The 225,553-nt window shown below is 40.4% G+C and overlaps 6 protein-coding genes and 3 long non-coding RNA genes across 9 annotated transcripts; 8 read left to right on the top strand and 1 right to left on the bottom strand.

Annotated features, from left to right (window-relative positions):
- Positions 1–7,174: 7,174 nt before the first annotated feature.
- LOC311070839 (uncharacterized protein) lies at positions 7,175–11,577 on the top strand. The gene is made up of 6 exons (XM_084094911.1): positions 7,175–7,897; positions 8,156–8,257; positions 8,339–8,392; positions 8,623–8,739; positions 8,814–8,918; positions 9,800–11,577. Exons 1-6 carry the CDS (start codon positions 7,762–7,764, stop codon positions 9,991–9,993), a joined length of 708 nt encoding a protein of 235 aa, XP_083951037.1. The 5' UTR covers positions 7,175–7,761; the 3' UTR covers positions 9,994–11,577.
- A 14,519-nt stretch (positions 11,578–26,096) lies between these two features.
- LOC311071325 lies at positions 26,097–30,646 on the top strand. The gene is made up of 4 exons (XR_014603814.1): positions 26,097–26,196; positions 26,944–27,066; positions 27,401–27,493; positions 28,462–30,646. It is a non-coding gene; the product is annotated as an uncharacterized lncRNA (long non-coding RNA).
- Positions 30,647–44,261: 13,615 nt separating this feature from the next.
- Positions 44,262–189,185, top strand: LOC311071032 (uncharacterized protein; the record flags this gene model as incomplete). The annotated part of the gene is made up of 8 exons (XM_084095244.1): positions 44,262–44,400; positions 161,032–161,139; positions 162,352–162,405; positions 175,350–175,469; positions 179,099–179,215; positions 185,037–185,153; positions 185,519–185,635; positions 188,998–189,185. Exons 1-8 carry the CDS (start codon positions 44,265–44,267, stop codon positions 189,183–189,185), a joined length of 957 nt encoding a protein of 318 aa, XP_083951370.1. The 5' UTR covers positions 44,262–44,264.
- LOC311071312 (uncharacterized protein) lies at positions 61,874–75,598 on the top strand. Its single transcript, XM_084095669.1, has 5 exons — positions 61,874–62,139; positions 62,379–62,486; positions 62,555–62,593; positions 62,925–63,002; positions 74,729–75,598. The coding sequence occupies exons 1-5, from the start codon at positions 62,004–62,006 to the stop codon at positions 74,821–74,823; spliced, it is 456 nt and encodes a 151-aa protein (XP_083951795.1). The 5' UTR covers positions 61,874–62,003; the 3' UTR covers positions 74,824–75,598.
- LOC311071324 (uncharacterized protein) lies at positions 79,680–81,264 on the top strand. The gene is made up of 3 exons (XM_084095678.1): positions 79,680–79,856; positions 80,256–80,600; positions 80,675–81,264. Exons 1-3 carry the CDS (start codon positions 79,785–79,787, stop codon positions 80,894–80,896), a joined length of 639 nt encoding a protein of 212 aa, XP_083951804.1. The 5' UTR covers positions 79,680–79,784; the 3' UTR covers positions 80,897–81,264.
- On the bottom strand, positions 82,039–83,252 carry LOC311070539. Its single transcript, XR_014603685.1, has 4 exons — positions 83,147–83,252; positions 82,681–82,874; positions 82,328–82,492; positions 82,039–82,145 (listed from the first exon to the last, which is right to left on the bottom strand). It is a non-coding gene; the product is annotated as an uncharacterized lncRNA (long non-coding RNA).
- LOC311071053 (uncharacterized protein) lies at positions 107,660–115,530 on the top strand. The gene is made up of 5 exons (XM_084095265.1): positions 107,660–107,925; positions 108,151–108,252; positions 108,334–108,372; positions 108,929–108,979; positions 113,535–115,530. Exons 1-4 carry the CDS (start codon positions 107,790–107,792, stop codon positions 108,964–108,966), a joined length of 315 nt encoding a protein of 104 aa, XP_083951391.1. The 5' UTR covers positions 107,660–107,789; the 3' UTR covers positions 108,967–108,979; positions 113,535–115,530.
- Positions 119,691–123,585, top strand: LOC311071581 (uncharacterized protein). Its single transcript, XM_084095984.1, has 3 exons — positions 119,691–119,931; positions 120,300–120,416; positions 121,573–123,585. The coding sequence occupies exons 1-3, from the start codon at positions 119,808–119,810 to the stop codon at positions 121,704–121,706; spliced, it is 375 nt and encodes a 124-aa protein (XP_083952110.1). The 5' UTR covers positions 119,691–119,807; the 3' UTR covers positions 121,707–123,585.
- A 12,680-nt stretch (positions 189,186–201,865) lies between the features above and the next one.
- LOC311071318 lies at positions 201,866–208,685 on the top strand. Its single transcript, XR_014603811.1, has 5 exons — positions 201,866–201,945; positions 202,376–202,461; positions 207,298–207,331; positions 207,454–207,553; positions 208,598–208,685. It is a non-coding gene; the product is annotated as an uncharacterized lncRNA (long non-coding RNA).
- Positions 208,686–225,553: the final 16,868 nt, after the last annotated feature.

The following is a 225,553-nucleotide window of genomic DNA, read 5'->3' as shown; positions in this document are numbered from 1 at the left end:
TATGGTACATCTAGGATAATCTGTTCATTTGGGGTCCATACCAGGAACTTGCATTTTTTTTTGTTTGCACAATACATTGCTACCTGAATCTGGTAGTAGTAGCCTAATCCTGACGCAGTTTCCCTAAGGCCATACATTCCGTTGACATATTTCACATCATATGTGTTTGATTCAATCATTTTTTGCAGACTGCCATCATGTGCCTCAAGTTTCTTTGGTGTAGGACACTTAATCTCAAGGATGGTATCTTTGTCAACTACTCCATCTAGACTGGCACCAAGCCAGTTTTCCTTCTCGTGTACAATAAGACCTGTGGTCTCAACTGTCTGCCCTGTGATCCCTTCAAACCATTTTCTAGCTAAAGGCTCAGCTGATTGACCATATCTCGTAGCTGTGCATCCAGCAAACACAGCATTCAATTTTCTTTCGACCCAGTTGCTTGGGTCTGCTTTTTTGGGCACGTCTGATGCCTCACTGCTGGTAATCCTAACTTTTCTTTGGTCCAGCCAAAATTGACAATCCTGGCCTTTTGATTTTGTTTCAATTTTCTCTCTCTGATCTTTCCCACATTTTACATATTTTTCAAAGACTACATTGCATAGGTTACATTTATGTTCAGCACACTGTTCATGCTCTCTGGGTAGCTCATTGGTTGCTTTTTTCTGTGGGTGTGCAGTCAGCACCTGATGCAAAATGCTCCCAGGTATCATGGCTAAGCCGGCCAACTCAGGGGATGAGAAGTGTTGTATGACCTCTGCATCAGTCTCAAATGCCATGGAGATAGCTTTCATACTTATACCCTCATGGTCTGGCCCTTGAATGTTCTCAATCGTGTCTGGTACCACATTCCTCCAAGTTGATTGGTTCCAGGCACACAGTTGGTCCGTGCAGGCTGTACCTGTGAAGCCTCGAGACACAGCATCTTTCAGCTTGTAAAGTAGACCTGCCGTATGACTGCAACACTTCCCTCTGTTAGCCATGCAATCACAGTGCACATCTACAACTTTCCCATTCTTCCTCTGCAGAGTTATTTGTACAGTATGAGTGTTGTTAATGGTCTGTGAAAATCGGACAGGTCCTTTTAGAACTATGTGTTTATCATCTGGTAGAGTGTGCATTATTTGACCAACCCATCCGGAGCTCAGATAATTTTGACCCTCTATCAGTGACCTGTAGTTGGCATTTTGTTGATCATCGGATGCCAGGCGAAGGAGAAAATACTCTTGAATACCTTTAAAACAACAGAAGGGGCGCATTGGGGCAGTAACGTTAGTAACATTACTGTTATGTCTGTTGTTAATGTTTGATTTGCTTGATTGTGACTCTCACTCTGAGAATCAACAAGATTTTGGGGGAGGATTGTCAAAACATTTGGTAACTAAATAGAATTTTATGAAGTTTATTGACAACATTTAGTGACTACAATTACTGGTAGGATACAGTTTTTATTATTGCTTGACAACCATTCTTGTGATTTGATTCCGATTTTGATTCAATATTGACTAATTTGGATACGTTTATTTTAAATTTTATTTAAAAAAATAATCTCACCTAATGCTGTAAACATAGAGGGCCCAATCTGCTGGTATTATTAAAGGTTTAAAATAAATTAAATTAAATATAATGCAGTTTTTGTTATAATAACAATTATTTAATGACATAAGTAAAAAATATAATAAATATGTAATATAGTGCTCAGCAAAATCTCCTCTTAAGCTATTTTTTTCTATTCAATTAACATGCTATGGTCATTAAATGGCTTTCCTGAGCTAAATGTAACATTATGTGACATAATTGTTCTCCTGCTGTTATATTGACCTCTTTCCATGGTTAGCTGTACCTTACCCTTTCCTTTTACAATGTGAAAATGAGATAAATAATGGACACAAATGAAAAACATGAATTCGTTTATTTGATATTATTCATTTATTTATTGTTGCCAAATGGACAGATCTTTTTATAGTTTCCTCGTTAGCTAGCCTAGCTAGCATAGTTATTGCCAAGCTATTTTCATAAATAATCTGTAAGATCGTTTGTACCTTCATCTGTGACTGGAGGCCACTGTCTAACATCATCAACCCAACAAGTCATTCTGCCTGGCTGTAGCTGTCATCGAGGGTGCGTTATCACGGAGGTTTGTTTACATACCGGTAACAGCTCAGTAATGGCGTCGCCACAAGATGGCAGCCTACACAGAACGCTCATCGGATTCGTGTATAAATACAGTGCTTGTAGAACACGTCATTCTCTTCCGTGTCTGAAGGAGTCGTGGGCAGGAATGCCGGAAGCATGAAGCGAGTCGCAGTGTCTCATTCCCTTTCTCAGGGAACCATGATTACAGTGTAACCCGATATGTTCCCTTTCCAATGGGAACTCGCACTGTGTTCTAGGACACTAATGGGGATCAAATGCCCACTCCGCCACTGATCCAGAGTCATAGTTCCCCGTCCTAGTGGTCGTCGAGACTCTAGTCCTAGGGCAGAAACTCTGGCTACATCGGCAGCTTAGCTCAGGCCTGGTATTAAATATACCTTCAAGGGAATATGTCTGAGGATAAAGAATATCCAGCCAGTATATGACCTGGGGCCTGTACCATGAAGGTAGCTTAACAAACTCGGGGTTACAGGATTAGTTTTGAGTTGACAAAACCAAACCGATGCAATCAGGCTTTATTGGTACCATGATGCAGCTCATCAACTTTCTCTGTCAACTCAGGCTTTGATCCTTAAGCTATGATTACTCCACGCGCGCGTGCACATAAAAGAGTGACGTCGACACTGAACAACCAATCGCGGGTAAAGCTAGAGCAATATATTTTTCCGCGGAGGAGCAAGAGATAATCATTCATAATTACGATTAATTTAAATATGTATTTCAAGCTCGAAACAATACGGTCTCTGCTGCCAAAGCAAGAGAAGACTGTTGGAGAAAGATTGCTGATTGTTAATGTGTAAGTTAAACAAATACATTCTATATTTATGTAAAATGATGTATGTATATATGTATGTGTAGCCTATATGTGTAATATAGCCAATAGCCTATTTTTGTAATATATAAAAAATGTGCATGTATGTAGGCTACTAAGAAAGATTAACATTCATTGATTTTTAGATTTTTAGATGCAACCCCAACTCCAAATGTTCTTGGCAGCAGATAAAGACAAAATATAAAAATATAATTCAAAGTGGTTATTTCAAGGAGTTAATTCAAAGAGTATTTACCACAACCTTTTATTACTTTTGTGAACATTTTATCACACTTGTTTGCAGCAAACAGAAATAAAGAATTAAATTCAGAAAACCAGAATACACTGGCGGAGGAGTTGGCTCTGAGTAGGCAATAAGGGACGGCCGATTATGGATGGGATTACAGGTGCTGTACAATCTGACCCTGGTGCTGGCTCCTCTAAGCAAGTAACACTGGGTACGTGTGCAATACATTACTACTTTTTTTTTAAGTTTTAAATATGGCTGACTGTATGTTCTGCAGGGAAATACAGTGTCCCTGTTGAAGCTAGCACACATTCACACACACAGACACAGACACACAGACACAGTCTCCCACACAGAGGTCAGTATGCAGCAGACAGAACACCAAACATAACCTGCTTTACAACAGTTATGCTTTACAGTGGCCTACTTTTATTTATTAGGGTGAAGCAAATGATGAAGACACTCTGTCTGTGTGTTCTCAGACAGTTGCTGATGTGAATGCACTGGGCTTTTTATTATGCAAACATTTGAATGTGTGGCATAAAAAAGGGACTGGCCCTTACACATCTCTTTTGTAGGATTTTTCACAACCTGACCCAGAAACTGAGGCCTCTACCTCAATGGGCTTCAGAAGAAATGTGTAAGGATTTAAAACCCTTGACATAAATTACAGTCAGTCCTGTGTTTGTAGGAAGTCAAGGAACTTTTTGTGATTTTGATGAGCCTCCAGAAAACTTGTAATGATCATGTTTGTGGTGGAATTATGTTTCAGGTGGAAACAGACTCAGTCAGGGCCCTGTACAAAAGGAGTCTTGAACTAGACTGCACACTAAAGGAGTCTTGAACTAGACTGCACACTAAAAGAGTCTCAAGCTAGACTGCACACTAAAGGAGACTTGAACTAGACTGCACACTAAAGGAGCTGACTGTGAGCTGAGGAGGCTCCAAACAAAATCAAACAGCTGGATAAAACTGATCTATATATATATATATATATATATATATATATATATATATATATATCTATCTCTATCTATATCTTATTTAACCAAGTAACACTTTAGTATGAATATTTATTAATGCAACTTTATCTTGCTCTCTTTCTCTCTCCCATCCCACAAAACCAATAAAACAGTTTGAGACATATCTGCAGTTTCAATGTGCTTTTATTAAGTGTAATATTGTATGGTGATTGCATCTACATCTGCACCAGCTGGGTGGTCAAGTGTGATCGGGTCAGTTTCATCGGGGAGAAGCTGGTTTTGTGTTGTTTCTCGCTCTTTCTACTGGTGGCTATATTGTGCAGAATGGCACATACAGCCACTATCTGTGATGCCCGCTCTGGTGACTCTGAAGCGCCGAACACAGTTGAAATGTGCCTTTAGGATGCCAAAGGTCATCTCTATCTTCACTCTGGTTTTACTGAGGGCCACACTGAAGCGGTGCTGTGGCCCTGTCTGAGGGTCATGATAGGGGGTCATTGTGTAGGTTTTTCTATCTCAGTTCAAATTAACAGTGTTTTGTACTGTACCAAATTTAACTTGCTTTCCTCAAAGCGCTGACACAACACAGACTCAAGGAAAATTTGTAAGACAAGCACTGGAGCCAGGCCATTTGGCATCCAAACTTGATCATATGTTCATGACCACAAGTCATCTGCAGATGAAATGTTTAGTAGATCATTGTTATATCTGTTAATGTTACTATTAATTTAAAGATTCATCTCACAGAAAATAATCATCTCACATATTCACATCATCTCTACCTGAACATTAAGGCTGTGATAGGACTTCCTATTAACATAATCTGCCTCATGTTCCCCTAGAGCAGTGGAGATTGGAGCAATAGACTGCATACATGTTGCAATGACTTGGGAATCCTATCATAAGATTATCAGAAGAATAATAAAAAAGATTCAAAATAATTCTTAACATGTATTATATTGTATAGTACATTTGTGAAATTTGCTTTTTGAGAAAAAAAAAAGTGTTCATGTGATGTCACCCTATCAATATATATTACCGGCAATTTTATAAAAGCCCTCTTTTATGGACATGGTCGATAAATGTCCGGGGAACACTATTAATGAAGCTTTTCATGTACTCCTGCAGAGCGAGGACCATCTTGCGAATGGTTCGACAAACATATGTTTTCCCCTAGCTTCTGTGCGTCACCCGCCGTGCAAGAATGTACCACTTGCACACACACAATAAAAAAAAAACGCAACGCATTACGCAATACAATTTGCGGTACAGTAAGTGCATGAATTCGACGTGTTAAATTCTTTATGTGAGGCTCAAGAAGTTCGCAAAGATAAGACATTCCTTCCGCGGAAAATCTGTATCTTTCATACAAGTAACTATCAGTTAAGGCAAGGGGATTTTGTCTGGCTAAAAACTCTTTCTCTACGAAGTGCTCGTCAAACAATTTGCGCTGAGATGTCCACCGGATTTGGAAGAAAAGGTGAAGTCATTGCAACAGACACTGGGAATAAGTTACGTCACCTATAATGTTTCTTTGCTCTCAGCTGATTGGTCAAACTTCGGTCTGAGATCTTGAATCCAGAACATAACCTGCCCCAGAGCAGGTTAGCCGTGCAGCGTAAGATACCATGGTAACGAACACCGATTAAAGCCGAGCTACTTTCATAGTACCTAAAACCCAGGGTTGGCGGAAACTAAGCTGAAACATAGCTGGCTAGCCACCTAATCCGGCTTCATGGTACAGGCCCCAGGACACACACACACCTGACGGGGGGAGACCCATATGTTGTGAATTTGGCCCTTTTCTTTAATTATTTACCTTTTTTCCCATATATATATATATATATATATATATATATTTGTACTACATATCCCACAATTCCAAGCAAACTACACTACTAAATCTAGTGCACTACATTACCCATACACCCCCTGGTCAAGGTCTATAAGTAGACCTCACTTCCTTCCTTTGTTCCTCTTGCACTGGCGAGGTGTGGGTGTTTGAATGAGCTCAACCATGTTCTTTGAGTCCTTTCCTTAGGATGTGTTAAGCAAGTTTGTTTTGCCAATTGTATTGTTTGAGTTTGTTTATTTGAATTGATTGGATTGGATATTTAATCATTATTGGGATTTATTATTTGATATGTTTACTGATGAACTATATGAGTTTGATTTCCTTTATTGTATTGTATTGTAGTGACTTAAGACCATCCAGTTCATCCTGTCCATCCATTAACACCTGTCCATTTACATCATGTGAATCCATGAACTTCATGTCATGTGAGTTACTCAAGACTTAATCATCCTGAACTTAAAATAAAAGAGAGCAAAGGACTGGTATTTGCCCCGTGTTTTAATTAGACACGCCATCAAGTTTCTGCAACTACAATTATCTTTGGATATATTTAAAAAAGGGTTTGGTCTGTGAGTCCCTCCCTCAAAATGATCTTGTAGCATGTCTCACTAGGAGTGGATAGGGAGACTGTTACAACCACCACACCCCCGCGCTTGCCGCGTCTCCTATTTCGTTTCCTTCTGTTACGACAGCAATCTGAGAGGCCGCACAGATACACCGATGCACAAGCAGTTAATGGGGGATCACAAGGCCATTGTCCACCTGAGTAGCCTCTGTAAGCTTCCACCGCCGACTCTCGAAGACATAGTAGAAAATCACGCTCATACACTTGGAGAGAGCTGACTCGCTGTACCAATAATGCCAAAAACAGGACTAAAACATAAAAGACAAACAGAGACCGACGGCATGCCGAATGAATCACAGGCGCCATCTTGTCAACTTTAATTAAATCACACAATTTAAGCTTACAGAGGCTACTCAGGTGGACAATGGTCTTGTGATCCCCCATTAACTGCTTGTGCATCGGTGTATCTGTGCGGCCCCTCAGATTGCTGTCGTAACAGAAGGAAACTTTTCCGCTCCGTGTGTGCGCCGTTCTCTTTGTTCCGTGTGTGTGTGTGTGTGTGTGTGTGTGTGTGTGTGTGTGTCGGCGCTCTCTGCTCAGTTCTGTTGTTAACGGCCCAAATGCTCGAATCATGTACCGATCGGCGATCACGCACTGGAAAAGCAAAGTCCGCTCAAATAACTTGGATAAACTACTGAAGGTCTACTGAATAACGGTGGATAAACGCAAATTAGCGGTGGATAAACGCATATTGGAGGTGGGTAAATGCTATTTCCGAATTTTGGGAGGTGCGCAAACGGCGTTTTCGTGCGTTTAGCCTCCACTACATCCCTGGTTAGGGTTAGGTGTTAGGGTTCAGGTTAGGAGAATAAGTTGACTTGTAGTTGCCAAGTTCCTTATAGTCAGTAGAATATCTGTGGAGGAGCATCTGATGTCAAAACTCTGATGTCTGTGTGTGCAAGAATAAAGCACTTCAAAGACAAGAGGGTTTGGACACTCTCACACTCACACACACACACACACACACACACACACACACACACCGGCGAGTTTAAACGGAGGAAGTGAAACTATCATCACTGTGTGCATCAGTTCAGTTATTACTAGATCCTGAGGGAATATAGTTAAAGTTCGAGCACATTCAACATGAGTTTCCAGATCTACTTTACACATTTGGTCAACGGACACCTGGGAACAAGAGTTTCTGTGGCGAATTCAGAAGAGGAGTTCAGGAACACCACAGTGCAGGAGTTAAAGAGAAAACTCATTCCTGAACACCAACGTAAGTCCAACACTTCAGTCTTCTGTGTACATTAGCTAACATATGTGAAGGAGATTGTGATGTTAACACAGAAAGATCTGCATTCAGATGTAGACTCCTATAAATTGGGAAGCCTGAGATTGAGACGTTAGCAAATAAATAACATAATTCAGAAAGCACAAATAAATAAGGAAAACATCGCTCTCTGATATTGTGTGTGTGTATGTGTGTATGTGTGTGTGTGTGTGTGTGTGTGTTCTCTGTTCCTCATGTTTCTAGACACTATTCTTTGCTACCGCTTCAACACACTGGAGGATGATCACACACTGGGTTTCTACGGCATTAAACATGAGGATCATATTATCGCAGTGCACCGTAGAAGTATGCATTATTTACACTAGTATTTGACATTATTAAAAGCATTTATTTATAGTCTTACACTAACAGACCTTTTCACTTCAGTCTCCGTTAGAGAGAAACGCCCGAGAGACTCTTCTCCTGTTCACGAGTCGACAGGTCAGTTTCACAATCCCACAAATGCTTGTTTTCTCTATCAGTGGTTTTGCATTACTAACATTTTTATAATAACATGTTTACAGCGTTTACACACATCAGGCCTTTTGTTTGTTGACATTTATTTTTCTTTTTTATTAGTTTTGTGCTTCATTTTGTGGCAATATAACTTGAAACTTTATTATGATGAGTGTAAAATACTTTTGATTATTGTGTTCGCTGTTTCTTCACAGTTAAAAACTCTAAACTTGACAACTCTGATCTGAAGCCACTGGAGGATGATCACACACTGGGTTTCGGCATTAAACATGAGGATGAAGTTACAGCAGCAGAGACAGCATCCAGTGGACGTATGCATTACATATATATGAAATTATTAAAGCATTTATTCATAATCTTAAACTAACTGAGCTTTTCATTTCAGCCTTCTCACAGTCATCCTTGAGTAGCTCTGAATGGGAAGAGTCAGGTTCACTTCTTGTTCCTCTTTTGAGCCCCACAGTGGATTTTCTGTTTAGTTTTGATGCAGGTCAGTTTCTCTTCTGAGTGTAAAGTCCACAAATGCTTGTTTTCTCCATCAGTGGTTTTGCATTACACGCATTTATAAAGGCACTGATAGACAGATCTGAGGCAAACAATCATAATCTCCACATCGTCTCACAGTTTGTAATATTTTCTGTCATTATTTAAATCACATTACACATTTGTTCAGAGTTATCTGGTGTTAAATAATGTCCTCAGAACATCAGCACTAAATATTATTTATACATCATTAATGGAGCTTTTATTCTGAAACGTTTCAGGTGGATGTTCATCTAACGTTTTTTTATTTTATTTTTGCTACTTGTTTCAGAATATTCAATATTCATAAGTAACGTTCCCATAATGTTTGAAGAACGATAATATTGAACGTTCTCTTAATGTTTTTAATGTTTCATATCTTAATGGGAACGCAAGTAAAACATTCTTAGTGCATTTCTTTGATGAACTGAGTTTTTATGGTGACTTCTCAAAATCATATTGCACTTTTTGTTTTATTCTTCATAATTGTGTTATTGTTGAGTTTCTCTGACTGATGAACACATATAGTGTAATAACATGCTCTCTATGATGCTGTATGATTGACATTTCTCTTCTTATGAGCATTAACAGTGGAAAAGTGCACAAGTTTAGTTTGTGATGAAAACTTCACAGTTTGTGTCTATACAACAATGGACAGAAATGAACAATTATCCCACATATCCTCTACATAATATACATGTAAACTTTATTATTATGAGTGTAAAACATGTTGAATTATTGATACTTCATACAATTAAAGTTAAAGGTACAGACTGACAGATTCACGACACGATATTATTCAGTTTCTGACGGATGTTTTGTTGTTCTGCTCCACATCATCTCACACAGGTCCACTAGATGGGTCACATAAAGATGAAGATGTTTTGTTCTGCTCCACGCCTCACACAGGAGATGATTATTCACGGCTTGTCAGACGAATAAGATCCAAAACAAGACATCCTCCTCCTGAAGATGAAGATAAAGTAATTCCCAGGTCCCAGTCTATGGATAATTTATTACTTGACATGAATCAGCCTCAGTGAACTCAGTGAATAATGCTGAATAATGCTGAATAATGCTGAATAATGTTGTGTATTGTAGTTCAGCCTCACATAATCATCAGATCAATCATATGTGTGTTTATATCAGGTCAGTGTGAGTGTTTACTGTTGATCATATGAGCTCCATCATACACTCACTGACATATTTCACTGTCAGAGGCCGACATCAGAAGAGAATATGATAGTGAATGTTATGGTAGTAAATTGGGAGAAATGGTCGGTGCTCCCGGCGCTGGCCTAAAAGGGTCGTCCCTATTCTCATGAGTAATGGGTGTGTTTTGAGATTTACATGCATTAAACCAATAAGAGTGTCGTCTCCCATTCCCTTTAAATGCCAGTTGCGCTCGCACCAGCACGACCATGGACGAACAAATGGGCGCAAATGCATTTGCTATTTTTGTCTCAGTGAATGCATTGTCTTAGTCTGGCAGCGCCGCCGCTAGCTTAGCTTAGCATAATGAATGGAATCCTTTGTTGCCGGATAGCATGTCGTGAGTAAAAGTGATCCAAAAAAAACAACCTAATTACTTCTTGTGGCCTGCGTATTCACAACGACTACAAATAGCAATGCAGATTAAGACTAGGCGATTTCCTAGGCAGATATTGACTTGAGATATTGGGGTGAAGCACAGGCGAAGCACTGCTACTGGGGCGCAGAGATATCACGCAACACCTGAAATCCCACAACTTCCATCAACATACCGGCGTGAATATTAGCTGGTATTAGTATTAAGGTGTTGCGTGATATCTCTGCACCCAGACTAAGACAATGCACTGAGACAAAAATGCATTGCCCACCTACAGTATCTAAATGTGGGGAGACGGTGAATAAGCCCTATTTAAACGGTGGCGTGTTCCTTTAAACAACGTGGCGCAGGAAGTGAGAATGAAAACTGCTTCGGACTGAAACTAGCAGAAAACACTTGGTCTCGTGAGGCGCTGCATTGTGCCGGGTGTAAGATAGGGCCATAGTCTTAAAAGTGACAGAATTCTTGTTTTCTCTATTGAACTGCTTTTATATTAGGAAGACGTGCTTCAACTAAACTATATTAGTCTATATAGTCTATATTACTTGACTATATTATTTTATAAATAATATATTGTTATCCATTTTGTATATCTTACACGATTAAACCCCACAGGAGCACCAGACCAGTGTCAGTTATATGCTCAAAGTTTTAACCAGTGTTTTATACCCAGCAAACACGTTTCTCTCAAAGTTATGAACAAACGTTCTTCCAGTAACATTAACAGACCGTTCGTTCAATGTTATCTGTTTTTTATGATGTTCTCAAAACATTAGAAATAGTCTCAAAATCAGGCCATTATCATCATATGCTTTACTGCACATGTGATTTACTGAATGCTGGTTTGTTTGCATTTGTACTGTTGTTTTATTCTTCATAATTGTGTTATTGTTGAACTTGCTTGTTGTGTTCTCTCTCCAGTGCATTGCTATAATACTCATGTCCACTAGGTGGCGCTGATGTGTTCACATGTTCAACTGATGTAAGAGCTGTGTGGAAGAAGACGATATAGTTGAGTAAAGTGAATGCTGAGCTTCTGCTTGTGTCTCTCAGCTTTCATTCCTCCTTCAACATGACATTTCTCTGATGAACACATATAGTGTAATAACATGCTCTCTATGATGCTGTATGATTGACATTTCTCTTCTTATGAGCATTAACAGTGGAAAAGTGCATAGGTTTTGTTTGTGATGAAAGGTTTGAAGCCACAGTTTGTTGACAAAAAGTGACATAAATGAGCTTTATTATTATTAACCTTAATACTGAATACTCACAGAATTGCACTGGTTGCCAGTTGCCGCTCGCATCAAATTCAAGTCTCTGGCGTTTGCCTACAGAACAACCCCTGGCTCTGCTGCCTCTATCCTAAACTCATTACTTCAAATATACATTAAAGGGATAGTTCACTTTGAAATTAAATTTTGGTATGTTTTAGCTTACCTCAAGGGCATCCAAGATGTAGGTGTCTTTTTTTCCGCAGTAGTTTCAATTTTGATATTTTTAGGTCAAACTGTTCTTGTCTGTCAGTCATTTAATGCAGGTCTATGGTCACGAAAGAGCATGCACAGAGTCCAAATTAAAACAATTCCCCATCGTCCAAATTAAAACAATTCCCCATCGTCCAAATTAAACAATTCCCCATCGTAAGTACACATTGATGGCCTAAGACACGAAACGAGCGGTTTGTGTGAGAAAACGAAATACTGTTATAAATACTGTTCGTTTTCTCACACAAACCGCTCGTTTCGTGTCTTAGGCCATCAATGTGTACTTACGATGGGGAATTGTTTTAATTTGGACTCTGTGCATGCTCTTTGAGACAGTAACCATAGACCTGCATTATACGACTGACAGACAAGAACGGTTTGACCTAAAAATATCAAAATTGAAACTACTGCGGAAACAAAGACACCTACATCTTGGATGCCCTTGAGGTAAGCTAAAACATACCAAAATTTAATTTCAAAGTGAACTATCCCTTTAAGCATATAGCTCACCAATGATTGATGTGTGTAAAAATGTTACACATTTTGTGACAGATTTATATAATAAAAAGAAAGAGTTGTATTTAAAAGTCTCTTATTGTTCTGTTTAATCAAGCTGTCTATAAAACGAACGAAACAAACCCTACAATTTAATACAATAACAAATATTATAAAGCTAGAAAAAGTTAAATGCATTAAATTGATTAAAGCTTCAATTAAACATTAGCAGTGTGTGTGTGTAAAAGGTGTTTTCATGTGTGTTTCTGCTTGTAATTACACAGTTCTGACCAGCAGGAGTCGCCAGAGTGGCGCTGAGAATCACTGAATCAGTTCATGAAACAAGTGATTCAATTGATTCAAAGTATCATTAAACTTCTTTTCTCCCATTGCCTGAGTTTACAATCATCCATACCAAATGAATTTAACTATGAGAATTATATTTTGAACTTTCATTTATCATGCTAATGTAATCCAACCATTGTATCATGTCCTCTGTAATATCTGGCTCTGTGGATCAGAAGGTCAATGTGTTCAGTCGTAACAGTGGCTGCACATTTCACGCACACGCGTGATCAGACCAATCATCATAGTGTCAAAACCAGATGGATCAGTGAATGATAGTACATTGATTTGTTCCTATTCAAGCTACAGGCTTTCTGTGCGCTGGTTACAAACTAAAGTCTCTGCTTTTCTTTTAACATTTGCTGCATATTGTCATCAGTGATATAAGTTAGTTTCTCTATATGTAATGATAGTAGTGTGTAGATATGACCATATATTGCAGAATCAGCGAGTATTTAATCATATTCATGAGAGGAGCATGCTGGGAACTTTTTATTGGTCGGCTCCTCAACCCTTTACTGGACAAAACGTGGTCACGTGACTGAAGGCTCCAGGAAGTTTTCGAAGCACCTCATTAATATTCATGAGCACGCCTGATTTACATCTCCATGGCTGCTCTTTTAGTTAGAAAACACAGAGGTATCTTCATATGTTGTTCGTCTGCGCGCTATTAGTCGTCTTCTCAGTGCTCTACATATTTAATCAGCTGGTGTCGTCACTGGAGAGCGCGAATCAACACATGAAGACAGGTATGTAAGAGAAACGTCTCGGGTTACGAATGTAATCACGGTTCCCTGAGAAGGGGAACGAGACACTAGGGGAACGCCTCCGGCATGAACGGTGTCAGAACACACATTTTTCTATTATAAATATGCCTTTTTGTGTATGAAGCAATTATGTATTGGAGTCAACTATAATGGTTGTTGTTGTAAAATCATTTATTGAGAAAATGGTTTATAAAGAAAAACACCACACTGAATGTTGTAAGCATTTATTAAGCAAATGGCAGAGTAGAGAGAAATTGAAAATGTATTAGAAAGAGCTTTGCCAAAGAAAGAAGGAGAATGCAATCATTACCGTCGACGTGTTGCGGACGAGACACAGAAGATACAGCGATGAAGAAAAGGTCCAGAAGAAGGAGGACGAAGAGGCAAAGGCTTTAATGAACCAGTTATAGAGAGTTTCCAGGAGGAGATTACTGAAGATGGCAGAAAGTTGATGGACTTTAAAAGAGCTGGAGAGATTATGTCCATCAGACGCTGATTCACCAGGACGTCTCCGGTGTTTGATGCCATTGCGTCTCATAAAGAGAAAAGCTGGTAAATTATTTGGTTTTGATTTACTTTTATTTGTATCTTTTATGTAAACTAGTTCACCTGTATTTAACAAAAAAATATATATAATTAAAATTAAGAAGCTCTTCTGCCATAAGTCTCTGTTTTACAAAAGATTGAGCTGAACTGAGCACGGAGAATTCTTCTGTGATCTAAATATATGGAAATTAAAATGCTTATTATTTAGGACAGATTTGACTTACTTTACCTAACCTGAGAATAATTAAAATAAGGTAAAAAAATTTGTGTTTAAAATTACGCACCATAAAACATCACAAAAATATGATACAGCAGAACGGTTTTCAATATCTGAGAAAACAACAAGATCAGATCTGATCAGACATGCTGAAGTGAATGAATTCAATGAGACGAACTACCACACTCCACACTCATAATTAATAACACATTTTTTGTGTTATGGCTATTTTAACACATTTTGTGTCATTTTAAGTTGATCATGTGTAAAAAGAAAGAGAGAGAGAGAAACAACAGTGTGTCCAACACAATATGTGTTAACTATCATCACATTGATGCAACGTCACTCCGCGCCTCAAGAAGCAACTTTCGCACCTCTTTTTCCATCGATGGATGACTAGGATGCACACGGTATTTCGATTCATTTTTTATTAGAAATTGTCAAATATAAATTGTCAAATGTATTTTATTATTGTTATTTTTTTTAGACAGTCAAATGTGCCTTCAGTTAGCGACCTCTACTGTGTACGGCTGTTTTCCGCAGACGCGACAGTGTTGGACAACCGCATCTGATAGTTAACGTTAGTGCTTCACAAATGATTATTTCTCCTCATAGACTTTGGTAGGTTTGTCCCTTTCTAGAGAGAACTCATTTCTAACGAGTTTTGTTTTTCTTTGTTTGATTTGTTGCAAATGGCATGATGTCTAAAACGCTGCAGCTCGTTAACGAGTTCGACACAGTGGTAACGTTACCACTTTCACTGCTATCTGTCGCCTCTCTTTCATTAAACAACAGAATGCATTGATGTTTTGTTAAATGCCCTGAAATAATAACATGATTTATCAAGGTAACGGTAACAATTTGATTGACTTCGACAATCGAGTGCGTCTCCATCTCAAAAAGGATGTGTTAATTGAAGAATGAACACAGTGAAAAATCCTCAGGTCATGCCAGCTGATAATGAGACTGAAGGTAGGCTACTTTGCTCGTTCTGTCAAAATGTTGTTTTTCTTTCAGTGGACACCATCAGTTTTAGTAGTTCAAAGAGTTTAAAGTCAGCCATTATACCAGCCATGAAAAATGTCATTATATTTTGTGTTTTTCTATCATACTGCAGATTCATATTACAGAGCTCTTCAAACAATTATTATGACAATTACAGGAAGGAGCACAGGCTGGGCCGAATGCAGTACAAAGTCAGCCCTGGCTTATATCTTGGACATAAAGCCGCTAAACAACTTAATTGTCCTTTTATGTTAGCTTTATTTTTGTTTGTCAGTTTTCTGTACAAGCACTTTGTGATGTTATTAAATCATATGACTCTGATTTGCATAAAACTATACTGTTTTAATTTTGTTTTGTTGTTTAGGTATGCATGATATTAGATTTTTGCAGATATTTTTAAACTAATTTTGGCCAAGTGTCTTAAGGTTATTTGTGTATTTTCATTTTATTTATTAGTGAATGGGCATTAGGACCCAGGGGAGGCTGTTTTGCTGCTCACGGTAGTGACTGTTTACTCTATCATGCTGGATGTTTTATTTTGAATGTACATTCTCAAATTAAAAGCAGAGATCCAAAACTATGGAGTTAAATCAGTAGTTTAACTCGAGAGGTTGAAAATCTGAGTGTGAGAACTTGTCATTTTAACACTCGTATTTGTAAGTTGAAATTTACACTCACAGCTCTGATGTGAAAAGCTGAATCTTTCAATTTGCACACACAGGCAATGATCAAAACATCCGTGTTTTGAATTGGAAGTTGTAGATTAATAGTCACAAATGTGTAAAATGACATTCACACAAAGAAAATTACATACACAAATGTTTACCACATTTACTTTTGCACTTCAATTCAGTTTCGCGGCACAATGTCAAGTTACAACCTCTCAGATCTGGCCGTACGAGTTCAAACCCTAGCGCTCTGACTTTTGCTACTCTTTTTGCGGTATTCCTGTTGCAAAAAATGGATTTTATAAAATGTACTTTTATTTTTTCAGGCTGGAACCAGCATCTCCAGCCTCCTGGATAATTCCCAGACAATGGTGGAAAGCCATCAACCCCACATTGTCTGCTTAGGAGCCCCAAGATCTACAGTGCAATACATCATTGTGGCCGAGAATGACAAAGTCACTATTCCACTTGAGGATAACAGTCTGACGTGTGCCATCGACAAGCTGTTCAAAATGTATTGGGTTTGCAATGTAGAATATCCTGTCCAACTCACATCCGTCTTCAATTTCTTTGAAAATTCTGACTACCAAAGCTGTGCATTTGTTGCAAAAATGTTCTCCTCTTCAAATACCCTGAGCGACGTGCAAAGAAGCATCACATGTACAGAAGAACGACTCTGTGAAACCCTGGACTGTGTGCAAGAGAGAACCACATCTCTGCTTAATCGTTACTCTAGACCCAATGATGAATTGCAGACTTCGATGAAAGATTTTGAAAGAGGATGAAATATGTTTGAGGAAGTTGATACCCCCTACAAAATGACCAAGTATTTCGCTGAAAGCCACTCTTTCATCAAGCCAGCAGAAATCTTCCTTGGAAACAGAGGTGACACTGCAAGAAAGCAAGGTAAACTAACTCAAGTGTTAATAGCAGATACATGTCAACACATCTCTATTATTGATACCCTGAAGTTTCTTTTTGACAATGAACAAATGCAAAAGCTCTTTGTGGATTCAACCGAAAATGATGGTAAAGTGCGTGACTACTGTGATGGCTCACATTTTAAAAAATCACAAATTGTACAGGAGATTTCCTCAAGCTTTACAAATTCAACTTTATTTTGATGATTTTGAAACAACAAATCCTTTAGGCTCTAAAACCAAAGTTCACAAAATGGGAGCAGTTTAGTCTTGTTTGAGGGATTTACCTGCTAGATTTAACTCGTCTCTTGAAGACATCCTCCTGTGTTTGCTTTTTAATTCCATTGACAAAGAAGTTTATGGTTTCAACAAAATATTTGAGCCATTGTTGGATGATATTACATTTCTTGAAACCAGAGGGCTGGAAGTTCAGATAAATGTCCATAGTTCAGTGTTATTTGGCACAGTATGCTTATTTACTGCTGATAATCTGGCCTGCCATTCACTTGGAGGATATTTGGAGAGTTTCACAGCCAACAAACCCTGTTATTTCTGTCTGATTGACACACATGAGATGCAGGGTACAGTATATTTGATGACGATTGTTTGGAGTTGCGCAATGAAGTTAATTACAATGAACATGTCATGCTTAAAAATCCTAGTTTAACAGGCATAAAAGCTTTATACTCTCTAGAGTACTTTCATATTACCGATAATGTCTGTGTTGACATTATGCATGACATTTTAGAGGGAGTGGCTCCACTCGAGATCAAACTAATGTTACAACATTTCATCTATGAGCAAAAACTTTTCACTTTAGATCAGTTGAAGGACCGAATGATTAGCTTTGACTATGATGTGACAAACGAGAAAAACAAGCCTAGTGCCGTTCATAATTTAAGAACATCAGAGAACCCCGTTAAAGGGGGGGTACAATAGTGTTTCATGTATTCAGAGTTGTTTACAGTGTTAAAGAGATGGATTCTCATGCTAAACATGGGCAAAGTTTAAAAAAAATATTTTGGACGAATAACGGAGAATTTCTGTGCCGAAAATCTTACTTCCGGGTTGGTACAAGTTTCGGCTGTTTTTTTTTCGATCTTGGATCTAATGATGTAGATGAGAGTGGAACTCCTTATATGAGCATTTCTCTCGGAAAAGCGCGCCCGCGCACACGTCGACCAGAGGAGAGCGAGACCGCGCACATCAACGCGCTTCAACAGGAAATCATCGGCGCCCGCGCTGCATAGGATTTGTTCAAGAATGTCTCCAAAAAAGTGTGTATTTGGATGTGAGGGAAAGCTTACCGTGTTCAGCTTTCCAAAGAACCCAGTGTTACAGGAACAGTGGATGCAGTTTGTTTTTCCGGGGCAGCAACGGAGTGTAGGAAGTGCGGTTGTGTGTTCTGGTCATTTCAGTGACAAATGTTTTATTAACAAGGCCTCGACGCTGGATTTGCAAATCGTTTGCTATTAAAACGTGGAGCGGTCCCAGTGATAAAAGACCCCAGTCATGTAAGTACAACTGGATCAGATTTCTGTCTTTTACTGGAAATCAAGCACTACCGCTTGACTCTATAGCTCCGCCTCCAGGACCTCGGCTTTTTCCGGAGAGAATCGGAAAGCTGTATTTTTCTTTTATAAATATAATAAAACTAAACACTTTTTGGAGATATTAAGGATGCACTACTACTCTATAGGTACTCAAGATTAACATGAGATTAGGTGAAACTGTGCATGTTATGTACCCTTTAAGCAAAATGCCAGTCGAATGTGGCGGCTCATCCTTTATTTGCCTTTCCTTATTGGAAATTTTGTAAGTGAAGGTGATAGTCACTGGAAATTGTTCCTTCTCCTTAAAGAAATTTGTAGTATAATTTTTGCACCAGTTGTAACCAAAGGATTAGCTGTATCTTTAAAGCAGCTAGTTATTGATCTCCATAATTTAAGACTCTATATCCCAACAAATCACTAATACCAAAGCATAATTTTATGACTCATTATTGGCGAATGATGCATGGTCCTCTAAAAAGACAAGCACAAGTTGTATGTAATTTTGTAAATATAAGTAAGACATTAGCCTACAAGAGTCAGGTTCAGAGTATATTTCATTGGAAACTGGGAAGTTCATTAACAGAAAAAATTACTGTCCCAAATGTCTTTCCAGTCATGGATCTTTGGAAAAAAGTGTTCTGTTTGTTGAAAACATGAGAGTGTTATGGGTAGTTTAGGACCCAAGACCAGATGTTTGAAAGAAGACCCGAAATCAGAATTATAATAAATTGAAGAAAAGTTTTACTTAAGATAGTTAGCAGTTTCATCAGCAGAAGTTCAGCTTCAAGACTCACACAGGAGTTCGTAGGCCGCCCCGCTTACAGTTACACAGATCTCAGCAGTTATACCATTTCCAGGTCTAAGCTACGGCATTGCTTACAGGTTGAATGATTCTCATTGGCTAAGAAATAGATAAACATAGTAATTTTCCACACATATGCAGATAGACTGAAGCATATCTCCATAGATTATGCTGCTGACACTCGGACCCTGAAGTCAGGCACGTCTTGACCTTCCAGGTCACAGATTTGGGTGGCTGGGTGCCAGCATGTCCCGAACAACAACTCAGTCAATCTCCAATAATGCCAGTGGTTCCTTAACCTGTAAGCAAGAAGACTAACACACACACACTGACACACACACACACACACACACCGACACACAGCTTTTCCAAGGCTGGATTTGGCCAGGCTCTAACTATAAACAGGAGTCTCATCTCAAAACATCAAGATAACAAGTTCTTTCTCTCAGGATAGGACACTTTAGTCTAAATGGAAAATATAGGCTTTAACTGAGAAATGGTCCCCTAAACTATAGACTTCAATGACTCCTATATGTTTTAACACGTTAAAGACCTTTCTCAAACACAAAACAAGTCCCTATTTCATTTCTGGAAGCCGGGATAAATAGGCAAGCACTGTTACTGTATTCAGATATCAGATACTGACATTAAAAAGAATACATGAAAAGAACATTTCAGTAATCACACTGGGGACTTCTATAATAATGTAAAATCTCCAGAGAAGTCATTCAACTCATTTGATATTTAGAAGGAAAAATATTGATTAATACCTTGATTATAATCACTCATTACGTATACACTGAAGCAGCAGTGGATTACAACAGTAGCACTGTTCATGTTTCTCACTCTGCTGGTGTGTTCAGTCAGACTCTTCAGACTGGTTGTGTACTTGCTTTAAACTGTGACTTAAGAGAAGAGCGTCTCTTTGGTGAAGTTTTACACACAGTTCCACAATGTGGAAAAGAAATTGTTTTAGTTTTTCTTAGAGTTCTATCACAAATGTTCTTTCACCCACACTCGTATGCTTACGCAGTTCAAAGAACAAATCAATACACAGTGATTAATGTGAGCAATGCTGCTGATGAAACCTCTTCACATGATTTCCTACAAAGAAAACTTTTTTGTAAATCCAAGATATAAAATTGTTTAAAAATGTCTGTATGAAATTCAAATGACATGTGAATGTTGACTTTGTGAAAATGTAGCAGTTAAGTTTTAATAAATATATATATATATATATATATATATATATATATATATATATATATATATATTTTATTTTTTTTTAATTCATTTTAACTGGTCAAAAATAGCTCATCTATGACACAAATTGTGTGCTTTATGACACATTAGTGTGTTAAATATTTTTGTGTGTTAAGAACAATAACACACTGGTTGAGTTAAAAGTAACACAAAATGTATTGTCCTCAACTAGACACACAGGTGTGTTGAGATATAACACAGGTTGTGTTGTTTTTAACACATGCGTTTTAAGAGTTTCAGGACACACTGAATGTGCAGGAAAAGCTACGATTCCAGGAAAACATCACATAGAGTGAAAGAGGAAGTGAACAGTGTCCAAGCAATTTCCCAGACTCCAAAGATGAAAATGTTAATGTTATAATAGCATTTTAGAGATGTGAGAGTGCCAAGCTCCTTATATACTCATTTGGAAACTAAGCTGGCAGTGTCCAGAGCACATAAATAGAGCACTAGTGTTTCAGTCACAGCGGATCTCTCTTCACTCGCTCCAGGTGGGAATATTCATACTTCTCTATTTCCAGTCAGTTTGTGTCTCCAATTGATGGATGATCACATGGATTATTATATATTTTGATTGTTTAAATACTATATTGTTTCACTTTTGTTGTTTATTTTATTGAATTAGATTATTTTGTCGCAGACAGGAAACTGTTGAACTCTTCTGTGAGATTCATCCATTCTGTCCAGCAGATTTGAAAGATTTCAGGTGAGTTTGATTTAGATTATTTACTAAACACATATGAAGGACTCCAAATACAATATTTGTTGAAGCTGAAATATGTGACTTAAACCCCTCATTTTTGGGATCCTGGAGATGTTTTGACAGCATGCCGTGTTGTGCTTCAATAAAAAAACATACAAAAACACATGCTAAACATTTCACAATACTTTTTTTGTGAAAAAAAAAAATATATATTTTTTTTTCAATCAACTGATGGCTGGTGTATTTGAAAATAAGTTTTAACAACATTTATTTTTTCATTGACACACAATTGACATACTTCAGCTTTGAACAATTACATTTAAATTCCTTTTCTAACATTGATGACATTTTCTGTAAAGCTTTAAATCAAGGTGTTTTATTCTGAAAAGCGCTATACAAATGACTTGTGTGAAATGCCTGTCTGGATACAAAATCTCTGTTTTATGGTGAAAAAATAAAAAATAAAGCACTGTATATTGTTAGTTTTTCATTATGATTAAAGTAACCTTTGAAAATGCTTAATGTTCACAGGTGAAATAAATCAGCCGGACGAGATGTCGATGTCATTACAGTGAGTATTTCTGTTTAAAGCTTTGACTTGATCTTACTTTATAATTAATGGATTATTATCAATTATACATTTACATTTACATTAGTTAACTACATTAGCTAACATGAACTATAAATTATAGTTATTACAGGATTTGATTAAACTTCAAAATTTCAATATTTCGAATATTATTCAAATCAAATGTTGTACCTATTAACTTTAGTTGAAAGAAAATACATTTATTAAATGATAAACTAAACAATGAATATTTGTTTAAATTAATAAAGGTTGATTAAAATATGTATTATCATGTTGTTTGCAATTTTATTTTTTACATTTGCTTTTTATCCACCATCCCAAGCATGCATGTAGACCTCTATAATGGTGTATGAAACAAATATATTCCAGTCCAGCCAATTGCGCTGGTTCAGCGGATGGTGGATTATGATTGGTCAGATCACCTGTCAATCAAACTCCCTGAGAAGGGTGAATTGCGCGGGTTCCACCAGTAGAGGGCGCTCGTGCAACACAAGCAATGATTCAATGAGAAATACTGGAGAACAGCCTCAGCTAATGAATTAACGAATAATAATGAAGGAGGCCTTATAATTCACATTTTTAGCTTAGTGTTGTTAGTTTGCTATATTGCAAAACATGACCATTATAAATTGGGATATTTGTTCTTTGTGGTGATCATGGTAAAATCATAAAACAGATTAAGCAAATATCCAGTGCTGTCTACTTCTAAACAAAAGTTTTGATGTTTCAGGAAACTCGAAGCTCTTAATGATGAACTGCAAGGAAGCATTAAGAAACTGAACTCCGAATATGACAAAAACCATTCAACGCTCAATAGCAAAATAAAGGAACTGAAACGCATCACTAACAATCTTGAAGCCATGCACAAATCCACTACGGCGGACAGTTTATGGGGATCAAAAGTAGGAGTGGCTGGAGGAGTCACGGCACTAGTGGGTCTGGCTTTATCACCTGTCACATTTGGTATTTCTTTAGCTGTTTCTGGTATTGGTGTTGGAGCCGGAATATTTGGAGGAGTAAAAGGTGCAAGAGCGAACATCACTAACATGTGGGAGCAGTCAACACTACGTGCAACTATTGAGGAGATCATCAAGGATTTCCAGAACACAATCGAGCCAATGATTGATCATCTGAATAAAATTTCTAAAACCATAGAAGAGCTTCAGAAGGCAGAGCAAGAGTTTTCTGTGGTAAATAAGGCATTAATGACAAGTGTGAGATCCGTGAAAACCGTTTCGAGCATTACTAAACTTTTAGCTATACTGCGGACTGCTGCCATTGGGAAAACAGCCGCAAAAGCTGCTCAAACTCTTAAGGTGGTTGGGAAAGTAACTGGCGTAATCTCAACTCTATTTCTTGCTCTTGATGTGTACAGTATTTATTGTGATTCAACAGAGCTCTCTGAAATAAATACACCAGAAAACAGCAGAAAAGCAGAAAACATCAAATCAGAAACTTTGAAATTTATTCATCAGATGAAAGAAACAGCTGCTCAATTTCAGGAGACTCTGGATGAAATTAAAAGTGCCAAAGACGAAATTAACAGAGAGTTACAGATCAGTTGAAATTATGCTTGAACTTGGTATTATCAATTTATTGACACTCTTTAAACTGAAACCTTTAAAAGTGTATAAAATCACACAGAAAGTGTGCGGTCATTGCAAGCAGTGTGTGCTGACTAGAAAGCGAATGCTTACATATTCTGAGATGTTCCACTGTGGATCTGCTCATGCTTTTAGGACTAGTGTTTCATACAAAGATTTTCATTTGCAGAAGATAGGGAGGAAAATTAAGTCAAATATGTGATTAAATACTGTACTTTCCATAGTATTTCATTTTTTTTTTATGTATTCACTTTTTAATTTTTTTATTAGCTCTGTATGTTCAGTCAAACTTGTTTCCCTGTTTTCTGGTTCTGAATGACCTTGGATGAACAGTCTTTGTAAATGAACAACTTTCACTGGAGTTTGGATTCTCTTTGTGTCTTGTGAAATTCTACGTGCGTTCATTTTCATTGCCCTTTTTGTTGTGTATGTTACTGAATTATACTGTAAAGTAAAAATAAGGCAAGAATCAATGTTTTCCAGCTGATGTGGATTGCAAAATTAAGCATGTGCACCCTAAATAAATATACATCTGATCTCAACAACATATTCGCCCAGATTGTGTGATCTTTAAAAAGCAAACAGTAAAGGAGGATGTTTGAAATCAACCAAGAAATATCTACAATATATTCAGTCTTGTAACTCTTTGGTGTAAGGGTTAATTTACTGATAATGCTTTTTGTCCTTTTTAATCATTCTTTAATAATTTATTTGCATTAGACGTTTTCACTATATCAGACGCAGAGTGAACCCTGGACACCCTCTCATACTGAAACAGTTACGACTAAGTTTACAATGCTATAATGCAACCATTCTCTTGAGTTACTTTAAAACAAAATAATCTCTGCCATCGGGATAAATATCCTTCAGATTGTGAATTCTAAGAACTTTTTTCAAGGGAGTTTCCATATGAATGTTGTGTGACCAACTACCTCAGACAAAATACAACAGCAGTGAATGTCTAATTAATGACTTTGGAAGAAGCAGTAAAACCTAATTTTATGTGTAAGGAGCAACAACAGCTAATAATGGGGCAGTTGTGGCCTAATGGTTAGAGAGTGGCACTTGTAACCGGAAGGTCATGGATTTGAGTCTCAGTCCGGCAGGAATTGTGAATGATTGAATGACCAGCGCTCTCTTTCACCTTCAATAACCACAGATGAGACACACAACCCCCGGGCGCCGCAGCACAATTTGACTGCCCACTGCTCCAGGTGTGTGTTCAGAGTGTGTGTGTTCAATATTCACTGCTGTGTGTGTGCACTTCGATGGGTAAGTGCACACACGCAGACCACAAATTCTGAGTATGGGACAGTGTACTTGGCGTCACGTCACTTTCAGTTAAAGAGGTAAAATAAACATTTTCCTTGATCTTTTGACAGTTAAGAGTTTGTAATACTTTTTTAAAAAACCTGTAAGTATTAAAACTAAAAACGTCCTTGTTATTCCAAAAACTGTTTTTATTGAAACCAAGGCCAGAAAACGACAGGATCCTAAAAGTGTGGAATTATGACGTAATAGTGCACGAAAGATCCGCCTTTGCAGAAGAATATCAACGCCTACGTCTACATCACCGTGTTTTAGCCCCGCCCACTGGAGCGTTAGCGAATAGTGACATGAGAATGCTAAAAGATCGACACAGGATCAATATCATTACTTTCTAAACGATCCTAATGCTAGGAAAGTGTTTGGTTTTTTCCAACAATGTGAATGTCTCAGCAGTGCATTCGGTACATTTCACTGTGGATTATTTGATAATCAGTTGCAATTTCGGCGCAGGCTTTGCAAACATACTTTCACGATATGGATCTGCCAACAGACAGAAACAAGAGTGCAGAAGAGAGTCTGATGGAGAGTCTGGAGGATCAGAACGAGACTTTCCCAGCCATGAAAACACCAGACAAGAGTTGAAGCAGGATCCTTGTCTTCTTTTGAGCGGACAATCGTCAAGTCAAGACACATTTATTTATACAGCGCTTTTTACAACACAGAGTGTTTCAAAGCAGCTTTACAGAGATAACAGGATAATAATGCAACAAAATTTGTTTCTAGAAGAAAATAATGTCACAGTCCAGCTTAAGTAAGTTCAGTGATGGTTCATTTTTGTTGTAAAAAAAAATGTATATATATATATTCTACATAATATTTTCTATTAAAAAAAATCATATTGCTGTGTTCTCTCTGTTGTTATGGTTCGTTTTATTATTGTTTGGGTTTGTTGATTATTGTGTGTTAATTGTGAGCTGACTGCAGTGGCTGATGGCCCGAGACACATCTCCCCATGTGGGATAATACAGTTTGTTTTTCCGTACATGAAGAGACTTGAGCCTATAGATGCAGGGAACTCACCCAGCTGGAAATCCACATGCTAATGTTTGAGTTTAACTCTGAGTTTTGGAGATCTCTCTCTCTCTCTCTCTTTATTTATTTTTTTTTTTTTTATTGTGAACAATGGTGATGTTTCATTTAAGAAAACTGAGATAACTTATCTTTACTTATCTCTCGTTTTCTTGCAGAAATGTTTAACTGGACCTCTTATCTGACTGGACCTATTTACACACACACACACACACACACACTCTCTCTCTCTCTCTCTCTCTCTCTCTCTCTCTCTCTCTCTCTCTCTCTCTGTGCGCATGTGCTGAGTGAGAGTGGAGCGTTGAGTGTGAGCTGAGTGTTTGGCGTGTGTGTCAGGTACGAGTAATCTATTTTTTTCTATCTTTCTATTTTTCTATCTGGCTTCCCCAGGTAGCAGGAGGTTTGATTTTTTGACGCGCCGTCATGGTGTAAAAATAGACTCAGCGGTTAGTACAGAAGACTGTAGCCTGGCTGTTGGAGAAGTGATTGGGCCTGACCGAGAACATTCTGTCTGCGTCTCGCATGAACAGCATATTGCTGTGTTTGTGAAGACAATTGATTTAGTGAATCATTTGGTAGAAATTGGTGTTTAATAATGTTCTCAGAACATCAGCACTAAAACATTATTAATACATCATTCATGCAGCTTTTTTTTTCTGAAACGTTTCAGTTGGACGTTTTTCTAGTGTTTTTTAAATGTTACTTGTTTCAAAATGTTCAACATTCATAAGTAACGTTTCCATAATGTTTGTAAAATGATATGGAACGTTCTCTTAATGATTTGCTGACCTTCACATAAATAAGAATAATGTTTTTAAAACAATAAAAAAAAAGAACATTCAGAAATAATGTTTTCATAACTTACTGTGAATGTCACCACACGTTCTCAACATTTCTTTGTTTTCTGGGAAGATTGAATGTTTTATGGCGACTGTAAATCAGGCCGTTATCATCATATGCTTTACTGTACATGTGATTTACTGAATGCTGGTCAAAACGTTGGTTTGTTTGCATTTTTACTGTTGTTTTATTCTTCATAATTGTGTTATTGTTGATCTTTCTCTGACTGATGAACACATATAGAGAGACGCACAATTAATGTCAAAGGCCTTTCCAACACAAAACTACCAGTAGATGTGGATTCAGAGGAACTGGAGAACATGGCTGTTAAAGAGTTAATAAAAAGTCTCGATCACCCAGATCCATGTAAGTCGAACTCTTCAGAGTTATGTGTTAATGTCCATGTGTGTTTCTGTCACTCGTTTAATAATAACATTAATTATCATATGCAAAAATGATATAAACAGGAAAAACTGTATCAACATGTGAATGTTTATTCATCAGCTCTGATCAACCCAAAGGCCTGAACTACAAGTACAACAATTAACCATTATTTACTACAGTAACCATATTTCAACCATGATATTTATAGTAAAATGATGTTAATTACAGGAAAAGCCTCTTAATGATGAGATGATCGTCTTCAGCTCTTAATGAGGTTTATACACTGATGTTTCTCACGCATTCGTTGTTTTTATAGCTAACATCTGCAAACTATTTGGAAACAGACAACTGGATTGTGGCATAAGTAATGATTCTACAGTGCGTATGATTCTACGTCTACGTAGAGGAGGTAAAACCAGTGTTAGTTTATAATGTTTAATCTGACTCTTCATGTCGTCACTGAAGACAAACTCTTGTTTTCTCTATAGCAGTGATTTTATATTAGTAATTCTTCAGTGAATTCTGCTCTTAAACTGAATGTATATTGTATTATTTTCTGTCATTATTTATATCTGTTACACGATTAAACCCCACAGAGGAACAGCAGTCAAGTGTCAGTTTATGATCACAGTTTTAACCAGTATTTTATACTAACAGGGAACGTTCTGGAAAGATTCTCTCAAAGTTATGATCAAACGTTCCTCCAGTATCATTACACATTTGTTCACAGTTATCTGGTGTTTAATAATGTCCTCAGAACATCAGCACTAAATATTATTTATACTTCATTAATGGAGCTTTTATTCTGAAACGCTTTAGTCGGATGTTCATCTAATGTTTTTTAAATGTTACTTGTTGCAGAATATCCATCATTCATAAGTAATGTTCCCATAATGTTTGAAGAATGATAATTTTCTGCTTTTCGTTCTCTTAATGTTTTGCTGAACTTCACATAAACATGAAAAACATTTTTATAAACTGGATGTTTTAAAAGTTCTACAAACATTCAGTAATAATATGTTCGTATCTTAATGGGAACGTCAGTAAAACATTCTTATTTCTTTGTTGAGCTGAGTTTTCTGACAACTGTAAATCAGGCCGTTATCATCATATGCTTTACTGTACATGTGATTTACTGAATGCTGGTCAGAACTTTCATTTATTTGCACTTTTACTGTTGTTTTATTCTTCATAATTGTGTTATTGTTGAGTTTCTCTGACTGATGAACACATATAGTGTAATAACAGGCTCTCTATGATGCTGTATGATTGACATTTCTCTTCTTATGAGCATTAACAGTGGAAAAGTGCACAAGTTTAGTTTGTGATGAAAACTTCACAGTTTGTGTCTACTCTGCTCCACATCATCTCTCACAGGAGAACCTAAAGATGGAGATAGAGGAATTCCCAGAACTGATTCTATGGAAATACTGGCTCCTCCAATGCAGCAGGAGGAATCCAATGCATGGTGTAGCATACAGTAAATAAATACGAATATGTAAATACATATGTATCTGATCAGGTAAAGTGAGATATGATTCAAATGTACTACCATATAATTCACACACACACAAAAAAAGAAAGAAATATTTCAGTAAAGTGAATGTATAATGGACCTCATATGAACAACAGTAAACAGTCACACTGAAGGACTCGCCTGTATCACACACACTCACACACACACACACACACACACACACACACACACACGAGGATCTTTATTAGTGTTTATTGACTCTTTAAAATCAGCTGATGCTGTTCATCATTCGTTACTCTGAATAAAAGCAGCTGCTAAATTAATAAAAGTAAATTATAATTTAGCAGAATATATTCCAACAGTAGAGATTAGGTTAAACTTTATTTCAATGGTCCACTTTATTAATTCTGCTAACTATGAGTAACTGTGCGACTAACTCTCGGTATTAGCATTATAGACTGATAGATTAGAGTTTGGGTGAGTAGAAACAGATGACATGTAGATGAAATGTTAAATATATTTAAAAAGTCTAAAGTGGATTATCAAAATAAAGTGTTACTGAGATTTTTTATGCAATACAGACTCAAAAGAAAAGTTGTTTCAGGTTATCAAGTTATTACTTTATGATGAAAGATAATGAAGACAAACATTGTGCTTCTCTATAATAACATGCACTGATGGGTTGATATCAATACGAGGAACATTTCCTTCATATTTCCACGAGGTGTTTATTATAAATTCATTTGTATCATGAAATATTATATATTAATAGGCTGAAATCAGAAGAGAATATGATAGTGAGTTATATGGTAGTAATAACGATATCACACTGTGTGATGATTAAGTGAGACTGTATAGTTGGAGGAAGTGTGTTATTGCAGTGTTTAAAATGATTTAAAGGATCCGTTCATAATCTTAAAAGTGTGTGTGTGAAGGTTTAGTTTAAATACCCCACAGATATTTTTATAGCATGTTAAAGTTGTCTATTTTTTTATTTTACACACTATTTGTGTGTGGACTCTTTAAATGCAAATGAGCTGCTGCTCCCGGCGCAGGGGGCGGAGCTTCGAGAGCTTGTTCTCAGCAGAGCCATATAAAGCCCTTTTTATGAGAGGCGGGTTTATGTAAATTGTAGGGTTGGTGATGTCACTAACCCGGGAGGAAGCTTGTGTAGTTCCTGCCAGCCGTTTGTTGTAAACAGCGATTTCTTGATATATTTGATGCCGTTTTAAATCTATTACACGATAAAAGCCCACAGAGGAACAGCAGACAGTTTTAGCCAGTATTATAATCCCAGATAACAGGAACGTTCAGTCAAAGTCCTCAAAGTTATGATCAAACGTTCTTCCAGAAACACTAATAGAACATTTGTTTAATGTCATATTCCCTTTAATAATGTTCTCAAAACATTAACAGTGTTTTTATGGCGACTTACATTTACATTTATTCATTTAGCTGACGCTTTTATCCAAAGCGACTTACAATTGCTATATCTGTCAGAGGTTGCACGCCACTGGAGCAACTAGGGGTTAAGTGTCTTGCTCAGGGACACATTGGTGTCTCACAGTGGATTCGAACCCGGGTCTCTCACACCAAAGGCATGTGTCTTATCCATTGCGCCACACCACCCCTGGTGACTTCTGTAAATCAGGCCGTTATCATCATATGCTTTACTGTACATGTGATTTACTGAATGCTGGTTCTACAAAACAATTATTATTTTTTCTCTTCATAATCGTGTTATTGTTGAGTTTCTCTGATGAACACATATAGTGTAATAACAGGCTCTCTATGATGCTGTATGATTGACATTTCTCTTCTTATGAGCATTAACAGTGGAAAAGTGCACGAGTTTAGTTTGTGATTAAAACTTCACAGTTTGTGTCTATACAACACAGAAATGCACAGAAATTAACTTTATTATTATTAAACTGAATACAAATGACTAATACTTTAGACAAATATACTTTAAGCATATTCCTCACCAATGATCGATGTCTAAAATGATTTGTACCTGATCTCAGATCAGTTTAATTTGTACACATTTTGTGACACATTTATATAATAAAAAGGAAGAGTTGTATCTAAAAGTCTCTTATTCTTCTGATTAATCAAGCTGTCTATAAAACGAACAAAACAACCCTACAATTTAATAAAATAACATATTATAAAGATAGACAAAGTTAAAGGGGGGGTGAAATGCTCATTTTCACTCAATCTCCTGTTAATCTTGAGTACCTATAGAGTAATATTGCATCCTTCATATCTCCAAAAAGTCTTTTGTTTTATTAAATTTTTAACATAAAGATAGGCTGTACCGAGTCTTTCCGGAAAAAAACGAGCGGCTGGGGGCGGGCCCTGTGGGCGAAGCTAAAGCTGTGCTAACGCGCCAAGCTAGTGACAACACACAGAGACATTTGTTCAACAAACAGTTTTACTCACCGTCCGGTTCCAACGCACGACCGCGAAACTTTATCATTGTGACTGCTCGATCCTTAAGCATTAGACGATCTGCAAATCCGTAGATCTGGGCTTTGTTTATAAAACAATCATCGTCGAAATGCAGGGAACAACAGTCTTTACACAACTCCGTTTATGCTCAGGAAAAACAAACTCCATCCACGGGTTCCTTAACGCCGGGTTCTTTGGGAATCTGTGCAGGGTTGTCTTGCCCTGGCAACCAAAAACACACTTCTTTGGTGACATTGACTTCCCAAAAGCCGGGCAGGGCGCTTTGATGGCGAACTGCTTTCGCTCTCTTGCTCTAGTCTACGAGTGCGCGCGCGCCCGCGATCTTACCGGAGAAGTGCCCTTAGGACCCATATAAGGAAATTCCGCCCTATCTTACGTAAGACAGATCCATACTCGAAAAAAACTTTCCGAAACTTGTGACAAACCGGAAGGAGTATTTTTGGAACAAAAATACTCCTTCAAACGTACAACTTAGTTTTTGAAACTTTGTCCATGTTTAGCATGGGAATCCAACTCTTTAACAGTGTAAAAAACTCAGTATGCATGAAATAGCATTTCACCCCCCCCCCCCCCCCTCCCTTTAAATGCATTAAATTGATTAAAGCTTCAATTAAACATTAGCAGTGTGTGTGTAAAAGGTGTTTTCATGTGTGTTTCTGCTTGTAATTACACAGTTCTGACCAGCAGGAGTCGCCAGAGTGGCGCTGAGAATCAGTGAATCAGTTCATGAAGCAAGTGATTCAATTGATTCAAAGCATCATAAAGCTTCATTTCTGATATTGCCAGAGCTTAGTCATCAATAACACAGTGATTTAAAATCAGTGATTTTTTAAAACATTAATTTTTTTATGTTTGACTTGTGCTGGATGTAACTTTTTTGCTCTACTAAAGCATACAAATAACATAATATGTTTGCAGATATTTATGAAACATGCTAAATTCACAATACTCGTTTCTCTGAAAAGCACTTCTACAGCGAGTTATTCTACTTATTATTTTACTCATTCCGTGTTGTCATTCAGTTGTTGTTTTGGTCTGTGTGACTCCGCCCACTTCCAGTTCAGCCAATAGTGTTTCGACACCCGGGTTGCCAGTTGACGGAAAACACAGCGTATTGCAGCCATGGAAACGAGCAAGCAAACTGGGTCAGAGATTGCAGATTCCACACAATCTATAAAAAGCCTCGATATCCATCTATAAATCTCTATGAACGAGAGCATATTAAAACGCGGATAAATTAACTCATCAACTGACTGACTGACGAGTAGTCACTCACTCACTCAGTGTGTAAATCTCCTCGGCTTTCGTTGTCAGTCACGCTCGTTTCTGTTACATGTCCTCAATCTGGCAACCTGCGTGAGCGTCGAGTCTGAGGAGGCGGGAAACAACGATCTCTGATTGAATCTGGACTGCAGTACCAACTTCTACCAGAGAGACGCAATTGTTTATTGGCAGGTTATGGAGTCAGTTGCGTCGCAGCATCTTTCGGCTGTGAGTGACGCAGGATGGCGGTGTAAAGTTAAAAGTTCACCCGCAGAGGAGAGTCCATCTCCGGCACGGGAACCAGCGCTGATCCGGTGGATATTCGATTACAGACCGGCTGATTACACTTGAATTATTTGAATGTTTAGGCCTAAATGATTAATTTTTACTTCGAAAATGTTTGTTACATGAGTTTAAATGTAGGCAATATTGTATATGTGTTAAAAATAGTATAAAATATGCTGTATTGCTGTAGGCTACTCATCAACAATAAAGGCCAATGTCATGTAGTTATACCTGTGGTTGTATGGAATATGTTTACAAAGGTTTAGAGGAAAAGTTAATATTACTCACATATAGTTAATATTTGTACTCATAAATTGTCAGGTTTTGAGTAGATGATGTAGGAGGCGAACACGAAGATGATAAATCAAAGGTTTTAATACTGAATATCGAAAATACAAGAAACAGGGACAAAGCCTAACATAAACATTGACCGACAACTGAAAGGTGAAAGACAGGAACTTAAATATACAGATGATAACGAGTGACGACAGGTGACGGTGATGATGAACAATGACTAACTAAACACAGGTGACAGAACTGAACTAATGATGATGAACTAAACTAATGAAAACAGTGATAAGATGAAGAAAACAAACAGAAAGTCCATGATAAACGTGACATAAATATTTGTTTTTAAATGTTTTTCCCCCAATTATTATTTCTACTCAATTTTATTTGTTAATGTACCAAATGCAGTTACTCAGATCTATTTAATTTGTTTTACTTACATTTACTCAGTTAATACAGTGTATGTAATTGATTTAACTGCTTAAAAATCTAATCAGTATTCTAAGTGTAAAAATGTTTCACCAAAAAAATTGAGTAAATCATATTAAAAGTTTGTAGAGTGCATCACCACCAGAGTTCATGTCACATATACAAAAACATATTCCAGCCAATTTTCAACATTTTAATCACTGTTCTAGAAACATATTTGTCTCAACTTTGTTCATTTGCAGTAATATGTTATGATTTGTTCACAATCAACAGGCCCAATCAGTTCACAATTAATGTAAATACACGGTCTTACAATGTCATTGCTCTTCAACTGCTCTTTCAAATCCTGTAGGAAAATGAACAGTCCTCATAAAGCTCAGAGATATTCCGACAGTAATCCTCGAACCGGCTTCTGCACTGTACAATTTAGAAATTTACCAACTGCATATAAGTGAATCAGATGTTGGTCATCAAAACATGAAATCTGTATGAAACACATAAACAAATGACACAAAATGTGTATAAATTCTATATGACTTTAATTTGACTAGCATATGATTCAATATAAGAACTTTAAATGATTCTTATATGAATATCAGTTATTTTCTACCAATACCATACACCTTTGCATACTTTTGTCATGTATAACTCATATAAGACTTTTTACAGTATTCATATATAATGCAAAAATCCCCGACAAGTTGTATGTGTGCTATTTAGTATGAAATGGGCCATAATCGGTCTGATTTTGTATAGGACATGCATTGGCCTTATATGAAACACAGAAGGTAATTCTGGCCGATTTAAGTAAGGAAGATATATGGTTGCTGTATATGAAGCATGCAGGTTTTTTTCATATGGGCGGCCTCTTGAAGTGTCTTTTCACCCATCTCCCGAGTCTCAAGTTATGTTCTAACAATTCCGCTGTCCTGGCTTTTGATCCAGGTGGGGTTCGGCCCGTCCTGGCATCCAGGAATTTGCAGAAACCTGAGACAGAAACAAATGCAGAGAGAACCACAGTCAGTTAATTCTGATGTTTTCAACAGCTTCAAATTCAGACATGTGGAATTCTTTTACTTGCTCCATTATCATGTCCATTGCAATTTTAATTCCAGTTGTCACACCGAGTTTCATTGAGCAGGTCTGAATTATTGCTGTTGTTTCAGTGCAGTGTGTGACACCAGAAGCTGCTCTTGCAAGCCTTCACAGTCTGCTGTGTCATATGAGCATTAGAGACCCCAGTCCTGCTGGGGAAATTTTCTGGATTAATCAGAGTTTTTGTCACTCGTAGTGTCATGAGATCCAATGGGTTGATGCCCATGGCTTTACTTCAAGTTGCTCTCATTACAGTCAGATCTGTGGGCAGAAATTAGTTCAACTGTTTCGGTGTTGCCAGCTTAGCATTTACTGTTTTATGGTGTTGTTCACACACAGTGGCGGCTCCTGCAAAATCTCTCAGGGGGGGCAAATGTTTGGATGATTGATAAGAATAAGGTCCACCCATGCAATGGATAAATTAACAGCTTAAGCATATAAAGGCAACTTCACTACTTTAATATTAATGAAAAATAAAGTGACTCCTTGTTTGTTTCTATATGAATGTTAACAATTCAGCAGCAAGTCAAAATCAATTCAAACTAAGCCCGGCCAGGATGCGAATTTCCAAAAACATTTACTCCAATTTCAATTTAATAAGAAACAACTGAAATCACATAACTCACTATTTACGCTACTTACTCTGGAAAATTCAAGCACCAGTACAAACCCTGCACATTACTCAATATTAAACTACTTATCCTGATTACTACGACGGCTGAATTGTATTTCTTTTAATGACACGATAGAATTAACTGTGTTCGCCATGATGTTGTTCAAGTTCAACTGGCCTCAACTCGCGAGATGTCCCAACAGTCTCTCTCGCTCTCGTTCTCGCTCTCGCTCTCGTTCTCTTTTTTATTTTAATTTTTTTAATCACATTTGATAAAGATATTAAAGTAGTGTTTCATTTTTTCTTGTTGTTCAAATTCAAAATTGTTTTCAAATATTATTTGTCACTTAATCTTAAAGATTTGTTTGTTCCCACTAATCGCTGCACAAGTTAAGGATACATATAGCCCTCCCGGAGCCCATAGAGAATGCATTGCAGTGCCTGCAGTTTGAAAAAAAAAACATCTTTGAATGTAAGTCTATGGGAACACTCTGGGAGATTCTCAGCCAGAGTGAAATCGCCCAAAAAGAGGCGGTACTCCACAGAACGTGACATGACACTGATTGGACTATATCCAGAGGCAGATCATACAGTGACGGCTAGCGTAACTCTGTGGTTGAATGAGATTGTGAATGTGATTGAAAAAGTCCCTTTCACACTTTGGTGGTGCGTCGCCCAATCGCCCTAATGAAGAAACCGCCCCTGTTCACACATTTAGTTAGTGCAGATGTCTTGTGACCTGCAAAAGCCTGTGGTACTTCTGTATGATGTTTAGCATTTCACACCCTCCTTGTAAATTTACTTTCCTGATCAGATTCAAGTTTAGTTGGTGAACCCCAGTGTAAGAACTGATTTTCCTGCTAAAACAAAAGTTGAGATAAAATTCACCCTGCAATAAAGCAATAAAACATCCTGGACAGAAGATCGCAAAGAAAGAGCCCAAGACATTAGACATTTCTCAATACCAAGTACGCAAACTTCGGACTTGAGTCCTTGGTAGTTCGGACTTGACAAGTTCGACTCAGGAGAACGAACTCCCGAGGACGGGAGGACGCGAGTCCGCTAATTCTGCAAATGGAACAGCAGCGTATTTGATAGCGTCAGCTCGCTCTGGCTACACCGGTTATCTCTTTATGTATATCTAGGCTACAAATAAAACAAAATATGTTATAAACCACCACTCTGCCTCAATTAATTTTCATTTAAAAAAATCTTAAACATAATGGCCACACAAATGTGGCTCAGGCAACGCAACTGATTATCTTCACTGCATATATTTATAACAACACGAAATATAAAGCACAACCCTGACTCTTTTTGTTTTCATTTTAAAAATATGATACATAAAAAACATTATAATATTGATCATTAAAACTAACATTTAGCAAAAAGAGACAGGGTTGTGTCATTTTATTTTATTATATATGTACGTAGAGTGAAGAGAATGTAGGCAACATGTATAATAAAATATTTTATATGTTTTAAATATATAAAATAAAATGACATAACATTTTTTGTTAAATGTCAGTTTTAATGATCAATAATAGCCATTATAAAAGTATAAGTAGCCTAAAAGGTATAAGAAGCTATACAATAATAAAGCAAATGATTCAGTCAAACATAAGACAGCTCTCTAGGCTACAACGTTAAAGTTAAACAGACTAAATAAAGCTATGAAACTTCACTTTGCCCTCAGCTTAACGTTTTGCCGGGGAACAAATTATAGATTAATGAGACTAATAAAATAAAAAAATCTATCTTTATAAATAAACCAAAGATTTGAGCTTTAAACAACTACATTCTCGCCTGAAATACTCTTAAAACTACATTTCGTGATGTAGTTTACGCGGGGTTTCTCCTCTGCTATTGACGCTTGCTGGTTGGTGTGAGATGCATTCTGGGATACCTGGCTGTCTCCAGTCCTCACAAGTCACCTCTCGATGCATCCTCGGTAAAAGGGGCGGATCAAGAACACATCCGGGGATTTGAACTTGACTTGGCTAGATGTGAACTTTGAATTGGGACAGTACTTGGGCAGCGACTGATGACGTTTCACAAGTCCACAAGAACACAAGTACAGACGCAAGAATGCATATTGAGAAACGGCTAGTGTCTTGTCCAAACGTATCTCCTTGTTTATATATGTGTCACGGTGTGACAAAAACAATTAGAAAAGAGATTAAAAACCCTCGTGAATAGTGTTATTTGGAGACCTCCTGTGGATACCCGTCTCATTACACCGCAAATCTGTTGCTATGGCAGCGAGGCCAATTGCCCGATTGACAGCAGGTGTGGAGTAATTAACAGAGGGCGTTGGGAGAGGAACACAGATTCAGATGGGGCTTTTAAAAGAGAGAGGAAACAGACTGTCGGTGTGGTTCTCCTCCCGTGAGATACTGTGTTTTGTCGACGGGTTGTTTGTATTTGAGGCTGGGCTGTGCAGCAGGGCGAAGATTGAAGCCGAGAAATGGAAAGGAGAGAGTGAAGTATTGTCAACGAAAACCCAAGGGATATCGTCAGCAGTGGGAGAGACGCAAAGTGATGAGTATTTGATCCGTTGTTTATATGCACTGACACTGAAGTGGTGTGGAGAGTCTGGAAAGCGTGTGGCACGAGTGAACTATTACACCGAGTGAATTATTGATCTGTCTCCAGCCTTTGTTCTTCCTTCACTGAATGTGATGATTGCTACATCCGTTTTGGCTGTCTCTGAGAGAAGTGGAGCCCGTGTGAGAGACGAGAGTCGATCTGGTGGGAGAAAGACCGGTGGGTGAGTGCTGGCCCGAATGCACGGTGTGCGAGTGGAATGCAGTGCCTGAAGTGACGATTCACACGGTTTGTGTTATGGAGTGAAGTTTATCGTGTGGAGAAGTATTAATAGTCTGCTGTGCACTCTCTTCTATAGTCTTTCACCCGCTGTTTCTGAACCGGGTTTGTCACATCAAGCGTCCAACTTACCATTCGAGACAGCCCCGCTCTGTTAATGCTGCTGATCCATTAATTCCTGTTACATTGTTGCAGTGGACAGCTGAACTGGAGCGTCTTGCTTAAAGCATCCTTCCCGTCTGGTGGTCTCCACACGTCTCTATCAAAAGCCGCTGCCTGGTTGGAACGAGAGAAGGTATTGCAGCTGAATGTTTCATTACTGCTGAATGGTCAAATCCTGTTGCATCGATACAGTGTACAGCTGAAGTGGAGTGTCTTGCTTAGAGCATCCTTTCCGTCTGGTGGTCTCCACATGCTCCATCGAAAGTCGCTGTCCTGTTCGGAAAAGGAAAAGGTATTTGAAATGAACGTTTGATATGCTGTTGAATAGTTAAACCCTGCTACCTGGTTACAGTGCACAGCCGAAGTGGAGTGTCTCCCTCAAAGTGTCCTCTCCGCTTGGTGGTCTCCACATGCCCTATTGAAGGTTTCCGCCCTGTTCAGAAAGAGAGAAGGTATTTCAATTGAACGTTCCATATGCTGTTGGGAAGTTAAATCCTGTTACCTGGTTACAGTGTACAGTCAAGTGGAGTGTCTCCCTCAAAGCGTCTTCTCTGCCTGGTGGTCCCCACCTGTCCCCACTGAAGGCCTCCGCCCTGTTCAGAAGGAGAGAAGGTATCACTGTTGAGCGTCGCATCTTGTTGAACCATTGAACCCTGTTGTATTGTTGCAGGGCACAGCCAAAGTGAAGTGTCCTCTTGCCGGGTGGCCCTCCGTGCCCGTGTTGCAAATTGTTGCTGCTGTTCAGAAGGAAGGAGAATAGCTGCGGCACGTGCCTCGATCAAAGTGTCGTCCTGCTGTCCACGGTCCCCTCCTGGCCCGGCCCGCTCGCCACCTGCGTCCCTGTGACCCGTCTGAGTTGAGGATCCCCGTCCTTTGGATACTTACCTCTGGGCAGCCTCCGGCACTCGTTCCATCCTCACCGCGAGTATTTACCTGGTTCCAGTCCGAATGGGGTCCGGGTAGCCAAGACTTCCTTGTGAACCCTGTAAAGAGTACTTACCCCGTGACCTACCTGGATGGTGTGCATCCTCCTTTGATTCCTCTCCGACGAGCCGCAGGGTGTTCACGAACGTCCATCTCGCTCCGGTCCAGGGGGCCCATCGAATTGCTTCTGGCGACAAGAAGGAAGATTTTAATTAGGACTTTTCAAATTATCTGCTTTTAACTCAATAAAGAAATTATTCCTTTATCCTCTGTCTGCTGTTTGGTTCCTTGACACGCTCCTCGAGGCGGTACCCGGTCTCCAGGGGTGGGTGCCGTCTGGCTTGGCCCACCCCGACCTGTGACATATGCATCCCCCCTCTGTTATGGAAATAATTGGAAGATTCAATTGCAACTAAAAAGTCGTATTTATTGAAACCAGGAGACAAGATGTGAGAGAAGGGTATGCCAGCATCCGGAGAATTCGCTCTTGGTAGCGCAGGGACTCAGAGGAACAACCCGATCACTAGATGGTGATAAGATAAGTCCAGTGAAAGCATAGATGACTGACCGGCGGGAAACAAAAACACACGGGGAAACATCCACAACGATCTGACAAAGACAAGACGAAATCTGTGAGAATAAATAGGGACCGTTGATCAGCTGCAGCTGGTGCCGCTTACCAGATGCAGCTGCTGTGCTGATCAGCAGTAGTGACCAATGGCCACACACACACACCAACAACACAAGACGAGAAAGGAGACAGCGAATTCATGAACCGTGACACCCTCTCCTTCCTCAAGTCACTAAAAGTTCACTGAGATTGTCTATATATCACATATGATATATCTTGTGAATATGTTGTTTTTCCTTTTCATGTTTGGTATCATTTTAAGTGTCTCAGTGCGATTGGTAAAATGGTCTTAATTTCTTTGTAGACATTGGTATAATGAGAAAGAACTGGAGAATCCTGTTCTCCTCTTTGGGTGATGTCTCTTCTAGATATCTCCCCTCTCCCCCGAAACCAGGTGCTACCACCTGGGGTACATGAATTGACCCAAAACAACTACAACCCTTTTGTTCTGGTCTGGGTATTTAAGGCTAGGTGACAGAGCAGTCTTTGGGAATCTGTAACCAGGAAAACCCCCATGCAGTGCCGTTTCAGCGTTTCCCTGTTGAAACACACTCACACACCACTGTGTGTCTCTGTCAGGAATGCATGGCTTACTTTTAGAGTCATCTTTGAGTAATTGATGTCATGTATTTATTATTTCTGAATTGGCTTTTAATCACTTGTGTAATTGGCATGATACATTTTACCTGACAAATAAATGTTACATCTTGATTTATTCAGAAAACATTATTACTAGTAGATTAAAGTGTAGTCTGATGTTTCCGCAAATCTCTGTCCAGGATAGATCAAACCGAAGGCACTATGAATGGAGCATGAGGCACATAATTAAGGAGACCTTCTGATTTCTGACTATCACTGACTTAGCACGTTGCAAGCTCGCAACTATTAAATAAATTACACCTTTGTTATGAGTCAGCAGTGAGCGGCCGCTTAGGGTAAAATAGTTGCTCTGCACCCTCTGACTATTCAGAACTGGCTATAGTTTGTGAGCGTGAGCGCACATTCGCAACGTGACGTCTCAAAGCGACACCGGGTCCTTAATGAACGAATATGTGAAATTATGAGATGCTCAGAATAATCAAAGATCTAAATTAAATCATAATCAATATTTATGATTATTTTCTAATAAGAAACACAATCTAAAGTTGATTATCATTTGAAATTGGAGTCAGATTAAGCGTAGAGCTAAAGTTATATTGAAACTAAATTCCAATAAATTAAGTGAACTTCACTGGAGCACTGAAAAGACATACACACATTATATACCTTCGCCCAGAGCGTTGGATTCCGTCTTTGGGTGGTCTTTACCCCAGTCAAGGATGATTTGGTTTGCTATTATCTGTGCCACACTTCTAGTCGTGTTTTTGTAAAGGCAAAAAATAAAAGCCCCCCCTCCCCTTTTGGCACTGGGCAGCAGGCCAATGAAATCGAATTGTAAGGATTAATGTCACACTTCTCCAATGAATGCCCTGCTTGGCGATTATAACATAATGTATATTATCATTCTATTTAAAATGTATAATTCAATTATATTATATTAAAAAATATATATAAATTAAATAATGTTATTTCTGGCCTCTGAAGAGTCTCTGGAACAACTTTGTTGTCAAAGTGTTCGTTTTGCAAAAAAAAGATGATTCTTTTGATTTGGCCCTGTAGTCGCAGCTGTACTGGCCAGTGCATTGTATGTACAACAACGGTCAGGCTGAAAGCCAATGAGGAACTCTGTTGTTGTTAGCACCCAATGAACTACAAGCACACGCTAAACTCATGGCTCATCTCTGCTGGTTCTCATGTCAACATATTTGAATATGAAAAGGTTTTTTGGCTCAGGGCTGATGAGATGCACATTCGCTGTTTCTCTTTTTTCTTTGTTAGATTTCAAATGCCTTTTCGTTTCATTTAGTCTCTTTAAAGACTTCTGTATATGAAGGCAAAGTGGCCATTTTAGCTGATTTGCAAGATGTGATGGATTTAATTTGTAAAGCATTTTCATGGTTAATGCATTTGTGAATCACATTGTTACCACATGGCAGTTCTATGCTCCTGTACCTGGTTTTACTGCAGCTATATTGAAAATAGCAGAGTTTTCCACCAAGGAGACAAACAAATTCAACATAGTCACACATGCAACTTGAAATTGCTATGCAATTCCAGTACAACAATTATTCCAGTTTACACAAGATACATGGCCTAGAATGCAGAGCATCTACATCCATTAACCTAAAGGTGATGATACACAGGGCAACTTTTTTGAGCAATGTTGCTGGGCAATCTTGTCGAGTGATTGTTGCTTGGGCACTTTCCCATTGAAAATGGGCAATAAATTTCTATCTGGATAATTTAGATCGGTCGTGGGCCCTGTGTCTCATCTGGTTGCCCGTTGACGGCAACATTGCCCAGCAATATTGCTCAAAAAGTTGCCCTGTGTATCATTACCTTAAGTGTTTCATACAACACTTACACTATAGGGCAATCACGTGTTTTAAAGAATAAACTTAATTAGCATATGTGCACATGTAGTAGCACAAACAACTATAAAGGCTTCTCACCTCTTTACCAAACATGTGTAATACTGTATGATAATTATTCACATTAAACCATATAGATTCTTGGGTGAATGTTGGTGATCTCAGCATGAGGAAGAAGGAGTGGGGAAAGAGATGTAGATTAGGATGATTCTGAGGTGAGACTTGCATCTCGAATGTTGCACAAGAGTGAGTTCAAATGTTAATTTCCTTTGTTCTCTCAGAGAGAGCCCTCTCTTCCAGTTTTTCAAGTCTTACACTACATTTAGCAGCCTTGATGCCGTCGCTGGGGTTCCTGCTGGTGTGACTGTGTGTTGCTGCATCTTTACAACGGTAGTGCCTTGAGCAGGAGTCGTACTTCGCTGTTCATCCATGGTTTTTGGTTTGGGAACACAAGGAAGTATTTTACTACTGGTAAGACTGTCCACACAGAATTTGATGTACTCCATAACAGAGGTGGTATATTCTTCCATATTAAAACCAGATTCATATGATGATGCTGATAATACATACATAAAAACTGGGAACACTTCCCATAAACCCTGATGTACTCGTTACATTATAAGAAGAATGGTGTCTACACTAATATTAGTCTCTCTGTTTATCCCGAGGTTTTCCCGCAGTCCGCCGTATCCAGATCTGATGAAGGACCTGCGCCTGGACACACTCTCTCACACACACACACACACACACACACACACACACACACACACACACACACACACACACAGTCACTTCAAAATTATTCAATGCTTGCACCTAGTCGTGAAACTTATTGCCGGGTTTGCGTTCTCGTTAACCAAACACTGCTGTTGTGTTGAATGATCAACCGGAGCGGATTTAGGGCCCTATCTCGCTCCCAGCGCAATTGACTTTGTACAGTGTGTATCATACATACAACATGTATCATTCCTATTTCTCACCCGTCGCACAGCGGACTTTACCCTCCACAGATGCACGCCGGTAAATTAGGGAATGAACTTGCGCTCCCGGGGGCGGTTCAGCGAAAAGAGGAGGCGTAATAATAAATCTAGCTTACACATTTACCCAGATTATCATACGCCTGTTTAACTGAGGCTAATCTGGGTGTGTTTCTCCATCCCCAATGTCACTTCTCTGTGTTTTACGGCCCTGACGGGAACGTCGGTCTCCTCGGCTGTGAACCGCTCCTGGCAAATCCGCCGTTATAATAGCAATCCGCCATGGGACAAGCGCGCCTGCTCTTAAAGGGAATGTGAGATGACGCTCTGATTGGTTTATTTCACGTTACGCCCAAACCACACCTATGAGTAATGAAGCGACTTCAGACCAACACATTTTAGATTTGCGTCGGGATCCGCCCACAAAGTTACTTGCGTTTCAGATCGTTAAAATAGGGCCCTAAGAGTTTTCTGTTAGAACGGTGTCATGTTAGCGGCCCTATTAAAGTTAATAATTAATGATCTTTACAACTGAAGTGAATTAATCAAAACTAACTTTAGCAATAACTTTATTCTAGATCTGCTGTAAAGCCTAAAGAGTCTCTGTTACTGTAATCTCCAATTATCACTGTAAACAATCTATATTGTTAAAAGCGCTATATAAATGAAGGGGACTTGACTTGATTTGACATATTCCAGTCTGTTTCTTGGAGGCAGTCTTGTAGCTGAGCGTTAGCTGCTGTTGGCCACACCGTCACAGTTTTGATTATTGGTGTTCTTGTCTGTATTATTGGTCTATAGACTGGAAACAGAAATATAGCCGGTGATCAGAGAGTCCCAGATGGTGCTTATATGCCCCTATGATGTTCGTATACTCCTGATCTAAGATATTGTTGGACATTTCGGGAAAGCTTGGGGAGAACTGACTTAAGATTGGCTTGGTGGAAATCTCCAGCAACAACAAACACTCAATGAATGAGTCCGGTTGCTTTCTCCAGTTAGAGTTCATCGTGTCTGAATCAGGAGAGGAATATCACAGAATCAAACACTGTTTACAAGCCAGAACATGCAGCCCAGGACAGTCTGAAGAAATATGTGGCTGGAGGAAGCATTTAAGAATTAAAGAGGAAGGACTCTGAAACAGTGGACAGTGACTGTACATGATAATACGAGAGTTTAAACAGAGGAAGTGAAACTATCATCACTGTGAGCATCAGTGCAGTTACTACTAGATCCCGAGGGAATATAGTTAAAGTTAACATTCAACATGAGTTTCCAGATCCACTTTACAGATATTAGACACGGACTGGAGAGAAGAAGAGTTTCTGTGGCGAATTCAGAAGAGGAGTTCAGGAACACCACAGTGCAGGAGTTAAAGAGAAAACTCATTCCTGAAGACCAACGTAAGTCCAACACTTCAGTCTTCTGTGTGCATTAGCTGACATATGTGAAGGAGATTGTGATGCTAACCAAGAAAATCTGTATTTAAATGTAGATTCAGCTCTTATTAACGGAGAAGCCTGAGATTGAGAAGTTAGCAAATAAATATCATAATTCAGAAAGCACATATTAATGAGGAAAACATCGCTCTCTGATACGTGTGTGTGTGCGTGTGTGTGTGTGTGTGTTCTCTGTTCCTCATGTTTCTTCACAGTTGAAGACACTATTCTTCGCTACCGCTTCAACACACTGGAGGATGATCACACACTGGGTTTCTACGGCATTAAACATGAGGATCATATTATCGCAGTGCGCTGTGGAAGTATGCATTATTTACACTAGTATTCAACATTATTAAAAGTATTTATTTATAATCTTAAACTAACTGACCTTTTCACTTCAGTCTCCGTTAGAGAGAAACGCCCGAGAGACTCTTCTCCTGTTCACGAGTCGACAGGTCAGTTTCACAATCCCACAAATGCTTGTTTTCTCTATCAGTGGTTTTGCATTACACACATTTTTATAATAACATGTTTACAGCGTTTACACACATCAGGCCTTTTTTTGTTGACATTTTTTTAATGAGTTTTGTGCTTCATTTTGTGGCAATATAACTTGAAACTTTATTATGATGAGTGTAAAATACTTTTGATTATTGTGTTCTCTGTTTCTTCACAGTTAAAAACTCTAAACTTGACAACTCTGATCTGAAGACACTGGAGGATGATCACACACTGGGTTTCGGCATTAAACATGAGGATGAGATTACAGCAGCAGAGACAGCGTCCAGTGGACGTATGCATTACACTAGTATATGAAATTATCGAAGCATTTATTTATAATCTTAAACTAACTGAGCTTTTCATTTCAGTCCCTGGTTTACCAATCTGTATAGACATTCTTGTTCATGGGTCGTCAGGTCAGTTTCTCTTCTGAGTGTAAAGTCCACAAATGCTTGTTTTCTCTATCAGTGGTTTTGCATTACACACATTTATAAAGGCACTGATAGACAGATCTAAGGCAAACAATCATAATCTCCACATCGTCTCACAGTGTCAGGTCTCTCTGAAGAGAAATATATAAGAATATCCAGGACTGAATCTAGAGTTAAATATGAGCTCTTAACATGTAAATGCATTAAAGTCACACTGAATTCAGAGAGGAATCTTAAATCATGTTCCAGTATTAAACACTGATAAAACACATAATCCAGTATAAATATATTCATACTGAGGGTTGAAGTGTAATATTAATATTTCTCTGTCAAACTATATGATGGAGTTGTGTTTTCCTCTATACATTCATATGTAAATATGTAATAATATGCAAATAATATAATCCTTTCTTTTGCTTACATTTATTAAATCAAGTTTGCACTTAATATTTTTATTTTGTGAGAATTGTGTTCCCTTCCTTGTGTTTCAATGGTTTAATTAAAGGTTCTGTGAGTAATTTCAATATAACTTCCCCAAAAACTAGAGCGAGAACATGAATAGAGGACAGAAATAAATGATCATGTGAACTAACTCTCAGTATTAGTAGAATAATAGAGTTATAGTTCGTATATAATAAGTTTACATGTAGTTGCAAAGTTAACAGGGAACGTTCTGGAAAGATTCTATCAAAGTTATGATCAAACGTTCCTCCAGTAACATTAATAAAACGTTCATTCAAAGTTTTGTGGTCTTTAATAATGTTCTCAAAACATTAACACAAAAACATCATTTTTATTCATTTAATTTTGCTACTTGTTTCAGAATATTCAACATATTTACACACAACATATACACAATTTACTGAATGCTGGTCAAAACTTTGGTTTATTTGCATTTTTACTGTTGTTTTATTCTTCATAATTGTGTTATTGTTGAGTTTCTCTGACTGATGAACACACATAGTGTAATAACATGCTCTCTATGATGCTGTATGATTGACATTTCTCTTCTTATGAACATTAACAGTGGAAAAGTGCACAAGTTTAGTTTGTGATGAAAACTTCACAGTTTGGGTCTATACAACAATGCACAGAAATGAACAATTATCCCACATATCCTCTACATAATATACATGTGAACTTTATTATGATGAGTGTAAAACATGTTGAATTATTGATCCTTCATACAATTAAAGTTAAAGGTACAGATTGACAGATTCATGACACGATATTATTCAGTTTCTGACGGATGTTTTGTTCTGCTCCACATCAGCTCACATACGTCTACCTGAAGATGCATTCCATAATGTAGATGAAGATGAAGGATATGCATATGAAGAAGATGAAGATGAAGATAAAGTAATTCCTAGGTCCCAATCTATGGATAATTTATTATGTGACATGAATCAGCCTCAGCTGGAACCCAGTGAATAATGTTGAATGATGTTGAATGATGCTGAATGATGCTGAATGATGTTGAATGATGCTGAATGATGCTGAATGATGCTGAATGATGTTGAATGATGCTGAATGATGTTGAATGATGCTGAATGATGCTGAATGATGTAGAATGATGCTGAATGATGTTGAATGATGCTGAATGATGTTGAATGATGCTGAATGATGTTGAATGATGCTGAATGATGCTGAATGATGTTGAATGATGCTGAATGATGTTGAATGATGCTGAATGATGCTGAATGATGTAGAATGATGCTGAATGATGTTGAATGATGCTGAATGATGTTGAATGATGTTGAATGATGTTGAATGATGCTGAATGATGCTGAATGATGCTGAATGATGTTGAATGATGCTGAATGATGTTGAATGATGTTGAATGATGCTGAATGATGCTGAATGATGTAGAATGATGCTGAATGATGTTGAATGATGCTGAATGATGTTGAATGATGCTGAATGATGTTGAATGATGCTGAATGATGCTGAATGATGTTGAATGATGCTGAATGATGCTGAATGATGTAGAATGATGTTGAATGATGCTGAATGATGCTGAATGATGCTGAATGATGTTGAATGATGCTGAATGATGCTGAATGATGTTGAATGATGCTGAATGATGCTGAATGATGTAGAATGATGTTGAATGATGCTGAATGATGTTGAATGATGTTGAATGATGCTGAATGATGCTGAATGATGTAGAATGATGTTGAATGATGCTGAATGATGCTGAATGATGTTGAATGATGCTGAATGATGTTGAATGATGCTGAATGATGTTGAATGATGCTGAATGATGCTGAATGATGTTGAATGATGCTGAATGATGCTGAATGATGTTGAATGATGTTGAATGATGCTGAATGATGTTGAATGATGCTGAATGATGCTGAATGATGTTGAATGATGTTGAATGATGCTGAATGATGCTGAATGATGTTGAATGATGCTGAATGATGCTGAATGATGCTGAATGATGTAGAATGATGCTGAATGATGCTGAATGATGCTGAATGATGTTGAATGATGCTGAATGATGTTGAATGATGCTGAATGATGTAGAATGATGCTGAATGATGTTGAATGATGCTGAATGATGCTGAATGATGCTGAATGATGTTGAATGATGTTGAATGATGCTGAATGATGCTGAATGATGCTGAATGATGCTGCATGATGCTGAATGATGCTGAATGATGCTGAATGATGCTGAATGATGTTGAATGATGCTGAATGATGCTGAATGATGCTGAATGATGTTGAATGATGCTGAATGATGCTGAATGATGTTGCATGATGCTGAATGATGCTGAATGATGTTGAATAATGTTGAGTATTGTAGTTCAGCCTCTCATAATCATCAGATCAATCACATGTGTGTTTATATCAGCACTGTCTGATCATTTCTGTATTTTCTTTGATATATTGATCTCTCCTGCCACTGAAGCTAGATCTGTGTCTGTCAAGAAGAGATGCTTAAATGAGAACACTAGTGTACTATTTATGAAGGCTATATCCTTAACACCAAGCATATCTGCAGACTCTGTTGATTTTCTCCTTGATTCATTTAACTCAAAAGTTAAAAGTGTAATTGATGATATTGCTCCTGTTAAAGTCAGGAAGAAGAATGGCAGACAAAAAGCACCTTGGAGAAACTCAACAGCAGTGCAAAATATGAAAAGACAATGCAGAAAAGCAGAGCGCATATGGCGGAAGACAAAACTTGTAGTCCATTATAACATCTACAAAGACAGCCTTCATGCTTTTAATAGGGAACTAGGCAAAGCTAGACAGACTTTCTTCTCAAATATTATAAACAGTAATTTAAACAACACACGCACTCTTTTTGCTACTGTAGAGAGACTGACAAACCCCCCAAGCCAGATTCCCAGTGAAATGCTCTCAGACAGTAAATGCAGTGAGTTTGCTTCTTTCTTCTCTGAGAAAATCAATAATATCAGAAAGGTGATCAGCACATCCTTGAGTTGCCCTGGGGTCAGACAGATCAAACTGCCTGAGAAAGTAGTTACTATGTCTGATTTCAAAGAAATTGATGGCAAAATTTTGGAAGAAACAGTACAGCACCTTAAAACATCAACCTGCGCTCTTGACACACTTCCCACATCATTTTTCAAAAGTGTGTTAAACAGTTTAGAACCAGATCTCCTAGAAGTGGTAAATGCCTCACTTCTCTCTGGGATTTTTCCAAACTCCCTGAAAACTGCAGTTGTCAAGCCCCTCCTGAAAAAGAGCAATCTGGATAAGACCATATTAAGCAACTATAGACCGATCTCAAATCTTCCTTTCATAGGCAAGATCATTGAAAAAGTTGTCTTCAATCAGCTGAACAAATTCCTATGCTCGAATGGACACTTTGACAATTTTCAATCTGGTTTCCGACCACACCACAGCACAGAGACAGCGCTCATAAAGATAATAAACGATATTCGCTTAAATACTGATTCAGGCAAATTATCAGTGCTGGTACTACTCGACCTCAGTGCTGCATTTGACACTGTCGATCATAACATACTTCTTGACAGGCTGGAAAACTGGGTGGGGCTTTCTGGGATAGTCCTAAAATGGTTCAGGTCATACTTAGATGGGAGAGGTTATTATGTGAGTATAGGAGACCATAAGTCTGAGTGGACATCCATGACATGCGGAGTCCCTCAAGGCTCAATTCTTGCGCCACTCCTGTTCAACCTGTATATGCTCCCAATGAGCCAAATAATGAGGAAGAACCAAATTGCTTACCACAGCTATGCAGACGACACACAGCTCTACTTAGCCCTATCGCCTAACGATTACAGCCCCATTGACTCCCTGTGCCAATGCATTGATGAAGTCAACAGTTGGATGTGCCAAAACTTTCTTCAGTTAAACAAAGACAAAACTGAAGTCATTGCGTTTGGAAACAAAGATGAAGTTCTCAAGGTGAACGCATACCTTCACTCTAGGGGTCAAACAACTAAAAATCAAGTCAGGAATCTTGGTGTGACACTAGAGTCAGACCTTAGTTTCAGTAGTCATGTCAAAGCAATAACTAAATCAGCATACTATCATCTGAAAAATATTGCAAGAATTAGATGCTTTGTTTCCAGACAAGACTTAGAGAAACTTGTGCATGCTTTCATCACCAGCAGGGTGGATTATTGTAATGGACTCCTCACTGGCCTTCCCAAAAAGACCATAAGACAGTTGCAGCTCATACAGAACGCTGCTGCCAGGATTCTGAGCAGAACCAGAAAATATGATCATATCACACCAGTCCTCAAGTCTTTACACTGGCTCCCAGTTAAATTTAGGATTGATTTTAAAGTATTATTACTAGTATATAAATCATTCAATGGCCTAGGACCTCAATACATTGCAGATATGCTCACTGAATATAAACCCAGCAGATCACTCAGATCACTCGGATCATATCAGCTAGAAATACCAAGGGTTCACTCTAAGCATGGCGAGTCTGCTTTTAGCTATTATGCCAGCCGCAGCTGGAACCAGCTTCCAGAGGAGATCAGACGTGCTCCTACAGTAGTCACATTCAAATCCAGACTCAAAACACACCTGTTTAGCTATGCATTTACTGAATGAGCACTGTGCCAATGCTCGTCCGACTATCTGTACTGTATTTTATTTTTTATTTTTCTAAACTGTTTTAATTATTCTTATTTCTTTTTATTATTTTAATTTCTTCTATGTAAAGCACTTTGAATTGCCATTGTGTATGAAATGTGCTATATAAATAAACTTGCCTTGCCTTGCCTTGCCTATATCAGGTCAGGAGTGTTTACTGTTGATCATATGAGCTCCATCATACACTCACTGAAATATTTCACTGTCAGAGGCCGACATCAGAAAAGAATATGATAGTGAATTATGTGGTATTTGAACTAAATCACACTTTAACTCACATGTGTCAAATTTAAGGCCCGGCACATTATGTTGTGTGGCCCGCGAGAGCATATGAGCATATTGTATTTTAATTAATTGTCTTTCATTCATTGTCATGACTTTTGTAAGGGTTAGTTGCTATGGTTACTCACAGCTGATGTAGCCAGTGCATTTATTTATTAATTTCGAACGGTAAGCAGTCAGTTTCAGCAGAACTCCTTTACTAGGTGTCCTCTATCACTTTTTAACGGACACCCTGCAGCCAATCAGAATCGAGTATTCACCCAGACCATGGTATAAGAATTTTTAATTCATATAAGCAAAAGGTTAATTTAATCTGTCAGGAAGAGAAACAATCTGTTCACTCTCTCCCTGCTGTCCTGTGATCTCCTCTCCTCTGTCTCTCTGAAACTTCATGTCCTCCTCATGATCTCGATCAGCTCCTCCTCTCGGTCTCGTTTCTCTCGGCTGTTCCTCGTTCTATCCTTCCCGGCCCGGGGAAAGGAGGACGGTAGGAGGGTTGCCAGGTCTGTGCAACAAAAGTAGCCCAAAAGCCCATCGGCTCTTCTCCATCGGGCGTCTGAATTCTCCACTGGGTTTGTGAGTCTGAGAGATGTTTTGGGGTGTTGGAGCGCCAAAATCGTACTTACAGGCGTGGGAATCAACCCGCAGAAAACCTTGGACTTGGCAACACTGATGGTAGGCCGCATCAGAAGGATCCTTCGAATTGGGACAGCCTTCGTCGCGCCGCTGTGATGCAATCGGCCTTTAAATGTGGCCTTTGAAGACTTTTTAAAGCGAGAGGAGGCTTATACGTTCTACACTAAAGGACATCTTATATGAGACTCAAGACAACCTCCAGCAACTCGTAGTACAGCAGGATTCAGAAACTACATCGTCCTCAACAGCCTCATCTTGCTCTTCTAGGCTTGAGGCCAGAGCAGGATCAGAGGATATGAGTGATAACCGGGCATTTTTGAAGGCAAAAATGGGTAGAGCCGGCCGTCGCCATCTTGGCGGACTCTGACAGTTTTCTCTAGTCGTAGTGGATCAGACACCGGTGGGATCGGGCGGATATCACGGGATTCACACTCATGCACCGTGATGATAAACTGGATGTAATTTAAATTCTGTTGCTTTTATATGAAAATAAATATAATGAACAAGACACCAAAAGTACTTGTAAGACGTGTTTATCAATGATTTTTACTTTAATACAGGCATGTTAATATTTGTTTTTAATAAACATAACAATCACATAACCCATATAGAGATCGTACTGTCAGAGAGTTTGGGAATATATTTACACATTATTCATACACATAAAAACATGATATCAGAATATCAGAAGAGTCCAACCCATCACGGTTGTTTACACCAATGAGCATTAAGCTGTGTCGTCAGCAAGTCGTTTCCCATCGTGTGTTTGATCAGAACCCGACACGGCCGCCTCACTGTCGCGAGTTTTTCTGACATACATCAGCGTGACATCAGAGCAAGGCGAACACACTCCGACAAAGGACTGTTTAAATAATCCTGTGTTCGAGAGTTTGATCCAAAAAATAGTCCATAGAGGAAACCTTGCTACCGTTTCTGAAAGGTGCTATAAGTCGCGGTTATAATATATAAAAACCTCCTCGCACCTTTCATCGAGAGGCATGACGCCGAAAGATCGGCCTCTCTTTGAACCCGGATTTCCATTCAAAAAGAGGCGGAGCTTTTAACGTCATGCCTCTCGATGAAAGGTGTGAGGAGGTCATGTGGTCTTGGCCACTTGAGAGCGCGTGTATGTGCCAGGAAGAAAGAGCGCAAGATTGTCCCATGACAGAAAAGTTTCGATGGCTTTTGCTTTTCATCTTCCTTCTGTGTAATGCCTAATAAAGCAGTGTTTATCAGCGCAGCGCTGCCGTGTTCACAGAGGTTCCCGGGAAACTGCTCTATTTCTGCTGTTCCATAAGCGCCACCTACTGGTACCTTCTCTGTAAATATTGGTCAAGATTACTCACAACCTGCCTCCTTGCTCAGTGGGGTTCCACAGGGGTCCATTCTCAGCCCAATTCTGTTCTCTCTGTACTTGTTACCCCTCAGGACAATTTTTATCAAGCATGGAATCCCTTTTCACTTTTATGCGGATGATATGCAAATTTATCTCCCTCTGAAAAAGAACAGTAAGAACCAAATAGAGTTGTTGTGGGACTGTATACATGACATCAAATCATGGCTTTCTTTACATTTTTTTAAACTAAATGAAGAGAAAACTGAAGTTGTGTGGTTTGGAGTTCCTAATAATTTAGTTGATCTGGGTGATCTAGCCCCCTCCTGTAAGCCATTAGTGCAAAATCTAGGAGTTCTCTTTGACATTCTCTTTCTCTCCAATTTCAAATGATAATCAAATTTAGATCGTATTTCTGATTAGAAAATAATCATAAATATTGATTATGAATTAATTTAGATCTTTGATTATTCTGATTATCCCATACTTTCAATTATTCGTTCATTACGGACCTAGTGTCGCTTTGAGACGTCACGTCGCGACTGCGCGCTCACGATCACAAACTAGCCAGTCCTGAAATAGTCAGAGGGTGCAGTGCAAGTATTTTACCCTATGCAGCCGCTCACTGCAGACCCATAGGTGTAATTTTTTATAATATTTGCAGCGTACAACATGCTAAGTCAGGAGATAGTCAGAAATCAGAAGGTCTTCCTAAGATGTGCCCCATGCTCCATTCATAGTGCCTTCAGTTTGATCTATCCTGGACAAAGATTTGCGGAAACACCAGACGACACATTAATTGAGCGTCAGCGTCAGCGTCAGTTCTGGCAGGCCAGGTAGTCAAGATGCTGCTAATGCTATTTGCTAACAACACTGTCCTGTCAGCTGATCTGCTCCAGCTGAGCTGCATTAGCTCGTTAACTCCCCTCGCTGCTCAATGGCCAAGCTCAAACAAGGCGCCCTATTTAAAGCACATTCAGTTTGATCATACATGCTTGCTGCTCGCTTCTGCTGCCCGCCACCTCCCCAGCTCCTCCTTATGCATAACGTGGCATTTGCTTTATGTCATGTTGCCTGCTCTGTTCACAGGGGGATATTTTAGCTCTCACAGTCCTAAACTGTGAGCGTTCCCTATGCTGCTGCTGTCCTCTGACTCTCTGCTATTTCATGGTGCTCATGAAAGGTCAGAGGACTCCCTGAACAGAGCCATACCGCCAAATTTCAATTCAGGAACATCAACTTGTTTGCGATCTATTCAATAAAAATTCTTAAATTATTTTTATTGTCTGTGTGTTCTTGACTTAATGGACCTGACAGAAATCTACTAAAATGAATGATTTCTAAAACTTCAGAATAAATCAAGATGTAACATTTATTTGTCAGGTAAAAATGTATCATGCCAATTACAGAAGTAAATGATTAAAAACCAATTCAGAAAATATATGACATCATTTACTCAAAGATGACTCTAAAAGTAAGTAATGTTTTCCTGACAAAGACACACAGTAATGTGTCAGGGCTTTCCAACAGGAAAAGCATCCAACAGGATGAAACATCACTATGGGGGATGATCCTGGTAAAGAGTCCCAAAGTATGCTCTGTTCCCTCGCCTTAAATACCAGATTAGAACAAAAGGGGTTAAACAAATGTTGTTTAGAGTTGTTTGGGCCAATCCATGTACCCCAGGGGGGTAGCACCTGGTTTCTTGAGATATCGTAAAGAGATATCAGCCAGAGAGGAGAAACAGGATTCTCCTAGTTCTCAATCTTTCTCATTAAACCAATGACTGCAATGAAATTAAGACCATTTTACCAATCGCACTGCGACCATTAAAATGACACCAAACATGAAAAGGAAAAACAACATATTCACAAGATACACCATATGTGTTAAATAGACATTCCTTGAGGAGGGAGAGGGGGGATGAGTTGAAGTCAAACAAGGGGACAAGGAGATAAGTTTGGGCAGGACAAGGTTCTGTGCTCTGCCTTTGTTATCTGCTGTCCAGGGTGCATTTTATGGCGTTATTGCAGGGTGAGTTTTGTTTTAACAGGAAAATCAATTCTTACATTAGTCATGATGATCTTATTTGTTGTGTCTGTCTTTATCTTATAAGGTCAGGTGCGAAATAAGAAATACCTACCACAGGTGACATATAGTCTACAGTTTAGATAGTTAAAAAAATTAGTTATGATACATTATTAAAGAGATTTAAGTATTGAGTAGCTCTCGGCCACTTTCACTTTTAAAGCAGAACTCGGCAACTCTAGCGATGTTACGAAACTGCTCCGAGACACGAGGGTTAAGATCCAAACGCAGCTTTATTGTGGGTAATCCAGAGGCGTAATCCAGTGTACAGGCAAAAGGTCAAAACACAGGTAGGCAGTCCAAACAAACCAACAAAGAAACAAACAAAACAGGCAGGGACCAGAGGCAAAAGAGTAATCCAGGGAACAGGGCAAGAAATCCAAATAAACCAAAAGACAAGAAACCAGGGAAAACGATCGGAATAGCAGTGTAACACTTAAACAAGACTTCGCGGTGAGTGAATGAGGGCGTTTTTCCACTGGGTTCGTTTGCTGCGGTCCGAACCCGAGTGCGCTAGTTCCCGGTGCCCCCCGCAGCGTTGGTCTGGTTTCACACTCAATTAGTTGTATCGAACCCAGGTGCGTTTGCAGTGATCTTACGTCATCGCAAACGCACACGGAAAACGCATGGAGAATACAACTCGACTGAGCATAGCTGTAATTTGTCTGTTTTTTTGGTGCTATTATGCACAACATAGTGAGAGGCAACTACGTTTATGTTCATTACATGGTGTAATTCAGCACATATCCAGGGGACGCCGTGTTTCTGCTGCTCGTAGAAGATTTTTTTGAATGAGGAATGTGTGTTTTTTGAATGAGATTTTTATGAATTTGAATGAGGCACCTCACCTCTTCAGTGTCCCACAACGTTCCCCTGCCACTCATGGTTGTTGTGTGTGAGGAAACAATGATATCGACAGTGATACGCATGCGCGGGATACTATACTTCCTGAACAAGCGCGCACCCGAGTCCGTGTTGCTTGCACATTAACACGAACCGCGCCACGGTTCGGGAGCAACCGAGCTCAGACCACCTCCTCCAGGTAGTCTCGGGTTCGGTACTCTAGTGCGCACCCGGGTCCGATGACAGCGTTCACATTAGCGATTTTTCATGCGAACCGTGCCCCGGTCCGCACTAAACTGCCAGTGTGAAAGCGCCCTGAATGAACATGGTATAAATACACTGAGACTAACAGGATGATGAGACACAGGTGAATGCAATCAGTGAATGAGGTACAGGTGAATGTGATCAGTGATAAGTGATGATGAGTCCGGGCAGTGAGTTATGGGAAATGTAGTTTGTGAGTGATAATAGTCTTATGTGGAGTGCCCTCTGGTGGCTCTCAAGGGCACTCCAGCTGGTGACCGTTACAAGCGAACTCTAGTCACTTCTTCGCTGATTTTCCCTTTTGTTGTCGCATGTTTTCCCCACGAGCTCCCCTTACAGCTGTGGGGGGGCGTATATTTCACAACACAGTCGTAAAAAACTCACTTGCGGCGGCCTCCTCCCCCTCTCTACCGCTGCTCATGTGCGTTTGTTATGATCGGAGCAAGCCAACTGTATCGTGTGGAGCTATGTCTACCGAGGTGGGTAATCTGGTAAAACATTACCAGCCGAGCCCAGGACTCTGATAGTGGGGGACTCCATAATTAGAAACATTAGCGGCAGGGATACAACTACATGCTGCCTTCCACAAGCAACAACTTCTGATGTAAACAGGGAACTTCAAAACATTCTGATGAAACATAAGACTGCAAATAGACTCATCATTCATGTGGGGAAGAATGATATTCATAAAGAGCAGTCAGAACTCCTTAAGAAGGATTTCAATGAACTTTTTGAAACACTTGAAAGACTGAAAGTTCAAACATTCATCAGTGGACCTCTCCCAGCAAGAGGAACAAACAGGTTTTCACGGTTGCTTGGGCTAAACACATGGCTGCAAAAAACCTGCAATATAAAAGGAGTAAACTTCATTGACAATTTCAATCTTTTCTGGAGTCAGAGACAACTGTTTCATCGGGATGGCCATCACCCAAACAAATTTGGTTCAAGAGTGTTAAAGGACAATATCTACTTCTCCCTCAATCATCCTTCTGCAGTATGTGCCAATCCACTCAATCTGAACGGCACACACACACCTGGACACAGTATGAATGACCACGGGACTTCACTTCAGCAGCAAAATGGACATGTGGTTGACATATCACACAAGGACAATGATAACACCACTCCGCCACAACAACCTCTGCTCACGGACACAATCTCAGCTGAGCCCTGCCCACAGAGAGACATATCAGAACTGCTTGAAGATTCAGCACCCAAGGACGACTTCCTGGAAAACAGCCAGGGAAGCCAGGACAGCATATCACAACCTCCTATAACACCAGAGCAACAGCCCCTTTCACCAGACACACTATCCCTCTCTCCAGCCTCGCCTCTTCTGTGTTTCTCACAGAAAATGGAAGAACTGGTGTATGCTGGAACCAGACTATCCCACTCTTTTGCTGCAAGCCCCCAGATACCAACCAAAAAACGACAGGCACCATTACCACCCGCACCAAAGCCTGCGGGCCCAGCTCGCCCTCCCCCTCCTGTGAGAGCTCTTCGGCCTCTGCCACAACGCCAGGGCCCACACCCTCCTCCATCTGCTCGAGGTGAACCAAAAACAACTGATACCAGCTCTCAGTGATGTGTTTTGGGTCCCCGCTCTGATAACAGTAACTTTCTCAAATGTTTACAGAACAAGCGGGAACCCAGTGTGCCGGTATCTTTCTCTATTGCTGTTCTATTACAAGATAGAAAGTCTAAGGCCTTCAATAGCCGTGCAGCAAACCTAACTAATCTGGTGCCTATTACACGTCAAAGTAAGATTGATGTGGGGACAAAAAGTAAGACTGTTAAGTTAGCACTTTTAAACATTCGTTCACTTAAAAACAAATCACTTCTAGTCAACGATTTAATAACCACAAACAACCTGGATTTTATGCTTCTAAATGAAATCTGGCTCGAGGACAGCTGCAGTGCAACAGTCCTCAATGAAGCAGCCCCTCCTAACTTTACTTTTATGAGTGTCTGCAGAGCTGGTAAGAGAGGTGGGGGTCTAGCTGCTCTTTTTAAAGATATCTATCAATGTAAGCAAATATCATTTGGGAATTACCCTTCTTTCGAATATCTGGGTATTGTGTTAAAAGGTGCTCCACGCATTTCACTTATCATTATTTACAGGCCTCCAAAATACTCTCCAGCCTTTGCTGAGGACTTTACAGAACTGTTATCAGCAATTACCTCAGAGTTTGACTGTTTTGCCATTGCTGGAGATTTTAACATCCACATAGATAATGCAGAAAACAATATGGCAAAAGAAATCAAAAGTGTTTTAAAAACTTTTGATCTGACTCAACATATACATGGACCCACACACAATCGTGGACACACTCTAGATTTACTTATCAGTAAGGGTCTAAACATTTCATCGATTGTTATTAAGGATGTAGCACTGTCTGATCATTTCTGTATTTTCTTTGATATATTGATCTCTCCTGCCACTGAAGCTAGATCTGTGTCTGTCAAGAAGAGATGCTTAAATGAGAACACTAGTGTCCTATTTATGAAGGCTATATCCTTAACACCAAGCATATCTGCAGACTCTGTTGATTTTCTCCTTGATTCTTTTAACTCAAAAGTTAAAGGTATAATTGATGATATTGCTCCTGTTAAAGTCAGGAAGAAGAGTGGCAGACAAAAAGCTCCTTGGAGAAACTCAACAGCTGTGCAAACTATGAAAAGACAATGCAGAAAAGCAGAGCGCATGTGGCGGAAGACTAAACTTGTAGTCCATTATAACATCTACAAAGACAGCCTTCATGCTTTCAATATGGAACTAGGCAAAGCTAGACAGACTTTCTTCTCAAATATTATAAACAGCAATTTAAACAACACACGCACTCTTTTTGCTACTGTAGAGAGACTGACAAACCCCCCAAGCCAGATTCCCAGTGAAATGCTCTCAGAGAACAAGTGCAGTGAGTTTGCTTCTTTCTTCTCTGAGAAAATCAGTAATATCAGAAAGGTGATCAGCACATGCTTGAGTTGCTCTGGGGTCAGACAGATCAAACCACCTGAGAAAGTAGTTACTATGTCTGATTTCAAAGAAATTGATGGCAAAATTTTGGAAGAAACTGTACAGCACCTTAAAACATCAACATGCGCTCTTGACACACTTCCCACATAATTTTTCAAAAGTGTGTTAAACAGTTTAGAAGCAGATCTTCTAGAAGTGGTAAATGTCTCACTTCGCTCTGGGAGTTTTCCATACTCCCTGAAAACTGCAGTTGTCAAACCCCTCCTGAAAAAGAGCAATCTGGATAAGACCATATTAAGCAACTATAGGCCGATCTCAAATCTTCCTTTCATAGGCAAGATCATTGAAAAAGTTGTCTTCAATCAGCTGAACAAATTCTTAAGCTCGAATGGATCCTTTGACAATTTTCAGTCTGGTTTCCGACCGCACCACAGCACAGAGACAGCGCTCATAAAGATAATAAACGATATTCGCTTAAATACTGATTCAGGCAAACTATCAGTGCTGGTGTTACTCGACCTCAGTGCTGCATTTGACACTGTCGACCATAAAATACTTCTTGACAGGCTGGAAAACTGGGTGGGGCTTTCTGGGATAGTCCTAAAATGGTTCAGGTCATACTTAGATGGGAGAGGTTATTATGTGAGTATAGGAGACCGTAAGTCTGAGTGGACATCCATGACATGCGGAGTACCTCAAGGCTCAATTCTTGCGCCACTCCTGTTCAACCTGTATATGCTCCCAATGAGCCAAATAATGAGAAAGAACCAAATTTCTTACCACAGTTATGCAGACGACACACAGCTCTACTTAGCCCTATCGCCTAACGATTACAGCCCCATTGACTCCCTGTGCCAATGCATTGATGAAGTCAAAAGTTGGATGTGTCAAAACTTTCTTCAGTTAAACAAAGACAAAACTGAAGTCATTGCGTTTGGAAACAAAGATGAAGTTCTCAAGGTGAATGCATACCTTCACTCTAGGGGTCAAACAACTAAAAATCAAGTCAGGAATCTTGGTGTGACACTAGAGTCAGACCTTAGTTTCAGTAGTCATGTCAAAGCAATAACTAAATCAGCATACTATCATCTGAAAAATATTGCAAGAATTAGATGCTTTGTTTCCAGACAAGACTTAGAGAAACTTGTTCATGCTTTCATCACCAGCAGGGTGGATTATTGTAATGGACTCCTCACTGGCCTTCCCAAAAAGACCATAAGACAGTTGCAGCTCATACAGAACGCTGCCGCCAGGATTCTGAGCAGAACTAGAAAATATGAACATATCACACCAGTCCTCAGGTCTTTACACTGGCTCCCAGTTAGATTTAGGATTGATTTTAAAGTATTATTGCTGGTATATAAATCATTCAATGGCCTAGGACCTCAATACATTGCAGATATGCTCACTGAATATAAACCCAACAGATCACTCAGATCACTAGGATCATATCAGCTAGAAATACCAAGGGTTCACTCAAAGCATGGTGAATCTGCTTTTAGCTATTATGCCAGCCGCAGCTGGAACCAGCTTCCAGAGGAGATCAGACGTGCTCCTACAATAGTCACATTCAAATCCAGACTCAAAACACTTCTGTTTAGCTATGCATTTACTGAATGAGCACTGTGCCAATGTTCGTCCGACTGTTTGTACTGTACTGTATTTTATTTTTTTATTTTTCTTAACTGTTTTAATTATTCTTATTTCTTTTTATTATTTGAATTTCTTTTATGTAAAGCACTTTGAATTGCCATTGTGTATGAAATGTGCTATATAAATAAACTTGCCTTGCCTTGCCTACATCATACATGCGTGTGTGTTTATGTCGAATTGCCGTAAAGCAATTCGTCTTTGCGCTCGTTCTAGTTCTCGTTCTTGCTTCTCACGAGACTTCCCATTTCTATCTTGCCGGGACGGTGGTCCCCAAGTTGCAAGGTTGGTTTTCTGCCTGGGAACGCTGGGGGGAGCGGGGAAAGTCACCAATATCACCAGAACAGGTTGTTTAACCATCCAAATGATTTCTAGACAGTTTTATTAAGTTAAAAAAGTTACCAAGTTCTGCTTTAACAAGGAGATCTCTGTTCAACTGTTTCAATGTCTTTCTCACAGAACTCGCATGATTCGTTTTCCCTGGTAAATCTTGTCATGTAAAAAGTGGTTGCACAGATAAATTACATTTTAAAGTCTTCAATGGCACCTTTGGATATAGGATAAATCTTATGTTCTTTGCCTCATCTTCACTAATTTCTTAAAGCACATATTTTCTTCTCGGTTGACTAGTAATGTTTGGCTAACACATGTTTGTGAACTGTTCTTCAATTTATACCTTTAATATAAAGTGGTCTCATTTCTGACACAGACATTCTGAACCAAGTGTTTTGAAGGTGTTATTGTTACAGGTAGGCTACCGGCTGGTATCATGTAAACGGCTTATATGCTCTCGCTCTGAAACAGGAGAAATAAATGAGACATGGCAAAGTCTGCGTCCGTTTCTCATCTCGCTCAGCAGAAAGAGAAAGACCGCAAAGCGGGACAAACTGACGTAACGCCCCGGGAGCACAATATGCGCCACACTGCCCCCTACTGACGAACTCCAGAATTACTCCTGATTTCTAAAATATATTAGCGCAAATAAATGGTAGAAACAGGTTAATTACCCCTGAACAAAGTTCAAAAACATTTCTTTATAAAATTACAAAAAACTACCACAAATGTGATAACAATTTACTGGGCATCACATTATGGCAATTCATTTTACTTCATGTAATGTGCTTGCATGACAACAGACAATAGATTAGTGGAAAATTACTGTGTGTCATGTGTCATGTATGAGCTGAAGACGTCACATCGACATCCTGACCTTTTCTTAGAAGCGGTTGAGGCAACGTTTCCTTTCACAGCAGAAAACTCTGATGTCTGTATAAGAATAAAGCACTTCAAAGACAAGAGGGTTTGGACACACACACACACACACACACACACACACACACACACACACACCGGTGAGTTTAAACAGAGAAAGTGAAACTATCATCACTGTGAGCATCAGTGCAGTTACTACTAGATCCTGAGGGAATATAGTTAAAGTTCGAGCACATTCAACATGAGTTTCCAGATCTACTTTATAGATATGAGACACAGACGCAAGAGAATAGCAGTTTCTGTGGCGAATTCAGAAGAGGAGTTCAGGAACACCACAGTGCAGGAGTTAAAGAGAAAACTCATTCCTGAAGACCAACGTAAGTCCAACACTTCAGTCTTCTGTGTACATTAGCTGACATATGTGAAGTAGATTGAGATGTTAACACAGAAAATCTGTATAGACTGTTATAAATTGGGAAGCCTGATATTGAGAAATTTGCAAATAAATAACATAATTCAGAAAGCACAAATAAATAAGGAAAACATTGCTCTCTGATATTGTGTGTGTGTGTGTGTGTGTGTGTGTGTGTTCTCTGTTCCTCATGTTTCTTCACAGTTGAAGACACTATTCTTCGCTACCGCTACCACATACTGGAGGATGATCACACACTGGGTTTCTACGGCATTAAACATGAGGATCATATTATCGCAGTGCACCGTAGAAGTATGCATTATTTACACTAGTATTTGACATTATTTATAGTCTTAAACTGACTGACCTTTTCATTTCAGTCCCTAGAGTGAGACCCCAGGGTGACTCTTCTCCTGGTCGTGAGTCAAAATTCCACATATGCTTGTTTTCTCTATCAGTGGATTTGTATTACAAACATTTATAATTCCATGTTTACAGCGTTTACACACATCAGACCTTTTTTTGTTGACATATCAGTTTTATGCTTCATTTTATGGCAATATAACTTGAAACTTTATTATGATGAGTGTAAAATACTTTTGATTATTTTGTTTGCTGTTTCTTCACAGTCAAACATGAGGATAAAATTACTAAAAAGTGCAGTTGCTTTGGACGTATGTATTACACAAGTATTTGAAATTATCAAAGCATTTATTTATAATATTAATGTAACTGGCTTTTTCATTTCAGGCTTCTCACCGCCACAAGAGAAGCCTTGTGCTCCCGGGGCGTCCACAAGGGACTCTATTGAATGGCCTGTGTCAGAAGGTCAGTTTCTCTTCTGAGTCTAAAGTCCACAAATGCTTGTTTTCTCCATCAGTGGTTCTCTTACGAGAGGTCTCTCGTACTGCGTAAGGTATCTTACGCTAGGGGAAAATCCTTTTTCTGCGAGATATTGAAGCCAAAAATTATCCTTAATTTTTCAATAATGCAAAACGCGTTGCGGCAGCATACAGACACAGGCGAGGCAGCTCTGGCTGCTCTGCGGCAACTGCAGCAAGCCTACCGAGCGAGGCCTGGCGTGACGTCAGACCCAATGAGGGCGCTTCGCGCCCGCTGCATCACATCCCGCCGAAACGGGCGTGGCCTAGGCCTATAAATACCACTCGCAGGCAGCTATTATCTGATTTTTCATCCTTCAAGCGAAGCACACGCATCGCTGGATCCGGAGAGAAGCCGCGCCGTCTGAAAAAGCACCTTCAGCGGGACGAGTCACTGAAGTCGCTGGCCGCGCCGCCTTCCTTGCCTTCCTGCGACGGGGACCGCCACGTGATCTGCGTTTCCTGCCTGGGTGAGGAACATGCAGCTCTCGCGCTCGCTGACGGCGGCTGCCCTCATTGCGAGCTATTGCCCTTGGCGACTCTGAGGACTCGCCTGGCATTTTTCGGCGAGACTGCTCCCCCGCCCGCCGCGGTATCGCGCCGTAAAAAGCGCCGTGCCCAGCGGGTCCCGGAACCTTCTCCCAGGTGGTCTTCGCCCGAGCAGCCCGCTCACAACCGGCTGGATGGCTTTTGCCCGGGGATGCGCGCTTCGCCTGCGTCCAAACCAGCGCCTTTTCTTCCTGAGCTACACGAAGAAGTCGCTAAGTCCTGGAACGCCCCCCATTCAGCTAGAGTGCGTCCATCTGTTTCTTTGGCATTCTCTGCAGTTGACGATGCCAAGAACAGGGGATACCATTCGCTGCCGCCGGTCGAAGAGGCGATAGCGGCCCACTTATGCCCGCCCTCCGCTGGATGGCGTGCTAAGCTGGCCCTACCCTCTAAAGCTTGCCGCACGATGTCAAGCCTGCTCCGCCGCGCTTTCTCCGCCGCCGGGCAAGTTGCGTCAGCACTGCACACCATGGCCACGTTGCAGATCTTCCAGCCCGATCTCCTCTGAAAGTTGGATGAGAAAGGACCTGATGCGATCTGCGTGCCGGACGTAAGAAGCGCCACGGACCTCGCTCTCCATGCGACTAAGTCTGCAGCACAGGCCATTGGACGGAGTATGGCCTCTCTCACTGTAACTGAGAGGCACCTGTGGCTAACGCTCTCAGAGATGGCCGAGTCCGAGCGCACCGCGTTCCTCGACGCTCCGCTTTCTCCCGCTGGCCTCTTCGGATCCTCCGTGAAGGATTTTGCGGAGAGATTCGCCGAGGTGCAGAAAGCGTCGCAGGCTAATAAACTACCCAGTGCCCACAAACACTACGTTATGCATGTCTCAAGGTTTCTGTAAAAAATGAAACCAACGTGCATTCGCTTCACTCAAGCGAACAATGCTTTTCGGTGTGGTAAATGTGCCCGCTATCCCGCGCCCACATCCACACACAGACATGACAGTTCCTACGGGACTCACCCAGCCCTCCCCTCTCGGTTGACCGCCGCAGAGGAGTCAAGCGCGGGCAATCTGCCCGCTGTTATCAGTGCGCCCCCTGCCTCAAATGTCACGAGCGCGACGCTTATGTTACAGCACACCGAAGCCTCTCCGTCGCTGAGCGAGCTATTCATGCGGATGCATGGGCAAGGCTGCCTGGGGTTTCGAAGTGGGTGCTAGACATTATAAAAAGAGGCTATTCGCTGCAGTTTCGCCGACGCCCTCGCCGCTATACGGCGAGCGCCGAGACCACGGTGAAAACTGAAGTAGAACATTTACTTCGAGCTGAAGTTGCGAAACTATTGAGCAAAGGGGCCATAGAGCCTCTCTCTCAAGTTCAGAGCGAAGGAGGGCTATACAGCAGATACTTCCTGGTACCGGAAAAAGACGGGGGTCTCAGACCCATACTAGATCTAAGGCAACTGAACAGAGTGCTTGTGAAGCGACAGTTCAGGATGCTCACAACCACAAAAATCCTCGCGCAGATTCGCCGAGGAGATTGGTTTGTGTCAATAGATCTGAAAGACGCGTATTTTCAAATACAGATAGCGTCACGTCACAGGCGATTTTTGAGATTCGCCTTTGAGGGTCAGGCATATCAGTACACAGTCCTGCCGTTCGGTTTATCCCTAGCACCCCGTACATTTACGATGTGCATGGATGCAGCACTCGCACCCCTCAGAATGCGGGGCATTCTAGCCCAATCTCGCTCAGAGCTCACAAAGCACACGACCATTTTACTCAATCACCTCGAGAATTTGGGTCTCAGAGTCAATTGGGCGAAGAGCTCTCTGTCCCCCAGTCAGATGATATCTTTCCTGGGCACAGAGCTGGACTGGCTGTCCATGATAGCACGACTATCACCACAGCGCGCGGTAGACATTCAGCGCGCAGCGAACTCTTTCCGCTGCGACGCATCTGTCCCGCTCAAGAAATTTCAGAAGATGCTAGGTCTCATGGCCTCAGCATCATCAGTGCTCCAGCTGGGCCTGCTCCGCATGCGCCCACTGCAGTTCTGGCTGAAAGCGCGAGTCCCACGCCGAGCGTGGACATCCGGTCTGCTTCGTCTCAAGGTCAATCAGAAGTGCATCGCAGCTCTGAAACCTTGGAAAGCAAACGACTGGTACTAATCAGGTGTAAGCCTGGGGACTTCCTCGAGAGTGAGGTAGGTGTCTATGGACGCATCCACCTCAGGATGGGGAGCACTGCTCGAGGGCAGACCGTTCTTCGGCCAGTGGTCAGAACGGGAGAAGCTTCTGCACATAAACTGCCTCGAAATGCTGGCAGTAGACAACGCACTGGCGCGTTTTTGTCCCCAAATAAAAGGACGCCACGTCCTGGTCCGCTCGGACAACATGTCTGTGGTGTCCTACATAAATCGCCAGGGCGGCCTCAGGTCCCGGAACCTGCACAGGCTAGCAGAACGCCTCCTGGTATGGGCTCAGCGCAACCTGCGCTCGCTGAGAGCAGCGCACGTGCCAGGGATCCTAAACATAGGACCAGACAGACTGTCCAGGAACAATGTTCCGGCAGGCGAATGGTCTCTACACCCACAGACAGTCCAACTGCTGTGGAAGAAATTGGGCAGAGTGGAAGTAGACCTGTTCGTGTCTCAAGAAAACGCTGATTCCGATTCCGATTCCGGTTCCGGTTCCGATTCCGATTCCGGTTCCACCAAATGAATCCGTTTTCGGTTCCGGTTCCCATTCAATACAAATTATTAAAACAACTAATAAAAAAATTAAAAATTGTAGTAAGGGGAAAATGCACAATCCTTTTTGTGTTTATTTCTTATACTTGTCAAATGAGTTTAACAGACTGGTAATGTCAACAAATTCAACATATTATTTACCAATTTTTGCAAAAATAATTCATTTTTCTGAAGGAAAATAAATATTTCTGCATTCTCTAAGTTAATTTGGGACCTCTCCTATAGCTTATTGTATCTCCAGCAGTGGAGAATACCCTCTCAGAAGGGTAGAATATGTTTGAACACACATGTAAGATCCAGACAGGTGAAACATAATATTTCGATTTGAATGATTGATTCATAAAGACTTCACTTCATTACTGGATGAATCTAGCAGTTAAATAAACAGAACTCCATGCGTCTTTGGAAGAACATTGTAGCCGGAGCTACTTCTCTATGTTTATTTCTATGACGCGGGCGAGTCACTCAGGCACTGTGCTACTTATTCTCGAACTATAAACTTTTATTTCAGTACTTCTGTGATCATTTGGATATTTGTAGCACCGAAATACCGATACTGTGTTTTTGAAAAGATTGTGAAAGTAAAGCTGTTTCATATTGACAACTGCTCTCTCAGCGACAGCACAAACAGATTTGAATGTTCCAGTGTGAAGTTTTTGTCATTTAGGAATAAGATCACGTGGGTGTTTGAATCGAGATCGTCTCTCTCTCTCTCTCTCTCTCTCTCTCTCTCTCTCTCTCTCTCTCTCTCTCTCTCTCTCTCTCTCACTCTCTCTCTCTCGGTTCCCACACTTTTCGGTTCCCAACCCTAGGCACCAGTGCTGCGATTATCCAGTTCTGAGGATCTGGATGTCGTCAGCATTGATGCAGGGGATTTTGAGGATTCTCCACCTCATACCCCAGCCTATGAGGAGCTTATGGAGGTTGTGACTTGCGCTGTTGCTAAATTAAATATAGATTGGCCAGCCGAGAAACAGGAAGAACATAAGAAAAGTTTACTAGATGAAAGGTATCTACCTTCTAGGTCAAAGCCTCCTCGTCGGGGTTTACCGTTTTTCCTGATCTCCACACTGAGGTGTCGAGGTCGTGGAAGAAACTGGTATCATCTCGTGTGTTTAATCCACAAACATCGAACTACAGCAAAGTTATGGGTGTTAAGCACCAAGGTTATGTGATGATGCCTCGGGCTGAAAAGACGCTTGCGAGCTATCTCTCTGCTGAGGTAGCATCGTCACTAAAAGCCTGGCGTTACCCACCAAACCATTAAAAGCCACTTATGACCGAGGTGGTGTGGGGCGCTCCACGGCTTGAGCGACTCGCGGTTAAAGGCTGTTTGTGTTTTATTGTTTTTTTTGTTGTTGTTGTTGTTGTTCCTGTTTGAAGTCAGAGTTCAGTGCACACCTTATGCAAGTTGTGCAGCTCATCAAGATGCATACGATTTTGAAAGCTTGGACTTTGTTTCTGTGGATCCTTTTGTGCGTTCAACCTGCATGGTCGTGCTGGAGCTCACCGGCAGATTCACAAACCATCAACTCAGGCATCATGATTTATGCTCAGGCTGATCTTCTAGATCTGCGACAAGTTTCATCTAATATACCAACATCGTCACTTCTGGATTTAATCCCCAAGCACTTGCTGAGGAAAAGAATCCGTCGGATAAGGGGATCAAGAGGAGGAATCAGGAACAGGGTGAGAAGACGGGGAAGTAGGCTTTCATTACCTGCCGTTGTCTTGTCAAATGCGCGGTGATTGCGGAATAAAATATGTTCCTGGCCCTGATAATGCTCTTGCAGCTGAACATATTGCAGACAGTTATAATAATGCTGTATCCAGAGTAGCTGATCAACCTATCTTTTTGCTGGGAGATTTTAAAAGCTGCGATGTTGGATCATTGCTTCCACAGTTAGAACAATATGTTACCTCCCCAACTCGTCTGGAAAGAATGTTGGACTTTTGTTTTGGTAAGATACCTGGTGCTTATGTCTCTAAATCCCTCCCTCCCCGTGGTTTCTCAGACCATAATGTAGTACTGTTGTTGCCAAAATACAGACAAAGGTTGAAAACACACAAGATCCTAACAAAAACTATTCAGGGGTCCGTTCTTCGTACGTCGCTAACTCACTTAGCTGGATTTGATTGTTGGCGATTTGGCATGATCTTGGATTGTTTGGTTCTTCGACGCTCATCCTGGACTTGCTGTCATAGCAACATGTGCGCAAACTTAAACCTGCTCGGGAGCAGCTTATTTCATGTTAACAGGATTAGATCCGATCCCGGCTTCATAAGCGGAGCTGATACGGGAAGTCCAGCGCAGCGCGATAGTGCACTTTCTGAGATATATATTTTTTCTCGTGATTCGTGAGATTGTCGTTTTTTGTCGCTTTTATGTTTAAAAGACAGTTTTATTTTATTTGTTTAGGCTATCATAATTTTTTATGAAGATCATACAATCATCACCAATGCCGATTACAGATATGTCACTCAGGCTTCACTAACGTGATTGGTACCATAGACTATAGGCTACCATAGACTGCCATCAAGGCCTCAATGAAGGGGATTATGTGAACAGAAAGGGGGTTCACAATGTAAATGTGCTGCCCAGTTACTATTGTGATTCTTAATATCCCAGATTAGTAATATTATATCAAAAAAAAAAAAAGGCAGTTGACTAAAATCTTCCATATCACAAATGTGAAAGCAAAATGGCCAGGATCTGTGCATGACTTAAGAATTTTCAGAGATTCACATTTATGCACATTATTTGAAAGTGGTAAGAAAAGTTCCACAATTAAATATCAAGTTCACTGTATTACATACACTTATGCTGATCCTAACAGAACTGCATTTTTTCATAGGTGATTATGACATGTTCCTGCAGACAGGTGTTTTATGACCCCATTCCCTGACCCAAACCAGTTACAGTGCAGCTCTAGCCAGGACAAGGGCACACAATGAAATGAACTTTGGCTAACTAAAGGGAAGATTTCAGTGTCTGAAAAGTCTGAGGGTTGCACACCTGACAGGGCCTGGGACATTGTTGCATGTGCCATATTACACAACATTGCCAAAAAAAAAAAAAATTAATTAAATGTTTAATAAAAGACAAATATGCTTAGTTCCTTGAGTTTTATTTCAATTGTTCTTTGTAAAGAAAAGCCAGTGGTCAAGTGCCTGCAACAAGAGATATTAGACACATGCCTCATGCAACAAATAAAAAGGAAAAGTTGTCTCTACACTGCCCACCTGTAGGCCTATGTGTCCTCTGTGTGTGCAGACTCTTCTGTAAGCCTTTCTGTAGATGTGGAATCCTGCAACTTATATTGCAGCCATAAAGCATACAAGTTATTTATGCACTTGCAGGTAGGCTAGTTCCTCCATATGACAGTTATCTGAGAGGGTTTATTCACTGTCCAGTGCAATGGAAACAAATGGACATTACAAAGTCTTATACTTTCTTTCCTTTGGAAAGTTATATAGAAAATGTCCACTTACTGCACATATTTCAGCCACCACTTTCTTGGGAACAGATACAAGTGTTGGTGTATTATGTAAAAGTGCACAAAAGAGGAAAACACAATTTCATTACAGTGAACTACACTGGGGAAAATGTGATCAATAACTCATGGCAAAATATTTTTACATTAACATAAGTTTATCAGTTTTCACTTTCACAAGTCAAAGCAATTCATCATTACTCAAGATAACAGTTTAAATGACTATACAGCCTTAATTTAACGCAGCAAAAATGATTTTACAGTGTAGGCTACTAAGATCTTTTCTATTTTTTTCTCAGCCTTTTTCTTGGTTGCTTTTATAAACAGAACACCATTTATTTAACAGTGCCTTTTATAAAAGAGACTATAATATAACTAAAAATTACCATTATGTAGAATATTTTTGTACTTCACTTTTATTTGTTCCCATGTTCTAGTGTGGTGACTGACATTACAGTGAACAAAGTAATTATACAATTATTAAAATACAAAAATATAGGCTAATAAGTGATAAAAACATCTAACATGGCCACTTCTAACAGATTTAAATTGTCTGCTACTTTTTGCCAGCCCTCTCTCCTGGCTTTTGCAGACTTTGAGGTGTTCCCTGGCGTTTTGATTAAACATTAAAATTCCGAATAAACTTCGACTATTAGTTCTTGCTCTGCGGAGGAGAAAAACTGAGCGCGCTCTTTGGCCACGCTGAGCAGCCAATAGCAGCGTTGCTGATCAATGTTTCTACTATCGATACATATCCCCTTTTAACCAACGCATGAACGCGCAATTATCTCAGATAACTCAATCCAGCGATACTAATCATATCCGGCAAGTGTGTTCGAAGAACCGAGTTAGCCAGATCATGATTCGCACGATGATATCATCTTGGATGTGTCATTTGATCTCGAATGTAATAAGCAACGTACGAAGAACGGGCCCCCGGTCTGGAACAATGATTCTGTGGAAACCCTGAGGGGATGTTTTGAACTTACTGATTGGGGGATGTTCTTTCAGAGCAGCGGGAGAGACCTGGACATGATTATTGATTCCATTTGCTCATATAGGTCCTTCCGTGCTGGCAATTGTTTTAATGAATTGAAAAAGGAACTGAGAGATAAAACTAGGTTGGCCAAGCTTCGCTTTAAAGACAAGATGGAGGAGAGGTTTATTGGAGGAAATACAAAAGTAGCATAGCAGAATCTAAATACGATGATGGGAAAAATTAAAGCTTCAACTCAAGTTCATAGTCCAGACCCTGCTTCCTTTGTAGAGCAGCTAAACACTTTTTATGGCAGGTTTAATTTGACTAATCCTGGGAATGACTGGGACCAGTTTGATATCAGTAGTGCCTCTACACCAATCAGTGTGGATGAGCAAAGGGTTGTTTCCATCCTTTCCAAATTACAACCAAGGAAAGCTCCTGGTCCAGACGGACTTGAGGGCCGCATGTTGAAAGAGTACTCAGCCCAACTAGGTGGTATGTTGACTCAGTTCTGCCAACTGTCACTGAACACAGGGTATGTACCTAGAGCATGGAAGGAGACAACTATTATTCCTCTTCCTAAAAAAAAACATGTCAAGGAGATGACAAATTTTAGACCTGTGGCACTCACTTCGATTCTTTGCAAGTGCATGGAGAAGGTGGTGGCGGGGGAGCTTACCACCAAGGTAGCTGAGTGTCTGGACCCGCTCCAGTTTGCCTATAAGCCAAAACAGGGAGTTGAGGATGCCAGCTTAACTCTCTTGGATAAAGTGACTGGACACCTGGACCTTCCGAACTCATTTGTTAGGATTTTATTTATGGATTTTACATCTGCTTTCATCACAGTGAACATTTGTCTATTACTGAATTGCCTGCAGAGACTACAAGTTAACTCAACTCTTGTTCTATGGATTAAGGACTTTTTTAAAGATAGACCCCAACATGTCAGAATGTATGGTTTTAAATCTAATAGTATTATTGTAAATACGGGGGTTCCTCAGGGCTGCGTGTTATCGGCTAATTTATTTTCTGTATATACGAATGGAATTAAGCATGATATTAATGGTATGTCCCTTCAGAAATATGCTGATGACGTGGCTTTGGTGGCTTGCATAACAGATGAGCAATCCCTGGTCACATATAGACAATATGTTGATTCTATGGTCCAAAAGTTTCAAGAAAGTTCGCTAAATATATCTCAGTGGGACCTGCATACAATAGAAGGGGGTTACAGAATTCAGTTTGGTTCCTGTCTGCCCAGATTTCTAGGGGTCCTCCCTACGGTGGTGGACCCCGAGCAGGCTCTGGTTATGGAGCAGGAAGTACAGACTACGAAAGGGGGCTACAGGAAAGGTTCCTCCTCCCAGCAGGGAGTCAGGGTTTTACAACTGTTACTTTGTTCCAAAAAAGAATGGGGGTCTGCGTCCTATTCTAGATCTGCGCCAACTAAACCGCTGGGTTCAGAAACTCAAGTTCAAAATGCTTACACTCAAACAGATTGTGTCACAGATTCAGTCCGAGGACTGGTTTGTCACGATAGACTTGAAGGATGTGTACTTCCATGTAGCCATCCATCCTCATCACAGGAAGTTCCTGAGGTTTGCTTTCGGAGGCGAAGCAAACCAATATCGGGTTCTTCCGTTCGGCCTATGTCTATCACCCTGCACTTTCACGAAATGTGTGGATGCAGCTCTGGCTCTACTGAGATTCCAGGGCATCTGCATATTGAATTACATCGACGATTGGTTGATTTTAGCTCAGTCTGAGCAGATGGCGGTTCGGCATCCAGATGTTGTTCTGTCCCACATAAAGATGCTGGGGTTGAGTGAGGCTCAACGCCAAGAAGAGTGTGCTCCTCCCGTCTCAGAGGACCACTTTTCTAGGTGTGGTATGGGATTCGACAACGATGCAGGCACAACTGTCTCCTGCAAGTATTACTTCGATTCTCTCAGCTGTAAATGGGGTAAAACTAGGCCAGTCACTCACTGTGAAACAGTTTCAGAGACTGTTGGGTGGTCTGTTTTGCATGATCAAGGTAACACGGCGATGCCTACGTGCCTTAGTCATGTGGAAGAAACATTGGTTCCTCGCCCAAGGCCCAGTGCTGGGGGCTTCTTGTTGTTGCGTAACGCTAACAACAGATGCTTCCCTCACAGGTTCGGGGGCGATCATGAGTGGTCGCTCGGTGAAAGGTCTATAGCCGGACCATCTACTTTCTTGGCACATAAATCGGCTAGAAATGATGGCGGCGTTTCAAGCGCTTAAGCACTTCCTGCCAGACCTGAGAGGTCCACACGGACAGCACATCGGTGGTCTCTTATATCAGCCATCAGGGGGAGCTGAGGTCACGTCACATATGCAAGCTGGCTCATCAGATCCTCCATTGGGCCCAATGGAAATGGCTATCTCTCAGGGCAGTATATATTCCGGGGCATCTAAATCAGGGAGCGGATATTCTGTCGGTGCGGGGCCTGAGGCCCAGGGTATGGGGGCTGAGGCCCGGGGGAATGGAGACTTCACCCCGAGGTGGTGAATCTCCTTTGGGAGAATTTAGGTCAAGCTCAAGTCGACCTATTTGCGTCCTCAGGGACAACTCATTGTCCCATATGGTTCTCTCTAAGCCCCAGAGGAGCTGGGTGCGATGGTTACACCTGTACGCTTTTCCCCCGATATTTTTGCTCCCGGCAGTTCTGAAGAGGGTTCGCCGGGAAGAGGCCCATCTGTTACTAGTAGCCCAGTACTGGCTGGCCCGAGTTTGGTTCTCGGACCTGGTGTCCCTTTTAGACAGCTCTCCAATGGAGATTCCAATCAAGAGGGACCTACTGTCCCAAGCAGGGGGCACAATTTATCACCCTCGTCTGGAGTTGTGGAAACTGTGGGCCTGGCCCCTGAGGGGGCCCAGCTCATAGAATCAGGTCTCTCGGCCGAGGTTGTGGAGACCATACTCCAATCCTGAGCTCCCTTCACGGAAAGACTGTATGCACTGAAATGGAAACTGTTCTCTGCTTGGTGCGGAGAACGGCAATTGAATCCTTTTAACTGCCCTGTTGGTACAATACTCGATTATTTGCAAGAACGTTTCTCTGCGGGGTTATCTCCTTCAACCTTAAAGGTGTATGTGGCGGCTATATCTGCTTACCACACTCCCCACACTAATATGGAACGTTCTCTTAATATTTTGCTGACCTTCACATAAAAAAAAAAGTTCTAAAAACATTCAGAAATAATATCTTAATGGGAACACCAGCAAAACATTCTTAGTAAATTTCTTTGTTTGCTGGTAAAGTTGAACTGAGTTTTTATGGCAACTTCTCAAAATCGGGCCGTTATCATCATATGCAGGGTTCACCAATCTCGGTCCTGGAGGGCCGCTGTCCTGCAGAGTTTAGCTCCAACCAGCTCCAACACATCTGTTTGAAAGTTTCTAGTATGCCTAGTGAGACCTTGATTTGCTGGTTCAGGTGTGTTTAATTGGGGTTGGAGCTAAACTCTGCAGGACAGCGGCCCTCCAGGACCGAGATTGGTGAACCCTGATATGCTTTACAGAACATGTGATTTCATACAATTTACAGAACGTTGGTCAAAACATAGTTTTTTTTTTTACATTTTTAATGTTTCATGAGATTTGTGCTTCATCATTGTGTTATTGTTGAACTTTCTAACATGCTCTCTATGAGACATTTACTGTATGATTGACATTTCTCTTCTTTCCTGTCCTATATCAGTGGAAAGTGCACAAGTGGACAACAATGCACAGAAATGAACAATTATCCCACATATCCTCTACATAATATAAATATAAAACTTTATTATGATGAGTGTAAAACATGTTGAATTATTAATCCTTCATAAAATTAAAGTTAAAGGTACAGATTGACAGATTCATGACACGATATTATTCAGTTTCTGACGGATCTTTTGTTCTGTTCCACATCATCTCTCATATGTCTACCTGAAGATGATGAAGATGAAGATGATGAAGATAAAGATAAAGGAATTCCCAGGTCCCAATCTATGGATAATTTATTATGTGACATGAATAAGCCTCAGTGAACCCAATGAATAATGTTGAATAATGTTGAATAATGTTGTGTATTGTAGTTCAGCCTCTCATAATCATCACATCAATCACATGTGTGTTTATATCAGTTCACAGACTGTTTACTGAGACTGTTTACTGAGACTGTTTACTGAGACTGTTTACTGTTGTTCATATGAGCTCCATTATAAATTCACTGAAATATTTCACTTTCAGAGGCTGATATCAGAAGAGAAAATGATAGTTAATGTTATGGTAGTAACTCCCATGTGTCAAACTCAAGGCCCGCCACATTATTTTATGTGTCCCGTGAGAGCATATGATTGTCTTAAAATTAGAGATGCACCGAAATTTCGGCTGCCGAAAATTATCCGTTAAAAATTAAATTTTTTCCTTCAAAAAAGGCAGAAAATATGCGTGTGTGTGTGTGTGTGTGTAATTACATGCGTTGCATTTATATTCTGGGTTTATATGCTTTTCTGTACATAGTATGGTTTATTAATAAGGTGTGTACAGAATTTGATCTTTTAATACCTTATTAAGCCACGTTAATAGTTTTTCACGTTAAGCGTTAGAATGTCCTGTATTGGGGGCTGCTACTTTTTGCTTCAGCTTTTCGAACGTAGAAGTATGATAAAGGCATGATAGGCTATATACATTTTATGTGGACAAAGGCATATTCTATACATGACTACACATGTCCTTATTAGGCCTAATAAATATGTCATTTTAACCCCCTGAGGTCGGCTATCGCGCCGGCGCGATAGTCTCGTTTTTTTCCTTATAAGTGAAAAAAAAAAAAAAAAAAAATACTTTTTATTTTATATGCTTGTGTTATACATCAATCGATCCTGTTAAGTGTGTATTATTTTTGTGTATACTCACAATAAAAACAAAATGTTGTGCTTTTCGCCAAATAAAGAACAATAAACATGATGCGAGTTCTGCTTTCTCTCTGTCAGTGTAGTCAATTCTGAAACGCGTCCGAAAATGAACCATAACTCAGCGAATACTCAGTCAAACAGACATACAGACACACAGGCATGAACCTTGAATTCTCTTCTTTTAAATGAAGTAATTTATATAAAAAACAAATATTCTCAGCTTGTGAAATCTGTATTAAAAGAGTGCGATTCCAGTCGAGCTCATTAGAGCTCATTCAGATGTAATGTGACTCCGCCCACGGAGAGCGCGCGCTATTCAAACGCAAATGTCTGAGGCAATCCTGCAAACTGTGAACTCCCCCATATCAGCTCGAGAAAACACATCAGATCATTGTACTTGTTTACACAGTCTCGCAGCGCTGTGAGGAATAATACTATAATGGAAAATTTACCTCAGAAGTACGAGGAGCAACAGATCCGAGGCTATGGAATAATGTAGTAAGTTTTTTTTTCATTCTCAAGTGCGGCGCGTATCTGTGCATGAATGAATGAATGAACGGCAGAGATGCCGCTGTTTACCACAACTGGCAAAAGACGGTTTAAATTTGAATCGTTTCTGTCTGTGAATGTTTCGCTTTTAGCAAACTGTATTGCTATAGGGTACTGAGTAAAAATCGAGTGAAATATGTTGAAATAAAATGTATTTGTATAAGCAACGTATTAAACTGCAAATTAACATTTATATTTCTTATAATAAAAACGAAAGTTACTATGTTACAGACATATGAAAGACAACATTTCATTGATTAGTTTTGGATAGATTATACATTTTTACTGTAAAATATCTGCCACCTCAAGTAAGCTTTTGTTTGCCAATTTTTGCTCATATGTTAAATATAGTATGTTTTGTCAAAAATAATCAAATGATAAGTTATAGTGTTTATTCCAATGTAGCCTAGGCTATATTCAAGTAATGAATCCTTAACTTTGAAATATGTATGATAAAATGTATACTTTAGTTTTTACAAAGAAAGATTACACTTAAATTGTTGTAAGGCAAGGCAAGGCAAGGCAAGTTTATTTATATAGCACATTTCATACACAATGGCAATTCAAAGTGCTTTACATAAAAGAAATTAAAATAATAACAATAAATAAGAATAATTAAAACAGTTAAGAAGAATAAAAAATAAAATACAGTACAGTACAAACAGTCGGACGAACATTGGCACAGTGCTCATTCATTAAGTGCATAGTTAAACAGATGTGTTTTGAGTCTGGATTTGAATGTGACTACTGTAGGAGCACGTCTGATCTCCTCTGGAAGCTGGTTCCAGCTGCGGCTGGCATAATAGCTAAAAGCGGACTCGCCATGCTTTGAGTGAACCCTTGGTATTTCTAGCTGATATGATCCTAATGATCTGAGTGATCTGTTGGGTTTATATTCAGTGAGCATATCTGCAATGTATTGAGGTCCTAGGCCATTGAATGATTTATATACTAGTAATAATACTTTAAAATCAATCCTAAATTTAACTGGGAGCCAGTGTAAAGACCTGAGGACTGGTGTGATATGTTCATATTTTCTGGTTCTGCTCAGAATCCTGGCGGCAGCGTTCTGTATGAGCTGCAACTGTCTTATGGTCTTTTTGGGAAGGCCAGTGAGGAGTCCATTACAATAATCCTGTAATCCTGCTGGTGATGAAAGCATGAACAAGTTTCTCTAAGTCTTGGCTGGAAACAAAGCATCTAATTCTTGCAATATTTTTCAGATGATATTATGCTGATTTAGTTATTGCTTTGACATGACTACTGAAACTAAGGTCTGACTCTAGTGTCACACCAAGATTCCTGACTTGATTTTTAGTTGTTTGACCCCTAGAGTGAAGGTATGCGTTCACCTTGAGAATTGTAACCTTTTTAATAAAAAAAATAATACAAGGTAGATGTAAACAAACTAATAAAAGGCAAATATAAGCCTTTTCTTTAAAATAATTTTTTATTGTGTTTTATTAGTGACAAATTTGGGGAGAGGATAAATATTCCAAAACTGAAAATACAGTATGAGAATTAACTGCACAATTACTAGACATGTTTTCCTTTTGATATTATAGGCCAATTTGCAAGCACAATTTGTGGAAAAATAAAAAAAAATTGAGATGCTTCCAACTGTTGCTCTTGCATTCTTTCTTGTGACACACCTGAATGAATGGCTCATTAAGTATGCAGGCCCCATTGTCTCCAGGTGCGAACCACTAAATATGCATGATCGTTGACGCCCACTCCGCATATTGCCTTTCCAGACAGAAAGTGTTTTGCAAAATTTAAATCAATGCATTGTGTTATGTGAATGATTAGGCAGGATAATTTTCACATCATTTTGAAGAAAAAACTCTTAACAACATAACATCTCGTTATTAAGACATAATTGAGTGGAAAAATGTCATCCGTGTTTCACATGTCTGCGCAAGTCTAATGTGCGCAAGTGTTTTGTTGTGTTTCGTCCCATCCGGCCTCCTATATGTTCTGCTGTGCTGGACCACACCGGTAACATGACCCTACACTTGTGTTTACTGATCCTCTCCCTGATATCTGCTCACATGCTCTCATAATAATAATAGCTTTTTAGGACTACTTTATTTTGATAATAGGTCCAAAAATAAATCTGATTCTGCTGCATAGAACTGGATGAAGAATAATGTATTGATATTTAATATTATTTTAATGTAGGCCTATTTTCTGTCCAATTTTAATGTTAATTGAAATAAAAGTGTGGTTATTTTATTTCATTGGCTTGTTTAAAATAAAAAAAATCAGATTAATTAAATGAATGTGGGTTGTAAGATTTTTCTTCCTGTTGTTTCTGAAACGAACAGAACTCTTTTAAACATTCCCTTCACTAAGGAGGAAATTTGGCAAGCTATTCAATCCATGCCCTCAGGTAAAGCTCCAGGCCCAGACAGGTTCCCACGCGAATTTTACAAGCAATTCTGGCAGGATATCAGCCCAATCTTAATGCCTGCAATTAATAATCTTTTAGAGATAAATTCAATTCCTGATTCTTGGTTCTCTGCCGTTATCAGTCTTATTTTTTTTAAAAAGACAAAGACCCTTTTGGAGTCTCTTCTCACCGCCCGATTAGTTTATTGAACATAGATTACCAAAATTGTGGCAAAAACAACTGATACCAGCTCTGAGTGATATGTGTTGGGTCCCCGCTATGATAACAGTGACTTTCTCAAATGTTTACAGAACAAGTGGGAACCCAGTGTGCCTGTATCTTTCTCTATTGCTGTTCTATTACAAGATAGAAAGTCTAAGGCCTTCAATAGCCCTACAGCAAACCTAACTAATCTGGTGCCTATTACATGTCAAACTAAATGTGGGGACAAAAAGTAAGACTAAGTTAGCACTTTTACACATTCGCTCACTTAAAAATAAATCACTTTTAGTCAACGACTTAATAACCACAAACAACCTGGATGTTATGCTTCTAAATGAAACCTGGCTAGAAGACAGCTGCAGTGCAACAATCCTCAATGAAGTAGCCCCCCTGAACTTTACTTTTATGAGTGTCTGCAGAGCTGTTAAGAGAGGTGGGGGTCTAGCTGCTCTTTTTAAAGATATCTATCAATGTTAGCAAATATCATTTGGGAATTACCCTTCTTTCGAATATCTGGGTATTGTGTTGAAAGGTGCTCCGCGCATTTTACTTATCATTATTTACAGGCCTCCAAAATACTCTCCAGCCTTTGCTGAGGACTTTACAGAACTGTTATCAACAATTACCTCAGAGTTTGACTGTTTTGCCATTGCTGGAGATTTTAACATCCACATAGATAGTGCAGAAAACAATATGGCAAAATAAATCAATACTGTTTTAAAAACGATTGATCTGACTCAGCATGTACATGGACCCACACACAATCGTGGACACACTCTAGATTTACTTATCAGTAAGGGTCTAAACATTTCACTGATTGTTATTAAAGCTCCACTATGTAACTTTGGTATGTGACCACAAGAGGGCGCAGTTTCAACAATAACAAAGGCGAAGCTTGATGACGCTATGAAGGAGGTGACGATGGGAGATGTCGTTTTTAATGCGTTTTCACCATAGCAATGTATCTAAATGGGATAAACGAATCATGATCACAGATGAGGTAATTTATTTGTTTTTGTATTACCTGTATATCTGATCGTATTATTTTATGTCATCATAATTAATGAACTGCAAGGAACGTGAAATGTTATACTATATTATCCCGTTACAACTTACAGCTATTTGTTAAATGATTTGTTGGATTAATGTTGTGCAGTGTTACATGTTTATGGTTAATGCCGTGTTGTTTAACGTGTTCAAACCAATCGTTCTAAAAGTAAATTTGAACAAACATTTGCAAGAAATGACTAAATATATTTTTTAACAACACATATCCGATTGTATTTAATTGTACTGCCATAATCTCGGTCACCACACGTGATAAAAAGCCTTACCTTAGTACAAAGAGCAATATAACTTTGTTTATAAGTGCTATTTTTGACAGTTGCATGTGTTGCAGGGAAACACAGATACATCCTCACTGGAATTATCAAATCCAGATGAGACCTGGAGTCCTCCTAAGAATATAAGGAATGTAGCATCACAGGGTAGAGGAGGACGAGCATCCACAGGAAAGAGAAGAGGGACGGGAAGAGCAAAAGGGATTGAAAGAGCGCACAGGGTGGAAAGAGAAAGTGAAGAAGTTGAAGTTGGCAGTGCAGCACGAGGAAGAGCAAGAGGCAGACAGAGGAGGGCTACAAGAGGAACACATACAGCTAGAGGCAGAGGAAATACAGCATCATTGAGTGAAGAGGACAGATTGAGGGTGGATAGGCTTCGGGAGGACAGGAGGTTGATGACACAAGTGAGTGTAGACATACTATCAAGTGCCCTGGAAAGGTTCTGTATTTGGTAGTAAAACTTTTTTTTTTTTTTCAGGAGATTATACAGGACATGTCTTTGGATGATGCAAGAGGTCTTTTACTTCGAGTTTTTAATAGAGAACCTGGCCTCATCCTTGATGTGCTTCAACCTAATGCTCACAGAGAGGATCAACCACTACAGGGTGTGCCTAGATGGTGCTTCTGTACAAATTGCAGGGAAATGCCATCAGATGTAGAAAATAAATGCTGTGGAATGACAGAGGCAACACATGTATAAGCAAGCTACCTCACATGTCTTTGTACATTTTAGATGAACATGTATTGCGATTGTCACGCCGGTTGAGAAATGATATTTATGCACTACATGACACACAGCAACCTGGGGATGACAACCGGGAATACCGCTATGCTGCATATAGAAATTATGTCTTGTGGCAGTGTGGTTCACTTGGGCCAAGAAATCGTGTGGTCATCCCCTGTTGCTGTGTGTGCACAATACGTGATAAATATCCTGACCCAAATAGCCAGTACACTGGTTTTATAGCTGAGGTTTTGTAATTGCAGAGCATGCTGTTGTTATCCTAAGTCCTGTCCTCGTTTAGACTCGTGTTTATTTTTGTGGAAATAACTGACTGGACAACTATTTATTTATGTAATGCTGCATGTAAATTATAATTTTTCTATTAGCTTGTTTAAATTTGATTTTATATGATAATTTTTTTTTTTAAATAAATGTTAATGTTGTGTTCTTTACTAACCGTATTTAATAAATACTGTATTGTCAGAGTAGTATAAATAAAAAACAACAATGTTATAGTGGTTTTGCAATATTTATTTGTTTGCATGATGTATATAAAATATTTCTATATCAAATATTACCTGTCTTCCAAAATATATACATGGTTAAGAGCAATTTAGTGAGGTTGCACACTCAAATTATATACGACCAAGGAAAATTAAATGTCTGATTCCAAAACTTTATAAACAAAATAACTTATTTTGGTTTAGACTGTCCAAAACAGAGCTCTGGTGGTGTGGATGAGAGGTTGTAATTCAGGGCTCATCTGTCTCACATAGTGTAGGAATGGCTCCTTTTTGGGGATAAAAAAAACATTGCATTAAGTACAGATAAATAAGCACAATGTACCAAACATTTCACTGATTCATAGCAATTGAAAAACAAACATACGCACCAAAGGAACTATCATAAATTATTAGCTTGTAACAGATATCTCAACAGCTACTATGCACTACTAAGCAAGTGATATTTTGATGGACATACCTATCCCTCTATTCACATGGGACTCAAGAATAGTGTCAATTGGTGGAGGTGGGACTTTTGGAATGAGGCCCAGTCTCCGTGGATCCTCTGGCCTTAGAGTCCGACGCCTTGGCATCCCCTTGTCAGCCTGTAGTCTTTCATGCAGAATTGCTGCCTGTAGATCTGGTATGTAGCTGTAGTCTTTGTTCACCTTCATAGCATATACCGTCCATCTTCCTGTTTTTTTTTAAACACTCGACGATAGCTGTAAAGTAAAGAATGATATTATATTAGTGATACAAACATATACCATATTTTATATGTCAATATGAATAACATAAACATAAATAGTTGTTTGAAAATCAAAACAAAATTGTTGAATTTCACAATCATACTATGCGATTGCCTCTTATGGAAGCAAGGCATGTTAAATTATGATATTCTTACATCTTTTCCCCTTTTTTGTTTAGCAGTGGTGGTCTATCTTTATAGTGGTTGTAATCCAGGGCTGCCAGGAGAGTTCTTGCCTCGTACACCATTGGTGAATAGCTGAACCGCTTGCTGGCATACATAGGCAAGTGGTTGTGGAACGCCTCAAGATGACAGGTCGATCTGTTCAAATATTTTGTATTTATATTCTCACACACAGGGTTACTAAACACATACTGTAACCTAATCAGTGTGTTAAATTAAATGATCTGTAATTACTCAAAAAAATAATTTAGAAAATTGTTGAGTAATGGAAAACGAAAAAAATCTAAAATCAATTTGTCAGTAAGGAGAGTGCTTCCTGTATTTACCTGAAAGGTAGATAACGGTGGACATCTCTGAGCCACCTCTTCTTAAACACTATTGCTTCCAATTCCTTATGAGCCTTCGAACCACTCTCCAGCCATTGTCTGTCTTGGTTCGCTGGCAGTGGCCCATGCCGGCAGTGACCAAGGTACCACTCGTGCTTGTTGGTTACGTGGTGAAGCACACTGCTCCACAGTTTCTAAAATCAAAATGTTTGAATATAATCACATAGTTTAACAAAAGCATAATAGAGATATTTTAGGTGTCGTGTTGTGTACTCATTATGCAGTGCTCTGAGCATAAATAGTTTTTTTTAATGTATAAAACCTATCACCAGCCTAATGTGTGAATAAAGACTCTAACATAGCACATAGTTGCACAGGAGTAGACGTTATATAAATTTAAGACATTTTATTTATTTATTTTTTTGTATGAAAGAAATTGGATAGAATTTGCTAGTGTAATACTTACAATAAACTGTTGCTCCGTGTCTGCCGTCTTGCAGCAGAACCAAAAGTGATTGACAATGTCTTTTAGCCAGTGGAGAAGGATCTTTTGTCCAGATTGCTGTGCAGCCTTAGTTTGCAAATAACATATGTGGTTTAGGACATTTTAGCATAAAACAGCATCAGATGTATACCAGCAACAAAGAGACTCAAGAATGACAAATTACCGCAGAGATCATCTTGGCTAAATTGTTTGCCCCATGCCATATGTCCCATGAGTGGACAATTCCTGTCTCTTTATAGCGACCAGTTGTTTTATCTTACAAGGGAGATAAGAGCAGCTTAAAAATCATACTGTACACATGTGTAACATATCAAAAGCCTTTTCTGGTAGTGGTTTCAATCATACAAACTTACTCATAACGGAGGCAATTTGTGTGTGAGCATCAGTGCAAATTTCTGCAATCTTAACTTCACCAAGAAGCTTGTCCATTGTCGTGACAAAAGCCTCTTTCTCCATGATCACAGAATTGCGTGCGGTCTGCCTCTTATCGATGGTAACAACTGAGATGATTTCTTTTGAATCATTCTCCATGGCAGTGTAGGAGCAATACTGGGCACAGTAGCCATTCGTCCATTCGTCCATTCGTCCATCTGCTGTACAGGACACAATAAATCTGTAAATGATCACTGATATACACTATAAATGATGAACAAGCATAGTATTAACAATAAACAAACATTGAAGAATTGCTATATTTGTTAAAAAATATTTTTATAAAGAAAGAAAATCTACAACAAAAACATGTATAAAAATCAACTAGTACATAATTCCTGTGGTTAATTGCTACTTTAGTCCGTTTCATTAAAATAACATGGAACATACCTAATACGACAATACCATCTTTACTCTTCGCACGTTGAATGGCTGCAGATCTCTTCTCCTCCCACACGTTCTTTATTGCTCCAATGCAATAGGTGTCCTGAATATTAAAAAATGTGTCCTTCCCTACAAAGCCCATGTTCATATAGTTGAATAGGTGTGCTACTTTGTAGTATTATTTCCTGACAGGAGAATGTTTGTGGCCATCATGAAATCCCCTGCCTGCATGCCGTATTTAAGAGTGGGCTGTGAATTCCACACCCATACTTTGTGTCCATTTGAGCACATCTAAAAGATCATGACACAGTAGATTAATTGCATTTACGCACTGACACATAATATGTTATACACTACTAACAATTTGCAATAAACACCAGCTAGTTCACATTAGTACTATGTGATTTTAAGTTCAAATTAAAATTTTAAATTTTAAGCTGATGATAATTACATTTACTTCAAGAATATATAGTATGATGTTTTGAATGGAACCTATTACAAAAAAGTCTATTTTTACGTACATCCAAAACCACAATAATTAAATATTTAAAAAGAAAAAAATGCATGTACATATATTTATCCAGCGTATGACAGTGCCAGTTCCTCTTGAAGAAAGCTGGACTTCAAAAGGTCCGGAAGCCTGGCATGACTCTTTTGTAACTGTCTCAATGAAATTACACCTCACCATCGGCAGCTGCAAAAATGTGACCAGGTGTTTCAGCATTGACTCATAGACGATTGATGCCTTTTGTCCAATGATGTCCTCTTCACACATGACATGTTGGATGCCAGAAGACATGGATACATGATCTTCTCGTACTGGTACTACTTCATTTTGCGTTGCAATATGAACGGTCTCTTCAAGGCCAAGAACTGGAAGCTCCTGAATCTTCACAAAGTCCGTTTTGACTCTTCCAGTTCTGTAAATATTTAATGTAAATACAAAATCTTTACTTTTGTCATATTCAAAGTTAAAAAATCTTTATTGTCACCCGGTAGTACGGTGTACATTTTAGGACATCCTCAGACCTCAGATATATGAAGACAAGGCATCATGCCTCAGACTAAAAGGCTTCAGTCATTGGACAAAACGGCATCGCGCCTCAGACTGAAAAGCTTCAGGTCTCAGGAAAAACAATGTCAGGTGTCAGGTCTCGTACAATTAGGCATCAGACAAAAAGGCATCAGACTAAAAGGCATCGGACGAAAAGGCATCAGACAAAAAGGTATCAGACAAAAAGGCATCAGACGAAACAGACTCAGACTAAAAGGCATCAGACAAAACGGACTCAGACTAAAAGGCATCAGACAAAACGGACTCAGACTAAAAGGCATCAGACATAAAGGCATCAGACAAAACGGACTCAGACTAAAAGGCATCAGACATAAAGGCATCAGACGAAACGGACTCAGACTAAAAGGCATCAGACGAAACGGACTCAGATGGAGTTTGAAAATTCGCATTGCCCCGCCCCATATGACGTCACATGTACGCGGTTCATAGCTCGAAAGAATGCTTTAACTCCATGATAGTTTGCCAACATACAAACTAGCTAGTTGAAATAAGGCATCTAAGTTTTTAAATGTGCAAATAAAACTTGCGAAATGCATGTTCTCTTCTGTAAACAACTTAATTAGTGTAACATTTCAATAAAGCAGTGATTTTAAGCAGTGATTTTAACAGTGTTTTAACATTTAATTAAAACATATAATATATACATAGCATATATATATATATATATATATATATATATATATATATATATATATATATATATATATATATGCTATGTATATATTATATGTATATAATTTTTAATTTTTTTAATTTTCTTAATTTTTTTTCATAACCTGTGATACTTTTTTAGGATACTTTGATGAATAAAACGTAAAAAAAAAAAAAAATCAGTTATTTTTAACCTTTTATTCATCAAATATATTAGGCAGCAGAACTGTTTCCAACACTCATAATAAATCAGAATATTAGAATGATTTCTAAAGGATCATGTGATATGGATGTCACATGTGACACTGAAGACTGGAGTAATAATGCTGAAAATTCAGCTTTGCATCACAGAAATAAATGATAATTTAAAGTATAATAAATTTAAAACCAATTATTTTAAATTGTAATATATCACAATATTACATTTTGATCAAATAAATGCAGGCTTGATGAGCAGAAGAAACTTCTTTCAAAAACATTAAAAATAGTAATGTTTCCAAACTTTTGGCCTGTAGGCTACTGTATATACTGTAGCCTATACACTAATTATGTTGAAGAGAACATGCATTTCGCGAGTGCATGTTTTAACATTTAATTAAAGCATATAATATATATGTATATATATATATATATATATATATATATATATATATATATATATATATATATATATAATGTGTAGGCCTATATATATGTATGTGTATATACTGTATATATATATATATATATGCTTTAATTAAATGTTACACTAATTATGCTGTATGCAGAAGAGAACATGCATTTCACGAGTTTTATTTGCACGTTTAAAAAGTTAGATGACATATTTCAACTATAGCTTGCATGTTGGCAAACTATAGTTAAGTAAAGCGTTTTTTTTTTTTTTACTTTTATTGAATATGTACAAGATAACAAGCGGATATAAAGGACATATAACTTCTACAGGAATTAAATTATATCAAGTATATGTAAAGCTTCACATATATAAAATAAATAAATAAATAAAAGACATACACAGAGGAAACATTATGCATCAGTGGTATTGTCAAAAATATCATCATAATATTTCAAGAATCTGTCACTTTTCTTGTTTTTAATCAACCTTAGAGACTTCAGAAATGTATCAAGTAAAGCGTTCTTTCGAGCTATGCTGTCCCATGGGGCGGGGCAATGCGAACCTCCAAAGTCCAAAGTCCGTTTCGTCCGATGCCTTTATGTCTGATGCCTTTTAGTCTGAGTCCTTTTCGTCCGATGCCTTTTAGTCTGATGCCTTTTTGTCTGATGCCTTTATGTCTGATGCCTTTTAGTCTGATGCCTTTTTGTCTGATGCCTTTATGTCTGATGCCTTTTTGTCTGAGGCTGTTTTGTCTGATGCCTAATTGTACGAGACCTGACACCTGACATTGTTTTTCCTGAGACCTGAAGCTTTTCAGTCTGAGGCGCGATGCCGTTTTGTCCAATGACTGAAGCCTTTTAGTCTGAGGCATGATGCCTTGTCTTCATATGTCTGAGGTCTGAGGATGTCCTAAAATGTACACCGTACGGGAGGCAAAAGTATATGCCACAAAAAAGTAATTCTACAGAATAGGTCTTCAACCCTGCCCCTATCATCTCATAGTCCTGCAGAGTTTAGCTTCTACCCCAACACAACATAACCACCCGATCAAGCTCTTTCGGGTCACTTTTCAAGATAACATTCTGAATTTGATTTTATATAATCTATGCAGGACAGTGATCTTTCATGAGCAGGGTTGAAGATTAATCTATTCTACATATACACAAGCTAAAAACATGACTCCTGTAGACAAACCTGAGACAGATGGAGGGTACATAATCATCATCTGAAGTGCTGTCCTCACTGTCTGTGTCCCTTGTGGCATCATCGGTATTTCTCCATTCAATCCTGCAAAATAGGCATTTACAATAGTAACAAAAGTAATAATAATATTATATAATTATTATAATCATCATTTATGTAAACAACAATTACATTTTTATAAAACCTACAAAAAAATGAATATACTGCAAATACATTTGAATTGAAAAAATGCATCTGAACACTCACACGGTATTCTGAAGATCATTGACATCTTCATTCAGGGTTATGGTGGACTCATCACTAACAATCATCTTTGAAAAACTAAACAACACATAAGATTTTTTTTTAAATTAATTAATAAGAATGGCTTGGTGAAAGATTGAAGTTTGTGAAAAATAAAACATCATAAAAGAATTAATAACATCCCTAAAATAATATATAATATAAAATGGCACCTTTCATGTAACTGCTCATCACTTTCTGCCTTGGAAAGTTGTTCTATTCCAGACTCCAGAAAACAATGCTCTCTGAAATGTACATAGTAGTATTTTAGCCAATGTAGTTCTATCAAACATCTTCTAGAATTGATATTCAGCAAATGGCTACCTGTCTGATTGAGAGTCACTGGAAGAAGCTATGGTAGACAGTGTCTGAAGAGGCATTACAGGTCTTTTACTCGGAGTTGACGTTGATGGGCCACCTTTTTGGAAACTGAAACAGTCCATTTGCCACGTTATGTTATTTTCTCACAGGTAACGTTATTGATAAAAAAATGCTACAGTGACAGAATGTACAGGCATGTGGTGTAATTCATATCTATTAAAATCATCTTTACTATAACTATTATGTTACTTGTACAATAAAAAAATAAATAATTGATTTGCTTACCTGTCTATCAATACACTCGCGAGAGCAGAGTCTCTGTCAAGTCCAAGATTGTCGCGCAGCTCTCTCCATCTCGAAAACGCCTGGTCGATATTTATCCTGGTTCCCTTTCAGTCGCTCACGTTCGACGTAACGTCGACGTGACGACGTAATTGGGATCACTTCAGGGAGCCCTATCAACTTCGAGTGTCTACAGAACGAGCCAATGAACGTTGGCGTGCGTGAATCGCGTCACGCGCCCCCGCCCCGCAGCGCGGGTATATACAGGAAGCGGGCGCACGCACACATTGTCTTTCACTTCGGAGCCGAGTTTCTATGAGACTTTTTGTCTATCAGAATCAGCCTTTGAAGACTTCAAAAGAGGATCATCTCTCTGTTCCTGTGTTGGTGTGACGGCGCGATCAGCGGTGGCCGCGAGCATTGCAGCTCTCAACTGCTGTTTTCACAGCACTGTGTTTGTGTTTGTGTGTGTGTGTGTCGGTTCGGTGGGCGTTTCCCCTGTGTGTGCATTCACACTGCGGCTACCCCTGGGTGCCTCAACACAAAAGAGAGTTTTCTAAATCCTTTTTTATTTTTACTAAAAGAGCAACACAAGCGTGACCCTGCGTCTTTTTCAAGATGTCATTCCGCTTGTGCGTTTCTGGATGCCGTCGTTCCCTGGCGCCAGCAGATGGCCACAGCAGTTGCCTCTCGTGTTTGGGCATTCAACACGCTGAGGCAGCTTTTGTGGATAGTTCATGTTCCCATTGCGGGAATATGACTATCGCAGCGCTTAGATCGAGACTCGCTTACCTCAAGGGAGGTGCAGTCCCCTCGCCTATGCCCCGATCTAGTATCTATTCTGCCCCGCAGAATAGACCTACTTCGGTGCATGACCAGGGTGATCTGAGGATTACCGTGAGGGCTTCCCCGTCGAGTCATCCTCCGCGGGCCCCTCACGCCTCACAAGCGCTGTCGCCATTGGGGCTCCTTAGTGAACGTCTTGGTCCTTCTCCGGAACGGCCAACCGTTTCCTTTGGGGCTCCAGCTGACGATCAGATGTCGATCGCAGCATCGGAGGGGGAGCTGTCCTCTGGAAATGACGACTCGGCTGCGTTGCCCCCCTCGGGGTGTGTAGCGTTGTCCGAGCCAGATCCAGAATGGACTGCTATGCTTTCCCGGGCCGCCGAGAAGGTTGGGCTTGCGTGGAATCCTCCACCACGTCCCGAACCTTCTCGGTTGGACGATTGGTTTCTCGGGGCGGGCCGTGCTGGTTCTCAGTGCGCCGCCCCGGTACCTTTCTTTCCGGAAGTGCATGAGGAGCTCTCTAGGACGTGGAAGGCACCGCATTGTGCCCGAAGCCGTTCTAGTGGCTCCTCACCCCTCGCCACCCTCGACGGCGGGGCAGCTAAGGGGTATGTGGATATCCCCCCAGTGGAGCGGGCCGTCGCGATGCAGTTGTGTCCGGCGTCCGCTTCCTCTTGGCGGGGTAATCCACGCCTCCCGTCCAAGGCCTGTAAGTTTTCGTCCGGCTTAACGGCGAAGGCTTATAAGGCCTGTGGACAGGCTGCTTCCGCCCTCCATGCCATGGCGCTTTTGCAGGTCCACCAGGCCCAGGCGCTCATGGACATGAACGAGGGTGGTTCTGACCCAGAGCTCCTCCGGGAGCTCCGTGTGGCAACCGACCTCGCCCTCCGGGCGACGAAGGAAACCGCACGTTCGGTTGGTCAGGCGATGTCCACTCTGGTGGTCCAGGAACGCCACCTTTGGCTCAACCTGGCGGATATGAGGGACACCGATAAATATCGGTTCCTGGATGCCCCTCTTTCCCAGGTTGGGTTGTTCGGCGACGCGGTCGAGAGCTTTGCCCAACAGTTCTCGGCCGCACAGAAGCAGACGGAGGCCATCCGGCACATCCTGCCCCGGCGGACCCCTGCTGCTCCCACCCGTCCGCCGGCCGCAGACCCTCCGTCTACTCGTCGCCGTGGTCGGCCTTCTGCGGCGTCCTCCGCTCCCGCCAAGCCCCAGCAGCAGCAGCCATCATCCAGGCCTCAGCGTGGAGCAAGCCGCAGGAAGCCGACCCCGCAGGTCCAGGCCGCTGCCAAACCAGGAGGCAAGCGACGGTGCAAACGACCCTGAGACGGGCGGCCCGGAGGTGGATCAAGTTGCTCTTCAGGAGATGGCGAAGGCGCCACTCCTTCCCCCGGTGGAGGGCCGGGCGGAGAATCTTTTGTTTCCTTTTCTTTTTGTTCCGCCACTGACCCACGGGTCAGTGGTACCCACATTTTCAAAAAAAGAGCAATTTCTGAAACCTCTGGGCCCCAAGAGGGCGCGCTTGGCAGTCGACGACGCCGCCATGCCTTGTCACTCCCGAGCCCCTCTTTCATCGCCAGCGAGCAGCAGTGGCTGTGTTCCGGACGTGCTGTCGCCTCCACTCACTCACTCTGCCCTTCGACGGAAGCAGGTATGTGCTGCACCACACACTCAGACCCCACTTCGGGCCGCTGTGCCGTCCGAGTCGGGTCCCTGCATTCCGCCGCGCTGCCCCACCCCGGGTACGTCTGTGGTGCCGTTAGTCCCGCTTGCTCGGTCTCTGGGAGCCTGGTTAACGCTTCCCAGCCCGTCTTGCTGGCTCATCCGTACCATCAGACTCGGCTATGCGATTCAGTTCGCCCGGCGTCCCCCTGCTTTCAAGGGCATTCTGTTCACCCGTGTTCTGGCGGACAGTGCCCCTGTGCTCAGGGCCGAGATCGCAGTCCTACTGGCGAAGGACGCGATCGAGCCGGTCCCTCCAGCCAATATGAAGACCGGCTTCTACAGCCCGTACTTCATTGTACCCAAGAAAGGTGGTGGGTTACGACCAATCTTGGACCTGCGCGTCCTGAACCGGTCCCTTCACAGGCTACCGTTCAAGATGCTTACGCAGAAACGCATTTTCAAATGCATCCGTCCCCAAGATTGGTTTGCAGCGATCGACCTGAAGGACGCGTACTTTCATGTCTCGATTCTCCCTCGACACAGACCGTTTCTCCGCTTTGCGTTCGAGGGACGGGCATATCAGTACAAGGTCTTACCCTTCGGGCTGGCCCTGTCGCCCCGCGTCTTCACGAAAGTCGCGGAGGCGGCCATTGCTCCCATGTGCGAGCGTGGTGTTCGCATCCTCAACTACCTCGACGACTGGCTTATTCTGGCCCAGTCGAGAGAGCAGTTGTGCGAACACAGGGACATGGTGCTCAGTCACCTCAGCCACCTAGGGCTTCGGGTCAACTGGGAAAAGAGCAAACTCACCCCCGGGCAGAGGATCTCTTTTCTTGGTATGGAGTTGGACTCGATCAACATGACAGCGCGCCTCACCGAGGCCCGTGTCCAGTCAGTGTTGAACTGCGTGAGCACGCTCAGACGCAGAACAGCGGCACCACTGAAACTGTTTCAGAGGCTCCTGGGGCATATGGCATCTGCAGCCGCGGTTACGCCGCTCGGATTGCTTCATATGAGGCCGCTCCAACACTGGCTCCACGATCGAGTCCCGAGATGGGCGTGGCAGAGCGGCTCGTGCCGGGTCCAAGTGACTCCGCACTGTCGCCAAACTCTCAGCTTGTGGTCGGACCCTTCCTTCCTGCGGGCAGGTGTTCCCCTGGAACAAGTGTCCAGGCACTCTGTGGTCTCCACGGATGCCTCTACCACCGGCTGGGGGGCCACGTACAACGGGCATGCAGCTTCAGGTCTGTGGACGGGGCCTCAACTGCATTGGCACATCAACTGCCTCGAGTTGTTAGCAGTACGTCTTGCACTGAGCCGTTTCAAAACGCTGCTACTAGGCAAGCACGTACTGGTCCGTACGGACAGCACTGCGACCGTTGCGTACATCAACCGCCAAGGTGGTCTACGTTCCCGCCGCATGTCACAACTCGCCCGCCATCTCCTCCTCTGGAGTCAGAAGCATCTGAGGTCGCTTCGTGCCGTTTACATTCCGGGCCTGCTCAACCGTGCAGCCGACGAGCTCTCACGGCAGCAGGTGCTACCGGGAGAATGGCGACTCCATCCCCAGGTGGTCCAGCTGATTTTCAGGCGCTTCGGGACCGCTCAGGTAGATCTGTTTGCCGCCCCGGACACGTCTCATTGCCAGTTGTTCTATTCTCTGACCGAGGGGACCCTCGGCACGGATGCTCTGGCACACAGCTGGCCCCGGGGCCTTCGCAAGTATGCGTTTCCCCCAGTGAGCCTTCTTGCACAGACCTTGTGCAAAGTCAGGGAGGACGAGGAGCAGGTCTTGTTAGTTGCGCCGTATTGGCCCAACCGGACCTGGTTCCCGGAACTAGTGCTCCTCGCGACAGCCCCTCCCTGGCCCATTCCTCTGAGAGAAGACCTGCTCTCTCAGAGACGGGGCACCTTATGGCACCCGCGTCCAGACCTCTGGAAACTCCATGTCTGGTCCCTGGACGGGACGCGGAGGTTCTAGGTGACCTACCCCCTGCGGTAGTTGACACCATCACTTCCGCTAGAGCCCCCTCTACGAGGCGCCTCTATGCGTTGAAGTGGAACCTGTTCGTTGACTGGTGCTCCTCTCACGAGGAGAACCCCCGATCTTGCTCGATCAGAGCCGTGCTTTCCTTCCTGCAAGAAGGGCTGGAGCGAAGGCTGTCTCCCTCCACCCTTAAAGTGTATGTTGCCGCTATTGCCGCACATCACGATGCTGTTGATGGTAAGTCTTTGGGAAAGCATGACCTGATCGTCAGGTTCCTGAGGGGAGCGAGGAGACTGAATCCTCCTCGCCCACTCTCTATACCCTCTTGGGACTTGTCTCTGGTCCTTTCGGCACTTCAGAGACCACCCTTTGAGCCTCTGCAATCAGCGGAGTTAAAAATTCTGTCCTGTAAGACAGTACTCCTGGTTGCATTGGCCTCTATCAAGAGGGTAGGGGACCTGCATGCATTTTCGGTCGACGAATCGTGCCTAGAATTCGGCCCGGATAACTCTCACGTCATCCTGAGACCCCGGCCCGGATACGTACCCAAGGTTCCTACCACTCCCTTCCGGGACCAGGTAGTGAACCTGCAAGCGCTGCCTTCGGAGGAGGCAGACCCAGCCCTGGCTTTTCTCTGTCCCGTTCGCGCTCTGCGTCTGTACGTGGACAGAACGCAAAGCCTCAGGACCTCAGATCAGCTCTTCGTCTGTTACGGAGGCCAGCAGAAAGGGAAGGCTGTCTCCAAGCAGAGGATGGCCCACTGGATAGTGGATGCCATCGCCTTGGCTTACGAAGCCCAAGGCGTGCCCTGCCCGCCTGGGTTGAAAGCCCACTCCACTAGGAGTGTCGCTTCTTCCTGGGCGCTGGCTCACGGCGCCTCGCTGACAGACATCTGTAGAGCTGCGGGCTGGGCGACACCTAACACGTTCGCTAGGTTTTATAGCTTACGTGTTGAGCCGGTTTCTTCCTGTGTGCTCGCTTCTACTAGCCGGTAACACCGAAGTTCCCGCTCTAGTGTCGGCTTGCTGCGCCACTCCCTTCCTAGGAATGGATACGTGCGCTTTTTACTCCAGTCGAGTTCCCCATTGGCGAACCCTGTGAGTTCCTCCGCACCCCTTCGGCAGTCGGACGTTGCGGAGCGTCCGACGCCAGGCCTAGTGCTCGTATGCTTGTGTAACTTGTGCTAGGCTGGGTTCCATATGTGGTGATCCCTGCGGCGATCCCATATGTGTATTCTTCCACGACCAGCTCCCTGCGGTGAGCCCGTGTCTTCCCTTGGCAGAGTCTGCTCTGCCGTCACTGTCCGGTGTGACTCCCCCTTCGGGTGGAGCCACCCCAGTGACATTCCATATGTCGCACTGCCCCTTCGGCCAGTCCATATGTGTATTCTCCACATGTTACCTCCCTTCGGGCAGGATGTGGCTCCGCAGCGTTCTTTCCCCTGGAGAGGTACGCTTTCCCAGTGTTATCCAAGAGTTCCGCTGTGTGGGGTATAATGGAACAGCAGTTGAACTCCCTCTACGCAGATCTTCCGCCCCAGCAGTTGGGGGTCTGAGAGTCTTGCGTAGGGCGCTGGATGTGGCAGCAACCGTGGCGTTTTCCATGGGATCCCAATTACGTCGTCACGTCGACGTTACGTCGAACGTGTGCGACTGAAAGGGAACGTCTCGGTTACTGTTGTAACCCTCGTTCCCTGAAGGAGGGAACGGGAGACGTAACGTCCCGTCGCCACCGTTGCTGACCATCGCTGCATGGCCGTCACAAATCTCGGCTCCTCAGCGAAAAACAATGTGTGCGTGCGCCCGCTTCCTGTTTATACCCGCGCTGCGGGGCGGGGGCGCGTGACGCGATTCACGCACGCCAACGTTCATTGGCTCGTTCTGTAGACACTCGAAGTTGATAGGGCTCCCTGAAGTGATCCCAATTACGTCGTCACGTCGACGTTACGTCTCCCGTTCCCTCCTTCAGGGAACGAGGGTTACAACAGTAACCGAGACGTTTTATTCCTCCGTTTGTCAAACAGTCTGCGTGTATCCGAATATGGACGCTTACGTTTTACTGGCACTTCAATACTCGCCAAAGAGTAATCGTGATCCATAACAATGACAACCAAACCATACGCGCGACTATAACATAACCACCACTTCCGCATTTGACCATGTGATATTCCGGTGTGGTGGAACATCACATGGTCTACACCGGAAAAAAAGTATAGAGCGGACATTGCGTCACTGAGAGGCGACATTTCTTTTCCGGGACGGCCAGTTATTTAAAATCGGAATTTCTCTGAAATAAAAAATCTTTGGAGACTTTTGAGATATTGTAAGTACACAACTGGAGGAAATATATCACACTGTGCAAGTTATTTTCGGAAATTTTATTACAAAATTCCTACATATTGGAACTTTAAGGATGTAGCACTGTCTGATCATTTCTGTATTTTCTTTGATATATTGATCTCTCCTGCCACTGAATCTAGATCTGTGTCTGTCAAGAAGAGATGCTTAAATGAGAACACCAGTGTACTATTTATGAAGGCTATATCCTTAACACCAAGCATATCTGCTGACTCTGTTGATTTTCTCCTTGCTTCTTTTAACTCAAAAGTTAAAGGTATAATTGATGATATTGCTCCTGTCAAAGTCAGGAAGAAGAGTGGCAGACAAAAAGCACCTTGGAGAAACTCAACAGCAGTGCAAAATATGAAAAGACAATGCAGAAAAGCAGAGCGCATGTGGCGGAAGACTAAACTTGTAGTCCATTATAACATCTACAAAGACAGCCTTCATGCTTTCAATATGGAACTAGGCAAAGCTAGACAGACTTTCTTCTCAAATATTATAAACAGCAATTTAAACAACACACGCACTCTTTTTGCTACTGTAGAGAGACTGACAACCCCCCCCCCCCCCCCCCCCAAGCCAGATTCCCAGTGAAATGCTCTCAGAGAACAAGTGCAGTGAGTTTGCTTCTTTCTTCTCTGAGAAAATCAATAATATCAGAAAGGTGATCAGCACATCCTTGAGTTGCTCTGGGGTCAGACAGATCAAACCACCTGAGAAAGTAGTTACTATGTCTGATTTCAAAGACATTGATGGCAAAATTTTGGAAGAAACCGTACAGCACCTTAAAACATCAACATGCGCTCTTGACACACTTCCCACATCATTTTTCAAAAGTGTGTTAAACAGTTTAGAAGCAGATCTCCTAGAAGTGGTAAATGCTTCACTTCTCTCTGGGAGTTTTCCAAACTCCCTGAAAACTGCAGTTGTCAAACCCCTCCTGAAAAAGAGCAATCTGGATAAGACCATATTAAGCAACTATAGACCGATCTCAAATCTTCCTTTCATAGGCAAGATCATTGAAAAAGTTGTCTTCAATCAGCTGAACAAATTCTTATGCTCGAATGGATTATTTGACAATTTTCAAAGTATTTGAAATACTGGTTTCCGACCGCACCACAGCACAGAGACAGCGCTCATAAAGATAATAAACGATATTCGCTTAAATACTGATTCAGGCAAATTATCAGTGCTGGTACTACTCGACCTCAGTGCTGCATTTGACACTGTCGATCATAACATACTTCTTGACAGGCTGGAAAACTGGGTGGGGCTTTCTGGGATAGTCCTAAAATGGTTCAGGTCATACTTAGATGGGAGAGGTTATTATGTGAGTATAGGAGATCATAAGTCTGAGTGGACATCCATGACATGCGGAGTCCCTCAAGGCTCAATTCTTGCGCCACTCCTGTTCAACCTGTATATGCTCCCAATGAGCCAAATAATGAGAAAGAACCAAATTGCTTACCACAGCTATGCAGACGACACACAGCTCTACTTAGCCCTATCGCCTAACGATTACAGCCCCATTGACTCCCTGTGCCAATGCATTGATGAAGTCAACAGTTGGATGTGTCAAAACTTTCTTCAGTTAAACAAAGACAAAACTGAAGTCATTGCATTTGGAAACAAAGATGAAGTTCTCAAGGTAAACGCATAACTTCACTCTAGGGGTCAAACAACTAAAAATCAAGTCAGGAATCTTGGTGTGACACTAGAGTCAGTCCTTAGTTTCAGTAGTCATGTCAAAGCAATAACTAAATCAGCATACTATCATCTGAAAAATATTGCAGGAATTAGATGCTTTGTTTCCAGACAAGACTTAGAGAAACTTGTGCATGCTTTCATCACCAGCAGGGTGGATTATTGTAATGGACTCCTCACTGGCCTTCCCAAAAACACCGGGTCATGCCTTTTGGCCTTCGAAATGCTGGCGCCACCTTTCAGCGTTTAATGTCTATTGATTTATCCAACATATCTAATTGTGAAGTTTATTTAGATGATGTTGTGTGTTATGCTAGCACTTGGGAAGAACATCTTAAAATCTTAGAGGAAGTCTTCAAACGTCTTAGAGATGCTAATCTTACCTTGCATTTACAAAATGCGAATTCGGTTGTGCCAAAGTCACATATTTGGGTAAGGAGATCGGTAGTGGTCAGATTTGCCCTTTGAACTCAAAGATTCAAGCTGTCCTTGATTTTCATATCCCGAATAATAGAAGAGATCTCCGTCGATTTCTCGGAATGACGGATTATTATCGCTTAAGAACTTCTCATCTGTAGCCAGTCCTCTTACAGAATTACTGCGTAAAGCAGTCTCTTTCAAGTGGACTTCTGAGTGTCAATCCGCTTTTGAAGCGCTGGAAACTCTGCTCTGTAGCGATCCTGTACTTGCAGTGCTCCTGTACTTGTATCGCTCCTGTACTTGTAGTGCTCCTGTACTTGTTGCGCTCCTGTACTTGTAGTGCTCCTGTACTTGCAGTGCTCCTGTACTTGTTGCCCCCCATTTTGAAAAACCGTTCCTGCTAGAAGTTGATGCTAGTAGTGCTGGTGTCGGTGTGGTTTTATTGCAGACCGGTGAAGATGATTTGAATTATCCGATCAGTTTCTTTTCGTAAAAGTTTCGCAAACATCAAATGAACTACAGTACTATAGAGAAAGAGGCACTCGCATTAATCCTCGCCTTGCAACACTTTGTAGTGTATATTGGTTCGAGTGTACAACCTGTTACCATTTTCACTGATCATAATCCTCTTACGTTTCTCCAACAAATGTCTAATAGCAATCATCGGTTAATGCGATGGTCTCTGATTTGTCAAAGCTACAATATGAAAATCTGTCATAAAAAATGTTATTGCTGACTCACTGTCCCGTGTCAACCAGTAAAACATTGTTTTATTTTATGGGTCGGGGTGTTAGGACCCTGAGATATTTTGTGTGTTTGTATCAAGTGTCCTTGTGTGTGTGTGTGTGTGTCTCTCTCTCTCTCTCTCTCTCTCTCTCTCTCTCTCTCTCTCTCTCTATCTATCTGTGTGTGGACACTAGAGCTGTGTCCCAAAGTGAAGGCTGCGTCCTTCGAAGGCCGTATTTGAAGGCCGGATGGCCGTATTTGAAGGCCGATTGCGTCACCGCGGCGAGACAAAACGTCACAGCGGCGCGACGAAGGACGTCCCAATTCAAAGGCTGCATCCTTGGAAGGTCGCATTTGAAGGCCGATTGCGTCACCGCGGCTCGATGAAGGCTGTCCCAATTCCTGCGAAGGCCGTATTCGAAGGACGGTTGCGTCATCGCGCCGCGACGAAGGCTACCCTGATTCAAAAGCGACGCCAAATGCGCCCTTCGTTTCCCCGTGAAAAGAAGGATACATAAATGGACACTTAGCGGCCTATTCTACCCCATAAGTCATTGCGCGCCGTCGACAGGCCGGCGGCCGAGACTAGAGATCGGTGGTGGACAGCAAATTCACATTTAAATGTAAGTATTATGTTTTCATTTACTCAAATAGCTAGCGAAACCACAGTTAAAGTTTATTATAAACTTCATCTTAACTCCTTCGTCATCATTGCATGGCTTCATTTGTCAGGTAGTTTTAGGCAAAACTTGTGGTAATAAAGTTAACGACCTATTTGTAATATTTGCACTAGTCTATCTCACTTGTGTATTATAAGAAATATCACTCACCCTATAAAGCCTAAAACAACCAACCCCCAAATTTGGTTTTTACTGTTGGTCTAAATTGGTATTGATGTGTCATAATTTGCAGTGTTAACAATGCACTTAAAGGAGCTGTATGTAAGATTGTGGCCAAAACTGGTACTGCAATCACTTTCAAATTACTGTATAGAGCGGTGTATCCCCTCCCCCTCCCCCTTACTCGAGGTTGCCAGATAGGCTGCAGGATCCAGCAGGAACGTATAGGCTGCAGTTTGTAGCTGCAGCTGTGGTAACTAGAGCAGAGCTGGCAACCCGGATGCAGAAACACTACTGACTTCGTGATTGGTAGATAGATGGAGGGCGGCGCTTCAGGCCAAAACACAAGATGACAACATCAACATCAGTTGAGGGCTGCAACTTCACTTTTTAAATGACAATATCCTGGCCGTACTACTTTTGTCAGTGATATAAGTATTTGAAATGAACATGATTTCTTAATGTCTAGTGACATATCAGGGCCATTTTATGATTAATTGAAATACATTTCTTACATACAGCTCCTTTAAGATTGCACCCCTGTGTTAAGTACACTTTTCTGCTTTTTTAGAACAGTTCAGTGAAAAATGGGTCTGGGGAATCTAACTCCCATACAGGCACAAAATAATATTATTTTGTGCCTGTATGGGAGTTACATTCCCCAGACCCATTTTTATATGGGTATATAGTTTTATATATATATAAGAAAATTAATACACACATCTTTGCTGAAATGTATTGTGCTGTTGTGTTGTGCTGTTGTTGTTAACAAGCCGTGGTTAATTTGCTCTGCCTTAGATTGCACGTGTCCTGGGACAGGAGAGGGTGTGAGTGGGAAACCCACTGCTAAAACTTGGCCCTGGTTTGTCCTCATGGATGAGGTGTTGGGACAGAGGCATTGCACCAACCCCGCTGTCCTCATGGCCTCAATCCCTGAGGACAGACCAGGGCCGAGTTCAGCAGTGTGTGACAAGAAGAGGAGGAGCCAGAGGCAGCACCAGCAGCATCAGCACCAGCAGCACGAAGAAGGCGAGACAGAGAGGACGAGTTTTTGGACTTGTTTAGAGAAGACATGGGACTGCAGAGGCGAGGAGAGCACAGGAGAGTAGGGAGAGGATGGACAGGCTGTTTTCTCCTCTTGAAAGAATGATTGAGAAATATATATATATATATATATATATATATATATATATATATATATATATATATTCTTGTTCAACTTTTTTTTCACCTATATTTTTTAAAAGGAAAAAAAAATCTGTACATTTATTTTTATGCAACTTTAAATGTGTAAATAAAAGAGAATTCATTGCTCTGGACATTGTTTATTTTTGTAATGATAGTCATAATTTCTACATGAAACAAATTCTTCGATACCTTTTTTCCCCCCAACTATTTACAACATACGTTAAACATATCAAATTCAACATAAACATTTAAATTTACAGTACATAAAATAAGAAAAATGATTTAGACTTTTATTCAGCTGAGTGGGAGACCCTGGTGTGCTGCTGGACCGGGATGGGCTCCACAATAGAGATCCTGGTAAGTCTTCTGCTGGTGGGACATCATCTGGGATGCTCTCCAGAGTGTTTGACTGCATATTTACACTATCCACTAAGTTGTCTACCAACAGGTTTGCAGGGCTGACTCATGGAATAAATATTGAGATACTTTATTACACTAAAGTACTTTTAATAACCACTAATACCAAATTGGCGAAAAACTACTTGTCATGTATTTTAAACCTTAGTTAAGCAATTTTTTTTCATTATCTTGCATACTCTAATGTACTTAAGGCATCAAGAGTAAAAGTAAAGGAATTCTGCATTTCTATTACTGCATGTTGCATTTTACTTAATAATATTTTCAAGGTTGATACATTTAAACTATATACTTTTGTGTAGTTTAATGTAAAACAATGCATCATATTGTAAAATAACAGTTTTATAGTGTTGCTGTCCCGTGTGGGAAAATTACTTCGAGTATTAACGAAGTATGTAGTTCCTTACCACCACTGGTTATTTTGAAAATTAAAGTAACAAAATGTAGGCCTATTGTCACAATATTAACAAATTGTTGCTAACTACAGCTCCGTCCCATTTCAAAGGGCGCACCTGAAGCGCTCGGACCGGTCTAGCCTACGGAGGACTGTTCTTGTCGCCTAGCAACAGTGACTGACAGCTGCCGATGAAGAGCGGGAGTAACATCCGCACTCGACTGTTTATATTCAAATTGGTTTTATATTCAAATGGGGTTAAAAATATGTGTAAATATATTTACCATGGTCCATTTATGTGCATAATAAAAATAATACACTAGCCTACAAAATCGCATCAAGGTAAGATATAAACATTTGAATCTTCGGCTAAGCCGAAAGTATGACCTGAAACATCCTTAATACCATTTCCTCCAGTAAAATATAAAACATAAAAATGACAAGATAGCCAGTTCTGGCTCCATAGCATATCAAATGAATTGTCAGGATGGCAGCATACTCTCGCACCGTTGCTTGGCGCCTGGAGCGGTAATCGGGAACACCTGGCGGCGCAATTAGGAAATCCTACGGAGGCTACATGGTGCGTCCTTCGGAGGACGAATAGGCTGCATCCTTGAAGTCTTCAGTCCTTCGAAGGATCCAGCCTTTACATTGGGACACAGCTATAGTTTGTGTTTCAGATGGGCGTTACCTCTGTTAACCTGTGGAAGACTGCGATTGGACCAGCTATGCACCTGACCCGGATATAAGGACCGCCCCTAACACACAATAGAGGCCTTTGAGCCTCGCTGACTTTGTGCTTTATGCCATTGTGCTTCACTGTAATGATGCAGCGGACGAGGAGGGATCCATTTGCAGCTTTATTTAGAGTGGTCAGACAGGCAGGGTTGAACAACAGCAGACAGAACAACGGAGAGAACACAGAGCAGATCCGGGTCACAGGCAGAAGTCAGGGCAGGCAGCAAAAGGCAAAGTCCAATTAACAATCCGGGTAAAGGCAGGCAGAGAACAATCAGGAGTCGAGATAACACAGTCAAAGGTCAGTAAATGAGAACAGCAAACACAGGAATAAACTCTCGGAATTGAAAGCCAGGGCAATGCAATACTTCGCAGTGAACTGAAGAGTGACAGAGGTTTATATAGGTGTATGTGAATGAGCTGCAGGTGTATGAGATGATGAGTGCTGATGAGTCCGGGCAGTGAGTTATGGGAACGTAGTTAATGTAGTTTGTGAGGAAGTGATCATAGTCTATTGTGGAGCGCCCTCTGGTGGCTCTCGAGGGCACTCCAGCTGGTGATCGTTACATTCACGTTCGTACCATTTGATTGTGCTTCTCTTCAGCTTTGTTCGTTTCGAATTATTTAATTGAGTAAGGGTGTCAAGCCAGAGAGATTGTTAGTGTTTAGTGAAACTGTGAGTGAGTGTTTGTTGAATGTAATCCTACTTCTGGTATTCTCCTATATCTGATTGACTACGCCTTGGATTCCGATTCTAACTTGTCAACCTGATACTTTGTAAATAAGTGCGTAAATATTCTTGTATATAAATTTTTACCAGATTAAGGGATGTAGGGGGTTTGACGCCAATTTATTTGTATCTCTTTTTCACTTTGTTTATTATGGAAGCTTGTTTCCGCCACAAAAAAAAAAAAAAAAAAGATAATTGCGACTTTTTGTCTCACAATTGCGAGTTTACATCTCGCAATTCTGACTTTATTTCTCAGAATTGCGAGATATAAAGTCAGAATTGCGTGAAATAAAGTCAGAATTCTGAGATATAAAGTCAGAATTGCGTGATATAAAGTCGCAATTGCGAGAAAAAAAGTCAGAATTGCGAGATGTAAACTCGCAATTGTGAGATAAAAAGTCGCAATTATCTTTTTATTTTTTTATTTTGTGGCGGAAACATGCTTCCATAGTTTATGGGTAAGGGAGTTGGGTAAGTTAAACTATTTTCATTTTTCTTTATTTTGTTTAAGGTCATTTAGGTTCTAAAAGAAGATTGTTTTGTTTGTTATTTTGGCCTTGTCTGCTCCTGACCATAGTGCGAACTACGGGGGAGCTAGGGGGATCTCGGCTCCCCTTAATAAGACATGGGCTCCCCTGAAAACGAGATGTGAAATTTTGGGGGGTCTCAAAAAATATTGACAAAGTGTATATTTTGACATGCAATTTCAGTTGTGTAATGTGATCATGATGGATTATTATGTGTAAAATAGCAAAAATATTATTCATTCATGCCTGACGGGGATTAAAACCTAATTTACTTCAATAAAGATCACTACACATGCTATTCTTGTCATGAGCATCAATGTGTGGGGGCGCTGCAAATTCCACATATGTTAGTACGTCATAGATTCGTAGAAAAAAAAATAAACAAACGTTGGAGGCCATTTATCTGTCCTTAATTCATTCTGCAGTTATACCATCATAGCCATGGCAAAAAGAAAACAAGGCAATTGTGAAATTAAGAAATTGTGTAGTGATGACGTTAATAGCAGCATGACCGATTCACCTGCTGCGAGCACTGTTAGACCTCCCGCCGCGCCCGCGCTGACAACGCCAGAAGCTGAAGAAATAAAGTCCTCTCTGGCTGAAGATGGTAACAGTTCGTCAGAGGCCGGTCACGATCCTAACCCATCTTGCTCCGAGTCCTCTCTCCCGTTAAACTGGAACAGCCAGCAGTGGAGAGACTGGAAGAGCCGATATACATGGCTGTTTGTTAAGGATGGAAGCTTGGGGTGCATCGCTTGTAGGGACGCAAAAAATCTTCTTCTGTCTGAAAAGGTACCTGGCACACACTTGTCTGAGGAGTGGATTAATGGGGAAATAAACAGCGCTGCTCAGAACAAGTTGCGAAAAAAGATATAAACACAGGGACAGCATTGCACACAAGAGGGCCATTGTAGTGGCACTGACTAAGCAAAAGGCGATTTTGCCAAATAAAGTAATTGAGGTGAATTCCAAATTAATGGAGGAGACCGCAACGGCATTCAGGTCCGCCTATATGGTGGCTAAGGAAAGGCTGTCTTACAGAAAGCTTACCCCTTTAATGAAGCTTCAGGAGCTTAATGGTGCAAAGGTGGGAACTGCGCATAAATCAGATCACTCCTGCGCTGAGATTGTAGGTCATATTGCACAGCAAATCCGGAAGAAGTTTGTTTCAAATATTCGAGAGCTCAATTAAAAAATTAGCATCACCATTGACGAAAGCACAGTACACGGGCGTGCCTATCTCATCGTATACGTGAGATGTGATGTGAGTGGCAAAGGAGATATAGAAAATGTTTTTTTAGACGTTGTAGAGCTGACGCAGGGCACAAATGCGGAGTCCATTTACAACAGCTTAAAACAGTGCCTTCATACAGCTATACATACTATACAGCTTCATACATTCGGGACTAGATGATGAGTTTTTAGGGAAAAACCTCACAGCATCGCAACAGATCTGAACAGGCTTCAGTTCTCACTGGCAAATCCAGAATGGAGAACTAATCCATTACACTGTGCAATTTTTTTTTGTTGATTCTTGGCAAAAAACACTTAGTTCTTTCAAAAATATATGTGCTCATTAATGTATATTTATTTCTTTCAAGTAATAAAGTATTCTCGTAAGTTTATAATCTGCCATTGAAAGTACATACGGGTGAGGGGTTCGAATGCCAGTCGCCATGTTGCCCCTCCATCTTGAAACTACATTAGCCAAAGAGGGACATAGCGTCGCCTTTCGCTGATAGTTTTAAAGGCGCAATTGGACGAAGTCGAACGGGAAGCCATGTTAATCTTGGAGTAAAATATCACACAGTGTAGCTTTAAGCGTGACTGTCCAAACATCCAGTCCATACATTGCTTGGCCCATCGCCTTGAATTGGCTGTCCATGATTCTTTGAAAGTGGTTGCTGGATGTAATCATTTCGAGTTTTTCATTGCCAAGCTGTATTCTCTGTACCACCAGTCTGCAAAGAGTGTGAGATTGCTTGAGGAAGCTGCTGCCGATCTAAATATGCAGATTTTGATAATTGGACAGATATTCAACATCAGATGGGTGGCGAGTAGTTTCAATACTGTAAAGGCGGTCTGGAATAACTACCCTGCTTTAGCACGCCACTCCCAATTGCAAGTGAGGATGCATCTCGCAACGACACAGAGAGGAAGAAATTCCTGGCGCTATACAAACACCTCACAAACTCAGGGTTTTTACTTGATTTGGCTTGCATGAAAGACATTCTCCGTGAGCTGCAGGGCCTGTCACTGAAATGTCAGCAAAGAGATATCACTCTAGTTGATGCCAGTGTCCACATTCTGCAGTGTATTGATATACTGAAAGCAATGAAAGCGAGTGGAGGGAAATCCACACAGAAGGCCGAACAGCGCACGTCTCTGGGGCTGTTTAAAGATGTTCAACTAGTTGAGGGGTACAGGCAAGATTAATCGAAATCAGCTTTATCAATCTGTGATCGACAATCTCACAAGGCGAATGCCAGAATCAGACCTCCTACAAATGCTAAAACCCCTGGACAAGCGCTTTTGGCCCCAGGATCGGAATGCTTTGATCCTGTATGGAGAATGTGAGAGGGTGTTTTCTGCCGTCAATGATACTGACAGCAAGACCCGCAATAGGTTGCGTGAAAACAGCCTCTCATCGCTCCTTTTTCTGGACATTAATGGACCCCCATTGCAAAGTTTCGACCCAAAGCCCTTTATAATATCTTGGATTAAGGCAGGTCATCGCCCATCCACTTCTTGGATTTCTGGATGAACAGCAAAGGAAGCTGACTTCAGGCTTCTGTGGTCGATTTTGTGTTAAAGCTCCAATATGTAAAAAAATTTGACCACAAGAGGGCGCAGTTTCCAACAATAACAAAGGCGAAGCTTGATGACGCTATGAAGGAGGTGACGATGGGAGATGTCGTTTTTAATGCGTTTTCACCATCTAGCGATATATCTAAATGGAATTAATGAATCATGATCACGGATGAGGTAATTTATTCGTTTTTGTATTACCTGTATGTCTGATCGTATTATTTTATGTCATCATAATTAATGAACTGCAAGGAACGGGAAATGTTATGCTATATTATCCCGTTACAACTTACAGCTATTTGTCATTAATTCATATCTATTAAAATCATCTTTACTGTAACTATTACGTTACTTGTACAATAAAAAAAATTTTTTATTTGCTTACCTGTCTATCAATACACTCGCGAGAGCAGAGTCTCTGTCAAGTCCAAGATTGTCGCGCAGCTCTCTCCATCTCGAAAACGCCTGCCGATATTTATCCGGGTTTTATTCCTGCATTTGTCACACAGTCTGCGTGTATCAGAATATGGACGCTTTCTTTTTGTTGGCACTTCAATACTCGCCAAAGAGTAATCGTGATCCATAACAGCAATAACCATACAGTCTATGGCAATAACGCTATAACCACCACTTCCGCATTTGACCATGTGATATTCCGGTGTGGTGGGAAAAAAGGATAGAGCGGACATTGCGTCACTGAGAGGCGACATTTCTTTTCCGGGACGGACAGTTATTTAAAATCGGAATTTCTCTAAAATAAAAAATCTTTGGAGACTTTTGAGATATTGTAAGTACACAACTGGAGGAAATATATCACACTGTGCAAGTTATTTTCGGAAATTTTATTACAAAATTGTTACATATTGGAGCTTTAAGGTAAGGCTTGTTATTCCCAATTATGCGGCTGGTTTGTTATGGGTCTGCGTGTGACTCTGGATGTCTTAGGCGTAATTGAACGGAGGAATTATGATGATATTATTCTATAGCATGACGAGTAATTTAAATGACAATTCCGGAGCAAAATGAACTAGGGGTTAATATGGTTACCGAGTTGATCGTTCTCTGTGATGAGTTTTCATGATACTCGAATGTAAATAGTTTTGTCTCTAAAAACTGATTAGCTTAACGCTAGTATATGGGGGGCATTGAATATAAGTAAAAAGAAATCGCTAGTTAATACCAATAACAAGGCTCAAAATAGCCTCACACTAACACGGTAGTATAATGAGGGTCCCTACATACAAACCGAAGCATTGAGAACTTTGTAAGTGTACAGACAGTTTAATAAGAAGATACTTTATAAAGACAGTACACATCGAGTAGGCAGGAGCCATCTTTGGAAAGCAGTCTCGACCAGTCGAGCCACGAACGCCACATGAGCTGGTCGATAGGTTTAAGTCACAGTTCAGCTCACGTAACTCTGCGTTCGTTGCTCGACTGGTCGAGATTGTTTCCCAAAGATGGATCCTGCCTACTCGACGTGTACTGTCTTTATAAAGTTTATTTTCCTTAGGTTCATTTTGCTCCGGAATTGTCCTTTAACCGTTGTTTATGTGAACTCAAAGACAGCCGATAAAGTGTCGATAAAGTATAATAGTGCATACACTTGTAGCTGTTGTAAGTCCTTCTTCGAGGCACTTGCAAGCGCACGAACACAACCCCCCCCCCCCCCCCCCCCCCCCCCCCAAAAAAAGGGCTCCCCCAAAGGACATGGTATAGTTCGAACACTGCTTCATGTAATGTATGTCCTTGCATGACAACAGACAATAGTTTAGTGGAAAATTACTGTGTGTCATGTGTCATGTATGAGCTGAAGGCGTCACATCGACAGCCTGACCTTTTCTTAGAAGCGGTTGAGGCAACGTTTCCTTTCACAGCAGAAAACTCTGATGTCTGTATAAGAATAAAGCACTTCAAAGACAAGAGGGTTTGGACACACACACACACACACACACACACAGACACACACACACACACACACCGGCGAGTTTAAAGAGAGAAAGTGAAACTATCATCACTGTGAGCATCAGTGCAGTTACTACTAGATCCTGAGGGAATATAGTTAAAGTTCGAGCACATTCAACATGAGTTTCCAGATCCACTTTACAAATAAGAGACACGGACACCTGGGAACCAGAGTTTCTGTGGCGAATTCAGAAGAGGAGTTCAGGAACACCACAGTGCAGGAGTTAAAGAGAAAACTCATTCCTGAAGACCAACGTAAGTCCAACACTTCAGTCTTCTGTGTGCATTAGCTAACATATGTGAAGGAGATTGTGATGTTAACAAAGAAAATCTGTATTTGAATGTAGATTCAGATTATCAGTGGAGATTGAGAAGTTTGCAAATAAGTAACATAATTCAGAAAGCACAAATAAATAAGGAAAACATCGCTCTCTGATATCTTGTGTGTGTGTGTGTGTTCTCTGTTCCTCATGTTTCTAGACACTATTCTTCGCTGCCGCTTCAAGACACTGGAGGATGATCACACACTGGGTTTCTACGGCATTAAACATGAGGATCATATTTTCGCAGAGCGCCGTAGAAGTATGCATTATTAACACTAGTATTTGACATTATTAAAAGCATTTATTTATAATCTTAAACTAACTGACCTTTTCATTTCAGTCCCTACAGTGAGACCCCAGGGTGACTCTTCTCCTGTTCGTGAGTCTAAAGTCCACAAATGCTTGTTTTCTCTATCAGTGGTTTTGTATTACACACATTTATAATTCCATGTGTACAGCGTTTACACACATCAGGCCTTTTTTTGTTGACATTGACATTTTTTGACACATCAGTTTTGTGCTTCATTTTATTGCAATATAACTTTAAACTTTACTATGATGAGTGTAAAATATTTTTGATTATTGTGTTCGTGTTTCTTCACAGTGATTTCAGGCCTAAAAATATTTTTATCACATTCATCTAATCTTTCCTAACGATCCGCTAGCTGCCGCCCTCAGATCTCAGAGCCTATGCTGCCTACAGAGACACGTTTTTTTGATGGCATGCTTATGGGGCGGCAGCTAGCGGATTGTTAGGAAAGATTAGATGAATGTGATAAAAATATTTTTGGGCCTGAAATCACTGATACCACCTTTAAACATGAGGATGAAATTACTAAAAAGTGCAGTGGCTTTGGACGTATGTATTACACAAGTATTTGAAATTATCAAAGCATTTATTTATAATATTAAAGTAACTGGCCTTTTCATTTCAGCCCCCTCACCGTCATCCTGGAGTGACTCTACTGAATAGCTTGTGTCAGAAGGTCAGTTTCTCTTCTGAGTCTAAAGTCCACAAATGCTTGTTTTCTCCATCAGTGGTTTTGCATTACACACATTAATAAAGGCACTGATAGACAGATCTGAGGCAAACAATCATAATCTCCACATCATCTCACAGTGTCAGGTCTCTCTGAAGAGAAATATATAAGAATATCCAGGACTGAATCTAGAGTTAAATATGAGCTCTTAACATGTAAATGCATTAAAGTCACACTGAATTCAGAGAGGAATCTTAAATCATGTTCCAGTATTAAACACTGATAAAACACATAATCCAGTATAAATATATTCATACTGAGGGTTGAAGTGAAATATTAATCTTTCTCTGTCAAAGTTTATGATGGAGTTTGTGTTTTCCTCTATGCACTCATATGCAAATATGTAATAATATGCAAATAATATAATAATTTCTTTTGCTTACATTTATTAAACCAAATTTGCACTTAATACTTTTATTTTGTGAGAATTGTTTCCCTTCCTCGTGTTTCAATGGTTTAATTAAAGGTTCTGTGAGTAATTTCAATATAACTTCCCCAAAATCTAGCGTGAGAACATGAATAGAGGACAGAAATAAATACATGTGAACTAACTCTCAGTATTAGTCATGATTCCTGTCTTGTGTTCCCCTTGTCTTGTGTGCACTTATTTCCTGTTCTGTGCCATGTTTTGTAGTCCTTTATAGTTTTTCTTGTTTATTAGTCTCCCCAGGTGTTTCTAGTTAGCCACACCCCCTTGTTATCTTGTTTAGCTTGTTTGTCCCTGTGTATTTATAGCCCTTGTGTTTCACTTGTTACTTGGTCAGTTGTTGTACATGTATGGGTGCTTCTAGTTCGGTCCTGCTCGTGGTTTTGTTTCTTTGTCCTTCGTGTTCTTTATTATTTGTACTACGTGTTTCTCCATTAAAACCCTGCTAATAGATCCTCGCTTCCGCCTGTTTTCTCCGGCACACTACAGAACAACTGACCTACATTATGGATCTAGCTGGTAGTAACTGTTACCCACTGAGCAGACTTAGTTCAATTTATCAACATGATCACAACATTGAGAATTACGTGGAAGAGTTCGTGTTTTACAGTCACCTCGTTCCTGGTGACGATGCGATGCTTAAGGACTGTTTCTGGAGTGGACTGGAACTGGACTTTAGCCTGAATCTACTGGAGGAAGACCCCAACTGGACCCTGGCACAGTATCTTGATTTTGTCCTGATGTTTTGTGGATCCTCCTTCACTGTAGGAGAGGTGGAGAAGGAGGTTATCACTTCTGCCGATTCAGAGACCTTTCGCGTCACTTCTGCCGATCCAGAGGCCGTTCGCATCATTTCTGCCGATCCAGAGACTGTTCACGTCACGTCTGCCGAGCCAGTGTCTCCAGACAAGATGGCCGCCGCCGAGCCAGTGTCTCCAGACAAGATGGCCGCCGCCGAGCCAGTGTCTCCAGACAAGATGGCCGCCGCCGAGCCAGTGTCTCCGGACAAGATGGCCGCCGCCGAGCCAGTGTCTGTTCCTGTTCCTGAGCCGGTGTGTGTGTTCCTGAACCGCCATGGTCTCCTGAACTGCCGTCTCCGCCCTGGCCGCCTGAAGGGTCGTCTCCGCCCTGGCCGCCTGAAGGGTCGTCTCCGCCCTGGCCGCCTGAAGGGTCGTCTCCGCCCTGGCCGCCTGCACTGCCTGCTCCGCCCTGGTCGCCTGAAGGGTCTTGTGTGCACTTATTTCCTGTTCTGTGCCATGTTTTGTAGTCTTTTGTAGTTTTTCTTGTTTATTAGTCTCCCCAGGTGTTTCTAGTTAGCCACACCCCCTTGTTATCTTGTTTAGCTTGTTTGTCCCTGTGTATTTATAGCCCTTGTGTTTCACTTGTTACTTGGTCAGTTGTTGTACATGTATGGGTGCTTCTAGTTCGGTCCTGCTCGTGGTTTTGTTTCTTTGTCCTTCGTGTTCTTTATTATTTGTACTACGTGTTTCTCCATTAAAACCCTGCATATAGATCCTCACTTCCGCCTGCTTTCTCCGGCACACTACAGTATTAGTAGAATAATAGAGTTATAGTTCGTATATAATAAGTTTACATGTAGTTGCAAAGTTATAGTGAGAAAACAGCGAAGAAGTCGGCAAAGCTGCATAATGCAGCTTTAATACCAATATTTTGAAACGTCTGTTAATATATCCATACTCCTTTAAGAAAGGAGTCAAGACATTAGAAAAATATCAGTCTACACATGCGTTTTATATTTAATATGACGGAAATACACATGTGACGTGACACAAAAAATCTTTCACTTTTAGGTGGCAAAATATATTTTGGTAATTCTATGAATTACACTGTGCAAACCAAAAGATATATACCCACCGAATGAATAAGATCGGCCTACACAGTGTCACATTCACCGTCTGTCTTCGTCCTGCTCACTACAGTTCCCAGAATCCTCCTTGTCTCCACACCTGAACTCACTCCCTCAATTACCCACCTGTTCATCATTATCATCATCTGCATCACCTGTCTTGTGTTCATCTGTGCCTGTATTTAGTTCCCCTCCTCACTCATGTCTTAGTCGGTTATTGTTTGTGCACCAGCACACTGTTTCTTGTTTGTTTTGAGTTTCCTCCTTTTAATAAACCTTTGTTATTTTGGTACTTGGCTTGTCTCCTTCCTCAACCCGGACCTGACACACAGAACATAAAATATTATTTTTATTTTATTTTTCGTGTCCGCATTTATGTAAAAAAAAAAAAAAATGTTACGGGCATGACAGTTCTCTATTACGGACATGACTAATCTGAAAGCGACTTTAAAAATTTCACAGAGACCTCAAACAGAAAGCACAAAGCCTTTCTTTAAAGTGAATTTCGTTTTTTTATTAATCGTATCTTAATTTTAATCACTGTTTCATCAACCAGTTGCCTGAATTTAATAAATAAGAAGTAAATATAGTAGAAAATAGATAATCATGACACGGAGGCGCCGGCTCGTGAACTGGACTCTTGTCTCATAAATGAACCGAAACTCAGCTTAAGGTATGCTACTTGCCTCACAGACCTGAGAAATATATAGAAAGCTTGAAATGTCTACTTTTAAACAGAACAATTCAAAACAAAGGAAAACAGACTGCTTTCTGCTTATGAAATGTGCATTTCTCTCTGGCGCGTTCTGAGAAGATCGCGACGCATCGTCAACTTCATATTTGCAGTCAACACAGAAAACTCTTGTTTATTAATAAACAATTAAAATGTCTCCTTGCTATATTTGACATATTAATAATCATTACTTTTGCCGGTTCTTTGTGACAGCTTTTAGATGCTTTATTCGCAACGCCACCCACATGTTGAACGAGTCACACCGCATCAGCACCGAAAACATGATTTTTTTTTTTTAAATCTAAAATCAAAAATCGTGATACGAACCGAATCGTAGGTTTGGTCTATCGTTACAGCCCTAGTAAAATGAGAAAGCAAGAGTTTATGGTTAAAAAAAACAAAAACAAAAAACAAAAAAACAATGGCTATCTGAACATCTTTGCCATGCGCAAACCAGTACAGAAGTAGGCTAATCAATATTATCGGGGAGGGTCATGCCTTTTTTCACAATCATTTTGGAGGGTCATAGAAAAATTTATTGCTGGCGAAGGGAGGGTCATGTATTTTTTGACAACAGATCTCAAAACTCCTCCGGTGGCCCCTTAAATAAAAAACGAACAGTCACTTAATATTTATATGTTCTATATCACTGTGTTGTGTTTGTTTCCTTTTTCTGTTTAGAATATTAATGAGCCTTTAAATCTCCTTTATAAATGCTTTACGTGGCATAACTAGTCCTCACTTTAGATGAGCTCACAAACATAGTGAACTGACCTCTACTAAATGCTTTATAACTCCCTGAATCTACTACATTTACTTACAATTTGTAAGGGATCTTATGAATCAATGACAACACCTAAATAACTTGTGTGTAAATAATGCTATACTTCATTTAGAAATGATAAACTGATCATTAATAAAGTATGACAGTACAATTATTAAACACATTATAGATACGCTTTTAAATCAAGAATAAAGCATTTATAGCTGTATTTATATACTGCTTATTAATGTTTATTATGGCTTTATAAATGATGAATTAACTGTTTACTAATACTTAATGATTAATAGTGTGCAGTTATTATAAAGTGTTACCTTTTATTCTTCATAAATGTGTTATTGTTGAGTTTCTCTGACTGATGAACACATATAGTGTAATAACATGCTCTCTATGATGCTGTATGATTGACATTTCTCTTCTTATGAGCATTAACAGTGGAAAAGTGCACAAGTTTAGTTTGAGATGAAAACTTCACAGTTTGTGTCTATACAACAATGCACAGAAATGAACAATTATCCCACATATCCTCTACATAATATACATGTAAACTTTATTATGATGAGTGTAAAACATGTTGAATTATTGATCCTTCATACAATTAAAGTTAAAGGAACAGATTGACAGATTCACGACACGATATTATTCAGTTTCTGACGGATGTTTTGTTGTTCTGCTCCACATCATCTCTCACAGGTTGTTCAGGGTGCGGTATACACACAGGATCCACAGAAATACATCCTCCACTTGAAGATAAAGTAATTCCCAGGTCCCGTTCTAAGGGTGATTTATTTTGTGACATGAATCAGCCTCAGCTGGAACCCAGTGAATAATGCTGAATAATGTTGAATAATGCTGAATAATGTTGAATAATGTTGAATAATGTTGAATAATGCTGAATAATGTTGAATAATGTTGAATAATGCTGAATAATGTTGAATAATGCTGAATAATGTTGTGTATTGTAGTTCAGCCTCACAGATCAATCACATGTGTGTTTATATCAGGTCAGTGTGAGTGTTTACTGTTGATCACATGTGTGTTTATATCAGGTCAGTGTGTGTGTTTACTGTTGATCACATGTGTGTTTATATCAGGTCAGTGTGTGTGTTTACTGTTGATCACATGTGTGTTTATATCAGGTCAGTGTGTGTGTTTACTGTTGATCATATGTGTGTTTATATCAGGTCAGTGTGAGTGTTTACTGTTGATCATATGTGTGTTTATATCAGGTCAGTGTGAGTGTTTACTGTTGATCACATGTGTGTTTATATCAGGTCAGTGTGTGTGTTTACTGTTGATCACATGTGTGTTTATATCAGGTCAGTGTGTGTGTTTACTGTTGATCACATGTGTGTTTATATCAGGTCAGTGTGTGTTTACTGTTGGTCACATGTGTGTTTATATCAGGTCAGTGTGTGTGTTTACTGTTGATCACATGTGTGTTTATATCAGGTCAGGAGTGTTTACTGTTGGTCACATGTGTGTTTATATCAGGTCAGTGTGAGTGTTTACTGTTGATCATATGAGCTCCATCATACATTCACTGAAATATTTCACTGTCAGAGGCCGACATCAGAAGAGAATATGATAGTGAACTAAATCACACTTTAACTGATCAGCTCACAGTATTAATATATTTATGATGATTATGTGAGACTGTATAGTTGGTGTAAGTGTGTAATAACGGAAACATTTTGAGGAAATATGGTGTTCATTTCCACTGTAATGCGGGTGACACCCAACTTTACTTGTTCTTTTCCACCACCATCTTTGTCCAGATGTTTAGCTGAAATTAAAGATTGGCTTTCACTAACTTCTTGAAGGTAAATGGCAACAAAACGGAGGCTTTGCTTGTTGGCACTAGATCTGTTTTGTCTAAATCTAATTGTCTTTCTTTGTACATTGACAATACTGCAATCTGTCCTCCTTCACAGGTTTAAAGTTTGGGTGTCATCATGGATAGCACACTATCCTTTGAAGCTCAAATTAATAATATCACGGATTGCATACTTCCACTTGCGTAATATTAACCGCCTCTGTCCCTTTCTTTCAAATAATAATCCTGCCGTTCTCATTCACGCACGAGTCACTTCACGTATAGACTACTGTAATGCTCTTCTCACACGTGTTCCCTCCAAACACCTACATAAGCTTCAGTTGGGTCAGAATTCTGCAGCTCGTGTCTATCTAGAACAGCTTCTACTGAACACATCTCTCCAGTTCTTCAGCAATTGCACTGGCGTCCAGTAAAGTATAGAGTTGAATTCAAGATCTTGCTACTTACTTATAAGGCACTTTATAGTCTTGCACCCCATTACCTTACACAACTTCTCCATGTTTACACTCCTTCACGTGCTCTCAGATCTTCATCTTCAGTTTCTCTTGTGGTACGTCGGATTCGACTAACTCCCATGGGTGCCAGATCTTTCAGTTATGCTGCCGCCCGCCAATACATCTCTCTTCCCCTTAATGTTCACAATAGCGATTGCTTGTTGACTTTTAAAACGTGTCTTAAGACATATCTTTTTATACAAGCTTTTTTATAACATGTTGTATTGAGTCTTTAATGCACTTTATCTGTATGCGGCTTGTTTGTTGTGTGTATTGTCTTATGCAGTGACCTGTATATTGCTTGTGAGGTGACCTTGGGTGTTATGAAAGGCGCCATTAAATAAAATGCATTATTATTATTATTAATAACAGTGTTTACAATTATTTAAAGGATCCCTTTATAGTCTTATAAGTGACCAAAGTCTTGTTTTCTCTATAGAAGTGCTTTTATATTAGGAAGACTTGCTTCAACTAACTACATACTATATTACTTTATAAATAATATACATATTTTATACCCAACAAACAAGTTTCTCTCAACGTATGAACAAACGTTCTTCCAGTAACACTAATAGACCGTTCATTCAATGTTATATGTTATTTGTGTTCTCAAAACATTAGAAATATTCTCAATATCAGGCCGTTATCATCATATGCTTTACTGCACATGTGATTTACTGAATGTTGATTTGTTTGCAGTTGTACTGTTGTTTTATTCTTCATAATTGTGTTATTGTTGAACTTTCTTGTTGTGTTGTCTCTCCAGTGCATTGCTATAATACTCATGTCCACTAGGTGGCGCTGATGTGTTCACATGTTCAACTGATGTAAGAGCTGTGTGGAAGAAGAGATATAGTTGAGTAAAGTGAATGCTGAGCTTCTGCTTGTGTCTGTCAGCTTTCTATCTATTCCTCCTTCCTGGTGAACCGAAACTGTCCTTTGATGCGTGGGAACGTTATTTCAGAACTGGTTGCGATCAGTGGAGAAGAGTTTCTGCCGAGAGAAAGAGAGCACTGCTGATACACTGTTTAGGAACAGAAGGGCAACGAATCTACAATACATTGCCTCTTACGGCTGATCCCTACGACGGATCGCCACAAGCACTGCAACAGTTCTTTACTCCTGAGCCGAATGTGGGTTTCAGAGAGATATCGCTTTCAGACAACGCGCTCAAGCCACTGATCATTACGCTGAAGCGCTTCGTGAACTAGTGAAAACATGTGCTTTTGGCAATATTGAGCATGAAATGATCCGTGATCAGATTGTGGAAAAAACGTGCATGCCCCGAATTCGACCATCCAGCATTTCACTTGTTTCTGCTGATAGTCCTGTTTCTGTATCTACTGTCGTTGGATTTTTTTTCCCGCCCCCTTTAGTTACTGTTGCTATGTCCGACACGCCACGCCTCTCTCACACACACCATGTTCTCATGCAGTGAAACACATCAGAGGAGCAGAGAGGACACTGACAACACACTGAGACAGGACAGATCAGCTTACTTTTGATATGAAACAAAGTCTCAACTTTGAAATTTGGTCATTTTTTTAAAGAAATGTAAACAATAAATACCGTGTTAATGTGTCTGACAGATCGCTCAGTTAAAGCTGCTCGTGAACCGATCATCTCTTCCTTCTAGTTCATTTATAGCATCAAATAAACATGAATGAACATCAGAAGGAATGTTGTTTTAACCGCGGAAAGATGTCAGTACACTCCCTTTTTCAAGTTCAAATCCTCCAACGTTAATCTACTAACTCCTGACTGCTTTGTCAGACAAAAATGGCGGATTCGGCGGATGGCGGATTATGATTGGTCAGATCGCCTGTCAATCAAACTCCCTGCAAAGGGTCATGAGGAGAGCAGAGCAAGTCTGCTGAGACATAATGCTCCTCTCAGCCCTGTTGAATTGGCTTCTGCTGAATGGGAAAAGGTCTCCATTGACATTGTCGGACCATTCGAACCGGCACCATCAGACCGCAGATACGCAATAACGCTTGTGGATTACTTCAGCAAATGGCCGGAAGTCGCTTTTGCGTCCAGGGTTGACACATCTGCTGTTAAACAGGTCTTGATTACTGTTTTTACTAAAGAAGGAAACCCAAAAGAATGGTCTCAGACAATGGACCTCAGTTTATCTCTGCTGAATTTCTGAGAGAGAGAAACATTCGACACTTCCGATCTGCTGTTTATTATCCAGGTGCGAATGGAGAAGTCGAGAGGTTCAACAGGGTCCTGAAAGACTGCCTACAAACTGCTTTAGTTCAAGGAGAACCTTGAAGACGTTCACTCGAACATTCTTGATGGACTATCGAAGGAGTCCTCGTGCTACCACAGGTGTTACACCATCTGAGTTACTCCATGCTCGGCGTATGAGAACCAAGTTACACATCATGGACTTTCCGGTTAAAGAAGCTGACAGAAACTTGATACGAGATACAAGGTTAAACGGTGCACTGATGCCAGGAGAACTCCAAAGCCTTCAAGATTCAGACCTGGTGATCTAGTTCGAGTTAAAGGGTTAGTTCACCCAAAAATGTAAACTCTGTCAGTAATTACTCTCCCTCATGTTGTTCCAACCCCGTAGAGACTCTCATTCATCTTCAGAACACAAATTAAGATATTTTTAAATTAAATCTGAGAGCTGATCACTCCTCCATAGGCTTCTCTGTAATTGAAACTTGCCGGCCCAGAAAGTTAGTAAAGACAATGTTTAAAATAGTCAGAGTGACTACAGTGGCTCAAACTTAAGTTTATCAAGCGACGAGAATACATTTTGTGCACAAAAAAAACACAAAAATAACGACTTTATTCAACTCTTCATGTTCTTCTGTGTTTCTCTGAGTGAGTTGACGCAGTGTAACAGCACAGCGCTTCTGGGTTGTACGTCAGAACGGAGGCTCGCTATTGGCCGACGCTGGTCATGTGATGCGTGTGATGCTGGCCAATAGTGAGCCTCCGTTTTGACGTTACCTAATTATCTAGCAGCCTATGGAGGAGTGAGACAGCTCTCAGATTTAATCAGGAATATCTTCATTAGTGTTCTGAAGATGAAAGGGAGTCTTACGGGGAACAACATGAGGGAGAGTAATTACTGACAGAACTTACATTTTTGGGTGAACTAACCCTTTAAGAAAGCTTGGATGGTAAAGAAGGGTGATGGGAAGTTCACACAACCAAAAGCTGTTGTACAGAAGAGAGGTGAGGATTCTGCTTGATGACGTTACGGCGAGGAAAGCCTCACGTCTCGCTGAAACGCAGAAATCCAGTGGAAGTGTTGCTCCTACTGAGTCCGATGAATAAATATGTCTGTTAGAGTTAGACACAAACCTGTCTGGACCGAGAACTGTGTTTTAGATATGTAAGGAAATGAAGAACTTGAGATAGCAGATTAATATTTGAATGAAAAAGATACGAAAGGTTTAAACTATTTATGTTATTGTTTCAAAATACTTGTTTATTTGTGTTTTTATTTCTGTTGTGATATACAAACAACTGTATTCTTTCTGAAAAGGGGAAGATGTTGTGTTCTCTCTCCAGTGCATTGCTATAATACTCATGTCCACTAGGTGGCGCTGATGTGTTCACATGTTCAACTGATGTAAGAGCTGTGTGGAAGAAGACGATATAGTTGAGTAAAGTGAATGCTGAGCTTCTGCTTGTGTCTGTCAGCTTTCATTCCTCCTTCAACATGACATTTCTCTGACTGATGAACACATATAGTGTAATAACATGCTCTCTATGATGCTGTATGACTGACATTTCTCTTCTTATGAGCATTAACAGTGGAAAAGTGCACAAGTTTAGTTTGGGATGAAAACTTCACAGTCACACTCAATGATTTTTACCTGATCTCAGATCAGTTTCATTCATTTGTTCAAAACTATAGAATGAGAGGAGAGAAATAAACATATCATGCAGTATGTAGGCCTATTATGTATGATTATTTTTTTTATTATTTTTATTTTTTTACCATAAATATAATGTATAAATGATTGTTAAAAAATCTTACTTTGCTCAGTCACGTGACTGAAGAAGAAGTTTTCAAAGCATCTAATTAATATTCATGAGCACGCCTCCGCCATAACCGAGTAACCCTCGTCAGTGTTTGATGTCAGTTGTATTATCAAGAGTGTGTAGTCCTACTTGTTTTATTATTATTTAATATATCGTCATTAAAAAGGGTGTGTGGAGTGTGAGGATGATCAATCACAGTCGACTCATGACTTTCCATTAGCAGTGACTGCAAATACAGTAGCCTATTGGTAAAAAAATATATATAATGAAAACATTATAATATTAAAACTACATTAATCACTACATTCTCAACTTTGGTGGTGATAATGATTTAAAATGTTTCGCTCATAGATGCATAAATCATGTTATGACCATAGGTTATGACAGTCAAATGTATGTTTATTTAAGATTATAAAACAAACAAACAAACAAACAAATAAATAAATGCACATAGCCCATAGAAAAAGAAAAAGAAAGAAAGAAAGCACTTCCGGAAGAGAGTTCATATAAAGTGGGCGGAGTCTATCTCTGAGCGGATGCCGTTACAACAGTGAAAGTAAACCTAAACACTGCGCAATATTCATTTTATATTCATTTCAAATTCTACATTAATTCCACAAAATGAGCTGCACAATTCATGTCATAACCCTTCACGGAGAGACACTATCAGTAGATGTGGACTCAGAGGAACTGAAGAACATGACCGTTGAAGAGCTCAAAAGAAGACTCGATCACATACTTCCAGGTAAGTCGAACTCTTCAGAGTTATGTGTAAATGTCCATGTGTGTTTCCGTCACTCGTTTAATAATATCATTAATTATCATATGCGAAAATGATATAAACAGGAAAAACTGAATCAACATGTGAACGTTTATTCATCAGCTCTGATCAACCCAAAGGCCTGAACTACATCAGATTGTAGAATAACATCTGCTGGTTTTATCCTTATAAAAATTAACCATTATTTACTACAGTAACCATATTTCAACCATGATATTTATAGTAAAATGATGTTAATTACAGGAAAAGCCTCTTAATGATGAAATGATCGTCTTCAGCTCTTAATGAGGTTTATACACTGATGATTCTCACGCATTCATTGTTTTTCACAGAGGACCAATGCAGACTAATCTTCGCAGGCAAACAACTGGAGGATCATCGAACACTGCGGGATTATGGCATTACACATAAATCTACACTGCATATGGTTCAACGTCTACGTGGAGGAGGTAAAAACAGTGTTAGTTAATAATGTTTAATCTGACTCTTCATGTCGTCACTGAAGACAAACTCTTGTTTTCTCTATAGCAGTGATTTTATATTAGTAATTCTTCAGTGAATTCTGCTCTTAAACTGAATGAATATTGTATTATTTTCTGTCATTATTTATATCTGTTACACGATTAAACCCCACAGAGGAACAGCAGTCAAGTGTCAGTTTATGATCACAGTTTTAACCAGTATTTTATACTAACAGGGAACGTTCTGGAAAGATTCTCTCAAAGTTATGATCAAACGTTCCTCCAGTAACATTACACATTTGTCCAGAGTTATCTGGTGTTTAATAATGTCCTCAGAACATCAGCACTAAAACATTATTTATACATCATTCATGGAGCTTTTATTCTGGAACGTTTTAGTGGATGTTTAACGTTTGTAAATTTCTGCTACTTGTTTCAGAATATTCAACATTCATAAGTAACGTTTCCATAATGTTTGTAAAATGATTATATATGAAATGTTCTCTTAATGTTTTGCTGAACTTCACATAAACATGAAAAACATTTTAAAAACTGGATGTTTTGAAACTTCAGAGAACATTCAGAAATAATACTTTCGTAACTTAATGGTAATGTCAGTAAAACATTCTTATTACATTTGTTTACAGGTGTTTTCTGGGAAGATTGAATGTTTTATGGCGACTGTAAATCAGGCCGTTATCATCATATGCTTTACTGTACATGTGATTTACTGAATGCTGGTCAGAACTTTGATTTGTTTACATTTTTACTGTTGTTTTATTCTTCATAATTGTGTTATTGTTGAGTTTCTCTGACTGATGAACACATATAGTGTAATAACATGCTCTCTATGATGCTGTATGATTGACATTTCTCTTCTTATGAACATTAACAGTGGAAAAGTGCACAAGTTTAGTTTGTGATGAAAGCTTCACAGTTTGTGTCTATACAACAATGCACAGAAATGAACAATTATCCCACATATCCTCTACATAATATACATGTAAACTTTATTATGATGAGTGTAAAACATGTTGAATTCTTGATCCTTCATACAATTAAAGTTAAAGGTACAGATTGACAGATTCACGACACGATATTATTCAGTTTCTGACGGATGTTCTGTTGTTCTGCTCCACATCAGCTCTCACAGGTCCACTTCCTGAAGATGAAGATGATGAAGATGGAGATAGAGGAATTCTCAGGACTGAATCTATGGATCATCTGGCTCCTCCAATGCAGCAGGAGGAATCCAGTAGATGGTGTAGCATACAGTAAATAAATAAGAATACTTATACGTATCTGATCAGTTAAAGTGTGATATGATTCGATGTACCACCATATATATTCTCTTCTGATGTCGGCCTCTGGAAGTGAAATAATTCAGTAAAGTGAATTTATAATGGAGCTCATATGAACAACAGTCACACTGAAGGACTCGCCTGTATCACACACACACACACACTCACTCACTCACTCACTCACTCACTCACTCACGCACACACACACACACACACACACACTGAACTGTGATCAGGAACTGGATATTAACCCTTCAGTGTCTATAAATCTCACAGATTCACAGTCTCAGATCATCATCATCAACAGCTCTGAGCGACGAGGATCTTTATTAGTGTTTATTAGTATAACTGATGCTGTTCATCATTCATTACTCTGAATAAAAGCAGCTGCTAAATTAATAAAAGTAAATGATAATTTAGCAGAGAATATATTCCAACTGTAGAGATTAGGTTAAACTTCAATTCAATGGTCCACTTTATTCATTCTGCTAACTCTGAGTAACTGTGCGACTAACTCTCGGTATTAGCATTATAGACTGATAGATTAGAGTTTGGGTGAGTAGAATAAGATGACATGTAGTTGAAATGTTAAATATAGTTAGTAAAATGTCTAAAGTGGATTATCTAAATAAAGTGCTACTGAGATTTTTTATACAATACACTCAAAAATGAAAAGTAGTTTCATGTGAAGTAAGTTATTACTTTATGATGAAAGATTATGAGATAAACATTGTGCTTCTCTATAATAACATGCACTGATGGGTCGATATCAATAAGAGGAACATTTCCTTCATATTTCCACGAGGTGTTTGTTATAAATTCATTTGTATCATGAAATATTTTATATTTAGAGGCTGAAATCAGAAGAGAATATGATAGTGAATTATATGGTAGTAAATTTGAACGATATCAGACTTTGTGATGATTAAGTGAGACTGTATAGTTGGTGTAAGTGTGTTATTGCAGTGTTTACAATTATTTAAAGGATCCGTTTATAATCTTAAAAGTGACTCTTTTAAAGGGGTGTATAATGCCCCCTTTTACAAGATGTAAAATAAGTCTCTTTTGTCCCCAGTGTGTGTGTGTGTGTGTGTGAGTGTGAAGGTTTAGCTAAAAATACCCCACAGATATTTGTATAGCATGTTAAAGTTGTCCCTTTTTGTGTGTGGGCTCTTTAAATGCAAATGAGCTGCTGCTCCCGGCGCAAGGGGCGGAGCTTTGAGAGCTTGTTTTAACAGTTTTAACCAGTATTATAATCCCAGATAACAGGGAACGTTCAGTCAAGGTCCTCAAAGTTATGATCAAACGTTCTTCCAGAAACAAACAGAACATTTGATTAATGTTATCTTCCCTTTAATAATGTTCTCAAAACATTAACAGTGTTTTTATGGCGACTGTAAATCAGGCCGTTATCATCATATGCTTTACTGTACATGTGATTTACTGAATGCTGGTCAGAACTTTGGTTTGTTTGCGTTTTTACTGTTGTTTTATTCTTCATAATTGTGTTATTGTTGAGTTTCTTTGACTGATGAACACATATAGTGTAATAACATGCTCTCTATGATGCTGTATGATTGACATTTCTCTTCTTATGAACATTAACAGTGGAAAAGTGCAAGTTTTGTTTGTGAAGAAAAGTTCACAGTTTGTGTCTATACAACAATGCACAGAAATGAGCTTAATTATTATTAAACTGAATACAAATGACTAATACTTTAGACAAATATTCTTAAAGCATATTCCTCAGCAACGATTGATGTCTTAAAATGATTTGTACCTGATCTCAGATCAGTTTAATTATTTTGTACACATTTCGTGACACATTTATATAATAAAAAGGAAGAGTTGTATCTAAAAGTCTCTTATTGTTCTGATTAATCAAGCTGTCTATAAAACGAACAAAACAAACCCTACAATTTAATAAAATAACACATATTATAAAGCTAGACAAAGTTAAATGCATTAAATTGATTACAGTTTCAATTAAACATTAGCAGTGTGTGTGTAAAAGGTGTTTTCATGTGTGTTTCTGCTTGTAATTACACTGTTCTGACCAGCAGGAGTCGCCAGAGAGGCGCTGAGAATCACTGAATCAGTTCATGAAGCAAGTGATTCAATTGATTCAAAGCATCATAAAGCTAATTCTCCCATTGCCTGAGCGAAGTCATCCACATCAAGTGAATTTAAAAAAGTGAGTTATATTTTGAACATTGCATTTTCATGTTAATGTAATTCATCCATTGTATCATGTCCTCTGTAATATCTGGTTGTTGGATCAGAAGGTCGATGTGCTCAGTCGTAACAGAGGCTGCACATTTCACGCACACACGTGATCAAACCAGTCATCACTTTAGGCTTGTTCGACTTCATGCAGCTCTGTGCAGACCGATCGGCGGCTGACTTAAAGCAGTGCATGCCGGTTAGAAATTTTGTCCGACTTGATACAACAGCGCCGATGCCACGTGACTGTGACGTATGCCATCAAAGCACCGCGAGAGCGATTCGAGAGTAGCCGGAGAACTCAGCCAGAGCCATAGAGAGTAAGAGTTGCGACACTCTTTGATGTCGCCGCTATGGCTGTCACGTGGTTCATGTAAGCCCCAATAGTTTCAAAACGTACGCTGGCTGTCATGTTCTTCTATGGGACAGACAGCAGCGATTGCATTATTGAACGGTAAATATAAAATAAAACACACACCCAAGTACTTTTTCAGCTGTTATTGCATTATTGCATTTTGTTAATGTCAGTTTTGCATTTGGAGATAAGTTTTAGGCTATATTTTTGGAGGGAAAAGCTTAGTGTTCATGTTCGCATGGGTAGTAGCACTGGCTTTAGCGGCTCTAACTTAACTTTTCCATATCATTCATCTGATGATGGACGTCTCATGATATTTATTTTAGCACAACTGGGCTGTATTAGGCTATTGATTCCCGTGATTTTGCTTATAAATTTTGATGAAAGAGCCAATCATCTCCACAATGGCTCTCACTAATGCATCTCTGCCAACCTTGTCGCCAGATGAATGGGAAATGTGCAGAGAAATTGTGGATATCATTCATCCTTTTGAGGAGGTCACTACCGAAGTGAGTGCAGAAAAGTAAGTATTTTAAAATATTTTTTAAATATTATTTTTTTTTTGATTAATATTCATATCAAAACCACATTTTAAACTCTATATCTCTTAATCATGCATGTATTTCTAGTATGTGTAATATTGATTTTGGCTTTGTTATATGTACAGTATGTAAACAATTGTACATTTTTGTAGGTTTGTGGCTGCCTCCAAAATCATATTGATGACTACAGGTCTTCAGAGGATTGTTGCCCAGAATCAAAGGAATCCCTCCAGCTTTGCACCTGTAAAAAAACTAGTGGACACCCTGATGTCAGAAATGACTAGAAGGTTTGGCAGAGTGGAGCTCATTGAGAAGCTTGCGGATGCAACTTGCTTGGATCCAAGGTTCAAAAAGCAAGCCTTTGTCAACCACCAGCCGAAGACACAGTGAAAAGGGTTACAGCAGCTGCAGCAGCTATTAACCCAACTCACACTGAAGAGGAGCATCCTCCAGATTCTGGTGCGTCTTCCAGTGCAGGGGCCATGTTTTGGGAAGACTTTGATGAGAGGGTAGCAAGCTTGAGGCCTTCTGCTACCACTTCAACTACATCAGATGCTATGGTGGAGATGCGGGCCTACCTTGCGGAGCCACTCTTACCCCGCACATCAGACCCTCTGGCATGGTGGATGAGATGTTCAGCTGTTTATAAAAGCCTTTCTGAGGTCATGAAGGCTAGACTTTGCATCATGGCCACATCTGTACCATCGGAAAGAGTATTTTCTAAGATGGGGCAGATTGTCTCGGACAGAAGAAACAGGCTCAGCCCAGCCAAGGTCCGGGAGCTTGTTTTTTTGAAAGCAAACATGCCTTAAAGCAGGCCCTAAAATATAGCCACAGTGTGTTTTACAATTATTCATTTATTTGAAAAGCCTGGCTTGTTGTTCAATATTGTTTTTAGGCTTTATATTGTGATTTAAGTTATATGGTTATGGTTATTACGCTCTGTGGCTTTATAGTGTTCTTTTAATTTGTATTTATTTTTATTTAATTTGATTTAATTCCTTTTGGATGGTTATCCAATTTGTTTTAAAGCTTTGTTGGCAAAAAAACAACAATAAACAAACAATAAACAACTAGTCAAGAATGTGTACAGTGTTATAATAAGCTATGTACAAAGGTGTAGGTTTCAAACTTTTTAGGTGATTTATTATGGACAAAAAACATAGTGAATGAAAAATATGCATGAATCCAAAATACATAACACTTAATTTTTTTTAAACTGATTTTTATTCAGTAATAACACAACGGACAAAAATAATAATATAACTCAACAGATAAAAATAAAATACAGTTGATTCAAAATTAGTAATAGTCTAATTGACTTGAATTTGTGCAGTTAGATTTGAATAGTCAATATATTTCCCATATTTATATATGTTTATGATATTAACTGAAAATTAGAATCCACTGTAAACAAGTCTCATCAAAATGGTTATATGGATAAAGCTTTGCATTAACCAACTCTTAAATATCACATTCAATGTTATAGAAAATAATCTTGAGAACAGAAACACATCACGTAACTGTAAGAGTAAAAACATAAAATAAAAAAATAACTACGCGCTTGTTTGTAAAAAGGTTGTGAAATAGTGTTCAATACGGTGACAAGTCACGTGACAAAAGAACGAAGGACTCGAACCCGAAGACTCGAGAGATGAACTAATCAATTCTGTTTCCGGAGTCCGGACCGGACCTGTGTCACACGGCTCGGAGTCGGCCCAGGCCCACGCCCAGATCAGAGTGAGACACGTCTCGACACGAACCCGAAGACACGAGAGGAGGAGAACAAACGTGATAAATATGAAGTTGCAAAAGAAAGAACGACTCGGATCAGGAGGTGAGATCAGATGAACTAAAACTGCAATAGCCTGAACTTAAGACTCAACAACTAATCAATTAATTAAACATTTCAGGTTCTTATAATTCTTCTTCTTATTTTTTACAAATGTATTCAACATTTTCACAAGTAGCCTACTATATGTGTTGGGCTATTTAACATGTCATTTTAGTTATATTCTGCTGAAATGAACGAAATGACTTCGTTCATTTTGCTGAACGAGACTCAAAGATCCGAGTCAGTAAAATGATCCGAACTTCCCACTGCTATCAATGAGTGAAAGTACATTGCTTTGTTCCTATTCAAGCTACAGGCTTTCTGTGCGCGGGTGGTCACGTGGTCATGTGACTGAAGGCACCAGGAAGTTTTTGAAGCACCTCATTAATATTCATGAGCATGCCTGATTTATATCTCCATGGCTGCTCTTTTAGTTATAAAATGCTGCGGAATCTTCATGTGTTGTTCGTCTGCGCGCTATTAGTCGTCTTCTCAGTGCTCTACATGTTTAATCAGCTGGTGTCATCTCTGGAGAGCATGAATCAACGCATGATGACAGGTATGTAAGAGAAACGTCTCGGGTTACGAATGTAATCATGGTTCCCTGAGAAGGGGAACGAGACACTAGGGGAACGCCTCCGGCATGAACGGTGTCAGAACACACATTTTTCTATTATAAATATGCCTTTTTGTGTATGAAGCAATTGTGTACTGGAGTCAACTATAATGGTAACCTTATATAATGGAAGAGTTTTTATAAAGCAAGACACCAGAAGTTATTGTTGTAAAATCATTTATTGAGAAAATGGTTTATAAAGAAAAACACCACACTGAATGTTGTAAGCATTTATTAAGCAAGTGGCAGAGTAGAGAGGATTTGAAAATGTATTAGAAAGAGCTTTGCCAAAGAAAGAAGAAAGCAATCATTACCGTCGACGTGTTGCGGACGAGACACAGAAGATACAGCGATGAAGAAAAGGTCCAGAAGAAGATGGCAGAAAGTTGATGGACTGGAGAGAGCTGGAGAGATTGTGTCCATCAGATGCTGATTCACCAGGACGTCTCCGGTGTTTGATGCCATTGCGCCTCATGAAGATAAAAGCTTGTCAATTATTTGGTTTTGATTTACTTTTATTTGTATTTCATATATTAGTACCTTTTATGTAAACTAGTTAACCTGTATTTAACAAAAAATATATATAATTAAAATGAAGACGCCTGTCTGCCTTAATAGTCCAGGCAAAGTAGCGTTTTACAACAGACTAATTGTAAAATATTTTTTTTCAGCATAGATCATTTCTATGAGGTGTCGAGAGCAACATACTAAAAGTCCTAAGAAATCCTAGTTGAGGAAATATGTTAAATTCTCATCAATCTGAGATGTGTGCCAATAAGGCCAGGCAACAATACACCCCAATGGGGCTATTTTTTCCTTTACTCCTATCAAAATGAAACTTTACACAATGAAAGTACCCATGAAAAGTAAATTTTTGTGTATTACAAGTTTCTTTGAAAATGAATTTTAATATGCAAATGAGCTATAGACTAATCGAATATGCCCAAAATACACCCAAATAGGCTTATTTTTTTTCTTTACTCCTACCACAATAAAACTTTAAAAAAAAGTTTAAAAAAAGTTTCTTTTGAAATGAATTTGAATATGCACATGAGGGCCACACCTATTGAATATGTCCTAATTTGCATAGGCAGAAACACCATTCATATGTATGACAAATACATTGGCCCAATATTCATCCAATCATCCTACTGCCAATGGGTGATGGCAATGCTGCTTTTCAATATCGCGAGCAGGCGGGGGCACCGTGAGCGCTGAGCGAGCAGGTACGAGTCGAAAAATAATGGATAAAGCAAAAAAGCTGTCAGGACTAAAAATAGAAAAAGAAAGAGAGAAAAGGAGATGACATGTCAATTGATGCGCCAGCAGCTAAATAAGTGGATGGTCAAAGGAAACAGGTAGGATTTAAAGTGTGACGTCCACGCATGTAGGCTAGGAGATTCCCGGTGGGCCGACGTGCTTTTTGGGCCGACACATCTATAGGCTATTTCTTTTTGTCTTTGTCTTAACGGCCCATAAAACTCATACATCGGCGGCCCATTCGTTTTGTTTTGTTTTGCTTAATTGTCGGCGCTGCGTTAGTGCCGTTGTAATACATTGGTCAAAAAAAAAGAAGAAGTCAGCATTAGTTTTTTTTAGACATTTTTCATTAAACACGTAGCCTAGATCAGCGGCCCATTGGTTCTTTTCTTGATTGACACTGGGCTGGCCCAATCACATCTTTAATGTGAAGTATAAAACTTAGTACAAAACTAATTATGAAAGTTTCCTTTATTTTTCAGTGCATTTGTTTTACAATATATGGCTATTACTATCATGGGATTAATATGTAGTAGTGTAATGTAGACACTGTTACAAAATTAGCCAAAATTGTTGCTGCATACCCCTCTGACACTGGGTAGTTGCGCCCCTGCCCACCGGTATAGACTTCAGGGTCACGGAGGCACACAAGCCTCCCCACCACGACAAGGTAGCAACAACAGGGGAGGTTTCTTTCTGGTGTTTTTTATTTTATTTTAGATTTTTTTTGTTTTTCTTTAACTAACTAGATATTGCTGTTGCTAGCTTCTCATAACACTGCAAAGCTACTTTACAAATGGTGGAAGTCTGATGTGTGGCCCTCCTGGTCTGAAATACTTGCTAACTACAAAAAGAGAAGCAGTTTTGGTGTCTGGCAAAATTATTGTAAAGAGCTGGAATGTCTGGAAAGTGTGTCTATCCGGTTTTTCATCTGTCTTCTGTGTGAGAGTGAATCGTTTAGTTGGTAAGAATGACTTCTGCCTGTAATCTCATAATTTTACCAACAATACCAATCATTTGTAAATCTACCAGCCCAAAATTTAATCTCACCATGTTACTAATGACTAAAATGGCTATTCTTTCTTCTTATGTTATCTGTGGGGGAATGTCAAAAAAAAAAAAATTTAGAAAGCAACTGGAGGCAAGATTGTGCAATCAATTCTTAAGGTCAATATAAGTCTTTTTGTGGCAAGTGACCCAGGTAAGTGTGGCAAGTGACTTTAAAGGATTAGTTCACACCAAAATGAAAATTTCCTAATAATTTGCTCACCCCAATGCCATCCAAGATATCCATGTCTTTCTTTCCTCAGTGGAAGAGAAATTATGTTTTTTGAGGAAAACATTTCTGGATTTCTTTCTTTGAAAAGTTGTTTGAAGTGAAGTCTTTGAAGTGTTTAAACGGGCTGTGCGCGATCACAGCTGAAGAAGAGTAGACCTTCAATAGTTCGGATTGAGCTGATCAACAAACGGACAGGGAACGACGTCATCACGTTGAAAGGTCACGCCGGCGCCGGCAATACTATTTGAACTACTATTCATAGTCATCAGAATGTTATTCATATACTATTCATATTCATATTCACTGAATACTATTACTATATATATAATAGCAAACAATACTATTGGAACTATCCTCCTACGTGCGGTCGCATTGTAAACAGTGGGGCGGTACTTCTGCCGGCACCGGCGTGACCTTTCAACGTGATGACGTAGTTCCCTGTCCGTTTGTTGATCAGCTCAATGGATGGTAGTCCAGGTATGCAACACTGAGAAGCTGGAGGAATGGTTACGTTGTGACATGTATCTTTGTTGAATACTCCACTGGTATGATGATGGAATAAGGTACACGTGTCACATTTGGAGATGGGGTGTGCCACCCATGGGATTCCTGCTCCTACAGAAGGTGCATGTGGCATGCAAACGTTCTTTCCAGCAAACAAGGCATTTCTTGACATATTCATCAGCTCTAAGAATATGTTGTTTCTGGGGTCTACACTTTGTGCTACACTTTTATGTCCTCAAACACTCGTTTTTTTTGGGGTCGACAGCTTATGAAAACTTATTTCTGGGGTTCTGTTTGCTGTACACCTTGTCACATAGCAGCTTTTAGGCATTATTCTGTCTTTTGTTAGAAGCAAGAAATGACAAGGAGGCAGCCTCTCGCAATGCAAAGTCAATGGAGACGGTTAGACTGTTTCCCCCCCCGGTGGGCGTGGTCTTCAGATTATGACGCGTTGCGCTCTGTCTCTATGCTTGTCTGTGAGCGATGCTGCGGAGCGAGCAGGAAAACATGGAGCGGATTAGCAGAATCAGTGGATCTTTAGCGGAGCGATAACAGAACGTCTTTATGGGAATCCTCTGGAGGGTTAGGGAGGGAGGCGAGAGGGGCACCTCAGCTGATGAGGGCAGAAGGGCAGTGGCTCTAGCCACCGGGCCACCCCCCTGTGCACGGCCCTGGTTCACACCGCCGGCGGCGAGAGCGTCAAAGTGGCCGGAAGCCATTCATTTTCAATGAGAGCCGGTGGCGAGCTCCGGCGAGGGAGATGTCTTGGACGGCGAGAGCGGCGAGAAGAGTTGAAACCATAGACTGTAAAAAATATGGACAAAGCGTCTGTGACGTCACCCATAGACTTTCTGAAGAACGGGTTTGAAGCCGTTTATGGGGGGTATGGGCGGCACCATCTTGGAAATTCTTGGGAAATCCTAACCCCGCCCACCTTCTGACGCAGCGCGCGTCACTCAGCTCGCTCTGCTACTTCTGTTATCTCTGTGTATATTTTAGTTATATTTTAGTATACTTTTCGTTTTCATTTAAAGAAATCTTAAACATTATACGTATTATTATATACTATATAATATATTATATTATTCTTCCAGTAACATTAATAGTGCGTTCATTCAAAGTTTTGTGCTCTTTAGTAATCTTCTCAAAACATTAACACAAAAACATAATTTATAGATCATTGATGGAACATTTTTTCTGTAGCGTTCTAGTTGGATGACTAAATTTAATTTTGCTGGCCTTCACATAAAAAAAAGTTCAGACATTCAAATTCAGAAATAATATTTTCATATCTTAATAGAAAACTCAGTAAAACATTCTTATTTCTTTGTTGAACTGAGTTTTATGGCGACTGTAAATCAGGCCGTTATCATCATAAGCTTTACTGTACATGTGATTTACTGAATGCTGGTCAGAACTTTGATTTGTTTGCATTTTTACTGTTGTTTTATTCGATAACACTTTATAATAACTGCAAACTATTAATCATTAGTTAAGCATTAGTAAACAGTTAATTCATCATTTATAAAGCATTAATAGACATTAATAAGCAGTTTATAAATACAGCTATAAATGCTTTATTCTTGATTTAAAAGCATATCTATAATGTGTTTAATAATTGTATTTTCATACTTTATTAATGATCAATTTATAATTTCTAAATGAAGTATTGCAGTATTTACACACCAGTTATTTAGGTGTTGTCAGTGATTCATAAGATCACTTAGAAATTGTAAGTAAATGATTAATAAACTATTTAAATGTACATTCATATATCTTATTATTCAGACATATAGTAATAGTTACTTAGTGTGTTAATAAATGGTTTATTAACATGTATTTCTACTGTAATTCATGGTTAATTCAGGAGTTATAAAGCATTTAGTAGAGGTCAGTTCACTATTTCTGTGAGCTCATCTAAAGTGAGGACTAGTTATGCCTTGTAAAGCATTTATAAAGAAGATTTAAAGGCTGTTAATATTTACATGTTCTATATCATTGTGTGTGTTTGTTTCCTTTTTCTGTTTAGAATATTAATGAGCTTTTAAATCTCCTTTATAAATGCTTTACAAGGCATAACTAGTCCTCACTTTAGATGAGCTCACAGAAATAGTGAACTGACCACTACTAAATGCTTTATAACTCCCTGAATCTACTACATTTACTTACAATTTGTAAGGGATCTTATGAATCAATGACAACACCTAAATTACTGGTTTGTAAATAATGCAATACTTCATTTAGAATTGATAAATTGATCATTAATAAAGTATGACAATACAATTATTAAACACATTATAGATACGCTTTTAAATCAAGAATAAAGCATTTATAGCTGTATTTATATACTGCTTATTAATGTTTATTAATGCTTTATAAATGATGAATTAACTGTTTACTAATACTTAATGATTAATAGTGTGCAGTTATTATGAAGTGTTACCGTATGATTGACATTTCTCTTCTTATGAACATTAACAGTGGAAAAGTGCAAGTAATTCCCAGGTCCCATTCTAAGGGTAATTTATATGACATGAATCAGCCTCAGCTGGAACCCAGTGAATAATGTTGAATAATGTTGTGTATTGTAGTTCAGCCTCACATAATCATCACATCAATCACATGTGTGTTTATATCAGGTCAGTGTGAGTGTTTACTGTCGATCATATGAGCTCCATCATACACTCACTGAAATATTTCACTGTCAGAGGCCGACATCAGAAGAGAATATGATAGTGAACTAAATCACACTTTAACTGATCAGACCACAGTATTAATATATTTATGATGATTATGTGAGACTGTATAGTTGGTGGAAGTGTGTAATAACGGAAACATTTTGAGGAAATATGGTATTAATTTCCACTGTTATGCGGATGACACACAACTTTACTTGTTCTTTTCCACCATCTTCGTCCAGATGTTTCGCTGAAATTAAAGATGGTCTTTCAGCTAACTTCTTGAAGGTAAATGGCAACAAAACGGAGGCTTTGCTTGTTGGCACTAGATCTGTTTTGTCTAAATCTAATTGTCTTTCTTTGTACATTGACAATCTGTCCTTCTTCACAGGTTAAGAGTTTGGGTGTCATCATGGATAGCACACTATCCTGAAGCTCAAATTAATAATATCACGCGGATTGCATACTTCCACTTGCGTAATATTAACCGCCTCTGTCCCTTTCTTTCAAATAATAATCCTGCCGTTCTCATTCACGCACGAGTCACTTCACGTATAGACTACTGTAATGCTCTCCTCCAAACTGCTACATGAGCTTCAGCTGGGTCAGAATCCTGCAGCTCGTGTCTATCTAGAACAGCTTCTGCTGCACATCTCTCCAGTTCTTCAGCAATTGCACTGGCGTCCAGTAAACTTGAATTCAAGATCTTGCTACTTACTTATAAGGCACTTCATAATCTTGCACCCCAATACCTTACACAACTTCTCCATGTTTACACTCCTTCACGTGCTCTCAGATCTTCCTCTTCAGTTTCTCTTGTGGTTCCTCGGATTCGACTAACTCCCATGGGTGCCAGATCTTTCAGTTCTGCTGCCGCCCGCCTATGGATCTCTCTTCCCCTTGATGTTCGCTATAGCGATTGCTTGTTGACTTTTAAAACGCGTCTTAAGACATATCTTTTTATACAAGCTTTTTTATAACATGTTGTATTGAGTCTTTAATGCACTTTATCTGTATGCAGCTTGTTTGTTGTGTGTATTGTCTTATGCAGTAACCTGTATATTGCTTGTGAGGTGACCTTGGGTGTTATGAAAGGCGCCATTAAATAAAATGCATTATCATTATTATTATTGTTAATAACAGTGTTTACAATTATTTAAAGGATCCCTTTATAGTCTTATCAGTGACCAAATTCTTGTTTTCTTTATAGAAGTGCTTTTATATTAGGAAGACTTGCTTCAACTAAACTGCATACTATATTACTTTATAAATAATATACATATTTTATACCCAGCAAACAAGTTTCTCTCAACGTATGAACAAACGTTCTTCCAGTAACATTAATAGACCGTTCATTCAATGTTCATTCAATGTTATCTGTTTTTTGTGTTCTCAGAACATTAGAAATATTCTCAATATCAGGCCGTTATCATCATATGCTTTACTGCACATGTGATTTACTGAATGCTGGTTTGTTTGCATTTGTACTGTTGTTTTATTCTTCATAATTGTGTTATTGTTGAACTTACTTGTTGTGTTCTCTCTCCAGTGCATTGCTATAATATTCATGTCCACTAGGTGGCGCTGATGTGTTCACATGTTCAACTGATGTAAGAGCTGTGTGGAAGAAGACGGTATAGGCCCTGTCCCAAATGGCGCACTTCATGCGGACTTTCGGTCTCGTGGACTTGAATTGCGCGTGCTCGCTGAGTCTACGAGTCCGTAGGCCGTCCCATTCAGCATTTTACCGCCCTGAAGTGTGCTCAGCAGCGCCCCCTTTGTACCCTTGAAGCGGTCTTCCGTGAAGCCCGCATAGAAGCAGGCTCCAAGCACTTTAACTACCCAGGAATCCTTGCGAAAGGCCAATCAGACAACAGATGGGAGGAGACTTTACTCACGGATAATTGTTGACATGGCTGAGAAGAAAATATTACAGTTTTTATGACCTAAATGTACATTTTACCAGTTGTTGCCTACAGTTTATACAAACATTATGGTCATCGAGCAGTGGTTGATGTCTCAAACATAATAATAGCACGTTTAATAATACGATCACATTATGATTCATTAAATAAATAGAACCGAATGTCAGGGCTTTACTGAGTCATATGTAAACATAGTATGAATATTGAAACCTGTAAATTGAAAAAAATATGTTTAAATTATGTTTTAAAATTGTAATCTTAGTTCAAATGGAACATTATGTAGCCTATTATTATGTACAACTGTATACATCATTTAAATAAACATGATATATCTATTGTTTGATGCCCAGGTGGCATGCACAATATCAAAATATAGAACTGTAAAATTAGGCTGTGTAGTTGACATGCAGATAAGACGTCGGAGCGCAAAAATGTGATTTCTCCTGTCCAACAACAACCAGACCGTTATATCCGGCGTGCCGATCGAGTCTGTCCCAAAAATACCTCTCAATGCACCCTCGTGGACTCGCGCCAAGGGCCCTATAGGTCTGCACTACATGACGTCACCAAAGTGTGGACTCTGAGGAAGTCCATAAGTCCGGAGTGTGCCATTTGGGACAGGGCCATAGTTGAGTAAAGTGAATGCTGAGCTTCTGCTTGTTTTCCAAACTCCCTTAAAACTGCTGTTGTCAAACCCCTCCTGAAAAAGAGCAATCTGGATAAGACTATATTAAGCAACTATAGACCGATCTCAAATCTTCCTTTCACAGGCAAAATCATTGAAAAAGTTGTCTTCAACCAGCTGAACAAATTCTTAAACTCAAATGGATACTTTGATAATTTTCAATCTGGCTTCCGATCGCATCACAGCACAGAGACGGCGCTCATTAAGATAATAAACGATATTCGCTTAAATACAGATTCAGGCAAATTATCAGTGCTGGTTCTACTCGACCTCAGTGCTGCATTTGACACTGTCGATCACAAAATACTTCTAGACAGGCTGGAAAACTGGGTGGGGTTTTCTGGGACAGTTCTAAAATGGTTCAGGTCATACTTAGATGGGAGAGGTTATTATGTGAGTATAGGTGACCATAAGTCTGAGTGGACACCCATGACATGCGGAGTCCCTCAAGGCTCAATTCTTGCGCCACTCCTGTTCAACCTGTACATGCTCCCAATGAGCCAAATAATGAGAAAGAACCAAATCTCTTACCACAGCTATGCAGACGACACACAGATCTACTTAGCCCTATCGCCTAATGATTACAGCCCCATTGACTCTCTGCTTCAATGCATTGATGAAGTCAACAGCTGGATGTGCCAAAACTTTCTACAGTTAAACAAAGACAAAACTGAAATCATTGTGTTTGGAAACAAAGATGAAGTTCTCAAGGTGAACGCATACCTTCACTCTAAAGGTCAAACAACTAAAAATCAGGTCAAGAATCTTGGTGTGTCTTTAGAGTCAGACCTTAGTTTCAATAGTCATGTCAAAGCAATAACTAAATCAGCATACTATCATCTGAAAAATATTGCAAGAATTAGATGCTTTGTTTCCAATCAAGACTTAGAAAAACTAGTGCATGCTTTCATCACCAGCAGGGTGGATTATTGTAATGGACTCCTCACTGGCCTTCCCAAAAAGACCATAAGACATTTGCAGCTCATACAGAACGCTGCAGCCAGGATTCTTAGCAGAACCAGAAAATATGATCATATCACACCAGTCCTCAGGTCATTACACTGGCTGCCAGTTACTTATAGGATTGATTTTAAAGTATTATTACTAGTATATAAATCATTCAATGGCCTAGGACCTCAATACATTGCAGATATGCTCATGGAATACAAACCCAACAGATTACTCAGATCATTAGGATCACATCAGCTAGAAGTTCCAAGAGTTCACTCTAAGCATGGAGAGTCTGCTTTTAGCTATTATGCCAGCCGCAGCTGGAACCAGCTTCCAGAGGAGATCAGACGTGCTCCTACAGTAGACACATTCAAATCCAGACTCAAAACACATCTGTTTAACTTTGCATTTAATGAATGAGCACTGTGTCACTGTTTGTCCGACTGTTTATACTGTGTCTTATTTTAGTCTTTATTCTAAACTGTTTTAATTATTTTTAGTTCTTTCTCGTTTCTTTATTTTAAACTGTTCTTTATTCTAAACTGTTTTAATTATTTTTAGTTCTTTCTTGTTTCTTTATTTTAAACTGTTTTGTATATTCTTATTTCTTCTGATTATTTTTAATAGTATGTAAAGCACTTTGAATTACCATTGTGTATGAAATGTGCTATATAAATAAACTTGCCTTGCCTTGCCTTGCCTTGTGTCTATCAGCTTTCATTCCTCCTTCAACATGACATTTCTCTGGCTGATGAACACATATAGTGTAATAACATGCTCTCTATGATGCTGTATGATTGACATTTCTCTTCTTATGAACATTAACAGTGGAAAAGTGCACAGGTTTTGTTTGTGATGAAAGGTTTGTCTACAAAAAGTGACATACATGAGCAACCCCTGGCTCTGCTGCCTCTGACCTAAACTCATTACTCCAGACTCATGTGCCATCCAGAAACTGTCTTGTGGAGCATCATCTCACAGAGGCACTAAATCTCTTTCTCGGACCTTCACCTGGACTGTTCCTGCTGGAGGAATGATCTAACTCAACCAGAGCTGAGGAGTCCGAGGACACTTTCAAGAAACAGCTGAAGACGCTCCTCTTTCGGTAACACTTGATCCATTAATACTAACACTTTTCTTCTATTCTATATATATTTATAAAAAATAAAAAAGGTACATGCACTGCGTTATATTAAACTGAGAAGGGTCATAGCACTTCCATACTGTTGTCCTATTGTTAATTTCACTGCTTCTATTGTTCTCATTTGTAAATTTGCTAAATTAATAGATGTAAATTAATACAAATATCTAATACTTTAGACAAATATACTTTAAGCATATAGCTCACCAATGATTGATGTGTGTAAAAATGTTACACATTTTGTGACAGATTTAAATAGTAAAAAGAAAGATTCTTATTCTTATATCTCTTATTGTTCTGATTAATCAAGCTGTCTATAAAACGAGCAAAACAAACCCTACAATTTAAAGGAGAACTCCGGTCAATTTTAACATTGAGCTCATTTTTTTGTAAATTTGGAGTGCTGTCAATACAGAGAACAACGACAAAAATCTGTGTTGCCTACACCATGTTATCCTCTTTTTAAAATGTGCACCCTATTGACTTCAATGGGGCAAGTAGTAAGCCTGCTTTTTAGCCTCTTAACATCCTTTAAGTGTCATTACAAGTGCACAGAAAATGTGAGTGATTCCTTCCGAGTGAACACGGGTGAATCTGACTGCAGTAGATGTTAGAGATATTAATAAAAATGAAGTTAATTCAGCCAGCGCTCATACCTGTATTTACATCCTGTTTTCGGTGGAAGGCCATAGTAATCGATTGTCGAGTTCACGCGCATGATCATAGGCACTAAACCTATGCGCGTGAACTCGACAATCGATTACTATGGACTTCGACTGAAAACAGGATGTAAACACAGGTATGAGCGCTGGCTGAATTAACTTCATTTTTTATTAATATCTCTAACATCTACTGCAGTCAGATTCACCCGTGTTCACTCGGAAGGAATCACTCACATTTTCTGTGCACTTGTAATGACACTTAAAGGATGTTAAGAGGCTAAAAAGCAGGCTTACTACTTGCCCCATTGAAGTCAATAGGGTGCAAATTTTAAAAATAGAATAACTCGGTGTAGGCAACACCGATTTTTGTCGTTGTTCTCTGTATTGACAGCACTCCAAATTTACAAAAAAATGAGCTCAATGTTAAAATTGACCGGAGTTCTCCTTTAATTAAATAACACATATTATAAAGCTAGACAAAGTCAAATGCTTTAAATTGATTAAAGCTTCAATTAAAGGAACACTCCACCGTTTTTTGAAATAGGGCTTATTCACCTTCTTTCCTACATTTAGATAGGTGGGCAAATGCATTTTTGTCTCAGTGCATGCATTGTTTTAGTTTGACAGGGTCGGCGCTAGCTTAGCTTAGCATAATGAATGGAATCCTTTGTTGCCAGCTAGCATGTCCTGAGTAAAAGTGATATAAAAAACAAAAAAAAAACAAAAAAAACACCTAATTACTTCTTGTGGCCTGCGTATTCACAACGAGTACAAATAACGATGCAGATTAACACTAGGCGATTTCCTATGCAGATATTGACTTGGGACTATATTAGGGGGAAGCACAGGCGAAGCACTGCTACTTGGGCGCAGAGATATCATGCCCAAGTAGCAGTGCTTCGCCTGTGCTTCCCCCTAATATAGTCCTTAATATATAAGTCAATATCTGCCTAGGAAATCGCCTAGTGTTAACCTGCATCGCTATTTGTACTCGTTGTGAATATGCAGGCCACAAGAAGTAATTAAGTGGGGTTTTTTTTATTTTTTATATCACTTTTACTCAGGACATGCTAGCTGGCATCAAAGGATTCCATTCATTATGCTAAGCTAAGCTAGCGCCGACCGTCAAACTAAAACAATGCATGCACTGAGACAAAAATGCATTTGCCCACCTATCTAAATGTAGGAAAGAAGGTGAATAAGCCCTATTTCAAAAAACGGTGGAGTGCTCCTTTAAACATTAGCAGTGTGTGTGTAAAAGGTGTTTTCATGTGTGTTTCTGCTTGTAATTACACTGTTCTGACCAGCAGGAGTCGCCAGAGTGGCGCTGAGAATCACTGAATCAGTTCATGAAGCAAATGAAGAAAGTGATTCAATCGATTCAAAGTATCATTAAACTTATTTTCTCCCATTGCCTGAGTTAACAGTCATCCATACCAAGTGAATTAATTAAGTGAATTATATTTTGAATATTGCATTATTCATGTTTCATGTTAATGTAATCCATCCATTGCATCATGTTCTCTTTATTTTCTAGTTCTGTGGATCAGAAGGTTGATGTGCTCAGTCGTAACAGAAGCTGCACATGATTTCTCACACACACGTGATCAGACCAATCATCACTTTATCAGAACCAGAAGGATCAGTGAGTGAAAGTACATTGATTTGTTCCTATTCAAGCTACAGGCTTTCTGTGCGCTGGTTACAAACTAAAGTCTGCTTTTCTTTTAACATTTGCTGCATATTGTCATATATCAGTGATATAAGTTATGATAGATGGATGCACTTTTATGATGGATAGATGCTCTTTTATGATGGATAGATGCACTTTTATCATGGATAGATGCACTTTTATCATGGATAGATGCACTTTTATGATGGATAGATGCTCTTTTATGATGGACAGATGCACATTTATTGATAGATACACTTATCATGTACAGATGCACTTTTATCATGGATAGATGCACTTTTATGATGGACAGATGCACATTTATGATGGATAGATGCATATTTATGATGGATAGATGCACTTTTATGATGGATAATAGCACTTTTATGATGGATAGATGCACTTTTATGATGGATAAATGCACTTTTATGATGAATATATGCACTTTTATGATGGATAGATGCACTTTTATGATGGACAGATGCACATTTATGATGGACAGATGCACATTTATGATGGACAGATGCATATTTATGATGGCTAGATGCACTTTTATGATGGACAGATGCACATTTATGATGGACAGATGCACATTTATGATGGACAGATGCACATTTATGATGGACAGATGCATATTTATGATGGATAGATGCACTTTTATGATGGATAGATGCACTTTTATGTTGGATAGATGCACTTTTATGATAGATCGATACACTTTTATCATGGATTCTGGGTTTTTTCCACATTATCTCTCACAGTAACGTATACCTTTTAAGATGACGATGATGAAGATGAAGGTAAAGAATTGCCCAGGACTGAGTCTATGGACATTGTGATTCCGATGCAACAAATTCACCACAAGTTTTGATTATTATAGTTCAGTACAGCCTCACATAATCCACAGATATATATTAATACTGTGATCAGTTAAAGTGTCATATCTTTAAAATTCACTACCATTAACATTCACTCTCATATATTCTCTTTTGAAGTCAGTGTCTTAATGTAAAATGGTCCTAAAAATAATTAATCTATAATAGTTTATGAACTTAAACGAGTTTGGTTTTGACATGCTGTGCATTTCCTGTATGTTTATGTATTCATATTCAACAATTCTACATAGCCCTTTCTTTTACAGATATTAAATCATTTTGAGAATTTTCCCTTTGTCCTTCTAAACAGTTTTTCTGTAATTAATTTAATATATTCCAATTTGCTTTAACATTGTCAGTTGTAAAGTATTAGTAAAAATTGTTGTCAAATTAAAAAAGTTAGTGTTTGTGCTACCTTAAAATTTTAAGTTTAATCAACTCAAATATCCAAGTTGTCACTAATGCCGGTGACACACTGGCTGCGTGGCGTGAGCGTGGCGTTTCTGTTGCGTGTCAGCTGCGTGGCGTTTTCCATGTCTTTGCACACCAGAAACGTATCGGTTACTAACGTAACCTCTGTTCTCTCTAGAAGAGGGAACGAGTATTGCGTAAGTAGCTTACGCTGCGGGAAAGTAATCTTTTCTCGAGATATGAAGCCAAAAAATTATCCTTTAATTTTTCATAATCTTGTCAACGCAGTGCAGCAGCAAGCAGACCTAGAGCGGGCATTCTAGCGCGCTCATTGGCTGCCCTGCGGCAACTGCAGCAGCCTATAGCTGAGCCCTTGACGTGACGTCACGTCCAATGAGCGCGCTTGGCGCGCTACACGCATCACAGCCCGTCAGAAGGGGTGTGGCTTAGCGTATATAGGCAAAGCTCAGCGGCTGCTTCACTGGTTTCTGTCGCTGAAGCGAGTGAGCTCGTGGCACGAGCACGGCGGGTTACGCAATACTCGTTCCCTCTTCTAGAGAGAACAGAGGTTACGTTAGTAACCGATACGTTCTCTTACGAGAGGTTCTCTCGTATTGCGTAAGTAGCTTACGCTGCGGGAACTCCCTTGTCAACGCCGTGCGCGCCCAGCATCCACTGAATGAGTCCCAGGGAAAGCCCGGGGAACACGATGAGTGGGAGCCGGGCGGCCAATAGAATGGCTAGCGCAGTACATAAGCACACATTAGGGCGCTCAGAGCGGCACGGCCGGTCTGAACTGACAAATCCCTGTATAGTGCAGCTCAACCAGGAGAGCTAAATCAAGCAGCAGTAGCCCGCGCACAGATAGTGGGCCGGTCTACGCGTGACTTAGACTGATAAAACTTTCGCCTGCAAGGCGGGAACTTCCAGGTTGTAAAACCTAACAAATGTAGAGGGGGAGGCCCAGCCCGCCGCCGTACAAATGTCATGAATGGAAATTCCGCTGGACCAAGCCCACGACGAGGCCATGCCTCTAGTGGAGTGAGCTCTGATGCCCAGTGGGCATTGCAGGTTTTTAGACGCATAAGCAGCTGCGAAAGCGTCCACTATCCATCTGGACAGGCTGTATTTCGAGGCGGCGAGACCTTTGGTGCGCCCACCAAACGAAACGAAAAACTGCTCCGAGCGCCTGACAGCGGCGGAGCGAGTGATGTAAATTCTCAGCGCTCTGACAGGGCAGAGGAGATTACCATCGACCTCGCTGCTGGTTGTCGGCAGGGCTGAGAGAGAAATGACCTGTGCTCTGAAGGGAGTGCCCAATACTTTGGGGACATAACCGTGCCTCGGTTTGAGAATAACTTTCGAGTCATTAGGTCCGAACTCGAGGCACGCGGCGTTAACAGATAACGCGTGAAGATCTCCCACACGTTTGACTGAAGACAGCGCTATCAGAAAAACGGTTTTGAGCGTGAGGTATTTCATATCCACAGTTTCCATGGGTTCAAAGGAATGCGCTTTCATGGCCTCTAGGACCAAGGAGGGATCCCAAATAGGAACCGAGGGGGGGTCGCGGGGGGTTCATCCTCCTAGCTCCTCTAAGGAAGCGGATGGCGAACTCGTTCCTTCCTAATGCGCGACCCAGCGCCAAATCGGCGAAAGCTGAGATGGCCGCAACATATACTTTGAGCGTGGAAGGGGACCTGCCCGTGTCCAGCAGCTCTTGAAGGAAACAAAGCACCTGCTGTACCCCACATGCTTGTGGATCCTGCCCTTTGGCAGTGCACCATTTATTAAACACAGACCATTTAGACGTGTAGAGCCGTCTCGTGGAGGGGGCTCTAGACTGTGTGATCGTGTTCACAACCCCTCTTGGCAGGTCAACGGGTATCCGTTGAGTATCCATGCATGCAGAGACCAGCGCTCTGGATGAGGATGCCAGATCGAGCCGCGGGCTTGAGAGAGAAGGTCTCTTCTCGCCGGTATCGGCCAGGGGACTGTGTCTGCCAGCCGTATTAGTTCCGGGAACCACGTCTGGTTCTACCAGTACGGGGCTATGAGGAGCACTGTGTGGCGCGCTACCCTGATTCTCTCGATGACTTGTGGCAGCAGAGAGACCGGGGGAAAAGCATATAGCGGGCCGCTGGGCCAGGTTTGGGCCAGCGCATCCTCGTTCTTCGAAAAGAACTTTGGGCAGTGAGCGTTGTCTTTTGACGCAAGGAGGTCGACTTTCGCTTTGCCAAAACGGCGCCACAGTAACTGGACTGTTTGGGGATGCAGAGACCACTCCCCAGGGGAAACATTGTCCCTGGACAGTCTGTCCGGGCACTCGTTCAGGTGACCAGGCACATGCGCGGCTCTCAGCGAGCGCAGTGAGTGCTGAGCCCACACGAGGAGGCGTTCCGCCAGGGTGCAGAGCATTTTGGATCTGACACCGCCCTGGCGGTTTACATTGGCCACTACTGATATATTGTCCGTGCGGACTAGAACATGGTGACCTTGTAGGTATGGGAGGAAGTGCTTGAGCGCGTTCTCGACCGCGAGCATCTCTAGACAGTTTATGTGAAGGAGACTCTCCTGGTCTGACCAGAGGCCATAGACCGGTCTGCCTTCGAAGAGCGCTCCCCAACCTCGGTTGGAAGCGTCTGTCGAGACCACTTTCCGGTGCGAGACAACTCCCATCGTCACTCCCGTGTGATACCATTCGGCTGCCAGCCAGGGCTGAAATGCAGCCCTGATTTTCCCTGACTCGCGAGCTGCCGGCCGCCCAGGCTCGGTGAGGCACGCGCGCTTTCAGCCAGCGTTGAAGCGGGCACATGCGCAGAAGGCCCAGCTGGAGTGCTGCTGCAGCTGAAGCCATATGCCCCAGGATTCGCTGGAATGTCCTCAGCGGAGCCTGGCTGCCCTTCTGGAAAGATGCGGTGCGCGCGCTGCTCCGACAATCTGGCCGTCATAGCCACCGAGTCCAGTTCTATTCCAAGAAAGGAAATTGACTGACAGGGCGATAATGAGCTCTTGGTCCAGTTGACCGAGAGACCCAGGCTTTCCAGATGGCTGAGAAGCGCTGAAAATACGCGTCCTTCAGATCGAGAGAGATAAACCAGTCTCCTGGGAGAATTTGCCCGAGGATTTGTCTGGTTGTGATTGTTTTGAACGGCCGTCTCATGAGAGCTTTGTTCAAATGTCTCAGATCTAAAATAGGTCTTAGCGCTCCGTCCTTCTTGGGTACGAGGAAATAACGGCTGTAAAAGCCCGACTCGCTCAGAGAAGGATGTACCTGTTCTATAGCCCCTTTGCGCAGCAGCTTTGCTATTTCTGCTTGAAGCAGATGCGCCGCCTCTGTATTCACTCTCGTCTCTGTCCGTGCTAGAAACGCGGGGGGCGGCGAGCGAATTGAAGCGAATAGCCGTGCTTTATAGTATTCAGCACCCATTCTGACACGCCCTGGATAGCTTCCCATGCTTTCGCACACATAGCTAGGGGTCGAATGGTCTCTGGGTTCAGATCGCAGCGCTGCGCGGGATGGGGAACCTGGATTAGAGAAGATGGGGCGGCGCGTGCGTAACTGCTCGATCACAATGGATGGGGCACAATTTGCTGTTAAAAACCCGTGGCGCGAGAGCGGCGTGGGGGGTATAGTGTTTGTTAGTAAGTGCGCGTGCTCGTTACATTCGTAACACGGCCAGTGTTTGGGAGCTTTAGAGGATCTGCAACCCGGGGTAACTGTGTGACAGAGCGGGCAGTGGGTAGGTGTGGGCACAGAATTGTGAGCACATTCTCTATGCTTAGCACTCGAGCGGCGCGTGCCCGCTTTATGAGAGTGCGCTCTGTGAGCGTTACCGGGGAGACCGTGTTTGTGTGTAGCAGTGAGCACAGGGGTGTGGGCACATTTTCTACACTCATAACACCATCGGCGTGAGCCGGATAACCAGACATATACTCCTGAGATTTCTCTGGTAGCCGTAAAGACGGTGTTTGGGTGCAGGCGAACGGGTTGTACAACGTGCTCGTTGGCTGCAAAATACCCATCTGCAGATGCCTTTTAAAGGAAACTGACAGAGCGAAATGCTTTGATGGCTCATATGTTTAGACGCTCATAAATACTCAAGCACCATCCTGTGAGCGGGAGGGTGCGAGATGCGGGTTCGCTTTCTGTATGTAAGAAAGCTGGCCGCGAGCTAGGAGAAGCAAACAGAAAAAAAAATAAAAAATATATATATCTGCCACCAGAGCCGGATTCGAACACGGGGCTCTGGCGCGAAAGCCTAATGTTCTGCCACTGAGCCACAGGGCCGTGATTTGTGTCAGCGTTTGTTTGCAGACGTGCGTGTATAAAAACAGGCTCGTTCACTGCAGTATTAGTATTTCCAGCCGCCTGAGACTTAGAGGGGACTGAGAAATATGTGAGAATTGGAGGTTAGTCCGGCCTAGGCGGGACGAAAACACTCTCTTCCTCTTTTCGCCGGTGCTCGTGACGTCCGCTCTGATATCCCTTGAGAACGGCGCAGTTGTGCTGCTCGAACAAAGGGAGAGAGAGCGGGAAGATGTCATCATGTACTGTGACATCGTTTGTTTGCAGGCGTGCGTGCATTAAAACAGGCTCGTTTACTGCAATATTGATATTTCCAGTCGCCTGAACTTAGGAGGAGAAATATGTGAGAAATGGAGGTGGGTCCGGTCTCGCGGGACTAGACACTCTTTTCTCCTTTCGCCGGTGAGTGACGCGCGCGAACGAGACGCGGGGTAGCTTTCTTATAACGTAAAGGAAGCTAGCACGTGACCGTCCACTTCTGACATCCCTTGTGAGCGGCGCCGTTTGCGCGGCTCGAACAGAGGGGGAGAGCGCGGGAAGGGGCGAGCGTCATCATGTTTTGCGTCAGCGTTTGTTTGCAGGCGTGCGTGTAATAAAACAAGCTCGTTTACTGCAATATATGTATTTCCAGTCGCCTGAGCTTAGGAGGGGACTGAGAAATATGTGAGAAATGGAGGTTAGTCCGACCTGGGTGGGGCTAAACACTCTTCTCTCCTTTCGCCAGTGACGGGGGGGTAGCTTTCTTGTAACGTAAAGGAAGCTATAGCCCGTGACCGTCCGTTTCTGACATCCCTTGTGAGCAGCGCCGTAGCGCGGCTTGACAGAGGAGGGTAAACAGCTGTCTAAGATAGCAGCGTCGTCTGCTTCATCCCCTGAGGCGACGGCAGTGCGGGCGAAAGCCGGCCGCTGCGCGTCGGGAACGGGGGGGGGAGAAGGAGATAGCGAGGCTCGCGGGAGGGGCTCCGGCAAGCGCTCAGCTGCTGCATCCGGCTCCGGTGGCCTCTGGGAGTGGCGTTTCATCTTACGCGGCCCGGTGGAGGCGGATGGAGAGACAGCGGGAGCGTCGAACGTGGCGAGTCGAGCCCGCAGGGTCGACATCGGCAGTTCTTCGCAGAGCTCGCAGCTGCCCGAGGGCGAGGGCTGCGTGGTCACGACCCAGGCAGAGAGCGCAGATCACATGGCGGCCCCTGTCGCTGAGCGGGGCTCTGGACGAGCCACAGGAATTGCGAGGCATTTTGCAACAAACGCCTCGCACTCTTTTAGACAAAGTGTGTCGCAGGGCAAGCACACAAACACATAAATACAGAGCAGTAAAAGGATATAATCGCCGGATAGCAAAGCAGGCAGGGATGGCTGAAGGCGGCGAAGACGGCCGGCTTCCTCAGGCTTATCCTCGGCGTGCAAGTCGCTTGATTCGACGGCGGCGGCTTCCTCAGAGTCCAGCGATGCGGAGAGCTTCGCTGAAGAGACAGAAATCAGTGAAGCAGCCGCTGAGCTTTGCCTATATACGCTAAGCCACACCCCTTCTGACGGGCTGTGACGCGTGTAGCGCGCCAAGCGTGCTCATTGGACGTGACGTCACGCCAAGGGCTCAGCTATAGGCTGCTGCAGTTGCCGCAGGGCAGCCAATGAGCGCGCTAGAATGCCCGCTCTAGGTGTGCTTGCTGCTGCACTGCGTTGACAAGATTATGAAAAATTAAAGGATAATTTTTTGGCTTCATATCTCGAGAAAAGATGACTTTCCCGCAGCGCAAGCTACTTACGCAATACGAGAGAATCTCTCGTAAGAGAACGTGTCTGACGCGGCGCTGCTGCTGCTAGGTGACATATGATAAGCCTCTTTGGTGATATATTTGACATATGGGGAGAGAGTTGTGGAAGGCCTATACTTCATGTTAAACATAAATATATAGCAGCAAAGACAACGTCGGCAGTGTTGACGGCAATATAGGCTATAGAATATTTCGTTCTGTATTGACAGGTGCAGTATTTGAAAATCAATAATATTTTTTTAAATTGCATTTATATTTGCATTTATGTCAAACCCTAGACACTTTCAAACATCAAAATGACATTTATTAATATGTATTCGTGTCAAAATGTCATATAAACATCTTTTCCTATTCAATTTTGCTTGGAAACGCTTCCAAGACGCTTGCATGTCGCGTGAAAAATAGGCGTCGGTTCTATTTCTAGCATGCATGCGTTTTCCATGCGGCAAGCCGCGCCTGAGACGTGTCACGCAGGCAGTGTGCAAGCTCTAACCTGTTAACATGGGAGCCGAAATAAAAACGGACACGCCACGCAACTGAGACGCTCACGCCACGCATTCAGTGTGTCACCGGCCTTAGTACAGCTTCACATTTCAAGTTGAATAAACCAAAAATTTTAAGGCAGCACGAACACTTACTTTTTTAATTTGACAACTATTTAGATTTTTTATTTTTTTTTGACTCGTTTGACTTGATGCAACTGATCAGCATTTGACTTGCAGCATTGCATGCTGGTTAGAAAAATATTTATATTATCTTGGTTTTTATTTAAATTGAACAGAGAGAGAGAGAGAGAGAGAGAGAGAGGGGAGGGGGAGGGGGAAGGGGAGGGGGAAGGGGAGGGGGAAGGGGAAGGGGAGGGGGAGGGGGAGGGGGAGGGGGGTGTTCACAGATTAAGTTCACCTTTATTATTAGAATTAACTCGCTATTATTACAAAAGATTTTCAAAAACACACACATTGTTTTTTAAATAAATTAATAATTACTTTCTTCCCCCCCTTTTTTTAAATCCTCAAAACCAATTCATTATCATACAGTGTACATAATAGGTCATTTATTCCCCATAATTCTCTAAACTTTGGTAGAGATTCCATCAGGGACGGACTGGGGCTAAAAAACAGCCCTGGACTTTTGTCCCAAATAGGCCCATCATCCGGCCATTGGCCTCTAGCTGTGTGCGACAGACACTAGCCAGGCTGTCCTGAAACTATGCCACAATATACTGTAGCCTATCAGACAAGATATTCACAGCAAGTAACATCTCAAAACAATGATGATTATTGGGGTTGTGTTTATTAATGAAGCCTCAGCCTTCAAATAAAAACAAAAAATGTACAATGCCATAAAATACAAATAATGAAATGTCACTGGCTACAGAAACCCCAAACACATACTTGCAATTATAAAACATATAGTTACTATATACCAGGGGTCTCCAACCTTTTTGTGTGCGAGGGCTACCTCAAGGGATAAAATAATCTAGAAGGGATTTTTGTTTGTTATACTCAAAAATATTTATTATACACATATAACATGGTGGTGCTTTTTTACTTTTCACCATCATATGCGAAATAATAAAATAGCTTGATATTCTGGTTTAGACTTACAAGCGTTTGAGAAAAAAAAATCAACAATTCCTGAAAAAATATGAAAGTATTTACTGATTTTTTTTTTTTGTTGATTTTCTATAAACCTATTGTATGTGTTATCAAAAACAGTAGCCCAAACATTTAGTATAAATATAAATGCAAAAATAAATAAATAAACTGCCATAACTTCTAAACAAAAACATTACTGCATAACATTTAATACATTTATACTATATAAATATAACAGCATTTTTAATATGAATATATACAGGCACATTTCTGCCAAAAAAAAAAGAAGTTTGTTTTACTAAAGTTAATTCATAAGTTGTGGAGTGAAATGTCTTCTAACTGGTTTGTTCTCAGAACAATGTTTCGCCTGTTTTTTGCGTCAATATGTTGAGAATATCAGCGCTGTTTCATCTGGCTTTTAACAAGCTTAAATCACAGTCATCTGTGGGTTTATGAGAGAGATAGAGAATTCTGCGCTGAATTGAAATGGTCCTCAGTGGATCGCGCAGCTCTGTGTAATAATGTTCGCGTGATCGAGATCAGCCCGCACAACTGCTTTGGCCGCGATCGCTGTTTTTTGGGCGGAGATGATAATGCTATGCGCTGCTCAGATCAAACAACTTTTGTTCCGCTTTTTTAGCGTTTGCCATTTGATGTTTCTCATACGCAACGCAAATGACAGGGTATAATTAAAGAGAGTTGGGTAATTTTGTAGAGGCAAATGTTGCAAATGTTTAGTTGCACCGGCACGAAAAAAGGTCGCAAAATGATACCATAGTCGAGGTCTGGAGCCCAGATTTACAGTGGATTGCTATTGGCCAGTTGGGGCTATAATATAGAATGTGTTTAGCGGGCAACTCACAGGCATCATGTCGGAGACCACTGCTATATAGCCTATAACTTAACTATTCAAATATAATGTAAGCAAATTTAAAAGTGCAGTATAGGTAGCCTAAAGGCCTCATTATACTTCTGCGTCGGACCTACGCCGGAGCCTATATGCCGTAGGCAACGTGTTGGTTTTAATTTATACTTCTGCGTTGTTGTCCGCGTTGACTCGCACCTAGGGAGCATGTGAAACCCCGAGGGAGGGGTTCTGGCAGACCAGTCACAGTGCTTGCGTCCGTGTAGAATTGACGCGTTGTTACATTTTTGGAGAGGTGCACGTCAGGGTACACCGAAGGGTACGCGCGCTACACACAGCCTACGACGTAGCTACGGCAGCAGTTCGCCGCAGAAGTATAAATAGGCCTTAAGCCTTTTAACTAACTTTCTGTCAGTGGCTAGTAGGCCGCCTCTTCTTCCTCAGTTGTTTTTTTTTTTACACGTAGCATATAAGTGATCGTATTAGTGCCCCTGCTGTTGGCTGTTCATATTGCTTTATTACACTTTTTTTGTGCCGATCCGACGGCCCTCGGTTGGACGGCCGTTCTGGACTTTTCCAGAGCGCACAGATTGTCAGTCCGTCCCTGGATTCCATCAACTTGTAGTATGCATACTCCACGTCTCCACCCTAATTCGAGAAGCTACCAAACCTAAAAACATAGGCACAATGCTTATTGACCTTTGCTCCCGACAGTCTGTTTTTCCTTGTCTTCCAAATAGCCAATTTTGCAGTGCCAGATAAAAAATTACACATTTTTCACATTTTTCTTTTGAAATGAATACTTTGGCCCAAAATGAACAATTGAAATGAAAAAAACTTCACCCAGGGACAAAAAACAATTGCTTAAAAAATCTAAAAGATTACCCAATCGTGAACACTGCACAAAGAGATGAAAAATTGACTCCGTCTCAGAACAAAACGGGCAACCCACCCCAACACTAGGATTGAGGTGTACCACATGTCTGTTTGTAGCTATTGCCCCATGTAGAATCCTCCACTGGAGGTCACCTGTCCGCTTGTCGATCGGACATTTGTACAGGGTACGCCAGCAGCCTTTAGTGGAAGAGTCAGATCCAAAGAACTGTGTCCATCTTGTTGAAGAAACTCCATTCAAAAACTGCATGTTGGAAACTTTAACACATATCAAAGAGAGATTTCTTTCCAGCAGAATCAAAAGTTTCCAGAACTGGTGTTTTCAGAGTCAGTAAACGGCTTTCATTTTCTACCCAGTCTTCCACAGCCGCGCTTACATTGATTAATGGAAAAAGATGACCATACCCCTCAACCCACTCATTTAGGGTGTCTGGGTCTTTCAAACAAAACTTGATAATCTGTGCTCAAGTCCTTGAAAATCATACTTGGTTACTAACGTAACCTCGGTTCTCTCTAGAAGAGGGAACGAGTACTGCGTAAGATATCTTACGCTAGGGGAAAATCCTTTTTCCGCGAGATATTGAAGCCAAAAATTATCCTTAATTTTGTAATAATGCAAAACGCGTTGCGGCAGCATACAGACATAGGCGAGGCAGCTCGCGCGCCTATTGGCTGTTCTGCGGCAACTGCAGCAGCCTATCGAGCGAGGCCTGGCGTGACGCCAGACCCAATGAGGGTGCTTCGTGCCCGCTGCGTCACATCCCGCCGAAACGGGCGTGGTCTAGGCCTATAAATACCGCTCGCAGGCAGCTATTATCTGGTTTTTTATCAGGGGACCCAATGCAAAACGCCGTGCATGCTGAGATCTGACACCAAAGACCCAAGGGCGAAAGCCCGGGGTTCATATAGTGCACAATCACCCAGGGAACTCACAGGGAGTCCGGGAAGAGGGAGGGGCAAAGCCGCACTCTTCCACATATGGCAGCGTCGCTTAGACGGGAATGTCATCATACAGACAGGGCGGGGTACGGAAATGTGGGTCTTACACAGTTTGCCCAGGCACATCTTGTGCTACTGCTTTTTACTGTCGATCATCGAGCTGTGCTCAGTAGACGCAGCATTCTGAGCTGATAGCATCAGGTCAGATAATACTGGTTAACTAGACCGACAGCAGCCTGGCCTGCAGGGCGGGAACCTCTAGGTTGTAAAACCTTATAAATGTAGATGGGGAGGCCCAGCCTGCCGCCGTACAAATATCTTGCAAGGCAATCCCACTCGACCAGGCCCACGAAGAGGCCATGCCTCTCGTGGAGTGCGCTCTGACACCCAACGGGCACTGCATGCCCTTGGAGGCGTATGCTAGCGCTATAGCATCAACTATCCATCTGGATAGGCTCTGTTTCGACGTGGCTAGTCCCTTAGAACGCCCTCTGAACGAAACAAAGAGCTGCTCTGTCTGTATGAAAACAGACGAGCGAGACACATAAGCTCGTAATGCCCTGACTGGGCAAAGGAGGCCCGCGTCTCTTTCCTCATCAGGGACCGGTAGGCTTAGGTTTGAGTATAACTTTTGAGTCATTAGGCCCAAATTCCATCCACGTCACACTCACAGAGAGCGCGTGTAAGTTCCCTATGCGCTTCACTGAAGCGAGAGCCAGCAGAAACACAGTCTTGAAAGACAGATGTTTCAGATCAATCGTCTGTAAAGGCTCGAATGGTCCACCTTTCATGGCTTCCAGTACCGTAGAAAGGTCCCATACGGGGACTGAGGGAGGTCTGGGAGGATTCAGTCTCTTAGCCCCTCTAAGGAAGCGGATGACTAAATCGTTCCTTCCTATTGACTGACCAAGCGTTGTTCTTGAGAACGCTGCTATAGCCGCCACATAAACTTTGAGCGTGGAAGGGGTCCTGCCCTTATCCAACAGCTCTTGTAGGAAGGAAAGCACCTCCGTCACTCCACAGTCTGTGGGTGACACGCCACGGGCTGTGCACCAGCCCGAAAACACTGACCATTTCGAGGAGTAGAGCCGTCTCGTAGACGGAGCTCTAGCCTGCGTGATCGTGTTTAATACTCCCTTAGGGAGTTCGACATGTACCCGTTGATGGCCCAGACATGAAGGGACCACAATTCCGGGTGAGGATGCCAGATCGAGCCGTGGGCCTGAGAGAGGAGGTCTCTCCTCACTGGCACTGGCCACGGGGCAGTGCTCGCTAGCTGCATCACAACTGGGAACCAAGGTTGGTTTTCCCAGAATGGTGCTACAAGCAGTACTGAGCATCCTTCTTCCCTGATCCGCTCTATCACCTGAGGCAGGAGAGAGACGGGGGAAAAGCATAGAGCGGGCGGCGGGGCCATACATGAGCCAGCGCGTCCCTGCTCTTGGAGAAAAATTCCGGACAGTGAGCGTTTTCTTGAGACGCGAACAGGTCTACTTCCGCTCTGCCGAATTTCTTCCACAGCAGTTGGACTGTCTGTGGGTGTAGAGACCATTCGCCTGCCGGAACATTGTTCCTGGACAGTCTGTCTGGTCCTATGTTTAGGAGCCCTGGCACGTGCGCTGCTCTCAGCGAGTGCAGGTTGCGCTGAGCCCATACCAGGAGGCGTTCTGTTAGCCTGTACAGGTTCCTGGACCTGAGGCCGCCCTGGCGATTTATGTAGGACACCACAGACATGTTGTCCGAGCGGACCAGGACGTGGCGTCCTTTTATTTGGGGACAAAAACGCATCAGCGCGTTGTCCACTGCCAGCATTTCGAGGCAGTTTATGTGCAGGAGCTTCTCCCGTTCTGACCACTGGCCGAAGAACGGTCTGCCCTCGAGCAGTGCTCCCCATCCCGAGGTGGATGCGTCCGTGGACACCACTCTCACCCTCGAGGAAGTCCCCAGGCTTTTACCTGATTGGTACCAGTCGTCCGCTTTCCAAGGTTTCAGAGCTGTGACGCACTTCTGATTGACCTTGAGGCGAAGCAGACCGGATGCCCACGCTTGGCGTGGGACTCGCACTTTCAGCCAAAACTGCAGCGGGCGCATGCGGAGCAGGCCCAACTGGAGCACTGATGATGCTGAGGCCATGAGACCCAGCATCTTCTGAAATTTCTTGAGCGGGACAGATGCGCCGCAGCGGAATGAGTTCGCTGTACGCTGAATGTCTACCGCGCGCTGTGGTGATAGTCGCGCTATCATGGACAGCGAGTCCAACTCTGTGCCCAGGAAAGATATCGTCTGACTGGGGGACAGAGAGCTCTTCGCCCAATTGACACTGAGACCCAAATTCTCGAGGTGATCGAGTAAAATGGTCTTGTGCTCTATGAGCACTGAGCGAGATTGCGCTAGGATCAGCCAATCGTCCAAATAGTTCAGTACTCGCACGCCCCTCATTCTGAGGGGTGCGAGCGCCGCATCCATGCACTTCGTAAATGTACGGGGTGCCAGGGATAAACCGAACGGCAGGACTGTGTACTGATATGCCTGGCCCTCGAAGGCGAATCTCAAATATCGCCTGTGACGTGACGCTATCTGTATTTGAAAATACGCGTCTTTCAGATCTATTGACACGAACCAATCTCCTTGGCGAATCTGCGCAAGGATTTTTCTGGTCGTGAGCATCCTGAACTGTCGCTTCACAAGCACTCTGTTCAGTTGCCTTAGATCTAGTATGGGTCTGAGACCCCCGTCTTTTTTCGGTACCAGGAAGTATCTGCTGTATAGCCCTCCTTCGCTCTGAACTTGAGAGAGAGGCTCTATGGCCCCTTTGTTCAATAGTTTCGCCACTTCGGCTCGAAGTAAATGTGCTACTTCTGCTTTTACCATGGTCTCGACGTGCGCCGTATAGCGGCGAGGGCGTCGGCGAAACTGTAGCGAATAGCCTCTTTTTATAATGTCCAGCACCCACTTCGAAACCCCGGGCAGCTTTGCCCATGCGTTTGCATGAATAGCTAGGGGTTGAATACGAAGCGAGCTCAGTTCGCTTAGCGATGGAGAGGCTTCGGTGTGCTGTAACACAAGCGTCGCGCTCGTGACATTTGAGGCATGGGGCGCGCTGATAACAGTGGGCAGATTGCCCGTGCTCGACTCCTCTGCGGCGGTCAACCGCGAGGGGGAGGGCTGGGCGAGTCCCGTAGGAACTGTCATGTCTATGTGTGGATGTGGGCGCGGGACAGCGGGCACATTTATCACACCGAAAGCATTGTTCGCTTGAGTGAAGCAAATGCACGTTGGTTTCGTTTTTACAGAAACCGTGAGACATGCATAACGTGGTGTTTGTGGTAGAGGGCTGCATTGGTATTGAGTCCCGCCGGGTCCCACGGGACCCAACGCAAATCTCGCGGGAGCGGGCGGTTTGAACTTTGCTGCGGGCGGGAATGGGCGGCTAAAAAAAAACACTGCGGGATCGGGAGGTAGCCTAGCAACATGTTGGAGATGTCAATAATGCCGCTTTTCCACTACACAGTACCAGCTCGCCTCGGCTCGGCTCAGCTCGACTCGACTCGCCTTTGTTTGGTTTTCCACTGTGTAAAAGTTGTAACTGTATCTGCTTCCAGGTACTTTTTTTCGTACCACCTCCGGCGAGGTTCTGGGCGAGCTGAGGCGATACTAAAATGTGACGTGAAAACACGGCAGACTGCTGATTGTTCAGAGAGAATCATCACTATTCACTGTCATCATTGCACGCGCCGGACAGAGTATCCTGAATAAAAAACAGCAAAAACGAAAACAAAACCATCCAAAAACAGCATACACTCGATTTCCTCCATTGTCCTGTGTGTATGTGTCCAGAATACATGCCGTCCAGGGAAACGAAACAAACAACCCCATGAATCTCTTTAATAATAGCAATACAAATACGTGTTTTTTCCTGCGGGACAGGAGAAGACACAAAATCAATGCATCTCTATTATTGTGCGGGAATAAATTCTCAGAGTTTTGCGGGTGCGGGCGGGAGTGGACATACATATTGCGGGAGCGGGCGGGAGTGTAACACATACGTTGTGGGAGCGGGCGGTAATGGTCAGAAATTCGGCGGGTGCGGGCGGGAGCGGGATGAAGAAAACAGTCCCGCGCAGGGCTCTAGTTTGTGGGCACTGAGTAGTGGGCACATCTACCATGTTTGAAGCGCAATCGATCTGAGTCGATTTTATGTGCGCGGGACCTGTGTGACAGGCTGTGCTTGTGTGTAGAGATGGGCACTGGGCAGTGGGCATTCTTATTACACATGAGACACCATCGGCCGTGGCCGGGACACCAGAAAATACACTCTCTTGGGGATTTATCTGGGTAGCCGTGAAAACGGCATTTGTGTGCAGGCAAGCGGGCGACAGAACCGGCTTGTTGGCTGCGGAAAACACTGGAACAGTCACATTTGCTGGAACTGGACGAGCGAATAACTTTGGTGGGAGTCCGGCCACAGCGGGACTCGAACACCGTCGTTTTCCTAGGCGTGCTAGGATGACGTCGGGGCCTCGGGCTTTACCACAATCCTAGGCCGCTGGCCACGCAAGGCGGGGCGGCGGCGGCTGGATGAGCGGGAGCGCGGTCTCGCGCTTCGGGCCTGGCGGCGCTGCGAAGTGGCGGCAGCAGACGGTGGCTGGGGCTGTGAGCTCTGTGCAGACGGTTTCGCACGGCCTGCTGCAGAGCTGGAGCGCTTCGGGAGGAAGTGCTTCATAGCCTGTGACGCTTTCTGTACCTCTGCGAATCTCTTGCAAAATCCTTGACGGAGGATCCAAAGAGGCCAGCGGGAGAAAGCGGGGCGTCGAGGAACGCGGTGCGCTCGGACTCGGCCATTTCTGAGAGCGTCAGCCACAGGTGTCTCTCGGTCACGGTGAGAGAGGCCATACTCCGTCCAATGGCCTGTGCTGCGGACTTAGTGGCACGGAGAGCGAGGTCCGTGGCGCTTCTTAGGTCCGGCACGCATATCGCGTCAGGTCCTTTCTCATCCAGCTTTCGGAGGAGATCGGCCTGGAAGATCTGCAACGTGGCCATGGTGTGCAGCGCTGACGCAGCTTGCCCGGCGGCGGAGAAAGCGCGGCGGAGCAGGCTTGACGTCGTGCGGCAAGCTTTAGAGGGTAGGGCCAGCTTAGCGCGCCGTCCAGCGGAGGGCGGGCATAAGTGGGCCGCTATCGCCTCTTCGACCGGCGGCAGCGAAAGGTATCCCCTGTTCTTGGCATCGTCAACTGCAGAGAATGCCAAAGAAACAGCAGGACGCACTCTAGCTGAATAGGGGGCGTTCCAGGACTTAGCGACTTCTTTGTGTAACTCAGGAAGAAAAGGCGCTGGTTTGGACGCAGGCGAAGCGCGCTCCCCAGGCAGGAAAAAGCCATCCAGCCGGTTCTGAGCGGGCTGCTCGGGCGAAGACCACTCGAGGCCGAGGCTCGCCGCGGCCTGTGCGAGTATCCGCATGAGCTCCGCCTCGATGGACGCTCTCTTGCCTGACGATGTGCGGGCAGGGGGCGCGAGATCCTCAGAACTCGCCCAATCCTCACTGCCTGACGCCAGGATAGAGCAGGAATCATCCTCTCCCAGCAGGGCTTCCTCGTCAGCGATGTCGACGGAAGCGGCGGCAGACAGCGGCCGCTGTCCGTCAGGAAGAGAAGCTGACGAAGCCGGTGAAGCAGGCGGGCGAACCGGCGAGCTTTGGCGGCTGGGGGAAGGTTCCGGGACCCGCTGGGCACGGCACTTTTTACGGCGCGACACCGCGGCGGGCGGGGGAGCAGTCTCGGTGAAGAAAGCCAGGCGAGTCCTCAGAGTCGCCATGGGCATCAGCTCGCAGTGAGGGCAGCCGCCGTCAGTGAGCGCGATAGCTGCATGGTCCTCACCCAGGGGGGAAACGCAGATAACATGGCGGTCCCCGTCGCTGAGTGTGGCTCTGCACGAGCCGCAGGAAGGCATCTTGAAAAAGACGCCGCTCTTTTAGAATGTGTGTTGCGGCGGCGACACACACACACACAGAGTACAGAGAGTAAAGGATATAAGCGCCGGAAAGCGCAGCAGGAAGGCAAGGAAGGCGGCGCGGCCAGCGACTTCAGTGACTCGTCCCACTGAAGGTGCTCTCTCTCAGACGGCGCGGCTTCTTCTCCAGCTCCAGCGATGCGTGTGCTTCGCTTGAAGGATGAAAAATCAGATAATAGCTGCCTGCGAGCGGTATTTATAGGCCTAGACCACGCCCGTTTCGGCGGGATGTGACGCAGCGGGCGCGAAGCACCCTCATTGGGTCTGGCGTCACGCCAGGCCTCGCTCGATAGGCTGCTGCAGTTGTCGCAGAACAGCCAATAGGCGCGCAAGCTGCCTCGCCTATGTCTGTATGCTGCCGCAACGTGTTTTGCATTGTTACAAAATTAAGGATAATTTTTGGCTTCAATATCTCTCGGAAAAAGGATTTTCCCCTAGCGTAAGATATCTTACGCAGTACGAGAGACCTCTCGTAAGAGAACTCTGCAATGCACTGTTGTAAAAACCGGATTGATTTCACACCACTTCTTTGGCTCAAGTCTTGCAAATTACTTGTTCCAGCTTGTTGCACCCAGCCGTTAACAGCCGTGCTCGCACATTTTTTTTTTTTGGGGGGGGGGGGGGAGATCCACAATTTCTTTCTCTTGCAATTGCATTAAAAACAAATGTTTGTCAGAGAGAGAGACTTTAAAATCACTTTATTTACAAAAACACTGGAGATTTAACAATTTTAGTAAAAAAATGAAAACTTTTAAAACCAACTAGAATGAGAGAAATTGATTTTTAAAAAACCCCACAGAAAACCAAGACATAAAATAGCAAAAATAATAATAATAATAATTCCCCTCTTTTTCTTACATTTCCTCTACCATAAAAACTCACTCATGCATACATTTGGAGACATCCATCAGTGTCAACATCACAAATACATTTTTTATGCCCCATTTACCTCTGAAACACTGCAACCATATCAGTTGATTCACCATCATTCAATTTGCTTTTCTCCACTGTGTGTGTGTGTGTGTGTTTGTGAGAGGGAGTGTTAGTATGTGTTTGTTAGAGTGTTAGACACTCACACACAAACACACACACATATTGTGTGTGACACTGAGTGTGTTAGTGTGTGTGTGAGAGAGAGTGTGCTAGTATGTGTATGTGTTTGTGTGAGTGTGTGTTTGTGTGTGTGTGAGAGAGCGTGTCTTAGTGTGGGTGTGTGTGAAAGGGAGTGTGTGAAAGACAGAGAGGGTGTGTGAGAGCGAGAGAGAGAGAACACCTTCTAACGTTAACAAGTCTGTTCAGGTCTTTATATCGCAGCCCACTCTTGAATACAAGCCAAACCTCCTAAACATGTTCACATGAATTCTCTAATTGGGCACTCAAAATTAAATGAATCACAACATCTGTATAAGTTAATACATCAAACCAGTCCAGCATTTGTGTTACAGCCCATATTCTTCTTTCCATCCATGCAAGTACCTAAAAACAAAGACTTTGAATTGCTCAGGATATATTTCATTATGAGGTGTTGAAATATGAATTCCAGTGATATGTTTTAAAAAAGCAAGTCATTTCTCAGAGGATACAGTCACATGACCGCTTCATAAACGAGGGATTGGTAAGTTTGATTGTGATTATTTATTTATTTATTTATTAACAAAGTAATGTAAATTCTGTTGTGTTTTAATGCATTATACTTTCTAAAGGTGTATTCAATGAATAGATAGTTTTATAATGTAAAATAACTGTTACAATCATTCATGAGATCATATAATGCATTATAAGGTTCATTACAAGGCATAATTACTGCGTTAAAAATACTTTTATAATGCATTATAGGTGAGGACTTTAAGTAAAGTGTTACTGTAACATGTTTGTTCTCATTATAATGCTTCTTCCAGTCAAAGTCTTTTCACATGGAAATCCACATATTTCTCTAGAATGTTCTGGCTTGTGAACAGTGATTCATCTGAGATATTCCTCTCCTGATACAGACACAACAAATTTTAGGGTGAGCCTGAGGGTGAGAACACGTTCAGCAAGTTTTCTGTCTGTGTGTTTGGGGGGTCATATTCGTTGGGTTTCGATCCACCTTTTTTCCCATGATGCTTTGTGTGAATTATAGGAGAAACTGTAAACAATCAGCAAAAGGAAATTCGCTCAATGAAATGTCTTCAAAAATATGAGATGACATTTTTATACTCAGCCTTCATCCATCCAACATTAAAAGGACATTTAAAAGTGTAAAAGCATAAACAAACAACTACAACAGACCATGAATAACCTTGATTATTTCCACAGCAATATTACAGATGTGTTAAATATAACTGTGTAAATCAGTCTGACCCGGGTTTGGTGGTTCTAGCTGTAATGCTCTATAGCAGCCGTCAGAACGTTTGAGTAAGTTGGCTTTCTCAAGCAACTGACTTTGATTTTATTTTCCTCTAAACAATAAATGCAAAAAGAATATATATATATATATATATATATATATATATATATATATATATATATATATATATATATATATATATATGTATCATACACACACACACACACACACACACACACATATATATATATATATATATATATATATATATATAATACACTTATAGTTATTTAACGGGCTTTAATGAAAGAGGAAGGACTCTGAAACAGTGGGCGGTGACTGAAGAGGATAATAGAAGACTTTAAACGGAGAAAGTGAAACTACTGTGCATCAGTGCAGTTACTACTACATCCAGAGGTAATTTAGTAAAGGTTTGAGCACATTCAACATGAGTTTTCAGATCTACTTTTCAGATAGGAGACAGAAACTGGAGAGAATAGCAGTTTCTGTGGCGAATTCAGAAGAGGAGTTCAGGAACACCACAGTGCAGGAGTTAAAGAGAAAACTCATTCCTGAAGACCAACGTAAGTCCAACACTTCAGTCGTTGAGGAGAGATCCCCTGATATGATTGTGAAGTGCTTTGGGTGTACAGTAGTACATATGAAAGCGCTATATAAATGCCTCATTCATTCATTCATTCATTCAGTCAGTCATTCAGTCTTCTGTGTGCATTAGCTAACATATGTGAAGTATACTATGATGTTAACAAAGAAAATCTGTATTTAAATGTAAACTCTTATAAATTGAGAAGCCTGAAATTGAGAAGTTTGCAAATAAATAACATAATTCAGAAAGCACATATAAATGAGGAAAACATTGTGCTCTGACACGTGTGTGTGTGTGTGTGTGTGTGTGTGTGTGTGTGTGTGTGTGTGTGTGTGTGTGTGTGTTTGCTGTTCCTCATGTTTCTTCACAGTTGAAGACACTATTCTTCGCTGCCGCTTCAAGCCACTGGAGAAGAATCACACACTGGGTTTCTACCGCATTAAACATGAGGATCATATTTCTGCAGTGCGCCGTAGAAGTATGCATTATTTACACTAGTATTTACGGTGGCTGAGAGTGCTCAACGCGCTGCAACTGAAGAAAACACATGCAAATAGAAAAAAACACCCGCAAATTAAGAAAACATCTTCATCAGTTTCACAACACATGTGTGCTCCAAATACTCACAACACAACCAAATACAGAAACGCGCTGCAAAAGTTCACAACACAAACAAATACAGAAACGCGCTGCAAATAGGACAGAACACAACGGAAATGTTTCCGGGGAACCCAATAAGTGACGGACGGACGGTTGGGACGTGCTTATTGCTCGTGAGCTTTACCTATGCCCTACTCTCTTAAAAGGGCAGACGGCAGAGCCCTTGAATTGGGCACTTTGGAGGGAGCGGGGCACTTGTGTGCCATTATGTTGATGAAGGGAGCAACGAAAGACAACGTAATTTCCTCATTATTTTCACCTGGGATGTTCCCATGACAACGCAGCGTGTGTCCATCGGCTGAATAGCTGTTCTTACCAGAAATATAGTATTAATGCTGTTAACATAACTGTTGCAAATAAATATACATTTTATACAACAAATTAAGTTTTTAAAATATGCGTTATATCTGTGTGTGAGTGTCTCAACTTTAAAACTTGCCGTCTCATATTTGGACCCTAGCTGCATTCTAACATTTCTTATGAAACTTATTTTAACATAACATGACAAAATGTGTACAATGTAACTGATGTATAGATTAATGTCTTTCCCTCATGTTCTTTTTCTCTCTCTTTATTTATTTATTTATTTATTTTAGTCTTCAGCTCATTGTTCTTTTTAGTATTCTTATGACATTGAACATATTGTAAATACATTTTGTATATTGTATACAAAGTTGTATGTCATAAACGTGTCATCTCTGTATGTTTTGCAAAAAAAAATTAAATAATAATAAAAGTAGACAGCTGTAAGCACGTCCCAGTCGGGTCCGTCACTTATTGGGTTCCCCGGAAACATTTCCGTTGTGTTCTGTCCTATTTGTAGCGCGTTTCTGTATTTGGTTGTGTTGTGAGTATTTGGAGCACACATGTGTTGTGAAACTGATAAAGATGTTTTCTTAATTTGCAGGTGCTTTTCTATTTGCATGTGTTTTCTTCAGTTGCAGCGCGTTGAGCTCTCTCGGCCACCGTAAGTATTTGACATTATTAAAAGCATTTATTTATAGTCTTAAACTGACTTTTCTATTTTCAGTCCCCTATACAGTGAGACCCCAGTGTGGCTCTTCTCCTGTTCATGGGTCAGAAGGTCAGTTTCTCTTCAGAGTCTAAAGTCCACAAATGCTTGTTTTCTCCATCAGTGGTTTTGCATTACACACATTTATAAAGGCACTGATAGACAGATCTAAGGCAAACAATCATAATCTCCACATCGTCTCACAGTGTCAGGTCTCTCTGAAGAGAAATATATAAGAATATCCAGGACTGAATCTAGAGTTAAATATGAGCTCTTAACATGTAACATGCATTAAAGTCACACTGAATTCAGAGAGGAATCTTAAATCATGTTCCAGTATTAAACAGTGATAAAACACATAATTTATTATAAATATATTCATACTGAGGGTTGAAGTGTAATATTAATATTTCTCTGTCAAACTATATGATGGAGTTTGTGTTTTCCTCTATACATTCATATGCAAACATAATAATTTTTTTGCTTACATTTATTAAATCAAGCAGACACTTAATATTCTTATTTTGTGAGAATTGTTTCTCTTCCTTGTGTTTCAATGGTTTAATTAAAGTTTCTGTGAGTAATTTCAATATAACTTCCCCAAAAACTAGAGCGAGAACATGAATAGAGGACAGAAATAAATGTACATGTGAACTAACTCTCAGTATTAGTAGAATAATAGAGTTATAGTTCGTATATAATAAGTTTACATGTAGTTGCAAAGTTATAGTCTGTTGAGGAGCATCAAAATAAAGAGTCAGCTGATATTAAACAGAGGGTTTATTAATACTCTAATAACTGATATCGACATTAGGGGCCCTATTTTAACGATCTGAAACGCAAGTAACAAACGCAAAACGCAAGTGGGCGGGTCTTGGGCGCTGTTGCTATCGTACCGGCGGGATAAATGACTCTTGCGCCCGACGCAAATCTAAAATGGGTTGTATGTCTGGCGTTCCGATCGGGTCTTTAATGCAACTATGCAACATACAATCATCTCAATGAACGTCTCACTCAACGTCTTATTTTTTTATTATTCTGCTATTTATTCCATTCAATTTAAGACGCAGTGTCGCGTCAGACATCATGCTTCATTCACGTGTGGCTGTGAAGTTATTTATAATTGTTTTCTCTAACACGTACTGCAACACGCTATTCAACACTGCTCAGTGCAGTGTGTGTCAGTTCTTGCACAATTAACTTTCCCTTCACTCATTCCTCTCACTGAACTGAGTCTGCGTCTGTTATATTTTTGTATGTTCTTGTTTAACCCACATTTTGGGCCAAGTCAGGGCCATCATGACAGTCCAGGAAGTGTTTAGCAGAGACCAGGGAGGGAAGGGAGGGTTGAGCCATGCAGGGAGGCTCAGGCAGGGCTAGAGTCCTGGCAGAGGGCCATGGTGGTGCCGGAGGGACGGACCAGGGGGATTTCGACGGGTCTGGATTCCTGGCTGAGAGCCAGGGTGAATCCGGCGCTTCAGGGGGCCAGGGCGGATACAAAGGCGTGGAGGCTGCCATCTTGTCCAAGGACATAGGTTCAGCGGACCTGGCATGAACAGTCTCTGGCTCTACAGGTCTGATGTGAAGCTCAGGCTCGGCATCCATGACGTGAACTATCTCTGGCTGGCCAGACATGGCGTGAAGAGTCTCTGGCTCAGCGGGTCTGACGTGAAGCAGCTCTGGCTCGGCAGCCCTGACGCGAAGAAGCTCAGGCTTGGCAGGTCCAACATGAAGAGATTCAGGCTTGACAGGCAGCATGGGTGGGGTTGGCAGGGCAATGAGCTTGATTGGTGCCGGCAGGACAAGGAGCTTGGGTGGCGCAGTCAGGGCAAGGAGCCTGGGCAGCACTGGCAGGGCAAGGAGCTCGAGTGGCGCAGTCAGGGCAAGGAGCTTGGGCTGCGCAGTCAAGGCAAGGAGCTTGGGCGGCGCAGTCAGGGCAAGGAGCTTGGGAACGGCCTCTGGGCTGACAACAGGCTTTGGAACGGCCTCCGGGCCTTCTGGGACGCAGGAAGCCCCTCTCTGCCTCCTCCTCCATCCCCGAAAGGGAAGCGGCGCAGCAGCCTCTTCAGCCACCACTGGGGGCGCGACAGGGAGAGTGGATGGCTCTGGGACCACCGGACTTGAGACCATCAAAGTTGGGTCATCCTGGACCACCGGACTTGAGTGAGCAACAAGAGCCCTCCTTCTCCTGCGCTTTTGAGGGCGAGGTGATGTGGGGACAACCACCTCTGGGGAAACTGCAGCATCTTTAGCCACACCTGGGGGGGCTGCAGCAATCACGGGCACCTCAGGATAGGTGGCAGATGAGGCAGACCCGTTCTTCCTCCTCCCTCTCCCCGAAGCTGTCATCGGAGGACTGGGGACCTGGCTGTTTGTGAATGGAATGTGAATGGAAGGTGGGCCAAGAGGCGGAAGGCCACCCTCTTCCCCACGGTGGTTTACATACCCCACAAACTGCCAGTAAGACAGTATCCCCAGCATTTCCATCTCCCAGGCGCTGACAGGCTTGTTCAGGCCGCTGTTAAAAATGTCTTTAAGCGCAGTGTTGTTAAGGTTGACCCCCTCCGCGGTGATGACGAACTAGTGGGCAAACTCTTTTACTGTGGACTCCCCTTGGTGAAGAGAAAAGAGCTTGCCATAGTGTTCCATCGTCTGACGAGCGGAGGGGCAAGGGCTGGGAGATGGAAAAAAGAAGATGCCCATTCTCTGCTGAGTCCTCTAGTGGCTGTTTCGTTCTGTCAGGGTTTGAGTAGGTGGAAGTAGCGAGGACTCAAGTGCAGAGAAATAAGGCTTTTATTAAGTATAAAAAATAAAACAGAAACAAACAAAAACTACCCCGAAGGGGAAAACAAGACAGACTTGACTTGGACTGGACTTGGCAACAGGATCTAGGCAGGACACAAGAGGTACATTCAACGACGAAACAGAACAGGACTGCAAACACAGGGAGAATAAATAGGGAGAACAAACAAAGGCAGTAACGAGGGAGGACAGGTGGGGCAAATAAATCAATAATCAGGTAACAAGATGGGAGGGGCTAGACAATCGACAGGAGAACACATGGCACAAGGAAACATACATGACAAGCCATGTGCTCACACCAAACAATAAGAAAAAAACAAGCACATGGTCAGTAAAACAAATCACCAGCCATGTGCTCACACTTAACAACATGAACACGCAGCCAATGAGAACTCACAAGCCACGTGTTCACACAAAACAGATACAACTACAGAACTACAACTACAGATACAGAACAACATGAAAGCACACAGCTAGTGTAAACACAAGCTGCGTGCTACACAGCAAAAGACAAAACAAGACAAGACAAAACAGGAGTGTCAGGGCTCTGTCACAAAACCAAGAAATAGACTAGACAGAAGTGACAGAACCCTGACACCTGGCTCCGCACATCGGATGGCCGTGTTTCATTTACTGTACATGTTGAATTAGGCTACCCTGCGATTATGAATAATTAAATAAAGAAATAAATGCGAAAATGAATGAATACATAAATAAGTCCAGAAAAAATGATCTATATAAATATATATATATATATATATATATATATATATATATATATATTTATATATATATATATATATCAAATCAAATCAAATCAAGTATATTTGTATAGCGCTTTTCACAATACAGATTGTATCAAAGCAGCTTCACAGTATTAAAATAAAATAATACAACAAAGTTTGTTTCTAGTGGAATTTATTGATTGATAGAATAAAATTAAATATCCCCAAAATATCCCCAACTGAGCAAGCCAAAGGCAACATATATATATATATATATATATATATATATATATATATATATTTTTTTTTTTTTACGAATAAATACATAATTACCTAAATCCAAATATTCCTATCCTAACTAAATATATATATATATATATATATATATATATATATATATATATATATATATATATATATATATATAGAGGCTAATTAAATGTGCAAGGAGATAAATAAATAAATAAAACACATTTTTGGGGAAACAAAATATGTTAAAGGAAATGCTATACTGAAAGTTGACCTCATAATGTGATTATGCAAAGGAGTCACGACACGCACACAAATAAATATTTCCAAGTGCAAATTTAATAGGGTAATCCGTAATCGTAAGTCATCCAGGCAAAGGGTCAAAAATCCATACAAAGGCAGTCCAAAACAAGAAACAAAACAGGCAAAAGATCTCCGAAGTGCAAGTGACATTAAACAAGGATTCCATGACAATGCATGAAACAGACAGGGTATAAATAAGCAGATACAAACAATGTGAGTGGAAACAGCTGTGTGCAAATGATCAGTAATGAGTACAGGCAAAGGTTTATGGGAAATGCAGTTCCTAATGTGATGGTGACGGTATGGGGAAGAGATCTCTAGTGGACACCCAGGGAACACCAACCAGACACTGTGACATTACCCCCCCTCTAAGGAGCGGCTACCAAACGCTCCTTTGAAAACAAACACAAAACAAGAGTCCAGGAGGGAGGTGGAACAGTGAAGGATCAGGGGGAGGGATGGGGGGCCAGGTCCATGGAGGGGAACCAGAACAGGAGATGATGATATAACGGGTGGCAGAACAGATACTTCAATGGGCCAGAGCGGATCAGAACATTCAGGGGTCCAGGGCGGAGCAGACCATGCAGACGGCCAGGGCGGAACCTGCCATTCTGGAAACCAGAGCAGAGCAGGCTGTGCAGACCCTTCGGGTGGCCATGGTGGGGACCAGCCTTCAGCGGGCCAAGGTGGAGACGACCAGGGCGGCGCAGGCTGTGCAGGCGACCAGGGTGGAGCAGGTCCTTCGGGCGGCCATGGTGGAGATGACCAGGGTGGAGCAGGCAGTTCAGGCGGCCAGGGTGGATCGGACCGTTCAGGTGGCCAGGGTGGACTAGACCATTCAGGTGGACTAGACAGTTCAGGTGGCCAGGGTGGACTAGACAGTTCAGGTGGCCAGGGTGGACTAGACAGTTCAGGTGGCCTCCATGGTCCTATAAAGGAACCCACTGCCCCTCCGCAAAATTTTCTTGAGAGCGGCTATGTGATTATGGGCAGGAACGGACACCAGCTCAGGAACGGACACAGGCTCAGGAACAGACACAGGCGCAGGAACAGACGCAGGCGCATATGTGGCCATCTTGTCTGAAGTCTCTGAATCGGCAGAACTGACACAAAGAAGCACTGGCTTGGTAGGTTGCGTCGGTGGAGCCGGTAGGGCAAGACACAGGGGCGGTGCTGGCAGAGCGAGGCACTGGGGCGGTGCTGGCAGGGCGAGGCGCTGGGGCAGCGCTAGAAGAGCGAGGCGCTGGGGGCGGTGCTGGCAGGGCAAGACGCTGGGGTGGCGACGGCAGGGCGAGGCACTGAGGTGGTGCTGGAAGGCGCTGGGCTGGTGCCGGCAGGGTGATGTCCTTGGGGATGGGCTCCAGGCCCTGTGGAATAGGAGACGCCTTCCTCCTCCTCCTCCTCCGCTTACGAGAGTGTGGCGGTGTCGCAGTCTCCTTGGCCCCCACTGGGGGTGCAACAGGGAGAGTGGACAGCTCTGGAACAACCGAAGTCGGATCCTCCCAGACCACCGGACTTGAGACCCCCGACGTCGGGTCCTCCCGGACCACTGGACTTGAGACCCCCGAAGTCGGATCCTCCCGGACCACCAAACTTGAGACCCCCGAAGTCGGATCCTCCCGGACCACAGAACTTGAGACCCTCGACGTCGGGTCCTCCCGGACGATAGCAGACTGCTTGGGGCCGGTCTCTGGAATCACAGCGGACTGCTCGGGGACGCTTGCTTCCTTCTCTTCCTCAGTTTCTGATGTCTAGATGGTGGCATCAAGCTCTCCGCCTCTGGAAGCACTGCAGCATCCTCTGCCGCCTCTGGAGGTGCTACAGTCTCTTGCAAGGGCATGGCGGCCATTTTGCCTGGAGAGACGGGCTTAGCTGGTGTTGCCCATTGGCTGCGATGGTGTAGTCCAGGATTTCAAGTCCCTTCATCTCGCACTGAGGCAAAGGTTCATCAAGGCAGCTATAAAGAAGATCCTTCAATACTGTATCATTATACCCCATGCCTCTTGAGAGAGTCCAAAAAAGCTGAGATATACCACCCACCGACTGGCCCTGCTGACGTAGATTCGTCAGATTATGGAGTCGTCCCCTCCGCTCCTCTGCAGTGCTAGGGGGAAGGATACGAATGTACGGATATGGATCTTGATGGAATCCTTCTGTCACGACACACACACACAAATAAATAGATCCAAGTGCAAATTGAATAGGGTAATCCGTAATCGTAAGTCATCCAGGCAAAGGGTCAAAAATCCATACAAAGGCAGTCCAAACAATGAACACCAACCAGACACTGTGACAAGGAGTTCTGGAAAGATGTAGCTTGGCTTTTTTTTTTCTCTGCTTACAACAAACTTTTTATTTTTGAAATAATGTACTGTTTTTGATTTAGGACTCCGGGTCAAAAGAGATGGACGACAGATTAAAACTTCTAACTCTATGTGGCCAGTTTCATCTCCATAAATGTAAAGTCACTGATTCTAAGCCCAATTTTTGGCTTTTCTGTGTTGATTTAAAGTTATTCTATGACTCTCTTTGTTAATTAGCTAATAAGAAAGCTGCTAAAACTGCTGTTGTTAAAAAAGATTATGGTTTCATTATGTTACCTCCTGATTTCCTGAAAATGACAAAAAATATTTTTTCGTTGTTTCATGTTATTTATTTCTATTTATTTTTAAACATGTATTGGATGTTTAATTTCTATTGCGGGGCGGGGGATTCGCTTATTTTTATCGCTTATAAAAAGCTGGTGCGGCAGTGTGCACTTCACTTTCACTTTCAAATTAGCGTCAATTCATCCTTTGCAAGGAGTTTGATTGACATGCGATCTGAGTCTGACCAATCAAAATCCACCATTTTTGTCCAACAAAGCAGTCAGGAGAGTTAGTAGATTAACGTCGGTCGATTTGAACTTGGCTTTAACTGAGGCAATTTGTCACGACACATTAAAGAGCCACAAAACGGTAAGTGTCCTCTAGTTTTCACTGCTTGAGATCATGGGTTTAATCCAAAATCGCCCCCTAAACCCTCATTCACTAAGTTAGGCCTATTCCCTACGTTAGTCCACTAATACTGTTCACTTGAAGGAGTAAATGAAAAGGAGTGAGCGAATTCGGACAGCCGTTGAGCGTACATTAGCTGTACACTCGTTAATGCAGTGCAATGTGGGATTGAATAAGTGCACTCAATAACGTCCACTATGACACTTTAAGACCGGCCGCTGCTGACAGAGACGCAATCTGACACGCGTCCCATTTTCTCACAAATCTCTATTTTCATTTAAGACTTTAATTAAATCATTTAAGACATGAGGACACTCGACAAAACAGACATTTTGTCATAATTTGTATGTGTTATGGTTTGTTCAAGCCCGAAAGAGAACTCGATACTGACGCGCGTCTTTTCTGTGGGTTGTGTATAATAGGCAGGACTTACAGCTCTTTAGTCTTGTCACGCTTGAATGGTTTAAAAGCATTCACATTAATAAGAGCGTGACCATACAACGCTAGTCAACGGGTGACAGAAAAAAACGGATACTGTGTAATTGCGTTAAATCCCGCCCCCGGGAGCGCAAATTCATTCCCTAGTTTACCGATTTGCGTCTGTGGAGGAAAAAGTCCGCTGTGCGTCTGGTGAGAAATAGGAATGATACATGCTTCGGTGTACAAAGTCAATTGCGCTGGGTGCAAGATAGGGCCCTGAGTGTTACCGAGAATTTTTATGCACTACAGTAAACAGGAAAGAAAAGTTGTTTCAGGTTATCAAGTTATTACTTTATGATGAAAGTTTATGAAGATAAACATTGTGCTTCTTTATAATAACATGCACTGATGGGTCGATATCAACAAGAGGAACATTTACAATATTTTTCATATTTCCATGAGGTGTTTATTATAAATTAATTTGTGTAATGAAATATTTTATTTTAAGAGGTCGACATTAAAATAGAATAGTGAATTAGTATATGGTAGTAAGTTTAAATGATATCACACTTTAACTGATCAGCTCACAGTATTAATATATTTATGAAGATTATGAATGTAGTTATAACATAATTATTTAAAGATCTATTTATAGGATCTGATTTTATATTACATTTACATTTATTCATTTAGCAGACGCTTTTATCCAAAGCGACTTACAAATGAGAACAAAAACTAACAGTAGGACAACAATATGCAAGTGCTATTGACCCTTCTCAGTTTAATCAAACGCAGTATTTTTATTTTTTTATTAATAGAATAGAAAAGAAAGTATTAGTATTACTGGATCAAGTGCTTTATTAATAATTCTTAAGTGAATTCTGCTCTTAAACTGAATGTATATTGTATTATTTTCTGTCATTATTAATATCTGTTACACGATTAAACCCCACAGAGGAACAGCAGTCAAGTGTCAGTTTATGATCACAGTTTTAACCAGTATTTTATACTAACAGGGAACGTTCTGGAAAGATTCTCTCAAAGTTATGATCAAACGTTCCTCCAGTAACATTACACATTTGTTCAGAGTTATCTGGTGTTTAACTAGATGTACCGCATGGCGGTACAAAATATGACCGCCGCTCAGGCCTGCACTGGCTTTCCACAAAAATAAATGACGTGGAGCAATTTGGCTGTATTGCGTGTTTATGTATATAAGTTGTATATTTTAAAAGACTGTCTGGAGTATTCCTGTGGATCATGGATAATTTAGAGTTTTGTAATTATTTGCCATTACTATTTAAGTTTTATATCAAAAGTCATTAGTTTAGACACTTAACATCCATAATGTGAAAACGTCACATCCATAACAGTGGTTAACAGTAAAAAGCGACTGAAGTGCCCTTGAGCAAGGCACCTAACCCCTCACTGTTCCCCGAGCGCCGCTGTTGTTGCAGGCAGCTCACTGCGCCGAGATTAGTGTGTGCTTCACCTCACTGTGTGTTCACTGTGTGCTGAGTGTGTTTCACTAATTCACGGATTGGGATAAATGCAGAGACCAAATTTCCCTCACGGGATCAAAATAGTATATATACTTATACTTATACATACTAAGTATGAAAAATCTGTGTGTTTTTTTCAAAGGACCCTCCCATTCAATTTATACAAACCTCTACCAAACGGTTGAGGTGCCTGTTGATGGTAAAAGTCAGTTATCTGACTTTGGCATGGGTTTGTTGTGTTTTACTGAAATAAAAAACATTTTTTCCCCAAAAAAGTGGTTTTATCTTGTAGCCCTGGTCCCAGAGTTTTAAAAAAACAATGTTAACAAAATTAAACTCATTCCCACTGTACCTAGTAGAACACTTAAGTAAATGTCCCATTGAAATTAATGGGATTTTATGGATTTAGGTGAAGAAAGTGTACACATAATACATTTTGGTCTGTACCATGAAGAGAAAACTGATTCAACTATATAAACTATATATTTTCTGAAAGCGTAGACTCTCAGGATGTGATCTAACATGGCATGAAACATGTCCCACCCACGTCATTAGTATACTGCCCAAGCATAACACATTGGGTATTGGTAAATCGGGTATATGGCTGATACCTAAAAAAAGTAGTAGTATGTGCATGTCTGTCTGTGTGTGTGTGTATGTGTGTGTGTTTGTGTATGTTTGTGTATGTGTGTCTGTGCGTGTCTGTGCGTGTATGTGTGCGTGCGTACATGTGTGTGCGCGTGTGTGTTTGTGTGTGTGTGTCTGTGCATGTGGATTTGTATGTGTGTGTATGGGTGTGTGTCTGTGCCTGTGGATGTCAGTGTGTGTGCATGCTTGCGTTTGTTTGTATTCCTGCATGTGTGTGTGTGACAGTATCATCCTAAACCAGCAACCCTTCGCTCAACAGCACCATCTACAGGCCGATGAGTGTACAGTCACTAAATGTGCACATAAATGAATGTATTTTATACCCCCCCCATGGATGAAATTCTACGAAACTTAGCATACCCCCAGAGGATGTCAAGTTAATCATACACATGAAATATGGTGCAGTTCTGAACATCTCCACTGAAGATAGGGGCGATTAAAGCAGAATAATATTGCATTTTCATTTTTATGGGAGGGGCGCAAATCACAAATGAGTGATTATGGGCTAGGTTGATGTGGGCCCTTAAGACCAACATACCATAAAAATTTCTTCATCCTCGGTTCCACGGTTCAAGTAGTTATTTAGGAAAAACTGCATTTTTTGGGTTTGGGGGGGCCCAGCGCGGGGGGGGAGTGGCCCCCGGGGACCAAACTAAATTTTTCCGTAAAAGTCTAGTGGGGCTACATGCCCACCAAATTTCATGTTCCCCGGTGTTTCGGTGTCCCTGGTATCGTTGACGGAAAATTCAGTAGATTGACAGAAAAAAAAAAAAAAAAAAACTTTGACAATCCCTATATGACCGCTTTCGCTAGCTACGCTAGCGGCGGTCATAACTAGATAACAAAATATGACCGCCGCTCAGGCCTGCACTGGCTTTCCACAAAAATAAATGACGTGGAGCAATTTGGCTGTATTGCGTGTTTATGTATATACCTAAAAAAAGTAGTAGTATGTGCATGTGTGTCTGTGTGTGTGTTTGTGTATGTGTGTGTCTGTGTGTGTGTGTGTCTGTGCGTGTATGTATGCGTGCGTACATGTGTGTGCGCGTGTGTTTGTGTGTGTGTCTGTGCATGTGGATTTGTATGTGTGTGTATGGGTGTGTGTCTGTGCGTGTGGATGTCAGTGTGTGTGCATGCTTGCGTTTGTTTGTATTCCTGCATGTGTGTGTGTGTGTGTGTGTGACAGTTAGGGTTGCCAACTTCAGAAAAGGAAAATGCGGGACAATCGTGGTTATTTATAGGAAAATGAGGGACACTCAAAATATTTGTACTGTATCACACAGTGTACGTCATTTCAGTATCTGCAGTTAAGTTTGTGTTTAAAAGGTTATCAGACATAAACACATTTGTATTGCTTAACCTATTTATGTATTTAATTCTAAAAATAATTTTAATGTCATACATGAAAAAAGTCACATTTCAAACATAGCTCAAAATAACAGCATTTATCTAAAATAGAAAGCTTTTTTAACATTATACACTAGGCTTACAGTTCAAAAGTTTGGGGTTAGTAAGATTATTTTTTGGGAAAAAAAATAAAGAAAGTAATTGCCTACTTTTATTCAGCAAGGATGCATTACATGAATCAAAAGTGACAGTTAAGATAATGTTACAAAAGCTTTCTATGTACTTTCTAAAAGCTTTAAAACATTAATAATAATCAGAAATGTTTTTTGAGCATATTATTCCCTCAGGTAGATTACATGTTTTCTTGCGTGGCTGGATGTTAGACTCATGAACAATAATCACGTTGTTTGCATTCGCCAAAATTGATTAGCCGAAATCAAAACGTGGACAGTGAAAGGAAATTACCGTTAGCGCGAGACGAGTCCGGCTTGAAGCGGAAGCGACCAGACGGCAGAGGATGTTCGCAAATCAAACAATGATTTGTCTCAAAACAGTGATTAAAAAAAGCTGTGATTGGATGATGACAGGTGTCGTGATCATTCTCAAGTGTCGTGGTCAGCACTGCTGCTGTTGCTGTTGTATCAGTCAGTGGTTTATCAGCTTGTCAAAAAACGGGAAACGGGAGGTCACGCACGGGACAAATAAATTAGGCCCAAAATACGGGACGTCCCGCCTAATTCGGGACAGTTGGCAACCTTAGTGACAGTATCATCCTAAACCAGCAACCCTTCGCTCAACACCACCATCTACAGGCCGATGAGTGTACAGTCACTAAATGTGCACATAAATGAATTTATTTTATACCCCCCCATGGATGAAATTCTACGAAACTTAGCATACCCCCAGAGGATGTCAAGTTAATCATACACATGAAATATGGTGCAGTTATGAACATCTCCACTGAAGATAGGGGCGATTAAAGCAGAATAATATTGCATTTTCATTTTTTATGGGAGGGGCGCAAATCACAAATGAGTGATTATGGGCTAGGTTGATGTGGGCTCTTAAGACCAACATACCATAAAAATTTCTTCATCCTCAGTGCCACGGTTCATGTAGTTATTTAGGAAAAACTGCATTTTTTGGGTTTGGGGGGGCCCAGCGCGGGGGGGGGGAGTGGCCCCCGGGGACCAAACGAAATTTTTCCGTAAAAGTCTAGTGGGGCTACATGCCCACCAAATTTCATGTTCCCCGGTGTTTCGGTGTCCCTGGTATCGTTGACGAAAAAATTCAGTAGATGACGAAAAAAAAAAAAAAAAAAAACTTTGACAATCGATTATGGGCTAGGTTGATGTGGGCCCTTAAGACCAACATACCATAAAAATTTCTTCATCCTCGGTGCCACGGTTCATGTAGTTATTTAGGAAAAACTGCATTTTTTGGGTTTGGGGGGGCCCAGCGCGGGGGGGGAGTGGCCCTGGGGACCAAACGAAATTTTTCCGTAAAAGTCTAGTGGGGCTACATGCCCACCAAATTTCATGTTCCCCGGTGTTTCGGTGTCCCTGGTATCGTTGACGAAAAATTCAGTAGATGACAAAAAAAAAAAAAAAAAAAAACTTTGACAATCCCTATATGACCGCTTTCGCTAGCTACGCTAGCGGCGGTCATAATAATGTCCTCAAAACATCAGCACAAAATATTATACATCATTCACGGAACATTTATTCTGTAATGTTTTAGTTGGATGTTTAACGTTTGTAAAATGTTGCTACTTGTTTCAGAATATTCAACATTCATAAGTGTTTTGCTGACCTTCACATTAAAAAAAAAAGTTCTAAAAAACATTCAGAAATAATACTTCCATAACTTAATGGGAACGTCAGCAAAACATTCTTAGTACATTTTTTTGTTTACAGAATGTTGGTCAAAACTTGTTGGTTTGTTTGCATTTTTACTGTTTCATGAGTTTTATGCTTCATAATTGTGTTATTGTTGATCTTTTTCTGAATGATTAACACATATAGTGAGCTGCACAATTTATTTCGAAACCCTTACCGGAAGGACACCAGTAGATGTGGGTTCAGAGGAACTGGAGAACATGACCGTTGAAGAGTTCAGAAGAAGACTCGATCACACAGGTCAAGGTAAGTCGAACCCTTCAGAGTTATGTGTAACCCAATGGTTCTATATATCACTACACAACACCTATCAACCACTCTTAGCAATGTAAACATTTGTTATCATTGATATTGTTCATTGAAGCTTATAGAGTAGAGTATTGTGAGAGATTGAGTGAGTGAGTGTACCTGCATTTACAGTAGATGTAACATTTTCCTTCAGGTCAGTCCTATATTCATAATAGAAAATCAGTTTTAATGTCCACAGCAATATCTTGTCCTTTTAACAGTTCAGGGTTTTCCGTGCCATGACATGCTAGTCATTTGTCCGTTGCGTCTTGCTTCTCCGTGTTCACAACGGGGCCGGTTCTAGGCATGGGCAGGGGTGGGCTGAGCCCACCCAAATGTCTGCCTTGCCCACCAAATCAGAATTTAGGAACAGATAGTATTAATCTGTTTTTACGATTTTCTTATTGATAAAAAGCAATCTGAGGTGGATTCTGTGTTGAAAGGTTTAATGAAGGGCTGTAGAATGCCCCAAACAATCACAAAAATAACACCAGAAATATGCAGTAGTCTATTTTTCCTTGAAATTAATGGTGCGGTGCGTCACACACTTGTAGGGCTGGAAAAACTGGAAGAAAGGGCTATTTTCTGAGAAAACAAAGGAAATCAACATTTGAACTCTCTTGCTATATTACCATCCCCATTCGAGACATGATCACACTTGAGTTGATCACCTCCCAATTTACACCACATTCCTTTCACCCGATCCCTACCTGAATTCACCCAAGAATTTATATGGTTTAATGTGAATAATTATCATACAGTATTACACATGTTTGGTATCATTTGAAATGTCTCAGTGCGACTGGTACAAAGGTCTCATCCCCAAAGAGAAAAACAAAAGGTAATAAAGTTCTTAAGAGTTTAGAGAACTTGCACACAAATGAGGGTGGGTCTTCCAGGCAAAAGGTCTCCTGCTCTCAGAAGGTGTAAACTCAATTCAAATTCCCATTGTTAGCAAATGTTTCCATGTAAATCAACCTCTGCCCCCAGTAAGTCTGGGATGGTGATTAATGTAAGTTCCCACTGTGAACTCATGTTTACATTTGAAAATAGGTTTCTGCCTTGATCTGTCTATACAATGAAATGCACCAAGAGGCTCAGGGCTTTTTTGTAACTCAAAATTAGCCTGTGATGCAGAGTGGATGCCGGCACTCCGCATCATGTATTTCTAAATGTCAGGTTTAACCTATATCTTTTACTCATTTGATATTATTGTATTGATTATCTCTGAATTGATTATGAAATTGGCATGATACATTAACCTGACATAATAAATTGTAAACATTTGATTTTATTCTAACTAGCAGTACTCTGATCAGGGAGTAGGAGTCATCATATCTTTTCCACCTTTTATTTTGTGCAGGGTTTCACCATATAAACATATTAATTATGCATTGGAGGTAGTTTTTCTTCAATAACTTTTGTCCTGCACTCAGGGATGCTGCACGGGTGGAAAAAATGCATCATATTCTGACAGCTCTGTATGCGTAACGGAGAACGCGTCACTTACGCCAAAACAGCATCCAATAAATTTGCGTACTACATGCCTTCCATATGTATTAAGTATTCTACATAATACACCCTTAAAGGATATAGACTACAGCAGTAGATTATACTTAAAGACAGACAATTTTAAGGATTCACAACAGCCGCCCCCACATTTGAGCAGCAAATGTGCAATTTTAGAGAATTCTTTAAGAGTCTTTGTTGTCCTCTAAGGCTGGAAACGGAATAAGGCGAGCAACTGGCTTGGTGTACATCTTACCCTTGACAAGAACATCTGCTGTTCTCACACATCCATCCTTACTGACAACAGTCTTAACCACTTTACCGATTGGCCACTGAGCTCTGGAGAGTTGTGGATCAACTATCGAGACTACTGTGCCTACTGTCAGAGTGTCTGATGGTTTGTGCCATCTCTGGCATGTCTGGAGCGTAGGTAAGTAGTTCCTTGTAAATTGAGTCCAGAATTGGTCCACAAGATTTTGACAATGGCGCCATCTGCGCTACCCCATTTATCCTGAGGCATACGCCACCTCTGGAAGTGATGCATCCCGCTGCCCCATGAGAAGAATGTTTGGTGCAATGGCGTCGAGGTCTGCCGAGGGGTTTTGAATTTAAAATGCCCTCTATCTCTACTAAGACTGTAGACAGGACATCTTCAGAGATAGACTGACTTCCGACTGCCACTTGGAGAGCACCTTTAATGGAGCAGACCTCTCGCTCCCAGACACCACCAAAATGAGGAGCATTAGGCGGATTGAACTTGAAGAGGACCTGGTACTCAGCTTACTGCTCTTTTAATTGGGAGTCCATCACTGCAAAGGCTTCTCGTAGTTCTCGATCAGCACCACGAAAGTTTGTGCCACAATCTGACCTGATCTCCTTTGGTCTGCCACGTCCAAAAAATCCAGCAAAATGCGCCGGCGGGTTTGTCGACCCCAGAGGGTTAACTTTAGCCTAATAGGAAGGAACATAAATTGTGATTAAAAATATATGCTCACTCTCATCAAGACGCCGCTGCGGTGATAGAGTCCATGCAGGAGGAGCAGCGTTTGGCACTGCGTTGCTTTTCAGCGCAAGCTGTTTGGAGAAGCCCATTTATTTATAATAATCTAAATAACTATATAAATGCTATGCTAACTAGATGCTAATATATGCTATCCTGATCATTTTCAATTCTTGCAATTCCAACTCAAGTCCTAACTCGCTACAGTGGTTTTGACGAAACAAGATGTTTTTATACCAGGGGCTGAGCCTATGCCAAGGGCGTGGTGAGCTGGTACCTGCTTACGTCAGATGGTCCTACAACTTCCAATAGGAAAATTCAACTGCAGTAGCTACTGTTCAACCTGAAGAGGGCAGCACCATAAACACAATATATTGTAGAATTAAAACACTTTATACCCAAATGTCAAAACATTTACTCAAATCAATGAACAGCATTAATAAAGCCCCAGTCTTACATATCATTAACTAAAAAAAGTGGTTTTAGGGTTTAGTTACCCATTAAGGGACAAACACAAAAATTCAGCGTTTTTGCTCACCCTCAAAAAGTGACAGTTTTAACATGCTATATAAAATTTTCTGTGGGGTATTTTGAGCTAAAACTTTACATACACACTCTGGGGACATCAGAGATTTAGTGCAGTTTGAGCGGTTGGCATGTGGATAATTTATTTTTAACAGCAGATTCAGGTGAAGTTACAGTTGATCATCTCACAAGCCCGAGACTCCCTGTTAAAGTTCAGGTTCAGGTACAGGTCAATGCACAGGCCTTTTATTTGTTCAATTTGCACACTGAACATGGGTTAGAGCTCTTAGTTTTGAACTCTCAAAGTGAACCAGATTAATGAATTTATCTTTAAAATGTATTAATTTGAATAATAAAATAACATCTGTTGAATTTGACCTTTATGTCAAAGAAAATTAACCATTATTTACTACAGTAACCATATTTCAACCATGATATTTATAGTAAAATTATATTAATTACAGGAAAATCCTCTTAATGATGAAATTATCATCTTCAGCTCTTAATGAGGTTTATACACTGATGTTTCTCACGCATTCCTTGTTTTTTATAGGTGACGATTACAGACTGACCTTCGCAGGCAAAACACTGGAGAATCATCAAACACTGCGGGATTATGGCATTAAACATGAATCTACAGTGCGTATGATTAGACGTCTATCTAGAGGAGGTAAAAACAGTGTTAGTTTATAATCTTAAATCTGACTCCATGTCGTCACTGAAGACAAACTCTTGTTCTCTTTCGAGGGAACTCGCAATGCGTCGATGCCGCTTTGGGAACGCTTCTGCCTGATTGCGTCTGAAGCACTTGTATCAACTAGTCCAATGGCGAGAGTGGGCATCACGGGCGGGTGACGTGACGACCAGGAAAGGATAAAGGACATCCGGTTTAGAACCGCGCTAGCTTCTGTGCCTCAGCAAGCGTTTTGTGTTATACTGTCTGTCTTATTTATTGTTGTCTGTCACAAGCATAAATATTATGGCGAACAAAACAACCTTAGATCGTGTGTTCCTCCCTGCCCTCTGTCTTTACGGGTGGGGATACACACGATGTATGTGTTGTTTTGGTTGGAACGGAGCATGTTCTGTCAGCGCTCGAGGGTGCTGACTACGAGCATTGCGAGTTACTATCGTCCTCGCTCCGTTCCCGCTTGTCACTCTTTGAGGAGGGTGTTCAGGCTCGCGTTCCTTGCAGTACCGACCCCGTGTTGCCGAGGCAGCACGGAAGTTGGTATTGCGGGTTCGCAAATGGATCTCGCGGAGAGGTTAGAGACGGGCTCTGCCTTTTCTCTGCTTTTATCCGGGGGATCCAGCGCTCTCTCTCTGGGATCGGAAGCCCGTGCCGCGGCTTCTTCCGTCCTGGTTAGAGAGCCCGGTGTTTCAGCAGTCTATCTCTGAGGAGGTAGAGTGCTGAGCAACAATGCATGTCCACAAGCATATTATATATATTTAGACAGGAGTATGGGGAGCAAACAGCTTTGGATTGTGTGTTCCTCCCTGCCCTCGCTTCATTACGAGTGGGGACACACGCGATTCATGTGTTGTTTGTTTGGGAGTGGAGCATGCGCGGTCAGCTCTAGTAAAAGGGGACCGACAGTGTTCATTCATTAATTCCCGACGTGTAACATTTGCACTATTGAGAGTTTAGCTCTGCTCCCGATGGCTTTCTTCTTGAGGGAAGAAAGTCAATAAAGATTCTTTGACTCGGATCTCGCGTTTGCTGAGGCAGCGCGTAGATTACGGGGTCTGCAATAACAATAACAGTGGACTGGCTATGTTCATTCATGAACATTACCGATGTGTGTTCACTATCGGGAGTTTCCCCATGCTACTGTTTATTTAAAAAAAGACTGCAATAAGAATCCAGTGGTTATACAAATGCAATGCATTGATTAAAGAGATGCACAGTGTATTGCAAGCTACGAATTTAGGATTCTTTTATTGTATGTTGAAACTATTTTTATATAAGCTTATATATAAATATATATTCAGCCACAGACTGTATTAACTTGTCTGGTTGATTTTTTGCTGTTTGATTCTGAGGGATTAAATAAGTGGGCTGCATTTAAACTTGCTTATCTGACTGTCATTATTTAGATTCATGTATAAGTTCAGCATTTCATCCAGACCGTGTAACTTGTCTGGTTGATCTTTTACTACATTTAATTTGGAGGAATTAAATGGTAAAATTATGTGCTGAGCATCGAGTTAAGGGAATTGAAGATTCACCATCTCAATCTCCTGTGTACAATGAGTTTGGAGTTTATAACTTCGTAAATGGGGCTGCTGGGCGGAGCAGCAGCCATTAACAAACTCCTTGTACAGGCAGAGTGTCATTTCCTGTGCTCCCCCACAGAAAGATTGGGGACCAGAATGGCATTCTCAACAGAAGCCTTTAAAGCAGAAGATGGATCTGAGGACTGTTTTTTCTGTGAAAAAGGCTTTGGCCAAGGTCCTGATGCCACTGGTGTCAGACCTCTGGGGGCAACCCCGACCGGGGTGGAGCGGTGTACACCTCAGTATACGGTGCCCGCCCCACCTCGGTGCCCTCAGGAGGCCGTTCTGCCAACCTCGCCACCCTTGGTGCCTCTGGGCGCAGAGGTCTCCAGTGAGCACATGGCTCAGTATCACCACGACACCGTGTCAAACTCGCACCCTCTTAGGGGGGTTCAAAAACTGTCAGTTAGGTTGTTTCCTGCCAGGATGCTTCAGGTCACCAAAGTGGCTGTTACAATAACATCAGGGGCCAGTCTCGAGAGACTTGTACCCTTAGTAGATTTTCTGACAGAGTGGAAGAATCTGCCAAATATATCTCCATGGGTCCTGCAGATAATAGAGAGAGGTTACAGAATCCAGTTTCGTTCTCCTCCACCTCGTTACAGCGGGGTGCTACTCGTGTTAGTACATCCCGAGCAGGCTCTGGTAATGGAGCAAGAAGTAGAGTCTCTATTAGCGAAGGGAGCTATAGGCCAGGTGTACTCGCCCGACAGAGAATCGGGGTTTTACAGTGCTACTTTATTGTTCCGAAAAAGGATGGGGGGTTGCGTCCCATTATAGATCTTAGTCTGTTGTATCGTGCAGTCAAGAAACTCAAATTCAAGATGCTCACACTCAAACAGATCGTGACTCAAATCAGATCCGAGGACTGGTTTGTCACAATAGATTTAAAAGGCACTTACTTCCATCCTCCCTCTACAAAGGAAGTTCCTGTGGTTTTCTTTTGGGGGCAAAGAATACCATTATCAGGTGCTTCCATTCGGTCTAGCTCTATCACCCTGCACGTTCACAAAGTGCGTAGATGCAGCTCTGGCCCCGTCAGGCTGCAGGGCTACGCGTTCTGAACTACATCGATGACTGGCTGATTTTGGCGGAATCAGAGCAGTTAGCGGTTCAGCATTGAGATGTCGTCCTCGCTTAGATGAAGAAATTGGGGTTGAGACTCAATGCCAAGAAGAGTGTGCTTTCTCCACTACAGAGAACCACTTTCCTTGGTGTGGTATGGGATTCAGTCACGATGCGAGCCACACTATCGCCCGTTCGTGTAGCTGTCATGCACTGTGAAACAGTTCGAGAAACTGTTGGGCCTCATGGCAGCAGCGTCCAATGTGATACCCTTTGGCCTACTGTACATGAGACCCTTGCAGTGGTGGCTCAGAACCAGAGGGTTCTCCCAGAGGGGAAACCCACTTCGTACGATCAAGATCACGTGGCGATGTCTCTGCGCCTTGGTTATATGGAGGAAATACTGGTTCCTTTCCCAGGTTCCGGTGTTGGGAGCTCTTTGCCATCGAGTTGCTATCTCGACAGATGCTTCCCTCACCGGCTGGGGAGTGGTAATGGGAGGCTGCTCATCATCTTTTTTGATGAGTCATCATCTTTTTTGGCACATAAATTGCCTGGAGATGATGGCAGTCTTCAATGCATTGAGACATTCCTCCCAGACCTGAGGGACCTTCATGTGCTTGTCTGTACAGACAACACATCGGTGGTCTCTTACATAAATATGTTGGAGCAGACATCCTGTTGAGGCAAGGGCTGAGGCCCGGGGAATGGAGGCTCCACACTGAGGTGGTGGAGCACATTTGGGGGGTTTATGGTCAGGCACAAGTGGATCTCTTTGTGTCTCAGGATACGACGCACGGTCCACTTTGGTTCTCCCTCACACACCCAGCTCCCTTGGGGCTGGACGTTGTGGTATGGACATGGCCAAGGCTACGTCTGTACATCTTTCCCCGATTACTCTGCTCCCAGGAGTTCTGGAGAAGGTCCGCCGGGATGGATAATTATACTACTAGTAGAACCGTACTGGCCGAGCCTACTGGTTCTCGGACCCGGTGTCTCTCCTCGACGGCTCTCCCTTGGAGATTCCAGTCAGGAGGGACCTTCAGTCTCAAGTGGATTGGTTGATCTTTTACCCAGTCCAGAGATTTGGATCCCGTGGGTTTGGCCTCTGAGGGGCCCAACTCATTGACTTTGGTCTCTCAGCTGAGGTTGTGGAGACCATACTTCACTCCAGAGCTCCCTCCACGAGGAAACTTTATGTATTAAGTGATGGGTTTTCACTTCATATTGCAGATCTCGGACAGTGGGGCCCAGTTTACTGCCCGTTTGGTACAGTGCTGGAGTTACTGCTGGTTCATTTTTCCGCAGGGTTATCCCCTTCCACACTAAATGTGTACGTGGCGGCCTTAGTGCCAACCATGTCCCTTTTGGTGGTATTTCCCTGAGGGGGGGGGAACCTTTGGTTGTTTCCTCCGTGGTGCTTTTAGACCAGGACAGGAGTATGGTGGCTTAGAAGCCTTATTATATATGTAGATATCCCTGTAGGATGTGGTATGCGGCAGGCTGGTCCTCTCCGCTCACATTTGTAAGGTTTTGCAACTTCGACCTGGGCGCTTTCCCAGGTTCTCAAATGCTCTTGTCTGAGTTGTGCAGTATTCACACAGACAGGTTCTGTTTCGTATGGCGTATTGGGCATTCTCGTTCCCAAAGCGTCATCGACGCATCGCGAGTTCCCTCGAAAGGGAACGTCTCAGGTTACGACTGTAACCCTAGTTCCCTGAGAAGGGAACGAGATGATGCGTCACTTTGCCATACTTCCTACATCCCTGTGATCGACTTGCTTCGGCCCTTTTCGAAGCTAGCGCGGTTCTAAACCGGATGTCCTTTATCCTTTCCTGGTCGTCACTTCACCCGCCCGTGATGCCCACTCTCACCATTGGACTAGTTTTTTGTTTTGTTTTTGTTTTTATCAGGGACAATGCACAAAAAACATTAGTCTAAAAAAGAAGAGATGTCATGTGCCAGGTTATAGCAAAAAATGCTAATTTCCACCCGCAGTCCCTGGACAGGTTGATATTATACTTACAAAAGTTCATAAAATATATACAGAATAATACATGGAAGCATTACTTCACTCACATCATAAAAACACTCTCCACTTCAGGAATCTATCACTCATTCACTCACAGTTTACATCATTCATATCACGATCATTCAGTGCGTACAGGTTTGCTTTGATAATAACCACTGTTTGGTCAGCGTGTAAAAGTACTATAGTTTGTGCATGAAATAATTTCATTTGGAAGAGTGTTCCAAAGGCTCACTGCTTTATAAGAGAATGATTGTTGACCATATGTGGTTCTACGTCTTGGAACGCTGCACTCTCCTCTGACTGTCGACCGTGTGGCTCTAGAAATTTTCTCAGAATTTAGTGTGATCGATTTTCTCAAAGGGGGAGCAGCGATGTTATGGATAATTTTAAATAGAGCAGAAATTTGATTATATTTAATGAGGTTTTCAAAACTCAAAATGTTATATTTACTCTGTACTTTACAATGATGGTACTGACGAGGCCTTTTATCATTAATTTTTATGGCCCTTTTATATAATGATTCAAGTAATTTTAACGATGTTTTACACGCCTGAGACCAATTTGATACAAGTGCTTCAGACGCAATCATGCAGAAGCGTTCCCAAAGCGTCATCGACGCATCGTCTCGTTCCCTTCTCAGGGAACTAGGGTTACAGTCGTAACCTGAGACGTTTTCTCTATAGCAGTGATTTTATATTGGTAATTCTTCAGTGAATTCTGCTCTTAAACTGAATGTATATTGTATTATTTTCTGTCATTATTTATATCTGTTACACAGAGGAACAGCAGTCAAGTGTCAGTTTATGATCAAAGTTTTAACCAGTATTTTATACTAACAGGGAACGTTCTGGAAAGATTCTCTCAAAGTTATGATCAAACGTTCCTCCAGTAACATTACACATTTGTTCAGAGTTATCTGGTGTTTAATAATGTTCTCAGAACATCAGCACAGTGTTTTTATGGCGACTTCTGTAAATCAGGCCGTTATCATCATATGCTTTACTGTACATGTGATTTACTGAATGCTGGTCAAAACTTTATTTCCATTTTTTACTGTTGTTTTATTCTTCATAATTGTGTTATTGTTGATCTTTCTCTGGCTGATTAACACATATAGAGAGACGCACAATTAATGTCAGAGGCAGTTGCGGAAAGACAAAACCAGTAGATGTGGATTCAGAAGAACTGAAGAACATGACCGTTGGAGAGTTCAGAAAAAGACTCGATTCCAAAAGTAAGTCGAACTCTTCAGAGTTATGTGTTAATGTCCATGTGTGTTTCTGTGACTCATTTAATAATAACATTAATTATCATATGCGAAAATGATATAAACAGGAAAAACTGTTTCAACATTTGAATGTTTATTCATCAGCTCTGATCAACCCAAAGGCCTGAACTACATAAGATTGTATAATAACATCTGTTGGATTTATCCTTATAAAAATTAACCATTATTTACTACAGTAACCATATTTCAACCATGATATTTATAGTATGATGTTAATTACAGGAAAAGCCTCTTAATGATGAGATGATCGTCTTCAGCTCTTAATGAGGTTTATACACTGATTTTTCTCACGCATTCCTTGTTTTTTATAGGTGACGATTGCAGACTGATCTTCGCAGGCAAAACACTGGAGAATCATCGAACACTGCGGGATTATGGCATTAAACATGAATCCACAGTGCGTATGATTAAACGTCTACCTGGAGGAGGTAAAAACAGTGTTAGTTTATAATCTTTAATCTGACTCTTCATGTCGTCACTGAAGACAAACTCTTGTTTTCTCTATAGCAGTGATTTTATATTAGTAATTCTTCAGTGAATTTTGCTCTTAAACTGAATGTATATTGTATTTATGATTGTGTACATAAAGATATGGTGAATCCGAATATTGTCCCGTAGATCAGTGGCCCCCAACCTTTTTTGCGCCATGGACCGGTTTAATATCAGACAATATTTTCACGGACCGGCCTTTAAGGTGTGGCGGACAGACACAACAAAATAAAATGATACGACCGGCATAAAAACTGGGGTATTTTTTAAATATAATAATAAACGTGAATCCAATGTGTAGGCCTACTCGCATCTTTATTAGCAGCGTCCTCGTAACATCGCGCCTAAAGAAAACTGAGAAAGCCTGAACACAAACAAAACGCCCCCAAAAGAAAAAAAATCTCGGTAACACTTTATATTACGACCCGCAAACAACTGCGTAAGTAAACCGAAATTACGGTGTACGTTTCTGTAATTATAGTGTACTTCCGTGTAGGTATAAGGGAACAATATGTTAAGTTTTGGGTAATAAAGGGGTACAACCAGATATAGAAGCAAATTATTTATAATGTAATTATTTTAAAACTAACAGGTACCTATTCTGTTAATATATTCCAGGCAAAAATTGTACGTCTGTTGTATATAAAAGTTTTTATCACATTTATGGCAAAATATGTTCTTGTGCAATGTAGTTACAGGGTAATTTTGACATCTGTGGGTTGTAAATTAAACTTGCTATTTATTGGCTTTTCTTACTAAACTACTTAACGTTATGTAATGTAGTACTTACCTTATCACATTGTATTGCAATGACACTTAAATGTCAGGGCAAATATACTGTGTAATTAAAAGTTTTTTTTGTTTTGTTTTTTTAATAAGAGCACCTTTCTCTGTAATTACTGTGCAAATAGTGTTGTTTCGTATTGTTACATAGTAAGTAGTGTTTGTTACCCGTTTCAACTGTGTAGTTACAGGGTAAGTGTAACTCCTGCGGGCTGTAAATTAAAGTGGCGCATGTTACCCCCTTGTTCTGTGTAGTTACAGGGTAAGTGTAACTCCTGCGGGCTGTAAATTAAAGTGGCACTTGTTACCCCCTTGTAAACTTGTTCCCTTATACCTACACGGAGGTACACTATACTTAAAGAAACGTACACCGTAATTTCGGTTTACTTACTAAGTTCTTTGCAGGTTGTATATCTGCTTGTTACCCCTTTATTACCCAAAACTTAACATATTGTTCCCTTATACCTTCACGGAAGTACACTATAATTACAGAAACGTACACCGTAATTTCGGTTTACTTACGCAGTTGTTTGCGGGTCGTAATATAAAGTGTTACCAAAATCTCTATGTTTTCGGTGCTGATGCAATGGTGACGCTTTCATGTAACATGTAAGGGCCTAAAAGCTGTCACAACGAACCGGCAAAATGAATGATTATGAATATGTAAAATATAGCAGGAGACATTTTAATTGTTTACTAATAAATGTACTAAATAATGTTTTTTGTGTCAGTGTCAGCTGGAAAGATGAAGTTGACGATGCTGACTCGTGATCTTCGCAGTAGTGAACTCACCAGAGAGAAATGCACATTTCATACGGATTACATAAGCAGAGAGCAGTCTGTTTTCTTTCGTTTTGAATTGTTCTGTTTAAAAGTAGACATTTCAAGCTTTCTATATATGTCTCAGGTCTGGGAGGCAAGTAGACCTTGCGCTGAGTTTCGGTTCATTTATGAGACCAGCTCCAGTTCACGCGCCGGCACCTCCGTGACGTGATTATCTATTTTCTAATATATTTACTTCTTATTTATTAAATCCAGGCAATTGGTTGATGAAACATTGATTAAAATTAAGATACAATTAATACAAAACTAAATTGAATTTAAAGACAGGCTTTTTGCTTTCTGTTTGAGGTTTCTGTGAAAGTTTTAAAGCAGTCTTTTAGTGCTGCTTTCAGTCCGTAACGGATAACTGTCCCATCCGTAACACTGTTTTTTGTTTGTGTGAAATAAATTTCTAAATAAATGCGACTTATAGTCCAGTGCGACTGCGACTTATAGTCCAGTGCGACTTAGGCTATATATGTTTTTTCTTCATGGCGCATTTTTTTGACTGGAGCGACTTATAGTCCGGAAAATACGTTAAGTTATTTATTCTTTCTGTGCGGCCCGGTACCAAATGTCCCACGGACAGTACCGGTCCGTGCACGGGGGGCTGGGGACCCCTGCCGTAGATGGTCTGCGCACTTTAACCTCGCGCACGAGCACTCTGGAGACGCGTTCGGTCTTTCCACTATCAAACTCTGTCATGTAAATAGCGAATCCGCCATGGCGCGAGCGCAACTGGCATTTAAATGGAATGGGAGACGAGACTCTGGTTGGTGTAACGCACGTAAATCCCAAGTTTTATGATCAAAGTTTTAACCAGTATTTTATACTAACAGGGAACGTTCTGGAAAGATTCTCTCAAAGTTATGATCAAACGTTCCTCCAGTAACATTAAACATTTGTTCAGAGTTATCTGGTGTTTAGTAATGTCCTCAGAACATCAGCACTAAAACATTATTTATACTTCATTAATGGAATGTTTTTTCTGGAATGTTTTAGTGGATGTTTAACGTTTGTAAAATGTTGTTACTTGTTTCAGAATATTCAACATTCATAAGTAACGTTCCCATAATGTTTGAAGAATGATAATTTGGAACGTTCTCTTAATGTTTTTTAGACTTTCACATAAAAAAAGTTCTACAAACATTCATAAATAATATGTTCATATCTTAATGGGAACGTCAGTAAAACATTATTATTTCTTTGTTGAACTGAGTTTTTATGGCGACTGTAAATCAGGCCGTCATCATCATATGCTTTACTGTACATGTGATTTACTGAATGCTGGTCAAAACTTTGGTGTGTTTGCATTTTTACTGTTGTTTTATTCTTCATAATTGTGTTATTGTTGAGTTTCTCTGACTGATTAACACATATAGTGTAATAACATGCTCTCTATGATGCTGTATGATTGACATTTCTCTTCTTATGAGCATTAACAGTGGAAAGTGCACAATTTTTGTTTGTGATGAAAGCTTCACAGTTTGTGTCTATACAACAATGGACAGAAATGAACAATTATCCCACATATCCTCTACATAATATAAATGTAAACTTTATAATGATGAGTGTAAAACATATTGAATTATTGATCCTTCATATAATTAAAGTTAAAGGTTCAGATTGACAGATTCATGACACGATATTATTCAATTTCTGACGGATCTTTTGTTCTGTTCCACATCTCACACAGGTTGTTCATGGTTAAATATACACACAGGATCCGTAGAAACACAACCTCCACCTGAAGATGAAGAAGATGAAGATAAATTAATTCCTAGGTCCCAATCTATGGATAATTTACTTGACTTGAATCAGCCTCAGCAGTGGCGCAAAAAGTGGGTATGCGCTATACGCGGCATGATTGTAAAAAAAAAATAAAAAAAATAAAAAATTGTGGTATTTTCTATATGTACCTGCTTTTGTCCGTTTCTAAATCATTTCTGCATTTCCTCAATGTTATATAACATTTTAGAGGACTAACAGGCTGGCGCCCTCAGGGTGTGTGTGTGTGTGCAGGAGATTCAAAGGGTGTCACAGCTCAGAAAACATTTCAGCTGCATTTGATGAAATACTAGATGACTACAATATCAGTAATAATAAGTTAGATTTTATCATCACTGATAATGTAGCTAACATGAAGAAGGCTTTTAAAGTCATTATGGCAGACCACTCAGATGACAGTGAGGATGACAGTGAGGATGAGGAGGACATGGTTGGGGAACAGCTAGATACAGACTTTCTTCTTGGTTCCCATCAACGGCTATCCTGCTTTGCCCACAGTCTTCAACTGGTTATCAGGGATGGGATGAAAGAAGTAAAAGTGATGTCTCGGGCAATATCAAAAATGGCCAAACTTGCCAGTCTGCTGCATAGTAGCACTGTCTTTAAGGATCGATATGAGGCTGTTTTTGGAAGTGGTAAAAGCATTCCAGTCTCAAATGTCACGAGGTGGAATTCGCAATTCAGACAAATACAAGCAGTCATCGAATTAGATCATACTGCACTAACTCAGATGTGCTCAGTGGACTTTGAGAATGTTGTCCTCAGCTCACGTGAATGGGGCCCAGTGTAGAGAACTTACACAAATTCTTGGACCGTTTGCTGAGGCCACTGAATTGATGGAGGGTGACAAAATTGTTACCATCAGCATGGTTGTCCCTCCTGTCCTCAAGCTACATTCTCATTTAACAGAAATGGATAGTGAAAAGAGACTCTGTAGGCCACTGACCAGGGCCCTCAGAGCCTCACTTAAAAGAAGATTTGCCGGCATCTTTGTTGGATTACGAATGGCAGAAGATCATGGCCTTGATTTGGCATTTGGCCATGATATACAGTATGCATGCTGGGAGTGATGCTGGACCCCCAGTTCGGGATGAACTGGGTTGAGATGGATTTCAGAACCAGTGGCAGTGCTACCACCATACAAAATACTAAGAAGGAACTGCAGAAGTCACTAACGGGTATTTATTTCAAAATCCCCCCTTTAAAGTACAGTGTATTTGCAAGATTATTGAAGTGGAAGAAGAAGTGAGTCAAATTTATTTCTGTTTTCTTTTTTTCCAGACAGCTTGATCGCTCAGGCTAAGAAAGTGGACCTGGACATCTGTGAGGAACCCACAGAACCACAAAAAGAACAATTCCACCCATGGATATCATCCAAGTGTCAACAGTGAGGTAAATACATACCTGGAGGATATTCAGAGCTGTCCGGCAGAGCAGGATGCCCTTGTATTTTGGTTGAAAAACAAGGACAAATACCGTCATTTGCATGCCCTAGTTGTCAAAGTTCTTTCTGTACCTGCTTCTTCAGCACCAGTTGAAAGAGTGTTCAGTGCTGGAGGGCTCATTATGAGGCCCCATAGAGCCAGTTTAGGAGCGGAAATGCTCTCCTCCCTCATATTTCTCAAGTGTAACAAAACACTTTTGTAAAACTGAATAGTTTTACTTACCTCACCTTCAGACAGAATGCTACACTCTAATGAAGTCGATAATTTACTCAGATTTGTTTTTCCTGTTATAGTTCATGTTAAAAAAGCTTTTGAAGAATACACCATTGTACAAATGCTTGAACTGATAAGTATACTGTGAAAAATGGTTCTTATGAATTTCTTAAACACCTGATGAATTTATTTTAAAATTCTGCAGTTTTTTGTCAAATAAAAAGAACATATGTTAAACTAGAAAAAAAGTTTGAGACAAACTTTAAGTTGGCTTGAGAAAGCCGGACCAGAGAGTTTGAAGAAGTTTGAAGTAGTTTGAAGTTTAAAGTAGTTTAAATTTTGATTGATAAATTAGTTAGAAAGAAAGAATAGTTAGAAAGAAAGAAAGATTAGAAAGAAAGAAAGATAAATTAAAAAGAAAGATTAGTTCGAAAGATAGATTAGAAAGAAAAAAGATAAATCAGAAAGGAAGAAAGAAAGATTAGTTTGAAATAAATAAAAAGAAAGAAAGAAAGATTAGTTTGAAAGAAAGAAAAAGAACGATAGATAGAAAGAAAGATTAGTTAGAAAGAAATAAGAGTTAGTAAGAAAAATTAGTTAGAAAGAGAGAAAGAAAGAAAGATTGATTAGTTAAAGAAAGAAAGAAAGAAAGATTAGTTAGAAAGAAAGAGAGAAAGAAAGATTGATTAGTTAGAAAGAAAGAAAGATTAGTTAGAAAATAATATTCGTTAGAAAGAAAGAGAGAAAGAAAGAAAGATAGATTAGTTAGAAAGAAAGAAAGAAAGATGGATTAGTTAGAAAGAAAGATAGATTAGTAAGAAAGAAAGATAGATTAGTTAGAAAGAAAGAAAGAGAGAAAGAAAGATTTTTAGTTAGAAATAAAGAGAGAAAGAAAGATAGATTAGTTAGAAAGAAAGATAGATTAGTTAGAAAGAAAGAAAGATGGATAAGTTAGAAAGAAAGAAAAGATAGATTAGTTAGAAAGAAAAAGATAGATTAGTTAGAAAAAAAGAAAAAGAAAGATTAGTTAGAAAGAAAGAAAGATAGATTAGTTAGAAAGAAAGAAAGACAGATAGATTAGTTAGAAAGAAAGAAAGAAAGAAAGAAAGAAAGAAAGATAGATTAGTTAGAAAGAAAGAAAGAGATAGTTAGAAAAAAAGAAAGAAAGAAATATTGATTAGAAAGAAAGAAAGAAAGAGATAGTTAGAAAAAAAGAAAGAAAGAAAGATTGATTAGTTAGAAAGAAAGAAAGATATATTAGTTAGAAAGAAAGAGAGAAAGAAAGATTAATTAGAAAGAAAGAGATAGATTAGTTAGAAAGAAAGAGATAGATTAGTTAGAAAGAAAGACAGATTAGCTAGAAAGAAAGAAAAATAAAGAAAGAAAGAAAGAAAGAAAGAAAGAAAGAAAGAAAGAAAGAAAGAAAGAAAGGAAAAAGGAAAGAAAGAAAAAAGGAAAGATAGATTAGTTGGAAAGAAAGATAGATTAGTTAGAAAGAAAGAAAGATAGACTAGTTAGAGATAGATAGATAGATAGATAGATAGATAGATAGATAGATAGATAGATAGATAGATAGATAGATAGATACCGTAAATCCTCTAATATAGGCCGGGGCCTTTATTTTACTCAAGCGCATCGCGGCCCAGGCCTTTATTGGAAGGAGGCCATAATTAGAGACAGGCCTTTATTTGTATTTGAGCAAAACGGACTACCAGTAGAATGAATAAAAACGAGATTTTGTGTCTATTTTAACCTATAAAATACTAGGTTAATTTATTGAAAACGTACAGTTATTTACCATATAACATTATGGTATGCATACAGAACATTAACAACAAATAAATACAATATAAATAAAAAATTTTGTGAAAAGCAATGATTCATTTTGAAACAGTATTTGTTCCAGCAGTAGTAACGTTAGCTCCACAACAGCACGCATCTGTGCATTCATTGATTTCATTCATTCATTCACACACTAGAAACGCGTGTCTTTTTGCGTGTAATTTACAGACACTATTGCGATTAGAACAAAGCAAATAGAACTGACCTATTTCTCAGCTGGATCCGTTGCTCCTCGAAATAATACTTCCAAGCACTTCTGAGGTAAATTTTCCAGGATTATTATTACTTAGATAGATGTGTGTTATCCAGCTGATTGTGGGCGTTCAGGTTTGCGTGGATCGCCTCAGATTATTTGCGTTTGAATAACGCGCGCTCTCCGTAATTAAGAGATCAAAGTCAACAGAGTATTCTGAAACTCGTTTGCACTTAAGAAAAAAAGCGAGCCTATCGCGCCAGTGCGATTGTCGATCCCAGGGGGTTAAAAAATAGATTTTCGCCAAAAATCCTCTTTGGCTCCGCAGCTGCCATGGTAAACAACATTAGCCTACCGGTGACTGAATTCTCACGTGCGAGTCAAGAGCGAAGTGATTGACATGACCAGGCTACCATAGCTATGGCTTGGATTCATTAGCAAACATTGCCCCCCTGTGGTATTTGCATGTTACTATCACAAGCATAATGTTGTGGCCTGCCCAGAAAAACGTTGGTTCTAATAATAGCCCCGGCCACTATTAGAGACCGGCCTTTATTTACCTCCGCCAACAGCGAGACCGGCCAATGTTAGAGACCCGGCCACTAATGGAATACAGGCCACTATTAGAGGATTTACGGTAGATAGATTATTTTTATTTTTATTTAATTACTTTCCCAAGCCAACTTAATAATAACTTTTATTATTATGCATTTAAATGAACGTATTTTTAATGAATTGTATTTATTCTAATGTATTTAAATAAACTTATTTTTATGCACTAGTATGAGTATTTATTATAATGGATGTATTGAAATTAATATTTTTTTCCAATTAAAACTAACCTCAGTTGACTTCATTATAATTTACTCATTTTATTATTGTTGTATACATGTTTATACAATGGGGACAATTTATATAATTTGAAACGTACAAAATAAGATGACCGTTATCAGTTTTTCAGCACGTGATTGATTATAACCAATGAGCAGTGTTTGGAATAACGCCGTTTAAAAGAACGGCGTTAGGTAACGACGTTATTTTTTTAGTAACGGGGTAATCTAACTAATTACTTTTCCCGTCGTTACAACGCCGTTAACCTTACTGGACTTTAAAGTCGTTGCGTTACTATGCATTGATTGAATAAACTGTGCAATCCGAACGCACCCCTGGCTCGCACAGCTAGTGAGGAGGTGGGTTAATAACGAGTTAAGCGATTATGATTGGCTAAGGCAGAGTCATGCGTTTCATGGTAGCCAATCAGAGCCAGTGTTTTTACACACATGCCAGCACACGCGCCACAGAGGGAGAGAGAGAGAGAGAGAGAGAGAGAGAGAGAGAGAGAGAGAGAGAGAGAGAGAGAGAGGCGCGGGCGCGATCGAAAAGGCGCAAAGTGTTTACATTTGTGTGTGTGTGTATGTGTGTGTGTGTGTGCGTGCGTGCGTGCGTGTGTGTGAGGTGCGGACGCGATCGAACCCTATGGATCGAACAGTGTAAACATAAAAACATACTCCGTAATTTTGTTTATGGATATTCAAACTGCAAAGTGTTTAAGTTACTGCTAATTAAAATGTTAAGGAAAACAAATATAACGTTATTAATCTGAAATGTAGCAAATTAATTTTCAATTCATTCAGGTACAATTACCAAACATATCTCAAGGTCCTTTTGTCTTTTTATTAATTTAATTAATGAACTAATTATATAAAACTATTGTCAGTGCACTACAAATAAACTGGTTCTATGCCTTTACTTTATTAATAAAACTTTTAATAAAAAGTTGAGAGCGGTTGATTTAATTTGCTAGAGTTAAATGCACTTTATATGGTGTAACTGTTTACTTTTCTTACAAAGATAATGCTTGAAGTGCAGGATAAACCTCTTGCTGTCTGTCGACATGCAATAAATATCGAAAGTTATGCGCAAACACCTGTCTGTTCTACTCATTTCAACTGACTTGTGAAAACTGCTAAAAAAAAATCCAAATTCTTTGACATATAGCAACTTTTTTTTTAACAGTAACGCAAATAGTTACTTTCCCTGGTAACGAGTTACTTTTATTTTATAGTAATTCAGTTACTAACTCAGTTACTTTTTGGAACAAGTAGTGAGTAACTATAACTAATTACTTTTTTAAAGTAACGTTCCCAACACTGCCAATGAGATTGCTGGAGCTGCGCGTGGGAAATCATCACTGATCTATTCACCTTATTCCGGAAGTAGCACTGGGTGGCGCCATCCGCGTAATCTCACTTCCTGGTTTAGCTACTTAGCGCTTTGTTTGCCCTGGTCCAATCTGTTATCTGTCTTGATATAAGTAGATAGACTAATATTATAGCCAAATGCGTTGGCCTATGGTTATTAACAACTGCTGCAACGTACTAAAGTACATTTCACTTGAAGCTTTTGAAACAATGCCACAATCAAATTATTTAATAGCTGTGTCTTTCTAATAGCTATTACTTAGTTATGAAGATGTGCACAAACACTACTACATGTAAAGTTTGAAACATTATTACACCACAGTTTGTTTGCTTATTCACCAGATACATTTGCAGTGTATAGCCAACAGATGAGAAAAAAATAGCCACGAACTGGTGTAGAAAGAAAGTAGAGCCTCAACTAGATGAACAAGAGGGTAACGTTAGCTTAGCTAACTGCTAGCTGCAATTTCTTATGGTTTGATCTCTAACACAAGTAATGGCTGTAAAATAAATCCAGCGACTGAATTATAGAGGACCATAGCTTTTAAACAAGGTATAGCATGTGTATGTGTCCTGTAGTGAGACCATTACAACATTAGATGTTTGTGGCTAATGTAGGCTAAACACTACACATCGGCCGGGCTGCGATCAGACAGGCAGACGGGTCATATAAACACCTAAAAGTCGTTTAAAAATTACCCAGAGAAACAGTGCATTGCTGTGCTGTTGGTACACACGTACATAGCACATTTGGCACAAATTAGCTTATCTTATGTGACATTTTATCAGTGAGACTTCTCTGCAGTTCTCCTCGAAATTGAATGAGGGTCCGCTAAACCGGAAGTTGGTTTACAACGGAAGTACTGGACAGAAGTAAAAGTGGGCGGGGCGGAATAAGGTGAATATAGAATGACTGGATAGCTCATGACGTTCTAAACTGCCACTAGGCAGTAAAGCCACCGGAAGTGTTCGAGCGGCCATCTTACGATTCCCTACCAGTAGAGGGCTCCAACGCCCGTTATACAGAGATTGGTAGCCCACATGGAAAGAACCTATATGAGGATATATGCGCATATATGAAACCTATATGCAGTTTATGCACATATATGCTGCATATATACAGCATATATGCACATATATGATCATATATATGCGTATATATGCCACATATAGGCAAAATTGAGGTGCATATATGTGCATATACAGGCCATATAGGTCTCCTGTATTGCTTCTTTATATCAAATCAAATCAAATCAAGTATATTTGTATAGCGCTTTTCACAATACAGATTGTATCAAAGCAGCTTCACAGTAAAAATAAAATAATACAACAAAGTTTGTTTCTAGTGGAATTTATTGATTGATAGAATAAAATTAAATATCCCCAAAATATCCCCAACTGAGCAAGCCAAAGGCAACAGTGGCAAGGAACCGAAAAACTCCATCAAGTGACCTAATGGTGTCCTAAAACTCCATCAGGTGACCTAATGGTGTCCTAAAACTCCATCAGGTGACCTAATGGAGAAAAAAAAACCTTGGGAGAACCCAGGCTCAGTCGGGGGCCAGTTCTCCTCTGGCATTTATGAACTAGAGGCCGGATTGTAGTTTGAAACTGTGAGATTAACAATATTATATGAATGCCTGGCTGAAAAGATGCGTCTTTAATCTAGTTTTAAACTGGGAGAGCGAGTCCGAGCAACGAACAGTATCAGGAAGGCTATTCCAGAGTTTTGGAGCCAAATGTGAAAATGCTCTCCCTCCTTTGGTGGATCTGGATATCCTAGGTATGACCAAAAGCCTTGAATTTATTGATCTTAAAGAGCGCGATGGATTATAGGGTGATAGAAGATCCGTTAAATAGACTGGAGCTAAGCCGTTTAGGGCTTTATAAGTCAGTAGCAATACCTTATAATTAATACGGAACTTTATAGGTAGCCAATGTAGTGATGATAAAATCGGTGTTATATGATCATATTTTCTTGATCTAGTAAGAACTCTAGCGGCTGCATTTTGGACTAACTGTAGCTTGTTTATTGAGGATGCAGGACAACCGGCTAATAAAGCATTACAGTAATCTAGTCTCGAGGTCATGAATGTGTGGCGTTATTATAAGCAAGAGATTTAGAAACCACGATAAGTTTGTACCAGACTACGCCACCCTGGTGGAGAACCAGGGAAATACCTCAACGGAGGACACACAGGTAAGTATTACTCACTGAGGGCAAAGACTTAAACCAGTGAGACCAGGGTCACAATACAAAATATATTTTATTGTATTTAAAACATCACAATTATTCTTAAAATCACATGGTATAGAACATTTCTCTTCAGAGCCAGGTTTCTCAGGGACAAGGCAGGCCGGGCGCAATCGAGAGGTCATCCAACCCTCCCTAACCTCACCCCAAATCAGACTGCAAAGCACTGCAAGGAAATCGTGTCAATGTAAATCACACACTGTGACATGCGTGCCTCTAGATCACGACAACCGGCCTCCCCTGCTCCACCACGACTACACTGGCTCCTGGAGACACACAAAAGATGGTCAATTGATTAAAGAACATTTATACCAAAACTCACAATAACATACACAAAGGTGTCACATCAAGAGCACTCCAACCTCCTCACAAGTGAGGCTAACGAGGAGCAGTGCTTAGTTGGCGGAACAGAATCCAGCACCACACATAAATGAATTATGACGCAAGAAAACCACGGATTAGTCTGAAATAATGTTAAGGAAAATCACTAGACATAATGACTACTAGTGATAGTTCACACGCCGTAGTTACAAAGTTAATACCACACAGTGAGACAAAACAACTGTAACCCCAAAAAACAAAAGAAACTATAAAGAATCAAAATAATAAACCAAATAAGCAAAACAGCAGCGGCATCTCCTTAACGTCCTCCCACCAGATAGAGTTTACAGATGAGGAAGTTTCCTTTAAGTCATAAAACACTAAACATTAGACTCGATCTATAACAGCTGAAATAAGAAGGGAATACGCTACTTACAATTTTAGATGACGTCACTCACGCGCTCCGTGTATGGTTACTCACAATGTGCGCAGACCAATCTGCCAGTCAACACTCACACACCGTTAGCACGAGCAGTAAATCTCTTTCCCTTTAACCAAACAGGACACATTAAGTCTATGAAATCCCCAGGGAAAATGGGAAAGAGATACTTACGTTTAGATGAACAGATAAACACCGCCCAAATGCCCGATATATGGGTACTCAATCCGCCGCAGTTCAGTCCGCCGGCCAGCACACACACATTTGCTATGTTAGCTGAGACTGCATACAGCCACCATTCAATGCCTACACCACCAGTAATGCTACAAATCAAACTATAAATAATACAGATTACAAGAGAGCGATCCACACCATTACAAAACACTGCTAGCCTTAACATACCTGGAGATAACCTGGAGTGGGACAGGAAATGCCAGGGGGGAGAAAGCCCGGAATCAGCAAGCCACGTAAACAGATGTCAAAATAAAGGTCTTTAAATACTCGCGCTGCTCTCACCTCATTGGTCCTCTCCCCATCCTCTAATAAACCAATAAACAAGCTCCTTTACCCTGCCACAAATGCATGAACTAACTTTTCTGCATCAGAAACTGATAGCATATTACGTAGCTTAGCAATGTTTCTAAGGTGGAAAAAGGCTGTTTTTGTAACATACGAAATATGATTTTCAAAAGACAGGTTACAATCGAGTATAACACCCAGGTCTTTTACTGTAGAGGATAAAGTAACAGGACATCCTACGATGTCAAAGTTGTATTGTGAGAGGTTCTGTGGGCGGTTTTTTGAACCGATAAGTATTACCTCTGTCTTGTCTGGATTTAATAAAAGAAAATTACGCGTCATCCAATCTTTTATATCTTTAACACACTCTGTCAATTTGGATAATTTAGCGTTTTCATCCGGCCGTGATGAAATATATATTTGAGTGTCATCAGCATAACAATGGAAACTAATTCCATGTTTCCTTATAATATTTCCAAGTGGCAGCATATATATTGAGAATAACAGAGGGCCCAACACAGATCCCTGCGGCACTCCATAGTTTACTGGAGTTATGATCGATTTTTCTCCATTTAAATAGACAAAATGGTAGCGGTCAGATAAGTATGATCTAAACCAGCTTAATGCTTGTCCTTGAACACCAGTATAATTTTGTAGTCGGTCTAAGAGTATTGTATGATCTATAGTATCGAACGCAGCACTTAGATCAAGTAAAACTAGTATTGAGATGCAGCCTTGGTCAGAGTAAATCATTTGTGATTTTAACGAGCGCAGTTTCAGTGCTATGATGCGGTCTGAATCCTGACTGAAACTTTTCATAGATATCATTTTCTTGCAAGAAAGAGCCTAACACATATAGGGCTTATATCCACATATAAGCCCTATATGTGTTGTAGTTTTGATTTCTGTTTTAGTGTTTTTAGTTTTCTGTGATCTGTTTTCCCCTGTCTTCTGTGTTTTTTGATCATATGTTTTCCTTTGTTCTGTTTTCCCGCCACTCCTTGGTTTCCATGTTTACCCTCATTAGTTCATTTGTATCACCTGGTTTCTCGTTAGTCTTGTCAGCTGTTTCTTGTTTCCTTGATCTGTTCTCCCTTGTATTTAAGCCCTGAGGTTTGCCTTGTTCAGTGTCGGTCAATGTTTGATGTTAGGTTCATTTGTATTTTGAGCGCACGCTCCCTTTTTTTGTTTGTATCTGCTTTATTGAGAATTAAAACCTCGTAATAGATCTCCTTCGTGTTCATCTCCTTCTTCATCCACCCCTGAGAACCCTAACAATATGTACATACAAGATATGTCTCCTATATTGCTCATGGCAGGATCTGGTCATTTTGTTGCTCATATCTCACTTTGGCAACTGTCATACATGATGCCTAGCTCATATTTTCTATTATCAAGGCAATAACTAAGAACTAACTAAAAAAAAATTATGCAAGAACTTACGTATGTGCGAACACGTGAATTTTTTTTTTTTTTTTTGTCAATCAAGCCTTTTTTCCAATTCCAAGTCACTTCCAGATTTACATTACAGCTCATACACATCCACACATTCACCATTACATCCACCAAATGCAATGCAAAATGCAATGGTTTCTGTATTGTCTTAATGCAGTTTTTTTTTTTTTTTTTGTGAGCATGTTTTTGTTCAGTCCGATGTAAATATATCTGCTGTGCATATGTTGCACTGACTTGTTTGGTGAAAAAAAAAAAAAATGTTTCAATAGCGTACCTGCTGCAAATATTTATGTAAACAATCTGAAGAATTTTCTACAATTTGAACTATTTTAGTATTATGGCAAAGCATACTAAAGTGATTTTATGCCCAACAGTGTAGTTGGTTAGTCAAAAATCTGGTGATATGAATCAAGTGTGTGCCATTTTGTGGTGAAGTGTGCAACCAATACTAAATGTAGTTTTGTTTGCAGTGCTTCATTTTGCATGATATATTAGGTATTTTGCAGTTTGGGTGTGTGGTTTTGTAAATTGTGTTAAATATAAGTATATAATTTTTTTTAATAAAACCAGGAAAAAATTTTTTCGCAAAATTGTGTGTTAGCAATTGGGAAAAAAAAATTGTTCTCAGAGCAAGGGTGCAGTGATAGGTCAAATTACTGTTTCATTCATGATTGGTTGATGTATTTAGTATTTGGCATAGCAACAAGATGCTGATTGGTCGAAATCGCTTCAGCCAAGGAATTTTCCAAACTGACAGGCAGCTGGAAGCAGACTATCGTTCGTTACACGACACAGCGCGGTCGAGTTTATTGGTTTATTTGAAATATTTAACTTGAAGACAAAATTAAAAGGTGAGTTCTGATAATTTATGTTTATATGTAATTCAAAAGTTGAAAAATATAAATGTTTCAGCCACTTGACGTTCATTTAGCGAGTTAAACTAGCTTTGCACCGAATGCTTTTTAGCCAAGTTTGACTTGTATAAGTTACACTTTTTAATCTTTGACTAGTATTAAGTCATTGCGTGTACATAATATGGCATTTTTTTCTCCATTATCCACTATAACTGTTAAAGGAACACTCCACCGTTTTTTGAAATAGGGCTTATTCACCTTCTTTCCTACATTTAGATAGGTGGGCAAATGCATTTTTGTCTCAGTGCATGCATTGTTTTAGTTTGACAGGGTCGGCGCTAGCTTAGCTTAGCATAATGAATGGAATCCTTTGTTGCCAGCTAGCATGTCCTGAGTGATATAAAATAAAAAAAAACCCCACTTAATTACTTCTTGTGTCCTGCATATTCACAACGAGTACAAATAGCGATGCAGGTTAACACTAGGTGATTTCCTAGGCAGATATTGACTTATATATTAAGGACTATATTAAGGGGAAGCACAGGCGAAGCACTGCTACTTGGGCATGATATCTCTGCGCCCAAGTAGCAGTGCTTCGCCTGTGCTTCTTCCTAATATAGTCCCAAGTCAATATCTGCATAGGAAATCGCCTAGTGTTAATCTGCATCGCTATTTGTACTCGTTATGAATACGCAGGCCACAAGAAGTAATTAGGTGGTTTTTTTTGGTTTTTTTGGTTTTTTATATCACTTTTACTCAGGACATGCTAGCTGGCAACAAAGGATTCCATTCATTATGCTAAGCTAAGCTAGCGCCGACCCTGTCAAACTAAAACAATGCATGCACTGAGACAAAAATGCATTTGCCCACCTATCTAAATGTAGGAAAGAAGGTGAATAATCCCTATTTCAAAAAACGGTGGAGTGTTCCTTTAAATGTTAACTTTGCTATTAGGCAACATACAATTGATTGCCCAAGGTCGCTGCAGCCGTTACTGCATTTTCAAATAGATGGAGAGCGAGAACTTCAGAGCACGAGCAACCACAACAAACATGGCTTCGCCCTCTATCGTCAGAACACACACTCGAATTATAAGATGAAGAGAAGAGGAAATTCAAAGGTGGGTTTTATGTTTATGTTTAACCAAATAACAAATGTATAAAGCGTTACAGCTTCTCAACATGACAATAACGAGTGTAAATTGTGTAATTAGGTACGAATCGAGTCGGTGATATTAACCGTATGCAAATATATTTTAAAGCGACTGAGTTTCTGTGTCGTGAGTACACATTTACAGGTAATTATTGTAAATAAATGCTTAACCAGAGGTGCCATGCTGGTGTACTTTACATTAGTCCACAATATCTTACTGTATGCAGTTGAACAACGTGACTGAACACCACTGAAAAGTGCACAGATAAAATAGTTGATCACTCGTTCTCTGTGTTTAAATGATTGCGATTTCCTGATTCTGCCCTAAGTCATATACAGGTCATTCATTTTAACAGAGAACTTTGTTGAAACTCAGCAAATGTGTGTTTGATTTTTAGATCATGAAGATGATGGGGTAATCTGCCAGTGCTGGTCTCACTGATCATCACACATCTGAAAGTCTTCCTGCATCCTCAGCTGTGAGGCAAGTATCATTACAATGAGTTATTTGAGTTTTTTAATCTTATGATATTTTTTTCTGGTGTGGTTGAATTTTTAGTCCTAAGAGTTTATTTGCCATAATGCAGGCATGAAAACTCACCTTTCGAGGGGTCGAGGCCGAGGCCAAGGCCAGCATTTATCCCCTATAAAGTTACCATAAACTTCGCAGCTTTAAAAAACAATCATCATTCCTAATGCCGAAACATGACAGCCAATACGAGTCAGAGTAACGTTAGGGCAGAAATGTTTTCAAAGTCTTTTACACCGCGAGTCTGACAACTGGACACACACTGCCGAACAAAGAACCGCACGTCGGAAAGCAAGCCTGAGGTAAGTTAGTTTACAATGTTGAGGTCTGAGCTGTTTTCTGGGCCCTGGAGGTGTTCTGACATGCTCTGACATTTGTGCTCATTTCTGTTACTTGTGACATTTTCATGGCTAAAGTCTAATTACACCGTATTCAGCACAAACTCTGCTACAATAATATATCAGCAGCATGTATGTAAAAGTTTGTAGTTTTGAGATAATGACATTTATGCGTGGTTTGTGAAAATACAAAAAAAAATTCTCACTGAAATAATGTCATGAAACCCATACTGATTATTTCTTCACGAGACTTTTGAAAATTGTATGACGTAGCCTAGAATATTTGCTCTAAAACTATGTGAAAATCACCCTGACTGCTCATTCAGATAAGACAATATATTGATTTAAAAAATTTTACGACGTGTTTTGTGCCACAAAGCTTTATGTGGGAGCTCATTAATATGTAAGCTTTTCTCACCTGAGTAAGACAAAGACCCTCCCCTAACGGCCCTATTAGGAGCTATCAGGCCCTGTCATTCTGAGCAACCTTGCACAATACTGTAAATGAGGAGATTTAAAAAAGAATGGCTTTTAGATTGTTTGATTTATTTACAACACAACATAATCCAAAGATAACCAATGATCCAAAGACAGAGACCTTTGTGCCATTCCTAAAAACATTGTACATACCTTTCATTTCCAAGGTGTTTGATTTTCACTTTACCATGTTCATGTACACTGAAGTCCTCAGTGGCATCTGGGCCCTGAAAAAAAAAAAGTGAACATACTGATATCAAGAGAAAGGCCTGCACGATTTTGGGAATACATTTTAGATTTTTCTGGTTAAAATTGCTTTTTAAAATTCACAGAATACACACACACACACACACACACACACACAAATGTTTCCAACAATAATATAATGAACACCAGGTTTGTTGTGCCTTGTTGGCATATGCGCAGTGCTGCATAAAATAATAATAACAATAACCTATAGCAATATAAATCTTCCTAAATATTTCAGTAACATCTAAGCTAGAGAAAAATATATTGATTATCATGTTACTTCAAATGTTTCCATTCGTTAGGATGATATGAAATGAGATAATAGTAAAAACATGAAGCCGTTTGGTGCGTTTTGCTTTTCGAATGTATCAAATATGACACATTCAAACGCGATCGCGCTCAAATATAAAACATTATGGTTACCATATACATATCTACGTTTGAGCAGATATTTACAAACACAGTAACAGTAAACACGGGTCTAAATATTATAATATTCACCATATATCTAGCAACAGTTCAACTGCAATGTGAAATTTATGCAACAATAACAAACTAATATGTAAGAATTTCTTACCTTACATCTTTCTTGTCTTCAAATCGCATTCTTCTTCTTCTGAGGTAATTCCATTGTAAGCTCACGGTGCGCCTTTCAAACTCGACGAAAAGCAGAGACTTGTAAAGTGTTTTGGTGTTTTGTTTTTGAGGTAGGCCTAATGAGCGCGATCGCGTTCCATGTGGAGATTTGCATGTGAATCTCTTTTGCGCGAGTGGGTGTGGTCAAATTAAAAGTAATTAGGAAGCGTTTGAGAAGCTGGACATCTTGTTGGTTTTATACAAATTACTTAAACAGAGAATATTTGTTTTCAGTTTGAATCCGATCATTTAAAAGTACACACTTAAATGTTTATAAAGGTATATGGCTCATAAATGTGTGACAAGTATTCGCTGAGTTTTGTTTCAGTTTATAGACGTGCTCAAGAAAAAAAAGTTCACCGCGACGGAGAGGCAGAACGCACACCCTGTTTATTTTCTTTATTTTACAAAAGCACAATGTTTTGATTTGATTGTAAGTGGACACATACAAAAGTAGAAATATCACAGATTCTTTTTTTATATATTTTTTTTCTGTATGACCATAAATGACGGAGAAATTTAAGTTTATTGTGCTACAATGTGGAGAAAATCCAGCAAAACGCGCCGGCGCGTTTGTCGACCCCAGAGGGTTAACTGTCCTGTCAGATACAGACAGCGATGTTGCCAATGTCATTATTTTTAATTTTGACATAGAAGTGGGCGAGATGATATCACGAGCGGGCGCGGGCGCCGTGAGCGCTGAGCGAGCAGGAACAACAGTTAGTGCAGTGTTATTCATTGCGCGGCTCGTGAGCCTCATGCGGCTCGCCAAGCTTTAATTTGTGGCTCGCATGGCGGTAAATAATACGGTGATATGATAATGCATTCACTAGAGATATTTCATAAAAACATTAATAACAAGTACATAACCCGTTAAAAACTTAAAGTGTCAGCTCTATTACAAATAATTTCGATTGGATTGAAAGGGGTGGTTTATAGAGAGAACGTGAAAAAACTTGATCGATTGAAAACCGAAACTGAAAGGACGACGTATGACGCGCGGAACGAGCTGTTCTCCTGATGAATAAAGTGTCATATAAATGAGTATCCTTTCATTCTATAATTCTCCTTTCACTCAGCATCTGTGAAGTGAAGCAGGACAACGGCCCACCAGTCCTTGTTTCAGATTATCATACAGACGACTGGTTTGGGGCATTTTTAATGCGTGATAAATACTTAGTAAATAGGTTTTTTTTCTCTGACACCCGAAGAAACACGTAGATCAGCGGCCTATTGGTTCTTTTCTTGATTTACACTGGGCTAGCCCAATCACATCTTTAATGTGAAGTATAGAAATATACTCTTTCAAGTATAGAAATTAGTACAAAACTAATTATGAAAGTCTCCTCTATTTTTCAGTGCATTTGTTTTACAATATATGGCTATTACTATCATGGGATTAATATTATAACTATTATTGTAGCAGTAATGTAGACAGACACTGTAACTAAAGGAGTTATGAAATTTTCTTTGTTTAATTTGCACCAGATTGATGAATTTAACATTAAAAAGCACAAAATTTTCTTACGGGGCAGCATGCCCCCGAACCCCCCTAGAGTGGCAAAGGTCCACTCATCACAGTGATCCAAAAATCTTGTGAGAAACACTGGTAATACTATGCCAATTATATTATATATAATATATATTATAATATTATGCCATTATGCGGGGGGCGGGATATGTATATGCCGCATCCTTCTCACCTTTTTTACCCCTGACCTGTTTTCATGCCTGCATAATGACAGAGTGATGTCAATCTGGATAACCCAGCAGGCACAGGATATAGACTACAACGTCGGTCAGACGTTGGATTTTGGTTGAAAATGAACGATCGGCTCGGAATCCTTTTTTTAAATCCACATTGAATTTTGCTACGTTCATTGCGGGTATTTATAAAAATGCAATCGTAAGTGTCTTAACTGTCAGTGTAAATGTTATTAAGAAAAAATAGCATTTAAATGATCATTTTACTACAATTTTAACTTGAACATGTTAAAGGGTTAATTCACCCAAAAATGAAAATTCTGCCATTAATTATTCATCCTCATATTCAATTTTGTGAAGACATGATCGCTTCCTTTATGATGAACAGGTTGAATTTAGGCATTTATTCACATAAACATTCATAAATTCACACATCAGTTACGGTAAACAGGAGCTCAAGCATGTTCGCTTGACATGCAAGAACAAACGAGGTTCATTCTCGTGTGTTGCGCAGCACATTTGAGAGAGGTTTGCTCTCACGTGTCAAGCATGTTCGGTTGAGCTTCTGTTTATGTTCGCCAATCATTGTTTAAGTGTGAAGAAAAGACTAAATTAAATCTGTTCATCATATAAATAGGGCTGTGGCGATAACCGCAATATTGCAGTACTGCGCTACTGACAAGGCTATACCCTTCTTGTTTTGAACTTCGTGCATGTGTATTGAATGTAAAATAAGTTAATAATGATAACAAGACTGTTTATCATGGTGGTTTGTATAGAGGCTTCGCTGATTTGCACTTAAGCCTAAACAGACAGTGAATGAGAGTGATCGACTGAGTGCGTGCGATGACCTGCGTCTGTTTTTGAGGTCAAGTCATATATTCATGAAAAGGTTGCCGTGTCCAAGGAAAGCGAAATATTTGTCTTGTCATCCTTTTAACGTTTAAGGGTATTTAACATGAATGGTGACAGTGTCAACCTGTTCATCATAAAGGAAGCGATCATGTCTTCACAAAATTTAGGCTAAACCATTAAATTCATATGGATTAGTTTTACGTTAAAGAGGTAGTTGCGTAGCCGTCTATGGGGGGTCAGAAAGCTCTCAGACTTCATTATTAAGATCTTCATTTGTGTTCCTAAGATGAACGAAGGTGAACCGAAGTGGGCGAGGGAGTGCGCTGTGATTGGCTGCTGTGAGAACCTGGCAGATCTATAACCAATTCAAACTGAATTTGAATCTAAAATCTTGTTCCGTATAGTTAATATATTTTGACATCCACACAGAGTTGTCTATCCATGCACAGGTCTTAAGCATTACATTTAATGACATTGGACAACTTGTGACTGGCAAAAATGTAATTTCTAATTATCATCATCTTTAATACAGACGAGAGAGTGTGAAACCATCAGCTGTTTGCCAGGTAAATAGTGAAGTCATAGTGAATACCATTAATAAACATAATGATTATATGGTATGTACTGTATATCTAAATTTTCTGTCTTTTAAAATCGTTTTTTTTGTTGTTGTTGTTGTTGTCCCCAGTCTGCCAAAAAAAAAACTGTCCAATCTATACCAACATGGAAAAAAAGAATTCTTGGACTGGAAGAAAGCGAGTTCTATTGGCAATCCAAGTGTATTAGTGGTAAGTACATTTACAAACCAATTAATTTTTGTCTAACAAATGTCAGTATAACTCCCAAAAATATGATAAACATTAAAGGGATAAGTAACTTACCAAAAAATATTTTATATCTGTCGTCATCTACTCTCACGTTTTTTCAGACCTTTATGACTCTGTGAAACACAAAACGTGAACTTTGGAAGTAGAGGTGTGCGATATGACGATGTTCTGGCACCTCTGTCCCAACATACTGAACAACGCAACATATATTCACATAAAATGTTAGCGCAGCGGAACGGGACACTGCAGTTCACAAAAGTTAAATGGTTTCAGTAAAACCATAGTAACTATGACTGTAGTAACAGTGGTTTTTGGAGAAAACTACAGTCATGGTTACTATGGTTTTATTGTAGCATTACTACAATATAACTGTAGTAAAACCATGGTTAATTTTCGTAAGGGCGTGGTTAATGAATTTGAAGACAATCAACATTTCTGTTGACAGTTTTAATGAACAGACACTTTTCTTTTATCTGAGATGCTTGTATAGCAACTAAAGGCACCAGACTTTTCCCTACAGGGATGAAATAACAAGGATTCTTAAATTGACCGCAGATTTTGACATCCGCAGAGCGGTCTTAATTTCCCTAAAACTGCAGAAGTTGTACTTCACCTGTGTTTTAAGCAAACCAAAAAACCCGGGAGTGGCTAAATTTTTCCTATCCATAAATTTTCTCTGCTTTGGATGCACGATTGACCGTGTGACTGTTAACAATGCAGTCCCCCATGATGGACATGTGCATATGAAAGAACGATGCCGCTAAAAAAAAGGGGGGTGATGTTTCCAATCAGAATTTCTTTCTGAATCCAATCAGAATCTTCCAATTGATGTGTTTACATGACGCATTTTTTATTATGATCAGCCCTTTATCCAAAATATGTGTCCAATCGCAGCTGTACTGTAAGCACTTTGGGTTCCTGATGAAGCACTATATTATTATTATTATTATTATTATTATTATTATTATTATTATTATACTGTCTTATTATTTTTGTCTTCTCTAGATGCTACATTGAAGAAGTGGCCGGCAGCCAGCCGAGGGCAGATAGGCATGTCTATCAATTCGAAGCTCACGGAGCTGAGAAGATCAACAAAATATATATATATATTTTTTTTTTCTGTTCAGTTTTTTGTCTTATTTTTGTTCTTGTACTATATTTTTGTTCTTGTACTATTTGATTGTTCTTAAGTAAATAAAAACTGTAAATTTCTACATTTTGGGCTTTTATTTATGTTGTATAGCAGCTATGGATTTCAATAATTTTACTAACATATAGGTGAACATATAGGTGCATATATACGTGGATATATGCACATATATACGTGCATATATGTAGGCCTACCTATATAGGTAGCCTACATGTTTGCACGTAGGCCTATATATGTGCACATAAATGTACATATAATAGGCTATAGGAAAACGGCCAATTTTATATATGTCACATATATTAAAAACCTATATCAAAACATATATTAAAACATATATGTTTATATAGGTTATTTCCATGTGGGTGGAGAACATGACCGTTGGAGAGTTTAGAAGAAGAGTCGATGGCGCAGATAAAAGTAAGTCCAGTTATATGTTAATGTCCATGTGTGTTTCTGGGACTCAATTAATAGTAACATTAATTATCATATGCGAAAATTATATAAACATTAGGGAAAAGTGCATAAACGTTTGAATGTCGATTCAGCTCTGATCTACTGAACGCCATGAACTTCGAAGATTGTATTAAATAATAACATCTGTTGGATTTACCCTTACGAAAATTACCCATTATTTACTACAGTAACCACATTTTTGTTAATTACAGGAAAAGCCTCTTAATGATGAAATGATCGTCTTCAGCTCTTAATGAGGTTTATACACTGATGTTTCTCACGCATTCATTGTTTTTTAGTGGAAGATTACAGACTATTCTTAAAAGGCAGAAAACTGGAGGATCATAAAACACTGCAGGATTATGGCATACTACGCAAACATTCTACACTACTTATGGTTAAACGTCTACGTGGAGGAGGTAAAAACAGTGTTAGTTAATAATGTTTAATCTGACTCTTCATGTCGTCACTGAAGACAAACTCTTGTTTTCTCTATAGCAGTGATTTTATATTAGTAATTCTTCAGTGAATTCTGCTCTTAAACTGAATGTATATTGTATTATTTTCTGTCATTATTAATATCTGTTACACGATTAAACCCCACAGAGGAACAGCAGTCAAGTGTCAGTTTATGATCACAGTTTTAACCAGTATTTTATACTAACAGGGAACGTTCTGGAAAGATTCTCTCAAAGTTATGATCAAACGTTCCTCCAGTAACATTACACATTTGTTCAGAGTTATCTGGTGTTTAATAATGTCCTCAGAACATCAGCACTAAAACATTATTTATACATCATTAATGGAGCTTTTATTCTGTAACGTTTTAGTTGGACGTTTTTCTGGTGTTTTTTAAATGTTACTTGTTTCAAAATATTCAACATTCATAAGTAACGTTTCCATAATATTTGTAAAATGATAATATGGAACGTTCTCTTAATGTTTTGCTGATTTTCACATAAACATGAATAATGTTTTTAAAACAATAAAAAAAAGAACATTCAGAAATATTTTTTTCATAACTTACTGTGAATGTCACCAAACGTTCTCAACATTTCTTTGTTTTCTGGGAAGATTGAATGTTTTATGGCGACTGTAAATCAGGCCGTTATCATCATGTGCTTTACTGTACATGTGATTTACTCAGGGACGGACTGGGGCTAAAAAACAGCCCTGGACTTTTGTCCCAAATAGGCCCATCATCCGGCCATTGGCCTCTAGCTGTGTGCGACAGACACTAGCCAGGCTGTCCTGAAACTATGCCACAATATACTGTAGCCTATCAGACAAGATATTCACAGCAAGTAACATCTCAAAACAATGATGATTATTGGGGTTGTGTTTATTAATGAAGCCTCAGCCTTCAAATAAAAACAAAAAATGTACAATGCCATAAAATACAAATAATGAAATGTCACTGGCTACAGAAACCCCAAACACATACTTGCAATTATAAAACATATAGTTACTATATACCAGGGGTCTCCAACCTTTTTGTGTGCGAGGGCTACCTCAAGGGATAAAATAATCTAGAAGGGATTTTTGTTTGTTATACTCAAAAATATTTATTATACACATATAACATGGTGGTGCTTTTTTACTTTTCACCATCATATGCGAAATAATAAAATAGCTTGATATTCTGGTTTAGACTTACAAGCGTTTGAGAAAAAAAAATCAACAATTCCTGAAAAAATATGAAAGTATTTACTGATTTTTTTTTGTTGTTGATTTTCTATAAACCTATTGTATGTGTTATCAAAAACAGTAGCCCAAACATTTAGTATAAATATAAATGCAAAAATAAATAAATAAACTGCCATAACTTCTAAACAAAAACATTACTGCATAACATTTAATACATTTATACTATATAAATATAACAGCATTTTTAATATGAATATATACAGGCACATTTCTGCCAAAAAAAAAAGAAGTTTGTTTTACTAAAGTTAATTCATAAGTTGTGGAGTGAAATGTCTTCTAACTGGTTTGTTCTCAGAACAATGTTTCGCCTGTTTTTTGCGTCAATATGTTGAGAATATCAGCGCTGTTTCATCTGGCTTTTAACAAGCTTAAATCACAGTCATCTGTGGGTTTATGAGAGAGATAGAGAATTCTGCGCTGAATTGAAATGGTCCTCAGTGGATCGCGCAGCTCTGTGTAATAATGTTCGCGTGATCGAGATCAGCCCGCACAACTGCTTTGGCCGCGATCGCTGTTTTTTGGGCGGAGATGATAATGCTATGCGCTGCTCAGATCAAACAACTTTTGTTCCGCTTTTTTAGCGTTTGCCATTTGATGTTTCTCATACGCAACGCAAATGACAGGGTATAATTAAAGAGAGTTGGGTAATTTTGTAGAGGCAAATGTTGCAAATGTTTAGTTGCACCGGCACGAAAAAAGGTCGCAAAATGATACCATAGTCGAGGTCTGGAGCCCAGATTTACAGTGGATTGCTATTGGCCAGTTGGGGCTATAATATAGAATGTGTTTAGCGGGCAACTCACAGGCATCATGTCGGAGACCACTGCTATATAGCCTATAACTTAACTATTCAAATATAATGTAAGCAAATTTAAAAGTGCAGTATAGGTAGCCTAAAGGCCTCATTATACTTCTGCGTCGGACCTACGCCGGAGCCTATATGCCGTAGGCAACGTGTTGGTTTTAATTTATACTTCTGCGTTGTTGTCCGCGTTGACTCGCACCTAGGGAGCATGTGAAACCCCGAGGGAGGGGTTCTGGCAGACCAGTCACAGTGCTTGCGTCCGTGTAGAATTGACGCGTTGTTACATTTTTGGAGAGGTGCACGTCAGGGTACACCGAAGGGTACGCGCGCTACACACAGCCTACGACGTAGCTACGGCAGCAGTTCGCCGCAGAAGTATAAATAGGCCTTAAGCCTTTTAACTAACTTTCTGTCAGTGGCTAGTAGGCCGCCTCTTCTTCCTCAGTTGTTTTTTTTTTTACACGTAGCATATAAGTGATCGTATTAGTGCCCCTGCTGTTGGCTGTTCATATTGCTTTATTACACTTTTTTTGTGCCGATCCGACGGCCCTCGGTTGGACGGCCGTTCTGGACTTTTCCAGAGCGCACAGATTGTCAGTCCGTCCCTGGATTTACTGAATGCTGGTCAAAGCTTTGGTTTGTTTGCATTTTTACTGTTGTTTTGTGCCTCCTAACTGTGTTATTGTTGAACTTTCTCTGACTGATGAACACATATAGAAAGATGCACAATTTATGTCGAATCCCTTGCCGGAAACAGAACACCAGTAGATGTGGACTCAGAGGAGGAACTGGAGAACATGAGCGTTGGAGAGTTAGCAGACTCGATCACTTAGATCCATGTAAGTCAAGCTCTTCAGAGTTATGTGTTAAACAGGAAAAACTGAATCAACAATTGAATGTTTATTCATCAGCTCTGATCAACCCAAAGGCCTGAACTACATCAGATTGTAGAATAACATCTGCTGGATTATCCTTATAAAAATTAACCATTATTTACTACAGTAACCATATTTCAACCATGATATTTATAGTAAAATGATGTTAATTACAGGAAAAGCCTCTTAATGATGAGATGATCGTCTTCAGCTCTTAATGACGTTTACACACTTTGTTTTTTATAGGTGACGATTACATACTATTCTTCAAAGGCGAAATACTGAAGGATTATCAGACACTTGGGGATTGTGGCATTATATATGAATCTACACTGTATAGGATTGAACGTAGACCTGCAGGAGGTAAAAACAGTGTTCGTTTATAGTGTTTAATCTGACTCTTCGTGCCGTCACTCAAGACTTGACGCTTGTTTTCTCTATAGTAGTTAGGGCTGCACGATTATGACAAAAATCATAATTGTCGATTATTCCCTTGAAATTGTAATTGCAATTATTAATTACGATTATCACAATTTACATTAAACAATGTTTTGAACAGCTTTATACCACAGGTCCTCAATTTGTTTGGCCATGGGAACCACATTTGCCCACACTCTAAAAAGTGCATATGGCTTGTCATTAGTTTAAAGAACTTTTTATACTTGATCTGACTCAATACATTCACTTTTCTGTTCTGTTCTGTTCACCATAAGTTTTCGTGCACAATATTATAAGTGTTCTGAAGCCATTATATAGTATAATGTGAGATATAAATTAATATTTAAGTCGTTAAATTCAAGATCACGTAAACGTTTCCCTCCGCTGCGGCTGTCAATCATTCTTCATTCAGCATTCAAACAGCGCGTCGCGTTCGGTCAGGACAGTTAACAACACGATGAAACTCTCTCCAAGATGATTCAATGTTACTATTATTATTCTTGATCTGTAGATAAAGGTCTATGGTTTCGCATAAAACAACTTTATCTTGCTGGACTTTATTGCTGTACCTTAATCATGTTACTTACTACTGGGTATCTGTTAGATCACAACACTGGAGAAAAGTCAGAGCACTATATGTTCTTCACGCGCACAGTTACTGAAATTTAAACTGTTAAAAGAAAAGGCTGAATAGACTATTGCATAGATAGCTACTGTATAATACACTACGCATCAATATGTATTTTCTTTGTGCTTTAAACTTTTCAATGTGGACTCGACGCGCTGCGCACTGTGACTCGTGTTGCTTCAAGCGCATCATTCTGCGCTCGGGATGCGCATAAGCGCTGTGTGCCGCACTGTATTGGAGCCTTTCATATCATAATACAGTGACGAAATGAAAGATTATTAATAGCCGTTCTTGTTCTGTCCTATCTATTATGTTGCTACCTCATTAAACAGCTGTGCTATACATTTAAAAAATGTCTAAATTTTATAGTAGGATATAAAATAATTGCTATTTTTGATTTTTATCTTGTTTTTCATGAATGTATTTTACAACAATACAAAGAGCAATGTGTAAAGTTTATTATCAGTTCAACACAGAGTTATAGAAATTCTACTTGATAAAAAAAAAAAACTGCGCTGGTATCGGTACGGATCGGTATCGGCCGATACTCAGAATTTTTGGGATCGGATCGGATCGATTCTGAAAAAATGGTATCGTTGCATCCCTAAAAATAATTATTGATAAACGTTCAAATTACACCAACTTATTTAACGTATTATTTATAAATATCTAAACTTGCAAAATTTTTGGCTCTTAGGTGCAAAAGCATATCCATGCATTTTAATATTCTTTATGAAAGTTGGTGATTGCTGTGTTTGTCTTTTTTTAAGATACAGATGTTGAAAGACAACAGTTTGGAGTCATTGTAGTCCAGTCAGAAGATAAAGGTAAGTAATTGGTCTCTTTTTGGTAAGAGCTGTTGAATTTATGAATTAGCTCTCTGAGTAAGAATTGTTTCCTTTTTTTTTTTTTTTTGCTTGTGTCTCTTTCAGATTGGCCAGAAAGATGAAGCACAGAGAGAACTTGGACAGTTTTTGTGCTCTGTGAAAGGGATGGTCTAAGCACTCCCCTGGACATCAGCATTGTCATTGATGGTATTGAGGTTTTACATGAGTTGTCCTCAGTTGCATCTGCTTGTGCCATGATGTTTGGAATCACGTACTGAGAACTTGAGGTATCCTGAAGTACTTAAATATACCTTTGAGGCCTTTAAAAAAATTGTCATGGACATAGCGAAGATGCAAATGGATTTTAAAGGGTTAATTCATCCAAAAATGAAAATTCTGTCAGTATTTACTCACCCTCAAGTTGTTCCATCCCTGTAAGACTTTCGTTCATCTTCTTGACATGTTCACAAAAGCAACACAACGCATGCGCAAGAACTGAGAAGATGCCGCAGATGGGTCTCGATGTAGTGTTTAAAATGGTTCTAAAGTGTGCATAACTGGATGTCCGAATCGTGAAACACCAACGAGAAAACGTATAAGTTCCTTGCCAATGCTGCTAAATGAATTGCTTACCTTTCAGCCTTTCCCATCAAATGATCGTGAACATCATCTTCTCAGTTCTCGCGCATGTGTCGTGGCGCTCTCGTGAACTCACTCAGACCCAAACTCAAGAAAATTAATTGTTGAATAAAGTCGAAAGTTTTGTTTGTTTTTTGTACACAAAAAGTATTCTCGTTGCTTGATAAACTTAAAGGGATAGTTCGCCCAAAAATGATATTTAAGCCATGATTTACTCACCCTCAAGCCGTTCGAGATGCATATGTCAATCTTTTTTCAGACGAACACATTTTCAGTTATTTTAGAAAATGTCTTAGATCTTTTAGTGGTTATAATGTGAAGTTATGGGGTCCACATTGTTGAAGTCCGAAAATGCGCCTGCATCCTTCACAAAAATAATCCATCCGGCTCCAGGGGGATAAATAAAGGCCTTCTGAGGGTAATCCGTGCAGTTTTGTCGTAAAAATATACATATTTAAAACTTTATAAACGAAAATAACTGGCTTCCGGTGGCGGTCGGTGCGTGTTCATGGAGATGGATGCTGGCGTATGACGCAGCGCAGGAAGCGTCGTGACGTAGAACGAACAGAGTTTTGATTGCTCTGCTCTCTGACTGCGCTGTCACGTTCGTTCTACGTCACGACGCTTCCTGTGCTACGTCCTACGTCATACGCCAGCATTCATCTCCATGAACGCGCGCCGACCACCACCGGAAGCCAGTTATTTTTGTTTATAAAGTTTTAAATATGTATATTTTTACGCCAAAACCGCACGGATTACCCTCAGAAGGCCTTCGTTTATCCCCCTGGTGCCGGATGGATTGCTTTTGTGAAGGATGCATGTACATTTTCGGACTTAGGGTTAGGGTGACGCTGCTGACGTGTCATCTGGTGCGCCCGAGCTTCGTTTACAGTCTGAGGGAGACGCACGCTGTATTCAAGCTATTCTACATTGTTCCTCTGTGTCGAAATCCTTAGACATGTTTGCGAAGATTGTTTTGTTTACAGCGTGCGTCTGTAAACGAAGACTGTAAACGAAGCTCGGGCGCACCAGATGACACGTCAGCAGCGTCACTGCGGAGTCGTGAACGTGGATTGACAACAGACCCAGAAGAGAACACAATGCTGAATAAAGTCGTAGTTTTTGTTATTTTTGGACCAAAATGTATTTTCGATGCTTCAAAACATTCTAGCTAACCCACTGATGTCACATGGACTACTTTGATGATGTCTTTATTGCCTTTCTGGACATGGACAGTATACCGTACATACATTTTCAGTGGAGGGACAGAAAGCTCTCTAACTAAATCTAAAATATCTTAAACTGTGTTCTGAAGATGAACGGAGGTCTTACGGGCTTGGAACGACATGAGGGTGAGTCATTAATGACATCATTTTCATTTTTGGGTGAACTAACCCTTTAAATATGCACTTGTAAAAAGGGTTTTCTTCAGCCATGATCAGGATTTGACCAACTCCGCCTCATTTTGAGCCAGGAAAAACCCTAATTATAGGTCATGGAAATTCAGCTTTTTAGTCAGTGAGTGAAAGTCAGGCAATTTGACATTTGACTTTGAGTGGGAACCCTGATAACATTAATTATCATATGCGAAAATGATATAAACAGGAAAAACTGTATCAACATTTGAATGTTTATTCATCAGCTCTGATCAACCCAAAGGCCTGAACTACAAGAAGATTCAATGAGATAACATCTGCTGGATTTGCCCTTAAAAAAATTAACCATCATTTACCATTATATATAGTAAATAAACCATGATATTTATAGTAAAATTATGTTGAGGTTTATACACTGATGTTTGCTGTTTCTCACGCATTCGTTGTTTTTTTTTATAGGTGACGATTACAGACTATTCTTCAAAAGCAGAGAACTGGAGGACCATCAAACACTGCGGGATTGTGGCATTACACATTTATATGAATATCGTACACTGCTTATGACTGAACGGAGACCTGGAGGAGGTAAAAACAGTGTTAGTTTATAATATTTAATCTGACTCTTCATGTCGTCACTGAAGACAACCTCATCTTTCTTGCGCTGGAAAGATTCTCTCAAAGTTATGATCAAACGTTCCTCCAGTAACATTACACATTTGTTCAGAGTTATCTGGTGTTTAATAATGTCCTCAAAACATGAACACAAAAACATTATTAATACATCATTAATGGAGCTTTTATTCTGAAAGCTTTTAGTCGGACGTTTGGCTCGTGTTTTTTAAATGTTAATTGTTTCAGAATATTCAACATTAATAAGTAACGTTTACTGGGAACGTTCAGTCAAGGTCCTCAAAGTTATGATCTAACGTTCTTCCAGAAACACTAATAGAACATTTGATTAATGTTATCTTCCCTTTAATAATGTTCTCAAAACATTAACAGTGTTTTATGGCGACTTCTGTAAATCAGGCCGTTATCATCATATGCTTTACTGTACATGTGATTTACTGAATGCTGGTCAGAACGTGGTTTGTTTGCAGTTTTACTGTTGTTTTTGCTTCATAACTGGCTTGTGCAAAATTCAGAATTTAAATTCTGTTTACTTTAATTCAAATTCGAATTGTAATTCTAGATCCTGTTTTTGACATCAATTCAAATTCAATTCAGTTCTGAATTGTGCACAAGCCTGCTTCATAATTGTGTTATTGTTGATCTTTCTCTGACTGATTAACACATATAGAGAGACACACAATTAATGTCAAATCCCTCACCGGAAAGGAAACATCAGTAGATGTGGACTCAGAGGAACTGGAGAACATGAAGAGTTCAGAAGAAGACTCGATCGTGAACTTCGAAGTAAGTCGAACTCTTCAGAGTTATGTGTTAATGTCCATGTGTGTTTCTGTCACTCATTTAATAATAACATTAATTATCATATGCGAAAATGATATAAACAGGAAAAACTGTATCAACATATGAATGTTTATTCATCAGCTCTGATCAACCCAAAGGCCTGAACTACAAGTACAACAATTAACCATTATTTACTACAGTAACCATATTTCAACCATGATATTTATAGTAAAATGATGTTAATTACAGGAAAATCCTCTTAATGATGAAATGATCGTCTTCAGCTCTTAATGAGGTTTATACACTGATGTTTCTCACGCATTCATTGTTTTTTATAGATGACGATTACATACTACTCTTCGAACGCGAAATACTGAAGGATCATCAAACACTGCGGGATTATGGCATTAAAGATGAATCTACACTGATTATGGTTTTTCTTATACGTGGAGGAGGTAAAAACAGTGTTAGTTTATAATGTTTAATCTGACTCTTCATGTCGTCACTGAAGACAAACTCTTGTTTTCTCTATAGCAGTGATTTTATATTAGTAATTCTGCTCTTAAACTGAATGTATATTGTATTATTTTCTGTCATTATTAATATCTGTTACACGATTAAACCCCACAGAGGAACAGCAGTCAAGTGTCAGTTTATGATCACAGTTTTAACCAGTATTTTATACTAACAGGGAACGTTCTGGAAAGATTCTCTCAAAGTTATGATCAAACGTTCCTCCAGTAACATTACACATTTGTTCAGAGTTATCTGGTGTTTAATAATGTCCTCAGAACATCAGCACTAAATATTATTTATACTTCATTAATGGAGCTTTTATTCTGAAAGCTTTTAGTCGGACGTTTGGCTCGTGTTTTTTAAATGTTAATACTTGTTGTTTGTTTCAAAACATTCAAAAGTAACTTTCCCATAATGTTTGTAAAATGATAATTCATTCATAAATAATATGTTCATATCTTAATGTGAACGTCAGTAAAACATTCATATTTCTCTGTTGAACTGAGTTTTTATGGCGACTGTAAATCAGGCCGTTATCATCATATGCTTTACTGTACATGTGATTTACTGAATGCTGGTCAAAACTTTGGTTTGTTTACACTTTTACTGTTGTTTTATTCTTCATAATTGTGTTATTGTTGAGTTTCTCTGACTGATGAACACATATAGTGTAATAACATGCTCTCTATGATGCTGTGTGATTGACATTTCTCTTCTTATGAGCATTAACAGTGGAAAACACGTTTAGTTTGTGATGAAAACTTCACAGTTTGTGTCTATACAACAATGCACACAAATGAACAATTATCCCACATATCCTCTACATAATATACATGTGAACTTTATTATGATGAGTGTAAAACATGTTGAATTATTGATCCTTCATACAATTAAAGTTAAAGGTACAGATTGACAGATTCACGACACGATATTATTCAGTTTCTGACGGATGTTTTGTTGTTCTGCTCCACATCAGCTCACACAGGTCCGCTTTCCAAACAAAGACGTCCTTCAACTGAAGATGAAGATGAAGAAGAAGAAGGTAAAGGAATTCCCAGGACTGAATCTATGGAAGTACTGGCTCCTCCAATGCAGCAGCCAGAATCCAATGGCTGGTGTTGTATACTGTAACCAGTGTGCCTGTATCTTTCTCTATTGCTGTTCTATTACAAGATAGAAAGTCTAAGGCCTTCAATAGCCGTACAGCAAACCTAACTAATCTGGTGCCTATTACACGTCAAACTAATATTGCTGTGGGGAAAAGTAAGTCTGTTAAGTTAGCACTTTTAAACATCCACTCACTTAAAAATAAATCACTTCTAGTCAACGACTTAATAACCACAAACAACCTGGATTTTATGCTTCTGAATGAAACCTGGCTAGAAGCCAGCTGCAGTGCAACAATCCTCAATGAAGCAGCCCCTCCTAACTTTACTTGTATGAGTGTCTGCAGAGCTGTTAAGAGAGGTGGGGGTCTAGCTGCTCTTTTTAAAGATATCTATCAATGTAAGCAAATATCATTTGGGAATTACCCGTCTTTCGAATATCTGGGTATTGTGTTAAAAGGTGCTCCACGCATTTTACTTATCATTATTTACATACCTTGTGAAAAAGAAGTGTACTTAATTGTATTGAAAGCTTACTTTTTGTGTGCTTAAAATAATAAAAGTATACTTTTTTAAAAGTGCACATGCAGGTAATATAATATAATTAAAATTAAAGACCACTTAAGTGTACTTAAATGGAATTCACTTTAATGACAATATGTCTTTACACACTTAAGTGCACATTTTACAAATGCACTTTGTAATAATTTCTAATTAAGCTTAACTTAAAGTAAGTACACATTCATGACAATATTTCTAAACACACTTAAGTGTACTTTTTAAAAATGCACTTTGTAATGATGTCTAATTAAATTTTACTTGAAGAAAGTACACTTTCTTCACAATATTTCTAAACACACTTAAGTGTACTTTTTAAAAATGCACTTTGTAATGTCTAATTAAGTTTTATTTAAAGAAAGTACACTTTCATGATAATATTTCTAAACACACTTAAGTGCATGTTTTCAAAAAATTCACTTTTTAATAATGTCTACTCTACTTTTACTTAAACATTTTAAATAATTATGATTTTATAGTGTTTTAAAGTTATTAAAGTTATAAGTTATTAAAGGAAATTTATTTTGATGTATTGACTAATATACTAAAATATGAATTTTAATGGAAAACATGGAAAATAATTGATTTTAATTTCAACTCAGTTGTGTTGTCCAAAAATAATTTGTTAATGTATTTGAAATGTGTTTAGTCTATAATGTATACTGTGTGCATTAATGCACTTGAAATGTATTTTTCCAATACATTTGCTTATTGACATTTGACATTTTTGTCCGTTTTCTACATAATATTTGACAATAAAATGTAATTTATGAGAGGAGTCTTAGCATAATAGTAATGTGTTGTACTTTACAGCTGTGAACAGAATACTTTCAATATCATTATGTTGTTCTAAGTCAATTAAACATTTAATTGTAATCAGACAACACTACACTGAACAAAAATATTGACTTTTAGGGGAAAGAGTAAAGTTTTGTGAACTTAGGCTACAGAGTCTAACAACACAATGAGTTAGAACAACTTAAACAGAAAAGCTGAAATAACCCTGGAAATAACATGCATGAATATATGAACATGTTGTTTAATGCGCATATGCGCCAGAAATACTACGTCATGATGACGCACTACTTCACTAGAGTTTGAAAAAATGCGCTGAGGAAACGGAAGCTTCCCAACCCAAACAAGAAGAGAACGCGAAGAAAGGAGCGCCACGTTTGGGTGTTTGTAGTCTCAGCCTCAGACGTCACGCCCACAGAACGTTGGCTAAACGTCTGATGCATATGGTACACTTAACTGGAAACACTTCAGGAATGTCCTGGTTTAGTGAGATCAAATAATAAATCTACTGCAGGATCTAGAAAAAATCTAATTGTTATTAAACCAGAAAATGTTGCTATTAGTAACCAAAAACAATTTCTAAAGCTAGGTCTTCTAAACATTAGATCACTCACACCTAAGGCAGTTATTGTAAATGAAATAGTCACGGATAATAGCTTCGATGTACTTTGCCTTACTGAAACTTGGCTTAAACCTAATGATTATTTCGGTCTAAATGAGTCTACTCCATTAGGATACTCCTATAAGCACGAACCCCGTCTGATTGGTCGTGGCGGCGGTGTTGCAGCGGTCTATAGAGATATTCTCAATGTTACTCAGAAAACGGGTTATAAGTTTATTTCGTTTGAAATACTTGTACTAAATGTTACGCTCTTAGATGTTAGAAAAAAATCCATATTATCTCTAGCCTTGGCTACCGTATATAGACCGCCTGGGCCTTACGCTGATTTCCTAAAAGAGTTTGCAGATTTTCTCTCAGATCTATTGGTCAATGTAGATAAAGCATTAATTGTTGGAGATTTTAACATACACGTAGATAATCCAAATGATGCTTTAGGGGCTGCGTTTATAGATTTATTAAATTCCTTTGGGGTCAAACAAAACGTCACAGGACCAACTCATTGTCTTAATCACACACTCGATTTAATTATATCATATGGAACCGATCCAACCGATATAGATATCATTCCACAAAGTGATGATGTCACTGACCATTACTTGGTAACTTGCATATTACGTACTGCTGTAATATGTCATGCGGCGCCGCGTTATCGACCAGGCAGAACAATCCTTCCATCCACCATAGATAATTTCTCGAGTTGCTTGTCTGATCTGTCTCAGCTGCTGCCTGAACCCAAACAAACAGATGAACTAGAAGAACTAACTAGCACTATGAGCACCATTCTCTCTAGAACATTGGATGTTGTTGCACCCGTTAGATTAAAAAAGGTTACAGAGAAAATTAAAGCACCATGGTACAATAATACTACGCATGTTCTAAAGAGAGAAACCCGTAATTTAGAGCGTAAATGGAAACAAACTAATTTAGAGGTCTTTAGAATCGCGTGGAAAGACAGTATGTCACGTTATAAAAAGGCCCTAAAAGCGGCCAGGGCTGAGCACCTCCGCAAACTAATAGAAAACAACCAAAACAATCCTAGGTTTTTATTTAACACCGTGGCTAGACTAACGTCACCCGAACAAAATATCCCGTTACAGTTTAGTAGTAATGATTTCATGAACTTCTTCACTGAGAAAATAGAAAACATCAGAACCACAATTGTAAACGTTCAATCCTCAATCGCACCTTATAATTCAGCCTCAATTATCCCCCCGCAAGAACAATTACAGTGCTTTACAACTATAGAACAAAAAGAGTTAAATAAACTTATCACTTCATCTAAAACAACAACATGTTTATTAGATCCTATACCAACTAAACTACTGAAGGAAGTGTTACCTGTAGTGGAAGAGCCTCTCCTCAATATTATTAACTCGTCTTTATCTTTAGGTCATGTTCCAAGAACATTTAAACTGGCAGTTATAAAACCTCTCATTAAGAAACCACAATTAGATCATAATAATCTAGCAAATTATAGACCCATTTCAAATCTACCTTTTATGTCTAAAATACTAGAAAAAGTTGTGTCCACCCAACTGGGCTCTTTCTTGCAAGAAAATGATATCTATGAAAAGTTTCAGTCAGGATTCAGGCCGCATCATAGCACTGAAACTGCGCTCGTTAAAATCACAAATGATTTACTCTTAGCTTCTGACCAAGGCTGTATCTCAATACTAGTTTTACTCGATCTAAGTGCTGCGTTCGATACTATAGATCATACAATACTCTTAGATCGACTACAAAATTATACTGGTGTTCAAGGACAAGCATTAAGCTGGTTTAGATCATACTTATCAGACCGCTACCATTTTGTCTATTTAAATGGAGAAAAATCGATCATAATTCCAGTAAACTATGGAGTGCCGCAGGGATCTGTGTTGGGCCCTCTGTTATTCTCAATATATATGCTGCCACTTGGAAATATTATAAGGAAACATGGAATTAGTTTCCATTGTTATGCTGATGACACTCAAATATATATTTCATCACGGCCGGATGAAAACGCTAAATTATCCAAATTGACAGAGTGTGTTAAAGATATAAAAGATTGGATGACGCGTAATTTTCTTTTATTAAATCCAGACAAGACAGAGGTAATACTTATCGGTTCAAAAAACCGCCCACAGAACCTCTCACAATACAACTTTGACATCGTAGGATGTCCTGTTACTTTATCCTCTACAGTAAAAGACCTGGGTGTTATACTCGACGGTAACCTGTCTTTTGAAAATCATATTTCGTATGTCACAAAAACAGCCTTTTTCCACCTTAGAAACATTGCTAAGCTACGTAATATGCTATCAGTTTCTGATGCAGAAAAGTTAGTTCATGCATTCATGACCTCGAGACTAGATTACTGTAATGCTTTATTAGCCGGTTGTCCTGCATCCTCAATAAACAAGCTACAGTTAGTCCAAAATGCAGCCGCTAGAGTTCTTACTAGATCAAGAAAATATGATCATATAACACCGATTTTATCATCACTTCATTGGCTACCTATAAAGTTCCGTATTAATTATAAGGTATTGCTACTGACTTATAAAGCCCTAAATGGCTTAGCTCCAGTCTATTTAACGGATCTTCTATCGCCCTATAATCCATCGCGCTCTTTAAGATCAATAAATTCGAGGCTTTTGGTCATACCTAGGATATCCAGATCAACCAAAGGAGGGAGAGCATTTTCACATTTGGCTCCAAAACTCTGGAATAGCCTTCCTGATACTGTTCGTTGCTCGGACTCGCTCTCCCAGTTTAAAACTAGATTAAAGACGCATCTTTTCAGCCAGGCATTCATATAATATTGTTAATCTCACAGTTTCAAACTACAATCCGGCCTCTAGTTCATAAATGCCAGAGGAGAACTGGCCCCCGACTGAGCCTGGGTTCTCCCAAGGTTTTTTTTTCTCCATTAGGTCACCTGATGGAGTTTTAGGACACCATTAGGCCACCTGATGGAGTTTTAGGACACCATTAGGTCACCTGATGGAGTTTTTTCGGTTCCTTGCCACTGTTGCCTTTGGCTTGCTCAGTTGGGGATATTTTGGGGATATTTAATTTTATTCTATCAATCAATAAATTCCACTAGAAACAAACTTTGTTGTATTATTTTATTATACTGTGAAGCTGCTTTGATACAATCTGTATTGTGAAAAGCGCTATACAAATATACTTGATTTGATTTGATTTGAATGTCGAAGTCGTCATCTGATTGGTTGAATTGGTTGAATTTTATCGGATTTCCGGGGGGCGCGAGTGTCGCGTTTATTTTCGGTCCGCCGGGAAACAAAGCGCAGACATGTAATTGCGTTTCCTACTGATTTACTCGGTGTTTTGATCAGATGTGGTAATGCAGACGCCATTGTTGTTATACGTGCACGAACAGATCAATGACTTACTGCTTGTTTTCTTCTCCTTTTTTGATTTTCTATGCTGACTGACTTGTTGCACGCCGGTCTGTTGTTGTGGGGACATTTCCACGCAACGAAATGTGACGCTGAACGAAACAAACTGTAATTGGTTGTTTGACATGTCAGTCAAACGGCCTTATGGGCAGGCCTTGGCCAAAGAAAGCTGCTATGAATTCCAGACCTTCAGCCGTCAGTCTGAAGGTCTGGCTACACGAGACTAGGGTGTTTGCAGATGAGACATTATACTGCAAATAATCAGTCAAGCAAGTATATCTTGATGCTTTTGTGACACCCCAAAGTATGTACACATTTTGCGTAAAGTTGTTATACATTAAGCATAAATGTATTTTTATTTAAATGTGAAGTGTAAGAGATGTGGGACTTGAAAGTAAATCATTACAGGATTAGTGAAAGAATATAGTCTGTTATTATGAGAAACCGGGACTTTAATTATGAAAACTGAAAGGAGGACTCTTATACAGGTGCCGTGTGCGCCTGCGCCTTCACATCTGCTCTCTCTGTTGAGTAGTCTAAGTGGGGTAAAGTCCCTCCTTAGCCTGTGTCACGTCGCACCAAATAACGTAATTTGGTGCGACGTCTGAATGCTGGTTTGTTTGCATTTGTACTGTTATTTTATTCTTCATAA

Source organism: Abramis brama (genome assembly GCF_963993115.1).
Source record: "Abramis brama genome assembly, chromosome: 20".
NCBI classification, from domain to species: Eukaryota; Metazoa; Chordata; class Actinopteri; order Cypriniformes; family Leuciscidae; genus Abramis; species Abramis brama.
This window is presented reverse-complemented; position numbering and strand designations above follow the sequence as displayed.

Bases quoted from the DNA above. Each gene is read 5' to 3' on its own strand.
- LOC311070839 (XM_084094911.1), top strand. From the start codon at position 7,762: ATGAGTTTCCAGATCTACTTTACACATTTGGTCAACGGACACCTGGGA. The intron at 7,898-8,155 runs GTAAGTCCAACA...TCATGTTTCTAG, and splicing joins ACTCATTCCTGAACACCAAC to ACACTATTCTTTGCTACCGC. The intron at 8,393-8,622 runs GTCAGTTTCACA...GTTTCTTCACAG, and splicing joins TCCTGTTCACGAGTCGACAG to TTAAAAACTCTAAACTTGAC.
- LOC311071312 (XM_084095669.1), top strand. From the start codon at position 62,004: ATGAGTTTCCAGATCTACTTTATAGATATGAGACACAGACGCAAGAGA. The intron at 62,140-62,378 runs GTAAGTCCAACA...GTTTCTTCACAG, and splicing joins ACTCATTCCTGAAGACCAAC to TTGAAGACACTATTCTTCGC. The intron at 62,594-62,924 runs GTGAGTCAAAAT...TTTTCATTTCAG, and splicing joins GGGTGACTCTTCTCCTGGTC to GCTTCTCACCGCCACAAGAG.
- LOC311071324 (XM_084095678.1), top strand. From the start codon at position 79,785: ATGTCGTTTTTAATGCGTTTTCACCATAGCAATGTATCTAAATGGGAT. The intron at 79,857-80,255 runs GTAATTTATTTG...CATGTGTTGCAG, and splicing joins GAATCATGATCACAGATGAG to GGAAACACAGATACATCCTC. The intron at 80,601-80,674 runs GTGAGTGTAGAC...TTTTTTTTTCAG, and splicing joins ACAGGAGGTTGATGACACAA to GAGATTATACAGGACATGTC.
- LOC311071053 (XM_084095265.1), top strand. From the start codon at position 107,790: ATGAGTTTCCAGATCCACTTTACAAATAAGAGACACGGACACCTGGGA. The intron at 107,926-108,150 runs GTAAGTCCAACA...TCATGTTTCTAG, and splicing joins ACTCATTCCTGAAGACCAAC to ACACTATTCTTCGCTGCCGC. The intron at 108,373-108,928 runs GTGAGTCTAAAG...TTTTCATTTCAG, and splicing joins GGGTGACTCTTCTCCTGTTC to CCCCCTCACCGTCATCCTGG.
- LOC311071581 (XM_084095984.1), top strand. From the start codon at position 119,808: ATGAGCTGCACAATTCATGTCATAACCCTTCACGGAGAGACACTATCA. The intron at 119,932-120,299 runs GTAAGTCGAACT...TGTTTTTCACAG, and splicing joins ACTCGATCACATACTTCCAG to AGGACCAATGCAGACTAATC. The intron at 120,417-121,572 runs GTAAAAACAGTG...GCTCCACATCAG, and splicing joins TCAACGTCTACGTGGAGGAG to CTCTCACAGGTCCACTTCCT.